At 38.9% G+C, this 288,358-nt stretch overlaps 5 protein-coding genes and 1 pseudogene across 8 annotated transcripts; 2 read left to right on the forward strand and 4 right to left on the reverse strand.

Annotated features, from left to right (window-relative positions):
- Positions 1–943: 943 nt before the first annotated feature.
- On the forward strand, positions 944–31,671 carry pde1ca (phosphodiesterase 1C, calmodulin-dependent a). The gene is made up of 17 exons (XM_028434529.1): positions 944–1,068; positions 9,370–9,420; positions 14,928–15,087; positions 16,055–16,168; positions 17,204–17,386; positions 17,641–17,707; positions 18,148–18,264; positions 19,999–20,139; positions 20,299–20,399; positions 21,736–21,861; positions 21,933–22,034; positions 22,170–22,290; positions 23,046–23,127; positions 25,294–25,408; positions 29,292–29,449; positions 30,063–30,251; positions 30,831–31,671. The coding sequence occupies exons 1-17, from the start codon at positions 984–986 to the stop codon at positions 30,989–30,991; spliced, it is 2,073 nt and encodes a 690-aa protein (XP_028290330.1). The 5' UTR covers positions 944–983; the 3' UTR covers positions 30,992–31,671.
- Positions 31,672–37,707: 6,036 nt separating this feature from the next.
- Positions 37,708–48,094, reverse strand: itprid1 (ITPR interacting domain containing 1). 3 transcript variants are annotated; one of them, XM_028434669.1, is made up of 10 exons: positions 47,957–48,094; positions 45,553–45,748; positions 44,803–45,302; positions 43,490–43,550; positions 43,226–43,264; positions 42,806–42,918; positions 40,860–42,719; positions 39,562–39,689; positions 38,214–38,328; positions 37,708–38,091 (listed from the first exon to the last, which is right to left on the reverse strand). In XM_028434669.1, the coding sequence occupies exons 3-10, from the start codon at positions 45,178–45,180 to the stop codon at positions 37,834–37,836; spliced, it is 2,952 nt and encodes a 983-aa protein (XP_028290470.1). In that variant the 5' UTR covers positions 45,181–45,302; positions 45,553–45,748; positions 47,957–48,094; the 3' UTR covers positions 37,708–37,833. The 3 variants fall into 3 exon arrangements, with proteins under 3 accessions (XP_028290470.1, XP_028290469.1, XP_028290471.1); XM_028434668.1 differs by having other exon boundaries at positions 45,546–45,748; XM_028434670.1 differs by lacking the exons at positions 37,708–38,091; positions 38,214–38,328; positions 39,562–39,689 and adding an exon at positions 39,966–40,426 and having other exon boundaries at positions 45,546–45,748.
- Positions 48,095–63,729: 15,635 nt separating this feature from the next.
- tgfbr1b (transforming growth factor, beta receptor 1 b) lies at positions 63,730–102,095 on the reverse strand. Its single transcript, XM_028434373.1, has 9 exons — positions 102,002–102,095; positions 87,020–87,271; positions 80,917–81,183; positions 74,799–75,029; positions 73,013–73,180; positions 69,908–70,064; positions 67,865–67,989; positions 67,641–67,771; positions 63,730–66,220 (listed from the first exon to the last, which is right to left on the reverse strand). The coding sequence occupies exons 1-9, from the start codon at positions 102,063–102,065 to the stop codon at positions 66,095–66,097; spliced, it is 1,521 nt and encodes a 506-aa protein (XP_028290174.1). The 5' UTR covers positions 102,066–102,095; the 3' UTR covers positions 63,730–66,094.
- Positions 102,096–111,806: 9,711 nt separating this feature from the next.
- On the reverse strand, positions 111,807–167,995 carry reck (reversion-inducing-cysteine-rich protein with kazal motifs). 2 transcript variants are annotated; one of them, XM_028434698.1, is made up of 22 exons: positions 167,846–167,995; positions 151,808–151,866; positions 147,491–147,565; positions 144,728–144,764; positions 143,338–143,423; positions 143,187–143,234; positions 140,647–140,680; positions 139,887–140,084; positions 138,093–138,357; positions 137,447–137,620; positions 135,880–135,969; positions 135,295–135,507; positions 134,771–134,907; positions 131,460–131,599; positions 131,191–131,383; positions 126,344–126,466; positions 120,349–120,520; positions 119,988–120,177; positions 119,532–119,742; positions 119,356–119,429; positions 118,329–118,484; positions 111,807–114,700 (listed from the first exon to the last, which is right to left on the reverse strand). In XM_028434698.1, the coding sequence occupies exons 1-22, from the start codon at positions 167,916–167,918 to the stop codon at positions 114,488–114,490; spliced, it is 2,961 nt and encodes a 986-aa protein (XP_028290499.1). In that variant the 5' UTR covers positions 167,919–167,995; the 3' UTR covers positions 111,807–114,487. The 2 variants fall into 2 exon arrangements, with proteins under 2 accessions (XP_028290499.1, XP_028290500.1); XM_028434699.1 differs by lacking the exon at positions 135,880–135,969.
- Positions 167,996–180,961: 12,966 nt separating this feature from the next.
- hccsb (holocytochrome c synthase b) lies at positions 180,962–193,682 on the forward strand. The gene is made up of 8 exons (XM_028434412.1): positions 180,962–181,093; positions 182,052–182,166; positions 182,263–182,304; positions 183,597–183,724; positions 189,046–189,194; positions 190,928–191,047; positions 191,154–191,240; positions 192,558–193,682. Exons 2-8 carry the CDS (start codon positions 182,058–182,060, stop codon positions 192,754–192,756), a joined length of 834 nt encoding a protein of 277 aa, XP_028290213.1. The 5' UTR covers positions 180,962–181,093; positions 182,052–182,057; the 3' UTR covers positions 192,757–193,682.
- Positions 193,683–217,145: 23,463 nt separating this feature from the next.
- LOC114454594 (uncharacterized) lies at positions 217,146–217,263 on the reverse strand (annotated as a pseudogene).
- Positions 217,264–288,358: the final 71,095 nt, after the last annotated feature.

Here is a 288,358-nt window from a genome sequence, read left to right on the forward strand (position 1 = left end):
ATAAATCCTAATAATGATAAAAAAAAAACTATAATTAAACAAAAATGTATGTAAAAAATAAAGTATAAAATAAGGTAGATTTAAGTTGTACTGACATGGATTTTATTATTCATGCCATATAAAGATGTATGAGAACAGTATTAATGTCACTCAATTCCCCCTTAGGGATCAATGGTTTACTGAATCTGATCAGGTTTATTGATTAAGTTTTGATCAACTTAATTTAAATTAACCTAATTTAAATAATCCTGATGACATCATTCTAGACCGTAATCATTAAAAAAAATAATAAATGGACGTAAGGATGCAGCAGTTATATTTCAGTATTAGAAGTTTTCAATAATCTACGATGTTTCAGACTCTACAATCCCTAGTATCGATGATCTCGTCCACAACAACAGAATAACTTTTACCACAGATCTTCTGTAGCTCTGATGAGATGTTTAAACGCTCTGAGCAGGTAAAACTGATTAAAGCTGCTGCTGTTTTCACCGAGCGCCGCTGTGCTTGATGAGTAGCGGACGGAGCTTCACAGACACAGTAAAGTTAAGCAGGCACTGGTCGGCTCTGTATTTAGGAGTCAGTGATGATTTGCGTAGTTTTTTGGCAGTTTAGACGGTGTTTCGGGTGGTGTTTGAAGTGGCCAGGATGACAGTGGGAAGGGTGGTGCATCAATAAGTGGTCCCCAGAAAAAAAGTTTCCTCTCGGTGACTGCGTTTCATCCCGATTCTGTCCATATGCTGCATAATGACATGGAAACAATACAGTATGAGACCACAGCATGAAATAAGGCTGGTTTGCTGCATGTGCTGTGAAAGCAGCAGCATGATGACATTGGCCTTGAGGAGCATGAAGGAGGAGCTGTTGAGAGCACTGCCAGGGTAACAGACACTCAGGGGAGAGTGCCTCTGCTTGGAAACTGCTTTGCTTTGCTTCCCTTTTCCTCACAGACAGGAAGAGCTACTGAACACTGCTTAGCCACAATGGCAAAACCTACAACTAAAAATCAGGGATTTAAAAAGTGTCGGAGTGCTACTTTCAGCATTGATGGCATCAGCTTCACTATTGGTAAGAGAAAATGTTCCATCACTCTCTTATGCCCCTGCTGGTTGAATAGTTCTCTAAATAATCTTGAGCATCTTAAAGCGGTTTTGGGGTGTATTCAAGTGTTTCCCAAATTACTTGAATACATAGGATGGAGGTCAGGTACCAGTGAACCCAATGCTATTGATCAATATCATGATTCTTTAATTCTGAAGGTCAACCTTTGATGAGCCTGTATAGGAACCTCAGTTAGAGCAGTGGCACCCAATGTAGCCTTCTACTGCTGCAGTGGCATCACATCAAGGTTGGATGTGATGTCAGAGATGCTCTTCTGTTGATTATACTGGTTCTATGAATTCCTCTTTTACTTATTTTATCTGAAACCAGCATAGTCATTCTCCTCTGACCTCTGAGAGTTCATTTTAAATCATTCTGTGTAAACCACACAGAGGGTTCATTTATCTTCCATACCCACTTTACCCAGTACAGGGTGATTTGGGACTACTGATGCCTGTACCACGAAGCTGGATTTTCTCATATTGATGTAACTTCAAAATCAAGCCAGGGTCTTACTGTAACTTTTTCTTGTAGTAAATCACCATGGTAGCTTTTACTGAATGGTTAACCTGCTCTGGAGCAGATTATGTTCTGGATAACAGATCAGCAAGTATAAAAGCACCACCTGCTAACCAATCAGTTACCTGTACATGTCGGTGCACAGATCTGACAGGTGACAAGACAGAAATCATTTTTACGGATAGATGCAATCCTTTCTATTTATCCAATGACATCCTATATGAAAGGTATAGATTTTCATCTGATGGAATGCACAACATTTTTCAACTAATGGAGTCATATGTTGCAAATGTAACACATTGCAAATGGGAACTCACCCTAATGCTGCAGACTGTGTGCATTGCATTGAGGTTTTTTTTGCCGCAAGTAGATTTATCAATCTAGCAAGAACTATAGAAAGCATTACGATTTCAACTTTTCTTGTAAATATGCTTATAGTGTCTTATAATCCAATGTGGGATGGGATGTAAAATGTTATAAGAAGTTTAGCAAAAATATGTTTTTGCATAAATTTTATGTTCTTGCACTGAAATGGTACACGTCTCAAGAGAATTTACAATAAACATTCTGAATGTGAACTTAATTTAAAAAAGCTTTCAGAGTACATTCTAGTGTTGTAGTAGTTGAGACCGGTCTTGGTCTCGAGACCGAATTTTAAAGGTCTTGGTCTCGTCTCAGACTCGGAAGCATTTTCACTCGGTCTTGTCTTGGATTCGGGATTTTCCCTCAAGACTGTTCAAGACCAGCATTAATTCCTGCTATTTTTAAACTTTTTTATGATGTGATGATGACAAGCAGAAGAATAAGATAAAACAATTATTTATTCATTCTTTAATCCACCCCATATAATGACCGCAACCTTCCTTAATGTGACTGAGTGACGTGTGTGACACACACACACACTCACACGCAGCAGAGAGAGACGGGAGCTAAACATGTTTACTAACTTGTTGGTTGTGAAACTTGGTTTCATGAATCACAAAGAATACATTTGTAAAAGCACAGCAAAGACTAGGGTTGGGCACTGAGTTCCGTACATGCGGTTCCAGAACCGTTACAAAGATGTTTGCATTTCAATTATTTTTTTCGATTCCTAAATGCCCGCACTAGTTTGTTTCCGTGGCTTGCATTGTTTGTTTACGCGGGGTTTGTATAAGTTGCATTCAGAACATGACTGCAGTGTGTGTGTGTGTGTGTGTGTGTGTGTGTGTGTGTGTGTGTGTGTGTGTGTGTGTGTGTATGTGTGTGTGTGTCTGGCTACGGTGTCAGTTTAGACCGCAGAGCGGAAGAGAGATAGAAACTGATCACCAGTTAAAATCCCAGTAAAACTCCAGAAAACAATCACCATGAATAAATATTATCTCCCTGGTAAAGATAGTAGCTCTAACAACTGGTAAAATGATAAACTGGTGATATTACAGCCTGTACATGCAGTACGGGGAAGCATTTACTCCGCCTCCGGGTCCTAGTGCCTGCCATCCAGTGAAGTCTGTTCCGTTTATCGAGGTCCGTGTGTGTTTACTAAGTCCGTGTGTGTCCGTGTGAAAGTTTACATGTTTATGCCTCTGTCCATCCACTCTTTTCATTATGTCCATGTCTTTTAAGGCTCTTATTAAATAGTGTCGGCTGTAGTTCGGGCCACCGCCATCTTGGATTATGTCGTCACCAGCGCGTCATCGCCGCAAGTCGCGCAAGCGCAGAATGACCCAAATAACTGTAAAGTGGTCTTATATTAGTGTAGTTTCTTTTTAAAGTGGTGTTTTTTGTGGCTTTAGAATTAAATTACATATTTGTATATAATGTGTTCCCTACAATATAAATAGCTTCACAATATAACTATTTTTTATAGTTTCTGTTTCCACTGTATTCAGAATAATAATGAACTTTCTCATTAAGAACTATTGATTGATTTGTCACATGACTGTTCCAGGGTTTGAGTTTGTTTTATTTAGTTTCACATCTACCTGTAGCTCTTTGTTTTTTAGACTGCTGCCAACTTGTTTGTAGTTTTATTTCAGCAAGGTTCACTTTTACAGTTACAGTTGGGGACCTTTGTAATTGAATATCCTAGTTACATTACAGCAACCAAATTAAACTATATCAACTAAGTGAATTAATAAAAATGGCCTGTGTAAAGGCTTTTTCAAACTAAAATATTATCTTGTGAAATCTGTGACCTGTTGACCTGCACAACTCAAAGAATCGGAATCGAGAATTGTTTAGAACAGGAATGAAAATTGAGAATCGGAATCAGAATCGTTAAAATCCGAACGATGTCCAACCCTAGCAAAGAGGAAACACTCTGCGGTGTGTAGTTGACCAGCCATGTTATTTCGTGGCAGAAACACTTTTAAACACTTGCTGTACATTCACCTAACATAAAAATCTTGTTTTCAAATATGTAGAATAATTGTGAATTTATCAGTAGTAGTAGTTTTAATATTTTAGTAAATTTTTTTGCAGGCACCTTTTTTGTCCGTCAAATGTATTTAAAAGAAACTAAAATTAAAGAGAGAATGTTATTTAACTGTCGAACCTTGTTATAAATTTATTTATTTATATATGTTTTTTAAATTAAAAAAAAAAAAAAAGTTTATGGTGTTTGTCTTGACTCGGTCTCAGCTCCCAAAAATCTTGGTCTTGTCTTGCTCTCGGTGCATTCTGGTCTTGGGCAAGTTTTCGTCTTGCATAGTGTGGTCTTGAACACAACACTAGTACATTCATAGGTACTTACAGTGTATGCATGTTACTGGTGATGCTGAGAACCAAACATTGTATTTTATTTGTAGTTTTCCCTGGCCACCTGCCCATACATTTAGTCAAAGTGGGCTTTTATGGGATAGTAGGTAATATAATATAGGCTATGTGAAATTCAACTAATGTCCACCTTATTATGTAGGCTTACTGAGCTGTAAACTGACTGCAGAATATCCCTTTAAAATCTTCTGTGTCGTATTAAAGTGAATCAGACTGATTAGAGTCCTGTCCATTTATGTTGTCCATTGAATAAAGAAAATGAAATATAACTTCACAAATGTATGCATTAACAGAGTCAACAATTTCCTGCTAGCTTTCCTCTCTGACTTTTGCTGTGGCAACAGTGTTAGTTTTGGTCTGGATTATGGATTTTAATTCTTCACAATTTTTTCAAGAATAATTGTCTGTTTCTCAATGATGACGTCGGCTGTTCTGTATGGTTTCTCCACGTTTGTGATTGGTCAGATGCTGCAAACATCACTGCTTTTATTTAAACGTGAACTGATCAAGTTTGGAAAACCCTGGTTTGAATTACTGAGTTGATCACCAGCTAGTACAGCTGATCTGGATTGCAAATGCTTGGCCAAAGTAAACCAGCCATCTGTGATACTTGAACACATTTGTCACAATATTTCAGTGAAGATGTAACAATGGTGCAAATGCAGCAACAATAAACCTTACTAAGGTTACACTGATTTATCTTTGTATGATCCTGGCAAATAAGTTTTAGACAGATGTAATTGGTGACAGATCAGGCCTGAGGACACCTCAAGTGGTAATAGTGGGCTACCTTGTGCCCTCGTGTTGGTGACCTTTGTTTAATGTTGCGTTCGATTGCACTCGGAATCCGGAAAGATCCGGGTCGTTAGTTCCGACCTCAGAGGTAAATGCGTTTTATTCAGTAAGATCGGAAAACATGGCTGGCCATGTGTTTTTATATTTTTCAAGGAGCAAAAATGCTTGTTGGGGACATACAGTATATTACTTCCTTGGTTAAGAGAGAGGGAGAGAAACATCCTACACTTTAAGTAAGACTTGAATGCACCAGCGGGGTGACTCCTGCATGCTTTATAAAACCATAGACTCAGAGTGCCTTGAACTATACGGGTATCATTACATATGCAGAGTGGTGTTCAAATGAACAAAGTGGGGATGGAAATACCACTACAGAGTTATTCTGCAATTTTAGTAACACACATGCCAAATTAAAATGCACATAAAAAGTAAAAGTTGAGGTGAAAGTGACTGTTTACATCTAACAGTGGGCGCCGCCATTTTTCTAAAACGTAATTCCGACAGACTCGGGGAGCTTGGATCCTGCCTGAGTTCCCAAGTCGGGGTTTCGATCTCAAGGGCCGTTTTATTGCACTTTACCGATTTGTTCTGTCAGATTTATCCGAGTTCCGAGTGCAATTGAATGCAGCATTAGACCAGGAGTAAGGTGTACTGGTGCACTAAGAAAAAAACCATTATGACATAATAGCTCTGAAATGAGACTTTAAAAAGGTTTTGGTGGTTTAACCAATTTGGTTGTTATCTTTTAAATATTAAAACATTAGAATTGTTGGTTTTGCAAACCTTTTAATCAAATTTACCTTAACTTTTAAGTTTCATTATTTACAAACAAGCCTGTGGGCTGGAGAAGGCCAAAGAGCCATCCCTGCAGGGTGGACACACTGAGCTGGCGGGGGTCTTCTCTAACATACCTCTCAGTCACTCCTGACTTCCTCATGCAGTGCTAAACCTGCTCTTTTGGCACCCTATAATGACACAGTACAGCTCCTCCCAAACTTCTCTTTACTTCATTCTCTGTATTGGTCTTTCTTTCACAAAGACAAATTGCTGCACACTGATCTGGAACTCTTCCCTGAACCGAGCCTCCACTACTCTTTTTCACAGCTTCATATTCTAACTCAGAGATGTCGACACTTTTTCGACTCTCGATTTACTTCTACCACCAATGGCTCTTTGCAATTTACTCGGAGGTGAGGGGATGACTTGTAAATAATTTAACTTAAATATTTACACGATTACTATTATTAATACATTGTTAATATAGTGAAAAAACTCAATAACTGAAACAGTGATACCTAAATACTGAGTAAGATTGAAAAGAAAGAGTTGATATCTAAATGCTCAGAGGAGTAACTTAATTTATGACTTTCAGCTGTGAGCCCTGAGGAGAGCCAAAGGGGGACTTCCATGAGGGAAACTCTTTGTTAATCAAGTCAACTTCTGAAGGAGGTCACAGAAAGGACAAAGATGAATGTACCTTTAAACATGACTGTCAACAAATACAATGGCCAACATTGATGTAATACAATATGTCTGGCAAACATCTGTAATTCTTTTGTAATGCATGGTCTGTATTGTAAGAATACCTGAACGACCATTGACAGACAAAATATCTGTCCCAAGAAAGTTGGAGGATATCTGATTACTGGTCAGTAAGATCCTTAAACATGTGTGAATGTATAATAAGTCTCTGATATGAGTACCTGTTGTCCAAGGAATTGTGTCCTCAAGACAAAGAGTCTCAGTCTCTTCTCTTGGCCAGAGGGCACTCATCTGATAATCTGTTGTTCATATGGACGACAAAGGTTTGTGTGCCTCAACCACAGACACAACAGAGATTAAACTGCCCGAACACAACGGGCTGGATGCCCACCACAGCAACCACATTAGCGGAGCAAGGAACCAGACAGGGTTGTACGCCTAAGTGTGCCTACCGATCCGTAATCACTGTGCCTGGCAGCGGGCACCAAGCTCTGGCCATATTTTGAAAAACTGAACTGGCTTCTCCACACATGGAGGATGTTTGATCTAATGTACCAACCCATGTTGGGTCCGCTCTGGGCTGGAGGACGTTTCTGTGTTTGAGGTGGCAAATAAACAGATAGCAGCACCTTACAGTGTTGTGAAAGGCTAAATTGTTACAAAGGGTTGCATTTACCATTTGAACTGTGCGATCGATGTATACTGGGCAACCCGGTTCTCACTGATTGATTCGATTTCTGTCTAGTTACTATAGCTTTGGACATCTTTTTCCACCCCTCAGGCATCATCTCACTTTCCAGGACTGAGTGAGATTGAAACAGTCTAGTCAGAAACCCTCCTGTCATTGTAACATTTACATGCTTCCACCCCCTTTCTACATCTTAATTCATGCTCTCCTCACGTGTTATTTTCTCACTCACTCCTTCTTCTTCAGTTTCTCAAAGTACTAAGTACATATTATCAATGTACTTTGTTCACAAGGCAAGTCTTTCCATCTGCCCCTTTTCATCCTAACACTATCAGTTTTCCAACAAATCTGCTAGACCACAACTCATTTCTAGGACCACTTTGAAATCGGTGCAGAGTACTATACTATTTCTATTTAATTGTTTAATTCAACCTGTATTTGATCAGGAAGGTCACATTGACATTTTTCAAGATAGTCCTAGGACAATGATGGTGGTATAAGTACTGAGGCCGTGCTGTTAAACCTTCCTGTAGTGCTCATTAAAACATGATTTTATTTTAAAGCAATAGCATGTACCTGCCATGGAAACCAGAAGAGATAGAAATTGAATATGACGTTGCCAATATGTGTTGTCAGTTGTCAGGGTGCTGAGCTCAGGGAGTCATTATCGCTGATGAAGGAGCGTCTGTCTTTGAGCTTAGCAGGGCAGCATTTCTATTCTTCCACATTTTTGCTGCTCCTGTTCAAACACACAAACATTGGTCCAGCTAGCAGAGGTGGATACCCAGCTAGACATGAGGCTAGTCCAGTAAAAGATTGAAGCCCATGGTTCAGTTCGACATTACCAGCCAAAAGATTATCAGCATAAGATTCTCGTTCACCTAGGGGTGGACAGGCATGGCCATTGTACAGTACTCTTGTTAATTTATCAAAGGCTGACTCTATCTAGCTGGATAAAGGGTTAAATTGTCCCTTTTTATTGGACATGTCAAACTCATAGGAAGGTAGTTATCCCAACAACAAAGAAATACGTTAATAGCACAATCCATATATAAGTTGTACAGTAAATTTACAATGTACTGTTTGAGATATGGAACATGACATAAGGTGTTAAAATTGGTGTAATGATAGGTGTTAGAATTACAAGAGATTGTACAAAAATGGGAAAGTTAAAGTTTCACTATAGTTTTAGAAAGGTTGATGAGAGGATTTTAATTAGTAGAGCCAACTTTCACAAGACGCTTGCTGTGCGTGTACTTTACCCTCTAGTCATCCGCTTCTTCCCAAAATATATTCTTTACGCACAGTTGTAAAGGGTAGCTTTGTCATCTCCTGTGCCGGGGCAAGTTCCTCGATCTAGGCATGTTCAGAGTCGCAAGGTTACTGTCTTTTCAAAGGAGTTCAGGCTAGACAGCAGTTTGATTGATAAATATCTGGTTATTGGGAAGAAGTCCCTTGATGCAGAACATTCAAACTGAAGAAAGACTGAACAGTGACTGACCAAAAGACTGAGGAAAACTGAAAGTAAGCTCTCAGAATTACAAAGAGCAGTAAGGTGCCCTTTTGGTTAACCCAAAGCCACTTATGGTATAAGCAGTGATTTAAAATAAATCAATTTTTCATGTTCTTCACTGACCTCCTCGCAGTCTCCCTCTGGTGGCCATTATGAGGAAGGACCCTCATACTCCAATTTCCTTGACAATTGTCTTTTGTATTTTTTTCCAATAATTACTGTTGTAAAATGTATTTTATTCTATTTACTGACTCATCTGGCTAGCTAAATGAAACAGTGGTTGTAACTGAACCAAATATGTGGTATTTTTGTATTTTTATGTTCAGTCCAGTTAACTGGAGATTGTTGACAAAGTGTTTCACAGAAACATGAATGACTTTAAATTTGTTTGACCTTTTTAGTCATGCCAACTTTTATTAGTTAAAGATGGGTTTCTGACAAAAAATATTACCCGTTTAATGAATTCAAACGGTCTTACAAATCATAACATGTTGATTTTGTGATATTTTCACAGTGGCCAATGATGTAAGAGGAAACACCCAACATCCACGGGTGCATTTGGCACGTGAGTAAATCCATTAAGGCAAGAAAGAGTACAGAACATGAAACAACCACAATTCAAATCTAGCAAGAACAGTCAAAGCATCAATTCATTAGGAATAGTGTTTGATTATTATAGTTACTATGAAGCTGTTTTGTCAGTTCTATTCGCAGTCACGTTTCAACACTGAAAAGGAAAGGACTGAAAACAACAACCCCAGGGAACCCAGTGTTGATGATAGTTGAGAAGACGGTGCTAAATCTCGACTACTGATGTGTGCTAATTAAAAAGGCACACATCAGTTTTGTTTTTTTTTTTGTTTTACCAGGGTTTTTGAAATGATGTGCTAAAAGTAGAATGGAAAAAATATATTAATAATAGCAAGTCATATGATATAAGAGCACTAAGTGGGTGAGTGAGTACTTATTGTTTAAGCAATAGATCCAGTCCTATTAATGGATGTTTCCATGCATTCCATTACAAACGTGTTAAAACACTTCATCTATATTGAGGTCAGAGTAACTAGACAATAATTGTTGTAACAGCAGATTATTGACAGCATTGATTTTTCTCATTTGGGTTTGTGAGTGTGGCAACAACAAAGAGACACTTCACTACATGAAGCTACCATGATAACTACTGTACCAACTGGGTCGCACACTTTGGACAGAAAAAAGTCCATGAGATAAAGGCAGCTTTGGATAAGGAGACGGGATGGGATGGAAAGAACTTGTGATACCACACTCATACCCTCGACAATACATCTTGTATTGTTTTAATACTGCAATATCTTGTGGTATGATACATCATTTTATTTTTAGTATGCAGCAGTCTTTATTCACGGTTGGCAAAAAACTACCAAAAACCAAAACTTTTATAGGCATTAATAGACATATACACATTTTCTGACTAACTTACTTTAGTTTTAGCTTTTATTACCCATCAAAAAGTACCTTTACTTTACCAAAGCACCTTTGGTCAATTTCCTTTTACTAGTACAGTGCCCGTTGAAAGTACAGTATGTATTCATATAGTGGGGCCTTAAGTAGAGTTAGCAATTATGGGTAAATGAGTATGTGTTTGAAGGTTGGATGTACAAAGAGGTGTACATACTCTGTACTCTGTAGTGTTATAAAAGGGTATATTTGCGGGTGCAAAGTAAAATAGCGTGTGCAATTTCCCTAGGTTAATTCTATGCGCATGATTAATTGATAAAGTGTGTACCAGTGTTCACTGGACTTAAGCAAATGGATAATCAGTGGCAGCTGGTGCATTTTTTTTCAGGGGGGGCTACAACTCCAAAATAGATATGCACCAAAAACAGGTTTTGTGTAGCTTTGAACAAATAAGTTAGAACAATCGCACCTACAGAACTGCTTTCAAACTAACCACATTTATTGTCATTGAACCCATAAACAAGTAAGAACAAATATAGTATATAGTAGTAGTTTATACCAGTGGTTCTCAAACTTTTTTGGCTCAAGTACCCCCTTTTCTCTCATTTCTGAATCCATGTACCCCCTTATGTCCAACTACCACATTTTGCTCAGAATACTATGAAAAAACAACTATAAATCATAATGATGGAATTAATGAGTGATAACACACATTTTAAAGAATCTCATTTTGTAAATCAGTGAAAAGAAACAGTATATACTGCCTTATGAATAGATTTATTTCTATAGTTTTTATCATTTATGGTCATCTCCCTCCTGATGTGGGACCAGGAGAATGATCCTTGTTTTTTCAGATAATGTTCTAATCAGTATCATCATTTTGTGGGTTTTCTGTGTCAATGTGTGTGTTTGTGGTTTCATTTTGTGTATTTTGTTTTTATGTGTGGTTGGTATTATTTAAATTATTCCATCTCAGTCTACTTCTTATGTCAATTTGAATGTTTTGTTGTCATTTTGTGTTGCTGGTAATAGTAAGTATTTTAATCTCTTAGTGTGTGTTTTTGGTGTCATTTTGCTGATTTTGCTGTTTGTTGTCTGTTCATTTTATTATTCAGTATATTTTTCTCTTATTTTGTGTTTTTATTAGTGTCGTTTTGTGAATTGCTGGTAAAGTTTAGTATTATCATCTTTTTGAACTAAAGAAATAAACGTTATAAAACCCCATATTTTTAGTGCTTTCATTTGTTAATTTTCAATTTTGGTATATACAATAGAGTGAGTGTGTGTCAGGTTTTTAAATTTAATTTGTTTTGTTTTTTAATTTTGTTTTTCAGATTTTACCTTTTTTTCCTCCAGTTTTAGTCAATAAGTAAATAAATAAAATGTGGGTGAAAAATGAAGTGGTGAATGAATATTCATAATTTAAGATGTATTTAAGATGTGAAAAAATATCATTTAGAACCTAGTTTACAAAATATGAACATATTCAAGATTTGAAATCATCAAATGTAGTTTATTCCTAGTTTGTTCGTGTTTCTTTGCCTTCTCTGAAAGTGCTTTAAAAAGGTCCGACCTGTCTTTATCCATGCTGAGTCAGCAGGTATGCAGGGAAAGCAGAATTATTTAATTTCTCTTTCTCCTTAACGTCCCACGGCTTCACCTGTCAAAGCCACTCTATGACGGACCACTGTGACGTCAGCCCCTCCCATGGCAGGAGGAGGGTGTTGTGTAAATTTTCTGGCTGCATTCAATTCTGCACAGCCGCAGAGAGTGTCTGGACGCAGGTAAACTACGCCCCAGATACACTCCATTGACTCGTTTTGAGGAGGCATTACTGTGAATGCACAACTTTGAACAAGAGTGGACGGTAAAGATTAGTGCGCCCCAAGGAGGAAATATGTCACCAATCATACACAGATGAACGAAACAACTTCACACGTCATCATTATTATCTATATAATATGTATTCTGATTATCTAAATACAGATATACATTTGTTTCATAGTATTTTTAATTCATTTACTTTTATTATTTTTTATGTCTCACTCAAACAAACGTGGTAAGTGGTGGGGCGGCGGCCTAGCGCCCTCTATTGAGCAGCCGCCACTGTGGATAATGTCATCCCCTGTCCTTAGACCAGAGGTCTTCAACAGGGGGTCCGCGGAGGTACTGCAGGGGGGTCGCGAAAGTTTTGGTTAATTAGACATTTAAAAAAAAAAAAAAAAAAAAATTGACATTTTTTTATATTCCCCCCCGCAATTTTTTCAATAAATTGAAATGTCTTTAAATACACATTAACATGAATCCAACACACTGTAGTGAACAGATAAAAGGAGGCAGAAGATGTCTTTCAGTCAGCAATGCACACGTTCAGCGACACACAGGAGCTCTTTCAAGCTGGGCACTGGTTCATTCACCTGTCCCATCATACATTAGTGACTAATGTATGCCATCCATAGCTGGTTTGAGGATTCACTGCCCATACTACATGTATGTTTAAAATTAAAACATGAATCTGTCAATTATGTTAATAGTTCAGTATTGTAAGCAAGATAACAGGTATGTTTATGCATGCCGGTGGCACTAACAAGCATCAATAATTTTCGTTTCCACATTTATGTTGAACAAAAATGTCCATTTGAACAGCTTTTATGCAAAATGTTGTTACATGCAATTTGACAGACATTGTTGATCTTGGCAGGTATCAGTTTATTATGTTATGTTATGTTTATGAATGGCAGGGGCATGGCCACCCTACTCACTGTCCCTTGCACATGTTTAAACTAAAAACAAGAATATGTGTGTTATTTGAATATCTTAGTATTGTATGCACAATAGTACATTTATACATGGCACTATAGGACCAGTTTAATATAAAACACAATTTTATACAATATATATAAGTAGGGGGTCCCCGCTCCATCTCGCCATCAGTTTGGGGGTCCTTGGCCTGGAAAACGTTGAAGACCCCTGCCTTAGACCCTTCTTTGGCAAGGAAAAACTCAAAAATAATAATGGCGTGTTCGCAGAGAAATGTGCATGTGTTGCTCTTTGCTTTAAGCACAGCCGCTGCCATTGCCCGCCAATAACTTCCGGGAACTATTTGAACTGTTATTCTATTTCGAACTTCCGTTGTTGCAACTCTCTCTCTAAACGGCTCTGTGTGCGTGCAGCTCAGACGTCCCTCCCCCCTCTCATGTCCCGTCCATAAATCAATGCAGTTATTGACGACAAAGTACCTAAAATCCCAATTATGTCACTCGGAATCAATGGATTCAAATTGCCCGACCATTGAAAGTGCAAAAACCTCTCTGTCTTTGTACAGACAGTCTGGGTTTGCTGATGCTCAGACATCTGCCAAGGAACTCTGAGGCTGAGGAGTACTAAAAAGCAGTTTTGTCTATGAGGCTGCAGAAGAGCCCATGAGAGAGGTGGCCTAACTTTGTTGAATCAAATTTTTAAGAATCTAGCTCTTAACTTGAAAATTATTTAGAAATTCCTGGAGACACAAAATGATCTAATCTGGAAGGACTATTTCGTGCTTGATTCAATGGGCCTGCACTGTAAGTTGTGCTGTGTCAGGTCCTAAACACGGAGCAGATTCAAAAAATGTAGATGGTTTCCACAGGGAGGTCCTGCAGGCATGGTACAGGGTCAGGCCATGTTTAAAAACCAGAGTAGCAGCAAGAGCGATTGTAGAGGAGCTACCCATCCTCCAGAATGTTGGGGTACGCCCCTCAGGAGCGGTTCATTCTTAGCGGCTGGCCTGTGCAGAATGGGAGACATCCTGGACCACAAGGGATCAGTGAGTGTGAGGGATGTTGAATCCAAATTGAATGCTGAACATTTTAATTGTGGAAAATCATGTGTGGAAGAAATGTGTTTAAAAATAGAGGCAAGAATACCAACCCAAGAAGAAGATGTGGAGAAGGTAGACTGATGCAGGATGAGACTTTGGACTTCCTCCTGTGCCTTGATTAAATGGAAAAAATATATCCAAGACATTCCAACCAATATCTGGTATAAGTTTTTGGTAAACACAATATGTATAAAGCCTACAGCTGAGAAACATTGGGGGCATTATTCCTTCAACACAGACCGGAAAGGATTTGGAACAATCTGTTCATTAAATATCAAACACACGACATGGTCAATATGGATTTTAAAATAAGGCACAGGAGGACCTTCACGGGCATCATCCTACATCAGATTAATAAGGCATTGAGTCTCTGGAGCATTCGGTGTGAACGCAGCATAACTCGCTGCAGCGCATACAAGCGTGTGTCCTGTAACCATCTCTGATTGGCCAGCAGCCCAGGAAGGCGGTTCTTGGCGATTCTGATTGGTGACGTTAAATATCACTCAAATGTTGAAGACGGAAGAAAAACCTCAGCGTCTGAGGTTACGTTATCGCAGTAGTGAAAACCTCAATATCGATGAGAGTAAGGGTAATCGTTCAGCCTTAGCCTGCGGCATCACTTTACGCCATTTACATGATTAAAACAAAGAAATCAAATCAAACTCAGAGAGAACTAAATGGAAAAATGATATATATACCTCTGGGTCTATGATGGAACTGACTACATAACATATACTGTGTAAATGTAATGGAACGTTTCATTCAAAACTCTGCAGGCTCAAAATCCCAGACTGCATTGTGCACCACGGAGACAGCAGGAGTTGGCATTACTGACCACAGAAGATTTCTGAATGACCCCCGCACTGCTGAGGAGATTCTGGCTGATAAGATGCCAAATCCAGATGCAGCTGAGGCTATGAAGAAAACTGCTCTCAGGTCAAATGTGCACGTCAAATCTTAATGGCAATTCTCTAAACTGTGATTTTACAGTTGAAGTAGTCAAAATAAATAAATAAATAAATAAAAACAACTATTGATGCAAAAGAGGATAATGAAAGATAAATCAAAGAAAATAATTCATGATATTTCTCAATTATCTGTAGTACTGCTGAGGACTCACCTCTAAGGTCGTGAAGTCTTTTCAGTGACAGCAATTGTCTTCTCATTACGACCAAAACAATTCATTAAATTTGGCTTTTGTAAAATGTATTTGTCATTGTGTTTATCAAAAATGATCAGAGGACATCACATTTTTCTGTCATCTGTGTAGCTCTTTAAAAAATTAACTTAAACCCTAGATTTTTGCTGATATGCCACAATAAATGCCTTGATTGTGGGCAGAACTCATGGAACAGTCAGGGTACACCCAGTTCATGCCATCAAATATGTTCTTTGCTAACTACTTACTTAATGCTCATTATACCTCACTATCTACAACTCTCTCAATCCAACCTAGCCACTGAGTCCACAGATGCTAGTTTTTATAGGATGGGGTGAGGCCAACATTGTGATACCACCATTCTCAGCCAATGGCAAAGATTGATTGTTAATAGCTGGGTTTCAACCCATAGAACACAGTCACTTTTACATTTGAACAACAAAATATTCCACATTTTAATGCTTTAACTAAAATGTTATGACAACCCTACTTCATACCCGAATACTTTATTTTCCAGGAGAAAAAAAGCACTTTTAGGGTTTAGTTACTCTTTAATGTCTGGTGAAAGTGTGGAATAAAAGGTGTTCATGATGAATACTTTACCTGAAAACATTTCTAAATATTTAAAAAAATATATGTTTGTATTAAAATCGGCTTCTGAGTTTTCTTACAAAATGAGGATATTTTTGTTGAGAGAAAGACATTCAGGCTTGAATAATAGTAATGTTATGTTCTGTGCTGCAGGTTGAGGTGTCTCATTAAACAGCTCGAAAGGGGAGAGGCCTCTGTAGTGGAATTAAAGAAGAACTTGGAATATGCCGCCTCAGTCTTTGAATCTCTACACATGGAAGAAATGAGGTGGGACACATTCCGCTAAGGTGGTCTGTATGTGATGATACTGTAAATTAACTCACTAAATAAAGTGATTTTATGGCAACATTGAAAATGCATTGTGAAAAAAAAAAGCCCTAGAAAGCCATGCTTCTCTGACAAACAGTACACAACAGCTTCAGCACCAAGGTAGCTTACTGGTGCGTAATCAGGCCATGAAATCCACTGCTTGCTACAGTAAGTGGTGATGTAAACTTACAATAATTAACCATACCATGTTTACTTACAGTCTTACACCAAGTAAGCACATTTTGGACTGCACAATGTATCTTCCCTAAACAGTTTATCAACTAAAGTAAAGTGACCATGGGCGACCATGGTGGTAGAGGGGTCATCTTCCAATCAAGAGCTTGGGAGTTTGATCCCAGGACTATACCGGCCTATGTGTCGAAGCGTCACTGGTCGTTTAGCACCTTGCATGGCAGCTCTGTCCCATTGGTGTATGAATGTGCGCGTGATTGGGTGAATTAACTGATATTGTGAAGCGCTTTGGGACTACTTCAGTTGTTAGAAAAGCACAGTATAAATCAAGTCCATTTACCATTTACCCAACAAAGTTAGCTTGATGCTGTGTTGGCTGGCACTGGCCGAAAGATGGAGTAAATTGTGCTTCGGACACCAGTTAACAGACATCTGATCTCCTAAAGTATCTGCCTTCTTGTTTTGGTGATTGTGTTTTTTGTCTAAGCTTAAGAAAATATCAATCAATCCCGAGAAATTCAATAGATTATTAGATCCACACAACAACTGCCCTCAAGTGTGACATCCTGAGAAAAATCCTTAGATGTAAATTCACTGAATTATTTGCAAAAACTTTTTCTGTTGCTGTACTGCAGTAATAATCAAGTACATTATTGGATTGTACTTATTATAAAGCAAAATTACAAACTTGGGCTAAGTATATTGTAAGAACACCTGCTTGCTATGTACAGTGAACCCAATGCAGACAGTGGATGATCAGATAGCAGATAACAAATGTCCGTATTGTGAGTCTTTTCACAGACAGCTGGTGAATCCAGAGGATGAACTGAGTGGGATCCGGTCTGACTCTGTGCCAATGGAGGTCCGTGATTGGCTGGCCTCCACTTTTACTCGTCAAGGAGGCTTCATGCTACGCCGCGGCGAAGACAAGCTGCGCTTTCGTAGCATTGTTCATGTGGTGCAGGCTGGCATCTTTGTGGAAAGGTCTAAAAAATGTACCAATACTGTGATGAATTTCTAATTGAGAAGTTAGTCCCTGAGAAAGAGAACGAGATACAAAACTCAGTAGCGTGTGATATTTGATCTTTTATTAACCATTTAAACTTGATGAGATGATTCTGTGACTTAAATTTAACATTCTCTGAACTGCTTTTAAAGCTCACGTCCATTGATTTGACTTGTTTTGGTGGTAACTCTCTCCCTGTGTGTGCTGTGCTTTGGTGTGTGTTACGTCACAGGATGTACAGACGAGCATCCAACATGACTGGTCTCATCTATCCTCCAAATGCAATCGCTGTTCTCAAGGTATTTTAGTCCAGTTTTTGTGAATGAAAGATCATAACTCGTTCTTAAAAACCTAGAGATGAGCTGGACATTTAGTGACATTGTTTCTATGTATATATGTATATGTTTTTAGTTTGATACCATTGAAAATCTATGCCTAAAACAAGCAAAGCCATTTGTCATATTTTTGGTAAAATAGCAGACAAATACTCATGGGAAAAAAGAAGGATTTATTTATTTAGACTTTATTATTGTTGGGTTTAAAAAAATATATCTTTAGTGTTTTAAAATCACATGTGGACCAGTGATTAAAGTATAACGTCTTGCAAGAGCTACTTGAAGGAATCAAACCAAGCATGACTCTGGGACATGCACAAGAATTCCATTTGTACCTGTTCTTTTTAATGTGTAAATCTGGCAATAAACTCTAACAGGCTGACGTGTGGGTTTTTATGTTGCAGCATGCAGACATGTGGTCTTTCGATGTATTTGCACTGAATGATGCCACTGGATCACACGCCCTGAAGTTCGTCCTCTACGAGCTTCTCACGAGATACAATGTGATCAATCATTTTAAGGTAACCTCTGACATGTGGAAGGGTGGACAACTTTAATAATCTAGAATGCAGACAAAACTACACAAAAAAAAACAAAAAACAAACGAAAATACACAAAATGAGTCCAGAATCACACTACAATGGCAACAAAAAAAAAAAAAAATTCTAGAAAAAATGCACAAGAAGACAACAGAAAGATAAAAAAAAAAAATACACATAATGATGACTTTAAAAAACATACATTACAGAAAAATACAACAAAAATATGAAAATGGCTCAAAATACGCAAAATTAAATATTTATACTAAAAATACATAAAACTAAATATTTACACACAAAATGACTCCAGAATCACACTACAATGGCAACAAAAAAAACAATAATTCTAGAAAAAATGCACAAGAAGACAACAGAAAGATAAAAAAAAAAAAAAAAATACACATAATGATGACTTCAAAAAACATACATTACAGAAAAATACAACAAAAATATGAAAAGGGCTCAAAATACACAAAATTAAATATTTATACTAAAAATACATAAAACTAAATATTTACACACAAAATGACTCTAGAATCACACTACAATGGCAACAAAAAACAATAATTATACAAAAAAAATGCACAAAAACGCAACAAAAATACACATGACTCCAAAAAAGATACATTACAAAAAAAATTAAAGTAAAAAAAAAAAAAAACAGCACAAAAACAGAAAGATACACAAATACACATGACATACATTACAGAAAAATACACCAAACAAAAAAATATAAAAGTGATGGTGAAGTCATGCACATGTCCCATAGAATCAAACCAGTAAAATTGCACACGCAAACATACCCCTTAAGGTCCCACATGAATGCATACTTCCAACGGGCACTGTACTAGTCGTTATAAATTAGGAATGTAATGGTATTGTAAATATCACGGTATTTAGATTTTAAAATGGTTGCAATAATGCCGTGGTGTGCGACGGTATCAAACAGAAATTCTCTCGCCAACGTCTTCTAGGTCAGTCCATGCTGCTGACGAAGGACTTGTAAAGAAAACAAAATGACTAAACCTCAATTACTGTATATATGATCTTTGATAGAGCTTGTAACTAAAATTCACTACTGGTATGGTTCAAAACGGTAGCAGTAGCCAATATCATTGGTGCTTGCGCCCCCTCGTGCTATCTTCACGCACAAATGTATGGCCTTAATAACGTAACAATATCATACTGTGAAATTTTGATATTATTGCATCCCTATTATTATGCCAATATTATACCAAATGTACCTCTATTATTTACGGTCTAGACGTCTTGCAGACAGGCATCTGTTTTTTTTTGCTCAGAATTGCCCAGTTTTTCATAAAAATTGCCTGGCTCTGACAATTACTGTGCAGCAGTTATAATTATTCCACGTTATTATACATTTTATATTAAGAACTGCTAATTTTATGTTGAACTTGACATTGACATGACACCACTGCAAAGGGAGGGATTACAGGAGTTGATGTGGCACCCTAAACCAGCCCCAGTTTTATTTAAACTAATGATTTTATCAAAGAAATTAGTGAAGCTGCCATGACTATCTAATCTTCTATGTAATGGTATTTATAACACTGACAGGTGACTTCAGTCTCAAAATATAGCAGCATCAACATTTGCGTTGTTTGTACATTTCTAGGATATTGTTTGAACAGTAGCTCTTGTATTTCATTTGCTTTGTAATTCTCACAGCGTTTTCTTTTGTTGTCTCTCCATCAGGTCCCCATCTCTGCTTTCATTACTTTCGTGGACTCATTGGAAACGGGCTACAGCAGGTACAAGAACCCATACCACAACCTGGCTCACGCTGCTGATGTCACACAAACCATCCACTACCTGCTGCTGAAGACAGGCATGGTGGTAAGTTGAGTGTGGTTGTAATCAGTCAGCCACTTCATTGAGATATTCCTTTCTTTTTTACATATGGAAATGTAATTTACTACACCAATATTCATAATACTAAACTGATTATCTTCCTTTCCAACTTTTTCACTCTCTTTCTCTTGGTCTTTCTTTCAGCACTGGCTAACTGAGTTGGAGATATTTGCCATCATTTTGGCAGCTGCCATCCATGACTATGAGCATACAGGAACCACCAATAATTTCCATGTTCAGACGAGGCAAGTTTTATCTTCTCTGAACCTCGTGAATTTGAGGGTGCAGTCGATAGTGGGACGGGCAGGACGAGTGGTGGGTTGGGGATAATATGTCTGCTTTTGATATGTCAAGTGCTTCTTTCTTTTCTTTAAAAGATAAGATCAAGTCTGAAGTAAACCAATTAAAGCGAACAGCCAATTGTTAGTCTGTGACACACTGTTAAAGCTGTTTGTCAGTCAGATTGGAGGAAGCCTTTAAAATGACGAGAGAAACGTTGGAAGATCAACTTCAATATGTCAGAAATGCCTCAAGTAACAACATGGGCCTCCACAGCCAATGAATCCATGCAGATTAATCATAGGCTTACTCTACATCTGCAACAACTATGCAGATTTTATTCTTACAAAAAAATAAAACAATACATTTATACTATCATGCATAACTGGAACCGCCATGAGTAAAACTCGCGGTAAAGGTCAAGTTCAAATGACTCAGCACTTTAGCTCGCACAATAAGGAAGCTAGCAAGACGGCTAATACTTCAGCAGTTAGAGCGAATTTGGAGAAGCTACATAAAAGTGTAACGAGTGAAATCACTGCATCACTGAACACCATTCTGGCTCCAATTCAAGGATCAGTCCAAATTATTACCGGGAACGTGCCCACACACACCGTCACCATTACCACTATGGAGACAGCTCTTACTTCTCTCTCGGACGGAATCCCTGCTTTGGAGAACGACGCGACTGCACTGAAATCGCAACTGGAGACCACCAGGCAGAAGAACGAGAAACTTCAGCTGGCTGTGGAGGACCTGATCTAGCGCTCCAAAAGAAAGATTGGAGATGCTCTGCAGGACCTGGACCTGGAACGCGGACACAAGGATCTCGGTCTTTCATCGTTCGCTTTCACAAATGCATCCACAGGGAACGGGTGTTGCAGAGGGCAAAGAAAAGCGGGGTGTCTCCTAATGGGGAAGCCCATAAGGATCTTTGAGGATTTTAAGCACATGCGGGCCAAAATGCCACAAGTAGCAAACTTTACAAAAAAGCATCATAGCCCAGAACCAGTACAGGTCCGATGTGCATGACTTAGACAGTCGGGCCGCGGTCAGCATGTTTTCATTTGCCTCAGTTCACCTCGCTACAGCTCGCCAGCGAGGATAAATAAGGTGCTGAGATAAAAATATCACTTAGCCCAAATGTTGTATGATTTTGTATGCATTGCTTCTTTATCACAGATAATTTGTGTTTTAGAATGCGATTAAAAATCAAGGATGCCTACTTTTTTCTTTTTAGCAGGATTCCTTTTGTGTGTATATTGTTTTTTAATAATTCAACGTTGTATCATTTTATTTTAGATCTGACACAGCTTTGCTATACAATGATCGAGCCGTTCAGGAGAACCATCATGTCAGTGCTGCCTATCGCCTTCTACAGCAGGATGAAATGAACATCCTCTCAAATCTCTCCAAAGATGACTGGAGGTACGTCCACAAGGATTTCCACACCTGTTGATACGCAGCACCCTGCATTTAAATCTTCTCTCACCTCCCAGGGACTTGAGAGCGCTGGTCGTGGAGATGGTGCTAGCAACAGATATGTCCTGCCACTTCCAACAGATCAAAACCATGAAAAGCCTCCTGCAGCAGCCTGAACTGTAAGTAAAAGGCAAAAACATTGATCACTTGCTTTTTAAAGTTAAATGATTTTTACATCATGAATAAGACTGAGTCCCTGTCAGCAGCCAATTAGCTACTTATTTTAAAAGACTGATGGGATCCTGTGCTTCTAGGATAGACAAACCCAAAGCCTTGTCTTTGCTGCTTCATACCGCTGATATTAGCCACCCTGCAAAACGCTGGGACCTCCATCATCGTTGGACTAAATCTCTGCTGGAGGAGTTCTTCAGACAGGTGATGTATTAATTCTATCAGTGGTTTAAAGACAGTCAATTATAGATTAAAGGACTAGTGTTGAGTAGGGTTGGGTACCAAATAGCGGTACCAATATGGCACGGTTCCGACGTAAACGGTACTAACCAGACCGAATAAGAACGAACATTTGGTGCCCCTTCACCCCCCAGGTCGTTGATCGTGACGTCATTGCTTAATCTTTAACACCAGATTTAGAAGGCGCAGTTTTGCGCCTTCTAACAGATTGGCTAGCTCAATCAAAGAGCCACATCTTTGATTCTTTTGCAATGGCTCCCTATAGCTTTAAAAAAATATTGAAATAAAGAGTTTTTTGGGTTTTTTCTACAAAGGCTATTAATAATTATTGAAAAAGAAAATCATGGTAACAATATTCATCTCCAGTATTATATAGTTTAATATAATATTGTTTTAATGGATATTATTTAGATGTTTTTGTTTATTTATTATTTCCATATGTTACTTGTGTGTATATATATAATTTAAGGTAATATTGTATTCAATTTGGCCCTGAAAATAAAAGGGTATTGTATTTTGACAAAGTGTATGTGGTTTCATTTTTTCTAAAGTACCGGTTTAAGCACCGGAATCGTTTAAAAAATACAGAGCAGGCACCGGTATCAGATAAAACCCAACCGATACCCAACTCTAGTGTTGAGATGTATTTTGTTGTGTGTATCATTAAACGGCCTTTTATCAATAAAGTATAATTGAAAGTGTTTTTTTTTTTTTTTTAGGGCGATAGAGAAGCACAGCTTGGTTTACCCTTCTCTCCTTTGTGTGATCGCAAAGCCACAATGGTAGCTAAATCCCAGATTGGTGAGTTAAATATATATTTTTTTCATCAAAGTTTTGGTGGTTTCTAATGCATTACAGTGAATTCACGATATAAGTCTGGTATGACAACTTTCTTTGTACTTGGTGTATATTCGCTCATGATTGTGCTTTATTTTATGTTTGAGACTGATTAGAAAGGAAGAATTTAAGAGATGAAAAAAATCAAAACAAAAAGAAACACTTAGGAAATACAAGGGGCCTATACTACAAAGCTGCTAACTCCTGGGATTTATTCTGTGTGTGCGTTGTACTATAACGCTGCTTATCTTTATACTAGGATAAATCACCATCTTAACTTAGGCTGACTGGCTAACCTGGGTGGGACCAAATGCTATCTGAGCAAGTACTGGATAAAAGCACCGCCTCCTGACCAATGAGTTATTTTGGAAAATTACACATCCAAGAATGAGTGTATCATTTTCACGCTGCTGCATGGATCGGATTTCATTTACCCAGTGACCAATTTTTATGTGATGTATTGACCAACATTTGTTAGCTGATTGAGGCTGCGTGTGTCGGGCACTGAAGAATAAATTCCTTAATTCAGTCATTTATTCAGACACACTGTGGGTGACACTAAGAGCATCAGTCCTGTAAGATAATACAGGCTGTATGAAATATAAATATTGTTCACCTTGTGATGTAGGCTGAGCTTTTTAAACGCAGTATCAGACCCACAAACTGCACCCAAAATAAGGCAGATATGCCAATCGAAAAGTGTCTCCGTTGTAATAAAGTGAAACTGATCAATGTCCAATGAATTGATATTATCTCACAAATGTATGCAATAAACGTCATCAATTGTGGATTTTAATTGTTCATATTTTTCAAGGATTGCTCCTCATGTTGGTGTAAGTTGCCCAGCAAGGTTTCTTTGTGTTTGTGATTGGTCAGACACTGCAATCTCCACCTGTTTTAAGTGAGCACGCACGCATTCAGGTTGAAATCCCTTGGCTCAAGATAATGTGTTTCATTAGCTTCATAGTACAGCTGCTCTGTAGTACGAGTGTAGTACGGTACAGACTTACAGTTTTAATGTCAGATATCAGATAATCATATTCATCATAGGGACATATTACTTAAAGCTGCGGTATTTAGAATCTGTGAAACTGGTATGGAACCTCCTCCCCTCCCTGTTTCGAACAATTTCCTTATTTTGGCTTGCTTTGCTGTGTATGCCGTTGTGCCTTACGCAGCGATCGGGACTTTCTCTGCTGGTACATCTACCATTGTGCCTTCACTACCTATAGGATGTGACCGTGCTTTGACTTTTGTCGAGCAGCTGATAGCAACGTCCAAGGCTCATGGGCCACTTGGTTTGCAAAAAGATCTCTGATTGGCTAAAAAGAGTGTACCACTCCTTGATTTCTGAAGCTTGAATACAGAGCCAAGAGAAGGCGCAGCGGTCCAGTGTCCTCTCACAACACTTTGAATTACATTATGCTGAAAGGTTATCATGGATTTTTGACCAAATGACAGTAAAAAACTTACATACTGCAGCTTTAAACAAGAGCACACAGAGAGTGCACATCTCTACCGAGCTCCAAATATCCTCTTTGGATCAGTGATCCTGATCATGGTACCATGGTCATTCACACTAAAGCCTCGTAATATATATATATATATATATATATATATATATATATATATATATATATATATATATATATATTACGATGTAAGTTATATATAAGATAATATAACAATACAGTAGGTTGAAATGTATGGGCATTCCCTTTTTTAATGTAATCCCCCTAACAGGCAAACAAATAAATAAGTGTCAGTGAAAATATTACTTCCTTGGCAGAGTAAACAATATCTTATTTCTTGGACAGTGTACAATACCAACACCAGATGTCAGTGTACCACAAAAGCCAGTTGCTGCTGGCTGTTGTTTCCTCAGTCTTTCCTCTGAGAATCACCAGAACATAAATAGGATCATCGATTAAGTCATTATTATATTGTGAACGCTTTATTACAATGACCTATTGACTAGCGCTATATCTTTAAAAGCTGATCATGCACGAGTATTGTTTTTCTGCAACCTTTTACTTGAATGTCTGTTCCAGCCATTGTTCACTGATGTCTTTTCAGCAACAAATAAGTCTACATTCCTGAGTGATCTGAAACAGAGTCTGTGATCTACAGGTTTTATTGACTTCATCGTGGAGCCCACATTTACCGTGTTGACAGAAATGATTGAAAAGATTGTCACATTCATTACGGAAGAGGCATCTCAGACCGGATTGGTTGCAATGAAAAGGTAACACTTGTTTTGACTCTGCACAGACAGATCACGGACACACATCATATCCTGTATAACTACTTCATAACTGTAAATTGTATAGCCACTACAGTGCTGCAGGTGTCTGCGACATGGATGGATTAACTTTGGTAATTAGTTATAATTAACAACTTCAAACTTCAGTATACACTTCAGTGGAAGATTGAGTCACTGAAAGAGAAAAAAAAGAGCGTTGATATACATTGAACTGAATAGAATTGATTCAACATTTTGTCTTGTAAAATATGCATTAGGTCTGCCACCTCCTACTTCACCGTAAATTAACAACTTCAAACTCCAGTGTACAAGTGGAACATTGAGTCTCTGAAAGAGAAAGCATTAATCTATTTATTTTAGTTTAGTCAAAGAAAAAAACCAGGACACAAAACTGAAAGTCATCCTATAAGTCAGATTTCCTCAGCAATTAGACGAAGTTGAATAATTTTTTGTTTGCGATGTAGCTTTTATACACCACTTGAGTAGTTCCAAAACACTTCAGATCAGCCACATTCACGCACCAAATGTGACAAAGCATACCATGCAAGGTGTTAATCCTCAGTTCAGTGTCTTAAGGACACCTTATCTCATGGACAGTTATAGCCTTATAATAAAACCAACAACCTCTCAATTAGAATATAACCCCTCTATAACCAGCTTCATAGTACAGCTGCTCTGTAGTACGCATGTAGTACGGTACAGACTTATGGTTTTAATATCAAATATCAGATAATCATATTCATCATAGGAACATATTACTTAAAGCTGCAGTATTTAGAATCTGTGAAACTGGTATGGAAACTACAATCCTCCCTCCTCCCCTCCCTGTTTGTTGTATATGGGTATATATGTGTATATATATATATATATATATATATATATATATATATATATATATGAGTGTTCAATTGTTTGCACCACATTGTGCACTTTTTATAGTTAAAAGTTTCATGTTTGTGTACATTACAAGTATTTAATAGAGTCTGCTGTGGAGTTCGTTCTGTGTCTTATCCATTCCCTTTTACCTGACTCAAAGTTTAATTTCAAATAAAGGTCATCCTTCAATTAAAGACCATGTAAAGCAAATTCTGACCTTTTCTTCTAAACACATGAAATGGGTCATAAATGTATTCCTAAACACATGCACAAAGCCATTCAACCATTTATAATTTAATTGTGGAGGTAGGCTTCAAAAACTGTATTTCCAATTTCTCTGTGCCGGATTTAATGGGCAGGTCAGAAATCAGGGATGCGTTACGTCCCTGCTGCTGACTCACACTAAACCTCCGCGGCCTCCAGTGGGCGCAATTCGGCCCCTAGCCGAAAACAAACCACATATTTGGACTCAACGGAACAAAACACGTTTGCTGGTGCCACATTTTCCATGAAATTACCAAGTTTATACACCGCAATTTTGTTTTTCACCTCTAGCGGGTGAAGTTTTGACTCTACCCGGCAGGGATGGACATATTCAGATTTGGGCGGAGCTTACCTTTCCACTGATATTTTTGGCCTGACGTTTGGCCCGATCCGAGCACTTTTGGAAGCAACCTTAATCTTGATTTCCACATGCTGCACAGAACAGACATTTACATCGTCACTGTAAGAATGGCCTCGTGGGTTCGGCTCAAGAAGAAGTCCAGTGTTCCAAAAATGCATTCAAAGTGGATTTATTTACAGAGGAAAAAAGCGCAGCAGAATTTATAGTGCAGGCCTGAAGAAAAGTGAAGGAAGATCTAAAAACAATTGAAGATCGAGCTCAATATGCTGTCAAACTTTGCTCCACAACCTGACAGCTCTAACACCATCCACCAATACCTCACAAGGCCTCCAGCCTCCTCTTATATTGGACTGAGGGGAAGGTACCAAAGCACATGATCTAGGGCAGGGGTCTGCAACCATTTTGCCTCATCTTGTCTAGATTAAAATCCTTCCAGAGCCGAAAAAATACCTTCTCAATAAAGCCAATACAAAGTATAAAATTTTATACAGTTAAAATAGTATTGAATAATTTTATGACCTAATGGATTTGAAGGGCTACAAAAAATAACAAATTTGATAACATGTGATCATGTGATGTCACAGTCTAATTGCTAATTTCAGGCAAACATATCAAGCATACATTATTTTTAGGTTAACAAATTGTTTTATCATAATTTTATTTGACATTAATGTCATTAATCATCAATACCCTCTGTAATAAATAACAATTCATTATTTTATTTTATTTTTTTAAAGGTGTAGGGAGCCATTGCAAAAGCGTCAAAGAGCCACATGAGGCTCCAGAGCCGCAAGTTGCAGACCCCTGATCTAGGGTTAAATGAATGAACTCATTTAGACACAAAAACTGTAAAGTGCATTAATATTTACTAAACAACTTTATATTAGCATTACCAGTATTAAATTAAGTCAAATGTTCACATTTACTTGAAAAAACAATTGTGTTTGCTATTAAACACCCCTCCAACTCTATTACATGTGGTGGTGCCTTCCAACCAGCACACCGCTATATAAACCAATGACAGGCTTCTATTGTGTTAGCCACTTCCGGGTTTTAGAAATGAAGGCACATGGAGCAATGGGTGACAGACGAGTACTTTTTTACACCAACAATAATAAATACATATGTTTCCAGGTTAAAACCATATGCCTGTGTGTAGTGATGGTGAGATGAAGCCTCATGAGGCACTGAGGCTTTCCATCTGAGTAGTCAACACATGGGCAAAAGCTTCATCACATTTATTTTGCTCTACTCTATCAAGTGGAAAATAAATGTAAAGCAAGTGGTGATTCAAATTACAGTGTAATTTGAATTCACTGTGTGAAACTCAGACATGATTTGTATTTAAATCATTGTACTTTATGCTAATTAAATAAAATATGCTTGTGCCACGTGTGTTTGGGGGAGATTTACTCAAAAACAGCAACTTTTCAACAGTGCTTGGCTTCGGGCGATTTCTTTTTTGGAGACTATTTTGTTGTTGTAGAGCTGCAATTTATTATATGGCTGTACTATAAACATAAGCTCGCTACTTGTTGCGGTGTCGGACTCTACCCACACACATCTCTCCTCCACGAATCACTCTCACTCACACGCATCAGCCACTCATTCACATCCATGTGCATTTCACCACTGCGGTATGAAGAGTCTATCTATCTATCTATCTATCTATCTATCTATCTATCTATCTATCTATCTATCTATCTATCTATCTATCTATCTATCTATCTATCTATCTATCTATCTATGTCTTTGCTGTAATTCATCCATTGTTTATTAGCTTCCTCTACTAACACCTCCTATTGTGTTGCTTCAAATTTACGCACTCAGCTCTCCTTCATGCTCAATGTTCAACACAACACATTCAAAACGCTCATTTAAATAAGGGCGGTCTGCACCACTTCTGCACGTGTACTAATGATTGCTGCAATCTTAGTGAATTTCGCGAAGCAGGTGAGGAAACTGCATCTACAAAGGATTTAGGGAAGCAACTGGATAACCACCCTTTATTTCAGATATTGGTGAATCCGCCCCTCAGACAGAAAACCACTCACACTCCTAATCACTCCTACTGGCAATCTAGAGACTCCAATCAACCTCATAGTCATGTTTTTGGATTGTGGGAGAAAGCTGGAGTACCCTCCACAAAGAAAGGACCCAAGTGTCCACCCCAGGGTTTGAACCAGGATTTTCTTGCTGTTTGATGGATGTGTTAACCACTGATGGGCTTACTCTCCGGCAAATTCAGAGAACAGACAAATTACTACCAATGAACAATAAAGTGCTTCATGTGATAACTACATCTTGTATAAGTGCTGATTGTGGCTTTGCAGTGTAAACTGTTACCTGTTTGTGCATCTGCAGTGTCAACAGTGTCTGTGGAAGTGATGGAAAGCACTCCAGTGTAAAGAGTACTGGCTCAGTGGGAAACAGCTCGCTCACCACAGTGGATCTTAAAAACTTCAGCGAAACATGGAACCAGGAAATTTGTCACAACAGGGAGACGTGGAAGGCCCAGGCAGGTAACTAAGGTGTCTTTTTAGCTCCTAAATAAAAAAAAAACTTTTAACTATTTCTTTCCACTCTCTGTCTGTGCTATGCAATCTAAGCACATAGTCCACTGTCTCCGAGTTAGTGCTTCTTGACAGATGCAATCCTGATTGCGTTGAGTTAGAAGTTGCCCTGCAACATCTATCAGTATGTGTAGCAGTGTTTGCGCATGTTTGGTAATTCTTTCTTTCGGGCTTCACTTGAAAGATGGTGAAAGATGTGGACTGGAAGACCAAGGTTGGTTTGAGACACTGGTTGTCATTCTACACTGTTAGGTGTTCATGTAATTTTATTTATGTTTAGGTAAGGGTTGCCAACCAAGGCACTTGAAACTGGGCACATTCTGAACTGCTGTGCCTCTAATGTAAAGTTGGATAGGGGTATAGCTTGCCTTGCTTCTTAATCCCTAGTAAATTTATTAATCTATACTATACACTGTGCATGCATTGGTTGTTGACTCTGCACTTTTACAGTACTTTTACTGTTTGTATGCTGACTCATTGTGGGGGACTTATAATGTCTATCTGCATAAATTGCAAGCTTGTCTGTAACCACGCTTGTGTGACTTTGTGTGTGTGCTTAAAGACCAGGAAGAACACACAAAGAAAGAGATAGAGGAAGAGCCCAAGGAGGAGGTCAAACAGTCAACGGAGTCTAAACAAACCGAGATTACCATCAGCAATAGAGAAGAAGGGATGAAGGCACAAGAGGAGGTGAAAGCTAGCATACATCAAGATGACAAGCAACTAGCAGTAAATAAAGACCTCCTTTCAGGTAGGCTCTTAACACAGATTGGCAGAAAATGAGGGTGTGAAGCTCGTAGAGCTGCATTCTTGTGTGGAGATGTGGAACAGGGAAACATTTGAAAAGTAGAGGACTGCACCCATCCAGGAGTGGAGTTAGGCACTGTTGTGGTAAACTGTGTAAATTAAGTTTAGGATCTAAAAATAGAATATTAGAAGTTTTTTTTTCTGCCAAAATAAAAGTTTCAAAGAGGTGACATCAGTAACATTATGATGAGTTGTATCCTCCCATCCTTTCCTGTCATTGAGTGACACACCAAAGGATTTCATCTCATCCCAACATTTATTTGCCGGGACATGAACCTTTTTAGAATCCATGTTGACATCTGTCCATCTCATTTATGAGAAAAATAGGATTTTTTAACCAAGACTGGCAAGATTGAAAACCTTTTTCAGGTTTGAAGAACAATATTTTCTTCCTGTTCTAGCAGGTTGGGGTGAAGAAAGGCGACTTGGAGGATGTATTAATACATTGTTTTAGAGATGAGCTGCAAAAAGTTTCAATTTGGACCCAACTGTTAGTTTAACTTCTTTGACATTGTCTTTGCAGAGCTCAACAGGGAGTGTCCTATGATCCAATACGGCAAGAGACCAAGCTACTGTGCCAGCTCCTATAGGATGGTCAGATCCAAAGTGTTTGAGATTTGGCCAATTGATGTTAGATCAAAAGCTCGGAAACTTCAGCTCATCTCTCTGCGTCGTCGGAAATGACCTTAACATATTACCAATAGTTACTTCTTCACTTTGGTGTTGAAACAAATGTGAGGCTCATTTTTTCACTCACTCAATAAGTCAGTGTGTTTACATGCAGCTTGAGAAAACTCAATAAATGGCTTTGCCTGATAGTAATTGGATTTTTAACATGCATTTAAACAGGTTAGCTTGATTGGAATTGGACAATGCATAGCTTGATTAACACACCCGATTTGTGCATGTAGGCATTTTAGCGCGATTGGAATTAGAAACAGAATTGTGAGCATACGCCACTTGTTGTCCTGCTACCATCCTCCGAAAGAAGTTATACATGATTGGGAGGAAACCACAGGTGAAAATATTTTCATCCATTGTTATTAGGATTAGGGATGATATCTTGTGTGATGCAAGATTAAAACATCTTTTGATGCCTCGTTGGGGGTCCAGATTGAATCGCTCTATCAAAATATTGTATCGTAAACTCAGTGTACCGTACCAGCTCTAATTGTTATCTACCTTTTTTGGAAACTATGTTAATACACACTGTTTTGTAAAGAATACAGCACCATCTTTCGAGGCAGAGTTAAACAGAGTTTGGTTTTCTCTCCTGTATATGTACTCGAACAAGATGGAAGCTCTTTAACTCACTCAGTGCCATTGACGAGATAACTCGTCATTTCAAATCCAAACGAAATACCAAAATACCCCCAGCCTGTGAGCCAGATAGCAAAATAATAGGTGACATGTAGGAGGTAGCAGCGCACCTTTGGATGAGAGATCATCCATGCTCAGCAGAGCTAAGAGAGAGAGGAGGAAAGGCGTTTATGAGACAGAAAATGGCGCTACATACAAGAGCTGACATTCTCAGCAGCTCACACTCGACCAGAGCATGTGTGGAACTCATGGATAGTGTGGCGATGGTGAGATAAAACAATAAAAACAAACGAGGAACGCAGTGACACTCTGCATGTCCGGGACGAAGAGGAAGTTGCGTGTGTGCTGACTGACGGGAGAGAAACTTGAAGGAATGCCAAAATACAGTGAGAAATCCATTCAACTCCAGATAGATAAATAATAATAATAGTTTTGCCATCAAAAGCCTGGTCTGTGTGTTTTTTTTTAAATTTTATATAAGGAAACAATGTTCAGATGTTAGAGTTGTCACTAAAGCAAAAAAAATAGCTTTAAAGTCACTGACAGGGTTTTTCAGAAAAAAGCCTGTTTTCTCAGCTTTTTGCTCTGAAACTGAAGATTTGTGTAAAACTTCCTCTATTCAACGGCTGATTACAAAAGAACGAAACGAGCCAGAAACAAATTCTTTTTTTTTTTTGATGAAAGTAGAGGCTTCAATCTTTCAGAATCAGATTTCAGATAGTCATAGTAGAAAATATTCTGTGGGTCTTTAAAAATCGACTTGCATAGCTCGATAGCTCTCTGCATGTAAACGCACTCACTCATTTGTGCGCTCTGCTGTTGCTGTGTTACTATCATTGCTCACTCAGTGTTCTCCCAGCTGCACCTTCTCCTTAATCACTGACTGTTGTGAGTGAAAACCATGCATTTATTTAACAGAATACCCACAGATGTCAATGTGTTTAGTCAATATTTTTATTCATTTCCCTCATGTAGTCTCTTCTCATTTATGTTGTATTTAATAAAGATATTTGTATTGAAATAGAGGAAAAGTATAGAAATAACATTTCTGTAATGTGTGTACGTGGAACAGTGTAAGAAGGTAATGCTGTTGCTTCAACATTCCTGACATTCCACAAATGCATCATAGGCATTGGTGTTAGTCTTATCCAAGACTCTGTGATTCACACCTTCAAACTGACAAAAATGTCGTGTAACAAATTGTTACTCGTCCTAACCTAGTGTCAACCTTGACCAGTGTACCACAATAAAAAGAACTGATGAAATCTTAAGATGTCCATGTAAATGTTTTTTTTTTTTTTTTTTTTAATTCGTCATGAAAGTCGCAGTGCCACATGAACATTTTCGAAAGTAAAAAGTTTGGATGAACTACGGCCGGGCCTGCAGAACGTCTCCGCGCCAATCAGCACGTACCACGTTCCCGAGAATTCAGTCAAATGACTCGGTTCCACAGAGTAAAAAAAAGGTCTCCAAAAGGCTATTGACATTCGCTCATAGAATATCCATGCCAATTTATAGTTAGATTCAACAAGCATTATCGGAGAAGTAGTCATTTGAAAAATGGGGCCCTCTGGCACATATGGAGTAATGGGCCCCATTCATATATTGGTATGTGTCAATGATTCGGTATCACTTAACTGTCGCAATATTTGACTCAGAAATAAATGATAAAATTACTTTATTGGAAATTGCCGAAAAAAGAGGGGTGGGCCCCTCGGACCCCTGATCAAATTGTGCAAGGCATAATCATTATCTACATTGAATTACCTTTGAAACGATAAATCACACGATTACATTACTATAAATTTGGAAATGACCGGAAATGGGGGGTGAGTCCCATTTCAAAAAAAGGGCTCCAAGCATCTCATCATATTCATTCATAAAGTATTCATTGGCGTAGTAGTCATTTGAAAAATGGGGCCCCCGCAGTCCCTCTGGCGTCCCGTGACACGTACGGGCCCCATTTATATGACATACTATTTGACTCGCAAATAAATGAGAAATCAACTTCCTTTTTTTTTTTTCTTTTGGGGCCCCAAATCAAAAATCGAGCTCTGAGCATCGATGCGTAGACATCCATAGATTATATCTACCAAATTTCAGCCCAATCCATTCACGAATAACAGAGGATTTTAACTAGTAAAACATGAACTAAATCAAAGTTGCTGCAGTTTACAGTACAGTTACAGTATGAGAGGAAACAATATAGTGAATGTGATTTTGTTTTTACACATTATGAAATTTTGATGATGTAGTTACTTGAAATATAATCTGAAATGCTTTATTTTGAAAAATAACCAGATATTTGATTGCGTGCTTAATTTCCTGTTTAGCCTCATTTGCTTTGTGCTGATTGATGCGTCGTGCTCCGGTGTGTGCCAGAAACAGAAGCCCTGCGTATATCTGGCAGAGGGTCGCATCCAGTGGAAATTGGGGGTTACACCTAACTTGCAAGTCAGACCAAAATGAACTAGTGTGACACGAAGCACTTTCAGCAACGTTCTAGAGGCTCTTAATTTCTTAAGTTTCAGCTAAGCACTTCCCCTGCTCTGGTAGAACACATTTTAGGTATAGATCCGTGCACGCTTCAAAAAATCAGAACTTTACTTTCACTAAGACAAGGTCGCAAATGCTCCCAAGCTACTATGGTGCAGCTTGTTGAACTGCATTTGGCTTTTTTAGCTACAGGTTTTCAATGCTTGTTAATGTCCGTTCTAACATCCTACCCTATGCACCAGATGGTGTGTTCTCATTATAGACAGAAGTAAAAGTGATGGACATCAAGGAGACAAACTCACCGTAATTACAGATTTTCTGCTGAAACTAGTGTTCAAACTGAATCCAAGTACATAGGAAATATGAAGCAATGTGAGCAAGAACTTTCAGAGATGAATGGAAATCTGATCTGTTGTTTATAACAGTGTAACGATTCATCTATTAGATAAATGAACCAATTTATATTCCTACGATTCAACTACATCGATCTGTGCTCGGCAAGTTTACCTTCCAGATGACACATATCTATCTAAAATTGTTTTAAACGGTAATCAAGCTATTGTATCGATACAAGGAATGAAGGCGTTGGGTTTAATGATAAAGACGTTACTGCCAACTCTGTCAGCTGTTTGTGATGTCATTGCCACACACCAGCAGACAACAAAACAAACAAAACATAGCATGGTGGAGAAGCTGGAAAACGAGAAATGGATGGATCCAGTGTGTGGAGACACTTTGGCTTAGGCACAGTTAGAGATGTTCTAAAGGATCATTGTATTATTTTTATAATGAAAAATAAGCAGGAGTCAGGTAAACCTAATGTGTATTTTTATTAAAAATATATTGAGTATTGAAAATATTGTTAATTTAAATTTGAGTGTTGGTTGGAGTTTATTAAAATAACATTTTACAGGAATGTAAGAAAGCTCACTTGCACTGTCCAGTATCCAAGTGTTTATTTAAGTCACACTGGTTGAATCACTATTTTGGCTAAAAAGTTACTAAACCGATTTGTAGTCACTGAATAGTTTTGGATAGAATTGTTCTAAATGAACCAATATCATCCTTTGGCAAAAACGTAACCGATTCAAATCAAATCACTGTTAAAACAAATCGTTAGTTGTTTAATAATGAGAACATGTCAAGGCAGTGTTGAATGCATCGTACAAAAACGTTGAACAATGAAAATTTCTAGTTGGCAAAATTAACACTGCTTTGTACTTTTTAAAAAAAATAATATCTCTGGTGGGTCCATATCTATGTAGCATCATAAAGGCTTCCCTAAAAACATTTTTTGACAAAAAATAGGCCAAATAGGACAAAACCATGAGCAGCAACAGTAGGCCCACACTACTGACTTTGGACCAAGGACAACATGGCCTCTGTTGCCACCCTTTGGGTGATCAGAGGTACTGCCCTCATCGTAGGGTCTTTTACCCAGCTTTCTGTGTGAGTCATGTATGTTAAAACTTGTTTGATAACTCATTGGTGTGATAGATTTATCAGAAATGAAATGCAGTCTATAATTCTGACAGTTGGAAGAGCCAACATTCCTTATTCCCTTCCCTCTTTAACTTTCCACCAACAAGCACCAATCAGAAGACACAATTCAACATGTTGTTCTATTGCACCTCCAGTCCAACTTCTTCAAATGCAATTCAGTTCTTTTGCACAATCAGTTCTGCTGTATTTTCTATCTTGAAAGTGCAAAAATGCTAATATAAGTAGGGCGGTCTTAACAACGTCTACACGTGCACCAATTAATGCTGCTTTCACACCGGATGCATCACAAAATGTCCGTATGTCCAGATTATATACAAAGTCAATGGATAGATGCATCCCAGATGTGAAGTTTTTCCTGTGCGGCGGTGCGGTCCGATCCGCACGTCAAGAGTGTTGGCCATGCGAGCGTGCTCTTGATTGTACGCACATCCGCAAGAGTTGAAAATATTGAGCTCCTGCGACTGTTTTGCATGACAAAAGCCATTCAGAGTCTTTGTTGACGATGACGTCAGGCCGTCAACACGGACATCGGTCTGTTCACCTATTCAACCATGGAGTAGAAGCTGTGTGTGACCACCTGGAGTTGTATGACACAGCCTTAATAACCGGGACCGGACTAGGAAGGATTTGGCGTGGAGGAGAAGTTCTCTCTGTAGCCCTGAGCTAGGATAGCATTAGCCGCTAATCACACCGGCTTTTTTCACTGGTGGTTTATGTTTGTGAGAGGAGAAAAAGAAGCGCAGCTCCTCGCTTCAGCAGGCGGTGAAACTCACCGAGTTGGATGTGTTGCTGGTGGGCGGGGCTTCGCTTCAGACGCGCACATGAAGTGAATGGGGACATTCTTTTATCCTGCGACACCTGCGGAACGTTTTGTTTGCAGATGCGTCCGGTGCCGCAGAAGATGCATTTGGTGTGAACGCAGCATTACGCTTCAATCATATTAATATCCCCACAGCAGGTACAGAAAAAGCACCATCAAAGTATTTAGGCATGCAAGAGATTCAGCACCCTTTATTTCAGGTCTTTATATCGTCACTCAGTCAGCCTCAGAATAGATTTTTAAAGTTCTGCTGCAGGTGTATAAATCTCAGAATACATCAGTGAGATTTTAATAGCTTTCCTTTCCTTTACTGGTATATTGCTGCTTTTATGCAGAGGGCGATTTATAATAATGTCATTGTATATTTCAAACTCTGTTAAATGTTTTTTTATGTTTTTATCGTTGCTTTTTGAAAACTTTTATTTAATGTTTTCAAAATGCTGCACCTTTAATCATGTAAAGCACATTGAATCGTCTTTTGTATGAAGTGCGCTATACAAATACATTTGCATTGCTTTGCCTTGCTTGAAACAACAGACATTTTAACCTCATACTGTAAGATTGAGTGTGCAATAAACTTACTTCACACCCCTTACTTCCCTATATATATATTTATATATATTTTTTTTTTTTTCTTTTCATCTGTATTATTGAAATTATTCATATTATATCAGTACAATTCCATTCTTTTTCAAACAGGTTGTACAATTAAAGAAACAATACCTGTACCCATTCCTCACTAGTTACAATAGTAGAGCAACTTAGCACAGTGCTTCGAGATGACTATTGTTGTCATTTTTAATTTGCTCTATATAAATAAAGCTGAATCTAATTGAATTAAATAGATTTCAGTCTGGATCAAACAAATTCCACTGAATCTACTCTGGTTAAAGTTTCTACTATTATGATGCTATGGAGCACACAGGTGTCATTTTATTGGACTGCTTTGCCCTTGGGACAGTAAATCAAACGCAGAAGTCATGTATCAAGATAAACAGGCTGTTTATTTAAAATAGCTGATGCCATATTAGTGCAATCTATCTTTGCAAATGAGCATCAGTAAATAATAATACAAAATTAAATAGTTATCTCTTTGTAACAATATGTTTTTTTTTATCATTCCAATTAAAACTTAAAAAAAAAAAATTATAATAAAATAATTGAATAAAAAGCGCACATATCAACATCATGCAGAACCCACATCCATCACTGTTGGAACATTATCACATCTGTAACTGTGTGATAGAACTGAGCAGGGGGGTAAAAAGGAAGAAAGACAGATTCAAACAATAATCCAGACCAAAAAATGAAAATACCGGTTATGCAGTTATAAGCCGGTTATAAGTTATGCGGGTTCTACGTGAATGTGTGGCGGACTGCCAAACCCTTATTGAATACATGACTTTCTCACTCTCTGCAATAAGCTTACTAGGTCCAGCTTGTCTTTTTTAGCTGGGCAACCACTGTGGTCCTCACAAACACTCTCCTTTCCTAGAGGCGACTCTGTGGGTGAATCAAAGCTCCAGGTGTTAGAAAGACAGCACTGAGTGGCGACTGTCCTCACTCCAGACAAGGAAGCTCCAGGTGAAAACTGTTGGAGTTGAGAGCACAGCACAGACTGCTCATCCAACAGTCTGTGCATCTTCTAGAAGAGAGAAGGTCAGGAGATCATAATTTAGGCATTCGCATTGACAGTGCAAACAATTTTGTGACAAAATGAACCTGTAACTTTATCAAAATGGGTGGGTCACTCAGACCGTGTGGTACCATTTTAAAGCTCTCATCATTATGATAATGGGCCAGCTCTTTCAACTGCATCTCCAGCTCCTCAGCCTCCTGTTTCACTGCACGCCTCAGCTCCTCAATCTGCTGGACCCTCTGTCTGCACACACACACACACACACACACTGCGCATTAATTCAGTACATCACACAGGTACAGTAGGTGGTAACTCTCCAATCATTACGCACAGAGATGTATAATGCTGACTGAATATTGCCAGAAGATGCAGGGGAAACAAAAAGATGTTTAATGTTCCAGTTGACCTTTCGGTTATAAAAAAAAGAAAAAAAACATGAAATATAATAGTCTATATATCAGCCACCTAAAGAAAAAGCAGTGTAAGCTGTGTGTGAGGTGCAGCTGAGCCGATCTGGTGTCAGGTGTTTCACTGCAATCTCTCTTTATGGTATTTTATCTCCTCTTTGCTGGTAATTTCACGCTTGATATTTCACCAGTGTGTTATTTATTGGCTTGTCTTTCATTTTGGTTCATTAGATGTGAGGCCTTAAGCTGTGCAACCTTGAGTACTTTTGAACTGTGCAGGCTTTTTCATCATTGTGGCCTGCTCACAGAGGCTCTCATTAGCTAAAATATCCTTCATCAGCACTACAGCATGCCAACTCTAATGAAATCATCACATGACATTCACTCAGTGCTTGTGCATTGTAGTATTCCAATCTCCAGAGGGGTCTTATGTCAGACTTAACATGCTTTAGGTGGTATCATTCCCCTTTGACAAGAACATGTGGAAAACTTTTTTTAATGACGCTGATAATTAAAAATCAAATCTCCAATAGACACTAAACCAGTCGAGTTAAGGTTCTAAAATGACATTTCAGAAGCATGACACCTTGCACAGTTTAAAAAGTGTATATTTGTAAGGTTGCCGTACGTACAACCCCTGGTGCTATTGGTATGGTTACAGAAGTACAAGTACGTAGCATCTTAGGTTTAGGGTTAGGTTATAACCCAATATCGCAACAGTTTTTAGGGTTAGGGTTAGGTTTAGGGTATCTTGTGACCTAAACTGGCCAATGACTGACCTATCACGTGACCTAAACTGGCCAAATAGGTGGGCTGCGTACGGATAGAATGTTAGTATATTGATACGGCAACCGTACGGATAGCCACTGCCTACAGTTTACAGTCATTCGAGGTTATGACACAAGGAGACAAACCAGTATGTCACTCTGATGATTATAGGTTTTGGATTACACTTTGACCTAACTCACATTAACATGAACATTTGAAAATACAATACACACACCTTTTTCTTCATATCTACTGAATGCAGTTATATCTTGTCTAATTTTAGAGGAACTCAAGTAAGTACCTGTCATCGACAGAGAGGGCACTGTACACCGCAGCCTGCTCCCCAGACAGCTGCTCCTCCATGTTTTTGAGCACTGAGCAAAACGTCTGTAGACACGAAAGCATCTCCTCCAGCTCATCCTGAGAGATCTGTGAATTCAATTCAATTCAATTCAATTCAACTAACACTCTGGACAGGGCTCCAGTCCATTGCAGGGCAACACACAGACAGAGAAACAACCATTCACACTCACATTCACTCCTACGGGCAATTTAGAGACTCCAATCAACCAAACAGTCATGTTTTTGGGCTGTGGGAGGAAGCCGGAGTACCTGGAGGAAGCCCACGCAGCACCCCTGGGCTTTAACCCAGGACCTTCTTGCTATGAGGCGGACGTGTTAACCACTAAGCCACTGTGTGCCCCTTATATTTATTAAAAGCCTGTTAAAAGTTTGTACCTCTGCCCTAAAATTGAATCAGAAATGTATCCAGCAAGTCAGTCCTTCTTTGCTTTCTGTCTCCCCTATATATTAAAAATGGTGGACATCTGTAGTGGATAACTGCAGATCCAAACTATCTACTTGCCAATTTATCTCTCTCTGCTGGAACTTTGGCGCTTTCTACTACTTACCACAATGATTTGTTACTTTGGTACCAGGACTCCTTTGAAAAAGAAGTTTCCAATTTTAATGGGACTTAAAATGTCACCACTGTGAGGTACATGACACGTCTCCTACATTCAAACAATTGCAGGAGAAGAATCATACACCTCAGGCCATATCAAGTTTATTCAGCTTAAATATTTCAAGTCAGAATCCTCTCCTGTTACACCAGTTGTACCACAAAGCTCGTCCTTGAGTCACTTCTCTTTATCATAGGTGCAACCCTGAGCAGAGAAAGCAACAAGAAGAGGCTTCATAGGATAAGAGCAGTTGCAAATAGAAATAAAAAATTTAACCTCCAGATATTCAAGAGTATAATGATATAGTATTTTGGCCATCACTGTATGGCTCTTTTCTGTTTGCTAAAATGTGCACCTTTGTGTCATTATTATCATCATTAATGCTCATCCTTAATGAATGAAATTATTGAGGGATACGTTGTAAGTGCAGTGTCAAACACTACTGTCATGTGTGAAAACTTTGTTGGCCTTGGCAAGACTTCTTTGCCCTTAAGCTGTTTTTTCATCATCAGAACAGAACACATAGGGGAGTAAAACCCATACAAATGTTTTTTTTTTTTTTTTTTTTTTTTATATCAAGTAACATTTTTGGTTTTCAAACTGACTACAACTAATCAATAATGAAAGGGTTACTCACAGGACATTTGGTCAGGCTGGTGCCCACATTCCGGTTCTTTGTACAATAGATACATTGATCATCACAGGAACAGCAGCAAGCGTCTTTTGAATACAGATTGAATTGAAGATCTAACAATTTATCCATCTCACTGATTTCCCCAATCTCCTCGGGCCACAGTCCTGTATCCACTGAGACAGCATCAGGGTTTTCAGAAAAGGTTTCCTGTGATGGCCATTCATTAGACACTGGAAAGAATGACACAGATAACGACGGCTCTGGTTTTAGGATCGTTTCTGAGATTTTGTTTAGACTGGTACCGGCAGAGTTCTTGGACAGAATATTCCTTTGAATTTGAAGATCCGACCATGACTGAACAGCCTTTAAAGGGCTTGATATGTCCAGTGGGACAGCACTTATAGAATGAGTTTGAGTGAATTCAGTCATGTAAGGAACATCCTTTCTATGGACTATATGAGAAGACAAGTTGGAAGACATCTGAATGGATACAGATGGACATGATCGTTTGGTACCTGGCACTACAAATGGTGGAAATGCTGCACGTTTCAAAGACATATCTGGAACAGCTGTTTCTTTTGTCATGTTGAGGTCAAGATTTTTCATTGTAGAGTGAGACACATTTAAAGGTAAAGTTTGGCTTTTACATCGGAAGGAATTACAACCAGCTGGTTCTCCTGATGGCAGGTAATCCACCTCAGTTCTTTGTGGAGGAGCGGACTCTTCAGGTTCAGGGGTTTGACTGGAAATCTGCACAGGCTCAGCCCAATAGACTCTGGCCTCTGTATCAAGCTGTTGAAAAAATCCTCGTAGGTCATCATTGTCACTGTCTGAACCATCTACAGAGGTTTCAAACACCATGTCCAAGCTTTCGATTTCAGTGAGATCTCTTGGTTTCACTGCCGATATGAGTTGTTCCTCTGATATTTGATGCGATATTGAATCATTTACAGGAGTTGCTATATCTGTGTCACTGGTTTCTATTGGAAAGATATACTCATCTGTTTCTGTTGAAGCTGAACTTACATTAATGAATGAGGCATGGAGATTCTTTCCTCTTTGGCTACACTCCCCATTAGAGACTGATGGATAACGTTTGTTCAAAGCAATATTGCTTTCTGGAGGCTGGACATCGTCAGTGCATCTTTCACCCTGTGTCTCATGCTTTTCATTTGGAAGGGCCTCCAAGTGCAGATGACCTTTTGCATTTTGGTGAGAAACAACCAGTCTAGAGTCATTATCCAGAGAACTTTGACCATCTTTTTGGAACAAGACTGTCTCATGGACCTTGGTGATGCAATGTTCTGTAGAGTTTGAAGTTCCTCCAACAGCTGGATCCATCAATTCATCCGTGTGAGGGGTTTGCAAGTAGAAGGGAAATTGTTGCGCCTTTTCTAAGTTGTTGGAGTTGAAAATAAGAGACTGAACGAATGTGTTCTCCTTGTCTAAGTGGTGGGACGGAGAAGAACAGGTCTTTTCCTCTGTCTTTGGCACATATGTTTGTCGGTCAGATATGACATCTTGTTCATTAGAGTCCACATATGAGCATTTCTGACTGTGTTGTTGTGGATTGTTTGAATCCAATTTGGAAATTAAGGAAGATTCTAAATTATGGTATTGGAAATGGGGACTGGCAGAGAAGGTCATCAGTGGGGGAATTACACCATAGGCAGAGCAAACAGTTGCCTGCAAAGATGCTTCAGTCAGCTCTGACTGTGTGATGCATGAGTTGAGTGGTGATTCAGACTCTGAATGAGAGGAGTTGAAGCCAGTATATGCACAAGAACTGAGGGAAGACAAAGCTTCTGGGAGTTCATCGCTATGATTCTCGGTGGTCCAGCCGTACAAACCGTAGAGAGCCTGCTGCAGATGACAGAAATAGGACATTGGAAATAATTTATTCCATCATGTAAACATTACCTGATCACTTTTTTAAAATACATGCATACCTTGACAAGATTGCTTCCTTGTGACACAGGTGGTGGGTTGGAGGGGATTAACGGCTCTTCTAAAAAACCACTGCTGTCTGACTGGCAGCTGCATGTTCGTATCAGAGTTCGCACTGCTCAAACACACACACATCACATAAAAAGGTACTGACTCACCCACCATCTGTTTATACTTGTGTTTGAGCTCTGCAACTTTTCAAGTCAAACAGAGGGTTTATGATTAATTGAACCAGTGTTTGCATAGATTTTCTCTGGGTACTCTAGCTTCTTTCCCAATCCCAAACTATTCACGTTATAGCTCCCTCTAAATTGCTACACCGATAAAATGACCGTGTGAGTGGTTGTTTCTCTCTGAGCACTAAAAAGCAACGTCTGACGTGTGTGCGTGAGATAAAATAAAAAAATAAAAAATTCAAATACCTCCAACATTTCGCACTGTACCACTGCAGGCCAAAGATTCTACAGAAAATGGCAATAAAACAGAATGCAGTAAAATAAAAGCCATTTGTATTCCTTTCAATTCAAATGTTATTTATCAGTGTTGATAAATACAAACATTAGCATTAACATGAACTATGTTCATCATACAGAAAAAACTGCTTTAGAGAAAAGCTCTGCTAAAAAGGTGATATAAGAAGATAGAATACATTATGAATGTCAATTGTCAAATGTTCTAGGACCGACCTGTATTTTCAGCACCTCTATTGCCAGTCTCCATGACTGCAGCTTCATCAAAACTGTGGATCTGCAATGAAATATAAAAGAGCTCTAGAGCTGTAACGTACAGAAGCATGCAGATACAGTGTGTGTGCGGGAGCATGCGTGTGTGTCAATGAAGAGTATAACATGGATGCAATGAAATGAACCAGTATTAGTTTCCAAACCATGTTTGAAATGTTTTTGGTATTTCAGTATTTTGGCATCACCTTAAAATGTGTGGTTAGCTTGATTAGGCACCTCTAGACTGGTTATTTTAATATATGATTTAAGCCTTAAGCCTCAGTAGAGCCACCAAAGTGTTCTCTGAGGTTGGCCTCAGACACTCTTGAGTTAACACAGAACACAGAGTTCAAATTATATATTTATTCCTATTGTTAGTTTTTAGGCTACTCAGGTCTACTCAAACACCAATATCTTCCTCTCATCTTTAAAAAAAATTAGTTTTCAAAGTAATACAAAATTGTTTTGGGCCTTTGTATAATCAATTACAGGACCTTCAGATAATACACAAGAACTTTTTTATCTAATGTGTTTATTTCACGCCAGCTATTGTTTAAAGTATACGTCACCTCACAAATCTTGTCACCCCAGATTTTACTGCAAAGAGTAACTAAACCCCCAAACCACTTTTATTATTTTTTTCTGCTGACTACATACAGTATGTAATTGCTGTTGTTGATCATTGTCCAACTCTTGACATTTTAGTGAAGTATTTCAATTTGGAATATTTATTTGCAAAAAAGACTGTGATTGGCTTTCGTCACGCAAAACAGTCATTGGAGTTCAATATTTTCAACTCTTGCGAATGTGCGACTATGACAAAAAACGGGGAGCGCGCTCGCACGGCCAACGCTCTTGACGCGCGGATCGAACCGCACTGCCGCACAGGAAAGATGTGACCTCTGGGCTGGGTCTATCCATTGACTTTGTATGTAATCTGGATGCACAAACATTTTGTGACGCATGCGGTGTGAACGCAGCATTAGCGTTGGCTTCAATCAAATTTAGCTGGGAATGGTGGTTTGTGACGTTTCAGTGGCTTCTTTTATCACATACTGTATATATGATCCTATAAAAACTTGAGACTTGAGAGTAACTGGGAGTGTCTTAACTGCTCCAGGGGCAACCCCATTAATAAGGCATATTTGGAAATTAGACGCATGTCAGCCAAAACCTAGACGTTTAGTTACGCTTACACTATAGTTTAAGCAGCAAATGTCCAACAGTCTAGTTTGTTCATATAAGTCTTGATAAACCGTAAGTTGCTTCAAACTTGCCTCTTCCATTTCAAATGACTCAGCAGTTTGACCTAGATGCCTCTTTGGAAATCTCCTGGGTGTAAAGGGCCTGCCTTCAGATACAGGAGCAGATCCTGGTGCTTGCTCTTGGACAGAAAAAATAGAGTCATTTTTGCCCAGCATTTCATCGCCTACTTCTTTTTCCTCCATCAAAGGATCCAGATGCATCATCTCCAGAGATTCTGGTTTGGATGTTTTGGATGAGACTCTGTCGAGTTTTAGACCTTTACTGGGCTGCAATGCTAACGGTGAGATGGGACAGGGAGACCTGGAGACAGGGCTTTGTACTTCTTGGAATTTAAGACTTTTGATTTGGCTTAAGGACTTCTGTGATGCTCTTCTAAACAGCAAGCTCATTCGCCTCCTCCTCTCCTGTGCGTCAGGAGGTAGTTGTTTTCCATTAGATAAGGATGACGACCCCACCAAGCAGTTCAATGCGGATGTTACTTGATGTATCACCTCCAGCTGTCTAAAACGATCTGAATGAAGATGAAGAAAAAAAAAAAAGATAATATATGAGCTAGTTATATGTTTGGAAGGACATAAGTAAATGTTGATGGTCAACTCCTTTACTTGTTTCAGACAATAGTTCTGCTCTTGAAACTTTAATCTAATAATTACTGTAAATCTCAAGCAGTAATAAACAAACAGCCACTTCATGTGTGTTAGGCAATTAAAGTGAACAGATTAGCACCACTGGAACTGGCATAACTATAACTCACTGCTCACGTCAGGATTTTCCAGGTCTAGGCGTATTTTTTGTGCATTCAGAAACACCTGGAGGTTTATCCCCTTTGCCTGAGATGGATAATTTATGAAGCGAGCTGGGATACGTCCAGAGAGGTCAGGTTCATCACAGCCAAAGCCAAGGTCTAGAAGGATCTCTTCTGGGTCATCGTCCCATAGGTTATGCATGTCCATGGCTCTGCCAACAGAAGCGGAATGATGATGAGGAGTACTGATCAAATGAACACATCTAACGAAAAAATAGGATTGCATTTTATATGTAATTGTGTTGAGTTCTTCCCTCACAGGTGCATGACAAAGTGTGAGTGAACAGGCTTCATCTTGGGTTTGTTAATGAAGCGCTGAAATTGGAAACTGGAACTGTTATTAATAAACTAACCATCTTTAAATACAGTAGAATGAATGCAACTGGCTTTAGTTTGTGGCACTTATGGGACATTTAATCAAACAAGTTCAAACTGAATGTGGGTTAGCCCTAACCCAGCAAGAGCCATATTGATGTTTAGCCCTCCCTCTAACTCTAGTTCTCCATGTATTTGAAACACCAGGATAATCCATCTTGCAGGCAAGGATAGGTTAGCCCTGGTGAAAAATAAATGTGTATTGAAATTTTCATGCTTACTTGAAGCCACACTAATCATCACTATACTTCAAGATTGTTTATGATTAGTTAACTTAAACCATGCTATTTTTGAACAACTACCTTTGTACTATATACATTTAATTGTAATTAAATTGTAAAAAAAAAAAAAAAAAAAAAAAGGAATAAAAAGCTCAACTTGAAATGTCTTAATGTGTTACACCTCACGTGGTTTTGCGTGTAAGATCTATTGTATCATATTTTGCGTGACTTATTAAACATACAACTACAAGTATGGCTATCGGCGTACTTCACAAAGCACAACATTTCATAAATGGGTTTAAGTGCATTTTCGTAGTAATACTATTGAAAGCAATTTCCTGAAGTATTTATTTATTTTTGTTTATTTGAGTGGGACAGTGTGCATTAATGTACAGCCAAAGTTATACAGTAAATACACCAGAGTTAGCTAAAAGCTAATTTCCATCCATATTGTCCCATGGTGCAGGGGGTAGAAGCAGATACAGAATATAAAAGGCTTAACATACACAGCTCCACAACTACATGACGATACACAGTGACAGTGTTATGAAAAATATAAACACAGCAGATATAATCAAACAATCAGACAAACATTATAAGCCTGTTCACCATAACAAGACACACACACACGCACACACAGATCAGTGTGGATTTATGTTACAAAGATGATTATTAACTTTAAGCATGTGTACAAAATTCAAATAAGTACACTTTAGAAATTACATGTAACTTTCACTTTGAGTATATTTCAGTATAACATATTTCTATGATGTTTAATAGAGTACAGTTTTTTTAAAGTTTGTAAAAATTGTAAGTGTGAAGTTAGTACACTTTTTATATATTTACAAAAAATACCATTTGTGTAAATACATTTTCAATATAGTAGTAATATATACTATTGAAAATGTAAATACACTGTTTTTTTTTTCTTTTTTGTTTATAAGGGCACCTATCCAGCAGGTTTTTTATATTTCTATTTTCTGACACATCTAATATTCTAACATTTCCCTCTCTGCAAGGCATAAATCATTTGCATATTTTGGCCCAGAAGTATATCACCATACAGCACCAGGCTTGTGCACCTATGCGATATAGAAAATACATCTGGTAAGGAATAAAAATAACTGAAAAAAGAAAAGAAAAAGTCTGGCTCCAAAGCTTTATAAACCCTTAACTTGAATCAAACCTTTGGATAGGCAAGCACACACACACACACACACACACACACACCAAAAAAACTAAACTTCCATTCGACGACGGCCTTGTGAAAATGTGACTGAAATTAAACACACACGCATTGATATAGATTTTACCTTTAAAGACAATTTGTACTGCAGCCAGAGTGAATCATAAACTTAAAAGAGATTCTAAACCCAAATTCCAAAGACAACTCAACTGGAAGACTATCACCGGTATATGTCAACTTTAAAGTAGAGATGAGAAGCAATTTCCAAGCTGCATATGCAATAAAAAGCACTTTAAACACATGCCGCGTCTGGATGTCAATTACAGTTATTACTCTAGAAAGTGTGTCACTCAGGTAACTCAAAATGCCCTTAATCTCAAATCATTTAAACTTGAAGCAGTATGGCTTGGAAGCTTAAAAATATTGCTGAGTCATCAAATATCAATTATATCATTCAAACTTGATAAGTCAAATTAAAATGATCACCTGAGTCAGGATATTCCTCATCACTGCTGTGTGTGACAGTAGCACGGTACAAGTGAGAAATGATCAAACCAACAATCCATCTGACTACTCACCTTTGCAAGACGCTGTTAGATGGAAAAAATCATGACGTTTTGTGCAGAAAGCACAGCGACCTTTGAGAGCATTAAACATTAGGGGAGCAGCAGGAGCTCATCTCCTCGTTTTTCTCTCAACGTGAGTATGGCTTGTCCAGAGCTCGCGTTAGAGCTTCCCAAGCTATATTAGGAAAGCCTCCTTCTCTGCTTCCATCCCTCACGATCCCTCTGTGTGTGTGTGTGTGTGTGTGTGTGTGTTCCTTCACTCCACACTTAGTGGTGGTAAGCTACTATTGTAGCCACAGACTGACGGAAGTGAGGCTGCCATAGTGCGCCATCAGAACCTCCAACCACCACCAACGCTCACTCACTCACTCACTCACTCACTCACTCACTCACTCCATTCATACTAGGCAATGTGGGTGAAGTGCCTTGCCCAAGGACACAATGACAGATACCAATGGGGCAACTGTCCCCCCACTGTGGCACCAGGAATTCTCAGTGGTCTGCCATCTAACTACTCACCAGGCCCAGACCGCTCCCAGAAAGTGAGAGTAGGGTCCCATCTGTCCTCAGCATCTGTGCTGAGCCCCCCTCCTCTACACCCACTACACCCATGACTGCACCCCCACCCGCTCGAGCAACACCATCATCAAGTTTGCTGATGACGCCACAGTGGTGGGGCTCATCTCAGGGGCTTATAGGGCTGAGGTGGTGGCAGCAGAGAGGAAGCATGCAGCTGCAACACCCGCAGCATCATCAGGGACTCCTCAGACCCTGGACATCACCTTTTCAAACTGTTCCCCTCAGGGAGACGTTACAGAGCAATAAAGACAAAAACAAACTAAAACAAAACTAAAAACCAGCTTCTACCCTAGAGCTGTTGTTGCCCTTAACGCCGAAAACACTAGGAAACGCTGAACAGCTGTTACACTCCGTTTCCACTGTGCAATATTTTTTATATACTGTATGTAAATGTCCACGTCCATCCCACACCTTTATACTGTATATTGTATTCTTTATTTTATTGCCTACTTCCATTTTTTTCCCTAAACACTGTTTATGAGAGCTGCATTTTTTTTTGTGCAATGACAAATAAAAGGATTGTGATTCTTTCTAGGTGCAGGAAAACACTGCTTCATCAAAGTAGAACAGTAAAAGTTACAATATAGATTTATTTTGTGCCACAACAGGCAGGCTTCGCTTCTAATAATAATAATAATAATAATAATGATAATGATACATTTTCGAGATACTCAAAGACACTTTACAGCATAAAAACCACAAGTACATTGATTGAAGAAAATATGACTCAGAGGAAAGAAATGAGTGAGTGGGAGGTTAAACGTGAAAAGCTGAGTGAAACAGGTGAGTTCTGAGAAATGATTTGAAAGATGGGAGGTCGGTGCAGTTGCGGATGTGGCTTAGAAGAGAGTTCCAGAGGGTGGGGGCTGCGACAGAGAAAGCTCTCCCCAGGTTCTGTACTTGATCCTGGGGACAGTGAGGAACTGAGGATCTGAGGCTGCTGGAGGGAGTGTCGGGGTGGAGGAGGTCTGTGTGGTAGGAGGGGGCCTGATTATTAAGGGCTTCTCCTGCTATTCATTCAGCAGCAGTTTCAACCAGTGGACGCGCACTGTAGCTGTTCCCGCTCAACGTACTTGAAGCCAAAATACGGCGCTTAGCAGCGCCTCCATCTTGCAATTTTGGAAACGCATTATGCGCCGTAGGGTCCTGGTGGGAGGAGCCCTGGTAACACGCCCCACCCATTTAGCGTACTGCCCTGATGACCTGCGCAGCCCAACTACGCCACTGGAAATCCTACCAACGGCTTAGAACAGTTTACTGCAGAACAACTCATTTTGGCAGCTTAAAAAACTGAACGGAAAAGTCGTCTCAGCATCTCAGCTTTCCTTCACGACGTAACTGCTATTCACAAAGAGAGCTACGCAAAATCAGCGGCTGTCAATCATCGTCATATACAACGTAAAATCCCATTTCTTCACAGACAAATGAGCACTTTGACCAACATTCCATCTATTATCATTGAGGAGGCGGGGTTTATTACCTATACTGCAGCCGGTCAGCGGGGGAGCGCTAAAAATAAAAGCTTCACTCGAACGGGGAGCTTGTCCCGTCCATTTATTTACAGTGGTTTCAACTGACATCATTGGGTTTCTCACAGTTATTACCTCCACCAAGCGTGACGTGCGGAGCGGAAGGTTATGTTTTACCCTGCGTTTGTCTGTTTGTTTGTCTGTTTGTTTGTTTTTTGTTAGCAAGATAATTTGAAAAGTTATGAATGGATTTGGATGAAGTTTTCAGGAAATGTTGATAATGGGACAAGAAACAGGTGATTACATTTTGGCGAGGTTCTGGATTACCAAAAATGAGAAAAATACAACTCGTAGAAATCACAATACGGGTGGATGTGCCTGCTCCTTTAAGCGTTGTGGCTTATGAGTAATGCCATACCTGTCAAGTATCCCGTTTTAGCTGGGAAACTCCCCTATTTTACCCCTCTTTCCCGCCATCTTCCTGTATTAGTATTTTCCCGTAAATATCCCCTATTTTAATGTAATAATAATTAATAGATGCCTTACTAAACTGAACGTCGTCACGAGCCTCGCGAGAACTTCCACCTGAAATGGCCTGAGTGGCAGTTCTCGCGAGATTAGTGCCGACAGCGGCAACAAACCCGGAAACAACTCAGAAAAGAGATGATTGAAGACGTTCTAGTGAAAAAAGACAAAGAACTGGTGTAAATACGTTGTAAACTGGAACACAGAGTTTATCTTCCTAAAGAGCAGCAGGATGGGACACAGTTACACGTTCTGTTAGATTAATAACTGAGATTTTAGCGTTTATCACAACGGAAGGAACCATAAGTCACCATGAAAAATCAGCCAATCACAAGCTCCATAAATATACACTGCTTTATAAAGTGTTAAAGAACGTAAAGTCTGTAATAAATGTGTCTAATAAGTCATTAGTGAATACCAGAGAACCACATGAGTGAGCATGAGAAACTAAATGAAAATATGTAATGAAAATAAAATATTAATGTCTAACTTAAAGACAAGCAACGTGAAATTAACAGTAAATGTGCAACGTGTTGACTTGTATATAAACTGTAGGTATATTAAATAAACACGTGCTTCATATACACATTTATGTTTTTATTTAGGCTTTTTTATAATTTAGGAATTAGGGCTGGGCGATATATCGAGATTCAAGATGTATTGAGTTTTCTATTTTGGTGATATAGAAAACTATAATATTTCATATATCAATATATATATATATATACTGTATATATATAATAGCTTATTATGTATCAAAATACTAGTTTTAGGAGATCTCTCAGAACAGCATGTAAAGCTCAGTTAGATGGATTTGTGAGTGCACATATTGTGCAGCTGTTTGTTAATAAAGGTCAACCTACCAGATTCTAATCACATAATTGTATTTAGTAAGTGGTTGACAAGTGGCTATTTTAAATGTCTTGTACACCTATCTCATACTGGAGCTTGGTTGGGCAGGTGGGACGGATAATGACAGGTATGGGTAATGCACGGTGGCTTATGGGTAAATGTAGTAGTGGTAGGGTAGTGCGTGCTGTACTCTTTAAATCACAATATGGGTGGAAATGAGCTACTTGGTGGAGGTTTGCGCTCTCCGAGTGATCTAGTTTGAATTAAAACACATTATAATGGAAAAATGCTGTGATAGAATTCAAAGACAGCTTACACTAAGGTCCTCTTGTTTGTGTCATATTTTCCCCCATTTTTAATTTCACATTTCTGTATGGGGATTTGACTGTTGCTCTTTATTTGTACTATTGAAAATAGCATTCATAACAATGATGATAAATGACCAATGATCAGATGGTACGTAAACGCACAGCAACATACTGTATTTCCCTGTAGTCTTGCATGCTGTACATGAATGAGATCTCGTCGGTCATTATTTTGGTAAATATGTAACAATGTTACCTATAGTGAATTTCTTCATCGACGACATAAATTTGTCAACATCAATTATTTGTGTTGAGGCGTTCCAAATAATAATAATAATGCATTAGAAAGCTAACCGCTAAAAGACAAAGGAGAGTTTGTACAAAACCAATGGTGGTACGCAGTAACAGCATTGTGAGCATACGTATGCATGAATACTGGGGAGCAACATATTTTATTTCATGAAATGTTAATGAGATGGTTTAATATCCTTATTGTGTGAATAGTTGATAATTGATTAAGTAACTGAAAAGTTAAATTAATTGTAGAAAAATTAATCATTAGATTTGTCGATTATTTGGAAAAATAATTGTTTGGGACAGCTCTAGAAGACTAAATATTCTTCTATTATTCATTCATTACTTCATGAACGGCAACATTTTTTCATGTCCCATCATTCATTGCTGGTAGTACAGTCCGCGGCTTAGATCCATAGATCTTTTATATACATCATAACTTGTTGAAGGAAGCCATCATGCGCACAACCCCCCCTCGCCGGTGCCACACCACCATGATATTCTGGCCTTTTGTACAAGTGTTTACAACATTTGTTGATGTTGGAAGACACTAGCACATTTATACTGTAAATCATCACTGCATATTCCTGCATCACTGTTTGTTTAAATGCAAACCAGTGAGGGCTCCTTACAAGTCCAGGATCAGACAATGTTTACCTTCTGCCACCAGAGCCAAGTCATACTTATAGCAGTTTTTCCAAAATATAGCAGCATAACATCAAGAATAATTCGTAATATTCAGCACACAGCTTAGCAGTTCTATTGTATAAGGTTAGAGTTATATTGCTGTATCAAACATTTACAGGAATGAACCTAAACCTTATTATTAAAATACATGACCACGGGCTGCTGCCGGTGCTGCTCTGGATCAGTTCCTTCAGGCCTGGGTTGTGGCTTCTGCTGGTTCTGGACTTGTCCACTGGCAGGTGCCCACTGGCTGCCTGTCCGGCACGATGCTCGTTTCCCCAGGCGGTATTTCTCTACGGTATTTCTCTACCCCCCCCCCCGGGGGTTTTTGGTGTTGGGGTGTGGGGGGCCTCTGGGTGGGGGGTTGTTGCAGCTGCTGGGTATGTTGGGTCCTCGGTTCTCTGGGGCTTCCTCGGGTGTGTGTGTGTGGGGCCGTTTCCCGCCTCTTAGTCTGGGGCATTTGTGGGGAGGTGGTCTGGGCCTCCTTGGCTTACATTGGTGCTGCTGGTCTTTCAGGCAGCGCATGGGTTCACAAAAGCATCCACATTGGTCGAGGATAGACTGGCATGCCTTAAGTTGTGGGATAAGTTGGGATCAACGTATCTAAGGCTATCAGTTCTAGGTGCAAGCACCCACCCTCTGCCTCTGTTTACGGCTATCATCATTGTACTTAAGCCGTGTTGCGTCACCCGTCATTTCTCCACATTTGTCACCTGACTGGCCCAATAGATTACAACCCACAACACAATTGTAGCATTACACTTCCAGCACAACCAAAATAGTTGACTCTCAACCACTTCTTCAGTTGTCCCACCCTAACTACAAAATAACATTGAGATGATTTACTTTTTGCTGAACAGAGAGGAGTCCTCAACACTGCTCAGGCCTCAATACTTTCCTAAAACATATTTAACAGTCAATACTCTGATTTTCTATCAGATGAGTTCATGTAACCTATTTTGAAAATGAAAACAATGATTTGGTTTATAGGGGATTTCAAGCAGAACTAAGTTCTTTGCGATTAGCGCTTCCCCTAAAGGTCAATATTAGTTTTGTCACTGTCGTAAAAACTCTTTTTTAATGAATTTCTTTGCAAATCAAGGTGGAAAATAAGTATTTGGTCATTAACAAAAGTTCATCACAATACTTTGTAATGTACTCTTTGTTGGCAATGATAGAGGTCAAATGTTTTCTTAAGTCTTCACAAGGTTTTCACACACGGCTTCTGGTTTATTTTGGCCCATTCCTCCATGCAGATCTCCTCTAGAGCAGTGATGCACTGAGGCTGTCGCTGGGCAACATGGACTTTTAACTCCCTCCAAAGATTTTCTATGGGGTTGAAATCTGGAGACAAGCTAGGACACTCCAGGACCTTGAAATGCTTCTTACAAAGCCACTCCTTTGTTGCCCGAGCGGTGTGTTTGGGATCATTGTCGTGCTGAAAGACCCAGACATGTTTCATCTTCAATGCCATTGCTGATGGAAGGAGGTTTTCACTCAAAATCTCAACATACATGGCCCTATTCATTATTTCCTTAATACAGAACAGTCATCCTGGTCTCTTTGCAGAGAAACAGCCCCAAAGCATGATGTTACCACCCCCATGCTTTACAGTAGGTGTTCTTTCTCCTCCAAACTCAATGAGTTGAGTTTTTACAAAAAAGTTCTATTTTGGTTTCATCTGACCATATGACATTGGCCCAATTCTCTTCTGGATCATCCAAATGCTCTCTAGCAAACAATTTGAGTCCCTGGCGGAGTAGTGTGTTACTGATGGTAGTGTTGCGGTGGTCAAGACCGGTCTTGGTCTCGAGACCAAATTTTAAAGGTCTTGGTCTTGTCTCGGACTCTGAAGCATTTTGACTCGGTCTTGTCTCGGACTCGGGCTGCCCGGACTCGGGATTTTCCGTCAAGACCGTTCGAGACCAGCACTAATTCCTGCTATTTTTAAACTTTTTTATAATGTGATAATAACACGGAGAAGAACGGGATAAAACAATCCTTTATTCATTATTTAATCCACCCTGTATAATGACCACAACCTTCCTTAATGTGACTGAGTGACGTGTGTGACACACTCATACGTGTGTGGCTATGGTGTCAGTTTGGACCGCGGAGCGCAAGGGAGATATGAACTAATCACCAGTAAAAATCCCAGTAAAACTCCAGAAAACAATCACCAGTAATAAATATTATCTCCCTGGTAAAGACAGTAGCTCTAATAACTGGTAAAATGATAAACTGATGATATTACAGCCTGTGAAGGCTGGATAGGAGACGCACTTACTCTGCTTCTGGGTCCTAGTGCCAGCCGACCACTAAAGCCTGTTTTGTTTACCGTGTTTACTGAGGTCCGTGTGTGTTTAATAAGTCTGTGTGTGTTTAATAAGTCTGTGTGTGTCCGTTTGAAAGTCTACATGTTTATGCCTCTGTCCATCCACTCTTTTCATTATATCCATGTCTTTTAAGGCTTTATTACATAATGTCGGCTGTAGTCCGGGCCGCCACCATCTTGGTTTATGTCATCACCAGCGCGTCATTGCCGCAGAGTGCCACTAGCCCAGAATGACTCAAATAACTGTAAAGAGGTCTTATATTAGTCTATTTTCTTTTTAAAGTGGTGTTTTTTTTTGTGTCTTTAGACTCAAATTACATTTATGTATTTAATATGTTCCCCAAAATATAAACAGGTTCACAATCTAATTATTTTTTATAGTTTTTGTTTCCACTGATTAATTTGTTACATGACTTTTCCAGGGTTTGTTTGTTTTATTTAGTTTCACATCTACCTGTAGCTCTATGTTTTTTAGACTACTGACAACTTGTTTGTAGTTTTATTTCAGAAAGTTTCACTTTTACAGTTACAGTTGGAAACCTTTGTTAATTGAATATCCTAGTTACATTACAGTAACCAAATTAAACTACATCAACTAAGTGAATTAATAAAAATAACCTGTGTAAAGGCTTTTTCAAACTAAAAAATTATCTTGTGAACTCTATGACCTGTTAAACCTGAACAACTGAAAGAATCAGAATCAAGAATCATTATTTCCTGGCAGAAATACTTTAAAACACTTGCTGTACATTCAGCTGACATAAAAATCTTGTTTTCAAATATGTAGAATAATTGTGAATTTATCAGTAGCAGTAGTAGTTTTAATATTTTAGTACATTTTTTGCAGGCACGTTTTTTGTCCATCAAATGTATTTAAAATAAACTAAAATTAAAGAGAGATGTTATTTAACTGTTGAACCTTGCCATAATTTTATTTATTTATATATTTTTTTAAATTGAAAAAAAAAAGTTTATGGTCTTGGTCTTGGTCTTGGGCTTGGTCTCGGCTTGTCTCGGTCTTGGTCTTGACTCGGTCTCGGCTCCCGAAAGTCTTGGTCTTGTCTTGGTCTCGGTGCATTCTGGTCTCGGGCAAGTCTTGGTCTCGGATAGTGTGGTCTTGAACACAACACTAAATGATGGTAGCCTTTGTTACTTTGGTCCCAGATTTCTGCAGGTCATTCACTAGGTCCCCCCAAGGGGTGAGATCTTGCATGGAGCCCCAGATGGAGGGAGATTATCAGTGGTCTTGTATGTCTTAAATTTTCTAATAATTGCTCCCACAGTTGATTTCTTCACACTAAGCTGCTGACCTATTGCAGATTCATTCTTCCCAGCCTGGTGCAGGTCTACAGTTTTGTTTCTGGTGTTCTTTGACAGCTCTTTGGTCTTGGCCATAGTGGAGTTTGGAGTGTGACTGTTTGAGGTTGTGGACAGGTGTCTTTTATACTGATAACCAGTTCAAACAGGTGCCATTAATACAGGTAACAAGTGGAGGACAGAGGAGCCTCTTCAAGAAGAAGTTACAGGTCTGTGAGAGCCAGAAATCTTGCTTGTTTGTAGGTGACCAAATACTTATTTTACAGAAAGATTTACCAATAAATTCATTAAAAATCCTACAATGTGATTTTCTGGCAGGAAAGTTGCAAGTGCTGTTTTCTGGTCGGAGACAGCAGGGGGGATGAAATACCCCCCCCCCATCACCCCTTAAACACTTGATTTATTAAGGTGAAAAAGTTACTTAGTTCTGCTTTTACCATATCTCAATCTAAAACACGAAACACTAAGGAAATAATGACCGTGATCAGATCTAAGAAATTTAAGGTCCTCATGGAAAGTTTCTCACGAGTCAAAGTTCTATATATTATTTGGTCAACCTACGAGTCATAATGATGTATTTAAAACAAAAATTAATTTTCATTATTACCAAAAAAAATACTAAATTTAAATAAAATGCCATTCCAGTAAGATATTTCAAGGTAAATAAGTAAGGTAAGCCTTACAAGTGGCCATAACTGCTTGTCATTGCCCAACCTTGTCAGATCTCAAAAGCTAAGCAGGTCTGGGCCTGGTTAGAACTGAGAATTTCAGGTGCCACAGTGGAGTGGCAGTAGCTCTCGTAGGATCTCTGATTGTGTCCTTAGGCAAGACACTTCACCAACATTGCCTGGTATGAATGGAGTGTGCGAGTGAGTCTTGGCGATGGCGCACTATGGCAGCCATGTTCTGTCAGTCTGCCAGTTGTGGCTAAAATAGTAGCTTACCACCATTGTGTGTGGAGTAATGCACATCAATCTAAAGTGCTTTTAGTGTCTATGAAAAACACTATAAAATATCCAATGCATTATTATTTACAATGATTTATTTGAATAAATTAATTCCACACAAGCTGCTGTGAAGCTTATAGATGTTTGTCTGTTCAACAACCCATGCTTACCAAATAAAACCTAAACACACTGGAAGGAGTCACACACTCGGGGTTCACAAATATGCGGCCTGGGAGCCACCTATTGAGTACCTCTAATCTAGTTGAATTGATAGGCCATGGTTTCTTAATGTTAGACGTTGGTGTCAAGATCAGCATCAAAAGATCTGCTAAGTTTTGAGGATTTAGGGATAAACATGAACAGGTAAATAAAAACAGGATTAAAAGACAGATGATTGGGGCCCAGACGGAAAACTGGGGTGGAGTGAAGACTGAATTCTCTGAAAAGTGAAGCGAGTGCAGGCAAACCCAGCTGTTGGCTGTCCCCATGACTCATCTAAACAACATTTGCATGCTTTTTGAATGGGCTTGTCCCGAGGTGGTGTGTGGTTTTGATGACATATACTAATGCGTGCATTGTGTGTTATAAAGTGTATATAAATATGTGTAAACACATCATAGAAACCACCCAATCTCCTTAATTATAGCTAAAGACACTTTTATCATGCTTGTCATAGAAAACCCGCTTTGGGCCTCTTTAAAGGGAACACATCACTTTTAAATTCATAATCCTGAACCAGCAGTGCTACAGGACAAAGCTTGTAAAAACAAGTTAAATTCATAATCAAGACTGTTTGATATTTCACAGAACAGTATTTAAAATAAATGTATAGCATTTTGTCAACTAAGCTTCTGTAATAATCTACGACTAGTACCGTCACGTACGTCACTGAAGAAACCTCTGTAGGAGAAAAAAAAAAAAACAACTTTGTTTACTGAGGAGACAATGAACTCACCAACAAACACAAGTAAATGAGTAGAAATCCAAAAAGTTTCTTCCACTGTGAAATCAACCATCTCCTGTCCATCGGTCCTCCTCTCTGCTGCTGCCACTCGTGCTTTGCATTATAACACACACACACACACACACACGAAACTGTCTGGTCGATGGTGTCAGTTTATGTAATATCAAAACGTTTAGGCCTCAAAGAAAGTTAAATTGTTGTTTTTTTTTTTATGGGGCCATTATTGTAACAAAATTATTTGTGTGCATAATACAATCCGTGTGTCTGTACCTTGATCCATGATTTATAAACAAAGTTGTCAGTGCGTAATCCAATCTGTGTGTTTGTATTGACATCTGTACGCTTTTGGAACATATTTGCAACTTGTAACTTGTGCAATACCGCTAGAAACCACCAGTTGTCAATGATACCAAGTGACAGGCCTTCCAATCAGAGGCAAACTTTATAATACACTTATTATATATATATATATATATATATATTTACAACTGTAACTTACAAGTCATATATGCTAAATAACTTATAATTTATTAGTAAGACACGCGTTCATAAGACACGTTGTTTGCCAACCAAACCACTTCCAAAAACGCAGAAGAAAAGGAAGAGGAAACTACCGCCAAAAAAATCAGAAGATGATGATCAGGGGAAATGCACACTCGGTACATGCACCTTTTTATTTGTCTTAAAAAATAGATTAATAAAGCTGATCAGTTACGAGACCCCACAGCATCTCTATGGATACTAGATGATGACCGAGATCTTCCTCATAACGAGTCGGCTGTAGTTGACAACGGCATCACGTTCACTTGATAAATTGCAGCCTTGGCCTTAGCCGTGTCGTATGTTTGTTCTGTCAAGACAGAACAAACATACGACACCAATCTGTGTACTGTTTGTTCTTTGGTTATTTCGTTTTAAAACAAATATGTGGGGTTATTTTGTTTTACTTATTTAAATTCAAAACAGAAATACAGAAAAATAGAAAACAGACAAGCAGCAGTTTTCTGTGGTGCAATGAATCTACTGGTGGTCCTGGTTTCTTGTGTGTTTTACTGTCCACAAGTTCTACTATTGTTCCTCGCAGTTTACCGTCAGTCATCAGTTTTATTTGGATACTGTTTGCACTGTAACACCACAAAAACTTAAACATGAGCAGAATATTACAGAAACAACCCCAGACTGGCCTTCGTTGGTATAACTCTACCTGTTGAACATCACGTGTCACTGCCACTGACTAGAAAGGGATGCTCTGGTGCTGACATTTCTCATTAAATGAGCATCTTGTGTTAAATTAGAATAAGCCAGATGACACACCTCAAGCTCAGAGAGGCACAGTGATTGGTCACTGAGCCACAGGTTGCTGACCCCTGTTCTAACATAAGGACCATTACACAAAATGTTTGTAGGAAGGCAAAACAAGTGTTTGATTATGATCGCCGTCATGGAGCATGAGATTTTCACTTAGTGGGAATTGTGGAATACCTCCATGAAACCAGCAGTCACGTAAAAGGAATGTGCTACTCTGAGTGTGATCTAATAAACAAATAATAAGGTGCAGTGCTGATTCCTGGCAGTTCCTACAACCTGCCTAAAACACCCCTGGCACTACACTTTAGATGTTAACTATCACTGTGATAAAAGCCTGAACCAGTTTAAGTTTTGTAAAAAATAATATTTAAAAATACAGTTGAGAGTAAAAAGAAATTCCCAGTCCATCCTACAGGATCAGGTAATACATCTATTCCTTTAATGCATTTAAAACTTTAAATGAACCTAACAAAGTCTCAGAGGTTTGTAGTTATCAAATAAATCAGACACATCTCGTAGGGAAACATTGTTGCTTTATTCCACTTTTTTCTACCTTAGCTATGTTAGAGGTCAACATAAATTTCAATTCTCTAAGTCCTATGTTCATCACACATCCATCTCTACAGACGATATCAAATATTCGTCTGTTGTTTTCAACTCTGAAAAGTTAATAAGGCGAGGAAAGTCTGTTCCCTCACTATAAGCCTACTGTACAGTCCCCCCCAACCCAATCCCATCCCTCAATAAACAAAAAGGATACAATAAACAAAAGCATTTTGCACCAAAACTCAAAAAGGAGGCTTGGACATTTGGAAAGCGCTTTAACTGTACAGCTCACAACGAACACAACCAACATGCCGTTACAGAGAACGTAAAACAGGAATAGTAAATGTGTTGGGTACGATACAAACACAACACAATGCCATCCATAAAAGTACCATGAAATATTTTAATCAATTTTTTTTTTTTTTAAGCATTTCATAGAAAGAAAAAAAAAAAAATTAAAGATAACTTGCAAATTTGGAGCAGACAGATTAAGAGCATTTACAGTGAGGTAAAACAGGAGGTATTTTCTATGAATATTTTACGTTTTTATCATGTCAAATTATACAGCGATTGATGCCATCTATCAAGTAGGTAACACAGACATCAATGCAGACACAATTACATACAGGCACATCATTTGAGGTGAAAGAAGTCTTGATAACCTTGGGCACAAAAACAAAAAAGAAAAAACAAAAATAAAACATGATAAAGCTTTTTGCATACCTTTGTTGCCACAAAGGTTTTACTGCAGCCTTGAGTCCACAAGCAAAAACGTTTGTCTGCACCTTGTTTTAAGGAGCCGATCGATGCTGCAAGAACAGGTCTGCATGTTGACAGAGGTGAGAACTAGAAACCTGATGTAGTGAGAATCACAGTGTGTGGATCATGCTAACATAGAGGTCCTTCAACATGTGTGATCCAGGCTGACTCAACTTTGCATAATGAAAGAAAACAAAAAAAAAAAAAACATACCCGTGTATCAGATATGTGTATGCAAACAAAGTGGCTGCAGTAATACATGGGCTTTTATGAATTGGTTATGACAGGGCAGATACATTCACAGCTGCCAGTAGTAGTCAGGCATGGTTTGAAGCGGCAGAGCTGCTGGCATAGTTCATGTTAGCTCCCTCTATCAGTGGACATGCTCAATGCCTGTGCCATGAAATGGCTTTTTTTTCTTCTTTTTTTTAAACCAAATCCTCTATTACAAAATATCCACTCAATTTGGTGACTCACATTGCACATCAACCTGTTCACGCTGGGACACACATGACAAATGTTAAAAATTGTACATGTCAGAAGGGTCTCCAGATAGAAGAAATCGCTAAACAGACCCCCTTTGAAGATGTTCATGCTTGAGCACGATGAAGTCATTTAAATGGTGGAAATGTTCGATCAACAATATTTCAAATTGTGAAGTCAGAGTGGACTGTGGTTGACCTATGAGGTCAAACCAACAGTCATTCGGATGACTCCATTACCAACTGCGAATTTTGACTTTACAAAGTCCTGCACAAACATTCAGGAACTTTACTTCATACTTGGAGATGCATAAAAATGTATGAAAAGTGATTTTACAACACTAAAACTCAAATGCCTCTGTGCACAAGATACAAGAAAAACAGAACAAAACAAAAAAAAAAAAAAACCCTGAAAAACTGTAGTCAATGCTGCTACACAAGCCCTTACAATGCTTTAATGCAAGTATGAACAGTGTAAATAATTGATGGGCCATTCCAGGCTTTAGGGGCCACTGTCCTGCAAGTTTTGATTGCATAATAACAATCAGTGGAGACCAATATTTGGATGCTAGGAGAGATCTTAAACTTGCACGACTGTTGCCCTCAAAGACAAGAATGCCCACCCTTTGTATAGAGGCTAAGCCCGCAACAGAGGTGAGGTTTGAGTTCTGTACAGCACCATGAATACTTTTAACAAATGTCCCTCAAATGTGTTTTTCTCCTTCAGTTTGTTGGCCACTCGCAGGGTGTGATGAGCATACTGAAGCAGATCTAGAATTAAAGCTGCTTGATGCATTTTGAAGCAAAGAATGGGCTGCAGTGAAGCCTGGCCTTTTTTAGCTGCTAGAGGTAAGACATTAAAAACATGGAATGAAAAAATACAAAGGCAGGAATTGAGAACAGATAGCTTTATGTATAAAGAGCAAAACGTCTCAACTCAATTATCATCTTAGGCTTTGAAAGGAAAAGATACAAGGCTGCTGGTGACTTTAAGACTGATTAAAGGTTCTTCTGGTAGAGGCATACAGCAAGTGCTGTGTATCATTTGTTGTTGCTATCATCCCAATGAATAACAACTAGTTAAACATACGGTACTGTCCCAGTACAGTAAACCCAAACTAATGACCAGCTGAGCAAAACAAGGGCTTATTTGAGGAGAAAGTAAAAAAACTAATTAGCCATAATATTAACATTAATTATAACTATTTATATCCAACGGCAGTTTGCACCTTAAATCATATGCAATGTCCGAGTAGCAGCACATCGATACATAATGCACCCATATATGGAAAAACTAAAAATAAACTGCGAAACTTCTGAACTGCAATACAGGTAAACGCCATCAGGATGAAGATCTGGACTTTTTGTCCATCCATGCATTTTTCTTAACTTGCTAGTACAGCATAAGGGTGCAGCCTTAAAGCACAGAAAATCCACTCACAAGTTTAAAAACTGAAGTGGGCCTTTATAGTCTGTGACTGAGCTTAACCAAACCAGTGCAGAAAAACTGCTAGAAACAGTCGATGCATACATCCAACTTTCTAGTCTGTGTTGCTGGATAAGTTGTCTAATATATCAGAGCGTGGGTGTACCTGCATACATCAGACGCAGAACTACAAAATGTAACATTATTCCTCATTTTGTAGAGCAACAATTGCTATTGCCCTAGCAACTAAAACCTGTGCATCTCCAGAGAATAGAACATTCATGGAAAAATGCACACGCAAAAATACTAAATCATCAGGTGCTACATATTTTGTTCTCTACATAGTATAATGACAAGATAACCAATATTTAATGAGTAACTGAACCCCGTAACCACTTTTTTTTCTGCCGAGAACAAATGTTTTTGTGTATTAAGTAGTGTTATCGATTGATCCTAGATCCAGTTTCGGCTGTCACTGCAGCCTTCCTCCGAGCTGTCAAGGCGGTCACTTGCTTGCAACAAGGTAAGAGGACATCCTTACCGGAGACATTTACTGTCTGATAAAAAGAAACCTGAATAGAGAGGCATGGCAAGACTTAAGTAGGTAGTTAGCGTAGCATAGATTGGTAGTTTGAAGATTTCATAGACTGGGCGAGCCTTAACTGCTCCAGAAGCCCCACCCATAATCAAGGCGTTCCCCCCCCCTAGTGGTACGTCAGCCAAAACTCTCCAACTCTCAACATTTTACTTTAAATATTTTTATTTGGCATATTTAGTTGTAAAATGTCAGTGACTGCCCTCTATGGGTTTAAACCCGGCTATTACAATAGATTTTTGCTATTAGCTCAGAACAAGATCATGTGATGTTTTGGGACCATCTTGCATCCCAAGCAGGCACTGTTAGCCCCGCCCCTTTAATACAACTAGCACCTGTGGGCTCTACAATCTGTGTCAAGTAGGTTGGATTGAGGGAAGAGTGAATAGAGAGCTATAGTGAGTAAATGAGTAGCTAGTTAGCATAGCATAGATTGTTCATTGGAGATTTTATAGTATAGACTAGGCGTGTCTTAACTACTCCAGGAGCCCCACCCATAATCAAGGCATTTTTTGGATTCCCCTCCGCGTGGCAGGTCAGGAGGGGTTTAGTTACTCGGTGTATACGCATGTTCTGATACACACAAAAGGATTACAGACAAAAGGAAGAGCAAAGCCAGACTCTTACCATGGGCCCTTTAAAGCCTTGTAAAGCCAAATAAACTTCAATTTCTGTTTTTTTGTAAATGTACATTCTAGAAGAGAAAGACCTCGCCATAAATACAAATGGGAGAAACATAAAGCTTGGTAATTTATTACATTCAAACGTATGAACTTCACTACCCAGAGGGAAGAGACTGATTAATGCCTGGTGTGAAAAAGTTTAGAGTTCAGAAATAAGTTAAGTCTTATGAGCTTATTGACGGCCTTGATGAGGCAGTTTGTGGTGAGGAGACAATGCTTGTATGATGTAGACTGGGAGAAAATGGAAGGGAAATATGTTTCAGGGGTTTTGATAAAATGGCACCAGAGCTTTGTCTTACAGTGGGGAAAAAATAAGTCTTTTTGACACTGCAGATTTTGCAAGTTTAAATGGAGAGATCGTGGGCACACTTCAACCATAACAGACGAAATCCAGAAAATCACATTATGATTTTTAAACAATATATTTTTTATGCATTTTATTACATAAAAAGGTGTTTGATCTCCTACCAACCAGCAAGAATTCTGGCTCTTGCAGACCTTTTTTAGCCCACTCCTAAATCCCTGCTGCAGTGTGTGCCAATCTGGTCAAGAACTACATGAAATCTTTGACTTCTGTAATTATCAACAAGGTTTCTGCGCCAAATTTATTTCATTTTACTATTGTATCAAACAGCTATTTTGTGCAATTACAGACTTTTCCATTCTTTAAAAATAGGAAAAGTTGCAAAATCAGCAGTCAAGCAAATGCTTATTTTTTCCCCCACTGTAGCCGATGTGCGCGTGTCCCTTCTCTGCTCTCCCTGTTGGGTGTGCATAGTGCTTGCTTGGTCTTTTGACACACACAGCTGCATCTATTCGATTTTAACGCACTGGCACTTTCTGGTAACAGCTGGCATGAAAGGCATGATGGCAGCGGATTGTTGTTGCAGGTGTTCTTTGCCGATTTGAGATTCAGCAAAGCATAAAAATATAGAAACATTTTCAACCATATATTGCATATGTTGCAGCATGTTTATCAAACAAACATGTTTCGTGGAGAAAAAAAGAAAGGGAAAAAAAAACCTACTAAAAAAACCTGAATAACCATTTGATAAATACAATGTTAGGCCTCCATGAGAATTCAACAGAGGAGTAGAGCTGGAGACAAAAATGAAGCAGAAATGATAATTGTCATTTGATTAAATGGTAAAGTATAGTTTTGCGTCTCATCTACTGCTCAGTTCCTCAGTTAAAGGCGAGAAGCTGCTCTACGCTCGCTAAAGACAAGGGCTGCTAACGCGTTTGCTTCAGGAGCTGCAGGCTTTCATTAAGGCTCCACTTCTAGCCACACTGTCAGCAATCACAATCAACTGACAGACTTTATATACATTAAAGCTGCCTCTAACATTAAGAAATTTAACATAAATATGGGTGATTCTCAAGAAACACGAACACTTCGTCAGGTCAATGAAAAAAAACATCAAGTGCTCAGAAATATAAAACTTTTTACACAAAACTGCATGATGTTTTAATTATTTAAACAATATTTATTTTTACAGGATTTAAAAAAAATACAAAAATAGATCTAGCCACATTTCGGCAATGAGAAATTATCTTTTTTAAATAATCGGAATTATAGTAACATAATTATTATCATTGTTGTTATTAATATATTTATCATCATCATCATCATCATCATCAGTCTTGTATGGAAATATTAACTAAAACCAATTCAATGTTTCTCTCTGGTCAAGTTTAGGAGCACTTAGTGAGAATCACCCATATGAGATGTAAAAATATGAGAGCAAACAAAGCCAGGCAGCTCCTAGCCAACCAGGCATTTCCTGGCTGTCAGTTAGACTTTAATGCAGCCTTTTGAGGTCTGAGCTCATGTATCGCTGCATATGTCGGTGAGGACTTGAAACCTTGCATGATTAAGGTAGTCAACGATGATAGAAAACAAGTGGAGGTGTTGGGTAATGCAACGAGCATACTTCAGAAGCCTCCATTCATTTACTCTTGGCCTCACGCAAAACAGCCAATGTAGAACCATTTCGGTCTAAATATGAATGAAATGACATGGCCTTCCATATTAACACTGCAATGCTAGGTGATTGTGTGAGTCCCGTAGCTTTGTCTACATCTTGATTCCCTCCTGTTGGCTGAGTTGGGACAGCGTTTTCTTGATTCGAAGAGCCGTCAGCCGTGCAGCACCATTTGCGTACCAGCACTCCCTCATGATCTTTGCCATCACACGTAGGGCCTGCGAAGGTAGGGACAGTGCAAACATCAACATCAACTGTAATCCCTACTCACGTGAAGCAAGTCGTCTATGCAGTTTTCATTTGGCCTCTCAAAGTAGGCATATAAAGTGTGAATAATGTGGGTAGGTATCTTGAATTAGAATGCGTCTGTATAATTGAGTCTGTTCATAGATCGTAATACAATCACCCTTTTCATTTGTATTAAACTTTTAGAATAGATTTGTTCTGACCTTTGGAATTGGGGAAATAAAATAAATTTCAATAGGGTTTAGGAGAAAAAATGTGTCGATTATGTATCAGTTGAAAAAAACATTGTCAGCTCTAGATGACCCTCTCGTCACCGACCAAAACTATTTTTTATGATATTAAGAAAATAACTCACTCACTGCCCTTGACGTACATATACGTCATTTCAAATCCGAACGTTCGTCGATCGTGTTCATTGTGCAATGAAACATGTTTCTTTACTGTGCAAATGACAATCAAAAGCCTGGTCTCTTTGATAGAAGGAAACCAATGTTCAGATGTTTGAGGTGTCACTAAAGCTTAAAACATGAGCCTCCAAGACTATGTTCTGCTTGACAGTTTTTTTTAGTTTTTTTTTTTAAAAAGCCTGATTTCTCAGCTTCCGGGTCAAAAATTGGCATTTTCTGTGAAACCTACCTATATTCAACTGCTGATTACGGAAGAACGAAACAAGCTAGAAACATAATTTATTTCATGATGAAAGTAGTGTCTATTTTTTGTTTTGTAAGTCTTAAAATATCAGTCAAAATGCTTTAAAATGGCTATCAGTGAGGGGGGTATATGTTGTGAAAATGACTGGCAGCCAATGAGTTTATGTACTGTATTATATCAGTTACTTTTACTTCTAATGATAACTTTCCTCATTTTAGAAACGTTTTCAGATAAAGTCCACGTAGACACCAAAAACAATGGAATACTGTCTTAAATGAATTATTTCTGTGGTTAAAGAAATGAGGAGGAGAAGGATGTGATGGTCTGCATTGAGTAAACACTATTTTCTTCAAAAATTAAGACGTTTGTTCTTTTTTCCTTTTTCTCATGCCAACTTGTTCCTGGCTTTCTTATGGCGCGTCACATATCTGTGTTAACTACTCTGTTTCAGATGTATGAGACACCATTTTAATGCATGTTAATAATCTGTAAAAACAATAAAATTACTGTACCTCTGATCATTGATGGGTAGTATATAATACTACAGAACATAGCAGCAAAGTTGGTTTAAATGCTTATTGAAAATAAAAAAGTTACTAAAGACTGTCAGTTGTCTAAAATAAATTATTTTAAAATGTTGCTGGTTGTAAAAAAAAAATGTAAATAGAAAAACTTCTTAATTAGTTTGCCTTTAGTGCATGCACCTGTGTGCACGTGGTGCACATAAAGTATCAGTCCTACCTCACAGCTCTGCCAGCGGTTGGGAATGTTGGGTCGAAGCTTCTGTTCACAAACCACCTTCCTCATTTCCTCCACTGATGGATCTGACTGGACCAGGTCATGGTAGGGCAGCTGGTAATCTTCATGAATGCCTATTTAAAAAAAAAACCCAAAGATGGATAAAGTTCTAATAAATATCTTTGGGTGAATTACTAAATGATGACCTAACATGTTCCTATTCTCACCTCCCATGGAACAGCGGCTGGCAATCTCCCAGAAAACCAGGCCCATGGCGTAGATATCAGCTCGTTTGAAAGACTCAAAATGTTTCATGTTAATTGAATCATCCAGAACCTCTGGAGCCATATACCTGTGGAGGAATAAGATAGAATTAAACAAAGGGTGCATTACAAAGTATTGAGATGAAATTTTGTTATTGACCAAATACTTATTTTCCAACATAATTTGCAAATAAATTCATTAAAAATTCTACAATGTGTTTTTCTGGATTAATTTTTTTCATTTTGTCTCTCATAGTTGAGGTATACCTATGATGAAAATTACAGGTCTCATCTTTTTAAGTGGAGTACTTGCACAATTGGTGGCTGACTAAATACTTTTTTGCCCCACTGTATATGACGATGATTGACAGCCGTGGATCTTGCGTAGCTCTCTTTGTGAATAGCAGTTATGTCGTGAAGGAAAGCCGAGATGCCATTTTACTAGATATACGAGTCGAAATATGTTGTGGTCCTGTAACATTTATGATCTGAACAAGACGTTGGTAGAATATCCAGTGGGAAAGATACTTATGTTATTGACGTAGGCTGGCTGCGTAAGTCATCAGGGCAGTACGCTAAATGGGTGGCGTGTGTTACCAGGGCACCTCCCGAATGACATCAAATATGCAAGATGGAAGCGCCTCTAAGCTCCGTATTTTAGCTTCAAGAACGTTGAGTGGGAACAGCTACAGTGCACTTCTACTGGTCAAAAAGAACTGTCGAAATTACACCCAAGTTAAGTAAAAAAGGAAATACAACTCAAACTCTGGTCTGACCTGATCAACAGCCTAAAGGGCTCGTTATACTTTTGCCTGGCTCCGTTCGCGGACCGCACTCCACAGGAGCGCATTGGTGTTTAGACTTGGTGCATTCACTGTTGCAATATCCGCAGCCAAGACAGGGGGTGGTAGAGAAAATTCTACAGGAAGTAAAGATTAAAAATCGGGGCTTTCGCCTTTAATTGGCCATGTAATGTTATTACATTAATGGAATTTGTCCTCTGCATTTAACCCATCCCTGAGGAGCAGTGGGCAGCCATTTTGCGGCGCCTGGGGAGCAGTTCGGGGTTAAGGGACTTGCTCAACATCCCACAGTGATGGCCCAGGTGAGGCTTGAACCAGCAACCCTCCGATTACAAGCCCAGCTTCCTTAACCACTAGGCCACCACTCTCAAAGTAGCAGTACCGCTCTGTACTAAAGAAGAAAAGCCTGCGAAATGAAGTAAACAAACAACAACAATGGCGGCAGCAAGTCAGGAACGTAGGAGGGAGCAGGAATTGCTATGTGTGTGGTTATTGGTTGCTCTTGCAGTAAGACATCACCTGCAATTTTATTTCATGGCACCGCAAGTCTTACGCCCTGGCAGGACACAGTGATTAGGAGAGGGTGTTTAAACTAATGTCCAGCGCAGCAGGTGAAATGATTAATAAAATCACCAAACTTGAGTACACTGTTTCCATTGATTTTTTTTTTTTTTTTTTAATAAAATACAAACAGCACAACACAACTACAAAACTAATAAAAAAGCAAAGTTAATAAAAGCATCATCTTACAAACAGAATACACAACTGCTATTTAGCAGTTCTTTGGATGTGTTTTGAGTGCCTCTAAAAGCACCCTGTGCACTTGAAATTGCACCTCAGGTCTTCCTTCAATGGCGTCCATTTTGAAATGAGTGAGCAAGGCGCGTGACAATTTTCATAGCGCAGGGATACGCGGTGACATAATTTTTGGCGCGCGCATCTTGCGACATCCTGTGTCAAGCATAAACCAGGCTTAAGGCAGGGGTGTCCAAACATGGTCCTAGAGGGCCACTAGTTCACTTGGTTTTATTTTTTTAATTATTTTTCACTTGGTTTTAGATGTATCCCAGCTCAAACACAGCAGACTTTCTGCTTACCATGATCAATAGAACAGGGGAACACCTTAACTAAAAACAGGTATCCCAATTCATGTATCACAGAAAGAAAGAATGAACTTTTCAAACCCTGTGCAGCAAATTTTCACCTTTTAGTCCCCACTCTGTGGTTTGGAGCGATGTCAATGGTGTCAGTGGCAGAGTCGTGGCGCACAGCCAGGCCCAGGTCAGCAATACAGCAAGTTCCATTTTTCTTAACCAGAATGTTCTTAGACTTTAGGTCTCTGTGGGCGATGGCAGGTTTTCCTAGAGAAAAAAGTAATGCATTTGATAAAGACTTGCACTGAATGATACAATAAAGAAATAATAGAAGCATTAAAAGGAGTCTGACCTTTAGTTGTAAAAACAGTGCTAAGTGAATAAAAAAAAAAATCAATGCCATTTTGCTAAACCCAACTTAAGACAAACTTACTCGGGCGGATACCCGCAAAACGGAGTCCGTGCGGATTAAATGCAAAGCTCAGATTCTACTACTGGGCCGACTTCTCCGCATAGTTAGTGTCACACAAAACACTGCTCGACATTGTATCGACCCGTATTAAATGTAACACAGACCTGCTTTTCACCCTCCTGGTGAAACAGAGCAATAGAGATGAACACGAGCATAGAGGCGAGACTGGCAGACGAGCTACGGAAGTAGCGACACCTTTAAAACACATTCCAGGAGAACAAGGACTACAGAGAAGCGCAAAGAATCGTGTGACATGGAGGATTGTACGGGAAACCACTACGTGGCGGTGCGTTCAAGTATGTAAGCTCTGAGGAGCGTGGACAGTCCGTTATGTGGGGAGTCCACCCGAGTATGTTTGAGCCTTTATTTACCACTCGAAAACAGTTATCTGTCCATAATAAGACTAGTAAGGCTGTAAAAACAATGTTAATGGTAAATTCAGACTAGCCTCACTGTATTTTTAAGGTTATAAGCAGTTTATTTTTTCATTCAAAAATGAAGATGTGACCAATATGACAGAGTGGAAGTTGGCACACATTTGTCCAGTTAAAGCAGCAGTCAGGAGGCAGAACTGAAATGGAATAACTAAACTGGCACAGGTAGGGGGTGAATAAAAGATACAATAAGGTTTAAAATATAAGATATCTCAGCAAGTTTGTTATAGTAACAAACATTGGCATAAAGTTGCCAAAACACCACATTAGCTTTGTTCAGGACCGATTGAGTCTCTGATGCCAGTAGTGCACGTTAAGAAGAACAAGACACAGAAAAAACAGTGCATGCGAGCAGCAGCCTGGTTACAGGAAAAACTGACCATGAAAGGCTGTTAATGGATAGATATACAGAGGACGTGCAGTGAGGAGGCTGAGTTTATGTGTAGCTGGAAACTCATCCGTTGAAACTAATCAGAATACATGTGAATTTGTTAATCTGAACTGAGTAGCAGCCCGCCAACCTGCACATTCTAATTGGTTGAGTCGTTTAATAGGCACCCTCATCAGCCAATAGATTGCAGTTTACTTACGTCAAGGAACAGTCTATTCAGCGGTGCACTCTATACCCTGGAAATGATGCTGCTTAGTCTTCTCCATTATGCGAATGGTAATGTTCAGATAATTTGCCTATTAAATAACTAATACACTCAGACAAAAGTATTGACTAGACATTCTGCAGAAATGTGTTTTTGCATTTCTAAAGAATGTCTGGTAAATATTTAAGCGGCTGCTATTTTTTGGAATCTATTAACCACTGTGCAGTACATACACTGAGTTAGAATGCTCTGTGCAGGAGGGCTGTGTGTGTAACTACCGGCAGGATTGTAATTGTAATCGCGTAATTGATCATTAATTACAATTATGGTGTAATTATAATTGTGAAAATCTGTTAGTGTGGTAATAGTAATTGAGTTCAAATAATTGACTTTGTAATTGCAACTGCCATATTTCTATAAATTCTGTAAAAATTGTCAATTATAATTTAACGCAAAACTGGGGAATCATGTTACAGTTCTATGTACAGTTCTACACATATGTAGTTAACAATTATTAATATCTTTCATATCAAACTTTTTACAATTTTTAACTGATGCAAAAGATGCTCAGATGCCCACACCAAAAATATTGAAACCTACTGTATATTTTCATTGATTAGCCTAACAGGATAACTAATAGATAGGAAAGAAATTAGATGATATTTGTTTTTAGTAGAAGTCAACCGATATGGGATTTTTAAAGGCGGATGCAGATACCGATTTTTAAAAAAAATAATAATCTAAAGCCAATTTACTTTTTGATGAAGCACATTGATTATGAAAGAATTGAAACACTCATATGGTATAAATACGGGGTTCTTCCGTCAGTCAAGCTGTGGCTGCCCACATGGGTGCCTGATCAAATATCTTTATCCTATTAAGGATATAATTGGATAAAGATATTTGATCAGGCACTATTATATTATATCCTTATCCTATTATATCTGCTTTTATTTGTAAGCCTCTTGGCTTCCACCTCTCCCATGCACGTGCTATTATTACTTCTTTTTTTTTTTGTATATTCATATACCCGAATGGATGTTTTATGTTCTTCCTTTAATGGCTACTCTAAAGTACTGAATAAACTTAAAAAAATAAAAAGATCGACCAATGACCGATCTTGAAAAAAAAGTTCAACTTCTAGTTTTTCGTCTGTTTTACAGCAGATTTAAGAACCGGTATCATAAGAGAAGCTAACAGAAAGCTAACACAAGAGGAATGTTAACTTTTTGGGTTCTTAATTTCAGGCTCAGTAATTGAGAATGTAATTTTAATTGACTTTGAGGATAAAAAATAATTGTTATTTACTTGTGATTGGAAAAATGCTGGTCACTGTAATTGTAATTGAACAGGGGTTATTGAAAACGTAACTGTAACTGACCCAAACCCTGACTACCGGTACCCACAGGAATTCCTGCAATAAGTAAAATGTATCTGCATTTCTCTGGAGCTCCACATTTGTTTTGAGGGCAGCTGGTGTTTGGAAGGCATACCTGTCCGTTCAGCCAATACAGTGTGGCCTATGTGAAAGAGTGGCCTTCACGCTGATTTTTCTTAGAAAATTGCTGAATTCTTGGAATACAGTGCAATACAGTGTGTTTCATAGCCCGGAAAATACAGTAATCAAAAACCCCAAAATGATTTCATTATGAAAATATTTATTGCTGGAGGTGTGTGCTACAGGTCTGTGTGTGTTCATGGATGCTTGCTCACCTTGTGTTCCCACTATCTCCATGTGGAGATGCGCAAGGCCACTGGCAGTGGACAGGGAGAGTTTGATCATGCCCTCCACAGTGACAGTGTAGCGGTTTAGGTAGTCAAACAGGGATCCGTGTTCATGGTAGTCTGACACTAGCCACAGCTGAGTCCAGGTCCCATTATCTGCAAACAGAGAGCAGAGTGGCCATTTTATTTCCCAAAAAAGCTGAATGTTTTGTTCATGTAACGTGTGAGAGGTCTACATTCTTTCAGATTCAAATTTTTTGAAAACTTTTAGGTCTTTTAAGTATGATTGACAAAGATCCCATGTGGTCTTCTATGTGTGTTTTTCGCTCCCTGTCCAATCAGGACGCTTCCCAAACCCCCAGACCTAATGACTTATTTTGCATGTAAACCTCAATTCAGAATTACTATTACCATGTAAACACAAAGCAAAACACTTTAATTCAGAATTACTAATTCCGAATAAAAACATCATGTAACCGTGGCCAGTATAGTTTTTTCCCCACGTGTAATTTACGTTGCCTAAATCCTTTGTTATGCTGGGAAGGTTTTTTTCATGTTTACACTTCTCCCACTACTTAATGAAGGGCCACGCTCAACACAATAAGTACAAACCCATTATTATTACAGAGAGCAGCTGATCACAGTGAATCGATCTAACCAGAGGCAGCTGGAGCTAAATGAAGGCAAAGAAGAGGCTTTACAAGCCACCAGTTAAACTCTGGGCATCAAAATGGAGGAGTGACAAATCAGGCGAGATGTGTTTTACTAAAAAATGGCTGCAGTTCGACATCCAGGAGCAGAACACACCCATATCCAGCTTCAGGACACATTCAGATGGGTGGGATTGCAGTTGTGGTGAATGACAGGTGGTGCAATCCTGCACATTTGTCCAAGAATTCTGATTCGGAACTTTTAGTTGTGAGAACCTGGCATTACTATTTACAAATTGAGTTCTCTTTTCCCCTTATCTTGTACCTTATCTTGGCCTCCATTAGCTGACACGATGGCAATAGCAGAGCACATTCACTACGTTGTGTTAACACTGCCAAAAACACCCCAGTGTGCTCAATATTATCAGGAGGAGGATAATAATAATGCCCTAGACTCTATTCTGTCAACTTTCTCACTAGAGAAAGCAAGACTTACTGTACCAATGCATCTGATGCATAGAGTTTGAATGCTATCCTCCCACTTGGAACATCTGATCACAATCTGGTGCTAATGTGACCGAGACCTTTTAACATATGGAGTAAAATGCTGGAGATTCTTTTACTGATCTGTGGTGGCCGAAGCCAAAAACTCAAGATTAACTAGGTGGGTTCCATTTGCTGATACTGTGATGAAAGTAACTTTTGTTATGCTGCGGCTGTAATTTAAACATTTATTTTTCGGGTTATTAAAGTATCCATCCATCCCCGGTTATCCTAACCCACACCGTGTGGAGAGAAATGTTGGATTTACACAATTTAATCTTGCATGAGTGAAAATAGTCAACACAACTTTCCCAATTATTTAAAAGAAAACACTCACACAACTGCATGTATTCTATGATCTACTGGTTGAACATACACTTAAGATTTACCCATACTGCAGCTGTGAATAACATAATGCACCATCCTTAGTCCTTACCCCCATTGGTAGAATGGCCACTAATCTTGGACACCTTGTTCACACACACACTCAGGATGACTACAGTCTAACACACAGCTCCAGAGTGACATTTATTCTCTGTACATTACCCGTCTCCTCAGTCGAGGAGCTAGCAGTTTCTCACCTTTATTGTCAGCAGCAATGAATCCCAGGATATTCTCATGCCTTAGCATCACTGTTTGATAGATCTCTGCCTCTCGGAACCAGGAGCGCTCCTCGCGGGAGGAGAAGATTTTTACAGCCACCTCTTCACCACGCCATTTACCACGCCACACCTCACCAAAGCGACCCTTCCCAATGCTCTCCTGAAGGATAATGGTTCTGGCAATGGTCCTCTGGACAAGTAGTGGTAGGCCTGGAGAGACATAGTGCAACATATGTGAATTGAGCAGAACAGAAGTATGGATGAACCAGAACAATAACAGGACTTCTTTTTCAATTATTAACAAAACCCATTACATATTACTACAGTATTTACAGCCACCGTTGACTTTAACTTTCTTTGTGTAACCCCTAGGTGAAACAGTATTGATCATGCAGGCACAATAAAAGTAGGTTTTAGTTTGTTCTTGTTTGTTTGTTTGTTTTAAAAGTATTTCATAGAAAGTATTTACTGTTTCTGAGAATGCTGGTATTTATGGGAACCCCATTTGTGTGATTTTATTTGAGCGTTATTGCACTTCAGTTGATATTGCACTATTTTCAGAACAAAAACAGCAAAATGCACTATTTGACCTTTTTCCATTTCCAGATGATAAAATTGTACAAGCAGAAGTAGGCTTAAGCCAGAAGTCTTGAAAAAAATAAACAATAACAGGAAGACTTTGATGACTAAGTAAAGTTTTTCCTATAGAGGCCAAGGCTGCAGGTCACTCTGACCTGTTGTATTCCTGGCAGACATGAATTCATGTCTCCTTGTGCTTGGCCTCTCTCAGTGTTTAATGCACCCGAGATGCACACAGTGGAAACATAAATAGCCTCTAACCAGTCCCTCATTCACTCAGTGTATCATAAAAAAACATTTTTTCTTAAGCTGCTACAAGGTATAGTCTACAATCCTTTTCAGAAACATTAGACTGGGTGAAATGGTCCTTTCTTCCAGAGAGCAGTCAATACATTATGTATTAAAAAAAGGAACAAAAACAATCAGACCTCTGCAACAGTTGCAACTTTGTGAAAACTCTGACCACTGACCAATGTCAGCCATGCGGTCCAAATGGAAAGAACCAATCACATGCCTTCATGTCTCTTTCTGCCCATGCACTTCTCTGTCCCTCTCTCTTCCCACGCGCACACTCGTCATGAGACACCATTCACGACAATAATGAGCACACTTTTGAATGGTGGAGACGAATGAGGCATCTGAAGAGCCTGAGAAGTGATCCAGAGGTTGCCGTCTCTCTGTTGGACAGATCATTTGTTTTGCTTCAAAGGGATTTGTTATTTTTATATCTGATTCACGTTCAGGCTTCTGGAGGAGGAGGGGGTGGAGCTTCAAGGAGGTTTGCAAGCTCAAATCTTCTTAGCTTTCCTACTTTGCTGATAACATCTTTAACCACAAATTACATTATTTAAACTGTACCTCTATGTCATCTAAAGGTCGATACCAGTTAATACTGCTTAATACCAGTGTGGCCCCAAAAACACTGCCAAAATGACATTTCTGGTATTTGACACATTGACAGTTGTTGACAAAACAATGGCAAATGTTGATAGTGTGGCTTACATGGAAAAACATGAACACAACCAAATATTACAGGGGAAACGACAGACAAAGTAAAGTTTCACGGTACATTGATCCAAAAAAAGTAAACAATGCAATGTGTTTTCAGCATCGCTACCTTACTGCAGTGTTTTAATACGAACGACTGAAGGCTGCGCTCTGTATCTGCAGCCACAGTGTGCACCCTCGCTCCTCTCTCTCTATAGTGGGTGGAGCCTCGTCTCACTCCCAGTGTGTGCGCGAGTGTGTTGCAGCGTCAAAAACGAAGGGGCAAAGAGTGAAATATATAAACTATTTCACTCATACAGCTGACAGTGTGAAGGTAGGCCAAAAGATAACTTAAAGCCTGTGTGTAAAGTATGCTACCAGTCCACGCAGACCAAAGGAGGAAACGCTAATGTGTCAAAACACCTCGCTGCCAACCATCTATAATTGTTTTAACAATTCAAAGAGTGACAGGTTAGCAAATGCGACAGACATGCCCTTAAAGCTGTAGTCTGTAGAATCCTCTCCCCTCTCCGTTTTGAAACCAAAACTTAGCCTCTCTTACCGGTGTCTTCTGTGAACGTTCTTAGTGACTTCTTTCTCAATAGAGACTAGTGACAAGTATATGGACTTTATCTTGTGTTTTTGGGAATTTTTCTGGTGTTTTAGAGGCTCTGACATGAATGCACGTATCACACTGTAGTTACTGCCCTGAGCAGCGGCTGCTGCCGTCAGCCCCTCCCCGCCACAAGCACACACAGAGGGGGCTGATCTAAGCTGCCTGCCGCTCAAGGCAGAGTGACAACCATCATTCCGCATCCAGAATGTAAAATGAATCCGCCTTAAAGAAGCTTTTCTTAGGTTTACACACGATTTATTTTGTCTGTTCTCACTCTCTCTCTCTCTGACACTAGTGCGTGTATATGGTGGACCCTCCACTGTCACTGGTATCCGCGAGGACGCAAAGCGATCCGTTGCTCCTTAGTATGTTTGTGCCTTTAAACTGTTCTTCTCCACTTCGGTCTGCCCTTTTTCTGTTTGATTTGCCGTGTAACTGTTGAATCTAACACTGTGATAGAGACTTCTGCTGGAGCATCATTACAATTTTATAAATGATGGTATATGAACGCGTCTGACTTCACTCGAGCAGCCAAAAGTAACGCCCGAAATAGCACACGTTTGTAGAAAAATCTGATTGACTGACATCCAGCATCACGCTCCAGGATTCATAAACTTAATTTACAGCCAAGAGAAGGAGAAAAGATTCACTGTCCACTCAGAATACTTTGGATTACAATATGCTCAAAGATGATTATGGATTTTTGACCAAATGATGCTCAAAAAATAAATAAAATGACATACTGCAGCTTTAAGTAAAATACATCTTTGGTTGTATTTTACAATGTAATCAATAAGTCCCTCTTGGGGGGGAAACAACTTTTTGCGCTTGATGCAGACAAAAATATTAGATTATGTTCTTCTGCTTAACCTATATGGTTAGTAGATGAGCTGAATAGAGTACACTCGGCCTCCAGCTACAGAGCTGCATGGAATCATAATGTACTGTAGTTAAATAAGGTGAGACCTGGTTATGAATATAACAGTGTAAATTTGTAACTATGTAATAAACCACCTGAAGACAAGTATACTTTACTTTTAAAAAAAAAAATCATATTCATAATATTAAGAATGTGTCCATTCAATTCAGTGTATAAACAGCATAACAATGGGGTAACACAGCGTGAAAAATAATTATTTGTAAATCTGGCAGGATTATGAACCTGCTCACTAGAGCACTAGAATGCATTAGATGCCACACCATTTAAAAAAAGGAAAACAAGTCAATTCATTCTTGTCCATAAATGGTTAATGAGACCGTCATTAGACAGTGTTGTGTTATTGCAATAGTAACGACACTAATATGGAACGTGAGCTTGGTTTAGACCATCATGAGACAGAATTACTATTGCAACATCACAGTCAACATCATCAGTAGGGTAAAACTAAACTGTCTCATGACGGTCTAAACCCAGCTCACATTCCCTGTTATTGATAAAATAATATTTATTTTACTAAGAGAGACCGCTGGCATGTTACAATCAAATTCTAATTTATATTAATTTCTAAGTTATGTGACTTATTATTCCATTTGTCCTACAAAGTTTCAGGTTGTGCCATGGTATCGTTTCAGTATCCGTACCAAGATATTTTAGGCAGGTATCGTATCGAGGTCATAATGTTGGTATTGTGACAACGCTAAAACAGGAGGTTTTTCTTTTGTAATAGAGTAAATCCAAGCAATATTGATTATATTTTCTTTAATTATCTAAAAAAAACAAAAAAAAAAAAAATGATTATCAGTAAACCAGGCATTTGTGCAGTTTTTTTCTGTATAGAGTCGAATAATTATTTTCTAACATGTTTAATATGGATTTGGTAGAAAAAATAGGAATTAATCAATCCCTCCTGTTTGGATGTATTCCAGTTTACAAAAGACCACTATCTGGGGTTAACATGTATGCAGCAGGTGAAACAAGAATGGGCAAAAAGACTCGTGATAGCAGATGGAAATTTTAAAAATCACTGTCATAACGAGCAGCATGCATTTTGGACAATTAGGTGAATAATTGGTGGAGAAAAAATATTCTTTCCTTTTAAAGCCAGAGAAAATTGCATGGAAACTATTGACAGAAATGGGCCAAAACTTGGCCCAAAATCAAATCAAATCATTTGTAATTTTGTAGGCTAGTGAATCATCAGCCAGTACAGTCTGTTAAGGTTATTGCATGTACTGGGTATTTTAAACAGTCTGTTTTTTTAATTAAGCCCAAAAACTCTTTACCTTTACAAATTTAACTATATAAAATGGTTAAAAAGTCATTTTCTATGGGAACATAAAGGAAGTATTGTAAAGGTAATGCTGTGCTTGTCTTTGGGGACTTTAATATAAATTAGTTGGACAAGCACTGTAGGAAAACCTTCAAGATATTACAACAAAATTTGAAATCTATCAGATGGTTAAAGGGCCACTCGACTAACTAGGAAACCTCAAATATCAATAAATGTAATTACAAGCTAGTCACAAAACCTAGTTAGTGGTTTGTCAGATCATAACATGACTGTAACTGCAAGAAAACTTACTGAAAAGCATTTTATTTACTTCCTTGACAATGATAAAGGAATGAAATATCAAATTCTACGTAAGGACAGGTAAATTTAAGAATGAGTTGAAGAGTGTAAACTGGAATGAAGTTCTAAAACACAACAAAAACATGCATGTTGCAAAATACTACAATGGTTATGTTGTTGGACAATGTAAAAAAAAAAAAAAATTAATAATTTATAGTTTCAGAGGATATATATAAGCAGTGTTTCTTAACCTAATTGGAGGTACTGAACCTGGAAAGCTTCATCTTATTTTTCACGAACACACACGGTAGCCTGGGCAAACGATTTGGGCCAACGTTTTGCTTTTTTGAAAAAACTTGATTTTTATAAATTTTTTTCATTTTTGTAATTTATCTCTTAATAAACTAATTAATCATGGAAATGTATTTATGCAAGAACCCCCCTGGGGTTTGATTACACCCAGCTTAAAAATCACAATCTTTCTACAATAATATAGGAACATCCTGGTTAATCTTATTGATTTGTATAATTTTACTGGATAATTCCCAGCTTGTCACTTTAAATCTGGTAATACTGATGAAGTGACTAATGACAGACCAGTTAGTCATTGTCCAGTTCTATTCAAAGTCCAAGTCTAACACTTAGGATTTAAAACGCTCAAGGTTTAATCCAATTTAATAGCCTATTGATATAGAATCTGCATAAAATCAGTAATTGGATTCCTTCAAATCAATTCTCTTCAGTTTGTAAATGAATGACCTCCCAGATGTTTGTCCTGATGTTGTCCTTCAGATGTACGCACATAACACAGTCATCCCTACATCTGGAATAGCATACAATATTGTTGCAGAAAAGTAAACTTACAACCTAGAAGGAAAAAAATCCGCCTTGCTAAAGAAAACTCGTCTGACTTTGAACACAAGAAAATAAAGTCCAAATGCAATATTCTTAGGAAGAACAATACTTTAAGGTAAATTTTTTTTATTGTATTGATTTGAGTTGCACAAAAGTAATCATTAAATGCCTGAATGGAATTACTCCAGAGCCTCTTTGCAAACTCACCCATAAACGGCAGCTCTGCCAAATCCACAAGAGCAGAATCTAGTAGAAACTAAAGTTCCTGCAAAACTGTGGAACCCACTGCCAACTGATCTGAAATCAGCTGTTAATGTTTCAGTTGAGAAGGCTACAAAATACCTTAGAATTCAAATTCCATGTGTTCTTATCAATGCCTGATGTGATTACCCCTATTATATATTTAGACATGTACAGTATAAGAACGTGTGAGTGCATTCATATACTTGTTTGATTATGTTGCCTGCACCAGACTATTGTTCGCCGTATTTGTATACGTTTCAATCAAATAATGCATAAATATATACGTAAATAAGGCAGAACAGGGTACCTGATCCTGAGCCTGATGTCGTCATGTCATAGATGAGTTCCTTCAGTGTTGTTCCCACAGTGATAAAAGGGTGATCCATGGAGGGGTCCTCCTCATTGGGTACCCGGTGGTGGTGATGGTGGGCACCGGCGCCTCCAGCCCCAAGGCCTCTGTGACTATGGCAAATATAGAACGCCAACACTAGCAGCAGGCAGAGGACACAAACGGGGCCTGCAATGACTGCTGCAAGGGCCACTGGCCCCAGAGGAGGAGTCTTTATTGTCGGGACTGTAGGAGACACAGACAAACATGTTGGTACATCACATACAAGTGCCATTTCTTACATGTCAGTAGAAGGTGTGCAAGAGGAAACATACGGTAGGTTGCTTTTTCACTGTCCCATCATTTTGACTGACATGGTCATACAAATCACGTCAATTTATTTTACGAACCACATAAACGTTTAAAATGATAATGACAATTTTAATGGCATTTAACTTTCATTTATCCTAATGAATATTCAGTCCGCTGGCTGAACCAGTCAAGAGTAAACACTGAGCCATCAACCCATCAAGCTAATGAATACATTGTAACTAAAAAAAATGCACTTAAAATTTGAAGAGTTCACCTGCTGTGGCATGAAAGCACACCTTCCTCCTGTTCTGCATGGACTTAAAAATTAAGTTTGGGTTAGCAATGCAAATTAGCAAACTTGTTCAAAGTACAAATAACACCAAAAAATGCAGGTTCTGTTATTTTCTTAACTCAAAAAAAAAAAACTTTAACGCAACAACATTAAAGTAAGGTGCACTGTACACTTATACCACATAAGGTAGTAAATCAGTCTCGTAGCTTTAATTTACACAAAAATCCTACTTCAAGCATTCCTTTGAACCTTTCATGTTCCACAATTTGTATTTCAATCATAACCTTTGCAAGATCAAATGTTACTGCTTTGGTTACGTCATTCCAGTGCCCTTATCAAATGTCTGTGTCAAAGTTGTTTGTTGTGCCTGAGGGGATGGCGGGGTGGCTGCCGCACTCCTCGCCTTTTGACTTTCAGCACTGGCTGTATTTTTCTAACCCTAACCCAAGCCCAACAGGATATTTATGTCTGAACCAGAACTGAACCAGACATGCATTGAGATATTTATGTCAGAGCCTGACAGTTGAATTCCTTCCTGCTTCAGCGCATGAGTGCACACAGGGCACAAAGCGCAAATCAACAGGCTCTGTGACCGAGCCCGACGTTTCCAAATACAGTATCTGTCTGAGTCCGTTGATACTGTTTTGTCCCGTGGGGCTCAATCGGGCATCAGTCCTCAACCATGTTACTGTGGTAGAGTTTATTTTTGAGACCAACTCCTCGCTTTTACTTTCATTCTGTAGCTAAGGATAAACAGAGGAGGGGGTAAACATAAGGCACATGCTGCAGCTCGCTCTGATTGGTTCATCTGTGTGTGTCTGTAATGCCGACGTGATTCTGCAGAGGAAAACACTTTGGATGTGGCTGAGCATGGGCCCACAGCCATATGACGTAGACAGCACTGCGAGGGATAAAATGTGCTTTCCAACCAGTTCTACGATCTGCGCTTTAACACAGTGGTTCTCAAACGTTTTAGGCTCAAGTACCCACTTTCTCTAACTTTTGAATCCAAGCATCCCCTTTATGTCCGACTACCACATTTTGCTCAGAATACTATGAAAAAAACAACTATAGATCATAAAAATGGAATGATTGAGTGATAACACACATTTTAAAGAATCTCATTTTGAAAATAAGAGGAAAGAAACAGTATTTAATGCCTCCTGAATAGATTTATTTCTATAGTTTTTATTATTTCTGGTCATCTCCCTCCTGATGTGAGACCAACACTGACCCTTGTATGTTCAGTTCATGTTCTAGTCTGTTCTTTATATTATTCAGTACATTTTTCTCTTATTTTGTGTGTTGTTGGTATTTTTTAAATTATCCCATCTCTGTGTGTGTGTGTTTGGTGTCATATGGTTATTTTTATTTATTATGTCACGCTGTATGTTCTTTTTATTATTCAGCATATTTTTTATCTTATTTATTTTGTTTTTGTTGTCATTTTGTAAGTTACTGGTAAGATTCAGTGTGATTATCATATTTACCTAAACATTAACATTATTAAACTGCATCTTTTGCTGCTGGCCTGACTGCTTCTTCGGGCCCGGGGGCGGCTCTTGGGTTTTGCAGTGGCGGTACTTGGAAATACATTTGTCATGGATGCACTGGCCTTGGGCTGTGGGATAACACTCATACTGGGCTCAACCTTAGACACGTTGTTCCCAAATACCTGTTTTATGGAATTTCCACTCACCTCTTCCTCTGTTCACAGCCACCACCATTATTCCTAAACCACACACTGGTCACCAAACTGGCTTGACAACACAACAATAAACACAATATACACAACCACAATTTCACATCGCATCACTTAAAACTATTCCTCACCCATTCCATATCCTATCTTGTATCCCTCTTCCCTGCTAACTTCCCCACCCCCCTCCAACCCCTCACCTTGGTGTAACACTGCCCTCTCTTTTTTACATCCTCCCTTTAATAAAGTATTTCTTACCCTTCCCTAGGGAGGGCTGGTGACGGTCACAATTATGCAATGAAATAAATAAATTTATTTAATTGCAATAATAAAATATGCATTGCTGTCAAAAGATTGCACTTCTTGTAGTGTTAACCTTCGAAAGCATGTGCAGACAAGGTAAAAAAAAAAAAAAAAAAAAAAAAAAAAAAAAAAAAAAAAAAAAAAAATTAAACTGCATCTTTTTAATGATTTCATTAGTTAATTTTCCTCTCTAAAGTACCCCTGTAGTGCCATTGCATAGCCCTATTTGAGAAACACTGCTTTAACAGTCGTCACATTCTAATCTAAAATAGTCCTACCGCACGCTTTTAGTTTCATGGCTGTTTTGATGTTGTTCTGGTGGCTGAATCCGTGCTCTACTGCCACACTGGAGACTGAAATTCCTGATCTGCAAACACTGCTTAGTTATGTCACACTGTTTGACATCCTATGTTTTTAAACACCATTTTATTTTATGAAGAAAGTGATGCTGATATCCAGTAATAAAGTGTCAAACAATGCTCGGTTTGTCTAATTTTTTATTTTAAAAACTTACTTTTCACTTCTGCCTTGTCAATGTAGTCAACGTCATCCACCATTCAAATTTGTTGACAGCATTTATTTCAGTTGAGGCCTTGTTTTACAATTAACCTCCTACATATGTTGGTCTCCAGTCTCCAAAGTCTCATTGTAATTCACCTCCACACCAGTGTTTAGCCCTGCTGGTTAATCTATCATCTCTGTAGCCTCTTCCACCGACTTATCTGCTTAGCTGAAACATGGCAGCGGCAGGCGATTCAGATACAAGCACAGTATAAAGAGGGGTCAGTCCTAGAATAAGACTTAAAGAGTTCAAACTAAGTGAGTAATCCAGTCATTAGTACATTCTGTAGAACTCTACTCAACTAAGTTAAACAAGCTCTTAAAAAGTAAACACACAACAATTATTGAGGATGGGAGAGAAAAAAAACAAGTAAATGATTGTGGAAACGACAACGTACATAAATGATTAGTCATGAAGCTGTGAGTGTCTCTACCAGAGAAGTGCTTTCACAACAATTCATTATTAGTTTAACTCTGATTTAGATTGTAGACAAGTCCAGACTCTGACTAATATGTCACTCTCTAATGGAAATGCAGTTGGATGCTTATGCTTAGATGGTTCATAATGTTTTAAAACACAAGCTCATCAACTAAACTATCTAAATTAGACTTATACTGATGTGAAGGTTAAACAGTAACTAAACCCTAAACCCACTTTTTTCTGCTGAATACATATGTATTTGTGTATTAAGTAGTGCTGTTGATTGATCAGTCAAACTTTTAACATATTAATAAAAGTATTTTAATTTTGCGTTTTTAGTAGTAAAATGTCAGAGTGACTGCCCTATTACAATGGAATTTTGCTATTGGCTGAGACGGATAAATTGGATTATCGTGTGTCATCAACTTTCACACCCCTCCTATAAAAGCTAAGAGGAGGGTTTCCTCCAATTACAGCTTAACAATGCTCTCTGAGGAGCTGAGCAGCTTGCTCCATATGAAGATGCGGTGATGTTTTGAGCAAATTCTGCACTAATCAGAGGTATGGGTGGGAATCTTTAGGCACCTCACAATTCGATTACGATTCAAGGGGCTTAAATTTGATTCTAAATCGATTATTAATGTATTTTGATGCATGTTTTATTCACAAAAAATCTGTTGTATTCACTGTATATTACTTGTAGTTAGAAAAAAAGAGACACATTACCATTCATTATACTTTATTAAACTAATGGAAGAAGTATGTGAACTGAAAATGTACAAGTTTTTGAAACAAAGGGAGTAGCAGCCTTCCTTGTAACATAACTTCAATTAAAAAAAAAAAAAAATGATGTATGACATTAGCTTCCAGTCATTAGAGATAAAGTGCACGGTTATTAGATGTCCACGCATCACGTCACTGCTATCCAACCCGCTTTCTGCAGCGATGTTATGACTTGTGTTTTGGTTGGTTGTAAAGCTTCGGGATGGCCGTATCAAGCCCTGGTTTTTCACGACTGAGTAAGGACGTAAATCCTTAGCAATAAATGTTGCAATCTACTTGTTAATTCACTTTACCTTTTCCGAAGAGGGAGGAAGCTTTGTTGTGACTTGTTCGATTGTTCTCTGGTTAGCAGAGGTACTTTGAGCCACAGCAGAAGCCGACTTTGCCTCCTCCTCTGGGTGAAAGCGTGCTACAGGGCTTCTCATGTTTGTTGTGTTCCCAAAGTACTTAATTTTAGTGCAACACAGCTAGAATTTCGATTACTGGTAATTAAAGAATAGATTTAGAATCGTCCATCTCCGAATCTCAATGCATCTAAGAATCAATTTTTTTTCTCCCACCTCTAATCAGAGGGTTCATCAAGCTATGTGTGCATGTACAGACACGTCATGTAACCCTGTCTGTCTGTGTCTCTGCGTGTGTGTGAACGTGCATGTAGTTCTTGTCGCGTGTGTGCGCCTTTCTGTGTGTGTGTATGCAGAATTCCAGCCTCTGCTCATGGCTGGAACGCCAGTGATAGGGTCTGTAGTATGTGCGTGGTTGCAAATTCACATGGGGACAGTGTGTGTGTGTGTGTGTGTATATGATTGTAGTATTTGATCACTGAAGCGCTGCCTGAGTGGGCGTGTCTTCCTTGGAGTCAGGAGTAACACCCATAATCAAGGCGGTTTCTCTTTTTACCTCCTAGTGGCAGGTCAGCAGATAGCAGGGGTTACTCTTTAAAGGTGAAAGCCCACACAGGATATAAGAAATGGTCTCAGTCTACACCGGTAGGTTAATAGTGTATTTTCTTCTCTCTTTTTGCCATCCTGGACATAATGGACTGTGTTTTAGTTAAGCCTACAACCATATGCAGCTTTAAACTTGGTTCTTAGAAATGGAGACATAGACCCTGAAAAGCTAATTCATGTATACTTTGAAACATTCTAAATCTTTTATTTTATATTTGGATTGTTATTCTAATACTCAGTGGAAGTCACTGTGCACTGGACATGTTAAGGGTTTACTGTGTAAATTGATATAACTAGCAATTTAAAAAATAAATAACTTTGTCCAATTTCTTTGGAATGAGAAAAATATCCCAGTTTGTAATTACTTATTTGGCTAATGTAATACAATTTGGTTGTTTACATGTGACATTTTTTGTTTTGGCCCTTGAGTTATTTTTAAAATAACAAACACCTGATATTTTTTTTAACACACCTCTCAGACCACAGGATATAATCCTATAAAACTTTGTTATAACTGTCAAATTCTCCAAAGATAATTTAGGACCACTAAACTATAACAGAAAGTCGCTTGTTAAGAGTTTTTCTTTTTGAAAAATGTATAATTTCAAGACATGCATAGGTGACATTCTGTCATGGTACCATGTTGGAAATAATGAGCTCCAATGTGTGACCAATTCTTACGCAAACGTTTGTTAACTCAGTCAGCTTAAGACACAGCAGGCTACTGATTTTAAAGGATAGAAGTGGAGCATTCTTCTTACCTGGAAAGATCTCCAAGTCAGGCTCCTTGTTGCAGTCGTCTGTGGTGCAGCACATTGGATAGATGCCACTATCATGCTTGACAGATGGGGCACAGATAAAAGGCCGGTCCCGTGGGATCAGTTCATTTTCACGGACGCACTGGCGTTGCTCTATGGTGAACCGGCTGCCCGATTTTCGGATGGCAACGAAACAGACGCCATCTGTGATGCAGCTGGAGTTGGCACTGCAGCGGTCACAGTAACACTGGAGAGCTGGAAGAAAGAGTCACCAATTAGAGGACTTTTTAAGAGAAGTTCAACCAGAACATTAAACATCAATCGATTTGACATTTTATCATTAAAAATCTGTGTATCCATTTAAAACCAAATCAAAATAACCAATAAATGGTGTGGTTATTTTGTTTTACTGACTTAAAACCTAAACAGAATTACAATGACAATCTAAAACCAGACAAGCAGCCTTTTTCTCTTTTAAAATTAAATCTTGCTCTGATACTTGGATATTTAAGCCACAGAATCTACACAGATCTATGTCTTGTGTCAGTCTTCTGTTTGTTCAATGTGGTTGTGAGTGGATCTTTGTTTGTGCAGAGGTGTTGCTGATCTACTGGTTCACCAGGTCTTTAAAAAGCAGCCTGCAATTGACTGGGGGGAACCTCTCTGACAGCAGCACCATTCGTTTGTTAGCCTCCAAAGCCTGAAGATTTGTTTTACATGTTGACGGAATCTCGGAATCGCCAATGAAAACGAAATCCACTGGTTTTCGCAGAAAGAAATCACTCATCAGTTACTCCAAAATACAGAGATGACCAGTTCCTGGTTTGCTGCGGTTGTGGACGAGACCACCAATGCCAGGGACAGTAAAGTCTTAAATGGGCGGTATTATGCTATTTTTCACCCGTTGTGGCCATTTTACATTCGTGTTGTGACCTTTTTGTATTTGTGTTCATTTCTTTAAATGCATTCACCTGACACTTCTCGGCCACCAGGTTTCCGCAACGGAAGTGTTTCCGACAGACCGGTATTACAGACGGACACGTTTCTGGCGGATGTTTTTAACCCACCAGAACAGTTAAGAACAAGAAGAAGACATCGAAACGCGTATGAAAGTAAGTGAAAGTTGATTAGGATACTCTTATATTTTTCACATCAGGCTATCATATCTTAATACCCGTCCGACTGTCCGACTGTAATACCGGTCCGTCGGAAACACTTCCGTTGTGGCCGGTTTGCATTCGTGTTGTGACCTGTTGCATTTGCAAGCTTAAGCTAGCCTGCAGGCCAACACAAGGAAAGTTGTTGCTCGTGGTCTTGAAACATGACAGGAGAAATGCAGGTAAACAAGTGGCAAGTCAAATTCTCTGATATGGGAACACTGTTTTTGATAATGAAGACTTAGAGCAATGACACATCACGTACAAGAATTGTTTTGTTTTGTGCAAAAGTGAACATACTTGATTTTAGTGTTTGAAGGATTTTATTTATGTTTAAAAAATATATTTTATGTTTTTTTTGTACAAAAAATAAATAACGTTTTCGTTGACAATCGTTTCAATAATCGTGATTTTAATTATGACTAAAATAACCATGATTATTAATTTTTCTATAAACGAGCAGCCCTACCACCCACATAATTGTGACCATCACCAGCCCTCCCTAAGTGTACAAAAGACTATTAGAGAGAGGATATAAAAAGAGGGCAGTGTTACACCTAGGTGGGAAATTGTGCATTATGTGCTTATTATGTTGTGTAATCAAGCCAGTCTGGTGACAAATGTGAAGCTGAGGTAAAATGGTGGTGGCTGTGGACAGAGGGAAGGAGTGAGTGGTGATACCTAAAATGTGTCTCAGATTAAGCCCAGTATTAGTTTTATCCCACAGATCAGGGCATGCCAGTGCATCGTAGACCAATGTATGTGCAAGAACCGCTACTGCAACCCAAGCAATGCCCTGGGCCCAAATATGCAGCCAGGCAAGCAGAAAGAGCGGGGGCTAGGGAGCCCCAAGAGGCAGCCACCGCCCCCCACATACACACCCGGGAAAGCCCCAAGGAGCCGAGGATCCAGTGCAAACCCACCACAGACCCCAACCCCCATCCACCAAACTGATGACTTCAGGGTTACTGCGGGTCCTTAAAAAGTATTAAATTGTCTTAAATTCAGATCAGATAGGTCTTAAATGTGCTTTAGTCAAGTCACCACAACACAGACTGAATGCTCTTCTCATTCCATCTCACCATAGGTCTGTGGCTCTTATACACAGCACATCCAAGCAAATCACACCATTTACTAGTCAGGCTCATGTTAGTACTACAGGCAGACCAAAGAATTATGGTAATCACAGCTCAATCACCGGAGAAAGTACACTCCACTCCCTCCCCACCCCAAACAGTGCACGGAGATACCGCGGTGCTGCTTCCTCTGTGTTAGCAGCCGAGGAAGCAGCACCGCTATCGGAGGTTCAGTGCAGTAGTCTGACTGTCCTCTGTTAAACTCCATCAGTTCTGACTGTAAAACACAGACAAGTGCTGCATGTATTTCTCTTCTCTAAATTCTCCTTCTCTCTCTGTGGAGGAGCTGTCACCTGACGACAACCCCATTCAACACTGAGCACATAAGTGCTCCAGGACATAGAATCATGTTTAGGGATTAAATAAATTTAATCCTTATCTCTTATATAAATTCATTGCATATTTTATTTTTATATATATATATATCTACACATATTTTAAATGATGGTAATGAAACTGATACCGTTGCATTTTTAATGACACTGCGGTATACGGTATTACCGCACCAGCCTATTCGTAACCAGACTAATTGATGATTCTGGTCGCTCCAGGGGACCCAATCTGACCAAAAAAAAGCAGCTTTTCACCTCTGCATACCATAGTATCCATTTTCTGCATCTTTTTCACGCTAAACTAAACACTTAACGCTCATGTCCAAGCACGACCCCGTCCGGCCCGGTGGTTGACAATGGCTTCCGGCTTTAGTAGCTGATGGTAGCGTACACAAGGCAGACCTATTTCAGTCACATCGACCGGGACCAGCTTGCTCCCGGCGTGAACGCAGCATTACGGTGCAGTAAACTAGTATCTCCAGGTGATGTAAACATGCTACTGAAAAGTAGCAGCGTTGCTGTGAGTAGATTAGCCTGCTTCAGTGGAACCAAGAACACATTAAATTTGAGATATACGATAAGAGGCTTATATCGTACGGTAGATGTTTTTACACTATGATATATATACTGTATCTTTATATTGCACAGCATTACAGCCACACATCCCTCTCCTTTGCTCATTCAGTGAGATTGTTTAAAAAAAGTGAGCACCAAGTAACTACCCGAGGTTTTCCCCTGTGCACTTAGGGTTACATGGTGCACTGGTGAACATTGCTGCCTCAGTAAAGCTGGGCGCTCTGGACCAAAAGTAACATCTCAATATTTTTTCTCAAAATGGTGATATACGATATACTCACCATATTTTCAATTCAAATAAAGTCAGACCAGAAAAACTATTTTGGGGTGAATTTGCTGATGGAAAATGCCACAGGCACATTTATTAACAAACGGTTGCACAATATGAACCACTTTTGGCTTTTTTTCCTATAAGGGACAGCACGTGTGTGTGTTCTGTAGTGTGGGTTGTTTAGGGGAAGTTCTTTGTTAGCACACACTCAGCAATTCATCTAACTGAGCTTTTCATGCTGTTCTGGGAAGTAGCAAAAGCAGCGACTCCTAAAATGAGTATTTTAATACAAAATTAGCTATGAAATATATATACAGTATATCGATATAGGCAATATTGTAATTTTCAATATCACCAAAATAGAAACCTCGATATATCTCTAATCTCTATATATTGCACAGCCCTATGCCTCTGGTGACCTATCTAGGTGGCTTTACACTGCCTTACACCCTAAGTCTGCTTGGATAGGCTCCAGCATCCTCTGCGGCCCTGTACAGGAAAAAGCAGGTAGAGAAGACAAGATATCACACTTACATTTAGCTAAAACCTATACTGCTGCTCTTAGTTTATTACTCATAACAATCACAACAAACCAAAAAAACGGCTAGTACTCTGGTGACTAAAGGCTGTCGACGGATCCAACCACATAAGACAGCATTTCAGTCAAATTCCAAATTTTTACCCAACAGTATGTTCTAACTACTGGAATTCATGGAATGCCAGACAGACAAAGTGAAGTCAGAAATAACAGTCAACTGTGTGTTTGTGAGTCTGAGAACGATGAAAGAGGAAGACTCAAACCGTCAGAATAGAGACGGCTAAATTAAAACCAGCTGCAGTTAAACTGTGGTGACTCAGTCACAGCAAAATAATAAGTCCTGTCTGTTCCAGTCCCTTCCTGCACTGTCTGCCAGGTAGGCCATGTTTCAAATGTTATGGAGAACGTGGACGAGTAGTCCTCTGATCAAGAGGTTTGGGGTTCAATATAAGTATATATAAGTTTTGTATTTTGGCAATAAGAAAATGACAATATCGCCGATCAATATATTTATTTTTATAGCTTTTTTTGTTTTAAAACACTTGCTCTGAGAACTTATCAAAGCCCAGACTCTTAAAACAGCATAAAAAAGCAGTTTCACTCACACATGCTGTCATTGAGAAGAGAAAAAGCCAAAAGAGCAGATTTTGTGCAACCATTAATAAATGTGTCTGTGTGGCATTTTGCATCAGCAAATTTGAATCGTCTTTCTAGTCAGACTTCATTTGAATTAAAATTTGATATTTATATTGTATATTGACATTTTGAGAAAAAAAAAAAATAGAGATGAGTTTTGGTCCATATTGCCAAGCTCGACTTAGTTCCTTCATCACCTCACCGAGTATCATCTAGATCCAAAAGAAAACCACAATTATGGATAAACAGATTTTCCTCAATAACAGGGTGACAATGCAATATTGGGGAGTGCGATGGTGTTGCAGACATCTGCACTCTCAGAGTGCTTTTTAGTTAATAAATGAAACCAAAGTACGAATGTGGAATCCAAGCATTTAATCCATAAAACCCTCTATCACTCCTAAAATCATTTTTGGTAAATTGGTAATACAATTTTGTTTAGCTTACTACATGGTACTCGATATTCTGCCCCAACTCTGGTTCATAGCAACGTGTTTTTTCCCAACAAAGGGCTAATTTCGCCCTCTCTCCTAAAATACCTTTCAGCATTCACAGTAATTTCCATAGGTCACAACCTAAGCAACCCAGCCCCCATCCAGTGCATTATGGCCAGCCTTTTGTGCAGAGCAGATGTAATCTGGTGTGTGAGGGTGTGTCTCCAAGGGGCCCTGGAACCCAAATGAACCCTCCCTTCCCACAAACATCACACTTAAGAGCCCTGCAATCATACCCCGCAGTTATACTATGATTATGATTACTTAAAAAATAAAAACAAACAAGATTGCTTACAATGAACCCCAAAACAAGATTTATTGTAGACAGGAGCGAGGCGGCCTAAAAACAAAATGAGGGGGTCAGTTCAGCCTGGTACATAAATTGATTATTTCTGTATGTTAAGTAATTAATTACATAAAGTTCATAATCGTTAAAAACAGTAATAGGAAGTAAGCCTGTGTTACCATTCAAGAAAATCTGTGTTTATAATGCATGTATGGGTAAAATAAAAACCTCAGAACAACTAAAAAAAAGTTGCAAACTGAGTTTGAAATGGGTAGAGTAAATGCTAACTGCAGTCATCAACTTTGACAATGGCCCTACTAATAGTGCTGTAACCTCCCTACAAAATCTACAAACTTTCTCTTTAATGAACATGAAAAGAAAATACAATGATCTAGCAATGTGCAGTCATCAGATCTAATGTATAGAGCGGGGATTTTTATGAGGCATAGCAAAAGATAAATTATTTTCACAAAATTATTCTAAAGAAAAGAAGAGAGAATGTCTTTAACAACTACAAATGAGCAGGTTAAGGTCAAAATGAGTTAAAGCATTTTTCTATCCACTGTTGGCATTGTTGTTGAAAAAAGAAAACCATATCATTAGGTTTGTTACAAAATGTTTTTGTTGCCCGGTCATCTAAAATGAACTAAATTATGCACACAGAATTAGAAGCTCCAGGAGTGCAGCTGGAATATGGAAAGTGACTGGGGGTTGGAGTCAAAGGTCGTTGGGGGGGGGGGGGCTTCTGTTTAGAGCAGCTGATCCACACTCTGTTCAGTGCCAGCCACTGAGTAGCTTATTGCTGTGCTAGCAACCAGCAACCCCCCATTCTGGGTCAGCTACAAGGTTCAAAGATAACCCTAGCATTGTTTAAAACGACAACAAAAAAAAATTATTGCTAAAGACTACGCAGCCCTGGCTGATTCAACCTCAATGCAGGTCCTCCAATTCACCAGAAAATGGGTGATTAAATGGACAATTCCACGCTAGGTGTGACGGTTTCGAGTAGTGACCAATGTCTCCTCCTGTGAATAAAAATGCATGCAGAGCTTTATATGGAGTGTGTTTTTAATGTGTTGTGAAGAACAAGCAGTTTTGATTATTACGACTGCATTCAAATCTGAAAAGGCACCGCAATAAAGACAGGTTTAACTGTTGGTGTATTGGTAGAAATGGTGATGAGTTTACCTGGTGACGCATGCACCTCAAAGCACACGGCTGCATGTGACTGTGCAAATTGTGAGGGTGATTTGCCGGTTGTCGGTAGTTAAAGGTTTCTCAAATAATGTTTTGGGACCATAACATGTATTTACAGTACATGGTATTTTTCCCGTTAATCAGGTTGTATAGGGTCTTCTGGCAAACATCCAGACATGCAAACACCAAAAGCGTGAAAAAGGTGACAAAAAAAAATCCACCGTAGGGGATCCTGTTCCAGAGAATTTTTGGGATTTTAACAGATAAATGAAGCAATCTTGAACACTGAAGAGTACACTAAGGCAAAATACACTATTTTCTTCAAGCAAAAACAAAAAAGATTCGCTTCACTCAAGTTGTGGTTTGTGAAAAACAACAATATGAAGAATAGTGATGTTAAAGTACATATACCTAACATTTGTACAGTTATTTGCTTTGTTACTTAACACTACTGCTGCTGAGCTACTGGTTTTACAGTCTTTTTAACAGTTTCCATCAGGTCCCTTGTTTCTTTCCACTTTTGGTCTGGAAAAGCTTCTCAAGCTTTCTTTGTTGATCCATGAGCCATTTACCAGCCATTCTCTCCACTGCGTTTGCTTTGTTCTCAGCTGCACTGCACTTTCATCGTAGCGGTCTTTCTTTCTTACTATGAATTTTATATTGCTAAGAGCTTTGAGATTACTTTGTTGTATTCTGCGCTATATAAATAAAGTTGAATTGAAATAACTGGCAAACTTAACAGGACTTACATAGGGCATCACCAAACACATTTTATTTTTTTCCAAACTCCATTCATTTTTCTTCTAACTCTGTTTTCTTCATTATTATTTTTATTCTGTTTTGTTTTTTTAAAGAAATTTTATCAATTTTTTTTCCAGAAAATATTTTAAACTGCTATGAGTAAACAAAATGAATAATAAAAGAAGAAAAAAAAGAACACCATAATTAAACAAAATGTTTTTTTTTTGGGGGGGGGGGGGGGGGGGGGTTGGATGTAATTTCTACATATTACTCCACGGCGGACTAATATGTAGAAAAATTACATCTGTTTGTGTATGCTAGTGTGTGGATAGGATCGAACCTCCAGCGTGCAGGAGCGGTAAAGAGCCTATATATAGGTTTTTGTGTAGGAACAGGAGCTAGTCAACATACTGGTAGAAGTCACAATACATTACAGTGTGAGGATTGACCTCATTTTTCTGTCTGAGCCACAGTTAAAATCTCTATTTTTGCTATGATAGGGTTGGGTCCTCCTCATCTGACATAATGCACGTAGTAGGACTGGGCAAAAGAAATGATTTGAAACGATTAACCAAATTTGTAGATAAAAACGAATTTTATTTTGCAAATTCAAGTTTTTTTTTTTTTTCCACCAGTTTTTTCTGGCTTTTTTAGCGTTCCGATGTGAGCCAGCCCCCTCTTTTGTTTACCCTTTGAGTAGGCTGTGTGTGTACCACAGGCACTTTCAATTTTTTTATTTGCACTATGCTGAGATGCAAAGGGAAGAGTTTATTATTTTTTTTTAAAGGTAATGTTACAGAATATTTAGTTATCTGATTTCTTAATCATACAATTTAAGTTACTGTGAAGTTGCTGTTGCACTTATGCTTAAACCTGGGTTAAAGCTTGAAATTCTTGAATGACAGAGCCTCATTTACTTTTTATTTTGGGATTGTTCTATGTATTTTAACTCTTGAGGACAATCACAGCAATAAAGTTGCACTTTGACATCATTTTTAAGTGCATTAAATTTTTCTTTAAAAAAAAAGGGATTTTTTTAGACAAAATCACCCAGCCCTATCACATAGCCACCTTGACTGGCTTCATTAACTGGATAGGTTTATTCAACATCCCATCTTGGTCTGCTGCAGGGTTTCTTATCTTGCGCTAGCTTTATGCCCTTATGGTGACGAACAAGATGAGCAGTAATGTTCGTTGTGTTACACAAATACGCCACATGTCCGGAGCAGTTTAATACAGCTTTGGTCATGTCTAAATCTGTTCGCCATGGAATTGATCAAAAGTATCTCCACACTTTTGATTTAAATCGTACAGGTTTGTTTGTCAAAGGGAAATCCTCTTCTTCATGCTGCAAGTCTTCCTCATGTTCGCACTCACTTGTTACCGCCACCCAGTGGTCACCCACAAAAATGTTAAAAATACAATAAAAAAATAAATCAAAAAAGTTACTGGGAAGCAAAGTCGATTATTTAAATCGTCACCGAAAAAAATCTTAAAATCGTGTTTCCCCACCCTTATGATACAACTAAATCGATCTGTGCTCGGCAAGTTGGCCTTCCAGATGACGCATACCAATCTAAAATGGTTTTAAAAAGGTAATCACTCAATTGTATTGATACAGGGAAATAACACATTGGATTGAAGCACAGGAGAATATGATATGGATGTGTTTATTTAAACTGCTTTTAATAATGAAGACACTGCTGCCGACTCCATAGACTAAGATAATCTAAAGGAGTCGCTTGCTGTGTTGACAGTCAGGTCCTTCTGACTGTGCTCCTGCTGCATGGTAACATTAACTCGCTAGCGTTAGCTCTGCAGAAGCCTCAAGCGTTGCCGTCACGTTAAAATGAAAAGTGTAGGGTCCTATAAAGGCCATTATATTTTTTTCCAAATTCTGTTTTCTCTACAAGTTTTTTTTTTTTTTTTTTTTTTAAATAAGTTTTCTTAGAAACATTTCATATTTTTTTCAGAAAATATTGGTTTTCAACTCCTGTAAAGAAACAAAATACATAATAAAAAAGAAAAACTTAAAACACAACTGTATGTCAAAATAAAGTGTAATTTAAAACCATGTGTAAGCAATAATTAAGAGGTACAGTAGATAAAAGCTGTACTGACATGAATTATTCTGACTGCTCCTTTTTAATTATTCATAACCGTTACTCAATTTCCCCTCAGGGATCAATGGTTTACTGAATCTTAGCAGGATTATTGATTAAGTTTTGATCAACTTAATTTACATGATCCTGATGACATTTCAGACCGTAATGATTAGACAAATATAAATTGACAAGGACGCATCTATTATTTCACCACTAGTGTCCAGAATATTTTAGAGTATTAGAAACTAGCAAGTTATCAAAACGTATGATGTTTAACATTCTACAATCCATGGCATCGGTGGTCTCATCCACAACAGCAGCAAACCTTTTCCCACGGATCTTTTGTAGCTCTGATGAGATGTGTTGCTCAAACACTGAGCAGGTGAAGCTGATGAAGGCTGATCACGTTTTCAGGGAGCAAACCTCCCTGTTTGCAGCACTTTACATGAAACAGGTGGAGCTTCACAAACACAAAAGCAAAGTTTTTTGGCAGGGCAGACAGTGTTTCGGGTGGCTGCTTTGTTATGTCCTCTAGCTCAGGACTGAAGGGCTGTGCGCGCTTAAGTAGGTTAGATCATGAGAAAAGAAAAGTTAAAGGAGCTTGCGGCAGAATTTGTAAAACATTTTAAGTATTTTAATGCTAATGGGCGATGAAGCTTTCAAAACCAAAAACAATAAGCCAACACACAGGCTGTGTACTACATGATATACTGCAAATTGTGGTCCGAATTTTGAGTTTTCACATTTTTTTTTCAGTCCTTCGAACGTGATGCCAAATGATGCTGAATGCGTCATTTGACATGCGTTCATGCGTGCTCCCGCGCCGGCTTGGCTGATAGCTGCAGTTACCCTAACGGCCGTCAAGTCACTACACACACTTTTTTCTTGATCCTGCCCTAAGTCCTTTTAACATCCTGTTAATTTCTTGGGAAATTCTTGTGAAAACTACAAATACCACAATCCCCTGGTCACAATGAACCAATCACAGGTGTTCTTTGCAAGAACGCAATGAGTGTCACACGAGAGGTGACAGAAAAGATAGAGCATGAAACCAGCATGGGAAGCAGGATGAAGTCAGGAGCAGGTGAAACTGAGGAGGGGGGAATCAGGAGAGAATAGAGAAGTGAAGAAGAACAGGACAGTTGTTGCTTTCAGTTTAGTGATATAAGTTATATTCTTTAGTGTAGAAACGCTTCGTCCTTTCCACCTTTTATCCTTTAAATGTGGTTTAAGCATTTTACAAAGAGAGTTACATAACTTGATAATGGACAAAGTTGAGTTGTTCCCATCAAACAACTACCTTAAGCCGTGGCTGTGGAGGATCTGTTTCGAGTTAAGTGTCTAGTGTCTGTTCCTGGGAAACCGTTAAAGGAGAGATAGAAGGGTGAGGGTTAAGTTTTTTTTTTTTTTTTTTAAATTAATGCATCAATGCTTTTGAGTCTGATCGCCACCGGCTAGTCTAAAACCTATGAAATGAGATGTGGAGGCTTGCATTGGGGACAACTGACAGCCAGGTCACCCACATGCTTGGCATTCCCAACAAGCCATTACTGACAGCGTTAGACCTGCAGAAAAACAATGCAACAAAAGTATGTTGTGACAAAGTGCAACCCTGAAAATTTTAAATAGCCACCAGAAATGGGGGAAGGGGGGAAATCAAGTATACACTTGGTTCTAAAAAGTGATCTAAATCAGCACACTTGTAATTTATTAATAATAGAATAGCCTCACAACAATAAACAACCATTTTGGGAATGCCCTCTAAGAAATGACACCTGAACCTTTTAGGATTTAATGATCAGACGATTATTCAAGGCAGTGGAAAATGTAGTACCTTTGTAAGATTAGTAAATGGACCACCATAGAATACGGACCCCCGGAGGGTCCATTTTCTGCTGTAGAATTTGGAACCCGTCTATACAATATGGACCCTCATTACGGTTACGTATTTGTGTAGTGTTGTCGAGGGGACTGCTGGGAAACTAGTGAAATAGATGGTCATTGATTTCTCAGATACAAATTGGGAATTAGTAATGAAATGTGAGGAAAGCAGCAAAGATAAAAGACCGCAGGAAGTTCTTCCATCAACTGAGCAATCTGCTAAGGCTTTCCGTTTTGAGCTTGTTCACCCGCAGAGCAAAATAGTTGTCCCTGCAGCGACGTATCCGCGCAGTTGCAGATACAAAAGCAACTTTGACACAGCTTGTCCCATTAGCTTGGACTATGAGCACCACTCCCAGTGGCTCAAACTGGCCCAATTCTGACTCTACCCCAGGCATGAGGCATCGCCCTAGACCTCTAGAGCAGTGGTTCCCAAACTTTTAGTGGCCATGGCAAAGGACAAGTAAAAATCTGAAGGCACAGCTAGTGTGCAAAATAGCCTTTATATAACACGTTATCACTCATCGTGTACAGTATCTGTAAATGTGCATAATTATTTACTAATGCCAAATAAAATGTGAAAAAGACAACTATATTACTCATGAAATATTTATCAATTAAAATAAGGTAGGGATGTAATGATTAATTGTAAGGCAGTTAAAAATTGATTCATAGGTATCACTGTTCATATCAATTCTCTGAAAATTGAATCACAGTACTTTTTTTTTAAACAGCAGAGGGCGCTATCTATCCTTCTCTTGTCCAGAAGCGGAGGTGGCGGGTGGAATCTGCTACTTCTTTCTTTCTGGCGGCCTTCTACTCTTAAACATGTTCATAAATGATTCCTTACCCCTTTAGCACAGAAAGAATATCTGTAATATTACGTGAATATCTGTAAAAGTCACATTTTTCTATTAGCTCTGTCTGCTAGCGCATAGCATCTCTTCTTCACTGCAACAATATCTGCATGCCAACCGACCACTGGGTTACCAGCACCCTCTGCTGGTCCAAACAAATGTCTGACATAAATACAGTGCATTGAATTTTTTTTTTTTTAAGTCCAATTGCTAAGGCACAAAAAACATTTTTAGTTGCACTTTTAAAAAGAAAAAGAACTATTATGCAGTTTTGCATTGTTTACTAAAGAACCAGAATTTCAATTAATAGGCTTCTTCTTCATTTGTATTATTTCTTTATTTATTTCAATTTCTTTTGACAATGAAAAATAAAAGAAAAATGGTACAGTATTTTCCCGAAAAAAAAAGAAGGAATATTTTAGATTATATCATCATTTGTCTACAGTCCCATTTTGTAAAATAAATCGTGAGAGAACCGTAACGTGAACCCATTATCGTATCGGGAGTTGAGTGAATCGTTACATCCCTAAAACAAGGTATAGAGTTTGTCTCCGTGATATGAAATGAGTGCAAACAAAGTAGTAAATGAACAAAATATTATTTTGTGTAGTTGTATATTACAATAATGTATGGTTGTCACAAAATCCCACCCAGACTTGCCTCACGGCACACTGTTTGGGAACCACTGCTCTAGAGAACCAGGATAATCCTGGTTCCGTTTTTAGCATTTTTTTTTTACTGTTTTGCAGCGTCAGCTTCTGTCAAACCTAAAGCTATTGCGCAAAAGGTTAAAGAGCGGTGTAGACTTCTCTTCATGCCTGCACTACTTGCTCACAAGTCATGTGACCAAATCACATCACATAGCAGCCTTTGTCAATACAAAATGTTTTATGTCATTACTAAATTTTTACAAATGCAATTAATCGCCTGCAGTATGTATATCTCCAGCACTTCTTTTTTTGGCATTTTTGCCAGTGTATCTCTGGATTGATTTGACTGAGTAACGGCTAACATAGATCCTTTATTTTAGCTCCTCTAACTAAATGTATACCTTGACTATTTATAAAACAGGGGTGGGCAGGTGCTCAAGAGATATAAGGCTGACAATAGACAAATGAAAATTTAAAAAAAAAGGGCAATAAAGAAGAAGAAATAAAAGAGCATGCAAGGCAAGCCTGGAGGATGAACCGGCAAATGTGATTTGGTAGCAGTAGTGACACTACCTGATTTCGCACATTGCCAGCATTGGGATTCTTGTGCTGCAGACTCAAGGGGTGTGGTACAGAATGTGTTCTGTCAAAATGTTAAAGAACATGCTATGCACGATCAAATGATGGTCAGCATCTAACAAACTGGATATCCATTCTAAATTGAAATGCTGCACCAATCATATGTTGTATGACATTGGATTTTTTTTGTAAACAATAGTGACTTGGAGCATGGATATTTTCATTGTTGAAACAAAGAAATCCGCCCAGTCTCATGGATCCTGATCCAACAGATCAATTGTAAACGCTGCGTTAATATGAGGCAGCGATAGGGTATGTGAGGACACGAGGTGCTTTTGGCATGGGGGCTTCTAATCACATCTTCATACATGCTGTTTGAACATAAGGCTGCTGCACTCCTGACTAGGCTCGCCGTCTCTCAGCTCTCCCATACACACAAAGGAATGTCACACAAAGCGCTGTGTGTGTGTGAATCATTAGCGGAAAAATGCACAACAATGCGTTTCCTCATTTTGCTTTTCCCAACACACCATCCTCACACATCGAGGGCGAAGATGACTGAAATATTGTCAGCTCAAAGGGAAGGCAGAAGCATGATCGAGGTGCTGCACACACACACGCACACACTATGCAATTCACGGGTCTACTCGGGTAATCCACATGGGGCCACTAGCACGTCTCAGACATCCATTCTACGTAGATCAAACACCTATAATGCAGCTTTCTCTCTAAGGGTGACATTTGCAGTAAAAACGCCCTGCAGGCGGAACAAAGACAAGAATCGCAAACTGACTTTTTTTTTTTTTTTTTTTTTTTTTATACACACAAACAGTTAGAAATCACAACATGCCTCAAAGGCTCAAACAAATCACAGCCAGGGAGGAAATGCTTTGTAGAAGACTCAGAGGTACCAACACGTAAGTCCAAAACAGATGAGCTTTTCAACCCACTCCGTGTTTTATTTGTTCAAAAAACACTGAAAAACAAGTGAAACTAATAGTTACCACCACAAAGTACTGCTCGGGGGAAGAAGAAGAACAATTGTAAAAAAAAAAAAAAAAAAAAAAACGTGAGCTAGATAAAAAGTTATACCGATGGCCCACAAGCGCTGCTATTAGCGAATAAAGCCCCACAGAGAAGCTGACTATTAAGTAAATGAACAACTACTGCTTGAACAAGACAAACATCCTGCGGCTGCTGCCAACTTAGTGTTTGACTAAGTGAGGATCGCAGCGGACGTAGCGTTGCTCTTTTGTTTGCTAAACTGGGACCAGCCATGGCCAAGTGAACCCGTAAGTTCCACAATAACTTTTGACCATCCTGGACAGTTTTTTTTTTCTTCTTCTCTCCAGACAATAAACATTCCTTAGCCAGGCACCAGAGGCTGACCCGCACACCCTGCGCCATCTTAGAAAACACATTCCGTTTTCTTCGGTCTACTTAAACAAAGAGCGTTTCTAACGGAACTCACCAAAGCACACGGTGGAAACGTAAGAGTAACATACGCTAAACATAACCAAAGACCACAGAGACTGACGAAAGAACTTACCATTAATATCCCGGATCCTTGTCCCAGTCAGGAGGACAAGTAGTTGAAACAGTAACGTACCCATCGTGGCTCTGGACGAGACTGGCACACACTGCTAACTTCTCCCGGAAAAGTTGGGTCTGATTGGCTGACGTGTGAGCAAGTCCCGCCTCTGGTCTGGTGACAGGGTGTTCTGATTGGTTGTAAATGTCCCCACACCGCCCCACTCGGACCGCCCTTGAAAATGAACGGTTTCCAATTTTATTTATTTATTACTAACACCACTATTTACATATACTGAAAATTAACAAATGAAAGTATAAAAGTTATGGATGTTTATTTAAAAATGATAATCATAATAAATATTACCAGCAACTCACGAAATACCAACAAAGACACACTAAATGAGAGAAAAACAGACAAGATCACGACAAAATACAGAAAAATAACAGATAAACATACAAAATGACTTAAGAAACAACCAAACGTCACTAAAAACACACAGACTGGGATATATTATTCATTTCAATAATATAAAATGACAGCAAAAACACACAAAATAAGAGAAAAATATGCTGAATAAGAAAAAGAACAGACAAAAAACAAAATACACAAAAACACAAAAGTATGATAGAAATGATCTTGATTAGAACATGAACTGAAAATACAAGGGCCAATTTTGGTCCCATCAGGAGAGAGTGAGAGGAAATAAAACTATTCAGGAGCCACTAAATACTGTTTCATTCACTTATTACCTAATAAGATTCTTTAAAATATGTGTTATCACTCTTTCATTCCATCATGATGCTCTATCGTTGTTTTTTCATAGTATTCTGAGCAAAATGTTTTAGTCGGACAAAGGGGGGACTTGGATTCAGAAATAAGAGAAAGGGGGTCCTTGAGCCCAAAAAGCTCTACACAACCAAATCAGGGAATATATACATTTTACCGAGACTCAGAATTGAGAAGCTGTAAGCTTTAATATACAACATACACACAATACCATTATACATATGAAATATATTGTAGATAACTCATATAAAACAAAGTAAAATTATAAATTACATTTGAAATGGTCTTCAATTATTTTGTGTAACAAAGGTACTCAACATTATATAGGAAACTTAGTTCATGTTTACGGATTGAACTGAATAGTTATATTAAAATGTCTCATTTAACAGTGAATCACTTGTAATTTAGTGTTTAAGTTGGAAGCATATTCATGCATTTACTGTAAGTATACACAGCATATAGACTTATATTTATTCCCTGTCTCACAATATTTTACCATCTCACATTCCCACGTTCAGGACTATATTCAGAATGAATGACTGCTGCAAAAATAAAAAAAAGAAACAAAAACACTTAATCTGAGTTAGGCTTGAGCAGCAACTCATACTGCCAGAGAATGGCAAGTTGCTTAAATGGGGGATAGTTAAAATGACAACAACAACAACAACAACAACACGTGAAGAAAATTGAAAAGTTTATTTCTAACACTTTGATGCTTTCTCACAAGCACACAGGATGGATGAGCTCGATGACTATTTAACGTCTCCATGTGTCTGAAGAATCCACAGAGCAAATAGAAAAGGACAAGTTTATGGGTTAAGGTTAGTTTTGAACATTTTTAATGTATAATTATTTTTTCTTACTATTAAAAAGTCATCATTATTGTGTTTTTAATTTCAAAGTCATACCTCACATGACAGATGAACAGCTGAAAGAATATTTACCATGGTGACCATGTAGCAGTTTTTGGATATAGACCGACGGAAGGAACCACAGCAAAGCAATCGCAGGAAAAATATCTTTGAAAGGCTTAAAGAACAGCTCACAAAAAAACAAAATGGATGGTAAATGGACTTGCGCTTAATTATCCCTACACTTAAATAGTCTCAAAGCGCTTCACAATATCAGCTCATTCACCCATCAATTTAATTAAATTTTTTTTTAAATTTTAATTACTTTATTAATCCCTGAAGGGAAATTATGTTACACTCTGTTATTTTTTAGGGACATGTTGGGGTTTGATGCCTTGCTCAAGGGCTCCTCGACAGTGCTCGAGAAGTGCCCTGGCACCTCTCCAGCTACCAGAACAACTTCTGTATTTTGGTCCGCATTGGGACTTGAACCGGTCACCCTCCGGTTTCCAACCCACGTCTCTACGGACTGAGTTACTGCCGCCATGCAAGGTGCTAGTTGATCACTGGGAGCAACTTACGGTTCAGCATCTTGCCCAAGGACACTTTGATGTAAATACCGGCATCGAACCCCCATCCTCGCAATCGAAAGATGACCGCTCAACCACATGAGCCATCGTCACCCATGGCGGATAACTGGCCTGAGAAAATCCATCAAGCTCCTGTAAACTTCAAGAAAGCTCAGAAAAATGAAAAAAAAAAAAAAAAAATTGAGTCGGGATGGATGCATTGTAGAGAAGTTACCGGTAAATCTGTCCACATACGCAGTAAAAAGACATTGGAACTGAAAAGGAAAGTGTCTCAAAGGAAAAGACTGTTCCAGAAAAAGATAGTTTTGGGTTTTGATCTTCTATCAGGTCAAAATGCAGAGGGGAGCCTTTTTGATTTTGAGATTGATATAAATGGTCCTATAGACGAGCTCAGTTGGGGAAGTTATTTAAAAAAGTTTTCCTTTGTTGCGTTTCTACTTAACAACCAAGAAGAGAGAGGCAGTTGTTAGCATAATAAGCCTTTTCACACTCTCGGAAACCTCACTCTCGTTCAGTTCTCGTGCGTGAGTTCAATGGTCGAGAGGGATAAACTTGCCTTGGCTCACAAAGAGTCTGACAGAGATTTAGATTATTTTTACTGTTAGAGCATTGATTCCTTGAAAGATTTTTTGCGGAAACGTGGTATTAGTCTCCAAGGCAGAAATGCCAAATATCTTACATTTCTTCTCCATAACTTTCAATTAAAATAAAATGGAATGAAGAAGAGAAAGCTGAAGAAACAAAATTAATTAAATAACTTTTATTTTCCTACAGCAGTGTTGAGGACAGCAAAAAATAAATTAATAGTTTGCAAACTTAGTTAGACCTCAATAAAGCTTGAGATGCATTCACAAGGTCAGGAGCCAGGTGGATTGAGGAGGGAGAAAAAAACACATCATATTTCATTAATTTAGAAAAACATAAACAAGAAAAAAAAAAAAAAAAACATATCTTACAGTCTCAAAATTGATGGGGAAGAAAGTTTTGAACCAAAAAGTATAGCCAAGGAGACTTTGAATTTCTATAGGAACCTGTATACATCTTCTTAACAAAATGTTGATTTGTGTTTAACAAAACAAAGGATCTGATTCCTGTAATTAATGGTTACTTTATAAATGTTTGGGAAGAAGATTTAAAAATTGAAGAATTCAATTATATCATTACAAAAATATCATCTAACCGATCTCCAGGCCCAGATGGAACAAGAAAACATAGTCATCAACATCCCCCGCCAGACTGGTTCTCAGTATAACTCACACACTTTTCGTAAATGTCCTAAATCTAAGAACTTAGATGTATGCATAAGAAAATAATATCACATCAGAATATAAAATTACTAACTATCTTAAACATTTTTCTAAGAATAGCTGTCCCCTTTGAAGATACCTCAAACAGAGTAAAAGAAACGGAACAAGGGCAATAACTCCGTAAAAAAAAAGTTGCGCGTTTCTCATTTTCAAACTCCATCAAGGTATTGATACCCTGAAGCCACACACCAAATTTGGTTATCCTATCTTAAATGGTTTCTAAGAAAAGCTGTCGCCTTTGAAGATACCTCGAACAGAGTAAAGAAAAACGGAACAAAGGCAATAACTCCGGAAAAAATAAGTGCACGCTTCTCCTTTTCGAACCCCATCAAGGTTTTGATGCCCTGAAGCCACACATCAAATTTGATTATCCTATCTCAAACAGTTTTTAAGAAAAGCTGTCCCCTTTGAAGATACCTCAAACAGAGTAAAAAAAACGGCACAAGGGCAATAACTCCGGAAAAAATAATTGCGCGCTTCTTATTTTCGAACTCCATCAAGGTATTGATACCCTGAAGCCACACAACGAACTTGGTTATCGTATCTTAAATAGCTTCTGAGGAAAGCTGTCTCTTTTAAAGATACCTCGAACAGAGTAAAAAAAACTGCAGAAGGGCAATAACTCCGGAAAAAATAATTGCACGCTTCTCATTTTCGAAGCCCATCAAGGTTTTGATACCCTTAAGCCACACAACAAATTTGGTTATACTATCTTAAACGGTTTCTAAGAAAAGCTGTCCCCTCTTACTCGGACGGACGCACGGAAGCTCAAACCTAAATCCCCCTTCCACATTTTGTGGCGGGGGATAATAACTGCGAACTTCTATAAACATTTCTGGGAAGAAGTTAAATTCCTATTATTTGAGGCAATACATGAATGTAACACTCAAAAGCATTTAATGACGACAATAAAACAAGGCATCATTAAATTATCGCCCAAACAAGGAAAAGACAAAGGATTGTTAATTAATTCAAGACCTAGTTCTCTCCTGAACACAGATTACAAAATACTGACATCTGTGTTAGCAACAAGGTTAAAATTAGGTTTATCAAATTTTATTAGTGTGACCCAATCAGGATTTCTCAAAGGAAGGTCTATATACAATAATAATAATCGCTTGGTACTTGGCCTTATTTATTACAATGATCTCATTAATGGTGATGGCTTTATCATTTTTTTTTAGATTTCTGTAAGGTTTTTGACTCAGCCTAACACAAGTTTATTTTTGAGACACCCAGACGCCACAGATTTGGTGATACATTTGTGGACTGAATTATGATGACGTATAAAGATATTAATAGTGTGTGTTTCTCTGCCTGAGGGAAGCTGCCCCAGATTCAAGGTCGCAAAAGGCATAAGACAAGGGTGCAGCTTCTTTCCCCTATTATTCATCCCGGTGACCAAATTATTGTCAATTCTGGTAAGAAATTCTGGTATTGAAGACATAAACAGCAATGAACATCAACTAATCATAAGTCAGGCTGCTGATGATGACACAACACTTACAAACCTTTGATTTATTCTCCAGAGCTTCAAAGTTTATGTTAGAACCTGGACAAATGTGAGCTTATGAGCACCAATGACTGTTTTAACCTTTCTCTGTACAATATCCTGGTAAAAAAGGAAACTAAATACAGCAGAATTTGGATATCTAAAGGTTTAGACACAAGTGAAAGAAATAGATTAAAAAAAAAAAAAAAAAAAAAAAGGTGACTAGAAAAACACTGCTGACAAAAAAATAGAAGTTTTATCTTGGCTTATCTATCCTGCCAACTCCTTAGCGATATCCACTAAATTCATTAAGGGTATTCATGAAAACAATTTTAATTTCATTTGGAAGAATAAGCACCATTATATAAGAAAGGTGACCTGGTAACAGGAAGAAGGTTGAATAAAAGCAGAGTTTGTTGAATAAAGTGGAAAAAAAAAAAAGAAATGAAGTGGCTTTAAAAATTTCTGAAGTGGCTCTTTATACCTTCTCTTTTCTTCAAAAAAAAAAACAAAAATGTATTATTAAAATTACCTACCAAACTCTCTGTTTTTCACAGACAGGTTTTGTCATATCGGAAATTAATATACAAACATAATTCCAGTGGTTTGGGGGTTTAGATAGTCTTTAAATTTCCAATTCCCCCAAAACATTAATGAAAACACTTTAAAATATGAAATCAGGTTTACCCTTCAAATGACTTTAATGCAAAAAAGATTTAATATTGATGTAAATAAATGTCACCTTTGTGACGTCAAGAGACAACGTAGCACACACTTTTTTAATGTATAACAGTCCAAAATCTTTGGCAAGCAAATACACCAATGGCTGTCTGCCAAATCCTTTTCTTTTTCCACGCAAGACAGATTGGTGTTTTCATGAAAAAAAAAAAAGAAAAAAACTTTCTGGTAAATTTCATTATCATAATTACTAAATTCAATTATATACGTAACGTGCATAAAGCATGAAAAAGGTCAATGCTGCCCAAGCTGACTTTTTTATTTTTATTTTAAGATACCATATATTGCCCAGGGAGCAAAAATGTGTTTTTATATTTTTCAAGAATAAAACATGCATAACTGTCGCAAAAAGATTGCACTAGCCGTAACACACCGGCCTTGTGAATGGTAGAGTATGCCATCATGCAGAATATACTCATTTCTGTGGTAATCCCATGCAGTTCCTTTCTCCCTCTCATTTGCTTTCTAAAAAAGACTTTTTTGCATCTCACTAATATTATCTGGAATTTTAAACCCAAATGGTTAATCAGGTTCAGCATTGTCTGCATCTGTGGTCCGTCCATTTGGTAACTTGGCCTTTTAATGGTGAACCTGGTTGAAAGAACTCCAAACCTCTACACAACAAGCCCAACTGTAGCAAGCATGAAACAAACATGAAATAAAACATTAAAAAAACAACAAAAAACCTTTTCCTATCGCCAAGAAGGCAGAGGCTATGAGTCACTCTCTACTGTTGTACAGTATACCAAGCATATGTGCACATATGTCGCCGTGAATAGAGTCTCTGGCGTACCAGCACTGGTTGCTGCCTCCTGTTGATAATGTTGGGCTGGTTTGCGGATGTCTTGTGTTCTCCATGAGTTGTAGCTCCATGGTTGTCCCAACATTCACCAAATTCACTTTTTGGTGAAATCCACTTTCTTTACAGTTCTTGAGCATTATATACAACTCCATGGATGTTTCACTAGGATGAACCTCCAGCGAGTGGAATCTTTGTCTGTAGGTCTGAGAGTTGATATATTACTCAGAGAGACTTGTAGTTTTTACCAGGTCCTAGTCCAAGGAGCCCTTAATGTCCATATGCACAGATATTCTACTAGTTTCACCAGTTAGCAATGGGATTAAATAGAAAACCCAGTGTGATTTCTAGAGCAATGTATTCATACATTGTACATACTGTATGTGATGAGGAAGTCAACATTATCAGGTAATCGGGTTTTCATAGTGTGGGTGAGACTGACCTGCAGGAGCAATGATTGGGCTTTGTTTGATATTACCACTGCCAGCAATTGTCACGGACCAAGCAATAAAACAAAATAAGGAACCAGGAGTTTGTTAAAAAAAAACAAAACAAAAAAAACAATGAAAATATAAACCATGAATATAATATCTAGGCATATAAAAAATGGTCAACAAAAGATAACTTTACAGAAAATACCAGCAACCAAACATGGTATTAAATGTCTAAACTAATTAACACACAAGGGTAAACAAAAAATGGGTATCAGAAAAATACAAACTAAGGGCAAAATTTCCTTTGGCTGCAGAATAGATGGTACAGACTGATGAGCTGGCACGAGAGTCAATAAAGAAATGATTATCAGTATGAAAATAAAACATCTATATAATCTTAAGACACACTTTTCATCTCAATGTGGTTCTCCTGACTAAATAAATGCTAATGAACAGTGCATAGCAAAATTACCAAATCAAATAAATTATATCAAATAAACTGTAACATGAATTGTTAAGGTGTGGTCGATTGCATATGAAATCATGCTGAGTGCTGTAAGCAGTGAATGGGCACAGTATTATCTGTTTGCTCTGTATGGCCTTGGTCTTCACAGCCACCAGTATTTATAATATATTGCCACTCAATAGTTTGTTTTGCTGATGTTCTCATTTGACTCAAGGGCTTTCATTAACAACTGCATGCTGTCGTGTGGCAAATCTTCAATACAGTTTCTTTACTTTTTGAGCAAGGTCACTCTAAACGCTGGAGTTATGTATACACGAGCAAGGCAAATCTCACTTAGAACATAGGCAGATGGTATTTATCATTATGAGTGGAAAAATACAGCAACTTTCACCTTTCCTGCACAACATCCTTCAACCAGTATTATTTTCTTACTTTGTATAGCTTTGACAATGGATAATAATAATAATAATAATAATAATAATAATAATTATTATTATTATTATTATTATTATTATTATTATTATTATTATTATTATTATTATTATTATTATTATTATTATTATTAATAATAATAATAATAATTAATATTATGTAGCGTTTTATCATAGCACTTTACAGAATTAAGGCATTATTCTTTCACTCCACGATTTTGCCTAAAAAAATCTCCATTTTTTAATAGAAAAATTCGCGTTTCGATTCAATTTTTGACTCTTTTTTTTAATGCACTTAAAAATGACTGCATACATCAGATATATTATCAAAAGTGCAACTTTATTGCTGTGATTGTCCTCAAGAGTTAAAATGCATAGAACAATCCTAATATAAAAGTAAATGATTCTCTGTCATTCAGCAATTTCAAGCTTTAACCCAGGTTCAAGCAAAAGTGCAACAGCGCCTTCACAGTAGATTAAATTTTCTGATTAAGAAATCACATAGCTACATATTTTATAACATATAACATTAAAATTAAATAAATAATAGACTCTTCCCTTAGCATCTCAGCATAGAGCGAATAAAATACTAAACATGTCTGTGGCACACATATAACCTACTCAAAGGGTAAACACAAAGAGGGGGCTGGCTGACATCGAATGCGAAAAAACTGTGGTGGGGGAAAAAAGAAAAAAAAAAAAACATATATATATATATTTTTTATATATGTATTTTATATATATATATATATATATTATATATATATATATATATTTTTTATATATGTATTTTATATATATATATATATATATTTTTTTTTTTTAATATTGTAATTTTTTTTTTCGCATTCCGATGTCAGCCAGCCCCCTCTTTGTTTACATGTGTTTACCCTTTGAGTAGGTTATAAGTGTGCCATTTTTTTTTTTTTTAAACTCGAATTTGCAAACTAAAAATAATTTTTATCTCCAAATTCGATTAAGTGATTAAATCAATTTTTTTGCCAGCGCTAGTGTAAGCCACATTAATCTAAACATTGTTCTTCTTACTTGGTTATTGGCATGTTGTAACCAACTTGAATAGGTGTCATGCATATTGCTAGCTACTGTACATGTTTTTATTGATTACTTTTCCCTTTTAAGCAGCCAATTCAGAAGTAAGCTTCCAATGACTGGTCTAACATTCTATTCTTTCCTTTTAGGTTTTATGGCAGCCATAACATGATCCCATGTGTTAGAAGGAGGATTTTCATATTAGATATGAGCCCTGTATTTATTTATTTATTTTTGAAAAATATGTTTAATTATTTATTTTTTACAGAACTGAGAACAAACATCAAACACAAAAGACAACGACGAGCTCATATTTTTCCATGACCTGATTAAAAGACACGAAGACACCATCGTCAAAGAGATTCTCTTAAGGCCCAAACATACTCGAGCCAGGCGGAACACACTTCTCAGAACTTTCATACTCGAGTGTACCTGAGACAAATCACTTTTTCATCTGTCACTTTGGTTATGTTTGCTATTTCCTGAATAGGTGAGCTAGCAGCGGTGGTCAGGTTTGTTCATCTTCTTGGTGATTTCTTATCCTCCTTCAGAAGCATCTGGTCAAAGTGTCTCAGAAAAGTAAACATCTATGCTCCTATTAGACAACCCAACTGGTAAATCATCAGCACTACAAGATTTGGTGGAGTGTCAACCTATCTCTATGCCCCCCATCTTCCTTCTCCTAGCCGTGCACTCTCTTTTGACTGGTTTTTCCAAAAATATAACAATAAAAAACATGGAAGCCCCAGCTAGACTTTGTCCATTCTGGATCTACGCTAAGGGGTGATAACTAAAATGTAAACAAGCTGTGTTTGTGTGTGAATGCAAATGTTGAAGAAAAAACAAAACAAAAAAAAAAAAATACGCACAGCAAAATGTTGTAATAAAAGAATTTATATTTAATTAAATATGCATTTTCATGAAATTCTTATTTTTGTCTTTTTTTGTGACCTTTTGAAACAAATGACAACACAATGAACAAGCACATGCAGCACTGAACAAACAATATTTGGTACGGAAAGATGACATGATGACTATGACAAAATAGTGTTATTAAGACTCAGTTCCATGAGCTGAACATCTTAATGAGGCCTCAGTCTCTTAGCGTACATGCAATCTGACCCTAGGAGGCGTCGGGCATATGGCCCGACACATATCTTAAAAAGACACTCTTTTTTTCTCGTTACTAGGGTGTATCAAACTGTTTCTATCTGTTTTACAATGGGTGTCCACATGGGCTGGATGCGGCGTGAGTCCGGTGTAGATTCTACGTTCCTAATTAAAAAATCTGTTTGATACTTTTGGACTGGATTCAAAGTTTGACATTAACTGTACACAAAGTTCTTCATATGATCACCTGCGATCACATATGAATTAAAAGACAAAATTATGACACAGAGCTGCCTCGCACAACAATACCATTAGAAACAAGGACACTGTGGTGCTTTACAGGCAATGGGACAGAGAGGGACGGACACACACAACGCAGTACAATGTGGCGTTAACACTATGTCATCATGCAAAATTATCATGCAATAAAACATTTATTTTGTTAAAAAATCATGACGCATAAGTGACACATCAATATAAAGAAAATCACTGCATTTTCATTATTGCTTAATATAAGACACAATATGAAGGTAAAAATAGACTCTTGCTGATTGTCCTGACAAAATGGCTTCATATGTACACAAAAGAACAATCCCTTTTATTGCTTTATAATACTGGCCAAACTGTAAAGGGGCATTGAGCCAAACCCTGACAGTCAATGCTCACTGCTAGCAAACACCCAGGCAGTACTTTGGTAAAAGTGATGCTCATAACTTGCCTGCCTGGCGCCTGTTCCCAGGAGTGTTCAGTAATCAAATGTCCATTCTAGATTGTAGGGTTAGTTGTAGAATGAGATCATCGCGAGGTAAATGTAACTAGCGGTTATAAGTAACATGTGATAAACATGGTTATAAATAATAAACAATAAATAAAATTATAACAAATCCTGTACAGGGGGGGATGGGGTTGCTGGACGTTACCATAAGGCTTGATACACCATTGGACGGGATTATAATCTGAGTGAGACATGTGGGTCTGAGGCAAAACACTAAGAGTTGAACCCAAGATTTTTTAATTGTTGGTGATGATTTGCAGTCAACATGTGTATGTGCCTTTGTGCAATGTGAACACCGTCTGTTTTGCGATAAAGGGTATATGTTTGGTTTAGGAGTGTGAGCTGGGTTTACAGGTTAGTTTCAACTTCCTGTTACGATCTATAGCTGAACGAAGATTTACTAAGAATTATTGTCTTTGTTTTAGAGCAGCTGTTTGATTAAATGTTTCATTATTTACTCTCTTCACGCATTATTCTGACAATGACTTGTTTAAGTATACAGGATTATAGAAATAGCTTAGAGCTCATCAACACCATTTCAGTAAAGTGCAACCCAGTCTGTTCCACTGCACAGCTGTGTAAATGAGCTTGAGCCATGCTTTGACTTGGAAACACACACACACACACACACACACATATCTATCTATATATATATACTGTATATGACGTTAGGGAGAGGATTGGTTTCCTCACACGCATCACTTTAACACTGTTAAGGTTATAAATTAAAAAAAGAGAGACCAGCGAGCCTATGGGGGCCTATGTAAATCCCAATGTAGGGCCAGCAGCACGCATCAGCAGCTATGTTTCTATTTCGGGCTTCTACAAAACTCAATAGAATACAGAGTTTTTATTCTCGAGGTGGAAAGAACTCATTTGACTCAGGTGCAGAACGCTTTACTGCAAGTGACTCAAAGACCTGCCCACTACCAGAAGCTTAAGCGAAACAGAAAACATACTGTAGGTCAGAGTTTGAACTGATGAAGGAAAAAAAAAAAAAGCATGCTAGAAGCTACTAAGAATAGGTATCTGCTGTCCCCAGGTGTGCGCCATTACAAGTTCACGCGTTGGGTCTGTCATTTCAACTGGTGATCAGAATAACTTGTGTTGCTCCACTCTTATGTTGTTACTTGGAATGTTTGACGGTTCAGTCAGAATTTAGTAGAAAGACACAGATCACAGCTGCACATTCAGTTGAGGACGTCAAAATACAAAAGTTCTAAACAGAACAGACGCAGTTGAACGACGGTACTTGTGGATTTTGGCCAGTCATTTTGTTGACCTCGTGCATCAGATCTTCCCATTTATTTAGTACGTTTTTACCGACTCAGGCAGGATAAAGTTCTGTACAGCCGTCTTTCGGGAAGATCTATGTGATAAAATTGGTTTTGTTTCTAACATTATAGCTTTTAGAGAAGAACTGTTAGCTCTAAAAAATAAAATAAAAATAATATAAGTAATATTATCAAGCTCACAAGCAGGCACATTTCACTGAAGGAAATCCCAGTGATTAAGACATCACTGAATAATACTGATCAAACTAAAGCTTTAAATAACAATAGCTGTTCCACCATGATTGTCACTTAATAAAAATGATTGTCATCAGCACTGCCTCACTTTCTTGGATGAAAGATGTTCAATTGGCGAAAGGTGTTAGTATAACTTCGTGCCACTAGCAGTTGTGGGCAGCCAGAACCGACAAAGCCAGGATCAATAACAGTCCTGGGGACAGAGGTAGGGGTACAAAACTCCCAGAGGAGTGGATGAAGGATGTCTTGATCTCTGAGGTGAGAAAGGCTGAGAGCGGGACATGGGAGACCAGAGTTGGGCTTGCATTGTTGATGAGGGAATCAATCTTCTCAGCCTCCTTACTGCAGGCTTCAATCTGCAAAATACAAGATAAATGAATTCAGCGTCCTATCTGCTGCCAGAAACACTCTTTCTAATCTGCAAAAGTACGGCTAACTAGGAAGCTAAAAGCGATCCTGTTGACACATTCTAAGTGATTCAAGCCACTCCATCCAAGCAATAGTGGCTGGATTTTTCAGGGATAGCTTGACAGAGCAACTGCATGGTTTGTAATAGAAAATAGTGATGCACTAAAAATTCGGCCACCAAAACGACTCGGCTGAAACATAATGTTGGGATAACGCAGCCAGCACGCGCATGTCTGCATAGGAGCTAACATGTCTGCTGTCAGCACTAAAGCATCTTCTAAGCAGAGGTTGAGACAGAGCACGGGATGAAAACACTGAAAAGTACACTCAAGTTGGATTTACGTTTTTGCGTGACGTCGATGCCGTAGCAACGCGTAACCCTCTGCGTCAATGTTGATCCCTACGCTGTGGCATAAAGCGTGGCTCCCAAAACGCTAGGGGTGAGACCATACCCTCAGCTCACGAGATGAGACGAGACACAATGTTGGGTTCACGAGAACGAGGCGAGATGAGATTTTAAGAAAATTCCAATGAAAATATATGACTGGAACAACAACAACAACTTATTTTACGTTACGTTTAATGTTTTATTATAACTCTTTACATGCAAGTTGTAAGCACACGCTTTTAAATAACTACTTATTTCACAAATTGAAATTAAAACTAAAATGTATAACAGTTAAAATAATAATAATAGAAAAAATATTTATTTCTTTTTTTCAAGTACAAACAATATTATTTGCAAAACCAAATCAAAGTTCTACTCTGTCAGTACAGAGTGCAAATAGTGCAAACAGAGCCTGAGCAACTACACAGCCATGTTCTTTTAACTGGTAATAAACTCCTCCTCTTCTTTTTCTTCTCCTGCTTTAGGTTCTGACAGGCTAGACGTAGCAAAGGCACATTACTGCACACAAATGCAATGGGACTAATAATTGGCACAATAAATTATTTCAGTGTTTTGGTTTCTTCATTTTCATGTTGGTGCATCCCTAGAAAACATGCTGTCATAAGTAGAGGACACGTAACAGAAAGTCTTTTATTATTAATACAAACAGGCACAAACAGGATCCACAGACCGACTTGAGGTGATGGTGGATTCCCACCTCGACTCCAGAAACTAGTTCCAGACTGACCCAACTAATTTTCTCATAACTGGCACAACACTGGTCAGACTGCAGGCTGAGGAAAGCCATCATTGATGGCTCTATTTGCTGTGTCGCCACTATTTCCGTGATTGAAAGCACAGATTTATGCTACACTTTGCATTCAGCCCCTAATTGCTTAAATGAGCTTTTTGCTCCCTGGGCTGTTGTAGACATTAGATGTAGTTGCAGATAGAAGAGAGAATCCAAGGCAAACCATCCAGACTTTGTTCTAAAACTTTTTAAAGATCTGCCTTTTTACCAGAAAGAGGACTGGTAGCAAATTGAGGTACAACAATTCCACCCACGGCTCGTTGCATTCGGCTTGTAGTTTCTAAGCAAAGCCTCATCTCTCAGCACATGTTCACAGATTTAAATAAATGTTTAATGTCTTCATTAGGTTTACACGTAGAGTGATGGCATTGTTATTTTACTATGTAGAACACATGCTCAAGTTTGACAGGCAAGTGTAAACTGTTAGCATTGCACTCAACGGCTGCAGACACAAGCCCAATACACTGTTGATTACACCAGGGGTCACCAACATGGGGCCCGCGGGCACCAGGTAGCTCGCATAGACCAGGTGAGGTGGCCTCAGGGGCTCTAGTCACCAATGAGCTCCATCTAAAACCTGATTTACCTACTAATATTTAAACTCACAAAGACACATACTGTACATATGACAGATGAGATGTAGTTAGTACTTAGTAGAGTTAAATACCACTGCACGTGATAAAGTTTTAATGTTAAAATAACCATCTTTAAATGTTTATTTTCACTGAAACATTGTGACAAATGTTTTTAGGTGTTGCAGGTTGGGTGTATGGGTTGAGGCTAGGGGTGCATCTTCTGGCCAATCACCAATCATGGATTTTTTTAAAAGCCTGACCACCTTATTTTCTAACTGACAGCATACCCCTTGAATGTTCCAAACTTATTTTATTGTAAAACACTGCACAATACCTGTGAAACAATACAAACGCGTTGTTTTAACTGCACACGAGGTAGTTATCGCAAATATAAAGGACAGGTTTAGAATATTGCTGTCCAATGTACTAAATTAAAAACTAAATAAATGTGTCCAACAGGTTACACTGCAGACCGGTTTGGAGCTCTTTGACTAAAATATAGTGCAAAGCATTATTTTGGTTTTATAAATAAAGAACATCACAGGCTTTGGGGTAGGTGATCAAAATATTCATCTAAAAATAACTTGCAACACTTAACAGGATAAAATCTCCTAAAAGTCACACATTCAACAGAAACAATGAAGTGCAGCATGTGAAACATTTTCATAAGTCAACAGAATGAACATGAACAGGTTAGTTGTTCTCACACTTATTACAGTCACTTATACATTAGTGGAAACTTTTTATTAATATCCAAAGTCGTGAAGCGCTCTCAGCAGACCCCTGGCTCTTTGCTCCGCTAGCTTTAGCTTTAGCATTAGCTTGATTGCTAGCTTAAAATGCTGCATACTCAGTTAAACGGTGAATTGAGGTAGCATTTTGTTTGCAGCTCCACCAGGACGTATTTCCACATTACAGGAATTACAAATTGCGATCCTTTGCTCCTTTTTTGTGTTAAACTGCCGAACTGCCGACACGCTAAGCTAACCGTGCTGCAGCTGCTTTTGTAGTTCCTGTGTAGCAGAGGCATGCGCTCGCACGCACATGCACACATGACCCGGTGGGTGCGCCTGTCAGCCATCTCACAACAGAAGGGGACAGTAGCTGACTTTAAGATGGACTTTTAGACCTTTGCGGAGGTAAAGATCGGCTTAAAAAATCGGTTTCATATGCAAGGATCGGCTGATCACCCACCAATCAATTGGTGCATCCTTAGTTGTGGTATGTTGTATATAATATGATATATGATATATTTTTAAAAATGCAAGGTGGATTTTCGTAAAATATGACATATTTGTCGAATTTAACAATGAGGTTATGTTACACGATTAGTTAAAAATGTTTTTTTTAGTAGCTAGGAAAATAGGAAGATGATCATTTTATATGAAATGTAAGGAAAATGAAACAATTGCATAAATTAGGAGAAACATTTCCGACCATTTTAAGTTACTGCAACCCTCTATTATTATATTATCATGTAATTAAAGTGAAGCCTTGAACATTTGGCATTTAAGATGTGCTTTTCAAACTGGCAGCCCTTTAGACTATTCAGTACCTCTGAAATAGCTCACTGTTTCAATTCAAATTTATTTATATAGCACAAAATACAACAAAGTCATCTCAAAGCGCTTTCAGAGAGGTTGGTGACCCCTGGATCAAACAGTGCACAATTACAAAGAAACATTTAAATAAGACACCTACTTAATTTTCAGTGATTTAACACGGAAAAACATCTTTTTATACTTTAAAAAGCTAATTTTGACACACTAATATATGTATATATATGTGCATGTGTGTTTTACCTGCAGTGGTGTAGGCTGCTGGTCCACCGGAGCGATTAGAACCACAAGCTGATGGTCAATACTCAGATAGCCGAAGACGTCGCACTGTGGCACTGAGACATGCAGCCTTAGGATCTGAAGGACGTTGTGGACGGTCACTGGCTGGTTCTTGTTCAGCTGCATACAGAGGACAGAGATAGACATGGAATGTCTTTAGGCTTTACACCATCACTGATCAGTGAGTTTAAAAAAAAACAATCACAGATCATATCACATGAGGAAGGATGAGTCAGAGCCGGTAGATGCAGACTGGGCGGAGCGCTCTGCTCCGACCATCAGACGCGAGTGAAATACTATAGAGCCGTGTCATGTAGAGTAAACGTGAGCATCGGAAGCATCTACAAAAAGTTGAATCACAACAATGACGTCATTGCACTTCACTCTGCTCTGAAACGCTGGGGGCATGTCAGTTAGAGGCGCTGGAACCACGCCACTCGTGGGAAGGGCGCCGCCTCCGTATATTGTGTCTGTGGGAGAGAGCATGTGAAAGCGGCTCCAGCGTTGATAGTGCTTCCAAAAGTGTTCGGATCCGGCGAAACGAGGTATCAGCGGAAAGGTCTGCTCCACTTGAGTTCGCATATGTGCATCCCTCCCCGGTAGAGGTAAAAAATTAAATCGTGGTGTATAAAAGTTCTCATTTCATGGAAAATGTGGTACCAGCGGACGCGTTTCATTCCTCAGTCCGAAAATGTGGTTTATCTTCGGCGAGGGGCCGAATTACGCTCGCTGGAGGCCGCGGAAATTTTATGTGCTTCAGCAGCAGGGTCGGGTTTATGCTAATGAGGGCTCAGTTACGTAGCGTGGCTATGATTTCTGACCTACCCATTAAATCCAGAACACATTCTAAATGGTTGAATGGCTTTATACATGTTTTAGGGGTACATTTATAACCCGATTAATGTGTTTAGAAGAAAATGTCAGAATTTGATTTACCAGGTCTTGAAGCACATGTTTAATTTACGACAGAAGTATGTTATTTCTTTTGTACCTTAGAGAACGTGTTCATTTGCTCTTTATTCCAGAGGATCTGCAGCATGCTTGCACATATAGGACAGCAGGCACCTGAGAAAAGAGAGGATATCATCATAAACTGCTGATGAACTGTTGCTATTTTTCAATTGATGCAAAATGTAACATGAATGACTTAGGCACATTTTGACTTACCTGGCGGGGTAACAGGTTGACAGCCTGGGGTAGACAAAGCTGGACAGACCACTGCACTGCATGCTGAGCCTGAGGCTACTTCACTAACAGTCCCCACAGCATGGCAGGGGCCCTCATAGTCCACAGCCATGCGGTCAGAGAAGGCCTCACATGCTGTGTTGTAGGTCTCCCCATTATGACCACACACCTGTTGTGGCTTCCTACAGGTATCCTGAAAAATGACACAGAGTGTTTCAATGCCACTTTGCTATTATAATGTTTTACACTATAGACTTATTATTTTATCAGTACATTTTGATTTATTACTACAAGTGTCTTATTATTGCACATTTTGTTTTGGTTTTGCTCTTCACATGTTTGAGTATCAAAACTGGAGCGCAAATCTAGCACTATTTATAATATGAAGAAGGTGTTAGATAAAGGGAGATGTCACTTTAGCACCATTACATGACACACCTGACACTGGCCCATGTAGGCCATAACCTTCCCAGCCTGCTGCAGATGGCACAGGCTCAAGTAGACCTGGCTGTCGGTATCACAGGCTGGTTCTACTTTGTTCTTATCGCAGGACCCTGGTCGGCCGGTGCACTCATACTGCAGGCAGTCCGATAAGTCGCTCAGACACACTTGATACTTTGGGATGCACCTGATAACACAAACAGACATCTGAACCAACAGAAGGAATCACATTTCTACTGAATTAGTCTTTCTACATTGGCTAACTTCAATACAAGTGAGATGCTAAGTAGATCCACTTCCAACATCATGCAGGATCCAGGTAAAAGATTGATTCCCTGCAACTGTTTGCTGAACATACCTCTGATTTCTCTGGCAGGGTTTGCTGGCACAAGGGTTTCCGAGTCTGCACTGGCCAAAGCCAAACTGATGGTCTTTAAAGCCCATGCAACGAGCTACACAGGCGCTGGGATAGGTCCGGCCATTAGTAGCACACACAGGTACAAAACGCTCTGGACAGCTGCAGGGAAGACCTAAAGACAAGCCAGGATGTTTATACTCAAGGGGGACAGCAAAGTGTTTTAAATCATATATTTGTCTCATAAACGATGAACATATTTGCCAAGGGCATCATGTATAAAGACTTGCATGGAAAATGGCTTTTTGAAACATGTGTACACCTAAATTCATCAAAAATTCAGGTTTATGAATGTGTGCGTATGAATGAATCCATGCATCTTTACTTTGAACAAGAATTTTCAAGGATTTACTCACTGATTACATTTCTGTCTGCTGAATGTGCTGCTCATTCACTACAGTTAATGGAAAACCATCATATTTTTTGGCATGGCAGGTTTTTAGAGCAGGTGGGCTGCGTTTCAATAAGGCTGGAGTAAAACATTTTACATCCAACCTTTTTTTTTACTATATCTGCCGCACTTCTATCAGTACAGATGAGGACAAAAGACGACATGTACCATCAGAGAACAAAACAACGAGGAAAGAAGATTAATTTATCAGGACCCAAAGAGGAACTTTATCAACAAGGAGAGCTCAAAACCAACCCCAACCTCTCAGGCAGACCCTTGTCCTCCACCCAAAAAATTACCTACATCCACCTTATCCAGCCTCTCTCATACCCCTGCCTTCATGGATTTAAATGTCCAGATGAACAAAGTTATTCTTGCTGGCAAAAGATTGGCTTGCCACACTTATCCCCACCATGCTCCCATCTTCTCTCAGCACCACCCGTTCATCCTCAATGATACAAGACTCAAGGTCCCTCTTCCCCCCAGTCTGATAAGAGCACAGTCGTAACAGCCAACTGTGTACAACTTACACCAAGCTTCATCGATGTGAGGTGGGTCTGGACTGCAAGAGCTCTGTTTGTAGGAACAAACAGACAAAACCATGGCCTTACAGAGTTAATACAGATCTTTAATTCCAATCGTGACAGTTAACATAGGTAACAAAGGCTGAAAGATTTTGGAAAATAATCTGGTTACAATTTTTCCCCTTAATATTTCAATTTATTATGCGATTACTTATTTAATGTAATTATGCAAGCTATAAATCAATTTGTATTATATTAAACAGTATCAGATGAATACAAAAATGATTTCTTATAGGTTAAGCTTATGTTTAGATAAAAGCAAATGAAATATGAACAAATATGAATGACTGTTTATTTATCTGCCTGTGGCCGTGAAAGCTCACAGCACAACAAAGAAGGATGAATGTCACAACGCAACACAAAAAGAAAGTGCACACTAACACAAACCCCACAACACGACACGAAAATCAAAGAGTGACAATAACGGAGGCACATAAAAAAAAGAGCGTTTGTGTTGTATTGTGTGCTTTCGTTTTGTGTTGCGTTGTGGCGTTTGTCATTCTGTGTTGTGTTGTGAGCTCTCAGGGCGTTTTTTATTGAGTTGTGGGGTTCTTCATTTTGTGTTGTGTTGTAAGCTTTAATGGCCAAACTCATCAGTCAGATGGATGAAATCATGTCTTTATTTATTACTCAGATTCTGATAGGGAAGTAGCACCGTAATTGAAAGTAAAGAAAGTAGCAAAAAAGATCGACCGAGCAATCTGCTCAGGCTTATCGTTTTGAGCCTGTTCACCCCTAAGTTTCTATCAAGCCCGAGGCCATTGGCCGCCTTTGTGGTTAGAAAAATCAATTTTAATAACATTGCAATATTGTTGCAAATGCAACTAATCATTAAGCCCTAGGACACACTGTTAAATTAAAGAGAAACAAAATGCTTAATGGCAATAATAATTTGGTTGATATAGCTTGTCAACCAAAGAGTTTATTAGTGTCTCAAGTAAACTCTTTAAAGTTAGCTCTTCTTAAAAAATCCTTTTTTACTTCCTAATGTAACATAGTTAAATGATGGTATCAGTAACATTATTCTCAACAAAAGTGCAGGAAAAGTCTCAGTGCAAAGAAATAACGAGTGGTTGGGTGACTTTATCTCCTCTGACTAGCTCTCTTTCTCCCTGAAGGGTGATTCAAAAGTTCTGTTTACAGAACCCTTGCTGAACTACTGTGAGTCGTCTGCACTGCATACAACCTTTTAATAATGACAAGGCACTTTAATATTCATGTAGACAATAACATAGACAGTGCTGCCAAAGAATTATATGATTTACTGGACACTTTTGGCCTTATACAACACGTGACAGGCCCAACACACACTCAAGGTCACACTTTGGGTGTTGATATCTCTGCTGTTGATGTTAGAGACGTAGTTCTCTTATCATTTCTGTCTCTTTTGATGTAGAGACTACATCTGTTAGATCTACCTCTGTGTGTCTTAAGAAAAAGTACATAAATAACCACACCTGCACAGTTTATGTTTATCAGTCTATCAATCAGGGAAGTCTGTTCGTCGGTTGCGATGAAAAACCGGTTGACTAAGTAGTTCTCCAGCGTAAAAACTGTCGGCACTACAGGCACAAGAGCAGTGAATAGGTAGTGTGTGTTGGGCTGTCAATTGTGGTACCTATGCATCATATTATTTGAGCAGTAATAAATCTTGTATGAAAAGGAATATTGTAGAACACTGTACCATTGTATTGTTTTCAGACAATGAGACGTGAAGAAATAAATCAGCTCCTCCACTGAGTGTCGCCAAAAGCATCAAGAGCTGTAGAAATATTTTTGAAGCACTGCACATTTCTAGGCACATTTTTATTTTAAAATATGTCGGGATTTGGCTGTGAAAAACAGCATTTGCACATTTTTTTTGTGTGTACACGTTAGGCCGTAAACTACGTCTTCCATTCATTCAGTCAAGTCAAAAATTAGATGGTAAAGTCAATTCTTCAATCTCAGAAGCCATGTCCATCATGACAAACACACTTTAGGCCAGGTTAAAAATTAAAAAAAAAAAAATTCACTTAGCCATTTGGGATAGAAATTATGTGCAAACAGCTTTGGGTAAATGGGGCTTGTTATCCTTGGTTGGCAACCCATCTAGGGAAGGAAAACCCTGACATCAAACCTCCACTGCCTTGTGGCTATACATTGTTGGAAAGGCTGCGGGAGTAAATCCTGAGGCCAAATCAAGAGCTGGAGTCCTTAAGACAGATTACTGTGTCACTACAAACCCTGTTCTGGCAACTTCTGCAGTCTCCCCGACATCCAAACTGTTTTGGCTTTGCCTCTCCTTTGCATGGACACAACACAGGAAGCAATAGTTACAAGTTTTAAGCCAGACTCAACTGGTGTGGAAGATGGCACTAGGGGTTGCGTTCGATAGTGGGAGAGGCCATAGTGCCTTATAGAACAGCTACTGCCCACCTAAGCTGGGCAGCCCCAAGTCAATGAAGGTGTAACAACTACAAAAGTATCTCTTTACTGAGTATGGTTGGAAAAATCTTTGCTCAAGCTCTTCAAACAGGCTACAGAAATGGGTGGACCGTGTTTACCCAGAGTCACAATGCTGCTTTAGGTCAGAATGACATGGTTTTCTCCCTTCGCCAACTGCAGGTGAAATGTAGTGTAGTGTACAGGTCCATTGATCTAACTAAGGCATTTGACCTTGTCAGCCATAGCGGCTTGTTCCATGTACTTGTAAAGATTGGATGTACATCCAAATTCCTAAGTGTGATACAAACATGAAAGATGTGGTGCATTTTGACGCCCCCATCTCAGCATCCTTTGTTATCCATGGTGGAATCAAACAGGGCTGTGTACTTGCCCCAACACTCTTTGGCATCTTCTTTGCGGCAAAGCTGAAACGTGCCTTTGGCTCATCCACAGAGGGCGTCTACTTACACAGCTGCTCAGATGGCAGGTTTTCTAATCTAACTCGGCTAACAGCAAAAACCAAAGTTAGGGCTGAAACCATCAGGGCATGGTCTTTGCAGACAATGCCGCACTAGGTAGTTACACCGAACAGCAGCTACAAAGCCCAATGGTCAAATTCTCAGGTGCCACACAAGACCATTAGCATTAAGAAGACAAACGTGATGGGACAAGGTACCGAACATCCCCCTGAGGTACATCAATGGTACAAAGCTTGATGTGGTACATGAGTTCACCTATTATCTCTGATGAACTCTCTCTGGACATAGAAATTAGCCAGCAAATTGGTCGAACTCATAACACCTTTGCCAGACTGAGCAAACGCGTCTGGGCAAACACAAAGCTCTACATCAACACTAACATTTCCGTCTTCAGAGCATGCATCCTCAGCACATTACCCTCCTATACGATACTATGAGTTGGACAACGCACTCAAAGCACGAAAGAAGGGTCCATGCATTCCGTATGCGTAACCTCAGATACATCCTCAACATCAAATGGGCCAATCGTGTAACAACGAAGTGCTTGACCAATCTAGCCTGCAGAACATTCACACCCTTCTCCAGCAGCTCTGGCTCAGACATGCCCATTGCATTCCAGATGGAAGGATCTGAAAAAATTCTGCTATACGGGGAAATAGCCTCAGGAAAAAGGGGCATAGGAAGACCTTCTTCAGTATGTGTAAACGAGACCCGAAGGCAAGGCAAGGCAAGGCAAATTTATTTGTATAGCGCATTTCATTCACAAGGCAACTCAATGTGCTTTACATGATAAAACATTCAACTGTTTAAAATCAATAAGAACATTTAAAATCATCAGTAAAATCAATTCAAATCATCAACAAACACATTACATCAACAACATGACCAAAAATCTCTCTCTCAATCATACGCAGTAGAGAAAAAAAGTGCCTTTAACTTTGATTTAAAAATGTTCACATGTGATGCTGACTTCAGCTCTGCTGGCAGTTTGTTCCACTTCTTTGCAGCTTAGCAACTAAAAGCAGCATCACCGTGTTTACTGTGAGCTCTGGTCTCCACTATCTGACCTGTGTCCATAGATCTGAGAGACCTGCTGGGTTCATACCTGACTAACATCTCACTGATGTATTCTGGACCAAAACCATTCACAGATTTATACACCAGCAGCAGAACTTTAAAGTCTATTCTGAGGCTGACTGGGAGCCAGTGTAAAGACTTTAAAACTGGAGTAATGTGTTCTGACCTCTTTGTTCTGTAAATTAACAAACATAGATCCTGTAATGTGGGAAGGGATAGCTAGAGATAGAGACCATGGCGACAAGCACTAAACAGAAGGCCAAGCAGATGTACACCGCAGTGGAAAAAGCGCTTGTCGGGAAAATACCAAACAGCCAGACTCCCAGGATACCAACGATACCAGTTCCATCTGTGGTAGAACCTGTAGCTCCCACATTGTTTGTACTGTCACAGCAGGAAATATACCCATATCACAGTGAACCAAGGCACAGTTCCATGATCTTTCAAGATTGAAGGATGATGATGATGATAAACAGCCAAAAGGAAACACTTATTTAAACGCTGCTGGTAATAATACAACGTGATAACCTTAAATAGTTGGGATAAGAAGGTGAATAAATACATTAATGTGAGGCTGTTTAGTGGTTATTTTTACATGACAACCAAATGACCAAACACTAATAAAGACAATTTCAATTTAATAATATTGGATTATGCATTCAAGTCCACGTTTCCTATTATATGTTTAAAATATACATCTGATTAAATTCAGATCATATGGTTGAGTTCATATATACTGTACATATGATTTAAGATCACAAGTAAAAAAACATTTACATCACAATAAGTATGTGAAATGGGACACCAATGATGATAGGGATGTGGAGATGAAAAAACTCCAATGACTAATTCAGATACTCCAATGAACCTGGTACATTTTGGTTCTTCCCGTAGTAAGCGTAAACCGTTTGCCTAATTGGGAATATTTTCCCAGTCGGCCCTGCCGTGTCACAGTGTATGAAAAAAGCCAAAAGCCTTACCAGTAAAGCGTTGATGGCCGAAGTCTGAGCTGACCTGGCTAAAACATTCTTTGGTGGAGCAGATTGTGTCACCAGCGAAACAGAAACAGATACGGCAGTCCATTGTGAAAGATGTTCCATGCTCTGTTAAAACACAAACAGGTCATAATGCAAAAAACGGTCATGATAAAAACATTTTCGACTAGAACATGGAGACTTGGAGAATGAATACAGATTCTAATCTAATCACATCAAGCGTTGGTGTTCATGGCGAGCATGAGAATACCGTAAACATTTTTATTCCATAGCAATAATGAAAAAAGAGACACGCTAGCTTTGCAACAATTGATTGATTACAATTCTTGTGCATGTGATTATTCACACGTGTTATTTAGGGTGTAGCTGTTTTAGGGTACAGTATTTGTCTGATGTTCCATTCAAATCTGGCCTTACACATGTTCTGCTGGTGACTTGTGGTTTTTGGCCTCCTACGCACTTCTGAACCTGGAATAAGTGCAGCCCCTGAAACATTATATTGCACTAGAAGTTTAGGCTCGGTTACAATTTACGCAACACGGACTCATAACATTGCAAAAGAGACTCCCAGAAAGAATCTATTCAAACTGACACTGTCACGGGGGTGGCATGGGGGGAGTAACACAAGCATGCACAAGAATTGACCATGAGCATTACTAAAATGTTCACATTTACCACCTCTAGATGGGACAAAATGTTACATTTCATTATATTTCATCCATGCCGTCCAGCGGTGGGAGCAGTGGTGCGGAGGTGGAGCTGTTTGGCGAGGTGAGCGCGTCGGCTGGGGCAACTCGTTAAAATGAAACTCTGACAGTGCACTTCTGTCCACGCTGCTCAGACTGATGTCTAACTATTTATCTAAAGTAAAGCCGCAGTTTGATCCATTATTAGAGGAAATAACAAGTGAAACATTGATGACAGATGATGATGACGACTAATGATCCTTTCTGAACGCAGGAATGTAAGAAGTTAATAAAATCAGGCTTTCCACACAAACAAATCTTAATCTATTTGATTTAACAGAAAAATGTGACCGATTCCTCACACTGCAATAACCTTATTAAATGAACCTGTTAAATTATTTATCAATGAAGGCCTTTCAAATTAAAAGTATGCTTTCATTTCACAGATTCCAATGACATTTACAAGTGTTGGGAAAACTCCATGTTCAGTGATTTCTAGACAGCCCAAAAAAATGACATCATGGCCGAGTCCGCCTTTATTGACAGACTATGTGCTTTGGGTCAATTTACGAGCGGTGGGCGTGTCAGAAGCATGGACCGGAGAATACAAAAAAAACGCTTAAGTCCAGACCAGAGAATATGGTATGATTAAAGAAGTGAATGAAAGAATCCATACCAGGACTGGATACTACAATTCGTGACATATCAGTATCTTAGTTGCAGAGGTCATCTTGGATGGGGTTAGAGAGGTTAACTTGGGTGTAGTGTGGTTGGATGGGGATCAGGTGGTGCCAACAGCACGACACATTGTCAGTTGTGCATCCCAACATCAGTGGGTGTTTCAGCCTTTAGAACAAGACACCCTCAGCGAGGCTGGCCCACCACAGGCTGATCAGACCTGGGTGTTGGCTCCCTCCATGCAATCATTTGGCAGCCCACACTGTCTCCTTCCTTTTAGGCCACAGCCAGTGACTGCTTCTCTCAGTGACACTGGCAAAGTTCTTTGTTTGATGGTCTTGGGTAGAGCCTGCCCTTTGATGCCCATCTCCTGATAATGATTAATTAAATAAACACTAAGTCGCTAGCTATTTTAATCAGCTTGCACCACATTTACATACTATATAACAAATGTAATATTTGCAGTGTTTGGAATAACAGCATTTAAAATAACGGCGTCAGGTAACGGCATTTTCTTCTCAGTAACGGGGTAATCTAACTAGTTACTTTTTACGCCGTTACAACGCCCGTTAAAGTACTGAACGTTAAATGCGGTGCGTTACATGCATTGATTGAATAAACTGTTATCTGAAAGCACCCCTGGAGTCATACGCAGCTGTAGTGAGGAGGTGAGTTAAAAACAAGGTGAGCGATTGGCTACCATGTTTCATGGTAGCCAATCAGAGCCAGTGTTTTTACACATGTGCCAGCACACACACACACACACACAACCACTACAGATTTGATGAAGCAGCAGAGATGGCGAGCGTGGAGCAGTCCGATGAAAAGTTGTCATTTTTAACACTACTTTAAATTAATTGTGGTCAAAGGCAAGAACGTGCATGTGAAGTGTAGATTATATCCAGGAGTGAAGACTTTGTCAACATCCGTTGTCAGCAACTCAAATTTAATGAAGCACCTCACAACGACACAGTAACAGTGACGCAAATAGTTACTTTCCTTGGTAATGAGTTCATTTTATTATTGAGTATTTCAATTACTAACTCTGTAACTTTTTGGATCAAGTAGTGGGTAACTATTTTAATGTAACGTTCCCAACACTAAATATTTGTCATGTTTATTGCATATTGTATATTGTAAGGTTATTTCTTTCCGCATTGTTACAGTTTCACAGTAAACATCAGACACCCTGTCTGTTATAGAGTTATTTCAACTGTTTACCTGCTTAATAATAAGAATAATAATAATAATTAGTCTGTAACACTACTGAAGCAGAGAGCTATTGTTTAAGAAAACATTATGTAAACAAAAATGCAACTTTTTCCATTATTGACCTTGAGTAAGTGCTATTATTTTTGCACAGATGATGTTCACTTGTGGAATACATCTAGTGGAAGTGGGTTTAATGTGTTATTTCCATATATTGGTGTGTGTTTATTTCGAACTTGAATGAGGAAAAGGAAAAGAAAAACAAAAAAACAGAAAAAACAAAACAAAACAAAAATAAAAACACATACTGTATATACATATTAACAAAAATATATGATAGTAAGCCAATTCAGATAGCTATAACTACATTTTTCTACTACAATTCATTCTTTTAAAACCAAATTCTGTCCGAAAAAGGTGTAGGAAGAAGTAAAAAACTTATCTAGTCCTACTCCTTATTCCATCTCAAAATGTCTCACTTAAATTCACACTGAAGTACTGTTCAGGTCATAGCCATTCATTTAGTTGGCCTCAAAATACAACGACAAAAATCAGACCAATGACAGCATAAAAAAATTTAATCAAAACAAAAAAACAAAAAGACATATCACTGGACACAGTAAGCATGATGTTATTCATTTCCCCCTTGTTGTTCCATTTTGTGTCTGTTTAAAATGTAAATTATAGATGTTTTTAAACCTGCCTATTGTTTTACATGATTTCAGTCATCACTGCAGCTGTTCCCATAATTTAACTCCTTTTGTTGAGACACAGTGAACCATTATGTTGGTTCTCACTGGTTGTATTGTGAACATGAACATTCCTCGGAGTTGATGTTTTGCCTTTGTCTCACTTGAAAAAACTTTTGAATGCTGTTTGGTAATTGCTGATTTTTTTTTACTGCATACATAATTTGGATAGTTTTGTAGTCAACCACATCCTTAAATTTGAATGTCGTAAGTTCGACGAAGAATCGGTTTGTTGGTTTTGTTTATGATTCTTCTTGCTCTTCTCTGTAGGATGAAGATCGGCTCTGTAGTTGTAATATATATATATATATATAAAATATATAATGTAACCTAAAATTAGATTGGGGTATAGGGTCTATTTATTTATTAATATCGGTTGATATTGAAAATTGGAAAATTTAGTGTCGAACACTATCAGTCTATCGGCAAAAAGTTATTATTGAACATCTCTATCACAATCTGCCTTGAGGGACTACAATACAATACAAATATAATAAATACTCTACCATTTATTTTTACAACTTAAAAAGTACTTACAGTTCAAGAAGATATAGTGTTTGCTCAGACTAACAAAACAAGGCCTGCATAATTAGGAGGACCATCACAGTAGACCAACAACAGAGAATCAACACAGCCCCTATACTGTATTTTTCATTAAGACCATAAATAAACCTAATACTGGGATGAGCAGAAGCTGGCATGCCTTTTCTTCACTTTCTTTATTTGTAGTTGTAATTTGTAGCTGCTTCACAGTAAGGCAATAAAGATGAGCATGGGTCAGGTTATTTCCTATTTCCTCTTGATAATGTTCATGGTTGAAAAGGTTGACTGACTCACGGGTGTATGTACTCATGAAGGACATCATAAGTGGTTTCAGGGGAGGAAATTCTGCTTCAAGTAGTCCAGAGGTCTCATTTATCAACGTCTGTACACAGATCTTTGCACAAATTGCACCTAGAAAGCTTGGAGATGTCGCTAATTGCAATTTTGCATTGACTCCAATTGTTTAGCGTGAAAGAGAATTCTAAATGCGGTAAGAAAATTCCGTTTTTGAGATACATTTCTGATATTTTCCAAACATCAACTACCATGACTCCAAAATGTTGTCATTTTCTAAAAAAAAAAATTACACTAAAAATGTATTTAGCAGGAATTTGCAAGTATATGTTTATGCATTTGACAGTCAAACATTTTGATGCACTGTATGCAAAATTTTATAAAAAGCCAAATTGAGCAAAAACATCTCAACATTGTGCAGGTATTTGTTAATAAAAGTGCCTAAGTGAAATTTTGCACTAGTGATTATGACCCATACTCCTATTTCTAATTTACTTTATTGAGAATAAATAGCAAGACTAATATCACGTATCATCTTTTTTGGTCCATATCGCCAAGCCTTATGCACCACTTATGTGCAGCGCTGCTTATTATCCTGCACGTGATTCAATCTGAGTACATTTCAGCAGTGGACACAACTTTGACAGAAAACAACACTGCAGCTGGGACTCACTCTTTCTCTGGCCTCCGACGATGCAGGGCTTGTTGGTGTCCACACAAGGCATCTCCACACAGTTTTCCAAGCGACCACTGAGACCACAGCTGCATACTTCGTAACAACCAGCTGGGCCTGTGCGAGTTGGTACTTGGATAGGAGCATCTTGTTGGACTAGAAATTCTGAGGCCTCACCCAGTTTACAGCCTGGGACACAAATGCACACGTTAGACTGTTGGATGGCAGCAGTGACCTGTGGTTTGGCGTTTTGACTGTGGACGTACCTGCACGCAGAGGTAGGGCTGACAGTTTAACTCATCTAGGCAGCCCTTCCTGTTAACCTGGCACAAGTGGTTGCTAGGACACGGGTTCGGGTTGCACGGATGGATGACCTCATCAACAATGTCGTTACCAAGGGAACTAGGTACTAGAATGGCGTATGTAGATGAAGATGGAAAAAAAAGTCAGATATGAAAGTCTATCTGCTATTTGTATATTTCTAAATGGAGATATTGCAAGTATGCTCTGGGGTTTCAAAATATAAGTCCAGTGAAAGAATATAGGAAGAAACCTGGAATATAGGAAAATATTTTTCACCCATAACATATTTATAGGGAGTTGAAGGATGTATGTCCAGCTGATTCTTTTCACTATGCTGTAAAATGTCACTTTCTTTACTTTCTGGCAAACTCTTTGGGATGATCAGGCAGATATTTGCATTATGGCTAATAAAAACACCTCAGATAGCACGCATACTTCTCGCCGATGTCGGCCTTAGATCGTGCGTCGGCATTCTACTCCTAATGCGTCATTTCGGTAAAATTGTAGAACTGAAAAATGTCACTTCCATGAAGCTGTTTTTGTGCTGGGGCTCTTTTAGCTATGCTGCTGAAAATACATTTATGATCATGAACTGTGTCTCTCTTTATTTTGTCCACACTTAAGAAGCTATTTAGTGGTAGTATATTGTTTTTGTTGTTGTTGTTTTTGTTGTGAATCGCCATATTTCGATCAGATTTAAGTAATACTCGACTATGGATATATTCATACTAATTGAATGATCTGTGCTAAATAAAGGTTAATATAAGCTGTAGAGAGGCCGCGCTGAGCATCTTTAATCCATCGTCCAAACATCAGCCAAACACCGATGTCTCTGTGACGTCTGCCCAATGAGCAAACGCGCTCCATAATACGTCTCGCCGATGCAACTTCATTCATTGTGCTGACGTCGGAGAGATGTATGTGTGCTGTCAGGGATGGTACAATGCTAAATACATGGTCATTGTTATTAAACTTTGCAGAAATCCCAGTTTTAACATAAAACTAATGGCTGTAGGTCATAGTGGAGCAAAAATGTCATTAGGTTACACATTAGTGACTGTTGAGGTGAGTTTTAGAATAGCAAACTTTGAAAAACAGTTGCACATTTGTTCCTATGAGCCTTCATCTTTAGCTGCAGTAGGAGGTGCAGCAGGTTTCTATTAGGAGTCCGGCTGAAACACATTTTGCATACTTTAGCTAGGAACATCCAGTGCTGGAATGATCCACTTAATGTGTGACGTTCTGTTTGAACTGTTTTTATAATGACAGCTTAATGAAAAAGTTGGTTTCTGCAGTGCTACATTAAAGTGCTGTGTCACGTAACATCTGTGAGAATCTGCCATCTAGTGGCCAAACATTTACCTTTCTAAACAGTGGGAATATACTGTATATGTTTGAATATAACCAGGGGTGTAAGTAACTTTTTTTGGTATGAAGCTGCTTGGTGCTCACTTAAAATAATAATAATAACAATAATAATAATAATAATAATAATAATAATAATAATAATAATAATAATAATAATAATAATAATAATAATAATAATACATTTCACAACGACCACAGGAAAACAGAATGGGAGGGATGAGTGATTAATGTGACATTTTACTTTAATTTAAACTGAAAATGAATATGAATAGTACAACATGCATGTTCTTTAAAACCCTCATAAAGCTGTCCAACATGAAGATTGAACACTAAATGAAATAGGTAGTTGTTTTATTTGTAAAAATCAACATCAAGCAAAGTGCTTAGATAATCAATACAAAAAATAAAAATGAAAATCCAAAATGTCCAGTTAAAGTCACTAATGGATAAACTGCTCTCATATGTCTGTGCAGGTTGTTTGTGAGAAGATTTTTTTTAAGTCTATAATCTGCTCATTTTCCTTTACTTTTCCACTATTAATCATTCCTGTGTTAGTGCACACATTGCTGTGTCTGTAGCCCATCTCCGGTCGTCTCCAAGACACAGACAAAGCTCCATGTGTGGCTGAAAAACTGAGAAAAATCAGCTCCTAATCAGGAGCAGACTCCTGTTTATCACTATAATCAATCCCAAAATCCTGTGGGAGTAGATGTGAGCATTCATTTCATATTTTGGTCGTGCATGCGCAGTCATCAGCATTCCACGTAAGTACAGTATTTCCACCCCTGATATATTTATATCTTAAAATGTAACTAAACACTATTCTTGGGGATGTCAATGCTCTTTAAAGAGTAACTAAACACAAGGTTTTGGCTGAAAATGTAAAAAATGCCATGATAATGGGCGAAACTCCTGGATGAGTTAAGACATGATAACTACTCAATATCTCTCTATTCACAGTTCTATCAATCCAACCTACTCACCACAGATTGCAGAGTCTACAGGTGCTAGTTTTTATAGGAGGGGCGGGGCCAACAACGGTGGTTTACAATATAAGTCCAAAAAGTCACAAACCACCATTCTTAGCCAATAGCTAAATTTGATTGCAATAGCCGGGTTTCAACCCATAGAGGGCAGTCACTCTTACATTTTTACAGCAAAATTCACTAAATTGTAATACTTTGCAGGGTTTTCACCAGCGCTGTTGAGCGTAGGGGCCCCTACGGTGTTATTTTGCTCCCCTGCGATGTGATGTCGCCCCCTACGCTGTGTTTCAACCAGTGTAGGGGGCTTTTCTGTTGTTTTTTTCATTTTTTAATCGGTACCGTCCCAATCTCTGTTGCACACTTGGACCTCCAAGTGTGTCCATGCTGTTTAAACTCACTAGGGCCGTGTTCAGTCGGGCTCAGACCGAGTCTTTTTTTTTAGGCCTGATTCAAGCTGTACTGTTTGCATCCTCCTTTTTGTAACCCATAATCACCGTCCAATATAAACAGTGAGCTTCATAATCTCAAAATGAATAAGTTGGGGGAAGGCCCATGTCCATAACAGTCCTAATAATACTGTGGGTCCCACATATTACCTAAAATAAATTGGAAAATCTTCGACTCAATCTTTTGAATAAAATGTTATTTCTTGACTATTCAGTGTCTTGAGTATTTATTAGTGGAGGACCTATACCAAGCATGAGTAACTCTTTAACTCCACTAATCATGACCCTTCACCAATTCAACAAATCACTTTTGGCCTTAAAGTAAGACAGTAACAAAGATTCCAAAAAAACTAAAAACAATCCCCCTACGCTGTGAAAAATTCCTGGTGAGAACCTTGCTTTGACTAAAATGTCAAAAATCAAGTTTAGTTACCCTTCAATGTAAAACAGCTGTAAATGCTGTCCAGAGAGACTCACTCAGATATCTACGAAGAGGGATGCATCGTTCAGGGTCATCTATAGGCGACAGCAGCTCACAGATCCTCTCTGGTGTTTGTCCTTCATGAAAGCGTTTCTTGTCCCCACACTGAGACAGGATGTCCACACAGTCTGACCTGGTGACAGATATGAGGAATCAAAAACCCAAACAGCTCAAAACCGCATCATCCAAAACAACATGTCTTTGCTAGACTCTTACCAGATATGAATTGATTCTATTACGTTATAGAAAGAGAAGGGTGCTTATAGAGCTGGCATGAAACGTACTCAGAGGCAATACACCAACTTTTAACAAGGGGTTTGCTGACTCTGAATATTAAATAGAATATTAAATCAAACAGAAGTTTATACAATAGGATGCACATTATATTCTTCAGTCAGCTATAACAAAGACTTAATGCGTAATGTTTAAAGGAAGGTGGTAGTCTGAAAGGATGAATGGATTGATGGGAACTCCACAAAAATAAACTTGGATCAAAACAATAATAATGCTAAAGACTAACTTGCAAATGACACTTCCTCTTGACTTGCTGTGGCAAGGTTTGATCTGCAAAGAACAAGCCACAGCCTTCCACATGTCTGGCAGACAACTCCTTATGTCAAGCACAGGGATGTTCATGAACGGCATCTTTATCGTCCCATTAGACCACAGCTTAATGTCATTCATGGCCCCTTGGTCGGCCTGTACGTTACAGCCACGAAAAAGCTCAGTCGGCCTGTGGACAAAGAGGCACAGAGCAAAGTAATGACTTATGGTCAAGAGATCCTTAATGAGGGTGCATGAGTTTTGTAACAAATCACAGCAGTCTAAGTTTATAATACAATTATAATTAAAACCCTATCAGTCATGCCACATAAAGTAAAGAAATACTCTACGATACTTTAAACTAGGACTTGATTCAACAAAAGAAATATGAACAAGTGCATAACCAAATGTGAAAAATGTCATGTGCTACAGCAAATAGGCAGTGAGCAGAACTGTGTGCAAATGAGCTTTTCAATCAATGTAAACATGTATGTTAAGTTATTTGAAAGCTGTAAATTGCCCCGAGAAGTGAATGAGTGTGTTAATGATTGTTTGTCCCTACGTGTTGACCCTGTGATAGGCTGGCGCCCTGTCAAGGGTAAACATTGCCTTGTGCCCAATTTGACCTTGGACAAGCACCACATCTGCAACCCTGGAAAGGAATAAACAAGTGTAGAAGATAAATTAAGTAATTAACATAACTCATTTTAAGCCCATTCATATCTCTATTTCTCTAAGTTGCTGGTACAGGTATACATTGCTTTCACAATTTGTTTAGTTACTCTCAGCTTAATGTCCCGATGTCACCATTGTTGAAATCTTGTGTTTTAAACACTATCTTATTCTATGAAAAATTTCATGCTGATATCCGGTAAAGATAGAAAAAAGTGCCAAACTATGCTCGATTCGTCCGTTATCTTGAATTAAACAAAGTAATTTTCACTCACGCCAAGTATCCCGTTTTGGGTTTCTGGGCGACTACACTCAAAAATGTTTACCTTTCATACTCGGATGCAAGTTAATCTGAGAATGAGTTGCAGAAAGACTTTTCACTTGTAGGATCCATATAGTCTATCATTATGAGTGATGAGAGATCAGTCAGCAAGCCGTCAATGTAACAAGTCAAGCTATCACAGAAAAAAATGATAGAGTTTTATTAAAGCTATATAGTTTTTTATTAAATCTATTAAAGGTTCCGGCTTCAGCTACTGGAGCCAGCTTCGGTCGCTCTAAACGGGGACTTAGGCCATCAGAAACATCATTTTGTCAGCCCACAGATTTCTTCACAACACCTGACTTTGACTATCGTTATAAATAGGCGTTGTGACGAATTTGGTGCCCCAAAAAATGTTGACTCTGTAAATAAGGAAACTCCATTCACAGAAGTCTTCTTACAATTAGCTGCTACACAGTATCGAGGCATCTTTGAGAGGAGTTGTAATGATGATGATGATGCTACCTAGCTTGGTAGGTGTCGTCAGTGTGTGCTATTACTGCGTTACAACCTATATTTGGTCATTTTCCCAAAAATCCAACCAAAAGTCATGGGTCAACCCGCCAGCCAGAACAAGAGCACCTCTACAGCCTTCTCTGCTGGCCTAAACATAATCAGAAAATAAATTTCATTTTAATATATTTTTTTCATAAATATGTATTAAATTATTCCTCATAGTCTTTTCTCTTCATTTCATAGCCTTCCTCTTGGTTGCGCTGCTTCCAGGACTGTATTTATCTTACAGCTTTCATCCAATCAAATCACAGATTTTTGTCACAAACTGTCGATTTGTGCGAAACTAGCCTCTATTCAGCTGCTCATTACGGAAGAAGCTAGAAACAAAATGATTTTTTTCTGATGAAAGTAGAGAGTCTAATCTTTCAGAATCTGGTTTCAGCTTTCAGATTGTCAGAGGACAAAAATCCTCTGTGGATCTTTAAAAATCAGTCAAAATGCTCTAAAACGGCCAGCACTGAGGGGGTTGAAATTTTGAAAATGGCTGGCACTGAATGAGTTAATTGTCGTAACCCTAATATCAGCTTTAATAGTGATTTGCTGGTGTGACTGTCAGGAAGGTTGAAAAAGTCGCTGGAGCCAGTGTTCATGACTGATTATTAGAGTCAGAGAGCCTGACCTGTTGTTGAAGTTGGTGCAGTAGGTGAGGTCCTTACAGCCAAGCTGGCAGGGCTCTCTGACATCAGCCAGACAGTTGATCAGCTCCGTCTCCACCGGGTTGTATTCACAAAGCTGGTCGAAGTCCTGCCACGTCTGACTGCCCCAGTTAGTGCTGATCTCCTGACACATGTCCCTGACACATCAAACCACAGTCAAATAACCTGCTCCAAAAAACCCAAAATACACCAAATGACTAATAAAACACAAAAGGACAACAAAGACAGACACAACAACCGCTTAAACAAACAAGATGACTATGAAAACACAAAAAACAACAACTCATTACAGAATAGCTCCAAAGACACACAAACTGTCAACAAAATGACACAAAATGACAGGAAAAAACAGAAAAAAACCAAAAATACAGAAAGTGACCCCAAAAATGCACAAATCGACAACATAAATGCAGAAAATGACACAAAATTACAAGAACATAAAAAATAATAAAAATACACATCACTCCAAAAACAAACAAAATGACTAAAAACAACAAAACCACAGACAATGCTTAGGTCAATAATTATTCTAATGCTGACATAAATGTTGATAATGTGGCCCTCAGTTAAGATACAATCACATGTTTACAACCACATATGAAGCTGTACCTGCAAAGTGAGGTGTTGGCCTTGGAGCAACAGTGCAGCTTGGCGCAGTCCATTTTGGCGATATGGGGGGTCTCCTCTTCAGGTGGGGAAGGAGGATGGGCACTTCCAAGGAAGCACTGCCACATGGGCTCCTGAGGGAGGGGCTGAGAGCCACACTCCTTAATCAGACCCTCCATGATCTCATGCTCTGTACTCATGGTGCGGAGAATTTGCTTGCACGCCACCTGGCAGTGAGTGGCTTCAGCCCGGTCACAGCAGTAAAGACCTAAATGTAAGACCCCATGATTAAATAAGGCTGGAAAGAATCTTAATAACATAAGGAGTGTAAAACATGATAAAGTAACAAAGTAAAAATACTTTGTGACTGTACTTTATTAGAATTCCTGTAAATTTGTACTTTACTACTTTGTCGTCAACTTCCTTACATTTTCTGAAGATAACATGCTTTCACTGCACTACAATTGCAATGTTTTGTTTTGTTAAGAACCCCCCTCCCTCCCCCCCATTGGAAGGGGACAACAGTCCAGTTGTTTGATTTGTGTCATAGTCTGCTTGTTTTATTTCGCAACAGTATATGTGATATGGGATAGGGCTGGGCAAAAAATCCATTTAATTGATTTATCAAATTTGTAGGTAAAAAATATTTTTATTTTGCAAATTCGAGTTAAAAAACAAAAACAAAACAAAAAAAAATGTATTGATTGATTTTTTATTTTTTTCCCCACCAGTTTTTTTTTTTTTTTTTTATGTTCCGTTTTTGTGGGTTAGTGTAGCGCTGTGTGAGCCCGCCCCCTTTTTATTTACATTTATTTACCCTTTGAATAGGCTATATGTGTGTTTTTTATTCGCACTATGCTGAGATGCTAAGGGAAGAGTTTATTATTTTTTTAATTGTATTGTTATACAGTATGTTATAAAATATGTAGAAAATGTAATATACTGTGAAGTTTCTGTTGCACTTTTACCTAAATTGTTGACTGACAAAGCCTCATTTACTTTTTTATTTTGGGATTATTCTATGCATTTTAACTCTTGAGGACAATAAAAAAAAAATCTGATGTCTGCAGTCATTTTTAATCAAAACTCGTATTTTTCTTAAAAAAAATCAAATATTTTTTCATTTCTTTCAGGCCCTAGTACGTGATATGTAAGTTTGCGTTTAGGAAAACAGTTTGAAATGATTTGAGCTTTGCAACATGGAGAGTTATATCACGCAGGAAGTAGCTGTTACATAAACACTGACAATACTTGACACTGAGGGCCTTTACGTGTGCGTGCAAATTGGACAGAAAAGTCTGTCTAATCCTAACCACACCATTGGTCGCAGGGAACTGAGAACTACTCCTCATTAAATGTTTTTTTTTTTTTTGTCTTTTAAACCATCCTCTGTAGCAATTCAGATAGCTGACATGATACTTACCTTCATTTCAAAATAGAGAATAGAAGAGAATAGAGTCATTTTTATTAATTTCCTGTTATGACAGCTCAATTAAAAACAGACAACAGAAGGCAACACACAGAAAATCCAAAACACACCTGAAAAATAGTACAATGAGGATAAAATAAACAATACAATAATAGAGGCTATATATAAACAGAAAAAAAAAAAAAAAAAAAAATATATATATATATATATATATATATATATAAAAATATATATATATATATATAAAGGTATGTATATATACAAAGAATAAAGGGTACAGATATGTACATATTTACAGGCGGGGGCAAAGAGAGATATTTAAAATCATGACAATGTTTGTCATTCAAAATGAAAGACATACAACTCACTGTCGATTGGGCTACGTATGGGATAGGACTTGGTGAAGTTGCTGACACAGCTGAGGAGCTGGGCACTGTGACTCTGGCAGTACTCCTTCACAGCGTTAATCTGAGACACTGTGGGGGTGGAGTCCGTCCTGAAAATGGCCTGACAGTACTCCCTGCAGGTGGTGTGGCGCCCTGCATAACTGCAGCAAGTGGAGCCCACTGGTAAAAACACACAATCCAGAGACACACGACATGGAGCGCGTTACGACTTTGATCAGGTAATTATGAAGCTATTCAAAATGAATGCTTTATTTTATTTAATGTAGCATGGTGTGTTCGACAACAACCGGAAGCATCATGGATTAAATTAAAATAACTTTCACTGAAGAAAAAAAAAAACAATTTGATTTTGAAGGACAAAACAATAGAGAAAATAGAAAATGTGAGATTAGGGTGTTGATTAGGGACTGTTTAAAACAACAAAAATAACTGATGAACAGTGGGCTGCATGGGCAGGATATAAGACATGAAGGCATCTGATTGGTTATTTGGTTAAGTATTGGAGCTGCTACAGATGTCTTTTCATTCCTTTTTCTAAACACATAATTTATTGACTATTCTGTGACAAAAAAAGTGTTTCTGAACAGGATTGAATAATGTACGTTTAACCTTACATCTTGCTAAGTGGAACATATGGCATATTGTAGTACGTGTCACTGTGTGAGGACAGAAAAAAAGAGAAGTGGGTTTTATTTATGTGGCTTGATGCAGAGATACTTACTTTCATTTTTGGTGATGCAGCTGTACAGTGAGTTCTATGATGGGAGGAAAGGGATGGAAATGAATAGAGCATGGCTGTGCGTTTAAAGCTAATATCCGGAGTTTCTGAGAGATCTATGTTTATGTGTGAGTTTTCCTCCTTCGTTCTATAGACGTGCGCACAGCCAATAGGCTTCAACTTCCTGTTTTTGAGACTGTCAATCTAAGTGAATGCGGAACTGTGCACGGAAACAAGGCCACGAACGGGTAAATATGATTTTGGCTCTTACCTGACCCATAGACCTATATCAATGTAACCCAATGTGACCTTGTTATGTTCTGCGATGCGCGTGCAGAAAAGTAGAGGCGTGGCTTCTGGTAGATTGCAGAGGCAGGGGGAGGAAGTGACACTGCTTAGGGCGGGACATCGAGAAGTCCTCTCAGAAACTCCAGATAGCAGCTTTAATCAATCTTGTAACATAGTATATTAGCAATATTCATATTACATTGACTTGTTTTATAAATGTGAAAAAATTATTTTCTAAATACTTCTCATCTAAAGGTATAAATATACTGTATAACCTTTTTTGGGATAGTTTTTCCCCCTAGGATTGATGTTGTAAAAGCTTGAATCCTTCTATAGGAGAAGGTTTATGGGTAGTATTTTGTTAAGTGAGATGACTTTGTTGTAATTTGCGCTATATATATAATGTTGAGTTGAGTTAAGTGGAATGTAGCACGATACAATGCGATAGACCAGGGGTCACCAACACGGTGCCCACGGGCACCAGGTAGCCCACATGGACCACTGGAGGTGTCCTCTGAACACCATTAGTCACCAGTGAACTCAAAAATGTATTTTTTTTGCCAGCCTTCAAACACAAAGATAAATACAGATGACAGATGTAGTTATTGTCTTAGTGGAGTTAAATCCTGCTGCACTTGATACGTTTTCTTTCAATATTACCAGTAAATAAACCATCTTTAAAAGTATATTTTCACTTCAAAATTGTGACAAATGGGTTCAAGTATCACATTTTGTTAAAGATGCTGCACATTTGGCGTACAGATTTTGATGTTTCAAAAAAGTTTTATAAAATCTTACATAATTGTTGAATTGTAGAAACATGTTTCCATGAGTTAAAAGTAGTTAGTGGCTATTAAAAGAGGAACATGATGATTTCCAATGAAATGTTTAAGAAGTGGTCATTTGAAAATGAAACAATTGCATAAATTAAGACGAATAAAGTGTTGCATGTTGAAAGTTAAAGGTATTGTGGACGATGTGTAACTTCCGGGTGGATCATCAAGACTATTTTTCTTCCTAATGGTCAATCATGTTTACGTAAGGCCGTCGTACGAGCTCGTGCTCGTGCTCGGTGCGCACCGGGTCCTTTAAAAATGGATTTTCACTTACCGGTGGCGAGTCTGACATAGTGGGAAAAGTGCAGATCTTCCCTTGGTAAGTATGCTTGTATGACTGATGTCCACCAACTTGTAAACAGAGCTGTGCACGAGGAAGACTGGGCTTGTGCACGCTCTCCCGCACACGTAGGCGTGTTGCGCATGCGCATTTTTTTCAAAAAGTGGAGAGGGAATTTCTTTTGTAAACATCGTCCATAATACCTTTAATTAATTCCTCTCTTTTTAAGTTATTTTTCCCTCTGATTACAGTAAAACCATGAAATCGTGGTATTTCAGTGTATATCCAACTGGTAGCCAATCAGATTAATCAGTATTTTTGAAGTAGCCTGCAGTTTCAGAAAGCTTGGCTCACCGTAACAATATGTTATTTTTGGAAAGGGAAAAAAACCCACAAAATGTGAAGTTGCAAAAATAACGACGCTACTTATATACTTACTCTGGGTAGGACCTTTTCAACTCACGTCTCACTATTTTAAGCTTTGACAGAATGGAAGAAGTGCACGCATCGTCTACGTCTTCACAGTTTAGCTCAGGGTCAGCCTTAGCATTAGCCTCTCCTAGCTTACATTGCTGGAGGAGGTTCGAGGCAGCATCTTTGTTCTTACCCTCAGATGACTGTGTTCTCTCTCAAGGTTTTACTGTGCTGACTCATTCTGACAGCAGAAAGGGGCTTGACGCCGCTTTCATATCGGTATTTGATTGGAGGGAGACAGAAGTGGGGTCGACAGAGCCGGTGCTCCACGGATTAGCAGCAGCCATGACAGTTATTACTGAGTGCAAAGTTTTTGTGTTTTATTTCGTAAAGTTTGTGAGTTACGATTGGAGTTTAAAAGAATATGGAAGTGTAAGAGTGGAGAGTGCAACATGACGCACTATTATAATCATAATCCATTCAAACTGAAACATGAATTATGATTCAGACCCATGTTTTCAGGACCTCATACAGTTCCCCAAAAATTGTTTTGAAATAATAGGGAACTGTAAGAGCAATCCCTGTATTATTCATATATATTTTTAAACTAATAGCACAGCATGATCATCAATGATGTTTTCACTAAAACAGGATTCTAAATTGCATAACTTTTAATGACAATTGTTTTGTAAATCATTCACTTTGGTAATTGCGCATGTGCTTACCTCTGTGACCTTTTTACATACTTTCGTTATGTCATTTTTAGAAGATGCCTGGAAGAAAACATGATCAACACACGGAGACAAGAAAACAATTTCATATTGAACATCATTTACAATCATCAAAATAGTCTGGAACAACTTGTGTTCATCTCACCTGTCGGCATTCCCTGCGACACTCTGAGGAGATAGCCAATTCACAGCAGCCAAGGCCAACCCAGCCGTCTGATTTTTTGGACACTCCTGGAATCAAATCAAACATTGGAGAGTTTAAAACAGGCCCATCTGTTTGAACTAATCCAGATTTTTACTGAAAGCTTGGTTTTCTCTGCCAATGCTTTGGTCTTGGAAGAACTGGCCTCAATCTTTAAAATCTGTGATGTGTCTTCATAGTGTATTCAGAGTTTCAAAGTATTCTGTGTAGCTACACTGGAAATGCTCCCTGAAAAATGAAAGAAATTCATTAATCCAATAGAGGCTGCTGATGAACAGTGAACATTGGAAAATTGGCCATAATTCATCATTCTTTTACGTTATCCAATTTCATTTCTTTCTTATCTTAGCATACTCGAGCACTTTACTTGTTTAAACTAGTGTTTCTCAAATGGGGGTACGTGTACCACTTGGGGTACGCAATGGCACTACAGGGGGTACTTGACAGAGAAAGTAAAATTAACAAATTAAAGCATTATGGGGTTTTATAATGTTTATTTTAGGTAAAAATAAAAATCACACTGACTATTACCAGTAACTCACATAACACGACAACAAAAATACACAAAATAAGAGAAAAATATAATAAATAATAAAAATAACAGACAAACAACAACAAAATACACAAAACAACACCAGGAACACACACACAAAGAGAGGCAAATACTATTACCAGCAACACACAAAATGACAACAAAGAGACACTAAATGAGAGAAAAACACAGAAGATCACAACAAAATACACAGGGAAACATACAAAACGACACAACGAAACACACACACACACACAAAACAAGAGAAAAATATATTGAATTACAACAAAATACACAAAATCACAAAAAACACACAATGATAACATAAATGACCTTGATTAGAACATGAATTGAAAACACAAGAGTCAGTGTTGGTCCCACATCAGGAGGGAGATGACCGTAAATAATAAAGACTATAGACATAAATCTTTTCAGGAAACACAAAATACAGTTTCATTCCACTTATTTACAAAATGAAATTCTTTAAAATGTGTGTTATCACTCTTAATTCCATCATTATGCTCTATAGTGTTTTTGTAGTAGTCGGACATAAAGGGGTAAGGTAAGAAAAAGGGGGTACTTGAGCCTAAAAAGTAACAGAACTACTGGTTTAAACCACAGGTCACTGGATTTATGTCTTTGACCCACCACCTGCTTTTGTGGTCTTTGTGATTTTTTTTTTTTTTTTATTATTTTAGCACATAAATTAATATTGAACACTCTGAAGAGTACAATAAGGCAAAATACACTGATTTCTTCAAGCAGAAAAGCCAGCTAAGCCTTTAAGCCAGCTTGACTTACCAGGAAGAGTAGAGTTGATACACGTCCAAAGTTCATTCTAGGAGACAGAATAAAAAATGTTCAGATTTTGTTCTTCTAATAATAATAACATTACTAATAATTCATTAAATTGAAAAGCGCCTTTCAGGCCACCCAAGGACGCTTCTACAGTAAAAACAGAAGAATAAAAACAGTGCAATACATTAAAAACAGTATAATACAAAGAAAACAAGAAGACATAGTCGCCAACATCCCCCGCCAAAAAAATAAACGATACAAGGGCAATATAAAAAATAAATAATTGCACGCTTCTCATTTTCGAACTCCATCAAGGTATTGATACCCTGAAGCCACACACATCAAATTTGGTTATCCTGTCTTAAACTGTTTCTGAGAAAAGCTGTCCCCTTTAACTCAGACGGACGGATGCATGAACGGACAAAGCTCAAACCTTCAACACTTTGTGGCGGGGGATAATAAAAGCAATGAAGGTGAAATTAGGGATGAGAATTTACAGAGTGGGCAGATTGAAGAGATGAGTTTTGAGTCTGGATTTGAAGAGGGGTAAAATTCATCCTGATCTCCAATCATAAAAGTTCCAAACAATGCCCAGTTTGTCCTAAATCTTTATTTTAACACTGTATTTTTTTATTTTTTTTGCATTATGGAAAAAAAGTAAAAGAAACAGATGACTGAGCTGGAGAAAGGGAGAGACTCAGATGAGTGTGTCAGAAAGAGAAAGATGAGGAGGAGCAGCGATGAAAAATAAAGAACGAATGGCTCTCAGCCAAAAAAGAAAAGTGGACAACAAAAAAGAACATGTGATCCATAAAGTACTGACTCATTTCTGTTTATGCTTCCCAAAGGTAGCACTAAACCAGTCCATCTCATAAGTTCAGATACTGTAGCACTGATTAAAAGTGTTGATGTGAAACCACATTATGATACAAACTGAAGTTTTGAGCAAACACCATGAGTGCTCCCTCAGAGTTTCGAAAGTTTTGTTAAAAAAAAAAATTGTAAATCAGTTTCATATACACAATTTATAAATGAATTAATTTTTGTAAGTTAGGATTTAAAATCCTGCCAGGACAAGCGAGAGCTCAGTTCTCAATAAACAAAGAATTGAGCTTCTGTGTAAAATTATGTGTAAAATTCAGTGACGTGCCGTGACCACTAGGGCTGGGTAGGCACGTTGCAAATCGAGACCACCAATGACAATTTCATATGTTTCTGCTGGCAAGTGTTAATTCAATTTAAATCAATTTTATTTGTATAAAGCAATTTCCAACAAAGTCATCTCAATGCGCTTATCAAAATATAAAATTCATAATAAGAAAGAAAAAACCCAACAAGATCCACATGAACAAGTGTTTAGCCATCTAACAAAATCAAGATCATAAACACCATTAAAGAAACATAAACAATTATTTAATATAGCCTCCATACTCTCCCAACAAGATATATTTCATGACACGGCAGCACATCTGTTGTTTGTGTTGGAAACACAGAGAAAATGACAACAACAACAACTCAGAACAGCTTCAGTGAGGAGCATCCACAAAGCCAATCCTTCCTTTTGTACCATTCACTGTAGAAAGTATGAAACATGTTCTGACCTTACCTTTGCTGAAGGTCTGGTAGCTCAGGTGTTGGTCTCCATCTTTTAAAAGCTGTCGTTTTTCCTCAAAGAAAAGTTTCTCTATCATCTCTAGCGCTGTCATCCTGACTGTAGCGTTATCCCGCCCACTAGCTAGAGAACGTAGCAGCAGCGGTCACGTGGCATCTGTTCACTAATGTACTGTGAACTTACGTATAGCATTTAGCATAGCGCGCAAAGGCAGCTCTCTACACTGCCTTTGCACGTAAATGGTTGTCATCTTGGGGACCTGACTGCGCATGCGCAAACACGTAAAAACACGCAATGGAAACGGAGGCAGAAGAGCAACGTGCCTATGGGAGGGGGCGTGGCCTCCCTCTGCCTTACAGCAGAGTGAAAAAAATAATAATAAACTGTGCAGCTGTTCCAGGAAATAGCGTTGTTTAGTAATTTGGGCTATGAAACGCACAAAATGCGGACACTTTCAAACTTATAGGTACTGTAGGCTATTGGAAATGGAAAATTAATAATTTATAATAATATTATAATTAAAACAAATAATCAAAATATCAATTCACCCTTGGGTAGGCACTGCCTACCTTGCCTACCCTGACGACACGTCACTGGTAAAATTAGTCCAGACTGTTAAAAAAACATCCACAGTTTCCCCTTAAATGTATGTTTTCTTAATATCAAACGCAGCCCTATCTTCATTTATGTATATTATCATTAGGCTACGTGACAATAAATATTGTCAAAGAGCCATTGAAATTGTACAGAATTATTTTGATTTGACGGCCAGTTAATGATAACAAGTAGCTGTTGATATAACTACAAATATACCTTAATCAGAATTACGCAAGATAAATTAATATTCAGATATTCAGGATCTAGGCTTTTCAAGAATGTTTCGCTTACTGAACCTTTTTGAATTTTAGTTGAATATCCCTGAACTAGAAGAAGGATACCAACTCCCGCCTCCTCTGTAATAAGGCAGAGCGCTCCATAGCTGCTTAATTACTTCCAACCTGGCAACAAACACACTCCACAGCCAGTGCTTTGCAACGTGCAGGCTTTGTAGTTTACACTGCAGTGATGTCAGACGTCTGCTGCATATTCAGACAGAGCGGCGCCTGTGCGCACCCCCCAGATGCACTTACCTGAGAAATGTAAAATACACTCACCATAGACTCTGGGCAGTAACCTGGTAACCTTTGCAGAAGATGCTTCAGACGAGACTCGCTCTTTATAGTGGCAAGCTGCAAGAGACAAGAAAAAATCCAGATGCACAGCATCCCATTACTGAGGAATAAAGAGGATAAATGGGAGAAGAGAAGCTTTTGGGTGCTTGTACTTTGTAAGAATACTTATGTAGAGATTTCAAATGATGGATTGAAAAGGTCTTTGATTTTATTGACGTGTGTTGAAATGAGGAGGCAGTTTGTTCTCTATCTGTTGGCCCTGTGACAAACTACCTTAACGCTTAATGTAATGCAGGGCTACACAGAGCGCAGACACGTTACAAACAGCAGAAATGGATTTTGAATACAGAGTGCCTCACATTTCAAAGCCATGTACGATGCAGTACAAAAAACGTCATGGGTTGTCAGTTGTCAGGCTCTTTGATGCTCGTTCACGGACTAGCACGTGCATAGTGCCAGTGCGGATCATCACAATATGGTACGCCACGAGTGTGGTGAATGTTCCCAAATGAGTATACAGTATATTTGCATTCACACACACCCAAATTCATCTCATCATCACATCTTGGACAGTTTACATTACTCCAAAATCCTCCACCCCCCATGTTTGAGAACAGGAAGTGTTATGTTGAGTTATGAAATACATGTAGGATACATCTGAGTCCCTCCCCTTCTAATGAGAAGCAGAAAGAGGTGGAGGAGCCACGTGTGTGGAGGGCACCGGCTGCTGTCTGGTCCTGGACTTTGACGTATTCTTCAGCTGTGGTATCTTGAAACTGTGAAAAATGAAGTGGGCATCCACTCCAAATACTTTCAAGCTCTGTTGACTGGCAAAACGGATGTTCACGTGCTGCTACGAACTTCACGGATATGGTCACGTTCTTAGTAGCATTCGTGAAAGATTTTTTGACGAGTCAAAAACTTGTCCGCGAACGCTACGCGCTGCTGCAAACTTTCTCCATTTAGTTTGCACTTTGTTGTGATTGTCACAAATGTGTCACGAATCACACAGATTTGAGAGATTAAACACAGGAATATGGAAGCTACTGAGCATTTTCGGACAAATATCTATTGAATGCTCAATATGAAACTAACTGCACCACTGTTCAGTTTCCTTGTCTTCTCAGTTAAATACTCTTTGATGTTAATATACACAGGAGGCACAAGCGGGCTCCGTCACTTTCCCCCACCCATCCGTCAATCCGAATTTTCAGGCTGTCTAAAACCAGCAGGTCTGACATCTGCTTTTGCTTTGAAGCAACAATCTGCCACTTTTGGGCCCTGGCTTCATAAGACAGTGATACAAGTTCATCGTTTTGCTTTCCAGTAACTGTCCACCCTCATTCTCTGCCAAATTCTTCTCACCACTGTTTTCTTTATTTTATTGAAATCCTCAAAACCTTGTATTTCTGTAGTGTCTGTCATGATTCAAAGCCACATTTTGGTTGGTGTAACCTTAGACCCAATCCCATAATGTAGCGCATGTCGGAATTGTGTATTCTAAACCATTCTTGCTACAGAGTATTTAGTTGGCAACATCTTTTAAGTGCCTGCAGTCCTTCTGTTTACTTATCTTTTTCCATTTAATCTATCTTTATATCTTTAGTATTAGTGTTCTGTGTTAATTACATTGATTCATATTTTTTACATTGATTCATATTTTTTACATTGATTCATATTGTTGATTTTTTCCCCATGACTTAATCTAAGACAAAGTTCAAATAAAGGCTAAATGGCTAAAGTTAAGCCCAAAATCAGCAACTATTTTGTAGACTATAACGGGACAGAAATGGTCTTTCAAAGTTTCTGAATTTAGAGTAAATAGTTGTGTGACTGTGATGTCTGTTTCTATGTGCTGGCTTACAGCACATGTACTTATTTATTTTAAAACTTTTGAATATTTTCTGATGCAAATTGAATTGCCTTGTGTATGAAATGCACTATACGAATCAATTTGTCATGCCTTGCCTAAATATTTAATATTTTTTTAATTAATGGTAATAGTAATAATAATATAATATGAATAATTATAATAGTGTAAAAATTACAATCTTGTTATTTACAATTCAATCAAGTTGGGGGCCACCAGGGGGACTCGAACCCACTGCACTGAGAGGCAGCAATGCTCACTATTGTGCCACAGGGTGATCCCCATCCTGAGAGTAGTAAATACATTATGTATTCAAAAAAAAGAAAGATAAAAAAGAGTCAGACGTCTGGAGCAGCTGAAATTGTCTAAAACTTCTAACCAATCCCTGTCATTTGGTCCGAATCGAAAGAAACAACCGCAAGACCTCATCAACTAATGAGAACGGCGTAATCACGTTTACCAGAAATGAAACCTAACAATTCAGTTTTTGACCTCAGTGTAAGGGGGCACTAGCGATTGTTAGCGGTTCATTTAAAACCTCTAATAATCAGTAGAAGAAGACCCTCCTCAGAGGGCCTATGTTACAAATCTAGATTGGATTAATCTCCGTTAGCTGGCTTCAACTAACCAAACATTCCCTGTCAGACAGGAGCTGTCTAATAACCGTCGATCAACTATGATCACAACACGCTAATTTAAGCCGAGTGATTTCAGCCTCGCTACGTGCTCGTGCACATGAAAGGGGTGGAGATTGCAGCGTCTGACCAATCAATGGAGAAAACTGGCAGACTAAGCGTCTTTGCAATGAATGGAGGAACAGCTTATCATCTTAAACAAATATAATGAATATAAAACCATGATGACAGTGAAGAGCCACACTGTTAGTGCAGCGCACAGCAGGAGGTGGAGATTTTATACTCGCTCCGATCTGATCCACTTCATAACTTGGTACCAACCAGGTTGCTGAAGTTTAAAATGATGAATAATTAAAATCCATAATTCAGATCAAAGACAACCCTGTTGTTACAGAAAAGGCAGGAATGAGATAATTCAGGCAGGAAACTGCTGACACTGTGAATGTGCAACAGCGCGATATTATTTATTATATTAATCCATTGGATGATAAAGGAACAGCACTCTGCAGTTAAACTTTATTACAGCACACACGTGTTTCTATTCAAGTAGACCTCTGACTATCACACACACTGGGATGAGAGCACATTGTGCATGTTCCTGCTGATAATGTCAGCCCCAGCGTATGAATGAACGAATGAATGAATGAATGAATGAATGAATGAATGAATGAATGAATGAATGAATGAATGAATGAATGGCCAGAGCCAAACCTGCTCACGACCAGGTTTGTCGTTCAACATTAATTGCCATAGTGATTAAACTCTCGCGAGCTTTGTATTCCAGCACACACTGGTTTAATCCCGGAAGTTATCGCGATGAGGTAATCTAGATTCGTAGCATACCCCCTAAAGCCACTCACACACCCGCTCACACTGACCTGACTAGATATATTTATTAGCAGCATTGTCAGACAACCTATGCGTCTGGAAGCTATTGAAGTTCTTCTAAAGAACAAAGTGAGCTACCAATGGTGAAACGCTCTGTGTGCTACTGACTGGACCTGCTAAATGTGCTTTTTATTGTGGGTCTTTGATGAAGTGAGCAGCTGTTTTTGGTGCTTTGGATTTTCAAAATATTTTTCTTCATTGTATCACAGTAGATCACGAAGAGCTGTCAGTGGTAAAAAAAAAAAGCGCTTGCGAGCCTTAAAAGTGTGTGCACCCCTGCCTTAATGTCTTGTCCTGTCCACTCCCTACTCCTTCCCTCCTTTGGTCCGCGTGCACACTCATGGCGTGACTATTATCAGCAGACCTTTGAACAGTGGAGACAAATGAGGCATTTGAAGAACCTGAAAAGTGATGCAGAGACTGTCTCTCTGTTTGTTTTGCTTCAGGGGGGTTTGTTATTTTTATCTAAGATGCAGATTTAAGGTTAAGGGGACATGTCTTTGGATGGAGCACTGATAGGGACTACATCGTGGACTACACCTTTAAGTAAAGTAACAGTAGTTATACTAGTTCCCATCTCTGCTGAGACTTGGCTAAAATAAAAAATAAAAAATAAATAAATAAATTAAAAAATAAAATAAAAATAAAAATAAAAATAAATAAATAATAATAATAATAATAATAATAATAATAATAATAATAATAATAATAATAATAATAATAATAATAATAATAATACATTTTACTTGTGGAGCACTTTACAAATTGTGATGACTAATTTAAAAATAGACAAAATCCAATTGACAATAACTTTACACAAATCCCAAACCTTCCTTACCCTCGAGCACATTTTGCAGTCATGGTATGATCTATATATGTAGATGCAGCATGCCTGTATGTTCGTACCTGATCACAAGCCTCTTTACACGGCGAGAACTCTGCAGCATGGTGGCAACAGGATGGATCTGCAAGCAAAGTTGTTGCATGTTAGTTAATATTACTGCACCAACTAAATGTTTTTCTTATCATTAGCAGAGAGGCAGGCTGCTTCTCCTGTTTGGACTAACAGAGACACATGTTTTCTGATGAGGTTCAACTGATGAGTTTCCATCTCAAAGTCAAAGTCATCTTTAATTGTCAATTTTTCAACATGTGCTGGATATGCAGAAAATTCGAAGAAAAAAAAAAAAACGTTTCTCTCTGAGCCACGGTGTAAACCAACAGTAGAAAGATTTTAAAGGGGACATATTATGAAAAATCTACTTTTGCAGTTTTTTTTAACACGAGGTAACTTGAGTGTCCCCCAGCACACAAAATGTAAAATAAATCCATCCAGTCCTTTGTTTGTGGTCTGTGTAAGTTTTACAATACAGACAAAAGCGCTCCGTTTCATATTTTCTGAGTTTGTGATGTCACAAGTTAAACTCAGGTGAGAGAGAGGGTTGATCACTTCTTCTTCGGGCATACGTTCACAGCACTTACAGTTTAAATGATTAACTTACAGAGTTACTAAAGGATGAGTTCACCCGGAATGTAGAATTATTCAAGAAGTTAACTGCTTTAATTTTTCCCCAGTAAGTTGAGGAGGTGTACTCCAGGGACTGTGTGTCTGCTTTACTCGGGGTCCAGAGCTGCGATCGCTCCTGAACAAAATTAATGTGATGATTTGGACACTTCATTATGTTTACTATTTCCTAATATTACAAACTGGCTCAAACATCAACCCATACGAGCCCACAGCCCTCTCGAGTCCAGAAACTTCAATTTGTTTTTTTTTTTTGAAGCAAACAACTTATTTTAGGCACAGAGAATGAAAACAAACATTAAACAGATGTATGACTGCAGTCACTCACTCCCACGCATCTTTCCTCAACTCGGACACCGTCCTGCCTAAGAGGCATGTCGCATCCATTCTGTGTTACTAAAGCGGTGAGTGGATCACCTTTCCCTCAACTTTCAAAGCTTCTTTTTTTAAAGTTTGGATCACAGAAAAGTATGGTTGCTGTGCCAGTTCAGTCATCCCACCAAGAGGTGATGGTCGGTAATAATCTGCCTCTTGACAGCCACTTTCACTGCATGGACAAGTGTGCTGAGTCTGACTTGTTGAAAAATTCCTACATAGAGTGCTCCACCATATTGGCTGCACCCTCAAATTTAAATGAAAAAAAAATAGTGTCTCATACGACAGAAAACACATGACTTTAGTGGTTGGACGTGGGTACGAAGGCCCTATGTGACGTTGACCCTGCGTCCTGCCTATTTTTACTCATTTTGGCCAAGTCAATTTTTTTTCTTTGAGTTGATTGTAATAATGGGGTTACTTTGCATGTCCTTTAATTAAATAAAACATGAGTGAAACCTCCACTGGTTTTGGTTTGGCATCTTCTATGTTTTGTAGCATCCTTCACGACCAAGTCTTTGAAGAAATCCTGGAGGGGATACAACACTTGGTACAATGGTCTAAATAGCAAGAACAAGGCAAAACACACATAAATCAGTCCCTCCAGGTTTTCGCGGGCATTTTTTGTGATTGTTGCGGGCCATTTTTCCAAAAGATGTGGTAAAAAAGTTGCCCTAATACATACTTTACTCACAATTAAGGTTTTATTTTTCTACCAAACATAAATACATATTGACCAGACATGTTCGTGAAAAAATACGCTTTATTGTTGGAAAGCAAACACCAACATAATTTTTCAAAACGTGCAAACTTTTTAATACACTGAGCATACCCTGAATGGAAAAGGTTAAAAGGCAATGCTGCATTGTTTTCACGGAGTTTGCTTGAACTGAAGAAGACCCTTGGATGACAGCTGAAATGTCTTTAAGCAAAACTTTAAATCCATTTGCCTAAAATAATATACTGTTCCGAACCTTTTGCAATATAACTTATAAACTAGTAAACAGGTAATAAAGTGTAGGGCACATTGATGACAGTTTTTATGTTGTTTTTGCAGAGGTTGTCAAATACTAAATTCACTTAAATCTCATTGAAAAGACCTACCAATAATTATAATCATTAAAAACGTTGGCTATTATGATTACTGATTGATGTACATGATAAATGGAAGGCAGAAAATCTATTTTAGCACAGCTTCCTTAAGTGATGAGAGGTGATAGAAGAATAAGAATTGGGTAGGGATGTAACGATTCACTCAACTCCCGATACGATTCGATTCACGATACTGGGTTCACGATACGATTCTCTCACGATTTATTTTACAAAATGGGACTGTAGACAAATTTTTTTTTTGGGAAAAAAACTAGAATATACTGTACTATTTTTCTTTTATTTTTCATTGTCAAAAAAATTCCTTGATAAACAATTCAAAAAAATGCAATTTAACTAAAAATAAATCTTGAATGAAATAAATAAAGGAATAATACAAATGAAAATGAAGCCTATTAATTTAAATTCTGGTTCTATAATAAACAATGCAAAACTGCATAATAGTTCTTTTTCTTTTAAAAGTGCAACTGAAAATGTATTTTGTGCCTTAACAATTGGACTTTAAAAAACAAAAAAAACGTCATTGCACTGATTTACGTCATATTTGTTTGGACCAGCAGAGGGCGCTGGTAACCCAGTGGTCGGTTGGCATGCAGATATCTTGCAGTGAAGAAGAGAAGCTATGCTAACAGACAGAGCTAATAGAAAAACGTGACTTTTACAGATATTCAAGTAATATTACAGATATTCTTTCGGTGCTAAAGGGGTAATTAATCATTTATTAACATATTTAAGAGTAGAAGGCGGCCAGAAAGAAAGTATTAGCAGACTCCGCCCGCCGCCTACACTTGTGGTTAAAAAAAGTACTGCGATTCAATTTTCAGAAAATCGATATCAACCGTGATACCTATGAATCGATTTTTAACTGCCTTACGATTAATCGTTACATCCCTAGAATTGGGTTTAACATTATGTATCCATTTTAAAATGTTTCTTTTTCTTTTTTACGTCTGCATTTGTCCACACAGATTGACAGTGAAAAAGGATGTCCTCTTTTATTTGGTATGAATGATATTTTTTCTAGCACCCAAAAAGTGGCCACACACCGCCCACCAAGTCATTGGCCATTGGGCCTTAGTGGTGCTGGTAACCTGTAAGACTAACTCACACCGAGAATGCCGCCATTAGCCCAGGCAGGGAGAGCGGTGCCCAAGGAGCCGAGCTAAGTAACTGTAGCGACCTTCTAAGTAGATATAATAAGGTACACACAATCCCTGATGGGGAAACCTTCCCTCTGAAATTGTATGTAGTACATTCAAATAATATGAATGGGAGTAAAAGAGCGCATAAGATACACCCTCACTGGGGGTGTATGTAGTGCCATGAAAGCCATGAGTACAAATGTACAACTTTACAAATGACCTACTGCCCGGGGCAGTTCATGGGTTTGCGGTAGCGGTTTTTGCACATATACTGGTAGACGATGCACTGGCACACCTTGGGATGTGGGATTAAACTCATACTGGGCTTAACTTTAGACACGTTAATCCCAAATACCTGCTTTAGATATTACCACTCACTCATTCCCCCTGTTCACAGCCACCACCTAAGCTTCACACTCGTCACTATACTGGGTTGATTACACAACATAATAAGCACAATATGTTCTACAACTTCACATCTCACTCTCACTGTAAAATAATCTATTCTTCCCCATCCTTTCTATTTCCTACCTTGAGTCTCTCCTCCCTTCTCCCTTTCCCCTCCCCCTCCCCCTCCCCCTAGGTGTAACACTGCTCTCCCTTTTTAGATCCTCCCTATAATAAAAGATTTCTTACCCTTCCTTAGGGAGAGCTGGTGATGGTCACAATTAAGCAATAAAATAATTCAATTTATTTTATTGCAATAACAAAACATGCATTGCTGTCTCATAATAATTGCACTTCTTGTAGTGTTGCCCTTTGACAGCATGTGCAGACAAGTGAAAACAAAACAAAAAACATGAAGAAAAAATAAATAAATAAAAAAACGACCTACTCGTTTGCAAATAGTAATGACAAGATCCTAAATACTGAGCCCTTCACTCTGCAAACAATTCCTTACTCATTGTTCTGCACATCTTCAAGTTCAAGCATTATTTTTGGTTCATTTCGATTACACAGATTTGTTTGACTTATTTGTGGCTGTGATATTTGTCTCTGTGAACCAACAAACAACAAAATATTTCTAATGTGAAGGGATCTTCTTTTATTTAGTTTGCACATATTAGTCTAACTACTCTTTATATTTATGTTTATACTTCTTTTTTTATTTAGTTTTCTTTTTTTCTAGTTGATTGTTATTATTAGTCTAACTACTCTTTATATTTATGTTTATACTTCTTTTTTATTTAGTTTTCTTTTTTTCTAGTTGATTGTTATTATTAGTCTAACTACTCTTTATATTTATGTTTATACTTCTTTTTTTATTTAGTTTTCTTTTTTTCTAGTTGATTGTTATTATTAGTCTAACTACTCTTTATATTTATGTTTATACTTCTTTTTTTATTTAGTTTTCTTTTTTTCTAGTTGATTGTTATTATTAGTCTAACTACTCTTTATATTTATGTTATACTTCTTTTTTATTTATATTTCTTTATTCTAGTTGATTGTTATTATTTAATGTTTACACTATCAGAGGGAGCACAGTTCACCAAGACAAATTCCTCGTGTGTATTCAATACATTACTTGGTCAATAAAGTTGATTCTGATTCTGATCGACAACATTTTTTGGAAATAGTGACTTTATAACAATAAAAAAGGAATTCATTATAGTTTTTCCTATGTTGTGTAAGTGGTTATAAAAACAATAGAGTGGGCTCCAAAATTTGAGGTAAACTTGTCAAGATGGCTCTTCTAGCACCACTTGCTCCCAGGAGCTCTCAGCTACATTTCTACGCCTGGCAGGCATTAGGGGGCCTCAAAAGAATGCAAGTTAACTTGCTGACCTGACATCGGCCTATGAAACACATAACACCCACTTATTAGAGACTTCATAACTGTGGTCATGTGTATGGGGCTAGCACAAGTACCGCTATGTCTAAATCTGAGTATTCTAGAATCTATCACTGGACTTTGTCAACTTCTTATGAAGAAGTGCAGGCTTCCACCACTACATACTTGTGTCTGTTTAATGAAAGTGTAGGATGTGGAGAGTTTGAAATAATATTTTGGGGTGACAAAGAAGATGTTTTTTAATCTTGAAGCATTTTGGGCTAAACTTTTCAACGTGGTGGTACGGAGCAGAGAGGAAACCTGTACTCTGAGCATGTTTGACTAAGAACTATAGCTAAGTTTCTATTACAGATTTTTGCAAAATAAAAGCAATATTTCTAAAAGTCGACCAAGTATAAATGCACTTTGAACATGTTTCCATTGAAGGTTGTTTTGCGCAGGTGCTGCAGGAAGATGAATGCTCCAAACCTCCTTATAAAGCTCTGTATTCCTTTGTTGTTTGCTGTCTAATGTGGCAGTCATCATTTTTAAGTACAATGCTAAGAAATGTCCCGGTCTTCACTTCTTTTTACATGTACCGCGCCATGTTTTCTCAGAGAGAAGTGGTCATGTGACCAGGTACCTCACGTCATGTGACCAGGTACCTCACATCATTTGACCATGTACGTCACGTTCTGTGACGTGTATTTGCAGAGATAGCGCTTTTGCGACACATGTTTTTTTTAAATTCATGTTTCCATTACCAGTTTTTATTGCGCGACTTAGATTTTGCACATTTCAAAGGATAATGGAAACAAAGCTAAAATTGTCAGTTTGATCTGTCAAATTAGCAACTTTGCACAGTATATTTTGGTAAAGCTACATTTAAAGGGCCCATGTTAAGCTAAATCAACTTTTCTGTTCTTTAAACATGATTACAGTGTTATCTGGGCTTCATACACATGCCCAAAGTATTTTTTTCATTGATTCTCTCAATCGTTAGTTAGAGGGTGATTTGCTCCTTTCTTACTGCAGGGTGAGCCCAAACACCTCGCTAAAATTTGATGAGGCGTTCCTACTTTGATGACGAATTTGACGCAGCACTGAGCTGGAGAAGCCGCGCCTCCAGGAAGCTCTGATTGACATGTAAACAGACACGCCCACGAAGGTCAGCATTTCAACGTCCTTTGCACAGTGCTATGTATGTATTTTCTACAGTCCATTTTTGCACCTCTGGCCCTAAGTCACCGTGAGGGGAGGAGGAAGTCAGTGTCCTGTCTATAGACACGCCCACTCATGAATATGCATAAGTAGGCCGTAAATCAGCCTGTTTGTGTAGAGTTGCTCAGAAAGTGACTTTTCAGAGGCTAAAACTCTGGAAAACAGGTGAGTTTGGGAAAAAAAACCTCAAATACTATGTTTTTGGGGTTCTTAGAACAAATGGAGATGGGTGAAAAATAACATGATATGGGTCCTTTAAGTCTCAATTACAGCATTCCCGATATGTAACCTACATTTTGACCCAAATAAACTGAAAACAAATGAACTCTCTCTCACTTTCATACAATGGCAGGTGACATAATAAGAGCGCTGTATGGGTCATTCAGAGCCGTACTCGGCCCCAGGCCTGCTACTAATGAGCACTGGCCGCATTTTTGCTCGACATTGTCACAACAGGAACAAGAATTTTTAATTTATTACCATGATTTTGTTAATGAATTCTCACAGAATGCCTTATTTACACATGATCCATTCAAACTATGGATCCTTTTAAACCAGTGGTGTCCAGATCCAGCTTTTATATTCTCAAATGGGCCACATTGGAAAAATCCAATCATAAATCTTGACAATTTACTATAAAAAAAAAAAAATTATTTTTCTGCATCTATATTCAGGAGCATTAACCTACAAATATCAAGAACAGAAAAATCTGCTGTTCTACTCAGTGCCTAATGCAATTCTTTTTTTTTTACATAGACAGTGGTTTAGGAGCTTAAAATCTGATTTTTTTAACAACAGGTTTCAGGGTGCAAATTGTGCTTCTTTATCTGTACAGAGAGCAAACAATACCGTAGAAAAACAGGGCCATATGGTACCACGGATATTTGATTATCAGCCTACTAATTTATTTGCACATAAGTGAAAAGCATGTTTTTATGGTTTCGATAACATGACAGAATACAGCGTTAGCTCGACTCTTTTCCCTTTGATTCTACTCAGCAGTTAGCGGTGTGAAGCAAAGCAAAACATGTGGAACTCATTGCTTGTATGGAGAACATAAAGTCTGCAATCCATGTAAAATTCAGGTTTGTAACCTTGTTGAAATGGCATTCTATAAGTTGGCTGTCATATCATCCTTGAGTCTGAGCATCCGTACTCCGTGCATAAACCAAATGCAGTAGGGATGTAACGATTAATCGTAAGGCAGTTAAAAATCGATTCATAGGTACCACGGTTCACATCGATGCTCTGAAAATTGAATCGCAGTACTTTTTTTAAACAGCAGAGGGTGCTATATATTAATCCTTCCAGAAGCGGACGTGACGGGCGGAGTCTGCTACTATTTTCTTTCTGGCCGCCATTTACTGTTAAACATGCTCATAAATGATTCTTTACTCCTTTAGCACCGAAAGAATATCTGTAATATTACGTGAATATCAGTAAAAGTCACGTTTTTCTATTAGCTCTGTCTGCTAGCATAGCTTCTCTTCTTCACTGGTGGAATAACTGCATGCCAACCGATTACTGGGTTACCAGCGCCCTCTGCTGGTCTAAACAAATATCTGACATAAATACAGTAAAATGACTGTTTTTTTTTTTTTAAAAGTCCAATTGTTAAGGCACAAAATACATTTTCAGTTGCACTTTTAAAAAGAAAAAGAACTATTATGCAGTTTTGAATTGTTTACTATAGAACCAAAATTTAAATTAATAGGTTTCTTCTTCATTTGTATTATTCCTTTATTTATTTAATTCAAGATTTATTTTTAGTTAAATTGCATCATTTTGCATAGTTTATCAAGGGATTCTTTTGACAATGAAAAATAAAAGGAAAATAGTACAGTATTTTCCCCAAAAAAATAAAGGAATATTTTTCAGTCATTTGTCAACATTCCCATTTTGTAAAATAAATCGTGAGAAAATCGTATCGTGAACCCAGTATCGTGAATCGAATCGTATCGGGAGTTGAGTGAATCGTTACATCCCTAAAATGCAGCATAATGTTTTGTCACTGGTATGGAGTTCTCTAATAGTTTCATAGGAAGACAGGACTTCTTCCATCTGCAACACATGCAATGACAGGTTTACATGAAAGCTGCAATGTTGTCATTTTCAAATTGAGCACTCTTTTTCCCCCATGCTCTCCATACTCTGAACACAAACTAAAAGCAGCAACATTTTTCATGTTACTTTTCACATAGCGGTGTGAGCGTTGTATCTACAATGGATTAATAAAAAGTACCAGTTTTATTATTTTCTTTCATGGCACCGCCAAACAGAGTCCAATCATGTGTTTTCTGTTATTAGCACTTCTCTGCAATGTCTCTGTACCTACAATATGTGTGTGGTGTGTTAGTTTTATCAACAGCAAATAATGACCGACATGCTATGAAGGCCAGAGGAGTGCAGACATGACATTGTCTTTAAAGTCTACAGCTCGATCCGAGACGGTGTTACACTTTTATACTTTGTTTTACATGTTGCATATGTTCATATTGAAGAATAAAGCACTCATTTTTAAACCGTTGTTTTCATGTTTTTATCCAACAATACACACATACTGTAGTTAGGTAGGATTGTGACGATATCTCAATACGGCGATATATCGCGATATTTTTTCTGCATGATCGATTAACGATATGCTCACGCTAAGTATCGATTTTAAAAACTTATAATAATTAAAAAATGTTTTTTTCCCAAAACCTTTTCTGCTTTTTCACTAAAATGTGCAGGTACGTCTTCACAGAAATTTTGTCACTGTTTGTTGAAGGAACCAATATATTGTTTACTGGAATATTGCCCTATAATGGTGTCACTGGTAAGAAAGACCCTATTTTTTGTTTACATAAAGCACTATTGGAGATACTTCTTCATTTACATTGGTATGTTGACACTTATTTACAGAAACGTTGCACTAAAATAGTGTCACTGTTCATAGGACACTTTTTCAATTTATTGTCTTTCAGAGATATAGAATAAAAATTGTATTTTTTTCTTGTTATGTCATAAATTATCGTAGATTGATTTCTGACCAATATATCGATAATCGCAGCATCTTCATATCGTGAGATAATCGTTATCGTATCGTGAGGTACCCAGAGGTTCCCACCCCTAGTTTGTATTGTTTTTTTTTAATTGTGATCACAATGATGTTTTGTGTGAAATTCACAACTATGTTACAATTGTATGTAGCAGTCCAAAATAAGTGCTTAAAAAAACAGAAGAAATTGTGATTGACTGACCAACTGAAAAAATAATAAATAGATTAGTCGACAACAAAAATAATCGTTAGTTGCAGCTCTACTTTGAATAAAACCAGTTCGTTGAATCTTTGTGTCCTTTTGGGATTACAGAAGAAAAAAAAAAAAGTTACTTTTACTCTGAGTACATTTTAAACAAGCTACTCTTTACTTTCACGTGAGTATATTTTCACACCAGTGCTTTTACAGTACATGTCATGATGACAGATGAGGCTGTGCCAGTAACCCCACCCTAACACACAGCTTGATCAGCTGTGTATTCTTCCTAAGGCCTACCTCCTTCTAACCATCCATCATGGATCTGACCTACTATTTCAGAGCCCATCTTGTAATTACCGAGTAATATGTACTTTTCCTCATTTGCACCAAATTCTACACCAGTTTTTTCCCTTTTTATTTAAACTTATTTAAGTTAATCTATTGCCTTTTTTTAATTTACTTTACCAGTATACGACTTGTTTACTCCCCTGTTTTCTGCTGAAACTGTTTGCTGTTTGCCTGCCTGCTCTATGTGCGTTTCAATTTTCCTCAAGGTATGAATAAAGTTTAATTGAATTAGACAACATGATGATTATAGAGGACACTCAGGAAATTTGAGGACAACCTAATTATACTGCAATGAATTTAGTTTCCTGTTCACTGAAAGCTGGAGGGACAACCGGCTGGGAACAAACTATTCCTGCTCTGCGGCTTTAACAAAACCTTGAAGTACCAAACATAAATACAGCATATTAAAGCAATATATAATATCATATGTATAATAGGAGATGTATTTGTTTTATCTTTATCTAACCAGAACAGTCATTGAGAACAAGTCCTCATTTGTAATGACGTCCTAGAAGCAGTTCCACAGTGATGGCCCACAGTGGAAATGAAGTTATGAGTTTAGGAGAGCTTGTTCTTACACAAATGAAACGGTATATAAAAGTATGGGGTGGGTACTGATATGAAGAGGGGGTACACATGATTTGACAATAATGGAACGTGGGTACATGAAAGGTTGGGAAGCACTGCTGTACAGGGTTGTGGTGAGGGAATCTGCAGGAAACTCAAATTATTCACAAGGCAAGGCACACCCTGGATAGGATGGCAGTCCGTCACAGGATCGACAAAAACAAACGAAAAACAAACACGCACACATGTTTACTCCTATTTACAAGGACAGTTTTGTCAAACACTTTAATTAACCAACCGTAAAGGTTTGCGGACAGTGGGGTGAAGCTGGGGGAGTAACCCCTCCCCCAATAAAAACATGCAAACAAACAAACTCCACACAGAAAGGTCTTAAGTGACCTGCTTTAGGGCATTCATAGTGAAAGTGCTAATAACTACAGTTTCATTTGGTAGATACAGTAAATGCCTATTGAGGAAAGTTACACTAGCTCCACAAAGGGATTGTTAGAAAATGTGCATTGTATATAAAAGCTCACAACTACAAATGTAACAGGTGACCCAAACGACTTCTTTTTTTAATGAAATCAAAGTAATTATTCCTTGACTTCAGAGGACTAATGCCTAATATTGATATTTAATATCTTCACACAAAGAATGCGCAACGAACTGTGGCTGTGCTCTAGTTCCGGGAGGCATGAATCGAGATAAAAGACAGCCGTAATGTGACGGCGTACGCAGCGCCGCAATGACCAATCAGATGAGAGCTCTCGCACTATAGTTCACTAGTGAACTTCAGATACAATTGTACAAAATTGTATCAGAGGCCGAACGGGCTGTAAAAAGCACACATGCATGTTTTTTTTTATGCTATTTGTAACTGAGATTTGTTTTTGTTATTTCAGTTTGAAATTATTTCTATTTAGTCATATGTATTTATTTATCTTTTAACGGTAAATTCTTTGTTCATGAAGCTAAACTACTGTATCTATACTTACAGAAAAGGGATGCACCGAAATGAAAATTTGTGGCCGCAGCCAAATAAAATATAAACGCTTGGCCGAATACCGAATGCGGTTGTTAAGTTTTTCACTGTTTTTTTCAATAGTGCATAAATACCCTACAATTAATTTTTAGACATGTTTTTTAAAGAAAGTAAATGTTTATTGAATATTCTGACATTTTTTTTTTTTTTTTTTTTTAATATTCCAGTAGCCTTTGCTTTTCATCAAAAGCACAACAAAGTTTTTCATTTATATTAGCACTTTAAACAAAATTATGGTCCTTTTCACCGCGTCACTGGACGTTGTTTGATTGCGTCAGACACTACTATTCGGCTTTGCTTTTAACGCACTCCACCCAAGGCCGAATATGGCTTTTTATGCCATATTCGGCCGAACATATTCGGTTATCAAATATTCAGTTCATCCCTATTACAGACAGTACATTATTTGTCGGGGCATGTGTGTGATTCGGGCCTATGTGTGTGAGAAGGATGTCCCTAAAATAAGTGTAAAAAAAAAAGAGAAACAATAAAGTATTTCAAAACCAAAATTCAAATACTAACAAGGATTGTCAAGGAAAATGCATGTTGTTATACGATAATTTTTTATCGATGATTCATTAGGGGGATCAAACTAGCTCAGGACCCCAATTTGGTCAGGCTGGGGCAGGGGTCCAGTCTTAGGATGAAACCTGAAAATACAACATGCATGTAGAATGTCTAAGAGATTCTATTCTAATTTTAATGACATGTATAATAAGAGACAGTTTAGAAATGGACCTCTCTATGCTGCACTTTAATCTTGTGTTCACTTCACTATAATTAGGTTTGCAGGACTCAGGCCTACGTCTGCTCACAGTGGACACAGAAAAAAACAAAAAAAAAAAGGGGCCTGTGCACACTTCCCCCTTCTTCCCTCTTCCCTCTTCCCTCCCTGCTTTGTAGACCTAAATTGGTTCCAGATGCATTCTCTCATGGCTAGTCTCCACGATGCCGTCGCAACATTAAACAGTCACAAACAAGACACAGAATGAAATAAAATGAATTTCAACTTGAAGATGAAACACAAACTGTTAAAAAAAAAAAAAAAAAGGTCTATTTTTGTCTTACGCACCGCTTGATACTTGTCGGGATTATATAACTATTTATATTTACAAAGATGTTTTTTATTAAGGCAATGTGCTCCCAAAATGGGGATCCGAGAGTTGTTTTTTTTCCTCCATGTTCGGGACAGATGTGTTGGGGGGTTGGGAGGGGGGGGTGATGAGGTGGGGGAATGGGTTGGGACTGAACACGGTGATATTTAGCCTAAGCAAATCCACATCCTGCACCCATGTGCACTGAACTTCAAAGAGTACCCACCAACATGTCAGACCAATTTATAACCCTGCCTGTGGAGCCCCTTGAGATGAAACATTTGGTGGAGCAGGCTGGGATTCGCTGTGGCCCATATGATAACAGAATCAACAACTGAAGTTCTTCCCTAAGTACCGTAAACTTCACAAATGGCTCAAAATGTAACAGCCAAGCACCAAATGGCAGCTCCGTGTTGACTCAGTCAATTGTCAAGTAAGAGTAAATTCAACAACTAGTTGTCCCACAGCACTAACCCAGTTAGTTTCACTGTATTACTTGCATTAATGCATATCGCCAGAGTAAATTTAAACACAACACACTATCCCACCTGTTCATCGCAGAGCAACATACACACAGACCACTCACACCCACTCCAGGTAATCTAGAGACTCTACTCAGCCTAACAGTCATGTTTTTGGCCCTTAGAAAACCCACACAAGCACAGGGAGAACATGCAAACTCCACACCGTGTGGAGTGTCCACCCCAGGGCCTTAATGATGTGAGGCAGTAACCACTAAACCACCGTGAACACCTCCATTAATCTTGCAGGCCACAAACAATACTAACGTAATACACCTAAATAAAAAAAAAAAGATTAAAGAACCACATAATTTAGTGTAGGTCTCGTGATAGAATGGTTTATACAGGGAAAAGAGAAACATGCATAACAGAAGGTGTACATTTATAATGCTTATGATTGTCTTCTGCAAACAAAGGCATTGGTCCAAAGCAGGGGTCACCACATTTCAGAAACTGTGAGCTACTTCATAGGGACTGAATAGTCTGAAGGGCTACCAGTTTGAAAAGAGCCTCTTAAACACCAAATGTTCCTGGTTTTAATTTAATTAGAGTATAAGATAATAAGGAAAGCTAGCAGTAACCTAAAAAATAAGATTTTTTTTAAGTTTCATTATGCAACACTGTATTTCTCCTAATCTTGGCTTGTTTATTCATTTTGTTTCATTTTCATTATATTTAATAGAAAGTTATCATCTTCCTATTTAACTAGCTACTAACAAACAACTTTTAACTAATCCTATAACATTTGACATTTGTAAGATGAAATAATTACATCATATTTTATGAAAAATCCACCTTGCTTTAAAAAAAATATGTTTCATATAAAATTATATAGGCAGTGGCTATCCACAGTGTAGACGTATCAATATTTCGACATTCTACTCGTACGTCGCGCCCCTCATTGACCAGTTTAGGTCATGTGATAGGCCGCGTGACTAAAACGCTACGTACTTGTGCTTCTATTTGCTATTAATTCGTAACCCTAACCCTAAACTACGTTCTCCTTCTACTTGTGTGTAGTTTTACGGCAGTTGGCAACCAAGGCTAACTAACCCTAACCCGAAACTACATTACGGACTAACTAACCCTAACCCTAAACTACGTTACGGACTAACTAACCCTAACCCTAAACTACGTTACGGACTAACTAACCCTAACCCTAAACTACGTTACAGACTAACTAACCTTAAACTACGTTACGGACTAACTAACCCTAACCCTAAACTACGTTACGGACTAACTAATCCTAACCCTAAACTACGTTACGGACTAACTAACCCTAACCCTAAACTACATTACGGACTAACTAACCCTAACCCTAAACTACGTTACGGACTAACTAACCCTAACCCTAAACTACGTTACGGACTAACTAACCCTAACCCTAAACTACATTACGGACTAACTAACCCTAACCCTAAACTACGTTACGGACTAACTAACCCTAACCCTAAACTACGTTACAGACTAACTAACCCTAAACTACGTTACAGACTAACTAACCCTAACCCTAAATTATGTTACAGACTAACTAACCCTAACCCTAAACTACGTTACGGACTAACTAACCCTAACCTATGTTAAGGACTAACTAACCCTAACTCTAAACTACGTTACGGACTAACTAACCCTAACCCTAAACTATGTTACGGACTAACTAACCCTAACCTATGTTAAGGACTAACTAACCCTAACTGTAACCCTAACTTTCTGAAGTGGATTTGAATTTGTTGCCACCATGAATTTGTACGTGTATTGCTTGTTCAGGCATTTTTTGTCCGTACGGAATAGTCACATGACTTCCGTAACGTCATCGGCCACATACAAATAGCACCGGGGTTTGTCCATGCGGCTAGCCACTTCGTATTATATACTACATATCACAACCCATACACCAGATATGCAACACTTAAAAACATTTGTCACAATGGTTCAGTGAAAACAAACATTTATAGATGGTTCATTAAACACATGCAGCAGTATTTAACTTTACTAAGCACTATCTACAGCTGTCATTTGTATTTATCTTTGTGGGTTTGAAACCTGAAAGGGGAATCTGATTTTTGATTAGTTGAAAGGAATGTACTGCATGGATTCCAGCAATTTTTGTTTATTATATATTTTTTTTAAATTTTATTTTATTTTTATTTTATTTATTTTTTTTATTAATATTTTTTTTTTTTTTTTTTTGGGGGGGGGGGGGTAATTATAGTGCATAATTGATACAGCCCTCTAAATATTTTAGATAAATACAACTGAAACGTTATTACTACTATTTTAGTCCAATTTCTCCGAATTCTGTTTGAATTCTGTCACTTTTTTGTGAACTCCTTTTAGTCACGAGGACTATCACAGAACCACCAATGGCTGTTTTTGACAAAAAGACAATTACACAACGTACATGTAAACACAGACTTTGTCGCTAATGACTCTTTATGGACTTAATAGTAACTATTCAATAACTCCAGACGCTGCGACACCCGGACAAACTGTTCCATGCTGGCGTTCTTCCAGATAAAAAATCCCGGCTGACTGTTCCTTTAACTTCTTGTAAATAAACACATTTATAGACAATTTAATAATAAAAAAAAAAAAAAAAACGCTAAAGAATAGTGACACATAGTTCAACTCGGGTCCAGCAAAGCCACCATAATTTAAAAACCGTTACTCAGAGGACATCCACACCCCTGTATATGAAGCATTGACTCTCCCTTGGTTATGTTTGACTCTTTTTCTGCCACTTTTTTATTGCTTTCATTAGCCAAATCATGCCAAATAAGATGATTTTAGTTTGAAATTTGACGTGACGTCCTTTTAAGGAAGGATTGGTGAGTGAGTGGCCGCTGAGGGGCCAGCTGGCCACATGTTGAAGAGCAACCATTTGACGAGTCATTTCAAACCTCGTCTTTTTCCACAGCAGCACAGGAAAGAGTTGGAAAAAGTTCATTCTCTCTCTCTCACACACACACACACACACACTAAAACTCACCCTGAGCCCACAGCGGCTGACAGCGAAAGTTCACGGCGAGGAGACAAAGAAGGACACGGAAACACACACGCATCTTATTGAAACTCCAAATTGCATTGTGAACGAAAAAGACGTGAAAAGCAGCGGTGCTGTGACAAGCTGTCCCATGGATCCCCGTTAGCCAAACCCTCCCTCCCCATCCCTGCTCTCTCCTCCCTCTGCCTCCGCCGTCCCCGGCATCCGGACAGGACTGAGCATGCGCAAAAAACACCAACAAAGACCTACGCTTTGAAACATTATCAAATTAACTTTTATTACACTTTGAAGGAGGAACGACTTGTGTGTTGGTGATACAATGCGTCATTGGAAAATGACGTCGAAAACAATGAAACGATGAAGTCAGAGGTAGAAAGCAGAACCTTTTTAAAACTTAAATGAGTTATTTACTTGTGAATTTGAAGTTGAGTTCAAACATTGAAGCCCACGTACTCCTTCTTTTGCACACTTAAAAAAACATATTCATGTAATGTCACATACCTATGGACGCTATGGAAGCCCGTTTCCGCCACTAAAAAAGAAAGTCATAATTATGAGATAGAAAGTCATAATTATGAGATAGAAAGTCATAATTATGAGATAGAAAGTCATAATTATGAGAAAGAAAGTCATAATTATGAGATAGAACGTCATAATTATGAGATAGAACGTCATAATTATGAGAAAGAAAGTCATAATTATGAGTTAGTAAAGTCATAATTATGAGAAAGTCATAATTATGAGATAGAAAGTCATAATTATGAGAAAGAAAGTCATAATTATGAGTTAGTAAAGTCATAATTATGAGATAGAACGTCATAATTATGAGAAAGAAAGTCATAATTATGAGATAGAACGTCATAATTATGAGAAAGAAAGTCATAATTATGAGTTAGTAAAGTCATAATTATGAGATAGAAAGTCATAATTTTGAGATACTTAAACACATTTACAGCAGCTTGTTCATGTGGTGAGCTGACACTGAGAGATGCTGATAAGACTACCGTAGACTACTTTAGACGGGGCTTTACAAATGATGAAATAACTTTTTTGCTTGCAAATTTACATAGAAATATGCTGAGTAAACGCAACCTTGAAAAGATACTAAGCAAAAAGAGGCTCTGGCGTCGAAAGGATAAAACTGATGTGGCTGAAGTAGAGCACAGTTTATTGAACAACAAATGGAAATTTCTGGTCAGTGTCATGGGTACAGATGGATGTACCAAAAATGTTTCTATCTCATAATTATGACTTTACTAACTCATAATTATGACTTTCTTTCTCATAATTATGACTTTACTAACTCATAATTATGACTTTCCTTGGTGATTTTTTATTTTTATTTTTTGTGGCGGAAACGGGCTTCCATACATACCAGTGGTTCTCAAACTTTTTTTTTTTTTTTTTTGGCTCAAGTACCCCTTTATTTTATTTCTGAATCCAAGCACCCCCTTTCCAATCCGAAGCAATCCAACTTTATTTGTAAAGCACTATAAAACAACCACAGCTGACCAAAGAAGTGCTGTACAAACGAAAATAAAATACCTAGCAGCTCACATGAGATTAATAAATAAATAAATAATAATAATTAAAAAAAAACTACATTTAAAATACAAAACAAATTCAAAGGTACGGAGCCCGCCAGGAGACATCACGTGGAAATGAATTATTGCGTTTTTTTACAATTATTATTGCGTTTTATCGCAAAAGTATTGCGTTATTTTGCAATAGTATTGCGTTTTATTGCAAATTATTGCGAAATAACGTAATAGTTTATTTCCTCGTGATGTCCCCTGGCGGGCTCCGTAAAAAGGCATAAAACATAAAATATAAAAATAAATTAAGAAGCGTAAAACATGTCAAGGAACGTAGTAAAATAAATCAAATGAATAAAATCGATGTCTTACTCGGTGTCAAAGGCCAAGGAAAAGAGATGGGTCTTAAGAAGGGACTTGTCTAAGGTATTTGTGCGACTACAATATTTTGCTTAGAAAACGATTTAAAAACTACTGTAGATCATAATGATGGAATGAACAAATGATAACACACATTTTTTTTTTTTTTTAAATCTCATTTTGCAAATAAGTAGAAAGAAACAGTGCAGTGGTTCTCAACCTTTTTTGGATCATGACCCCATTTTGATATCAAGATTTTATGGTGACCCCAAAGACATCGTGTTTTTGTACTGCATTTTAGTTGAACTGGATTTATATTTCACAAAGTGAAAGTATAGAAATACCGTTGTGTCTTGTTTTATTTTTAATGAAAGAAAAACAAATCTTTGTAATTTTTCACAAATTTCAGACGACCCTATTTAAACTCCACGTGACCCCCATTGTGGTCCCGACCCTATGGTTGATTAACACTAATTTAGTAATTCCTGAAGAGATTTATTTCTCTAGTTTTTATCATTTCTGTTCATCCACTCGCTCTTTCTTAAGTACCTTCTGTAGTGCTATTGCGTACCCCCATTTGAGAAACATTGTCATATACATTGTAAAATTTGTCTCTGAATTTTCCTGTTGAGGATTAATATATAATAATAAAAAAAACAACAACAACAAACGTAATCGGTAAGCACACAAAGAAACATCTTATTCAGAATTATCAGATGCATTTAATTAATTAGGCTGCTGGCATTTTCAGTGAGAAACAATCTCTTTTTTTTTTGGGAAAAAAAATTCTCCACCAGTCACACATGGGCACAGAAGAAAGCACTTTCAATGTTTCATAAAGATGGCTCACATTATTATTGTCTACCTACCCCATCATTACAGTTATTATAATTGTGATAAAACAAAATAAATATCAGCCGAAGAAATATCCACTAATGTAGACCACCTATTTGCACATTGCTATACGGTAGGGGTGTCTAACTCGTTTTAGTTCAGGGGCCAAATATGGACAAGTTTGATTTCAAGTGGGCCACAGATTTTATGCGGGAAAATTTGTAATTTCAACATTATTGTGCCCTATAGGTTACACTTCTATGTATACATAAAATACTGAATTTGTAAGAAATCAGTCCCAACAGGATATTCACTTTAAATTTCCCAGATTTTGTACCAGTTCCTATTGAATTAAGTGAAATATTATCGAATAAATTGAGAAAAATATAAGTATTTTGTAAGAATTTTGACTTTTTTCAACAGTTTAACATAAAAAATGACTGCAATCGTGCAATATAAATACCGGGAAAACTGTGAGCACCTGCAAATATTGTTGACTTTCATTTACACGTGTTACCCTGTCATTTTTTATTTCTCCTGTGGGCCAAATTGGATGCTCCAAAGGGCCGCATTTGGCCCCTGGGCCATGAGTTTGACACACGTGCCATATGGTATAATTGTTACGTGCACTATGAATAAAATGTACCCCTAAATTTGGGTAACGCACAACAATAACAAAAGCATTTCATACACCCAATCCTAAATCATTTTAAATATGTTGTCCAAGTATATTGTGTGATAGTTTTACAATATATACCGGCAGCAGGAAGTGTTCTTTTCCACTGGCCCCCCACACCAGCTTGTCCCATTATATTCCCTATAAATGCCCGTGTCAACAGAGCCCAATGGCTTTTTGTGCTGCACAGTCATCAAACAGCAGGGAATTGTCTGTCTAGGGGGACACCCTCTTTTGTAATGGGTAAGAGGTCTTGAGCGAGGAGGATGTCAGAGGCTGTAGTCAGCACTTTGGCCTCATGTGGCTCCATCATGCTGTTGACAGCCATGAATAGAGAGCAGTCAGAGTAGATAAACCCATGCAGGGTAGGACATGTATTCAAACAAATGTGCAACGGTCTTCTGGGATTGACTGTATTGTTTGTTTGTTGGATTTTAGTCAAAATATATACTTACAGTTTGGTTCAGTACAAGTGTGATTTTTTTCTGTTATACATTATTGTTGGTAAAAAGACACACTGTTAGATATTCTTACTGATGAGTTAATAAGGGTCATTAAAATATTGCCAGAGTTTTGAAATCATTTAAAAAGGAATATCCTACTTACAATTGATGAATAATACAGTTGTAATAAAACCCAAGCCACATTCATTAAAATAATACTACACCCAACCCCTGTCTGATGTGAAAAATGGAAGAGATTTCTAAAGTTTCAATTCATTTCTCACAAACTTAAATCTTTGGTTCATCAAAGACTGACTGCATTTTATTTGCTTGGTGATTATTTCAATAAAAGTTATAACAGGAGAAAAATTGCTCATACAATTCACAGTATCACTCTTTGTGCAAGATTATAGATTTGAGTTGCTCTTAAATCGCTTCAAATATCAGTCCTTCATAATGTCTCTGTGTGTTATCCTTGTGCCAAATGCAGCTTTAAAAGGCTCCAAAAGATACTAGTGATGCTGAAGCAAGGCTATTAAATTAGTGTGGAGAGAGGACCAGCTTATCAAGGTAAAAGGCCTGTATGGGTTATTGGATACAATAAAAAAAAAAAAAAAAACTCAATTTATTCATTCATTTTCAAGTCACAGTATCTTTGGATTGTGTTGTATTAAAGTATGTCTAGGCTAGACACTCATCAGAGTTCAGAGTGAAAATTACATCAAAAAGGAAACACAGACATGACCAAAGAAAACAACATTATTACTTGTTTTACCTGCAAGGTGAAGTGTATTCATTATTAGGATAATGTGTAAGAAGGGAAGGAAACCCTAAGCAGCCATGCATTCATATTTTTTATTTGGTCTGTTTTTTTCCTGATAATGAGAGAATTTTCTGGCATTTACTTTTTTTATGCACCATTTTCTACCTTTGGGCAGATGACAGACATAAGCCGGACAGGGCAGTGCTGTACTAGTGCTGGTGGGAGTCCTTCTATCTAGAAGTGTCCCAATCTGATATTGATATCGGTCCGATATTAGCCTGAAAATATCGGATTCAAATTTTTGATTATGTATGTTGATATTGATGTTTATTTATTTATTTTATTCATGTATAAAATACTGTAGATATTATGTTGAAGGTTAAAACGTGTGCAACCAATTGGTTAATAATAAATAGGTCAGTTTTTCTCATACCTACTGTTGCTGACTATTGTTCTATGTTTGAGTGACATCACTTGATCAAGCCTCTTCTAACATTCCACACTACAAGATAAGTAATTTTTTTTTAATTTTTATTAAAGATAAGAGAGAGAAAAAAATTTGTAAAAAAATTTAAAAAAAAAAAACAAAATTAAAAAAAAAAGTATGTATACACCTTTTCGTTTTGACTAAGTCGCCATTTTAAGAGTGGTAATCATTTGCCTGACAACCGCTATTTACCGCTGATTTTGCAATGGCTGATTTTTTTATCGTATAATGTCCAAATCCTGTGTAGTATTTACCTGTCAAAACCACGCCTGGCTGAAGGAAAAGTTAGACTTTTACAGAATACCGACAGAAAAAGGCCAGAAACGGAAATTATGGATCGAAGCACTGAGGCGAACAAACGTAGATGAAACTACATGGAGCCCAAAATCAAAGTGGTCGTATGTTTGCAGTAGACATTTTGTTAATAGTAGGTTGTGTATGTTGTGGATCTAATTTCTTCCTTACTAATTCATAATCAATGACATTGATTATGAATTAGCCTAAATTTAAAATATAATTTATTCAGTAATGACTGAAATGTTTATGGCTAGTATGTTTAACTTGAAGACAAGCAACGTGAAATTAACAGTAAATATGCAATGTGTTGACTTGTATATGAACTGTAAGTATATTAAATAAACAAATGTGCTTCATATACCCATTTATGTTTTAATTTAGGCTGTATTATTATTATTATTATATTATTAGCGGCGCTAGCCTAGCATAGCCACATTGCGTATCGAGCCAATTATCATGATGACACAGGCCTATATAGACACAAAAACACATACATAAGCCTACCTTAAAGAAAATATGGTGTTGTAATGGTAGCACAACAAAATGGTTATCTCTCCCACACTTTTTATACATTTTTCAATGGTTGGGTATTTATTTTTTGTGCCTCGTTTTTTTTGCCTGAAGAAGAAGAAGAAGAAGAAGAAGAAGAAGAAGAAGAAGAAGAAGAAGAAGAAGAAGAAGAAGAAGAAGAAGGAGACACAACTACATTGCATTACAATTTACATCATTCTATAATAACAATGTTTAACCATTAATCTGCACAACATCAGTGAGAAACAACGCTTTGTCACATTATAAGTTCAGTATAAGTTCCTCAGCTTCACTGAGGGAGCATAAATATCCTTGCACAGCCCAAACTTGAGAATAAGTATCCATCACCCATTATTGTGTAATAGCTTTGTTTGACTATTAGTATATATTTCAGTAAACCCTTTAAGACTGGAATCGTTTCTGTTCTGCCTCTACTCCAAGCCTTATTAGGGGCCATGCAGCCAAAGCTGCCAGGAACCTATTGTTATCCGAGGAAATCCTACTTCCCATGCATAAACAATCACCAAATTTTGTACATAGGTCCAGTCTCATACCAGATTGCCTCAGCCACACAAACAGACAACAGCAAGCATCTTGGGCCTGTACTACAAAGTTGGATTACCACTTATAGCGCTAATATGGGCTGAGATTTGTGCCACTAGAAACTGAATTTGAATAATTGGTATTGAATTTGAAAGTGACAACTTGAAATTGAATTTACTGTTTTGAAACTGAATTCGTACCTTGAAATTGTATTTTTCTTGTTGAAAAAAGTCATCTTAGTACATTTCAAAAATTCAATATATATATATATATATATATATATATATATATATATATATATATATATATTTCTCAAATTCAAATTCACTGCCGGTCTGCGAGGTTGAGCAATCAATCACTGATTCATGGAACTCTTGTTTACGGTCCGTTGAGGGTGTGACCATAGATATATATAATAAAGGCATTTACTATCTATATCTATATAGTCCTGAAAAATCTTCATACTAGCAAATTTGCATGGAAGTTATTTTTAGACTTTGGTAATAGACCGGCACCATGGAGCTGGTGATGTCAGAGGTCATTTGATACAAACACGAGCTCTTTGGTAGGCTTGTTATGACAGTGCGGCTGTACATTGTAAGTTAGTTTTTTAATCCTTTTTACTTCATTTGCTGCTGTTCCCTGACCACTGAGAACCACCCTGAGTTATGTTGCCGACATTAGACAGTGGGCGGGTTCCTGCATTACAGGATTTACTTCAAAAACGACACCTAACAGTGACAAGACACAGTCTAAAAAAACAAACATGTCTCCAATGCAGCAACCTGAAACTGTTGCTTAGCAGAGCTGCGGAAGCTACAAAGACCTCCTAAAAACACCTGTCACTGATCTTCGTGTACTGACAACATGGCAGTGTTACTGTACCAGTATGATTTGATGCTGACGGATCAAAAGAGCTGCATCATCATAGTGAACACATATTTAAAACTGAAATTTTCTAGGAATGTGTAAATATTAAATAGGCAGTGGCTATCCGTACGGTTGCCGTATCAATATACCGACATTCTATCCGTACGCAGCGCCCCTCATTGGCTAGTTTAGGTCACTTGATAAGGTCAGTCATTGGCCAGTTTAGGTCACGTGACTAAGACTAAACCTAACCATAAACCTAAATCTAAAAATTGTTGCAATATTGGGTTATAACTTAACCCAAACCCTTAGACGCTACGTACGTGTACTTTGGTAAACGTACCAATAGCACTGGGGATTGTCCGTACGGCAACCATACAAATAGACACTTTTCTATTAAACACGGTCCTGTGCATGATGGATGGAGCCTTCTCCAGGGTCTGAGACCAGAGAGTCCAGCTCTGTGTCCAACACTTCGTACAGCCCCCCCAACAAACCACAGTATGGAAAGTCCAACATAAAGACTGTTATTATGTCACTCACATGTACAACACAAAACAATGTTTGACCTGCATAAAAATGTGACGTTGAACAAGATGAAAAACACTCATTTTCTTAATGCCCTCGTGTCTTCTTTTCTCTACTTGAAGCACTTCATTCACACTTATCTGTGTAGTGTCAAATCTAATTGATAATCAATTCAACAATGTTGCGCATGCGCTTTTTGCTATTGGGAACCAGTCTAAACATAACTTCCATGCAAATGTACTAGTCTGAAGTTTTCAGGACTATATAGATATGATAAATAATAAATGTATTTATTATATATATGTCTATGGTCACACCCTCGACGAGCTGTAAAGGAGTTTTTGTAGACGCAAACAGTGTGTGTGATAAATTGAGGACTACATGAATAGAAACACGTCTGTGTAAAGTAAAACTGGCTGATCAGAGAACTGTCAGTTTATCATTCGATGGATTCATATTATATAATCTCATGCTTTTATGCATTAAACGTGTCAGCAGCTTCCTGCCTGTGTTCCTTTCTTCCTGCTTTTTCTGCTGCAACAGTGTTGTTTTTGGTCTGAATTATAGATTTTAATTCTTCAAATTTTTAAAGAATTATTCCTCAATTGTGACTTTTTTTTAAGTCATCCTACACTCTGCTTGTGGCTCAGATTTGCTTAAATTGTCCTGCTCCCAACCATTGCTGCACAGTAGCTAATTTTCCGGCACCAGCAATATCATTTAATTTTTACAGACGGACGGATTGTCAGATACTTTATTCATCTCCAAGGGAAATTTACATTTCCAGCCACATGATAAAGATGAAGAAAGAAGGGGGAATGCAATGTTCGAGAAAAAAATATAATAAATCATAAAAATGATGAATGTTCCATGCTACTGAGTTTGTTTTAAAGAAATCTGTGACTGAAGTTGCTGCTTTGCTCGGAGATGGCACTGTGCAATGAATGATGTGGATTGTCCATGATGGACAGTAGCTTGTTCAGCATTGCTCTGCCACAGATGTCAGGCTGTCCAGCTCTGTGCCAACGACAGAGCCTGCCCTTCTCACCAGTTTGTCCAGGCCTGTGGCATCCGTCTTCCTAAGGCTACCCCCCCTCCCCCCAGCACACTCCCACGTACATGAGGGCACTCGCTACCACAAACTGGTAGAAGATCTGTAGCAGCTTTTTGCAGATGTTGAACGATGCCAACCTTCTGAGAAAGTACAGACGGCTCTGTCGTTTCCAAACAGATCATCTGTGTTGGCTGTCCAGTCCAGTTTACGGTATGGAGTGTAGATGAATACAATAATGATCGCAGACCCTCGGTATGTCCTTGTCCTCCTATAGTTCATCACCATCTACCAGCGAGAAATCTAGCTGTGTGATGACCCACTTTAGGCAATGCGAGGATTGAAGGTGGGGTTCCCCATTTGTCCAGTATCCTTAGTTAGGGCCACTATAGTGCTCCCGTTTGTCTATTATTAATCATCTTCCACTCGAAACTAGTCCCAGAGTTTTGAGAAAACCCCTGCAAATTTTATATCAAAACGTGCGCGATGGTCGGGAATCGTGTGCTATTATTGTGAGAAATTAAGTAACCAAGTGAGCAACTAAGTAAGTAAATTAGTAACTGAGTAACTAAGTGAGTAACTAAATGAGTAACTAAGGGAGTAACTAAGTAACTAAATTAGTAACTGAGTAACTAAGTGAGTAACTAAATGAGTAACTAAGGGAGTACAAGAGTAACTAAGGGAGTAAATAAGTAACTAAGTGAGTAACTAAGTAACTAAATTAGTAACTGAGTAACTAAGTGAGTAACTAAATGAGTAACTTAGGGAGTACAAGAGTAACTAAGGGAGTAACTAAGTAACTAAATTAGTAACTGAGTAACTAAGTGAGTAACTAAATGAGTAACTAAGGGAGTACAAGAGTAACTAAGGAAGTAAATAAGTAACTAAATGAGTAACTAAGTAACAAAGCGAGTAACTAAGAGTAACTGAGAGTAACTAAGAGTAACCAAGTAAGTAACTAAGTGAGTCACTAAGTAACTAAGTGAGTAAGTAACTAAATGAGTAACTAAGTAACTAAATGAGTAACTAAGCTTCATCTTTAATATTTGACTGTGTGAGCTTAGAATCAAATGCTGCTTCACCGTCCAACCCACCAGCGCCCCGAGCCCCTCCCATGATTTCCGTGGAAATTGACTAGTTGAATCTATTGTACAGTTAAAGTCAACCCCGAGAATGATGAGGGCATGTATAGATTCTGTAAGGCAAGTTGTAATTTCCTGAAAAGCTCTGATCTTTCTTGATCTTGGTTAGGAGCAGATGTCATCAAAAAAGTGTCAAGTTATCTATTTCTTCCCTGACAGTAATTGAAAAGAAGAACCAAGTGTGGTAAAGTAGTATACCACAGCATATAGAGACCAACACCAAGTGATACATTATTTTATAACTTTATTTTTGGACTTTCTGCCCACTGTACCTGTTGAAAATGTTCCTAGTGCTGTAATATGATTTATTAGGTGAAAGTGCTTCCGTTGATAAAGTTAATAATGCCCAACTGATTTCTTTAGCAAGTTTACTGATCTAATAAACAAATGAATGTCTTCAAAATAATCCTTAACTTTGACAGATTTGTAAAAGTATAATCAAAAAATTAAGTTACCTCTTCCAAAGAATCAAGATCTGTGTTCTTATGAATCTCATCACTATGATGTGCAATTTGACTCAAAATCCAATCCCCCATCTTCTCCACCAGATGCCTGACTTATTACTACTTATCACTACTAGTGGAGGGGGAATATTTAACTGTTCTCTCCACTTGTGCTATCTGAGTTCACATTGCCTCCGTCAACTCAACTCAACTTTATTTATATAGCGCAAATTACAACAAAGTCATCTCAAAGCGCTGAACAAAAAATAGAGTCCATAGTAAGAAAGAAAGAACCCAACAAGATCCACATGGACAAGCATTTAGCAACAGTGGGAAGAAAAAACTCCCTCTTTTTTATCGGAAGAAATCTCCAGCGGAACCAGGTTCAGAGGTGGCAGCCATCCGCTCCGAATGGTTGGGTTAGTGAACAGAAGGGCAAACAGAATAGGATAAAAGGATAGTCCATCCGAGTGTTCCAGACTAGTTGAGCCGCAACCATTGATCAGTCCATCCGAGTGTTCCAGACTAGTTGAGCCATGAAACATTGATCAGTCCATCCGAGTGTTCCAGACTAGTTGAGCCATGAACCATTGATCAGTCCATCCGAGTGTCCCAGACTAGTTGAGCAGCGAACATTGATCAATCCATCCGAGTGTCCCAGACTAGTTGAGCCATGAACCATTGATCAGTCCATCCGAGTGTTCCAGACTAGTTGAGCCATGAACCATTGATCAGTCCATCCGAGTGTCCCAGACTAGTTGAGCCATGAACCATTGATCAGTCCATCCGAGTGTTCCAGACTAGTTAAGCCGCAAACCAGCCTTGGAGGGACCTGCTATTTCAGTACTAGGTTAAGTTCATGCCCGAACAGTTGTCTCCCTAAAAATGCATCAATCCCTTGGTATAGTCAGGCTGGTTTCTGGATTCGTTGCAAAGACCTGCCCAGGTTTCCCTGGTCGAGTCCTGACATGACAGTCTCCGCTGCGCTACCATCTGCAATGGCTGCCTCAGCAGCGTGGTCCACTCATTTGTGAGGGCAAGTATAACTGCCTGTTAAAGCACTTCAATTGACCAAAGCTAGCAAACACCATGTACAAAACTTCCTCATATTTTACTCTAAAAATATTAACACCTGCTCCTTTAGATTCACATCCTTGCAACCCAGCAACAGTTCAGTGGGAATGTAAGGTAAAACACTGGAGACGGGGATCCACGTGGAGGGTGCGGTCAGTGGGGATATCTGCACTAAAGTCTAACCTGAGGGAAACTCCCTTCTCCATTAAACTATGGACACATTCTCGGTTTTAAGGAAAACAATGGCAGATTTATTCATCCTTGACACAAGGCACTTGTTTTCATGTCCTACTTGCTCACTAATTTCCAAAAGTACAGTACAGTACTTGGTAACATAGGCCTCATATACTGTATGTAGATCTCTCATCGCCCCTGGAGGGACGTGACCAAGTGGCGCCATCTTGTGTGGGTTTGAGCAGAGGCAGGAGTTCTTGTAAAACAATGAAGCCTATCCCATAAAAATAATACGTAACAGTAGCTTTATTTCACATATTACTAGTGAAATATATAATTTTAGACATAATTTGGGATAAAATGCATGTTTATTTTATATATAAACTGCCTTATGTCAGAAAAAAAATAGACTTAAGGCTGTAGGTAATTAGGATTTCATTTCAATGAATCAGATGTCTAATACTCAATATCTAGGCCTATATATAATGTACACAAACCCTTAATGTGAAGGGTTAGTTATATTTTGTTGTTTCAGTGGTTTTAACACCCATATGCCTGATACATGATTTTCTAATAAATATACAATTGTGGTGACATTGTCATCACATGTATGTATTGCATATTACATAATGAGCCATTGCATCTGATGATTATCATTTATTATCTATCTATGTATCTATTTATATCATTGTTTACGATATATAGAAAGGTTGATTAAAAAATTGTTAAATACAATTTTAAAATACATAATTTGTTGATTTATGGGTTTTGTGAGGAAATAAACATTGCTTAATTCAAAACTATTTATAAATATATACGATTGTCTTCTTTTTCCCCCACTAATAATATAAGCTAAAATCTAAAACTTTAAAATACATAATTTGTTGATTTATGGGTTTTGTGAGGAAATAAACATTGCTTAATTCAAAACTATTTCTAAATATATACGATTGTCTTCTTTTTTCCCCACTAATAAAAGCTAAAATCTAAAATTTTAAAATACATAATTTGTTGATTTATGGGCTTTGTGAGGAAATACACATTGTTTATTTCAAAACTATTTACAAACATACGATTGTCTTCTTTTTTTCCCACTAATAATACGAGCTAAAATCTAAAAAATTAAATTAAATTAAAAAAATGACTTGAATATACGTAAAGTAATCTTGCTTTACATGTCTGACGTTTGTAACAGATAACTCACATTAATATATTTTTGATAAATCAGTAATTCGTGAATCACGAGCTCTGTGTATACAATTATAAATGGACATATTGCATTAATGCAGCGCGGAGCTCCCAAGCAAGATGGTTCTGCGTTGTCATGGCCGACCGGATGTAGACGCGTGTCGCGCATGCTTTGACAGGATCTGGCAGTGACGTATGAGACGTACACTACGTACTTCCGTCCGTGAGGTTGTGTAAAGTAGAAACGACCTGCGTGTTGACATTGGGACGATACTCTGCATTTCACACTATCAGGTGAGTTCTCGCCGGAGTTTTATTTAGTCACTTAACCTGGGTAAAGAGGCGTCCTGGCTGTTCTTGGGCCCTTAAAGTGTCAGCGAGAATTTGAACAAAGTGCAAAGGAAACCGCAAAAACCGGCTAAATATATGTGAATAGCTTCTACTGGCTGCTAGTCAGCCTGACTGTAAGGAGAGGGAAGGACTAGGATGTGCAGTATGGTGGGAAATTTTGCTCCCTTGTTTTCGTAACTCACCTTATCCGCCGCTCATCCATGCAACTATGACAGTAACTCTGATTAAAATGTCTTTAGTTGTTATTATGATAGCCTCCTAGCAGCGCATGCTCACAGTGAGGTCGTTTAAAGATAACCTCTGTTCATAGAAGCATATTTCTATTTCAGTGAGTGAGTGTCATCCATTGATGGAAAATATTTTGTCTAATTCATAAAGTTAGACAAAATTTAAATAATGATCTACATCACTGAAGTAAGGGGTGCTCGATTACATATATATATATAATAAAAAATAATAATAATCACGATCATAATCATTTGTCAACCAAAAAGTTACTTATTTTTGTACAAAACTATGTTAAATATATTCTTTAAACATACATAAAATCTTCCAAACACTAAAATCAACTTAGTATTTGAAAGCAAATAAATTAAAAGGTGCAGAATATTAATTCAAATATTATATATATATATATATATATATATTTTTTTTTTTTTTCAATAATCGTTTTTTTCTTGATTATGTTGTTTTTGTAATCGTTGAGTGTAATCATAATCAGATTTTCGATTAATTGCACAGCCTTACGCTGAAGTTTTATTTACAATATTTTCTTCACCTCTTCATCTTCAGTATCTTCCATGGTGGTTGGTGTCATTCAACACTGCATCATATTTGAGCCAATAGTTATCTCTGGTTAACATCAATGGTAATTGTGTAATTTTTTTCTCTGTATAAATAGAGTGAGATGGGATCCTCAATGTCCACCCCTAATGCTCCAACAGTAAATGCAGAGGGAATAATGGCTGCTCCTTCTCCTGCCTGCCCTATGCACCAAGAAGTAAAGCCTGTCAAGGGTACAATATTTTCCTCATGCATGTATATGTACATCTAAATCAAGTTTCCCAAGTTTTTGCTGACATATTATTTTTTTGTGTTTCTTCATCACACAGTGTCTCCACCCTCAGAGTGTCCGATGCATCAAGCTAAGCCAGGTAAGGGTTAAAATCCCAAATAAGTCTTGAAACTACGAGTAGCTTTTTAGCAATTTTCTTTTTTTTTCTCATTTTGATTGTTTCTTGTTAGGTCTGGGCGATATGGCCTTTTTTTTAATAACTCAATATTTTCAAGCTATATACAATATATATCTTAATATTTTGCCCTTGCCTTGAGATGATGCTCTGATACATACAATCGAACCAGAATGGCATTACTCAATATATATTGATGTTTTCTCTGTGATGTGAATGTGTTACACACTGCTATCATAAAATCAAGCGCATCAAGTAACCATTGCAACACATTGAAAGCATTTTAACCACCCACTGAAATATTGCACAAATACACAAAAATATTGATTAAAAAAAATAATGAAATAAAATAAATAGATTTTTAAAATTAAAAAAATTATTTTTAAAATAAAAAAATATATATTTTTAAAATAAAATAAAATATTTTTAAAATAAAAAAAAATATTTTTAAAATAAAAAACATTTATTTTTAAAATAAAAAAATATATTTTTAAAATAAAAAAAATATTTTTAAAATAAAAATCATTTATTTTTAAAATAAAAATCATTTATTTTTAAAATAAAAAAATGATTTCTGAAATTAAAAAAAATGATTTAAAATTGGCACTCAAAAAATCGCGATATATTGTGAAATCAATTTTCATCTGAAACAACAGAAGCAGTGTTTGAGCTTTCCCTGCATACAATAAATGTGCATGGTGACGGTAATGAGTTTTTTGAGTCCTGTTTACGACCCGTGGACACCTCTAGCTCTCTACAGCAGACACACTCAGTCACGCACGCACTCACTCACAATGACAACCTGAAGCCAAACCATTTCCAAAATTAACCATTATTCTTTTTTTTTTTTTTTTTTAACAACTAACTCTTCGTTGGACTCTGTCTCAATGTTGTACCTGCAGAGGCGAGTGAGAGGAGGAGGGGGGTGTTTGGTCAGCGTTGAGTTTCACACAGAGCGGGAGAGAGACGGGCCTGGGTTAATATAGACAGTGAGAGGAGAAAAAAGGCATACTCATGGCTTTATAGAATAAAATTTTAATGTTGTATGAATTATATCAATATTATGATATAGTCATATCCTATATCTCATCAATAAATATATTTAGATATAATAATATAATATAATAATAATATCTATGTATTAAAATCTCGATATATTGCCCAGCCTTACATCTTGGTCTTGTTAATTTGAAGTGTTTGATAATCTGGTATTGTTGTTCACTACAGGGTAATAAGATATTTGTGTTGTCTTCCAGAATCTCCTCCATCAGCATGTCCCATGCAAAAGGAAAAGGCAGGACCAGTCCACCAAGACCGGGCCTATGAGTTTGTGGAGTGTCCGATGAAAGCTGGCATGAAGAGTGACATTGATCCGACTAACATGGTATTATTTCATCCATGTGCTTTGTGTACACACAGTAGAGATGTGTGTTTAGCAGCTTTGTTAAATGGTCAACAATAGAAACGAGGAGCGATGACTTCTTCAAAATAGCTCTCCTGGAAAGAACTGAAATAATAATAATAAAAAAACAAAACTCTACTCTGCAATACTGTACACAAAAGGCATTGATTGTATACATAAGAATATATGACATGCTGCCATATAAATAGAATAAATTCTCAAGCTGCTTTGCACTTAGAAAAAAATATATATATATATATGTATATATATTTTTTTTAAGGAATAGGAAACTTGAATACTATTGCAAACTAAGATAAATACGATAAGAATAAAATACAATTTTAACGAAACAATTTGTCTACCAAACTGGTTATAAAAATGAGTCAATGCAAATTTTCTGAGTTGATGCATAATTTAATTAGTTTTACTGGAGCCACTTGATATGATTGCTGCCATTCTGCCTACTTCTGCCATTGAATCATTTTCTGGTTACAAGAAGAAGCATGGTACAGTCTGAGGAGTATGGCAATACAAGCAACAATAATCAAAGTTTACCAAAAAGAGAAATAGCTATAGTATTAAAGTTAAGCTGTCTTTTTTTCTGGGTTATAAAAACACATACACCTTCTTCAAATTTTCTACTTTTTAAAACACAATATTTTATGTATTATGGATAACAATAAAAATGTGATCATAAAAACCAATATATAATTACTTAAATATTAATGACCACTTATAAATATATAGCAATAATTACAAAAAATATTGTAGGGGCAGTATTATGAAAAAATCACATTATAATGGTTTTGCTACAGTGATACACATTCATTTAGCCCTTGTTATTCCACATTTTGTAAAAAGTCAGCTCCAGACGGGCGAGTTGGATTTTTCTCGCATTGTGGCAACGGAAACTCCTCCTCCTGACAATCCTGGCTCCTCCTACCCTATAAGAATGTGAGCTCCTCCCTCTAGCTCACAGCTAAAACAAACACTGTGGTTTAATATCCATCCATCCATCCATCTTCTCCCGCTTAGCCGTTTCCGGGTCGCGGGGGCAGCATCCTCAGTAGGGAGGCCCAGACTTCCCTCTCCACTTCCTCCAGCTCTTCCGGGGGGACCCCGAGATGTTCCCAGGCCAGCCGAGAGACATAGTCTCTCCAGCGTGTCCTGGGTCTTCCCCGGGGCCTCCTTCCGGAGGGACGTGCCCTGAACGCCTCACTAGGGAGGCGCCTCACTAGGGAGGCGTTCAGGGGGCAACCTAATTAGGTGCCCGAGCCACCTCATCTGGCTCTTCTCGATGCGGAGGAGCAGCAACTCTACTTTGAGCCCCTCCCGAATGACTGAGCTTCTCACCCTATCTCTAAGGGAGAGCCCAGCCACCCTACGGAGGAAACTCATTTCGGCCGCTTGTACCCGTGATCTTGTTCTTTCGGTCATGACCCAAAGTTCATGACCATAGGTGAGGGTTGGAACGTAGACCGACCTGTAAATCGAGAGCTTCGCTTTTTGGCTCAGCTCCCGTTTTACAGTGACGGACTGGTGCAGACTCCGCATCACTGCAGACGCCGCACCAATCTGCCTGTCGATCTCTCGCTCCATCCTTCCCTCACTCGTGAACAAGACCCCGAGGTACTTGAACTCATCCACCTGGGGCAGAACCTCATCTCCAACCCGGAGAAGGCACTCCACCTTTTTCCGGTCGAGAACCATGGACTCGGATTTGGAGGTGCTGATTCTCATTCCGGCCGCTTCACACTCGGCTGCGAACCGATCCAGTGAGAGTCGAAGGTCACGGTATGTTGGAGCCAACAGGACCACATCATCTGCAAAAAGCAGTGATGCAATACTGAGGCCCCCGAACCGGACCCCCTCAATGCCCTGACAGCGCCGAGAAATTCTGTCCATAAAAGTTATGAACAGAATCGGTGACAAAGGGCAGCCCTGGCGGAGTCCAACCCTCACCGGAAACGATTTCGACTTACTGCCTGCAATGCGAACCAGACTCTGACTCCGGTCATACAGGGAACGAACAACTCCTATCAGGAGGTTCGATACCCCATACTCCCGGAGGACCCCCCACAGGAATCCCCGAGGGACACGGTCAAATGCCTTTTCCAGGTCCACAAAACACATGTGGGCTGGTTGGGCAAATTCCCATGACCCCTCAAGGACCCTGCTGAGGGTGTAGAGCTGGTCCACAGTTCCACGGCCAGGACGAAAACCACATTGCTCCTCCTGAATCCGAGGTTCAACTATCCGGCGGACCCTCCTCTCCAGTACCCCTGAATAGACCTTACCGGGGAGGCTGAGGAGTGTGATCCCTCTATAATTGGAACATACCCTCCGGTCCCCCTTCTTAAAAAGGGGGCCCACCACCCCGGTCTGCCAATCCAGAGGCACTGCCCCTGATGTCCACGCGATGTTGCAGAGTCGTGTCAGCCATGACAGCCCCACAACATCCAAGGCCTTGAGGAACTCCGGGCGGATCTCATCCACCCCCGGAGCCCTGCCACCGAGGAGCTTTTTAACCACCTCGGCAACCTCAGCCCCAGAGATAGGAGAGCCCACTCTCGGGTCCCTGGGCCCTGCTTCCTGACTGGAAGGCGTGTCGGTGGGATTGAGGAGGTCTTCGACGTATTCCCCCCACCGATCCACAACGTCTCGAGTCGAGGTCAGCAGCGCACCATCCGCACCATACATAGTGTTGACAGTGCACTGCTTCCCCCTCCTGAGACGCCGGATAGTGGTCCAGAATCTCTTCGAAGCCGTCCGGAAGTCATACTCCATGGCCTCACCAAACTCCTCCCATGTCCGGGCTTTTGCCTCGGCGACCGCCGTGGCTGCACTCCGCTTGGCCCGTTGGTACCTGTCTGCTGCCTCCGGAGTCCCACAGGCCAAAAAGGCCCGGTAGGATTCCTTCTTCAGCTTGACGGCATCCCTCACCCCCGGTGTCCACCAACGGGTTCGGGTATTGCCGCCACGACAGGCACCGACTACCTTGCGGCCACAGCACCGATCAGCCGCCTCAGCAACAGAGGCACGGAACACGGCCCACTCGGACTCAATGTCCCCCGCCTCCTCCGAGACATGGTTGAAGTTTTCCCGGAGGTGGGAGTTGAAGCTCCTTCTGACGGGAGACTCTGCCAGGCGTTCCCAGCAGATATGGACACCCTTATGCTTGAACATGGTGTTTGTTATGGACAATCTGTGACGAGCACAGAAGTCCAACAACAAAACACCGCTCGGGTTCCGATCAGGGGGGCCGTTCCTCCCAATCACGCCCCTCCAGGTCTCACTGTCGCTGCCAACGTGAGCGTTGAAGTCCCCCAGCAGAACGAGGGAATCCCTAGAAGGAGCACTCTCCAGTACTCCCTCTAAGGAATCCAAGAAGGGTGGATACTCCGAGCTGCTGTTTGGCCCATAGGCACAAACAACAGTCATAATCCGTCCCCCCACCCGAAGGCGGAGGGAGGCTACCCTCTCGTCTACCGGGGTAAACTCCAACGTACAGGCACTAAGTCGGGGGGCAAGAAGTATAGCCACCCCGGCCCGGCGCCTCTCACCATTGGCGACTCCAGAGTAGAAGAGAGTCCAACCCCTGTCGAGAAGGCTGGTTCCAGAGCCCTTGTTATGTGTCGAGGTGAGACCGACTATATCTAGTCCGAACTTCTCCACCTCGCACACAAGCTCAGGCTCCTTCCCCGCCAGAGAGGTGACATTCCACGTCCCTAACACTAGCTTCTGTAGCCGGGGATCAGATCGCCACGGCCCCCACCCTGGACGACTGCCCGATCCACATTGCACCGGCCTCATGTGATCCCTCCTGCGGGTGGTGGGCCTACGGGAGGGCGGGCCCACATCGTCCTTTCGGGCTCTGCCCGGCCGGGGCCTGTGGGCAAAGCCCCGGCCACCAGGCGCTCGCACTCGAGCCCCAACCCCGGGCCTGGCTCCAAGGTGGGGCCCCGGTAGCGCCAATCCGGGCGACGTGAACTGCCTTTGTTGTTTAATGTACATATATGGCTATTGAACCGCTCTTAGTCGGACCCGTCACCTGGGACCTGTTTGCCTTGGGAGACCCTACCAGGGACATTGAGCCCCCGACAACATAGCTCCCAGGATCATTCGGGTACTCATACCCCTCCACCACGTTAAGGTGGCGGTTCATGGAGGAGTGGTTTAATATAGAATATACATGTACATTATACTTTATTGTCCTATATGTAAAGCTACATACACAAAATGTGTTCTCTGCATTTAACCCCTCCCTGAGGAGCAATGAGCAGCCACGGTGTAGCATCCAGGGAGCAGTTCCACTTTTAGTAACTGTTATACCGCCTTTGACATGATCTGATGTGTTTGTGACCCAATGCGACGTAGAGATTGACTTAGCAGCTCAACACTCTGGTGATTGTTTGAAACATATGACTGACCACACTGCTGCAGCTACCACACACACACACACCCTGAAGCAGCGCTGAGACAGACTCACAATCGCCGCTTAAATAGTCATGTTTTACTGTAATGTGCAGTTTTTTGGCTAAAAAAAACAATAACAAGTGTGTGAATAGCAAAAGAAAATCGCGTTAGTGATCGCCCTCTCCAATAGCGAGGCATGAAGTCTGCGTCTACAGACACGTCCACTCATGCATATGCATGAAGGCCCAAAGACAGCCTGTTTTTAGAAGCGTCCTTAAACCGTCTTTTCAGAGTGCTAAAACTCCAGAAAACAGGCGAGTTTGGAAAAATAAACCTCTAATACTATTTTGTTGGTGTTCTTAGAACAAACGGTGATAAGTGAAAAATAGCATAATACTGGAGCTTTAAGCTAAATCTTGAAAAGATACTGTGCTTGTTGAATTATTTGTGTTGAGACAAGCCCCTAACGGGCAAACAGTGCACACTGCCACAGCTAAAAGTTCTTGTTTTACTTTTTAAATAAATGTAAATATTTGATTGTATTCCACCACAATTTGGTATCTTTATGTACTGTAAAACACTGGTTATGTTTTTTTTCTAACATTTATTATTATTATTATGAGTCATTACTTTATTTAAGTAATGCCTTTTTAAAGGTCTTGTGATTTTTTTTTTAAAGATTATTTTATGCAACTAAAAGTATTCAAAATGATGTTTTGTCATGTAAATTTGTTAATTATGGAATGAAATCGAGAAGCACATTAACTGCTAAAGGTGTGATCAGTCTTATATGAATATTAAAAAAACAACAGATCAGTCAATTACTAAAAGTATTGTTTACTGCAGCTTTAGTGGAAACACTGCATTTTGTCATTTTGTGCACACAGATGCCTCCTCCTAACCAAACACCAGCTCCAGACCAGCCATTTGACTTGTCTGTCAAAAGAGAGGAGTCCTCCATTCCTCGTCACAGCCAAGACAAGAAATGGGTTTACCCATCTGAGCAGATGTTCTGGAACGCCATGCTACGAAAGGGGTCAGTGAAAAGGAAAGGAGGAACAAGATTTTTAAAATGTTCATGCCTGTCATGCCATAGATGTCTTGTACAGTTGGATTATATGCCTCTTAGCTGTTCAAGGTAAGGGTTACTAAGGAGGGGGTAACTTCATCTTGTTGTTTAGCAATTACAGTATAAAAGACTAGCAAAGCAAGTCTTGAGGCTAGTCATATGGCAGTGAGACTGTTCACTGTTGTGTACATTTGATACGCACTATGTCACTTGTCAAACTGTCATGCTATCAAAGTGTATTTATAGAAGTATTTACTCATCCACCTAGACATGCTGATAGCTTTGTTAAATATCAGTGAAAGAATGGGTCACTTTGTGGTCCTCAGTTTATTTCAGCATGATACTAAGATAGTATACAAGCTGTGCAATAAGTCCAGTAGTAAAATGTTGTTGTAATTATATATTCCACAGTAAACTAGCAGTTGTATTAATACAAAGTGGAAGTGCTAAGTCATGGTAGGCCATGTAAAATGACAACAGTGGAAGATGATCTGTATGTTGCAAAGGGGCAGCTGAACTTCTGCAATATTAATTACAGAAGACTTGCAAACTCCATGTAGCTTTCAGATGATCTCAAGAACAGTTTGCAGAAAGCATTATGGAATTGGTTGCCAATGCAAAGCAGTCAGATTAAAGACCTGAATAGTCTCCAAGTGAAATGCAAAGCATTGATGTTAAGGTGAAAAAACCCACTGAAGTGACTAATCTATTTCTCTTTTTGGAAATCTGATGTTTGTGTCTGGTTTTGCTGGTTGCAATGAGAAGAATATGTATGTCAATGCAGATAAGTGAATACTTTCCTATAGGAGCGTCGATTTATGTTTTTGCTGGTGGGTGCTCACTACAGGTGTGCGGATCGATCAAAAATATTGAGAGTATCGATATCAACGTTGGGATTAGAATGTTACCGGTGTGAAAAGAGTGATCTGTGCACACTGACTGCTGCAGTTCCAACAAAGAGCCACCTGTCTGTCTGTCTGTCTGTCTGTCAGTCAGTGCTGCATTTTGTAAATAAGTGGAATGAAACAGTATTTAGTGCCTCCTGAATAGATTTGTTTCTATACATTTTTTTTTTCTAGTCATCTCCCTCCTGATGTGGGACCAAGACTGACCCTTGTATTTTCAGTTCATGTTCTAATCAGATCATTTTGTGTGTTTTTGTGTATTTTGTTGTTGTTTGTCAGTTATTTTTATTATTCAGTATATTTTTCTCTTATTTTGTGTGTTTTTGTTGTCATTTTTGTGTGTTGTTGGTATTATTTAAATTATTCTTCTTCAGTGTGCATTTTTTGTATTGTTTGGTTTTTTTTTTTGTTCCGTTATTTTTGTGTGTTTTGTAATCATCTTATGTGTATTTATCTCTCATTGAATGTGTCTTTGTTGTCATTTTGTGTATTGCTGGCAATTGTAAGTATTTGTCTCTTAGTGTGTGTGTTTTTGGTGTCATTTAATTTTTGTTTGTTGGTTCTTTTTATTATTCAGTATATTTTTCTCTTATTTTGTGTGTTTGTGTGATTTGCTGGTAAGATTTATTATGATTACCATTTTGAACTAAAGATAAACATTATAAAACACCTTTTTTTGATGCTTTCATTTGTTAATTTTCCTCTGTCTCTCAGGTACCCCTGTAGCGCCATTTAGATTTAATGACTATTACCGGCTCACATTCTTTGTATGTCTGTGGGTTCCTAATGCTGCAGGTGGCGCTGGCGTGAAGATGACTTGGCTGCCCCTGACATGACTAACATTATCAAAATCCACAACCGGAACAATGAGCAGGCCTGGGAGGAGATCCTGAAATGGGAAGCTTTGCATGCACAGTGAGTCTATACTCACACACACTACTTTGTCATTTCAAGCAGCTCTGTCCTGATGAAATCCCATCACAGGATGCAATCTGATGGTTTACCTGTGAATGTTTTCCAGTGAATGTCCTTGTGGACCTTCCTTGAAGCGCTTTGGTGGGAAGGCCAAAGAATACTCACCCAGGGCCCGCTTTCGCCACTGGATGGGGTGAGTGGCAAAACTGCAGTGTCATTGTTTCCACTGTGATGCTGACTCCTGGAGTCAACTGTATTTAGACCACTGGTTTTCAAACTGGGAGGTGGGCCCCAGGGGGTGGGTGTTGATATCATGACAGGGGACACGAGAAGGGCATGAAAAATCAAAAAATAAATAAAATGTTTTTTTAAATACAATTTGAAGGACAACAGTCATAGTTTTTACATTTTCAATAAAAGGTGCATCAGAAAAATCTCGAGAAGCACTGATTTAGACTGTTTGAGTCCTTAAGCGTTGCACTGCAACTAGCAACTAGTCTTCGATTATTGAAACGATTAGTCGACCAATCTGTTCAACAAAATCAAATAATAGAGACCAAAAATATGAGTTTGTTCAAAAAGGGCTTTTATTTCTTCATTTAGTAAAATAAAGAAAAAATTACACACCATTTCATGAAATGTAAAACTGTAAAGTGCAAATATGACATTTAAACTTTTTTAACAAAAGTATCCCACTTTTAGTCTCAGCTTAAGTCTTGACTTGGTGCTGAAATCTCTGTGGTTAAGGAGAAAAACAACATACTGTGTAATTAATTTCAAGCCCTTATATGGTCAGAGTAAGTCATCAAGATGCTACTGCTAGCATAGCAGATTTCCATATCTTCTCTTTAAATGCTCAGATGTGAGTGACGTGGTAGAAGAGGTCTACTTTACACATATTGCAGGATGTCTTTTTCTGTGCAGCCTTTAGTGAGATGTTGCAGCACTTAATTTACTGTCATTTACTGTCGCTTTCTGGTCACTCCCGCATGCACAGCAAAAAACAGAGATGGTAAAGATGCAAGATGGCTGACTCCTCCACAGGTGGCTTACGTGGGTGGGAATAGTGCATTTCTGAAACATCACAAACTCACGCAGACAACCCTGAAACAGATGCTCTAGGCTTAGTCAGTAGTCTGTTTTCAGACACACACTTTGTCTTTACCAGGCTCCAAAACAAACCATGATACAGAATTTTTATGTGCTATCCCTACTGAGAGAAAAAGCTAAAATGAGCAGATGTTGATATTGTGCAGCTGTTAATAAAAGGTCTGTGTGGTATGTTGCACCAATTATTTTGATCCGTACTCCTCCTCTGGTAACATTTTATTGAGACAAAAATATCTATAATTTGTATTGCCATGTGGAGGAAATCTTTCAATATGAATTGTGGTCCATATTGCCCAGACCTACTTTGTATCTGTTTTCAGGTTCAGTGACGGTGTGCTTTGGTGTGTAGACGGACTCAGTCAACACGTTTTAAATCTTGTTTCCTTCTTTCTATTTTCAGGTATGAGCTGCCCTTTGACCGTCATGATTGGATTGTAGACCGCTGCGGCAAGGAAGTGCGCTATGTCATTGATTACTATGACGGTGAAATCAACACAGAAAACTATCAGTTTTCTATCCTAGATGTACGCCCTGCATTTGACACTTTAGAGGCAGTGTGGGACCGCATGAAGGTGGCCTGGTGGCGCTGGACCTCGTAAAAAAGACTCTGATGTCCTCACACAAAAGCTACCAAACTCTTTTTCAGCTTTTAGTAACATGCATTAGGCGAAGAATAAACACAACGGACTGGGAAGAAAGCAGGCCTCAAGTCAGTGAGTTGCAGTGAAACTGTCCAATAACATATTTTATCCTTGAAAAAAGCTTGTGTTATTCTACTGTAGAAAAGGTTAATTGAACAACAGAAAGGCTCCCTTTTTTATCTTAACTTAGCTATTTACATAAAAACAATTAGTTTCATAATGTGTTCCAGAACGCTGTTTTAGTTGATTTGCTGGCTTCACTGCAATCATTTTTGTTTCAACAAAACAGTTAAACACCTGATTCTGATCAGTACATGCTTTCCTCTTTAAACAATCACATGCGTATAGTTTGTGTTACACACTGATCTGAGCTAAACAAAGTTGTGGAGCCACAAATTTATATTGAAATGTGACATTCGGGACAGCCAGGATGTAGAAACATCTCTCAGGGAAGGAGTTTCCTTAAAGCTGACATCTGGAGAATGAAAAGAGCGAAAATTCAAAAGCGAACATCCCGCCCTGATGTCCCGCCCTAAACGGCTCCACTTCCTCCCCCTGCCTCAGCCAATCTTCCAGAAGCCACGCCTCTACTTTTGTGCACGCGCATAGCGGAACATAACAAAATTGCATCGGGTCACATTGATATAACTTTGGAGTTTCGGATTGCTCCTCCATGATGCTATGCTGCTCAGAGTGATACCTGTTTGCTGTTGTGACACGCGGCTTTGTTTCCGCGCACAGTTTACGCACACGCATTCACTTTGATTGACAGTCTTTGCGACAGGAAGTCGAAGCCTTTTGACTGGGCGATTGTGGCGCGATTTTCAATTTGTATAGGGGTCTATAGGACGAAGGCGGGACTTGTATACATTAAAGTATATGAATGACCACCGGCAGTAGACCATAGTAAAAGACTAGATTGGCATTTTTTTTTGCATTTCAAAAGAATGACACATAAACAGATTTTTTCAGAAACTCCGGATATGAGCTTTAAAGCTGTATTATGTTTTTCTGACGTCATTTGGTCAAAAATCCTTAACATCCTTTCAGCATTTTTTACAGATCTCTGCTCCATGATTGTTCCATGAGCCGTTTTGGGGCATTACTTTTGGCTGCCTGACAGAATTTGGCATTAGTAATAATGAGGCACAACTGTTACACAGCAAAGCAAGTGGAAAAAGGAAGACCAACGTGGTGAAGCAACAGTCTAAAGCCCCAAACACATTTGGGCGGAACGGACTATACGGAGGTCCGCGCAGACTCAAAGGGGACGCCCGTGACCGCGTGCAGTCCGCCCATTGTACTGGTGTCAGAGGAAGGGTGATAACACATGGAATAAATCGTGTGTAAACCTGAAAGAAGCATAAGCAATGTGGAGAGAACTTGCACAGTTCATTTGCAGTCTGGACGTGGAGTGGTGGGGTTCTGCTCTGACCGGCAGCTGAGATCGCTGCGGCTGCCTGTGAGCTGTGTGACAGAAGAGGGGTTCTGCTCACGGCATCACCCGCTGTACAGTAACTAGAGAGTGATGCATGCTTTCATGTCTTTATAACATCAGAAAACTCTCCAATGACAAGATAAAGTCCCAAAATTTGTCAATGGTCGCGATTGTGAAAAAAGTTGCAAAGAGCTCCACAATTGTGTGCGTTCAAAAGGATGCCATGAATTTGAAACAGGGAGGAGATGGTGGAGCTTGGTTGATTCTACACACTCCAGCTTTTAAGCCAATATTTTCCATCAAAGCCCTATATTGACAATGTAATGGTTAAATTGGATAATAATGCATTGGGTTTTATATAGTGCTTTATCATAGACACTCAGAATTAAGACATTCTTTCACTCCACACTTAGTGGTGGTAAGCTACTGTTGTAGCCACATCTGCCTTGGAGTGACTGTCCCCCCACTGTGGCACCTGGAATTCTCAGTGGTCTTCCATCCAACAATTAACCAGTTCCAGACCTGCTTAGCTTCAGGGATCTAACATTGACATTGATGCAATGAGTTGGAAATTTGTCTTTGTTCTGATTTCATTTTGTCATAACGCAAAATTGGTAAAATAACTATTTAATTTGTGAAAAAAATATTTATTTGACGTTTTTTTTCCATTTTAAACCCACTATAATAAAGCCGATACTGGTCTGCAGCTTCTGATTTCCTCATTTTATTCATTTTTTGCCACATACAACACAAAGAAACAATTACAGAAAAAATGCTGACAAGTTACTGTAGATACAAATCTTTGACATTTTAATACAGTTCGTGTGTGTGTGATATTCTAACAATTCTAATAATGGTATTGTGCATTTAGAGCAGGGGTCCCCAATCCTGGTCCTCAAGGGCCACTATCCAGCATGTTTTAGATGTTTCCCTCTACCCTGCACACAATGTGTTCAAACTCCTCCCCTCCGGCAGATGCTACAGATCAATAAATAAAATAATAATAAAAATAGTAATATAGTATTTATAAGTATATATACATATATATATAGAGTTCCCAGCAGCTCACACTCAACCAGAGCATGTGTGGAACTAAGTGGACTATTGAGAGTGTTGTGAGGGTGAGGTAAAACAATCAAAAAACAAGGCAAGCGGTGACAATCGGCATGTCCGGTAGGAGGAAGTTGTGTGTGGGGAGAGACTTGGAGGAATGCCAAAATACAGTAAGCAAACGAAGAGTTACGAATGTAACTATGGTTCTATGAATCCCGAATGATCGCCAGAGGCGGTGCTTTAAGCACTGAATATTCCCCTTTGCGCATGCGCATTGCGAGTATGTATACCAACAATGTCACCAGTGACCCCTGGATGACCCAGAGGAAGTTTATATCTTCCGGTGTCACTCCAGGGTACTTTCCTACAGAATCTTCTCACGAGCACACAAGGGTTCTGAGTGACAAAGAGCTCTGGCGGTCATTCGGGATTCATAGAACCATAGTTACATTCATAACTCTTCGTTCTATTTCATCCCTGCTGACCGCCAGAGGTGGTGCTTTAAGCACTGAATGACTTATACCAGAAAAGTCACGAAGAATCCTGCTTACCACCCTTCAGTGTGTAGGGTCAGAGGACTCTGGCCGAAGGACCACAGCCAATGGATGGGGTGTGGCTACATTCACCCTGTAGAATCTGGAGAAAGTGCCTGGCGACGCCCATGAGGCCGCAGCACAGATGTCCTCCAGGGACACTCCCCTCAGGGCAGCCCATGACGTAGCACAGTCTTAAGGGTAACCCACTTCAGCGCTGCTCGTGCCAAGGGCTCAAACGGTGGAAGGCGCAATGCCTCCAGCACCAGGGGAAGATCCCATGCTGGAGTCCTTGTGGCTCTCGGAGGATGCAACCTCCAAGCTCCTCTCAAAAAAAGGGACACCAGCTTGTGGCTACCAATCGTGCCATTGTCGACCATTACATGTCTGCAAGATATTGCTGTGACATAGACTCTCAGCGTTGAATGAGAAAGCCCTTTGTCCAGAAGGGACTGGAGAAAGTCCAGAATAGCTGGCACAGGGCAGTGCACAGGGTCCACCTCCAGCCTTGTACACCAGTCGGAAAACAGTTTCCATCTGTTCTCATACTGGAGGCGAGTAGATGGCGCTCTTGCATTCATTATAGTATATCTAACTGGGTCGGCACAGACGCTCAGGAGCGTCTCGGGCCCCCCAGTGGCCAAACGCATAGTTGAAGGAGTTGCGGATTGGGGTGCCAAATCCGCCCGGCCAGTTGGGACAGGAGATCCCTCCTGTCGGGAAGGCGCCACAGTGCGCCGTGACAGAGGCTGTGCAGCAGCGGGAACCAGCTCCTTCCTGGCCAGAAGGGAGCAACAAGCAGGATCCTGTGGCCCTCCTGAAGGACCCTGTGGAGTACCAGCTGAATCAGAGGAAACGGAGGGAAGGCATACAGGAGGCCATCCGGCCAAGGATGAGCCAATGCGTCCTGGCCAAGAGGACTGGTTGTCTCGGCTAAGGAGAACCACAGAGGGCAGTGGGTCGACTGCTCCGAAGCAAAGAGGTCCACCTCTGCCCTGCTGAATATGCTCCATATAATGTTCGTTACCTCCGGGTGGAGGTGCCACTCCCCTGACGGAGGTTTCCGACGGGAGAGGAAGTCCGCCAAGTGGTTCTGCTCTCCCGGTATATGCATTGCTCGTATACTGATCAAGCGGGGGCTGCCCATGTGAGGAGCTCTGTAAGATATGCTATAGTGTGTGTGTGTTTTTTACTACTTTATTAGTTATAACTAATAAAGTAGTAAAAAACACACACACACTATAGCATATCTTACAAGCTCCCTTGCCACTTCCAGCAGCCGTGCAGACTTGGTACCGCCCTGATGGTTTATGTGATACACTGTAGACGTGTTGTCACAAGGACATGCTTGTCCCTCAGATAATCCTCTGAATGAGGAATAGCGAAAGCTGTGGCGGCAGGCCTGCGCCTGAAGAAGGCGCTTGCAGGTGCTGCCTCTGCCTGCTGTGGGACAACTGTGTGCAGCCGCTGTAGAGCCAGGCGCATGACAGCGCGCATGGAGTTGTCTTCCACCTCGGCCCCCGAACTGTGATCCGAGGAGTGGGAGCCCTGCTCAGACACCTGGGATCCGACATCCAAATTCTCCCCATAATCACAGAAATGGCTAGCCGAAGCAGCCAAAGAGAGTGTATCCTCCTCGGGCAGCAGCGTGGCATTGGGGGAGAGAGTGCCGCATCAGCCACCAGGGGAATAACCGGCTGGCTGTCGGCCAGCAGGGATCTCATCTGAGCCAATTCAGCAGACAGCTGCTCAACTTTAGATGATAACCCACTGTGGTCAGACTTCATTCTCTTCCTGGAGGGGGCAGCTGCCGCAGCCACTGCCCGCCTCTTGGAGCGTGTCTGACGGGTCTGAGGTGGCTGGCCTGGGGGGAGGTCGACTACGGCAACTGAGCTTTCCACCCCCGCCAACCTGGCAACCCTGGCCGCCCGAGGCAAGTAGCTGCAGTTCATGCAGGGATTGCCTGACAGCGCCTCCCCCAGGTGCTCAGGGCCAAGGCATGTGGGGCATAGGTCGTGGCCATCCTCTGGCTGTAAAGAAACCCCACAAGATGTGCAGATATGTGAGCCATCCATCGTAGCTTGACTGAGAAGTCACTGATTTCAACACAGGTATTCAACAAAGGGAGGGGGCGCGCACACCGCCTGTCTGGTATCACCCTGCACTCCTCGGCTTAGCCTGAGCGCGGACGCCGTAGGTTGGGCGAGTATAGGGACCGTATACTGGGGAAGGGAGCACGCACGCTGCCTGCACAGTAGAGGCCCAATATACTAAATAAAAAACAACCACTGTACTGTGGTCCTCACCCAGACTGGGCTCTTTAACAGAAGATGACACTAGCTTAGCCGGTGATGCTAATGTAAACAAATCCACGCTGGGCTCCGTGCGTGCTCACACAACCCACCAGCAAACAAATAAAGTCGGCTAACTTAAATTTCAGGAGTAGGCTGCTCAAATGCAGCCTTCACCGACCATCTCTTTCATTTTTATAAAGACAACCGTTGATCTGCCAAATAAGCGGCTACTTACCTTGTCAACGTGTGTCGTCGGGACCAAACACAAACCATATGCTGGGGGGAGGCGGCGCTAACGCGGCCTGTGCCAACAGAGGTTGCTAATGGGTGAAGCTACCGCTACCCAAACACTCACCGTCGCAGCTCCTGGAGGGCGAATGCACGCTGCTCCGACCTACCACAGTCACGGAGCTACTAGCGACGGCAGCTGTATGCACAGTATTCCAGTAACTGCGCGTGAGAAGAAAAAAAGGAAAGTACCCTGGAGTGACACCGGAAGATATAAACTTCCTCTGGGTCATCCAGGGGTCACTGGTGGCATTGTTGGTATACATACTCGCACTGCGCATGCACGAAGGGGAATATTCAGTGCTTAAAGCACTGCCTCTGGCGGTCAGCAGGGATGAAATAGAACCATTAATTTCTGACCCAGATAGCAAAATAATAATAATTTTTGCCATCAAAAGCCCGGTCTCAGTTGTTTTTGTAGTTTTATAGTAGGAAACTAATGAGGTGTCACTAATGCAAAAAAAATAAAAAAAATGCTTCAAAGTCATTAATAGGTTTTTTCAGAAAAATACATTTTTCTCAGTTTTTTGTCACAAACTGGCGATTTGTGTGAAACTTGCTGATTACGGAAGAATGAAACAAGCTGGAAACAAATTTCTTTTTTTTGATGAAAGTAGAGAGTCTAATCTTTCATAATCTGATTTACAGTGCAAAATATTCTGTGGGTCTTAAAAAAAACAGTGAAAATCATCTAAAACGCCTGCCAATATGGGGTTGGCTGCTCTGAAAACGGCTGGCAGTGAATGAGTTAAATTAATAAAAAAAAAGAATCTAAAAAGAATTTAGAAAAGTTTATTGTGCACTGCAGGTTTGGCCTACTTGAAACATAAGCTTGATTATGTAGTTATGGATTCAGCGCTTTATTTTGTATTGTTTTCAAGATATGTACAGTTTTTAATTGTATATAACATTATCTTTAGCACTAAAAATCCAAAGCTATCCACTGTCTTTGCTCAGTGGAGCTGTCACAGAAATATGGGTTCTGTATACATCTTTATTTGGTTCTATGTATTCACCTTATCTTGTCAGTTAATGACACCTACTGGTGAAACTGAGTATTGAGCTAAATACAGTTTGCACTAGTGTTCACATGACTTAAGCCTGATTTAAGGTTCTGCGTAAAATCCCCCTCTGTAGACCCATGTAGATGCATGTAGTACCCCGTTCCCCGTAACCTTACGTGCGCCTCCCAAAAATCCTGACTACCCATCAAAGCAACGCTTTGACGGGTAGTCAGCAAGGGCTGTGATTGGTCAGCTCCAAACCTCAGCCCCGGTCACAGCCAAAGAACTGTTTTTGATTCACACACTAGACTTAAATGTAGATTTTGACATGAGTGCTTTATCATACTTTCTTAAAAAGTTTTAGGCACTGCATTTTATGACAGTCTGCCTGATGTGTATGCAGTGTCCTCATTCTTTAATGTTATGTATTTGTTCTATTTGCATACTGTTTATTTGTATATATAATTAGTGTTCTCTCTAGTTTAGATGTCTTGATGTATAGACTCTGATGGATATTCCTTATGCTTCTTTTCATTACTATTCCTTGCTGTGCAGTCAGGACTACAAACTCCTCCTCCTCCTGCTTCAGAACTACATCTCCCATGTGATCAGGAGTGGCGTAGCAAAGGTGTGACTGATTGCCTGTATTATATAAACCTGTTCACTGAGACCATGCTGTTTGTTACCCTGATGAAGGTCCTATGACTGAAAGCTTGGACATTAAGGGCTCTATTCTCCCGTCTCGACTTAATCACTTTTTTGCGCGCCTTCAGTTACGCTTACGTTATGTGTATTCTCCGGTCCAGCCTGCTGACACGCCCATCGCGCATAAGGTAGACCAAAAGCGCGTATGTATGAATTAAGGCGGGTTAAAAGAAAGGATGCGGTGATGTCATTTTTTTTGGGCTGTCTAGGAATCACGGAACCTGGAGTTTTCCCAACAATGTCATTGAAATCCGTGAAAATGATAAAGTTCACTTTTAATTTGAAACGCCTTCATTGATAAACAATATAACAGGTTGATGTGATCAGATCGTTGATCGTTGACCTGAGCTGAGCCTCATTAAAATATGTGTGGGAACAGTTTGTTGTCCATCCTCATCTGCATATGACAGCTTGTTTCACTCTGTAGTGGATCAAACTGTGACTTTACATTGGACATAGTATGAAAATAGTTGAATCACTGTGACCAACGTGGACAGAAGTCTGCGTCTGTCAGAGTTTTAATTAATCGCACAGCAGCAGCTGAGTGGTCACTGCTTTGTCAGAAAAAGTACCAGAATCCACGATGATGTGTATATGGAGATGTATCTCACACAGGTTATCATGATGAAATTTGATATAAACTTCTCCAAAATGCCCAGATACATTTAACATTTTCAAGTTGACCCATTTACAATACACATTACGCTGAAATTAAAACAAGCAGCATCTTCCAAGAAGTTGTCAAAATTTCGCCCCAAATTCCGTTCTGTGAAATGTTGACTAACGTACACTCAGTTCAATCAATTACATTCTGGCTAATGCAGTTTCTCAGGAAACTGTTACAGAACACAAAACTTCAAGTACATCAGGTGGGCACTTCTCCAAAGTGTTCTATGGGCACTTCTCCAAAGTGTTCTATGGGCATTTAACAAAGAAAGCACTAATAGCGTGCTTTTGCTTTTTGCACCAAAGTAAAGACATCAAAAGAAACCAGTACATTCACAGTGATACATACAGTATATGCTCTGTGCAGGTACTTAAAGCAGTATTTCAATCATTTGGGTGAAAAACTGGAGACAAAGGGCTCAAGGATTTTTGCCACTTATGGGGTACAAAAAAGAGCTATTTGAAACAAAACTTAAATCGATGTTATTTGAACACTATCAGTGTGATATAGTTAGTGTTCTGGACCAAAAGTAACTCAATGTGTAACTCAATTACATTTTAAAAACAGTAATATTTTAATACAAATATATTACATTTTCATCCCAGTAACTAGTAATATAAATATATTACAAGTTATATAGCGCTAATTACAAAAATAGTAATCTCGAAGTGCATATTTAAATATACATTTTTTTAAAGAAAAACAAAAAATCCACATGAACATGTGTCAGCTACAGTGGGGAGTTTGTATCTGATCAATCCCAGCGTACAAAAGATTGAGTGCTGATAACTGCGTCAGCTGAATTCAATCGTCATCAACAAGTTAAGCCCTCAAATATTCCTGGTTTGGGGAGGGGGAGGGAAGGGGCCCACCCACTGAGGTGAAACAATCATTGACAAAAAAAATAAACGTTACCGAGATGAAAATCAGCTTCCTTACAGCTGATGTGAAGAAAAACTATCAATGCTCTCTGAGGGCTGTGATTGGAGGAAAACCTCCTCCCTCCTCTCAGCCTTTATAGGAGGGGCGGGGCCAACAGTGACAGTTGATGAAGCACAATAATCCAAATAATCCATCTCAGCCAATAGCAAAAATTAAATTGTAATAGCCAGTGTTCAACCCTTAGAGGCCAGTAACTGACATTTTACAATGAAATACGCACAATTAAAATACTTTGATTAAAATGTTAAAAGTGGGACTAGGATCAATCAACAGCACTATTTAATACCCAAATACATATGTATTCAGCACAAAAAAAAAGTGGGTTTGGGATTTAGTTACTCTTTAATTATGCAGCAGACAAACACACATAGCGAAACGGAACCGGGTGCCAGAACCAGTAGGGCTCGCACAGCCATCTCCCACAGCCTCAGCAATAAGCCGCGCTGCAGGGAGTGACGTTACATAAAACAGGATGGGCTGGCATGCAAGGAAGAAGTGGAGCAAGGAAAAAACTCAGGAAATTTGGAATGCGCTCCAAGATACCCAGTAATTTCAACCAAGGTACAGTAGAGAGCATTGTCACCAGCTCTATCCCAGTATGGGAGAGAAATAGCACTGTCCAACATAAAAAAGCTCAACAGGTACCCAGAAAATGTGTAGTTCAGCCATCTTCTAGAGGACATTTATACCACCCGTGTCATAAGGAGGGCCCAAAACATTGTAAAGGACACTTCACACCCTCAACATTCACTGTTTTCTTTGCTCCCCTTTGAGCCCTTGTGGTTCTCTTTTAGTCTTTGTTTTTGTGATTTTTTAGTTGTTGTTTCATGTTTTAACTAGGGATGGATACCAAATTCAGTACTTATTAAGGTACCGAACAAATTCCTTCGTTACTACATGGTATCAATTCACGTAAAATCAAACTATACCATGTTTCGGTACCTAAACGTATCCTTGTGACTGTGAGGGAGTGGAAGAGTCAGCGATTTCCCATGCAGTACCTGAACACAACATTGCACGCACAAGAGCGTAATGACGGCAGTGAAGTTCAGCAATGGCAGATAGAAAGCAGTCAAAAGTATGGCTCCGCTTTTTAAAATGCACTGCAGGCCATGCCCCTACCAAACCCCTGCTCCACAGAGAAACATGACAGGTGTAAATGTGAGCTTCACTCTGGAACAGCATGCTGTACCGACTACAAGAGAGTTCAGAGCTACAGTATGTCTGAAGCGGAGCACAGAGATATTTCCTAATTCTGTGGCACACACACACACTCACTCACACACACACACTTTCTTTATTGTCATTCAAACTTGAACTTTACAGTGCATGGCTGGCACTGAATGAGTTAATACCAGTGACGTGCAGTCAGGGTAGGCAGTGCCTACCCAAGGGTGAATTAATATTTTGATTATTTGTTTTAATTATATAAAATTATAAATGATTTATTTTTCAATTTCAGATAGCCAACAGTACCTATAAGTTTGAAAATGTCAGCATTTTGTGCTTTTCATAGCCCAAATTGCTAAACATCTCTATTTCCTAACCGCTGTAAGGTAGGAGGAGGCCACACCCCTTCTCAAAAGCACACGGCTGCTTTGCCTCTGTTCCCATAGCGTGTTTTTATGTGTTTGCACATGCGCAGACAGTTCCCCAACATGACAACCATTTGGACGTAACCTCGCTATGCTAAATGCTATGCATAAGTTCACAATGCATTAGTGAATTGATATCACGTGACCGCTGCTGCTACGTTCTCTAGCTAGTGGGCGGAATAACACTATAGTCAGGATGACAGCGCTAGAGATGATAGAGAAACTTTTTTTTGAGGAAAAACAAAAGATGGGAGACCAACACCTGAGCTACCAGACCTTCAGCAAAGGTAAGGTCAGAAAATTGTTCATATTTTCTACAGTGAATGGTACAAAAGGAAGGATTGACTTTGTGGATGCGCCTCACTGAGGCTGTTCTGAGTTGTTGTTGTTGTTGCATTTTTCTCCGTGTTTCTGTGTTTCCAACACAAACAACGGATGCGCTGCCGTGTCATGAGATATATCTTGTTGGGAGAGTATGGAGGCTATATTAAATAATTGTTTTTCTTTAATGGTGTTTTACGATGTTGATTTCGTTAGATGGCTAAATGCTTGTTCATGTGGATCTTGTTGGGTTTTTTCTTTCTTTTTATGAATTTTATATTTTGATGAGCACATTAAGATGACTTTGTTGTAAATTGCGCTATACAAATAAAGTTGAATTTAATTTAACTGAATTAACACTTGCCAGCAGAAACATATGAAATTGTCATTGGTGTTGACATTGGTTGTCTTGATTTGGAACGCCCTGCCTATCCAACCCTAGTGCTCACGGCACGTCACTGGTTAATACATTGTGTGTGTGTATATATATGTGAACAACTTATTCTCTGGAGCGGAACGTTGTTCACAGTAGCTCTGCCGTGCACTGCCACCACTCCCTCACACACCGCCGTCTGTGTGTGTGAGGTGCTCGTCTCAGCTACCAGAAGCTGTCGTGCTGCGATACATCATGGACCGTTACCTGGTTAAGACCAGACAACCATCCAACAAAGTGAACCAATCCAAGTTCCTCTGTCAGATCCACCCAAAGTTCCACAAACGTGGGTACAGAGATGAACCTCCACAGCAGCAACACTCAGCACAGCAACACAGACCAGTTCCTCAAACATGGCAACCTTTAAAAAGTGAAAGGAGACAGAGAAAGGTGAGAAAGAATGACACCTGATGGACTTGATCAGATGATCAAAGTACTGGTATCTTCACTCTAGTAAAATAGTTGAATCATGTCTTCTATACAGTTCAAAACAAAAATGAGTGACAGCATCCTATAAGAGACAGTGAGAGGTTAAGGCTGCAAGAAAACAGCTGTTTGTATAAACAATACCTCATTCTTATATCTATTCTACCTAGTGTCTTATGCATTAAGACCTATTACGATGCACTAATTCAAATAAATTCTAATTTAAGCATTTCATTTTCTGAGCACTTTACTTGTTTGCACGCAAGTTAGATGCAAAACGTTTTCTCTGGATGGTGCTTCGTGCAATGACAGTAAAGTTTAATCAAATCTTATCTGATACATTATAATGTGTGTTTTGATCATTTTATTTTACCTCATCAGGCGACAAAACCAACTTTCTCAACAACTCACTGTTTTCAGCTACCCTATCAATAAAACATTAGACATGCCTGTGGCACACATATAGCCTACTCAAAGGGTAAACAAATGTAAACTAAGAAGGGGCTGGCTCACATCACGCTACGGAAACCCACAAGGACGGAATGCGAAAAAGTCCGAAAAAACTGTGGCAAAAAAAATGCATTTTAAAAAAAAAACTAAAAACTTGAATTTGCAAAATAAAAATAAAATTCCATAAATCGATTTTTTGCCCAGCCCTACTGCATAGTGCACTTATATCAATTAAAAAACATTGAAGAGACCAGTGGAGAAACCCTGTCATGCTAGCTAGCATGCACAGCTAGCTAAATTATAAAATAGCCTACTTCGAATGACTGATTGTGTTAAGAGTTAGCAAGCACAGCGAAAATAAATTACACCCAAACTTGATTCATATCCGACCCGGGTAGAGAGCAGTTCATTACTTCTTACCTGAAGTTCAGATTCACCTCCACTCGCACCTGCGGCGCCCGCTGGTCTCTCCTCCTCCTGTCTCCCCTTCCCTTCATCCACCTGATGGCCACCTCCACCATCATCACCTGCAGCCGCTTCGGATGCTGCTGCTGCTGAAGACGAAGCTCCGCCATAGCCACCAGCAAACATCTGTGTTATTTTCACACATTTGGCAGCATCTGCCTGAAGAGCTTGTCTCTTTTCATGTCAAATTTTTTCCGCGCCTCCTTTTCGCTCCTTGCTGTTATTCTCCATTTTCTTCTCTCTGTCTGTACGATTGATTGATTGACAGCCGAGGCCCAAGAAGGCAGTAGTTGGTCCAGCCCAGAATTAATCATGACTACTGGGCCGATCTACCAGTTTTGTGGACCAATAGGTATCATGAATACCATTACTAATACTAGCATCATTAGTTAAAAAAAAAAGGGCAACAAAATCAACATCGGCCCACCGTGCACATGCCCGGTACGCCCGATGGCCAGTCCAACCTTTAACCAGTGCATCCCTTCTCATCCCTTGTGCTATGTCTGGCCATGTTGTCATTGCAGCATGTTCTTTTCTTTCTGTAGACATTTTTTGGTTCTTTTTTCCAGACATGAACTCATTCAGTGCCAGCCATTTTCAGAATTTCTATCCCGCTCAGTGCCAGCCGTTTTTGAGCGTTTTGACTGATTTTTAAAGACCCACACCTTATTTTGTACTATAACTGAATTCTGATGCCAGGTTCTGAAAGATTAAAGTCTTTAATTTCATCAGAAAAAAACATTTTGTTTCGTTCTTCTGTAATCAGCAGTTGAATAGAGGCAAGTTTCACACAAATTGCCAGTTTGTGACAAAAAGCTCAGAAAAACGTCTTTTTCTGAAAAAATCTATTTTTTTTTTTTTTTTTGCTTTAATGACACCTCAACATTGGTTTCCTTCTATAAAACTACAAAAACAACACTGAGACCGGGCTTTTGATGGCAAAATTATTATTATTTTGCTATCTAGGTCAGAGTTGAATGGATTTCTTGCTGTATTTTAGCCGTCCTGCAAGTCTCTCCCCCGTCATTCTGCACACACCAACTTCCTCCTCCTCCCTGACATGCCGAGTCTCACCGCTTGCCCCGTTTTTTGATCGTTTTCTCTCACCATCACCACACTCTCAATAGTTCACTTAGTTCCACACATGCTCTGGTCGAGTGTGCGCTGCTGTGAGCTGGTGGGAACTTCAGCATCAACTCTCGTAGCGCCATTTTCTGTTTTGTAAACTCCTTTCCTCTTCCTCTGAGCTCTGCCCATCATGGGTGATCTCTCAAGGCTGCAAGAAAACAGCTGTTTGTATAAACAATACCTCATTCTTATATCCCTGACACACAGAGATGACCCATTTGGCCCAGTTAGTTGATGGTTTTATCTCAGGATCGCAGCATAATCAATAATCCACTCAGGTCCACACATGTTCTGTGTTAGTATGTGGTGCTGTGAGCTGCTGGATACTTCACAATATCACTCCGTAGAGCCATAATCTCCCTCGTCCCTGCTTCTTCCTCCATATCGAATGGTAGCATCAGTGAATAATCTCACATCTAACGATGCGGTGCTGCCACCTTCAGGGCACAGTTGGTCACTACATCACACTACAGCTTAGCTATTGATGAGGGTCCTCCGCCAGGGTATCTTTTAGTAATCTCCGTGAAAAAATGTAATTGCAGTAATATTACGTCAATGGCACTGAGTGTATGAATTTGAAATGACGTAATATTGCAGAAGCATCTCACTGACGGCGTGTGGCATGCCCACCAGAACTGTCAGATCCACCGAGTCAGCCATGCCCACACCATGTCGCGGTGAGCCCAACAGACCCGACCGCCTCGCACCCCCTGCCTATTATTTTTTCTGTAGTAGGGTGTCCCAGGTGTGTGTGAGCATTAGCCCCCCTCGTCCCTGTTCATGGGCTTCTTCGCACACTTTCTGATGTTCTTTTCTGTCTCTTGAATAACAGAGATGCCCAGGATATAGGACAGCTCACACATGTCCTTCATTTTGTAGTATTTCTTGAAGACTCGTTTCAACTCATCCATGCTTTTTTTTTGATTCCGTAATCAGCATCAGATCATCCACATACACGGCTAGTATCTTGAGCTCCTGTTGAAGTCTCACAAACACACACAGGTCTGATGTGGTCTGTTTAAAACCAATGCCCCTCATAAATCCTGTAAAAGCCTTACGCCAACACAGAGGAGACTGTTTCAGTCGATATATTGACTTTTTCAGTTTGCACACAAGTTGTTCCTGACCTTGTTTAATGTAGCCTTCTGGTTGCTCCATGTAGATTTCTTCTTCCACGTGTCCATTTAGTAATGCTGTGACTGCTCTGTGAGTATCTTTAGCAATGAATTTCAGCCGAAGTCTGATTAATTGAAGATGACATCTCGTCGAATGAAAATCCTCCTTGTTTCAAAGATTCACATCTTTCCTATGTCTGGGACATGTGCATAGGCAATACATCTAAACACTCTCCTGTGACTCATGTCTGGCTTTTGCCATTCCATCTCTGGTAATGTGTCTCTTTCTTCAGTGCAGATGTAGGCAACCTTTTCTGTACATAGGCTACATTAGCTTCAGCCTTTACCCAGTACATCTTTGGCAACTTAGCATGAGGCGACATACTTCTAGCTGCTTCAATTAGTGTTACGTTTTTTTTTTTCTACGTCACCATTATGTTGAGGTGTGTGAGGTACATTCATCTCATAGTAAATACTATTACTTACTCTAGTTGTTCAAACCTAAATGAACAGAATGGATCAACAAGAATATCAAGTCAATAGGAAAACAAGCACTCAACTAACACAGCTGTGGTCTGGAGTAGACACCCTTTCTGAATGTGCACAGACGTTGTCAGAACCAACAAGCCCAGGGTCGGCCACTCCAGTCCTGAATGGTTTTTCTCAGCATTTTATCCAGTCATTGTTATCTAGTGTTGCTCCTGCCTTTGGAATGGCGCATGGATTCAGCCATGTGTTTTCTTTTGTTGTTACGTAAGACATTAAGAGATAAAGACATCCACACATTTTATTCGAGCAAGGCAGGGATTCAAGAAATTATATCTAACTTTTGTCTTTAATTAGGAGGCATTTATATTTAGAAATCAGTTATTGCATTTAATGAAAGATGACATTTACTGTTGATTTAAAGCAATAAAAATAACGTACTATATTCAAGTGATTTATTATTTATCATTGAGAGGTCTAATTTCTTTGCTTTTTTCATTTATTTGGTATTTGTATATGAGTTGTATAATGTGTAATAACTTTAGTATTTAAAAGAGAGGGCAGACCTTTTATTTATTAATTTATTAGCTTGTTGCTTGGTCTCAAACTGTCTTTAAACTGACTGTCCCTGAGGTTGTTTATATCTGACTTGTCTCATTGCTTACATAAAGCTTGTGTTGTTGTTAGATTTAGTTGAAATTTGGTGTTTTTAAACTCTTTGTCCTTGTTCCAGAAAATAGGCCTTAAAAAAGCTGGCTTTTTTTATGTAAGGATATATTTGGTGTATCCTTACATACATTTTCAAATTATTTGAATTTGCTAAGAACCTAATTTTTTGGTTTTAGGAAGTAGACCTTGCAGCATCTGGAATAGTCATCAATAAAAGTCACAAAATAATGTACTTTATGGACTTAGTCTGCATGGGACCACAGACGTCGCTATAGATTGACTGTAACTTAAGTTTGGAGTAAATCTCTCCCACTGATTTATGTGGTTTCCCTGAAAGCTTTCCCTCCACACATGCTTCATGGAAGAAATTCTTTGCTTTTTTTTTAAATTAAATTTACTCCATTTACCAGATGTTTCAGTTTCTTCAACCTGCTGGTGTGACCTGATGCAAACTTCCCTCGACGTCACGCTGATATAATCCATTAGTGTGGTCTGTTACGGGAAGAAGTGTGCAAATTTGTCTACAAATATGAAATTTGTCACACATAGTTTTTGACCTGCTGAATTCAAATCTGCCAGGATCCGGAGCCAATTCTCAATGCGGTTGCCAAATTGGACAATTCAAAATGGCAGCCACCCAAAAACAGTGCAGTTTGTGTTGGTTGTGAGGCCTTTAGTGTCCTCTTCTTTTGGCTTTCCCACCTGAAATTGCAAGGACCAACCTGTGCCCAGACCTCATCCTCTGGTCCAAGTCCTGCCGCTGCGTCTTCATCGTTGAGCTTACAGTTCCATGAGAAGAAGCCATCGATGAAGCATTCGAGTGGAAGAGGCTGCGGTACACCAACCTAGCAGCTGAAGGGGGCGGGGGTGGAACGTGAAGGTGTGGCCTGTGGAGGTGGGATGTAGAGGCTTTGTAGCTTGTTCCACCACAAGGGTACTGAAGGAAGTAAGGATTAGAGGACATGCCTAACGGAAGGCAATAAAAGAACTTGCCACTGTAGCAGAACAGAGCAGTCACTGGCTGTGGCTGAAACGTGGGGATGCAACATGGGCTGGTAAATGATGGCAAGAGATGATGGTGGAGTATGATCGCTAGGTGCCACCATGCGACGCACACCCAGGTTTGATCAGCCTGTGGTGGGCCAATCTCGGCAGAGGGTGTATTGTGATAAGTGGCCAAAACACCCAATGAAGTCGGGGCACACAACTGACAATGCGTTGTAGGGGTGGCGCCCTGCGATCTTTACTAAATTTTCACCCCACCCAAGAGTACCCCAATTGTCGTGCTGAATGTTAGGGATTTGTAACATCTAGTCCTATTAAGAATCTTGGTTGTACGGCCTCTATTGTCCTCTTCTTCTGAAAAGTTGAAGCCCTGCCTCATTGACTCTTTCCAGACCTCAGCCCTTGCTGTACATGACTACAACAAAGCATTCTAGAGTTTTAATAACTGATTATTTTCATTGACAAATAAGGCTGTGCATCACCTGCATAGCAATGGCAATTTACATTATGGTTTATGGTAATGTTACTTAGTGGAAGCATATATAATGAAAAAGCGTATTGGTCCTGTTACGGCAATTATTATATTAATCATCATGTTTATGCACAATGACTGCATTATTCATTGTCCTTGTGAACAGAAACGTTGTGTGCTCAGACTATCAAATTGTATATTTTGTAATACTTCTTCATCTCTGGGATATCTTCTCATGTCGTGTGTCACAGTGAACTCTCAGATATGATAACAAACCCTCACATGGAGGTATTGTTCCTGGCTGAAACCAGGCGCCAAGGCAACACACACATACAACAACTCTGTTATGATAAAAGAGGTGCCTTCCTGCTCAGACATCTTCATCATAGTCTTAGTCACTCTCTGTCTCTCTTTCTCTTTCCTCCCGTTTCTTCCCTTTTTATAAATGTGTTTTTGGATCTGGGACACTTCTTTTTTGGGCGCTCTTCTTCCCCGTTGGGGGAGATTACTTTGTCTCTGTATTTTTAATTGCATCGTCTTTTTATATTTTAAGTATTTTTCTATAAAGCTGTCTCAGTCCACATCATTCAATACAGAGTTTTTTTTCTAGTTTATTTGTTATTTATGTTAGGGTCCAAATTTACCTTAACATTCCTAAAACTGAACCTTGTGGAACTCCGTGATTAACTCTGGCGTGCACTGAGGAGAGAATATTAACAATATGAACAAAGTGGGTTCTGTTCGATAATTAAGATTTAAACCAACGTAGTACTGGTTTTTAGATCATTTAGCCACTTGCTAACTTCAGCCACCAGAGCGTCAGCTGCACACTGTTTAAGGGATAGTGAAGGTCCCATGGGAGAGCCCTGCTTCTCTGCTTCATTGTCTTCACTTTTCCTGATTATTTAGAGCAACCGAAAGGAGTCATAATTGGCTCTTTAAATCACGTGATTGATGACGTCACAAGCCTCATGTGCCTGTAAACATCCCATTGTTTTCTATTGGAGTGAAACATTCAGCCTGCTTTTTACATCATTTAGCAGCTTTTTCAGTCAAAATGCAAATCGATCTCAGTACGAGGTAAACTCAGTCCATGACACCGGTGTTTACGCGCGATCCTCAATCATAACACTCGGTAGATCACGCTACAGAATTCACTGCTCCTCCACTGGCAGCTGACTCATTACGTCCGTTCACTCTTGTCAGTTTCAGGGGTGTCCAATCGTGGTCCTGGAGGGCTGGTGGTCCAACAGGTTTTCAATGTGTCCCTGTTCAAACACAGCTGGGAGACTCATTAGCAAAGCTGCTTCAGGATATCAGAAGTGTTGGAGCAGGGACACATTGAAATCCTGGTGGGCCGCGTTTCGACACCCCTGGTATAGACATAGGAACTACAGATGTATGAGGTGTGGCCACACCCCCTCCCATTTGCACCCCCACAGCCCATCAGCCTTGAATCCCTACTTAATTATGCTTTAAAAAAAAAAAAAAAAGAAACTCAATTTGTCTGAATAATTAATATTGAATAATTAATGCATTTATCTATGCATTTGATATGATTTGCCATCTTGTTTTTAATGAATGAAGCAGGTGATTAATTATAGCTGAAGCTAGTGTAGTGGTCATGTCCTAAAGATCTCATGTTCATCCATTCTAGTTCTATTATAAGTGATGCTGATATAAAATACATTTACTGAATTATGAAAAATAAAAATGTTTTGTCTTTGCAATTTGAATTATTTTTTTTTTTAAATTTTAATTTTAATCATTTAATTTTTATTTTTTTTTAGCATTTTGTCACAATGGGGGGCCCTGAGAGTTTTTCATTTTTCTAAGGGGGTACAGCAGAAAAAGGTTTGTAACCACTTCCTTCATTGATAAGTGTAGATTCTGCTTTTTTTGAAAAGGACGTGTTGTAAAGACTAATGTTGGCGATGTGCGCTCATCTTTAAATATTTCAACATTTTGAAGCAACCCTTACCTGCTCTGAATTGAAATATTTTAAAACAATCCACTGAAATACAAGACTTTACAGAACAGCATGCTATTGTAGACTCAACGTGTAAGGTTAGAACATGATTATTATAATAATATGTTTCGATTGTTGGCTGGTCTGAGGTATGAAGCTCCAGGGCTAAAAAATGAGTCCCACTCCGGCAAGAATTGATATCAAAGTATGTAAACAACATCTGCAGGTCTCTAATATTAAACCAAGTTTAACAATCAGTGTTGGCACATTTAAAATGAAAAGTATCAGTTTCAAATGTTTAGTATTACCCATCCCTACCGGTGTAATTTCCTAAGTGTCAAAGAAGACCACCTGTAGAATTTGAAATGAGTTTGCTTTTCCCCCCTATTCTGACCTGACTGATTGTTCACCTTCAACAGGTTACTTCATATTTGACCTATGGACTGGAAAGAATAAAAGCCAATTACAAACAGTGCAGCCAGACTGTTAGGTGCTGTCACTAGAGGCTGCTGTTGCACTGTGCAGCAGTGTGGGTCCAATCAACAGCAGAGGCAGCAGTGATTGGCCGATGCAGTCAGAGGCGTGGGAGGTTGCTGCCAGTGCTCATCTTGCCTGCCTCTCCGCAAGTTAATCAAAGTGGGGAGAGAGATTATCCTTTCCATTATATTTAATTGGACTTCTTTAAAAACACTGGAACAGTTTCACTCCACTGATAAGTGTGCTTCTTTGTGTGTTTTGTGTTCATCACTAAACAAACTGAGTACTAGAGGTATTTGCTTTGCACAAGTGTGGTTTACTTTTTGTCATCTTTCGACACACACACACAGGGCGTGAGATACTATCTTCGTGTATATGCCTTGATTTTCCCGTGGACACATGTTGGTGCAACGCAAAAGAAAGACATTTACATATCATCTTCTTCAGTGAATCACAATTACACAGAGCGGTGGCTTGAAGGGCCACAGAAACTAAATATTCACATTACCCATCATTGTTGCATTTAAGCATGCAAATAAATAGTTAACCAGTGAATAAGGTTTACTTTATATGTTGTTCAAAAATTGTAGAGAAACACACCTTAATATCTTCCTGTAACGCAAACTTTAAGGACCAATGATAAGATTGTGGTACATGATGCAGCTAGATGGAGGAAAATAATGGACTGAAGGAGGACTATGTTGAAACTATTGATGATTATTTGTCATCTTGTAATCTTGATTAATGGATGAGATGGGCTACAATAGATCTGAGAATGGTTGATCAAATAATCACATTAATTAAACTTATTTAATTCTGAGCAACTCTACACAAACATGCTGTTTTGCGGCCTACTTATGCATATTCATGAGTGGGCGTGTCTATAGACTTCCTCATCCCATTCCGTAGCCGAAACAGAGCGTGGAGGCGGGGCGTTTGCCGGTACATACATAGACGGTAGAAAATACATACATAGCACTGCGGGAAGGACGCTGAAATGCTTAACTTCGTGGGTGTGTCTGTTGCCATGTCAATCATGACAGAGAGCTTTCTGGAGCTCACTGCCACGTCAAATTCGTCATCAAAGTGGGAACGTGTCATCAAATTGGAGCGAGGTGTTTGGGCTCACCCTGCAGTAATAAAGGAGCAAATCACCCTCTAACTAACGATTGAGAGAATCAATGAAAAAAAAAACTTTGAGCATGTGTATGAAGCCCTAATAACACTTTTATGATGTTTAAAGCACAGAAATGTTGACTGAGCGAAACATGGGCCCTTTAACTAAAAATTTTAAGAAATTCTAAAAATGTTTAAAGGTTTAAAAAGGCTGTGAATTAACTCAATTCAACTTTATTTTTATAGCGTCATCTTAAGGCACTCATCACAAAAATTAATGTTTTAATGCAAAAACCTAAAATGTCTACTGGCCCTATTCTCCGGGCTTCACTTAAGCATTTTTTTTAACGCGTCAGCAGTTATGCGCGTATCTCCTGCGCGTATTCTCCAATTCAGGCTCTTGACACGCCCACCGCGTGTCGGTTTGTCATTGGCCATGTTTACATAGGAGCTTTAATTTCCTTTTAATTCAGAATAAAAGTTAAATCTTCTTTAAATAATTATTTGATCTTGTAAACACTTCATTAAGTGAATTTCCGGTCGTGCATGCTCCTCCTCGTGACGACATAGTCCAAGATGGCCCCCCGGAACCAAGCCGAGATTATTCATTTAATAAGGGGCTTAGAACACATGGATAGAATGGAAAGAGTGGACGGACAGAAGCATAAACATTCACACAGACTTGATACACACACACAGACAATAGGCTTCATCGGGGGACATGAAGCCTTGCACCAGACTCACAGAGTGAGGATTTCAACGTCCTGTAGTCGAAAAGAAAAGGTTTTGTTGTGTGTTTTTTCCCAATAGACATGAAACGCCACGTTTACACCTGTCCAATCAGAACCCATCCCAAACCCCAGACCTAAAGCGGAATCGAATAAAGCCAAATAAACCTGTTTTCCATGTAAACCTCAATTTGGAATGACTATTTTCATGTAAACACGAAGCAGAAGACTTTAATTCCAAGTAATTAATTCTGAATTAAAAAACATCATGTATGGATTTGAGTAGTTGGACATCAGTCTGACCACCGTGGACAGAAGTCTGATGTTTGTCAGAGTTTCATTTAACAAGCTGCAGCAAACCTTGGGTGCGTACAGCTGGTCACCTCCGCACCGCTGCACTCACCATGTAACACCTTTCCCATCTAGAACTAGTAAATGTGAACATATTACACCCCCTGCCACCCCTGTGACAGCGTGACAGTGTCAGTAGATTCTTTCTGGGAGTCTCTTTTGCAGTAGTATGAATCTGTGATTCGTAAATTGTAACTGAATCCAAATTTTTTGTGCAATATAATGTTTGGTGCATAAAAACTGTAATCACGCACAGACAGATCACTTTCTTCACGCGCACGGTGCCTTTCTGCGTGTGCGCGGTGCCATAAGCACGCACACAATGCCTTTATGCGCATATGTAAATATAGAACGTATGCCGCAACGTGGAACTAATTATTATTTTTCCTTCATCTGCTCCTTTACACTAGAGTAAGTCCACCTGAACCCACTTACTGTATCTATGCATACTTCATATCAGGACTACAGGATTATCATATGGGCCTAATTATTGATGTTATAGTTGCGAGTATAGTCACTAGAATTATAATGAATGACAGACTATCAATATGATAAATGAATAGGGTTTTAATATTACTTTAAAAAAAAGATTTACGTTTCTCCAATCAACTCAGATTAACTCACTCAGTGCCATTGACGAGATGTCTCGTCATTTCAAATCCAAACGCTCAGTGCCATTGACGAGATATCTCGTCATTTGCATTTTTTCACGGGGATTACTAGAAAACACCCTGGCGGAGGTCTCTCATCAATATCTAAGCTGTGGGGTGTTGTAGTGACCAACTGTGTCCTGAAGATGGCAGCAGTGCACCTTTAGATGAGAGATTAGCCACTGATGCTACCAGCAAAGGAGGAAGAATCAGGAAAAGAAGTGAGATTATGCTCTATGAAGTGATATTGTGACGTATCCAGCAGCTCACAGTACCACATACTAACACAGAACATGTGTGGACCTGAGTGGATTATTGATGATGTTGTGATCGTGAGATAAAACCATCAACTAACCGGGCCAAACGGGTCATCCCTGCGTGTCGGGAGGAGGGGGGATGTGGAGGTGGGTACAAAATACCCCCAGCCTGTGAGCCAGATAGCAAAATAATAGGTGACATGTAGGAAGTAGCAGCGCACCTTTGGATGATAGATCATCCATGCTCATCGGCGCTCAGAGGGAGAAAGAAAGGCGTTTACGAGACAGAAAATGGCGCTACGTGCAGAGCTGACGTTCCCAGCAGCGCACACTCCGACCAGAGCAAGTGTGGAATTCATGGATAATTTGGCGATTGTGAGATAAAACCATAAAAAACGGGGTAAGCAGTGACACTCTGTATGTCTGGGAGAAAGAGGAAGTTATGTGTGTACAGACTGATGGCAGAGAAAGTTGGAGGAATGCCAAAACACAGTAAGAAATCCATTCAACTCTGAACTCTGTTCAACTCTGTTTTCTCAGCTTTTTGCTCTGAAACTGAAGATTTGTGTAAAACTTGCTCTATTCAACGGCTGATTACAAAAGAACGAAACATGCCAGAAACAATTTTTTTTGTGATGAAAGTAGAGGCTTCAATCTTTCAGAATCTGGTGTCAGATTTCAGATAGTCAGAGTAGAAAATATTCTGTGGGTCTTTAAAAATCAGTCAAAATGCTCAAAAACAGCTGGCACTGAGGGGGGTAGAAAATCTCAGAATGGCTGGCACTGAATGAGTTAAGGAAAATTAGGCATAGACCAGACATCAGTTTAGCTAGCACAGTAAAAAACAAGAAAAAAAAAACCTTGCTCCATACATTGGTCCCAGCATAAAATCAAATAAAATGTGAGAGATAACTTTGTATTTTTTGTCCCAGGTAACAGCCACGGACCTTACCCTGTGATGACAAAGAATAGAGCCCTATATGAGCAAGCATCAGCGACAATGGTGAGGAAAACTCCCTTTTACTGTAATAATAATGCATCAATTTTATATAGCGCTTTCTCATAGACACTCAAAGTCACTTTATAGAATTAAGGCATTATTCTTTCACTCCACACTTAGTGGTGGTAAACTACAATTGTAGCCACAGCTGCCCTGGGGCAGACTGACGAAAGCGAGGCTGTCAAAGTGCGCCATCGGCCCCTCCGACCACCACCAACATTCACTCACACACTACATTCATTCTAGGCAATGTGGGTCAAGTGCCTTGCCCAAGGACACAATGACAGATACCACTGGTGTGACTGCCACCCCACTGTGGCACCTGGAATTCTCAGTGGTCTCCCATCCAACTACTAACCAGGCCCAGACCTGCTTAGTTTCCGAGATCTAACGGGATCGGGCAATAACAGGCTGGTATGGCCACAATAGAAAGTAATAGAAAGAAACCTCTAACACAACTGGACTCGGAGCTGGCAGCCATCTGCGAAACAGGTTGGGGTTAGTGGACAGAAAAAGAAAAACTGAAAAGGATCCTTATTTTTCTATTTTGAGCTTTGAAGCTCTTCTGCCTCTAGTCTTCCAGCGGAGCTTTTGTACCTCAACACTCAATGCTTAACATATAGCAGCTAGCACGCTCAACGGTCCTAGTCCGAGCAGGCAGTGTGGCCAATCCTCACCTGACGGGATGACAGGGTTTAGAGCCAAAAACATCAAGTCTATAACTGACAAATGAACAATTTCACTAGCTAAATGGATTGTAGCAGACAGTCGACCACTCACGGTGGGTAGGATGTTGGGCTTGAACCGGTGCTACAGATAGTGCCGTCTGACCCAAGTTACCAACTGATGAACTGCTATGCAAAAAGTCAATGTTCAGTTTCCACTTCTTTGGAATGTACAGCACTAAGTGCTGTTTTTTCTTTTAATACACAAAACAATTTAGATTTAGAAAGTTTACTTGTTTTCATTGATTCAGTCATACACCAAAACCCATTTAAATTGAAAAATGTTGCTCCTTGTGTCAAATAACGTAAAGTGATTCATTTAGATTAATCACTATTAATTAATTACGTCCCCAAATAATTAGGTTCATTTTTTTAATGGTGTTTCACCTCTGATATATATAAAATAACAAGATGCCAGCATTTAGATCAACTGGATTCATCAGTTAGTGACAACACTACCATTCCATGTATGACAGTTCTTATGGTTGGTCATTGTCTATTTTATATAGTCTTTTTTGATCTCTTCGTGTTTCTCATCCTGAGTATGTGCGTGTCTGTGTGTATAGAAATTGTGTTCTTGGCATTTAGAAAGTTCTGACTTGTGGTTCACAGACTATCTAATCAATTCCGTCTCATCCATTTCCTCTAAACAGACCAAAGTCTTAAGCCTTAATTGCTACAGCCATAAAGTGCACATGCTGACTGAAGCTTTGGTGTCACTGTCTTACAGAATCGCTTGATGTTCCTCTCTCCTCGTGCACTGTTTCTGTTTAAATTAAAGAAAATTGGCATGTCCAAGCCTACAAGGTAACTTTTTTTTTTTTTCTATCAAGGTTATTGCAAAGGTAACTTTTGTTTTAAAGTTATACCAAATTCTACAGCCATTTTGGTCAACTCTTCTGTGCTCGTATTCACAAAGCTTCTCAGAATTCTCTTAGAGAGCGCCAAACTTAGCCTAAAAATTCTTAGCAAGGAATCACAGCTTAGGAGTGATTCAGGAAGTTTCTGAGAGAAACTCTAAGCAAGGAGGGGACAGATACTTATCTTATTAAGGAGGTGTGGTTGATCCCGTTGCTCGGTATGATGCAGTCTGCTAAAAGCTGTGATTAGTGAATGTGCTCTGCGCTCCTAGTAATGAATGGACAGATTTGGTGGAATTATCAAAAGAATGAATGAAATGCATGAACACGGTGCATTAGAACAGGTGGGACTTATTAACACTGCTGTTTTACAACCAGTATCCCAAGATTTTTTTTGTACTAATGCTCAGATTGATAAATGAGGCAGTTGAACCAGATTGCATTCGGCGCCTTCCACATCTGCTGCTCCTAATGTTCCTCAAGTTTCTCCTCCATTTCCTCCTGCTGCTCCTCAGAAGCGGAGTCACTGAGGGAGCTTTTAGACTGGTCTGAATGGGTGGACGAGAAGTGGTAATATCTTGTTTTCAAATATATTTGTAAATTTATCAGTAGCAGTAGTAGTTTCAATATTTTTGTTAATTTTTTGCAGGCACCTTTTTTGTCCATCAAATGTATTAAAAATACACTAAAACTAAAAAGAGAATGTTATAAAACTGTTGAACCTTGTCATAATTTATATATTTATAGATTTTTTTAAATAAAAAAAAATGTTTATGGTCTTGGTCTCGGTCTCGGCTTGTCTCGGTCTCAGCTCCCGAAAGTCTTGGTTTTGTCTTGGTCTCGGTGCATTCTGCTCTTGGGCAAGTCTTGGTCTCAGATAGTGTGGTCTTGAACACAACACTAGTAGAGACTTCTCTAGGCAGAAAAACAGAAACCTGAAGAAGAGGCTATCAATAATGGGTCAAAGCAAGTGCTTAAACACGGGAATACACTGTGCGATTTTTTCAATCATTATTCTCAGCTCCAGCTCAAATTGTGCAACTCAATTGCAGAGTCCGAATGTTCGCAGATCACGATTCATATTCTCGCGCTATACGAACCTGACTGCACACACTGTACGTCCATACATGACACGCCTGGATCTTGTATACGGAAATGCAACATACAAATTTTAAAAACAACTCTGAAGCGTCACCACTAAAACAAGAAGAAGAAGAAGAACCCGGAAGTGGATAGACACTTGCGATGTCTTGGCAAGTTGTGCCATTCTCTGCAGAGAAGCTTAAAAAAAGAAAAGGCGGTGAAGTGTATGGACCAGGAATTGAATGGGCAGACACGGGCAGTATGGTCCGCCAATTCTACAGTGGTCCTACAGTGTTCGCGCATGCACAGCGTGAGAGCTTAAAGAGTAACTAAACCCTGAACCCACTTTTTTCTGCTGAATACATACATATTGTATGTATTTGGGTATTAAGTAGTGCTGTTGATTGATCTTAGTCCAACTTTTAACATTTGAGTAAAAGTATTTTAAATTTGCATTTTTAGCTGTAAAATGTCAATCAACCCTTGGAGGCCAGTAACTCCAAGGGTTGATGCCAGCAATTGCAATTGAATTTTGATATTGGCTGAGACAGATTCTTTGGATTGCCCTGCGTCATCAACTTTCACTGTTGGCCCAGCCCCTCCTATAAAAGCTGAGGAGATGGAGCAGGGTTTCCTCCAAACGCAGCTTGACAATGCTCACTGAGCAGCTGAGCAGCTTGCTCCATGCTCAACTGCGGTGATGTTTTTGACTCTGTGCTTCTATAAAGAGCAGGTTCTGGTCTAATCAGTGGGTGTATTCCCGTCTGTCTCTGCGTGTGCGCGAACGTGTGTGGACTTATTGTCCCGCATGTGCGTCTTTCTGTCTGTGTGTTAGAGTCATGAGCAGCAGAGACTGTTTAATGATCGCGTCTGTAGTGTTGAGTGTGCGTGGGTACAGCTTCACCTGGGGATTGTGTGTGTGATTGTAGATGTTGATCACATATATCAGTGCAGCGCTGTGAGTGGGTGTGTCTTACTGCAGTAACAGTAACGTCCATAATCAAGGCAGTTTTTGGATTTCCCTCCTATTGGCCAGGCAGCAGAAAGCAGGGGTTTGGTTACTCTTTCGAGGTCATTAATCGTGACGCCAAGATTTCTGGCAGAGTTTGTGGGCACTGGTTGGATTCAAGACGGGCTTTGACGTGTGTAGAACTGAGGGACAACCTGAGAAGAAAATGAGCTCAGTCTTAGACAGATTCTGCTTCAGTGTGTTTGTGTGAGAAAGCGCTGAGTAAGTGAGTCTGTTTGCTGGTTTTCCTAGCACTGCTGTGCTACGTCACAGTGCGACATCTAAACACAAGAGAGGGAGAAGACGCAAAGTGTGTGCTCCACGCTGTTACAGAACTAGCACAGCAGCACTTACACAGACAGCCTCTGTCTGTTGAAATTGCAGCCGTCAGTTCAATACTAATGTCGATATTGATATTATCAATATTTGGATCGATCTGCCCACCACTAGATTACACAGTTATATCTAGTACTGAACCCAGATGACTATGGTCTGATGGAGGTATTGTGTGATTGCTTAGAAAACTGGAGAAACCTTAGTGCTTTGAACTGGTGAACACTCTTAGGTCATCCTCCTCTATCTTTTTCTTGTGTCTGCCTGAGTCTCTGCATTTTGATCAGATTCTGTCTGCTCCAGCCGAGGTTGTGACAAAAGGAGGAAAAAAAAAAGGTTAGCAAATGGTCAGTTATACATTACCAAGTGCAAGTGATCAGTGCCCGTATTCACAAAGCATCCTTAGGATAAAAGTAGCTCTTAGTGATGTCACTCTTCGTAAAATCTTAGAATTCCTTGAATTTTTAAGATTTTCTTAGAATTTCCTCTTACTAAATGAAAGTAATTCCCAAAGCATCTTAGGCCCTTAAAAGAGCTTCAAAGGTGAAACACTGTTAGGAGTAGTGAGGAGGACTTTTAAGAAGTCTTAAACAGACAAAAAGACACAGGGAAAGGACAAAAATGATCTGTATGTTTAACAACAATGATTTAAGGACACTACGGGTTTAATTGTGCATTTGTGGTAGACTTCATCAGGGATGCGTCCACTTTTCTCATACAGCGTAACGTAACACAGAGTGCTCGGTCATTCAAGTGTTTACAAGGTCAGTTTAAAGAGGAATTAACTTTTATTCTGAATTAAAGGTCCTATGTAAACGTAGGCAATGTGTTGAGCAATGCGCTCCCAGGTCTGCCTCTTCCTTTGTGCTGTGATCAGGACCCAGTTTCCCACGTAATACTCTTGTGTTTAACTTTTTAGAAGTTGTTGAAATGTTTTTTTTTTCTTTAAAAGTGCTGACTGTGTTCTATGCGGCACAATATTAATGAAACTGAATGTTAAACCTGACACAGAAGTACAGTAGTGATAATAGAAATATAGCAGTTCTGATCTTATCTAACTGAATTTCTACTGCACCTCGCACCACATCTGGGGGGACAGAGCCTTCTCTGCAGCCGCCCCCTCCCTCTGGAATTCACTACTTCAAGACATTCAAATACTGTACCACTCTAGACTCTTTGAAATTACACCTCAAAACTCATCTATTCAGACTTTTAACTTTTAACTGCTAAACTTTTAATGTTGAAATGGCTCTTCAAATCTTCATTATTACATGTACTCTTCTTTTTATCATCTGTACTTTAATTTTAAAGTGTCTGAGTTTTTTTTTTTTTTTTTGAAAAGTGCTATAAATAAATAGTAATAAAAATAATACCTGTTCTAGGCTTGATCTAGGCTTCTACAGATGTTCATAGGAAACCAATGACAATCAATTTGTTCAAAGTCTTAAATTGTCTTAAATTGACAAAGTTGCTGGCAATCTTTGTACATAGACGGACATTGCCCCATGGGGAGCTAGTCCTTTCAGCATGAGTGCATGATGATGAACATCCTGTCAGACTTTATCTGATGAAGATGAAGCTTCATAGTCAGGCCTTAGGACTGGCTAGATGACCTGATCCATCATCATACAGACATATTGCTACATCCTTTTTACAAGCTTTCACTGGAAGTGCCTTTGTCCAGAACCTTATCCTCTCAACAAAGACAAGATGTATCAAGGTAGCAGGCAGGGTTAATCAATAGTTAGTCTAGCCAATGCATCACCGGGGCACAACACTGTGAGCGAGTTCTCCATCACTTGATTCATAAAAAAGGAAAAAAAGGCTGCTCTTTCATCTGTTGAACTCCCTTATGGGTTTTATGTACCTATTCCCCATTAAATATACCTTCAAACTGATTAACAGCTGCACAGTTGAACCTTATAGGTAGTATGCATGGAAGTCTGGTAATTGAGACCACAGTGTCCGAGACCAAGACTTGCCAGAGTCCAGAATTCACCAAGAACAAGACAGAACCAAGACTTGGAGTTAAAACTGAGTCAAGACCAAGACCGAGACCAAGACTGAGACATAATCGAGGCCATAAAACCACATTTTAAAAACCATGACAAGGTTCAACAGTTAAAGAACATTCTCTCTTTAGTTTTAGTTTCTTTTGAATACATTTGACAAACAAAAAAGGTGTCTGCAACTTTTAACTCTTGACAAATTGGTTTAACCACATTCTTGTCCAGGATTATTTTGAATATCTGAAAGCAAGATTTTATTGGCCAGATGAATGTACAGTAAGTGTTTAGATGTATTTCTGACTCTTCCCAGTTTTTACCGGTGTCTGACACATGGCAACCCAAAATATTTCCAAGGAGGAAGAGAACTAATTAGAAACAATTCAAATGTAAACAACATCAAATGCCCAGCCTTAACAAGTTTAGTAACAAAATCCAAAAACAACTAAAAATTCAAGCTCAAGTGCATCAGCGTGTCACTCAGTCACAACATCGAGAAAGTTCTAGTCATCAGAGACAAATCCAAGAACTTTAAAGTAGGCCTCCAGACCGGTCTCGAGTACTACTACACTAATGCATAGTTGGGAAATCCCAGATCTTTAGTAAGTAGTACATGGATCTACCCTATGATAATAGCTATATGGTACCAAACATTTTATTTTTGGCTTTTTATTAATAAGTTATTAAAATAATGCGCAAAATCTGTTTATTTCTTAATCAATAACTTAATCAAACATGAAATTCTACAAATAAATCCCATATTTGGCTGATCTAAACAGTCTGGGGAGAGTTAAGAGAACTTAAACCGCAACACTGAAAACGAACCAACACACCCGCCTGTCAGTCGCAGACTGATAAAGGCTCCTAATTACTAATCCGCCACCCGCGCGGCAGGCGCTTAACAAGTGCACCTTTATACCCATATAAACGATACCCTAATCAGATTACACCTAGTGAGACTAGAGAGTGAACACACATACAAGCCCAAATCCACACACGTAAAACCTTCACACAATGCCACTACACCTCCGACCACGGAAAGCAAGCACCGCCAAACCGTGTGCTCCAAAAAACAAACTGAAGCACACTCAGTCGCACAAACATACTTATGGCATCCACACGAACGCACACACTACACAGAGCTACACATGCAGAGAACAGACAAGAGACAGAACTGCACACATGGAGACACTGGAGAAATAAACCAACAGGGAGACATGCACAGACAGAGGTGTGGACAGATGGGGAAACATACTTACACAAAGACCAGAATCTACACACAATCACAGTGATTAGGCTCTCTCATCCACACCATATCGCCTGTCACCCAGACACCTAGACTTAAAGAAAAAGACAGACAGCTGACTGAAAAACACGAATGGAGGCTGGCGCCATGACAATGAGTTGCGCAGCTATAGAGAGTTGTGTCTCACTGTTTGACCGATTGGTACAGCCAAAAACACGGCAATAGTTCACCATTTCGTCTCTGAAATTCGGGATATTCTTGTCTGCCTGCTGTTTATAGACCTGCTGCTTTATTTCCAAAATGGCGACTTCCGGGTTGAAGACGCGGTTGATGCGCCGTGAAAACCCTCTATTGGCCACATCTATATGGGAGCTTTAATTCCTCTTTAATTCAGAATGAAAGTTAAATCCTCTTTAAACTGACCTTCTTACTTAATTCCTAATGCAAATGTAATTCTGAATTAAACTAAAATCCAAATAAGGTGGCTGGTTTATTCCAATTTTAATTCCAGATTAAATAATTCCTCTATTTTGTAAACATTTAATTCAGCTTTAAGTTAATTCCGGTCGTTGTGCGCATGCTCGGCCAGTCACGATGATGTGCTGGTGACAACATAATCCAAGATGGTGGCCTGGACTAGAGCCGAGACTAGATTTAATAAGAGCCTTAAAAGACATGAATATGATGAAAAGAGTGGATAAAGCAGACAGACATTCACACAGACTTATTACACACACAGACATCACTGACTACAGGACCAGCTCCAGCACCACCAGCACCTCAGACAGCCTGCCAGATGACCTCAACACTTTCTACGCACGCTTTGAGATCTCCAACCCCAGCACAGAGAGGAGGCATCTACTTAACCCCCAACCGCCCTCCCACCCCCCACTGGTCGTCTCATCAGCCGAGGTACGCACGGTCCTGAGGAGGATAAACCCCCGCAAAGCAGCAGGACCAGACAACATTCCTGGGCGGGCCCTCAGAGCATGCACCAACGAGCTGACAGACGTGCTCACCTCCATCTTCAACCTTTCCCTCAGTCAGAGCACCGTCCCCTCCTGCTTCAAGACCACCACCATCGTCCCCCTCCCCAAGAAGAGCCCCCCCACCTGCCTGAATGACTACAGGCCAGTAGCACTCACTCCAATCATTATGAAGTGCTTTGAGAGGGTGGTGCTGACCCACATTCGGAGCAGCATACCGGACACACTGGACCCCCTGCAGTATGCCTACCGTCCCAACAGGTCCACCTCGGACGCCATTGCTGCTGCCATTCACTTCTCCCTCTCCCACCTGGAAAATAAAGACTCCTACATCAGGATGCTCTTTATAGACTACAGCTCTGCCTTCAACACGGTCATCCCCCACAAACTCACCCACAAACTGTTTTCCCTTGGACTCCACCCCTCCCTCTGTGACTGGCTCCAGGACTTTCTTACTGGCAGGCCCCAGTCTGTCAGGATTGGGTCCAGGACTTCAGCCAGCCTTATCACGAACATTGGCACTCCTCAGGGTTGTGTCCTCAGCCCCATCCTCTACACCCTCTTCACCCACGACTGTGTCGCCTCCCACAAGGACAACACCATCCTGAAGTTTGCGGACGACACCGCAGTGATAGGACGTATCACTGGCGGAGACGAAGCGGCCTACAGGGGGGAGGTGTCCAGTCTGGTGACATGGTGTGAAGACAACAACCTCACCCTCAACACGGAAAAGACGAAGGAGCTGATAGTGGACATGAGGAAGGAGAGGCGTCCTCATCAGCCACTGTCTATCCAGGAGCTGGAAGTGGAAAGGGTGAGCAGTTTCAAATATCTTGGGGTCCACATCAGAGACGACCTCACCTGGACCCTCAACACCACACAGCTGGTGAAGAAAGCTCAACAGCGGCTGTACTTCCTGAGGAGGCTGAGGAAATTTGGGATGTCCTCAAAGATCCTCAGCAACTTCTACAGCTGCATTGTTGAGCCCATCCTGACCAGCTGCATCACCGTGTGGTACGGCAACACCACTGTCATGGACCGCAAACGCTTGCAGAGAGTAGTGAAGACTGCTACGAAGATCACCAGGTCTCCGCTGCCCTCTCTGCAGAGCATCTACAAGCGCAGAGTCCACAGGAGAGCTGCCGCCATCATCAAGGACTCCACTCACCCCCAACACGGACTGTTCACACTTCTACCCTCAGGCCGGAGGTACAGAAGTGTGAAATGCAGGACCAGCAGACTTAAAAACTCCTTCTTCCCCTCGGCCATTAGACTCCTAAATAATCCCCCCCCCCCCCTTCTCCACTGTACTTTGCACACCACCTGCATTCGCACTTTAGATGCGCCCATGCACAGCTAACACCATGTCTCTCTATTATGAAACAGCTTTTTTGCACATACCATTGTATATATCACCTCTCCTCTGTATAGCTAATATATTTGTATTTTTTAATTGTACAGGTGTTTTGTATTTAATGTTCAGGTTTTGTTGAATAACAGTGTTGCATGCCACTGTTATTTATTATAGTTCTTTTATCTCGATTTATTCCTTTATTATTTATTCCTTTATTACGTAGGCATTCACTGGCGGTCGGCAAAGCAAGAATTTCATTGTACAGGGAAACGTGTTTCTAACTGTACAGATGACAATAAACACTTTGACTTGACTTGAAAACAGAACAGGCTTCACCGGACGAGTGATAGTAAAACCTGGAGACGAAGTAAATGCGTCCCCGTTCTGCATGCACAGGCTGTAATATCACCAAGTTTATCATTGTACCTGTTGTTAGAGCTACTATCTTTACCAGGGAGCAAATAATTATCCCTGCTTATTAGGGATGTAACGATTAATCGTAAGGCAGTTAAAAATCGATTCATAGGTATCACGGTTGATATCGATTTTCTGACAACTGAATCGCAGTACTTTTTTTAACCAAAGAGGGCGCTATCCGGAAGTGTTGGCGGCGGAGTCTGCTAATACTTTCTTTCTGGCCGCCTTCTACTCTTAAATATGTTAATAAATCATTCATTACCCATTTAGCACCGAAAGAATATCTGTAATATTTCTTGAATATCTGCAAAAGTCACGTTTTTCTATTAGCTCTGTCTGCTAGCATAGCTTCTCTTCTTCACTGCAAGAATATCTGCATGCCAACCAACCACTGTGTTACCAGCGCCCTCTGCTGGTCCAAACAAATATGACGTAAATCAGTGCAATGACGTTTTTTTTTTTTTTTTTTTTTTAAGTCCAATTGTTAAGGCACAAAATACATTTTCAGTTGCACTTTTAAAAGAAAACCTATTATGCAGTTTTGCATTGAATTAAATTAATAGGCTTCATTTTCATTTGTATTATTCCTTTATTTATTTAATTCAAGATTTATTTTTAGTTAAATTGCATTGTTTTGAATAGTTTATCAAGGAATTCTTTTGACAATGAAAAATAAAAGGAAAATAATACAGTATTTTCTAATTTTTTCCCAAAAAAAAAATTTGTCTACAGTCCCATTTTGTAAATGAAAAAATCGTGAGAGAATCGTATCGTGAACCCAGTATCGTGAATCGAATCGTATCGGGAGTTGAGTGAATCGTTACATCCCTACTGCTTATAGTTTTCTGAAGTTTCACTGGGCTTTGTTTACTGGTATTTAGTTCCTATCTCCATCTGCTCGAGGACCAGTGAAGCAGGTTATTATCGAACTGCTGCTTCAAAACTACAATCGAATGAAAGGTGAAAACAGTTCCCATGTGGTCTTCTATGTTAAAGCTGACAATAAAAGGTTTGTTGTGTATTTTTCCCCCGATAGACTGATACGTCACGTTTGCCCCCTGTCCAATCAGAGTCTTCCTAACCTCCAGACCTAAAGCGGAATTAAATAAAGGTGAATAAACTGATTTTCTATGTAAACCTCAATTCAAAATTACTATTTCCGTGTAAACACAAAGCAGAACACTTTAATTCCAAATTTAAAAAAAACATCATGTAACCATGGCCAATGTATTTGAATTTGGTGTATGTTGTTGTAAAAATGTAAGAGGGACTGGCCTCTATATTTACTATTGGCTGAGAATGGTAGTTTATGACTTTTTAATAGCTTCTCACCTTACATTCTACAAAAAAACTAGCACCTGTGGACTCTATGATCTGTGTGGATAGGTTGGAATGACAGAATTGTGAATCGAGAGGAATAGTGAATTTTGAGTAGTTTGCATAGAATACATGTAAATTGTTTTTTGAAAATGTTATACTATAAATCAGGTATCTCTTAACTGCTCCAGCAGCCTTGATTTTTTATTTATTTTTTTTCAAATGTTGTTCTCGTAGCAGGTCAGTCAAAACCAGGGGTTTGGTTACTCTTTAAAGTGTGACTCATGTTGAATTTGTTCTGTGTGTTCCAGCAACACATGTGTTTAATAAAGCCAGCCTATGTTCAGTCAAAAGGTATGAGCCAGGCCTAACGCCTTATGTGCTGTTTTTATGCCATCCAAACACATCATCAAATCAACAGAAAAGGAGGTCAACCACACAAGACGTTGGTGACCTTTACGAATAAAATTTGTCACTGATGGAATAATGCAATGATCTTGCTCCATTAAACTACCAATTGCAAATGTTTGTGTAAAATACCCCACCATCAGTTTTCAATGTTTTATTTCTTGGAAAGTTAAGATTTGGTTTTTGCATTTTAAGTGTCGCCGCTGGACATGTATATCAAAATGCCTGCTGATATTTTCATTTCTTATCTTACGTAGCCCACACATGCCTTTTAAATCTATTTGCATTTTTGCCCCTAAGGTGAGAAGAATGATTCAGGAATAACCATTAATACTCACAGCCTCCTTCTTTTGTGTATCTTGCTCCATCAAGGACCTGATAGATTTATCATTTCACTGTCACTAGGGTTTTTTTTTGACTTACATTGATCTCCAAGGCTGTACAACTACACTTTTGTAAAATACATTATCACAAAGACGTTTTTCACCACCCCCACTGTCATATACCGCAGACAGCAAAGCATTTGATTCACATCTCTGTCTGATTTCATCTTTTCTACACTAGAACTCTGATAACAAACAGATAAAACAAACGGGATAAAAGAAAGAAAAAAACAACACTCTTCAGCTGTCAAAAGCTGTTTCTTTTGCTATAGTAATTATAAAGGTATTTACATAATGCTCACAAAATACGAATAGGAATGTGGTAAACGTTCCACAGCGTTATTAAATAAACTGGTTTTCCATGTAAACCTCAATTTAAAATTTCCGATTATTCTAACCCAGAAGTCACTGGGTCAGCTATAGCTGTTTGAGGCCCTGTTTACATGAGAATGTTATCAGTTGAAAAATGCAAAACTTTTGTTGCGTTTCGGGGATCCATTTACACGGCACCGGTGTTTTGGTGCTTGAAAACTGAACTTTTTATAAACGAGTTCCAGAGTGGAAGTTTTTGAAAACGCTTCTCCCTCTGTTTCCGTGTAAACATGGAAACGACACTTTCTGTGTCACAAGCTAGTGCACTGAAGCTGCAGAGCCTAGAAGCTAACTTTAATCTGTCCTAAAAAGTTAGACTCGACCCGTAGCCGTCAGATTACGGCCAGAAACCAAATAAATCTGATGTCTCTTTAATCCTGAACCCATTGCTCCCCGACACACTATTCACATCCGTGTGCGGTGCGCACATGTATGCAAGTGTCTTTAATAACTCAGCTTTATTTAATAGTCACTCGTTCTGCATACAACTGTAAACATGACAAGCAGCTTCATGTGATGCTCCAGACGCTATGCAGTGGTAAAATGCTGCAACACACACAGCTCAGCAACTTGATTCTACATATGTGACACACACACCTCCAGTCAAGAACGAGTCATTTATGCATTTTATAACATCATTTATTCATATGCCAGAGGCTTATTGGCCACGTTTACATGGGAGCTTTAATTCCTATGAAAAGCGGAATAGAAGTTAATTCCTCTTCCTCTTTAACCTAATTTAATTCCGAATTAAACTTAATCCTGAATAATTAGATAATTCCTCTTTCTTGTAAACATCTAACTTGGTTAATTCCGCTTTAAGTTAATTCGCATAGTTTTGCGCTTGCGTTACTTGCGGCGATGACGCACTGGTGACGACATGATCCAAGATGGCGGCGGCCCAGACTCCAGCCTAGACTATTTAATAAGAGCCTTAAAAGACATGGACATAATGAAAAGAGTGGATGGACGGAGGCATCAACATGCGGACTTTCACACGGACACAAACGGACTTATTAAACACACACGGATCTCTGTAAACGCGGTAAGCGGAACAGGCTTCACTAGCCGGCTGCCAATAGGACCTGGAGGCGGAGTAAATGCATCCCCGTACTGCATGTACAGGCTGTAATATCATCAGTTTATCATTTTACCTATTATTAGAGCTACTATCTTTACCAGGGAGCAACTATTTATTCCTGGTGATTGTTTTCCAGAGTTTTACTGGGCTTTTTTTTTTTTTTTTTACCGGTGATTAGTTCCTGAAAACAGTTCTCATGTGTGGAGTTCTGTGTTATAGCCGACAATAAAAGGTTTGTCGTGTGTTTTCCTGATAGACGTAATACGTCACATTCTCCCCCTGTCCAATCAGAGCCTTCCCAATCCCCAGACCTAAAGCGAAATTATCTAAAGCCAAATAAACCAGTTTTTCATGTAAACCTCGTTAGGGAATTACTATTTCCATGTGAACATGAAGCAGAACACTTTAATTCCGAATGATTTAATTCGGAATAAATAATTCCGAATTTAAAAAAAACATCATATAACCGTGGCCACTGTAGCATATACGGGCCAACAGCCCCTGCTCCCCAGACATGAGCCCCGAAAATCAACTCACACACACACACACCGACAAGAAGTACGGGGACAGACGGGGATGTGCGCATTATGTGTCTGTACATACACACATAGATTGATGAACCCTCTGATTAGACCAAAATCAGTTCTTTTTAGAAGCACAGAGTCATTAAACCCCTGCCCCTTGGCTTCTTCTTCTCTACCAATAATATCAAATCAGCTCAAAAAAACCTTGTCTCAGTCAGAGATGCGACACACACGGTTTGATTTGTAGCTCTGCATGAACCTCACAAACTGATGTTTAAATTCTCATTATTACCAGGAGACCATCTGTGATCCTGAGTGAGTCACACAGGCTTTAATGAGGCTGCCACAGACTCTTGGAGGTTAGCTGAGGTGTCATCTCGACGCCAGTGTCTAATTGACAATTTAGTACAGTACATGACTCGAGTGAAATCATTCATTTAAATTGGGTGATTATTGGCAGGAAAGACATGTGACTTTGAAGTGCGGTGGCCTCTGAGGGATAGTCTGAAACTGAAGGGGTTTACATCAGTGAGTAAGGTGAGTTTACCATGGTGATCTAATCTCCTGAAAGGAACTATCATGGGAATAAGAGCAGGTTTAATTTCCTGTGTCTTGGAGCTGCTCGGATATTTACCTTCTTGCTGCAGAGCGATGTTACCAAGGACAGAAAAAAAGAAGCTTCAGCCTCACAGTCATGCCTTGCAGATGTTATCATATTTAGATCATTTTACTCATCTGACTGCACAACTCGTCTAATTAGATCCATCATGAAATACAACATGGAAAATGTAAATTATTTTTTTTTTTTTGTTCTGCAGTGAAAATAGACACGTTGGCCAGATTTACTCACAGTTTGCATGAGTGAATACATGAATAAACGACACTGCCGGTCCAAATAAACATTGCTCTTGATGGACAAGGCTCACGCTATCAGTTTTGTTTCTGTCAAACATGCAAAACAACACACTCGATTTAGTCCGTTAACCTTTTAATGAATATGCATTCTGGGTGGAACAACTGTAGCGGATCAAGTATTGGAAGTAGGAATAGCAAGTAGATCAATTTAGCACAGGCATTATGATTTACTGAACATTCTTGAAAAGTGATGTGCAGGGACGAATTTGCATGTTTATTTTGCATGTTTGTCATGTGTGATGAACTGTTAACTGCACAATGGAGGGACCACGCTTCACATTGTGTTTGGCAAGTTTTATTTTTCACAGTTCTTAGCTGTAGAAATGTCAAAGGTTATAGCACCGCATTAAAATGTAACAAACAAAACTAAGTCAGTAGTACTAATAATGAGCAGTAAACTGTTTTTTTTCCCCCACATAAAGCAGTTTTTAAAAAATAGCTTCAAAGAACAGTATGTAGCAGTAATAACTGTATGTTTAGGTTCTCACAAAAAGTCCAAGTGTTGGGCAGGGGAGTGGCTTTTATTTGACTTACGACTTGAAGACACGAGCCTCAATATTCCTCTGAGTGCGTACATGTGTAAGAGAGACGGAGAGAGATGGTTTCCAAAGTAACTTGTGATGCGTTATCTCACATAGAAAATCAGTTTTTGTGCCCTCCAATTCATCTTATCGCAATATTAATCATCCCATGCCCTGAACTAGCCCCCTGAACCAACCGAAACACCCCATCGTGGAACATTCAAACGTTGTCTTATAAATAAAAACTAAGAGAATGACAAAGAATGCAGGGTGTGAGAATAAGAGATGTGAGTAAGCAAATTATTTAGGGCTCTATTCTCCCATGTGCGTAAGTCCAAAAAGCCGCACAGCACTGTAGGCTGAGCGTCCCTGAAATGTGGGTGTTCCAATTCCAAATCTGTCTTTACACGTATTTTCCGGTGTGCGTAAGTCCTTTTCCTCTTATGAGCTTCTAACCCTGGAATAAGTGCAGCGCCCTGATAAGGTGAAACATTGTATTGCACTAGAAATATGGTCTTTGTTACATTTGAAGCCACACGGACTCGTGCGTCGCACAGCAGCAGCTGTGATCACTCAGCTGCTGCTGCACGATTAATTAAAACTCTGACAGACGCAGACTTCTGTCCACGTTGGTCACAGTGACCAACGTGGACATACTATGTCCAACGTAAAGTCACAGTTTGATCAACTACAGAGTGAAAACAAGTCGTCATATACAGATGAGGATGGACCACAAACTGTTCCCACACTTATTTAATGAGGCTCAGCTTAGGTCACTTTAAACTATTTATATATAAAACTGCGTATTATGGAAGCCAATAGTTCTGTTTCACTGCAAACATCCCTCTGTATTTAAGCAGGACGCTCTGTTGCTGCGTTATTTCCTCATATCTCCAGCATCTAACTCTGTCACGCTTTACAGTGATGATGATGATGATGATGATGATGATGATGATGATGATGATCAAGGAGAGATTTTTAACTGTGACTCGGACAGAATGAGGCCGATCCTCAGTCACACTGCAATAATCTGATCAATAATCTGATCAAATCAACCTGTTACATTGTTTATCAATAAAAGTGTTTCAAATTAAAAGTGAACTTTGTCATTTTCACGGATTTCAATGACATTTACAAGCGTTGGGAAAACTCCATGTTCCGTGATTTCTAGACAGCCCAAAAAATGACATCACTGCTTCCTTTCCTTCAACCCACCTTCATTCACATATACGCGCTTTTGGTCTACCTTATGCGCGGTGGGCGTGTCAGCAGAATTTAGCCGCCCTGCATTCTGATTCAAAACTTGTGAGCGCAAATTCCTAATTTAACCAGGGTGGTCTTCACAATGAGCTGTGTTGGTAATCTTGGTAAATCATGTGCGACAGGCCAACAAAGGCCCATTAAAAGGGGGTTTCTCATCTTATCCCTTAATATCGTCTCTTTTTGAAAACAGGACTAATATTATTATTTTCATTTGAAACAATGACCCATTCTTTCATCCATCCACCTATCAGTAACAAACACAACCACTCCTAAACTGTGCAGAATTGCTTTTGCCATCTCAGCCCATAGTAGAGCATGTTCGATCCCTTTGTTTATGTTTTGCATCTAAAACCATTGAATCTCTATCATTGAACAAAAGTTAGAGAAAAAACAATAATAACATAGGTAATTAACAGTCTTACCCAACACAGAGGCTTTTTAAGCAGCTACTTGAGCTCAATGTGATGAAGCACATCTGTTATGCCACTTGTTTAATATGAGGTTAATTTGTCTTTTTACAACTGAAGGAGATATGATGTAGCATCAATTCCTCGACTAAATATGCTTCTTGATGTAAGATAACTATACATGTTTTCACACTTTGTTGATTTGTAACACAGATGTTTAGCTTTGCATTAGAGAGAGATAATATATAATAATAATTCTAGTAAATTTCAGTAGTTCACACTTTTGGAAGTATTTTTGCTGCCAATGTAACAGTGTCTTTTTCTGTATTAATTTGTCACTGGCTCAACAAGGTCTCCTCAGCAATAAAGTCTCAAACATAGTTGGCCTAATTGGTTCTTCTAATAGGTATATATCAAGCACACTATAACTCAGAAAGCTCTTCTATTCTATTCTATTCTACTTTTTTACACGCCTGCAGTTAGTCTGTGAATGAAGGAGGTCTGTCATTATTTTTGGACCTTCTAGAAATCACATAACATGGAGCTCGTCCCCACCTACGGCAGCAGCAGTCGCTGCTCGGGACAGTAACTACAGAGTGATACGTACATTCATGTCAGAGTCTCTAAAACACCAGTAAAATCTCCACTAACACAAGATAAATTTGTCACTAGTTTCTAAGGAGAAAAGAGTCACTAAGAGTATTCAGAAAATATACCGGTAAGGGAGGATGAGTTTCGGTTTCAGTTTCAAAACGGAGCAGAGAGAGAATTCTACATACCGCAGCTTTAAAGTGGATTAAAAGATAATTTTGATTATTTGATGGCAGCCTTCCTGTGGGTTTTAGAATATAGTGTCAAGAGACTTTTTTGTGTGTCTTAGAGGATCCTATAAGTCTGTACATTTTAGGACGTCTAGTGCAAATGTGAGCGAGGGTTAAAATTTGCTCCTTTAAAAAGTTCAAGGGGGCGCTACAGAGCCAATTGTGACAAAGTAATCGCAAAAAAGTTATGAAATTTGAGATTTTAGTACCCATAACGTACATGGCAGGTTTTGTCACTTGTAAAAATGTCTTAACTATTCCAATTGAGAAATTTTGTTTTTTTGCTCTACCACAGGAAGTGCGTTCTGTAAAAACTCACCATTTTCCTGATAAATGATCAACCACTTTTCCAGAGCATTTCTGAACACATTTGGGAAGAAAGTGTTGAAAACTGTCAACACTATGCATAGTAGAATGAAAAAAAGTGATTTTCTATCACCACCAGGGGGCAGTAAAACTTGTCGCGTGAATTGTCATGTAATTGCGTGCAGAACGCGTTTCCTGTTCTGCGCATGACTTTGGGTTTTGACTGAATGAGTTTCAGGTGAATTATTCAAAAAATGTCCAGTTTTAAAATTGATGAAACTTTAGCACCCCCTATAGGCCTGGCAATGTAGTAAAAACTCACAGTTCTAACTACGATTTGTCTCCAACTTATCAAGAACATAAATTCCAAATTTCATGTAGAAATTATGAACGCTGTAGGAGGAGTTTGCTTTTAAAAAGATGTGGTTAGGCCAAAAATTGAGAAAATGTGCCAAGTTTGGCCCGCTAAATTCAAAATTGCCGACCTTCTGTTAAATTTAGGTTATAGGTCAAAATGTATTTTTTTGGCAGTCACTGTCCACTGCATATACCTACCAAATGCCATCCAGCTAGTTCAAACCAGTGATCTTTAGGGGGTGCTAACAAGCCCTGAAATTGCATGGGAAAAAAAACTACACGTTAAATTATTCACCAAACTATACCCTTCTGCCAAATTTCACAAATTTACTCCCCCCTGGAAAGGGCCTCAAAAATCCAGGAGGAGAAGAAGTAGACAAACACTTGTAACACACAGTGTTATTAAATAAAATTAACTCAAGATCATTCACAAAACAATCTTTTTCACAATTTAAAAATGAAAAAGATTACTTATACTGTTTAAATAAACACTGGTGCTGTGTAGATTTGTTAAATTTTACTCTAAACTATGATTAAAAAAAAAAAAAAAAATAAATATATATATACATATATATACTAAAAATAAAAATCATACAAATCATATTTGATTTATTTAGTGGATACCTGTCAAGTTTTGGATTTGAAAATAAGGGACATTTTCTGGCGCCCACTACGAGCCGTCCCTCCCCCCCAACCAAGCTCCAGTATCCCTTATATTTTAATATAGGTGTACAAGAAATATAAAATACCCACTTGTCAACCACTTACTAAATACAATTATGTGATTAGAATCTGGTAGGTCGACCTTTATTAACATTGAAATGTTGTGAACATTCCTACTAGGGCTGGGCAATATGGACCAAAACTCATATCTCAATATATTTTCTCAAAATGGTGATATACGATATAAATCTAGATAATTTTATCAAATAAAGTCTGACCAGAAAGACAATTATGGGTTAAATTTGCTGATGCAAAATGCTACACAGGGAGATTTATTAACAAACAGCTGATCAGTATGTGCATTCATTAATCCATCTGAGCGTATTTTATATACATACTAAGCTATTATATATACATATATTGATATATGAAATATTATAGTTTTCTATATCGCCAAAATAGAAAACGCGATACATCTTGAATCTCAATATATCGCCCAGCGCTAATTCCTAAATTATAAAAAAGCCTAAATAAAAACATAAATGTGTATATGAAGCACATGTGTTTATTTAATATACTTACAGTTTATATACAAGTCAACATGTTGCACATTTACTGTTAATTTCACATTGCTTATCTTTAAGTTAGACATTAACATTTTAATTTCATTATATATTTTATTTTAATTTCTCATGCTCAGTCATGTGGTTCTCTGGTATTCACTAATGACTTATTAGACACATTTGCTGTAGACTTTACATGCTTTCACACTTTTTTAAAGCAGTGTATATTTGTGGAGCTTGATTTTTCATGGTGACTTACTTCGTTCCTTCCGCTGTGGTAGACGTTAAAATCTGTTATTAATTTAACAGAACGTGTAACTGTGTCCCATCCTGCTGCTCTTTAGGAAGATAAACTCTGTCACATTTTACAACATATTTAAACCAGTTCTTTGTTTTTTTTTTTTTGCCGTAACGTCTTCATTCATTCATCTCGAGTTGTTTTCGGGTTTGTTGCCGCTGTCAGCACTAATCTCGTGAGAACTGCCACTCAGGTCATTTCAGGTGGAGGTTCTCGCGAGGTTAGTGACGACGTTCAGTTTAGTAAAGCATCTATTAATTATTATTACATTAAAATACGGGATATTTACGGGAAAATACTAATACGGGAAGATGGCGGGAAAGAGGGGTAAAATACGGGAGTTTCCCGGCCAAAACCGGATACTTGACAGGTATGGTTTAGTGCTGTATAACCACTGCGCCTCACACTATCAGCTCATTAACCCATTCACACATCACTGGACTTACTGTCATATGCCTCCAGCTTATGTCGGCACAGTAATTAGATAAACAGTAAATAATTAACTTCCACATAATCATATTAAGAACAAAAGGAGAATAGCTTTTGTATCTGATCCTTATTGTGTAATCTGATCCTTTTTTTAAACAGTCTTTTCCTTAATTATACAGTTATTTAACGTTTATTCTTTCTTTTGTCTTTGTTAAACGTTTTATTCTTTTATTTGTGATTTTTTTCTTAAGTGGCTGTAACAAAAGCGATCTCCCCCTGGGATTAATAAAGGAATTCTGATTCTGTATAGGGGCTTTAAAGCATGTAGCTTAATTGTTTTCATATTAAGAAAAAAAATACATTAGGTTACATTTTAAATCTGATTACACAAAGACAAGCAACACAAACGTAATGTTTTATATGTTTAAGGCTGGATTTGTTTTTAAAATGGAGAATATAGCAAAGGAAAGTGTGGCAAACACATGAATTCACTATGCATTTGAGAAATGTTTTTTTTTTCCCTAAATCAAAGAAAAAAAAAAAATGTTGTCTCTTTTTATTAAAAGGGAAAAAAAGAATGTTGCTGCACAGTCTGATTCCTTTAATCTCCCCCCCCTGCAGTGAGCATGTTCCCGAGAGACACCGTCTGCTGTTTGTTGGGCTAATTGGGATGATTTAACCAAAGAAATTCAAACGAGTAAGGGGGTGGGGGTGGGGGTGGTGGTCGTGGGGGTGGGGGGATTGCTGTGCTGGAAGGAAACCAAACATTTACACGCTCATTATCATCTGAAAAAACGTGACCATGGAAGTGTTGCTTCACACGAGTACACATCGTTTTTCATGTGCTCACAAGGCAAGAATCTAAAAACGTCTATATTTGACAAATGTAATGATTTATTCTCAAAGACAAGTGTTGATGCAGTATAATGTGGAGCAGAAAAGTCGACTTAACCGCATTTATCACATCAAGAGTAACAAGGAGCCACAAGGGGGCTCAATTCATTTCCTCATCTGCGCGCAGGGAAGCTTAAAAATAATAATTAGGTGAACTTTGGTTTTATGAATGCAACATTTTTCCACTTATCGGAATGATTAAAAAGAAAATGGAAAAGCAAACATGAAGTGCGTTTAAAACATTCACAATGTACAATGTCAAATATAACACAGTCCTTAGTTGGCATGTACAGTATAATGATAAATAAAAACAGGTTTTGTTAAGGAAATCTTCAGCACGTCCATCTATTGGACAAACCGGACAAAGAGATATAATCACGATCATTCAACGCAGTTGAAGATGGTTGGACGCAGAACCAGAAATCTGGAACCATCAGCTCCAAATCCAAGACACCAGCAGAAAAGAAGAGGAAGCACAATGAGGGGTGAAGATAAAGAACTGCACAATGCTCCAGAAAAGGTTCTGCTGCAGCCTAAACCTATAGGAGCATAACAACAACTGGCGACAGATCAACTCAGCCAGCCCCAGCTACAGAGTCAGCGCCAGGCAGTATTAATCGGGGAAGGGGGCATTAAGACCCCCCACCCCGCGCGCACCAAAATCTTCACACTTTTGTGCACCAACATTTTTAATAGATAAATAAAACACCATTCAACATTTAAACATGATCCTACTACACCAAACAGCATATAGTATGGAGGCATATACCTTTTTTGTGAGCGGGTGGGTCCACAACCTCCTCAGCAGTAACGGCTATAACGTAATAATGTAAACAAACAAGCAGTGACGTGCCATCAGGGTAGATAAGGTAGGTAGTGCCTACCCAAGAGTGAATTGATATTTTGATTTTTTGTTTTAATTATAATATAATTACAAATTATTTATTTTTCCATTTCCAATAGCCTACAGTACCTAGAAGTTTGAAAGTGTCCGCATTTTGTGCATTTCATAGCCCAAATTACTAAACAGCTCTATTTCCTGGAACAGCTGCACAGTCTTTTTTTTTTTTTTTCACTCCGCTGTAAGGCAGAGGGAGGCCACGCCCCCTCCCAAAGGCACGTTGCTCTTCTGCCTCCGTTCTCATTGTGTGTTTTTAAGTGTTTGCGCATGCGCAGTCAGGTCCCCAAGATGACAACCATTTACGTGCAAAGGCAGTGTAGAGAGCTGCCTTTGCACGTAACCGCGCTATGCTAAATGCTATACATATGTTCACAGTGCATTAGTGAATAGATGCCACGTGACCGCCGCTGCTACGTTCTCTAGCTAGTGGGCGGGATAACACTACAGCCAGGATGACAGCGCTAGAGAAACTTTGTTTTGAGGAAAAACGACAGCTTTTAAAAGATGGGAGACCAACACCTGAGTTACCAGACCTTCAGCAAAGGTAAGGTCAGAAAATTGTTGGTATTTTCTACAGTGAATGGTACAAAAGGAAGGATTGGCTTTGTGGATGCTCCTCACTGAGGATGTTCTGAGTTGTTGTTGTCATTTTCTCTGTGTTTCCAACACAAACAACACATGCGCTGACGTGTCATGAGATATATCTTGTTGGGAGAGTATGGAGGCTATTTTAAATTATTGTTTGTTTCTTTAATGGTGTTTATGATGTTGATTTTGTTAGATGGCTAAATGCTTGTTCATGTGGATCTTGTTGGGTTTTTTTTTATTATTATGAATTTTATTTTTTGATAAGCGCATTGAGATGACTTTGTTAGAAATTGCTTTATACAAATAAAATTGATTTGAATTGAATTAACACTTGCCAGCAGAAACATGAAATTGTCATTGGTGGTCTCGATTTGCAACGTGCCTACTTAGCCCTAGTGGTCATGGCACGTCACTGCAAACAAGGATGCATGTTTGTCACATACATATATACTACGGCTGAATAGTACTTCATGACATGTAGTGAAATAGCATTAGGGTGTTCAGCTTTATGTGCACAGTGTGCAGCAGGGGTGAAAGAAAGAAGGTAAATAATAGTAAATGAGCATTTAACAACAACCTAATGCTATATAAACACAGCCACAAAAGCAAAGTTAACATACCTCTGACCAAGTGGTTGCTACAGACATGGGCATCAGCAGACTCTGCTCCTCCCGATCGCAGACGTAGGTTTAAAATCCACTTTTTACGACATTGTTCTGTGACCTTTTTACATTTCCCACCTTTGTGAACGACAATCTTCGGTTCTCTATAAAATCTCTTTTCCTTTTCTCGGTTAAAATGACTGGAGCAGCCGTAAACTACACAAAATATGGACATTTCGATTATTTCAGACGGCAGATTCTCAAGCTTCACTTCCTGCCCTCCATCTGAATTTAACGCTCTATATCTATATCTCTATACAGCGCTGGCTCTCGCAATACAGCGATGTGAGTGACGTTACATGAATCAACAGAGCAGGCCATAGACATATACACATTCTGCTGGCTGATCCCAATAACAGCTCTAGGGTACATTCAATAGTACAAATGTTAAACAATTACACCAGTATATTATATCTATGGAGCAGACTCCCGTCTGCTGTCAGTGAATGGAAACAGTCAGTTGCGATAACCAATCAGATATCTTTGGTTAATAAAAAGCTCCCCCTGTAGTGGGAAGAGTGGGGTGGGGGGGGGCACAGTAGGTCAGCTGGGGGGGCACGGCCTGCGAATGCCCCCCCATGACGCCGACACTGCCTAGCTATACAAAAAAAAAAAAGAAAAAAGAAAACGGTCTTAAGCAGTAGATTAAAAGTAGAGAGATGCTAACTATTTGTACTTTATCTCAAAGATGGTCTAAAAAACTCAAGGAACAACTAGTAAACCAGCAGTATATACAGTTTATGTACATTGATTCCATTTCTAGCAGTTTTTGTGTTTTTTTCCCCCCAAAAAATCTTTGCTTTACAATATTGCCTTTTGCAACTATCATTTAATCTTTGTATTTCTCTTTTAATGTGACATTTACAAGTTCTAAATTGTAAAAATTGAGATCTGGAGGAAGTTTGTACAGAGTGTAAAAATCATAATATATATATATACTGTATATAATATTATTGTTTGTTTTTTTGTAATGAATAAATGCCTCTTAGAAAAGTTAACGCAACACTTTTAAGTATATATTTAAAACATATAATTACACAACTAAAATACGGCAGTAGCACCTAAAAAAAACAGAAAACAACCTACATCTAGCATTTATACTTCTTGAAATTAACACATCACACCCCCATTTCAGTAAAATACAGTATTTGGTACTATTAAAGGTATAATTGGATGTTGTATAAGACAGGTAATATATAGGGAGAGATTTGTCTCAAAAATATTCACAAATAGATCCACAATTTTCACATTTTTTTAAATCCACAAATACATCCACGATGTTCACATGTTTTACAGATCCACAAATATATCCACAAATTACACGTGTTTTATCATTTGTGTGTGTGTGTGTGTGTGTGTATTTATTATGAATTATCATGTGTAAATCTTCAATTATGCTTGTGAAAAGTGCATTTGTGGATCGACCAACGTGTGCATTTATTTTTGAGACAAAAGTAATGCAGCTTTGCTCAGATTCACACACACAGAGCTCCTGATCCACGTGTGGATACTGTAAATACACACACACACACGTGATAAAACACGTGTACATTGTGGATTTAAAAAAGACGTGAAAATCTAAAAAATACATGTGAAAATTGTGGAAATATTTGTGGATTTAAAAAAAGACAAATCTACAGTCAGCTGATGAAGCCTGTGTCTCCGTATGCGCGGACGGATGAAGTCAATCATTGATTAATTTGTTAATTTATTCATTCGTATACGCTAGTGAGGCTGACCACATCAGCAGGAACATAATACAGTGAAACCCCTTTTATGTGAACACGCACGTACCGAGGTTGAAAACACCTGGCTTAAATTAGCGTGTTGTTATCGACCTGCGTAGGACAGCTTCTCTCTGACAGGTAACGTTTGGTTAAGTGAAGCCCGCTAACAAAAACCTGAGCGACGACATAAGCGTGCATGGGAAAACACAGGCGAATCATGATAAAAGCCTTACAGCAGTATTTCAAAGACTCAAAGAAAAATGCCTCACCCTTAACAGAGAAAAATGTGAGTTTAATACATCTAGGCTAGAGTTTTTTGGATTCATTTTCCAAGCAGGTGGGATTTCGGCTGACCCCAAAAAGGTTACTGCCATCAAAGAAGCCAGCGCACCAGACAACCCCACAGAGGTGAGAAGCCTGCTCGGCATGGCAACATACTGTTCTCATTTCATCAAAGATTTTGCTTTCAATCTCTGCCCCGCTTCACGAGCTAAGCAAGACGGACATATGGCACTGGAGCTCAGAACATGCCAAAGCGTTCCAGGCAATAAAAGACAGCCTTACCAGTGACACTGTCATGTCATACTTTGATCCCACCGAGCACACTGAAACCATTATCAGTGTTGTGTTTTCTGTGTTGGTGGGAGAGTGAGATTTCTCCCACAATTTAACATATTTTGCTCAATCAGCAGGTCAGCAGGGATTGGACAATACAGAGGAAGCTGATTGGTTCTCCCCAGAAGTGGCCCTACAAAAGAACTGTCAACTCTGGAAGCAGATTGAGAGCATTAGTGGTTGTGTTGGCTCTCCCTTGTTTGCTGTCCTCATTGTGTCTACCTGGCTTCATATTTCTGTGCAATTTCCCTGGTTTCCCCAAATCAATTAAGGAGTCACTTAAAGATGTTACACCTCAATCACGCTGATAAGCCGCTTGGGTTTTTCTGCAAAAATGTGCCAAATACGGCCAACAATTATCCCACTTTTGTGAATGCTACTTTAGTAAACCAGCAAACACTGTGAGCAATCAAAAAACAAAAACACACCATAGCAGAGGAGCTTTTTTTTTTTTTTTTAACTTTTTTTTTAACGTTTTTTTAGGTAAAATCCAACCCCAATTCTCTTTTTTTAAAGCACAATTATTGTAAGATCCCTTGTCTTTCCCTTTTTTTTCTCTGTCTTTTTTGTGTGTGTGCTCCACAGACATCTCCATGCTCTTAATGCCTGGCTGTATTGAAGTGATAACACTTTATTTCTGCTACAGCTGAATGTAAAAGGGCAGGCCAGTTATCAAGGTAGTAGTTACACTGAACAAAAATATAAACGCAACACTTTTGTTTTGGCACCCAGTTTTCATGATGTAAAACATTTTCTAAATACACAAAAGACCTATTTCTCACAATTATTGTTCACAAATCTGTCATTAGTGAGCAAGTGCAAGTTTGCAGAGATAATCCATCCCACCTGACGGGTGTGGCATATCAAGATGCTGATTAGACAGCATGATTATTGCACAGATGTGCCTTAGGCTGGCCATAATAAAAGGCCACTCTAAAAATGTTCAGTTTAATCACACAGCACAATGCCACAGATGTCGCAAGCTCTGAGAAGCGTGCAATTGGCATGCTGACTGCAGGAATGTCCACCAGAGCTGTTGCCCATGAATTGAATGTTCATTTATCTACCATAAGTCGACTCCAAAGGCGCTTCAGAGAACCGCAGACCACGTGTAACCACACCAGCCCACGACGTCCACATCCAGCATGTTCACCGCCATGATCGTCTGAGACCAGCCACCCGGACAGCTGCTGCAACAATCTGTTTGCATAACCAAAGTTTTTTGGCACAAACTGTCAGAAACCGTCTCAGGGAAGCTACTCTGCATGCTTGTTGTCCTCATTGAGGTCTCGACCTGACTGCAGTTCGTCGTCGTAACCGACTTGAGTGGGCAAATGCTCACATTTGATGGCATCTGGCACATCAGAGAAGTGTTCTTTTCACGGATGAATCCCAGTTTTCACTGTTCATGTCAGATGGCAGACAACGTGTGTGGCGTTGTGTGGTTGAGCTGTTTGCTGATGTCAACGTTGTTAATCGAGTGGCCCATGGTGGCGATGGGGTCATGATATGGGCAGATGTATGTTATGGACAGCAAACACAGGTGCATTTTATTGATGGCATTTTGAATGCACAGAGATACCGTGATGAGATCCTGAGACCCATTGTTGTGCCATTCATCCGTGTCCATCACCTCATGTTGCAGCATGATAGTTTACGGCCTCCATGTTGCAATTATCTCTACACAATTTCTGGAAGCTGAAAACATCCCAGATCTTGAATGGCCAGCATACTCACTGGACATGTCAACCATTGAGCATGTTTGGGATGCTCTGGATCAGCGTATACGACAGCCTGTTCCACTTCCAGTTCCACAGGCCACAATCAACAACCTGATCAACTCTATGTGAAGAAGATGTGTTGCACTGCGTGAGGCAAATGGTGGTCACACAAGATACTGACCCCCCTCCCAGACCTCCCCAATAAAGCAAAATTGAACATTTCAGAGTGGCCTTTTATTGTGGCCCTGAAGCACACTTGTGCAATAATCATGCTGTCTAATCAGCATCTTGATATGCCTCACCTGTGAGGAGGGATGGGTTATGGAGAAGTGCTCACGAACACAGATTTAGACAGATTTGTGAATAATATTTGAGATAAATAGGTATTTTGTGTTAACAGAAAATGTTTTAGATCTTTAAGTTCAGCTCATGAAAAATGGGAGCAAAAACAAGTGTTGCCTTTATATTTTTGTTCAGTATATACAGTATACCTCTTAGATACTGCAATTATTTTTTTCCTGCTCGTAGGAATAAATAATCAAATTGAAGTGTTGCACATAATATTGAAGGTAAATCCAACAGGAGGCCTCGCCTGAGGTGGTATTTCTTCCTTGCTGGCAACAAAGTAGAGAGTGAAAAGAATTGCAGTGTGAAGAAGCCACAGTGACAGCAGCAGCAGTCTCCAGCAGTGCTCAGTGACTGCTTGAGGTATTTGTGGAATTCTCTCCTGCTGCTCTTTACTGTCGGCACAGGGGTCATTGACTTCACAGCATTGACTGTAGCGCTTTCTCTTTTTCTCCACTACATTGGTCAGCTTTGCTGCATTAGGTCCACACACACACACACACACACGCGCACGCACGCACACTCACACACACACACACAGCTTTACAAAAAAAAAAAAAAACATCATAAATGGTACAATTTAAAGTATAAAGCACCGGGGATGAACTGATTCATGCAAAAGATCATGAGAGTTTAAAGGGGACATATTATTCTATTTTTCACCCATCTCCATTTGTTCTAATAACCCCAAAAATGTAGTATTTCAGGTTTATTTTCCCAAACTCGCCTTTTATTTCTCCAGAGTTTTATCCCTCTAAAAAGTGACTTTCTGAGCAATTCTGAAATCGGGCTGTTTAGGGGCCTGCTTATGCATATTCATGAGTGGGCGTGTCTGACTTGCCTGCATGCCTTGCTCTTTTACAAGGGTGATCAGTGATTACCAAACCAATTTAATTTTTGCTATTCACACACTGTTGCTATTGTTTTCAGCTGAAAAACTGCACATTACAGTAAAACACATGGCTATTTAAGCGGCTATTGTTATTGTTAGTCAGTCTCAGCGCTTCAGGGTCCGTGTTTATCTCAGCAGCAGCAGCAGCAGTCATTCAAACTCTCACTAGAGTGTTAAGCTGCTAAGTCACTTTCTTCTCCTCTTCTAACTACAGGAATAGTGCATTTAAGGTGATAATCATTTGTTTTGTCCAACTGCTGCATCACATTGTGTCACAAACACGTCAGAGGCGATATAACAGGTACTAAAAATGTGTCTGCTCCCTGGGGTTACACCGAACCACAAGATGCGCTGGAAACCACAAGAGCAGAGTACACCTCTGCATGAACAAATAGTGCATACACTGCAGTGTATGTTCACTGTGGAGGTGCGGCATCAGCAGCAGGCAAGTTCTGTATTTAGTTTTACCGTTAGCCATCACTCCTGAAAAACAATAGCGCACTTTCGCAAAAGTTTTCATCAGGTTGGGAGTGGAGTCCATGCGTGGAGATACCAGCGGAGGGGAGGGTATTTTCTTTCCCTATTTCACTTGTGATGTCACAAATGTAGAACATTTTAAACAGAGCATTTTTCTTACACAGACCAAAAACAAAGGACTTCATGGATTTATTTCACATTTTGTGTGCCGTGTGCACACACAAGTTACTTCTTTAGTGTTCAAAAAAACTGCAAAAGTGGATTTTTCACAATATGTCCCCTTTAAATAAAAAATAAAAAAGACACATCTCAAAAAAAGCCTGGAGATAATAAAGTGATGGGTTATGTGTCTTTAGTTGATTATGAAACATAATGACAACAGTCCACCGCCACTACTTAAAGTTGAATTTTAGAAAATCCAAATGAGTGAAATGTAAATACATTCATAATGTTTAGTAACTTAATAAAATGGCTTCCCCATACCAAAAGTTACTTGATGCCCAATCTGACTCAAGTAAGCATGTAAACTATTTCATCAGCCATTGCAAAACAAACACATTATTCCTGCTGGTCCAGAAGGAGTTTTATGACTGCAACCTCTAACCTTGTTGATGTAGTTAAGGACAAGTTATGGATGAGTTTTTTTTACATTTGGAAAAACATTTTTAATGCATTGAATAACCAAATATGGAATTGAATCCAAAAGGTAATTAAACATTTCTTATTAACTATTTTTTTTATTTTTACATCTTAATTTTTTCTTGACTTTATTTGCAGTAATTATATTAATATGAAAATATTTACTTTAAAAAAAGAAAAAAAAAAACTATAGATTTTAGCAAATACACTTTTTCCCTCTTTGTAAAAAATAGCTATGCCAGCTCTACTGCTTTGGTCCATTTTACTGGTGAGCTAAAAAGGATTCCATTAGTGTTTACCAATTTTGTGTATCGAGGGGGCACTTTAGTCGCATCTGCTCAATGCTGGTATCCACATACTAAAAGGCACTACGTTCTTGTAGAGAGTGGAAAATGGTACACTATTGGCTCCATCCACCCCAGACAGAGTGTCAGGGCTTCGGCACTAACAATTGATGGTATTTAGCATTTAGTACGTCTCTGGGAAAAGTTAAAGCTGCACACTGTATTATTCTTTTCTCCAATATATTTACTGACGTGTTTACTTCTTCAATAACTATACTCACTGGGACCTTTTCTCAACTGAAATTAGAATTATCTTTGTGAGAAATAGAAATAGAAGTTGACATGGGACCTGATCAGAGCAATATATTTAATAATAACGTGCAGCTTCATCCATGTAAAGGTTTGTCAATTTTGTACACAGTGGGGCAAAAAAGAATTTAGTCAGCTACCAATTGTGCCAGTTCTCCCACTTAAACAGATGAGAGGCCTGTAATTTTCATCATAGGTATACCTCAGTTATCAGAGACAAAATGAGAAAAAAAATCCAGAAAATCACATTGTAGGATTTTTAATGAATTTATTTGCAAATTGTGGTGGAAAATAAGTATTTGGTCAATAACAAAAGTTCATCTCAATACTTTGTAATGTACTCTTTGTTGGCAATGACACTGGTCAAACGTTTTCTGTATGTCTTCACACACTGTTAACCCTAACCCTAACCCTTAGGTATTTTGGCCCATTCCTCCATGCAGATCTCCTCTAGAGCAGTGATGTTTTGAGGCTGTCGCTGGGCAACACAGACTTTCAACTCCCTCCAACGATTTTCCATGGGGTTGAGAGCTGAAGACTGGCTAGGCCACTCCAGGACCTTGAAATGATTCTTTCAAAGACCGGGCAGCGTGATTGGGATCATTGTCGTGCTGAAAGACCCAGCCACATTTCATCTTCAATGCCCTTTGCTGATGGAAGGAGGTTGTTATGGCAATTTTTATATTCATCATCATATCGTCAAATGTGTGTTCATGTGTACAATTTGTCATGTTTTAATACATGATGACTCCATTACTCTTCGCACTTTTGAACAGCTGAATCATGTTAGATAAAACAGTACAGATCATATTGTACTCAGTGCAACACAGAGTCCCTGCTGAAGGCCAAAACTCAAACTCACATGCAGATATACACGAACGCACACACTATCAAGGATAGATAAGAGTGGCGCCCAACCTTCCTCATAATATACACGTCTTCATCATCCTCAAATGTTTCCACTGTTGGGCATATGACTCCCTCCTTCTCCTCACCTCAGGGTGGAACTTTTTCTGTTATCTGTATAAAAGCTTTAGCTGTGAAACTGTTAGTTAGAGTGGGTCTTGCCTTTTTACTCTGCCACGAGCCTTTTGCCTTTCATTCTTTCAGGATGGAAGCTTCTTTTTAATTCCTTTTTTATAAAATCATCAATGCCTCGCCTGGACTCCATCATTCAACCAGAGCAATAAATCATGTCTCCAAATGAGGTCAACCGCAAATTTGCCGTAACAAGGTTTTCACTCAAAATACATGGTCCCATTCATTCTTTCCTTTACACGGATCAGTCGTCCTGGTCCCTTTGCAGAGAAACAGCCCAAAGCATGATGTTACCACCCCCATGCAAGTAGGTATGGTGTTCTTTGGATGCAACTCAGCATTCTTTCTCCTCCAAACACGACGAGTTGAGTTTTTACCAAAAAGTTCTATTTTGGTTTCATCTGACCACATGACATTCGCCCAATCCTCTTCTGGATCATCCAAATGCTCTCTAGCAAACTTCAGATGGGCCCAGACATGTTCTGGCTTAAGCAAGGGGACACATCTGGCACTGCAGGATATGAGTCCCTGGTGGCTTAGTGTGTTACTGATGGTAGCCTTTGTTACTTTGGTCCCAGAACTCTACAGGTCATTCACTAGGTCCCCCTGTGTGGTTCTGGGATTTTTGCTCACCGTTCTTGTGATCGTTTTGACCCAATGTGGGTGAGATCTTGCATGGAGCCCCAGATTGAGGGAGATTATCAGTGGTCTTGTATGTCTTCCATTTTCTAATAATTGCTCCCACAGTTGATTTCTTCACACCAAGCTGCTTACCTATTGCAGATTCAGTCTGTGAGAGCCAGAAATCCTCCTTGTTTGTAAGGGGCGACCATGGCTCAGGTGGTAGAGGGTTGTCTTCTGATCGAGAGGTTGGGGGTTCGATCCCAGTACCTGACTCTGTGTCGAAGTGTTTTTGGGCAAGACACTGAACCCTAAGTTGCTCCCAGTGGTCGACTAGCGCCTTGCATGGTAGTCCTGTCCCACTGGTGTGTGAATGTGAGAGTGAATGGGTGAATGAGCTGATATGTAAAGCGCTTTGAGACTGCTTCAGTGTGGTTATAAAGAGCTATATAAAATCTAGTCCATTTACCATTTGTAAGTGACCAAATACTTATTTTACCAAGGAATTTACCAATTAATTCATTAAAAATCCTATAATGTGATTTTCTGGATTTTTTTTTCTCATTTTGTCTCTCGTAGTTGAGGTATACCTATGATGAAAATTACAGGCCTCTCATATTTTTAGGTGGGAATACTTGCAAAATTGGTGGCTGACTAAATACTGTATATATATATATATATATATATATATATATATATATATATAAATATTATTATATATATTATAGTATTATATATAGTATTATAGTATTATATATAGTTTGCTAAAGTTGACCTGTCTTGCATTGTAATTTTTTTTTAAATCAAATTAAAAAAAAAAATATATAGGGATAACTTCTTTAAAAAATATTCAACTCATTAACACAAAAAAACATTTAATGTAATTACACTACAGGTACCCTTGAATGGCTCCCTGTCTTTTGTACTTACACAGGTTTGCAGGGGATTGCTCATTCTAATGGCAAATACAATGAGCAAGTCAATGTAATTTTGGAGATTCAAAGAGAAGAAATAATCCCTACTCGGAGTGTGCGGGGCCTGACCCAAAAGTGGGCTAGATTTAACCCAGAAGTGGGTCGGGTTGTCTTGAAAAGGGCGGGGCTTTCACCGGTATGTTATTTTAAGCATGCAATTGATTAATGTATTGCTGACTAGAAAACTATTTACAGGACAGCATCAGCACTGAGCTTCATGGTTTTGATCACAATAGCAAAAAAACTAATTACACAGAGAGAGAGAGAGAAAGAGAGAGAGAGAGTGTGTTTGTGTAGTGTGTGTGTAGCTTAATTTGTAATATTATTAATCACTACTACTTTTTTTTCTGAAATACAGCAAGAAAGTGTAAGACACTCAGTGCGTGAAGTCAAAAAAACTGGTAGAGCAGAGCTGATGGTTTTAAGAAAAAAAATAAATATCACAAAACACAGACACAGTAAGCTACCCAATGAGGATTTTCATTCAATCCGAGCATAGATACTGACTCGTATTACTCGTATAATACTCTGCAAAAGTGCTTTATCCATATCAGCTCTAATTCTTTTTCTAATTTCTTGTTATTATCTTTTATTATCTATTAGATTTTTGTCTAAAAAATGTTTTAGAAAGACACAACCAATTTGATAGCTTTGGAAGCTAAACCCTGTTTGTGTCAGATTCAGGTCCATATTTCCATGGTTTTGAAGCCTGGTGATAAAAACTTTGATGTCTTTGGTGGCACTGGTTTTACCCAGCCATTTAACATTCCACTGGGCGTCTCTCCAGCACAAACCCACCGTGCAGTCCAATCCGTCTGTCTGCCTGGAAAAATGATTTTAGGGGAGACATATTTGCACAATCATCCTGTCCCAACCGAGAGGGCAATTGTATTAGCAGAACATAATTTCAATTTGGTGCATTCTGCAGCTATAAGAGATGAGTTGATTTAAACTTACTCTAACTGGCACAGCCACATCTCTTCAACCAACAGTGAGGATTTATTGTGTAGGAAACAGTAGTAGTGTGTAGCTAGCTTATATGGCATTAGTAAAAGAGGGGAGAATTGCAGTTACAGTGGGTTTTGAAACAGTAAAAAGAACAAGTATTAACATATTTAACAGATAAAAGGTATTCCTAAATAAAGCTACACTTGTTTCATAAATAAACAATGACTATAATTATCTCTTTTCCTCTCCTTCTCTGTTTACCAATTCGTACAGTATGTCTGTGTACAGTCAGAACAAAATGTGTTTGGCATTAAAAATGTAATAAACAGTTCAATCGAAAAAAGGTTAATTTGTTTAGATGTGTAGTCCGTGGTTACAAGGTCAATGGCATTTTTCAACAGCAATTGCACTTAAAAAAAAAAAAAAAAATTGTAATGCTAGAATTGTTAATATTTTCATATCAAGTAAAAAGCAAGGCAGTGACTCTGCCTGATAGTTCACAACATCCAAATATTTAAGAAAACAATGTCAGACATAGTAATCTATTAGAAAAGAGAATTTTAAGAAGGTACCAAAGCAATGAAACATACAGAAAATAAATCTGAAAAGGGCACAAATAAAGCACCAAAAACCACAAAACATTTTATTAAGAAGCCAAATTCCAAATGTAAAAAATAGGACACCGTGACACCCTTTGAAGAGTGTTGAAAAAACCAAGGCCCATATTCACAAAGCTTCTCAGTGTTCCCTCAAATAGCTTCTAACTTAGCCTAAAACTTCTTAGTAAGGAACCTAGGTTTAGAGTGATTCAGGAAGTTTCTGAGAACAACTCTATGCAAAGAACAACACAAGACGTAGCAGACCACAAAATACTATACAGCTGCCGAAAACCAGCAGAACCGATAAAAATACATCAACCCAACGAGCTTTTGAAGAAAATACATTTACAAAGATGAAACCGAAGGACATTAAGACTCAAGATTTAAAGCTTTTATTGTAATGTGTACAGTAAGTAGTTCACAAGGAAGCAGAAGAGTGAAAAGCGCAGCAGCATCCAGGCTAGGCTAGCAGCTAGGGATGTAACGATTCACTCAACTCCCGATACGATTCGATTCACGTTGCTGGGTTCACGATACGATTCTCTCACGATTTATTTTACAAAATGGGAATTTAGACAAATTTTTTTGGGGAAAAAACTAGAAAATACTGTATTATTTTCCTTTTATATTTCATTGTCAAAATAATCCCATGATAAACTATTCAAAACAATGCAATTTAACTAAAAATAAATCTTGAATAAAATAAATAAAGGAACAATAGAAATGAAAATGAAGCCTATTAATTTAAATTCTGGTTCTATAATAAACAATGCAAAACTGCATAATAGTTCTTTTTCTTTTTAAAAGTGCAACTGAAAATGTATTTTGTGCCTTAACAATTGGACTTTAAAAAAAAAAAAAACGTGATTACACTGATTTACGTCATATTTGTTTGGACCAGCAGAGGGCGCTGGTAACACAGTGGTCGGTTGGCATGCAGAAATTCTTGCAGTGAAGAAGAGAAGCTATGCTAGCAGACAGAGCTAATAGAAAAACGTGACTTTTACAGATATTCAAGTAATATTACAAATATTCTTTCGGTGCTAAAGGGGCAATGAATCATTTATTCACATATTTAAGAGTAAAAGGCAGCCAGAAAGAAAGTATTAGCAGACTCCGCCCGCCGCCTACACTTGCCCTCTGCTGGTTAAAAAAAGTACTGCGATTCGATTTTCAGAAAATCAATATCAACCGTGATACCTATGAATCGATTTTTAACTGCCTTACGATTAATCGTTACATCCCTACTAGCAGCTATAGGACAACTCGTCCAGCCATACATCCATCCTTCTGGCAATTCTATGAACCTTAGACAATAAATGTAATCACATACCATTCTATCAGGGCACCATCGAGACCATCCTGACCAGCTGCATCGCTGTATGGGGCCGGAGCTCCAGTCACAACAATAGGAAAGCCCTGCAGCATATAGTGAACACAGCTAGAAATATCATTTCTTACCCACTCCCCTCCCTTCAACACATTTACACCGCAGACCTCACCCGCAGAGCGACCAAGATCATACACGACACGAGCCACCCCGCACACAGTCTGTTCAGCTTCCAGCCCTCAGGGAGAAGGTCCCGGAGCCTCTGTGCCCACTCCACTAGACTTACAAACAGTTTCATCCACCAGGCTGTAAAGAATCTCAAATTTCTCCCCACTCCTCCTCCTTTCTAACCCCCTTCAAAAAACACTCTAGACTTTGAACCAGGAAACACTCTGAACTCTAAACACAGACCTTTGCACTATTTTAATACTGTGTAGTATATCTTGCTGCTGCACTGACTTTAAATTTTTTTTTGTATCTGTTGTGGACTTAATTGTTTTACTTTAGTGTAGGAAATGTCATGTCCAGTGCATTTGAATTTTTTTTTTATTAATTTGGTTACCGTGGTTTAGTGAAATAAATGTCTTTGTATGCCTGGTACATGTGGTTGGATTGAAATTAAAGACCTTGAATCTTAATCTTCAACAAGACTTTGGAAACCTATTAGCAACAATTTCCCAAGTACTCCATCTTCAAGAAAATGAAGAGGACCAGCTTTATAGGTCATTACATTCGGCGCACAGGCGATGTTATCACCTGCCCGAGGGAACACTACAGCTTGCCGAAATGAGCAGGTTACTTCTGCAGTGGAGAAGGGGATTCTCTATCGGTATAAGGGTCAAACACTTGATGACATGAAGATAGATCCTTAAGGTATTTATATACAGTAAACTACTTTGGATACTTAAACAGGAGCTGATTAACTTTTTATGATCATCATTATAATCATCAATGGTTAACAGTAACCCCCAATTTCCACCGGATCCGTAACTGCTCTGTATCTGCTGCGGAACGCAATGCAGCTGGTTTCTCCTAAAATCAATGTGCCAATTACCACTGTATACGTATCTGCTACAGTGCAGTATCTGCTCCAGCATGCCTGAGCCCTCGTCAGCAGATACACAACCCTTCTATTTTTGCTGGACGCCAGAACTGTGCTGCACTAATTCAACAAAGATAAGCCCATGCTGGACAGGAAGTAGTGCACAGACACTTAATAAAATATCCGAATTATTTTTAAAATAAAATACTCCGTGTTCAAGGCTAATCGTATTTCCATCCATTTACCGACCCGCTTGCTCCTTCAGGGTCGCAGGGGTCTGCTGGTGCCTATCTCCAGCTTTCTTCAGGCACTAGGTGGGATTTGATCATATTTCATACAAATATTGCATTTAAAAGTGGTTGAATCAAAATAATCCCAGCAAAAGCAGATGATCTACAGGGCAGGACCGAGTCGATTTCCTTCTGCTCCTCTCTACGGACACAATGAACTGTTTGTTTGGCTTTGTGGTTCTCTTTGTAGTGATTACAACTCACTATAAATTAGCGGGATCTCGTTTTTTTTTTTTTTTTTAAGCCAATACAAGATTAACCCACTGCCCCAATGTGTGCGCAAGAGCCACTTCTGCAAACCCATGCGTCGTCCCTGTCTTAAACAAGCAGTACAATTGTAAGTCATCAGAAAACAGATGATAGGAAATGTTGGTAAACTGCTGAATTATCTGGCCTAGAGGGAAGATGTACAGAAGAAATAGGAGCGGACCAAGGACAGAGCCTTGAGGCACATCACAGAATAGATCAGCAGGCTTTGATATTTTGTGGTTGATTGATACACTAAAGCTTCTGCTGGTCAGATAACAGTGCTTGATTGTGATGCAAGATGGTCCCAAAACATCACATGATCTTGCCATTTTACAACTAAAAACTTAAATTTAAAATACTTTCACTAAAATGTTAAAAGTTGGACTAGGATCAAACAACAGCACTACTTAATATCCAAATACATATGTAATCAGTAGAAAAAAGTGGGTTTGGGGCACCTTAACCAATGCATAATAATGCTTTCAATGAAATGATATTCATCCACAGCCAAAAAGCTTAAATCCCTACTATTTGATCAACACAATTATTTATATTGTAAAATAATGTCACACACTTCCTCTGGGGTATGCAGCAGCATTAACCTGCTGGTCTAACACAGCCAAAGCAGCGCTCCTGTGATCTGGGTGTGATGCGCACTGTAGCAGGATTTGTCAGTGGGTTTATCAAGTATTCCTGTAAAGAAAAAAAAATGGTATCAGTAATAAAATTGGCTTTTTAAATTCAGTTTATTTTGTTTAAAGGGTACAAATCATGCTAAATCCACTTTTTTAGCCCTTAAATGCATTTTGTTGTATATTTAGAGTGTTTAGAAGTACAGAAAAGTTCAAATTAGTCTCTTCAGGTGCTCCGTTGATATCTTTATATTCTGTTTTGGTCATATTTTTCAATCTTTCGATTTTTCTATTCTCTATTACGTTTTTTGAACTATTACATCACAGTATTTGCAGTGGAACTGCCAAATTAGTACATCAACTCCAGGCCCAACACTTCGAGCAATCCGCCATTTTTATTTCTCGCTTTTATTTTGTAGTCCAAGCTCAAGGATACCGAAGTCAAAATGTTCGGTTGTTGGATGTAGTAACCCACACGCTTCATTACACCGTCTCCCAGCATCAGAACCTTTTCAAAGTGCCTGGTTGAGTTTTATTTTTCACTGAAATGTACCCACATCTGTGGGTAAGATCATTTTTGTGTGTGTGAAGCACTTCAAGGATGACTGCTTCATCAACCTCCACCAGTATAAAGAAGGATTTGCCAAAGACTTTGTCTGATTGAGGGTTCAATTCCTTCTATCTTTGGAGACGACGAACAGAGCACTTCGGTAAGCTGTAAATAACGCTAAAAAGTGTGATAAGACGTCCCTGTCATTGTTTTGTTAGCATTAGCAGTTGCACCGTCTTCATATGTTAGCGCTGTGTGCTTGTTTTAGATCCTTGATGATATGGCCTACATGATTTAATTTAAGTCTAAAGTTTTCATTAGTCATTTAATTTTGCTGTTTTTGTCTCCGAAAAGACTGTATTAAAATGCATTTTGTGACATTAGCTTGGTGCTAGCGTTAGCTCGACGCTTGTGTTAGCTCACTTGTTAACATCCATATGAAATTGTTCTGCAGGTTCATCATCATTTTCATCTCGCTCCGCTGGGTCAGACTCTGGCTCAAACATGTAAGGCTGGATGGACAAGTATTCCATTGTTGACATTTTGTAAATAACGTGTGAATAAAAAGTTTCTGCGCCGCAACATAATCGTATTTCTTTTATCAAACTACAAAAGCGGCCGAACAGGGTGGAGTTGAACCGAGTGTCACCGCTGAAACCTGGAGAGGGGGAGGGGTATGAAGTGTCTCATTTGCATTTAAAGAGACCGCACCAAAACGAGTTGATCTCAGAAGCACATCAGAAAAGGGGTAGAAAAGGGGTGGAGCTATAATAATGAGGAATTCAGACCCAAGCATTGCAGTTCCGCTTTATATAGACCACAACTGTATGATTTATATGTAAATAGGAAGGATTTAAAACCATGATATGTCCCCTTTAATAATCTGTTTTGATCTGTTCTGAATTTGTGTCTGTTAATCCATACATAGATTTATGTACACGAGGTCAGACCTGACGTGATCAGACACTCATGTCAATATTGATAAATACCAAAAGATGCATGAATATGGTCGAACGGTTGATAAATGAGGGCCACTGCATTCATAGTTTATAGAAATCACCACCAATTATTTTTTTAAACACATTTTTGTTAATTTTTTTCAAAAATATGTGTTCAAGGAATACCAAAAAATATTTTCAATACAAGAGCCTGGCATTTCTATAACAGTTTACTTGATTTCTTGCTGGACGACGGCATACATGATCCCTTTGGAAAGTAGTTATTGTCTTGGGCTTTACGGAAAGTGTAAATACCATAATTCAATTAACAGGTCAATATTATCTCCTCAACATGAGACATTATGAACATATGAGCTTGGTTAAAATGAAAGAAGTGAAGAGACATAGAGCGAGGGCGTGCGGTGGGACAGAAATAATTAGGATTTATGAATAATTAAGTCCTGAAAGGCTGGCCATCGCCCAAGTACATAATTTACTATTTGCAATCAGGAACAATGGAAGCTGGTTATTGTATGTGTGTGTATAATTTAGAGATTAAGGTCAGAAGAATAGCTCAGTCTATCACCCGTGCACAGTAATGCTAATTGAACCCATGCTGCTACCATATCAGTGAATATGTTGACCTGCGTGAGAGTGCAGTTCTTCATGAGTGTTGAAATGTTTAATAACCAAGTGTATTTGCACTGTTATGAAAGCATTTACCAGATTAAAATAATGAATCACTAATTCACAAATAACTTAAATTTACAATTTAAACTGGAGCGAAGAATAGGTTTTTGAGTACAGATTTCTATAGGACTTCAAGTTAAGTGGAACATACTGGTATTGCTCAGGGCCAGCTAAAAGTGCCTCAAATCTAATAACAGAAAGCTTTGAGGTAGATGCATTCAGAACAATCTATCTCTGACAAGTCCCAAATGTCAGAAAGAGCAATCTTTCAGACCTACACTAACTAGATAGTGATAGAGGAGATATACGGTATTGAACGGAAGACAAAATGTTCAACTGTCAACCTTTGGATCATTACAGTGCACCAGATAAATGGCTAGTGTGTTGCGATGGTTTGCACAAATAGTTTCCATGTTCTCCTGCTATAAGCCAGCTCCAAATCAGTGTAAATCTGTTTTCATCTTTATCAAATCTTTGCCACTGTAAGCAAAATTGGAGCTACTCTGCTAGTTTTTCAACCTTCAGGTTAGTGATTGAGACAGAGTCGGAGGCATTGTTTCTTTGGAATAAATCAATTTGGAATAGATTTTTTTTTTTTGTTTTTTTCCTATTCGTGCAGGTGTTTGTTGTGACAGGTGGTTTGTTTCAAATTATCTATATTTTATGTCATTTATGTGGAGCACTGCCCTATGTCATTTATGAAGTCTTAGTCTAAGAATATAGTTGCTTAAATCGCCCCTTGATGAGTCGCTTAAACATGAGTCTCACTTTCGCTTCAGCTACCCCAGTGACGTGACGACCGGTGGGAGTGACGTGGGGAGAAACTCACTGCGGATTTGATGTCGAAACACAGCGTCACTCGAAGTGACGACGAAGTCGTGTGATCAAGTCGCTGGAATCGCACGAGTTGCAGCACTTGAAGGGAGGCCGCTTGACATTGCATCATTCACATTTATTTATTTATTCATTCATTTATTAATTTTGAATATAATCTAGCCACCAGAGTTGCGTTCGGTGTGAACGCACCTTAAGTCATAATTAAAGCCTCTCTATTTGTTGTAAACTAATGCCCAAAGGAGAGGAGTTAACCATCAACATATCTTCAAAATGAAAACTACAAACACAACACTGAACAATGAAGAAAAATGATTACATTTGGATTATCAAACGTCAGGTGCCTCTAGTCTAAATCGCTCTCAGTGCATGATCTTATAACTGACCATCAATTAGGTTTACTATGCTTCACTGAAACCTGGCTTAAAAATGAAGATTATATTAATGAAGCCACCCCTCCCAGTTGTAATAACCACCATATCCCAGTGATATTGGTAGGGGGGAGGAGTGGCAGCAGTTTTATACTGTAGTCTGTCAGTCACTCCAAAAACTACATTTAGTCACAATTAATTTCTAATCCTTTTTCTGGGAATTTGTAATCCTGAGAAAAAAAAGGAGCTTCTCAACAAAATGTGGTCAGACTACATTTCAGCACATGCCTACAGTTCCATGGAACAAAAAAAAGGAGAATAAAAATGCAACAATGATGACAGTGTTCCTTCAACCAAAATACATTGTTGCTCTGCAGAATTGTCTGAGGACAATTAAGGATGATGCAAAAACTGAGTTGAGACAGACTGTATCTTTGTCGGCCGACAAACGACTGAGCAAAAGCCTTCTGGCAACAGTCATAGTGTTCAACAAGAAACGTGGGTGAGAAGCATCATTGATAACATTGAAGATGTCACTTCAAGCTGACACTGGACGAATAAATAAGAGGAAAGTACCTGTACTGTTTCTGGAGTGCACTAAAGCTTCCATAGATTTTATGATTGAGCTCAGGGACAAAGTTGGGGTTCGTCAAGACAATTCATTTTTGTTTGCCACTCGTTACCCACTGATCCTGCAGAAATAAAAGCCAGCAACATCTCATGTCTTTCAGAGAACGTCTGGCAGAGGTTTTTTAAGATTCTTGCACTTCTCTTGAAATAACTGTGTTTACTTTCAAAGAATATTGGCCATAGCCTGTTTAAAGATCCAAATGACAGAAATAATGGTGCTTTGGTTTCAGGGTACTTCCAAGAAACAAAGCTTTTCAAGACTCTAAATATTCTTGAATAAGAATATCAAGATAAGCAACCTGAGGCAGATAATTTATATGCACATACTATCTCCAAAGTGTCTTTCAGCTACATTGTCAACTGCCAGACATCATCTGTTCCAGTCTCTACATGCTGTAGTACTGCTGTTAATAACATTTGCAGTGAATGAGATATTTCTATACCCAGGGGGTGTTTAAGGGAGAAAAGAGAGTTAGAGGTATTGTACCTTTTTTGCACTTTATCATATCTAATACTATGCAATGTATGTATGCTCTGAACAAAATTTCATTGTGATATTTTTGAGTATGACAATAAACGATTGATTGATTGATTCTGAACAGCCTGACTTGACAGTTTAGCTGCTTGTGGGCTTTTTGGAGGCATCCGAGTCACAGTATTTGAACTGTTTAATGTGCCAATTTAAGTACATTAATTGAACCATGCATCTTTATTTATAAAATATTTGAGACACAGTGTGACATCATAAGACAAAAAAACCCTCAAATATGCCATGCCCATGGGTGGTAACGAATGTTGGGTATCGATTGGGTTTTATCCGACACCGGTGCCTTCATGTTTTTTTTTAAACGGTTCCGGTGCTTAAACGGTGCTTAAACCGGTACTTTAAAAAAAAAAAAAATGTAACCCCATACATTTTGTCAAAATACAATACCCTTTTATTTTCAGGGCCAAATTGAATACAATATTACCTTAAACAATATATATATATATATATATATATATATATATATATATATATATATATATATATATACAAGTAACATATGGAAATAATAAATAGACAAAAAAATAAAATAAATAATATCCAATAAAACAATATTATCTTCAACTATATAATACTGGAAATTAATATTGCTATGATTTTATTTTTCAATAATCATTAATAGCCTTTGTAAAAAAAATAAATTAAAAAAAAAATAAAAAAAACTCTTGATTTCAATATATATTTTTTTAAAGCGATAGGGAGCCATTGCAAAAGCGTCAAAGAGCCACATGTGGCTCCTGAGCCACTGGTTGCAGTAAACCACTGAGCTAGCCTATCTGCTCCATTCCTGTGTAAATACAAAACAGTGAGTGACGGGGCACCGAATTGAGGCACCGAAATGTTTGATCTTATTTGGTCTGGTTAATACCGTTTACGTCAAAACCGGTGCCATATTGGTACCGCGTTTCGGTTCTCAATCCTAGTGGTAACCCTGGATGACAGACATTTAAGTGCTCCAAAGAACTGAATAAAGACATGAACTTTATTCCTTCCACATCTGGAGTACCTTCAGTTTGGCAGTGATCAACATTAGCGGCGTAGTTTTCTGGTGTACATTAGGGTCCAGACAGATTTGTGTTATTAGACAATACCTACAGAAATATTCTGAGCGGCTAAAAATTCCAGAGAAACCTCCAATACAATGTGAGCCCAAATTACATCCTACAATGCAATACAAGGTCCCTTTGACAACTGTTCTTCTGATACTACAATCCCATTCCTCTCCATTTCCTTCAAGTCAGTCAGTAGATCAGAAAAAACCTTGACCAAATTCTTTCAAATCTTTCTCTCTGCACAAGAAAGCTGTGATCTGTGTGTGAACGTTTATGGCAAGTTAGCCACTGACGCACAGACAGCCAATACCTCGGTCTTGAGTGTTTACAACTTCAAAGGCATCCTGGTAAAGTCATAGCATAACAAATGAATCATTTGATTTGAATATCTGTCCATCAGTAATGCCACACAGAATGTCTGAGAACTCAGTTGAGGGCTCCCCTGATTTCTGCTACAGATAAGACTAACAACCGTTTAAAAAGCTCTCTCACTGGCACATAATAGGCAAAACTATCTGTCACTTTCTCATCTCTTCCTAAAAATATTTTTTCCCGGCTCCACATACTATTTGAACTGTTTTTTGTTTGAAGTTTGAACTCTTGAATATGCATTTCTCATTGGCCCCTTATGACATGCAGAGAGCAGATTGTCTGACAGACTCACAGACTTTGTCTTAATTTGATAATGTGTTGTTTTTTTTTTTTAAATGTAAGTTTAGTCAAACTGTTTGTCTGATCCAACTCGTGTATGTTCTACAATTACTCAATAATGACCTGAATGGATAAAACAGGCAGTCGTTTTGAAATAGAATAAAGAGACATTTTTAAGAAAAAGGTCATAGAAATCTTGTGACATATCCATATAACTTTCATTCACGCCCGTCTCTGCACCGGCCTCAAACACTTGACGGCCAAGATCAGCCATTTCAGTTTGAGCAGATGATGACTGGGAAGCAGAATATCTGTATGACTTACTGATACAGCTGCCTTCAAAATAAAATCTACATTTACTGCCTATATGTCACGGAAACATAGAGATTTTGCAAACATATGTACACCCTGACACTGGACACCTCACAGCCTGCCCTTCTGCAATATGTTGCTCCAGATGAGCAATTACAGCTTTCCTGTCTTGACATTGACATTCACACAAAGACATCACGCATGTAAAATCAGCATTATTAACACTACTGTCAAAAGCTGGCCTGGCTGTCATGTTAACATTGTTTGTAGATGTTATGGTTGTGTTAAAAATGTACCTTAAACACTCTATATCTATTGATCATATTCTTATTACTAGAGTCGATGCACTTAAATAAAACAATGTGGCTTGTTCTGGTGAAGTTTGCAATGAAGCACATAGCCTATCAAAGTCTTAACAGACATGCCACGGAAAGTAAATGGACTAAATGGTAAATGGACTTGATTTTATATAGCGCTTTATCACCACACTGAAGCAGGCTCAAAGCGCTTTACATATCAGCTCATTCATCCAATCACTCTCACATTCACACACCAGTGGGACAGGACTGCCATGCAAGGCGCTAGTCGACCACTGGGAGCAATTTAGGGTTGAGTGTCTTGCCCAAGGACACTTCGACACAGTCAGGTACTGGGATCGAACCCCCAACCTCTCGGTCAGAAGACGACCCTCTACCACCTGATCCACGGTCGCCCCAAGTACAGCAACACATTTCTTTAGATAACTTACGTCAAGGTGGAGTGACCCAGGCTGGTCCTGGTTAGTAGTTGGATGGAAGACCACTATGAATTCCAGGTGCCACATTGAGGTGGCAGTCGCTCCAGTGGTATTTGTCATTGTGTCCTTAGGCAAGAGACTTTACCCATATTGCCTAGTATGGATGTGGTGTGTGCGTGAGTGTTGGTGGTGGTCGGAGGGACCGATGGCGCACTATGGCAGCCTCGCTTCTGTCAGTCCACCCCAGGGCAGCTGTGGCTACAATAGTAGCTTACCACCACTGTGTGTGGAGTGAAAAAATAATACATATCAATGCAAAGTGCTTTATGTGTTAATGAAAAAGCGCTATAAAAATCCGCTTAAGGAGACATGGGCTCATCTGTAAAAGGTTGCATTTACTGGTTCAATCAATGGGAAGAGATTCAAATTGTGATGTAGCTGGTTATGATTTACAGTCCCCATAAACAGGACTGAATCATAACATAACCTAACCTAAACCTGAGAGTGCCAAAAACTAAACAGAAGCTTAGAGGGGACCGTGCATTTGCTGTTGCGGCTCCAAAACTATGGAACGATCTGCCTCAGCACATTAAACAGGCCTCTTCTCTGTCTGTTTTTAAGTCCCTTCTCGAGACCCATCTCTTTTCTTTGGCCTTTTCATGCTTTTTAATTTATTTTTTATATTTCATGTTTTATACCTTTTAATTCGTTTTGTATTTCAAATGTAGTTTTTTTTTATCTCATGTGAGCTGCTATGTATTTTATTTTCGTCTGTATAGCACTTTGGTCAGTTGTGGTTGTTTTAAAGTGCTTAACAAATAAAGTTGGATTGGATTGGAACTGCTAGAGCGGACATGGGCTTGTCTGTGAATGGTTGCATTTACAGACCTTGGAGTCGCTGTTAGCTTACCAATAAATGGGAAGAGATTTGTCACCTTTATGATAAGTGTTGACTAGGCCACTGGGAGTGAGGCCCAAGGCCAAGGCAGGCTGACCTGCTAATACTCTATCATGTTTTTCTGCAGTCAGTGCCTTCTCCTCACCCTTCTCTCTCTGCTCTGTTTCAGGTGTTGTGAAGCTGATGATGGCAGTTCCTGATCTGTGGTTCACAGCTCAACTAGTCTGGGACACTCTGATTTTCTATCTCTCTAACCTGTTCTGTTGGTCCTTCTGTCCACTAACCCCAACCAGTCAAAGCAGATGGCTGCCACCTCTGAACCTGGTTCTGCTGTAGATTTCTTCCTGTTAAAAGGGAGATGTTTCTTCCCACTGTCGCTAAATGCTTGTTCATGTGAATCTTGTTGGGTTATTTCTTTGTTATTATGAATTTTATATTGTGATAAGCACATTAAGATTACTTTGTATCTTTTTAACTATTGCTGACAAAAAGGCTGATTATAGAGTTGGAGAAAACTGCAGCAGCTTCCAGCAGCTTGAGTTGGTACAGTGGTCACATCCACTGTCTTTGGCGTGGCAGATCCTGGTTTGATCCCCTGTGTGAATTTTTTTAAAAATTTGAACTGTGTTATTTTGTGTTTTGTGTTTTGCATTTGTTTACGCCTGAGGTTTTTTGCTATGTATGTTTTATTCATCCAACACATAGGTTGGAGAAACACAATGTCTTTCCAAAATGCTGAACAGCTGCGCTCTGGTTTGCAAAAATCCACAAGTAGAAAAGCTGGAGTTGTGTTTCATTGTATTACGTCGAGTTAAGATAACACAGAGAGAAGAAACCTTCCTGTAAAAACTATCAAACAGTTAATATGGAAAATCAAATGAGTGTGTTTTTGGAATAGGCTGAATATATTGAATATATTCATCCTTACTGGGGCATTTATAAGTACAGTAGGTCTAACAAATATGCACTACAGGTCAAAAGTTTTAGAACACCCAAATGTTATTTGTTGCAATTCAAGTCGTGCAAGTCCAATGAACAGCTTGAAATGATAAAAAGGTAAGTACTGAACAGCCAGAGAAAAAAAAAACGGTTTGGTTACCCAAAACTGAAAAATAATGTACATTTCAGAATGATACAAATAGCCCTTTTTCAGGGAACACGAAGTAGGTTAACAATTTAAAGCTGTTCTGCAGCAATGAAGGTTGAATCAACCTGAAAAGCTGGTGCTACTAATTCCTACAGGTGTTCCAACTTTTCTTGGTTACTTAGTAGTGGTGGAACACATTGTGGTACCAGAACCTCCATGAGCATCAAGTGAACAGTATTGTTCATGGATTCCATGATTTTTTTGTTACTTACCTATTCAACTGCTGATTACGGAAGAACGAAACAAGCTAGAAACAATTTTCTAATGAAAGTAGAGAGTCTATTCTTTCAGAATCAGGTAACTTGTGTGGCGCAGAAGAGTTTGCCCTGCCTGGCACACACACTGCAACTCATTGTAAACGAGGGACATCGCAGATGTTGTGGCAACGGGAAGGAAAATCACTGGACATTTCAAACATTTATCACTTGCCTATTTCCGACTTTACGACACACAGGCACAGTTAGGTCAGCCCAGGAAGCGACTGCAACAAGATGTTTCAACCAAGTGGATTAGCACCGTCATATCAGCACATGTTATAGTCGCTGATGGAGCAGAGAAGTGCCATCGGTGTGGATGTATGGCGTTATTTTTGTGTCACATTTATGAGCAATTAATGTCAAGTTTTGCGCACAAAAACATGTTTTTTGCAAGAACTCAAAATTATATTTTGTGTAAAAGTTATAATACAGCGCAAAACAGAGTAGCTTGAGCGGACAATAATCAATAACGTGCTCAAGAAAATATTTTTCATGCTTGCTGAATACATGAGCATGCATTAACTAAATTTTCCCTCATTTTTCCCTTATGTGCTCCCTCATAGTGTTTCTCCTCATTCGCTCGTACTCTCTCTCTCTCTCTCTCTCTCTCTCTCTCGCTCTCAGTCTTGCACTCCCTGTGGCTCAACTCTGCCCATACGCTCACTCAACATGACACAGCGTTACAATGTGCCACAAAGTCAACCAATCAGGAGTCAGACGGGGCAAATTCTGATTGGCTGTTTTGGTAACCAGTCCTAACGATATGGTGCACGCTAGCTATGGATACATTTGGTACCTACTGTACACCGGAATGACACGACCATGGACATGGCTGACTCAAATGAAGGAGGCGGCAGCAACACACCACAGCGCCAGGTGAGTTATTGATATATAACTAGTTTTATATAAAAGCACATCATTGTTTGTGATTTCTTTGATGAAACTTAACTTTGTCGGACTAGTTTATAAAAAATATTTGCTAGCAGGAGACGTATGCTAGCCATCATAGTCCTTACCATAGCTAACAGCTAATGTTATGACAAACACTGAACTTAGCCAATGTTTCCACCGGTTAAACCTGTCCAAAAAAATTACATTCATAACGTGTTATTCCGATTTGATATAGGGCCATGGGGCTGTTGAGTCACCAGCCAGAAATCTGGTGTCTTAGCTCCTTAACACTATGGACACAAACTGCTCAACACAAACCCCCCAAAATCTAACAGTGACGAGGTTTGGTGTTGTAGCTCAAAGGTTTTAAAATCATAAGCAAATTGTATTGTTAAGTTACAGTTGTGCTTCATTAACTGTTTTTCAATGTATTGTATCACTTGATTGTTATTGCCGGAATATTCATATTGTAACGGATGTTAAGTTTACTCTTGATTCACTTTTCGCCACTAGGAGGAGCTGTTGCATGACTAATGCTAATGAAAGGTTTACATCATTTTTATATGCATTGCTTTTATTTTCCTAAAATTTTTTGTAACATTTATAGGGTTATATCATTGATAATATTTAGTTTACAAGTGAAATCTAGTTAGTAAATTTCTAAGTCAAGTCTGAGGGCACGGTCGATTCACTTCCTGTTTTGCACTAAGCTAACAAGAAGCCAATGCAGCACGTAAGACAAACGTTCCCGACCTCGTGCAAATTAAGGACCTTTAAAGAAGTTAAATAAGTCTTATCTAAGTCTACCTGCTTGTTCCCTGGCAGGCAAACGTGGTATGTTTATTTTAGTTTTTTATGTCTATTTGTTAAACCAAAGCTAATTTTAATGTACAGCATTTATGTTTCTCACCAGTTCTACGGTGCACCCGTGGTGTAATGACTAAAACAAAACCGCAGTAAAGCATCAGTCAAGAAAAGAACTCTCGTGTCTTCCTCTGTGAGCAAGCCGGCATACATATGTCACATTTTAATTCACAGATCATTTAAATCCATCATCAGCAGGGGTAAAAAGAGGTGCTTGACTGCCACCAAGCATCTTGTTAAGCTAACCAGCAAGCAAACCACTCCCAATCTCCTGCCAAAAAATAAATCACTTACTCCATTGCCAACAGAGGAGCTTGAACTTCTCCAGGCAGGCATGGGAAGACAAACAGTATCTAGAGATGGTGACCACAATGTGGAGAAAGGTACTTTTTTTACAACTAGTATTACTTGAAGAAATTGTTTCCATAAAGCTTTGACTGTGGACACGCTGCAGCAGCAAGTACGCCTGCTCCAACTCCAGTTTTCAAACCAAAAAGGTAAGTTGTTATTTTTACACTTGCATTTGTTAATACCACATACATTTTTAATCATGTTTCTATTGTTCTCTTTTCAAAGTATAAAAATATCTTGTTTTGCTTTTTTCTAAACATAACCTTATGTGAAACATTATTTCAGAAGTTGTCGTTTTACAGTAAACATTGTGCTCTGTTTTAGAAAAACCGCAGTTAGTTCACATGTTGAGATTTGAATGTCGTTGTTGGTTCGACAGAAAGTGCAAGACTTGATGTGCAAGTCACGACCATGGGACTCAGAATGTTCAAGAGTGTTAACAGTTCTTTGCATTTGTTGCAGGGCTTCACCTTCCAGTGGGGACAGTATTTCAGGAACCACAATGGTACCGTTAGTGTCTTCCCTTTGAAGTATGGCACTCTCACAGTCAACCCCTGGGTATTGGAGTTCCTACAGAACAAGAATAAAACATGTTACAGGTTAATATTTTGTATAAAAATTAGTCAGAAATAAATGTATTAATTTATTCAAAATGCAGTTCAACATACTGGCTGTCAGCATTATTTTCTTCCTCCCAGATTTGCCTTATCATTAAAAAGGTAAAGGTTATTCAAATCAGAAAAAAAATGAAGCATCTCTACACAGAGAATAGGTTGGCAACTTCAGCCAGACCTTTCAATAATGTCACAACAACAAAAATAAAAAAAAAAATAATCAGAAATTTTTCTGCCTTTCTGACCTAAAATAAATACATAATGTAATTAGTTTTTCTAACAGCGTACCTCAAGTCTCTCCCGCTATGATTTCTGACCCGCCCATTAAATCTTGAACACAGAAATTTCAAACAGTTCGTGAAGCCTAGCTCAACAATTACATTAAAAATGATTGAATGGCTTTTTACATGTTTTCAGGAATACATTTATGAAGTGTTTAAAGGTCCTGTATCATGCAAATCAACTTTTTTGAGCTTTTAACCTTGTTAAAATGTTAATTTCCAAAAACACCCCTAAAGTATTATTGGGCTTCCTTCCTGCATTTCTGAGCAATCCTCACTAATCCTCTGAACTGCTTCTCTGCCGTCTTCTGAAAAACGAGCAGTTCTTCCACTTCAAATTCTTGTGACATCAAGAGAGTCTGAACCACCCCCTCCAGGAATTGTCTGCTGCCGGCGCCGCCCCTCCACAGCTCCACAGTGAACATACACCGCAGTGTATGCACTATTTGTTCATGCGGAGGTGTGTTCCGCTCTTGTGGTTTCCAGCGCATCTTTTGGTTCGGTGCATTGGCGTCGTGATATGTGTTCAGGCACTTCTGTGTAACCTGCCATTCTAGTGAAAAGGAATATATGTTGTACTTTATTGTCGTATATGTAAAGCTACATTTAACCCCTCCCTGAGGGGAAGTGGGCAGCACCAGGAAGCAGACATATTTTTAGAAACCATTCTGTTGCCTTGTATCACCTTTGACTTGATCTGACGTGTTTGTGACCCAATGCGACGCAGCGGTTGAACAAAACAATTGATTATCACCTTAAATGCACTATTCATGTAGTTAGTAGAGATTAGGAGAAGAAAGTGACTTAGCACCAGCAGCAGCAGCCGTCATTCAATTGTCTCAAACAATCACCTGAGTGTCAAGCTGCTGAGATAAAAACAGACCCTGAAGCGCTGAGACGGACTCACAATAACAATAGCCACTTAAATATCCATGTGTTTTACTGTAATGTGCTGTTTTTTGGCTGAAAACAATAACAACAGTGTGTGGATAGCAAAATTAAATCGCTTTGGTGATCACTGATCTCCCACAGAGCGAGGCATGCAGGCAAGTCAGCGTCTCTAGACACACCCACTCATGAACATGCATAAGCAGGTGCCAAACTTGTTGCTCAGAAAGTCCCTTTTCAGAGGCTAAAACTCTGGAAATCAAGTGACTTTGGGAAAATAAACATCAAATAATGTTTTTGGGGTTCTTAGATCAAATGGAGATGTGACCTTTAATGTGTTGAGAAGAAAATGGCTGAATGTGCTTTACACGATCTTAAATGATATATGTGTTGTATCAAAATTTTGGAAATTTGTTCTGTTTGCTGATGACAAACATTTAGACATTATCACTTCAGAATAATATAAAGTATAATAAAAGAATGCTTTGACATAAACCAATGATAAGTACATCTGATCAAAAACAAAATGTGTTATTTGGAAACTGGAAAACAAATACTACAGATTGATGGTGTCAACATAGAAAGGGTGAATGAAAATGAATTTATCGGTGTGATAATTGAAAATCAAACTGTCTAGAAGCATTTCAGTCCTTGCCAAAGCAAAACACATTCTGGATCACAATTCATTCCACATTATTCTATTGTTCGCTAATCTTGCCATACTAACACTTACGAAAGTTCAACACAGCCACTAGCAATACTACAGAAAAGACCTATCGGAATAATTCATAATGTTGGTTTTCGAGAACAGACAAATTCCTTGATCCTAAAGTCTAAAACTTTGGTGACCTTGTGGAATTCAAAACAGCACAGATTTTATACAGAGCAAGAAATAATCTACTGCCAGAAAACATCCAAAACATGTTCTTCAAAAGAGAGTGGGATTCTTAATTAAGGGGAAAGTTAAATTTAAAGATTTTAAGTGGTTTTTTTTTTTTCATTTATTTTTTTTATGTCAATTTGTGGAGTCAAATTGCAGAACAGAATGAGTGTGGAGCAAAAACAAATGTTCAAACATAATTCAGTTTAAAACGGGTATAAATAAATGATTTTCACATGGTACAGGAATAAATCTGATCACTAATCACCAATTGTTTTTTGTTGTTGTTGTTTTTTTCTGTTTTGATGATTAGCTATGGAAATATGTAGATTGTTGATTATGTATATATGGGTAATTGTTGATGATGATATATGGGTAATTCATTGCATTATTAGTTGTACTTAGAAAACAAAATCGGTCGTGGTAGAATATCAATCCCAACAACAGGTATTTAAAAAAAAGCCAGGGCAACTCCTTCTGGTTTTCTTACGAGTTGTGATCTTCCATTAGTGCTTGTAAAGCCGTTAGGAAGGTGCTGTAAAAATAATGAAAGAAGCACAAATTTAAGGTCATCAGCGACTTGTGTGAAAAAGTGTTTAAAGTTATATTTAAACCATTTCAAACTTAATAAAATTGTAGAAATCCTACCTCAACACGAGTTTGGTTTAACATTTTTACAAAATCTAACTTCACAGCCTTTCAATAAATCTAGGAGAACCCTAGGTGAACCAAGGTTTTGTACAAAAAAAAAAAGAGATCAATCGTTTTTTATTCACCACCGATTGATTACCTTAATTTAACCTTTTAATCAGTGAAGCAGCTTTACTGGCCATCAATTACAGAAGCTTTTTCTGGGCAGCACTGTGTTTACAGTAACACAAAGTGATTTCACCCTGCTGGCTGGAACAAGGGAAACCATGACAACAATATCCATTGATGCACAAAGCAGTAGAACTAGCTGTGCTCGGAGCTCCATTATGATTAGACATAAAACCTTGGAGCTTCTCTTTTTTGTCACAGTTTTCAGACAAAATATTACAGTTGTAGAAAAGATTGACAACACCCAGTATGACTTGATGGTGGATTGATATTGTTGTCCTATGGTTAGCTGGGTTATCTGCCTTAATGCTTTGTCACCCTGGCTGTATTTTTCTTTAGCTGGTGTCCATGGTCTTCATGAACTCAAAGTGTTTTTCAACTCTATTTGGAAAAAAAGGTACCATATCTATTGATATTATCTTTATTTTTTTGTATGATTTATGCTGTCCCTATGTGTGAGTTGATGGGCTGTGGCTGCAGTGGTGGTGTCTGGTGGCCCCTCAGTGATGGTGAATGGCCTCTGCTATTTTGCTCCGCTGGGGGCTCTGTGCCCGCGGTCTGTGGCCTGCTCCTGGTGCAGACCTTATGATGTCTCCATTGTCCTTTTTTAACCTGTGTGTGTGTGTGTGTGTGTGGACAGGGTTTGTACGGGGTGTTTTTTTTTTTTTACTTTGTGAAAGCTCTTTGAGCTGCATTCTTTGTATGAAAAGCACTTTTTTATAAATGAAAATTGATTTGATTTCAGTCATGACCCAAAGCCATGAGCATAGGTGAGGGTAGGAATGAAGATCGACAGGTGAATTAATTGATGGAGCCAGCAGCACCTAATCCTGAGGCCACATCATAAAGGTGACAGAATCGGTGACAAAGACCAGCCCTGATGGAGTCCAACCCTGACTGGTAAACAAGCCTGATCTACTGCTGCCAATATGGACCAAGCTCTGGTACCGGCCATACGGGGAACAGACAGCCCTCATCAGGGGGTCCGATACCCCATACTCCCAAAGAACTCCCACAACAGGAATCCCCAAAGAGAGACAGTCAAATGCCTTCTCCAAGTCCACAAAGCATATGGAGTGGTTGGGCAAACCATGCACTCTCAAGGACCCTGCTGAGGGTGTAACAAACACCTAATTGCACATTTTGAATTCACGATTCGACTTAATGGCGGACCCTCCTCTCCAGCACCCCTGAATAGACCTTACCAGGGAGACTGAGGAGTGTGATCCCTCTATAGTTGGAACACACCCTTCGGTCCCCCTTCTTAAAAAGAGGGACAACCACCCCGGTCAGCTTCTGATGGAGTAACCTACATTAAAGGTATTGTGGAGGATGTTATTTTGGCTTCCAATTCCAGGTAGATCATCTTGACTATTGGTCCTGCAAATTGTCAGTCATTCTGTTATAAGGCTTGTGCATGCTCTCTCGCACTCGTTTAATAGGCGTTCCCTCTTGGAAGCAGGTGTTGCACATGTGCATTTTTTCAAAAAATGGAAGAGGCATTTCTTTTTTAAACTTCGGGAGTGGTGTTTTAATTTAATAAAAAGAGTACTGATTAAAAATGTATTTTTTTTTAATTTTTTAATTTTTATTATTATTATTATTATTATTATTATTATTATTATTATTATTATTATTATTATTATTATTATTATTATTATTATTATAAATTATTAGTTATTTCAGGGGATGTCATTTGAATTTCAGGCGACCCCACATGGGGTCACGACCCCAAGGTTGAAAAACAATGCATGTGTAGCGGTAGGGGATGCATGGCTTTAGGTTAAATGTTTGAAGGGATACAGAAGTGTGAAAAGTTTGGGAACCACTGGTTCAGCGGTTAAAGAAGTAGGCTTGGGATGTTGAGCCCAGAGTGACAACTGCAGAGAAAACGTGTCATGTATGTAGCCGTACATATGACAACAATAAAGGTGATCTATCACCCCGTTTATCCTTATCTTTATAGGCAGTGATTGCAATCTTTAATAAAATAGCTGCTTTAATTTGCAACATACCCAAAGGCCAAATCTGAGCTTATCAGTCAGTGAAAGAGGGCCTAATCCAAAATAGCCCACTTTTAGGCTCTATTACAAGCAGGTGGATCAACATATCTTAAAAGAAAGGCAAAACTCCAGCTTGACGTTGGATCTAGCGTTTCAACGCTCTCTCCAGAAGTAAAACTCCTCTCAGAATTAGTGCCTATAAATTCAGAACCATGTTAAAACGTCACACCATATCTTTAGACTTTTAGTATTTGATGTGGTGACAGACATGTGAAATATTTATTTGCATAGCTCGAGCTTGTCTGAATCCAGTTACGCAACAGAATCTCATTTACAGACAAACGCAAGTGACAATTCCCTTAAAGCCCTCCTGACACCACCAGTGTTGCTGATGAAAGCATGTTTGGCATTGATGCAATGTTGATGGTTAATGATGTGCTGCTAAACAAGACCCAACACTGAGACTGGACAACTTTTCTAAAATCCCATGGGCATTGTAAATGTCATTCTAATCATCCATCTCCTTAACAATATAAGTAAATATTTGCAGAATACTTTACACTTTGTTTTCCTGTAAATAACAACAATATATCACTCATTTTTTTGTAGAGATAAATATATATGGGACCTAATTTGTACTAAAATAAGGTTTGGCAACTTAACATGACAACTTGTGTCTTGGAGCTTGCGATGTTGGAGAATTTTACTTCATTGAAACAAAATGAAAAAAAAATCCCTCTGTACTGGTTCCCTCTCTGGCCTGGAGTCCGGCCTCTGCTGGCTCTGGACCAGGCCGCTGGTGGTGCTGGTTTCTCCCTTGGCATGGGAGGGGGAGGGGGCAGCCATCACACAGCCTTCGGTCTTCAGGCCAGGGTCTCCTAAAGATCCTTAAAACTCATGCTAAAGCCCGGGGAGAACTGGCGTTCCAAGCTTTAGTCCCCCAGACTCTGGAATGACTTGGACCAGTCCCTCCATGAGCTTGACTATGTGGACTCCTTTTAAAAAGTACTTGAAGACTTTCCTTTCAGAAAGGCTTTCAATTAATACATTTTTAACTTCTGTTATCCTTTTTTATGATGTTGCTCCTGTTGTTTTAAATTCAGCTTTGTTTTGTACAGCACTTTGTGATTTTTATCTGAGAAAAGCGCTTTATAAATAAAAAATGCATCAACTTCAGCACTGTTTAGGCAAAGTATGTTTGAAGTTTGTTTTTCTAATGTGAATATTTTTTATATGTGAAAAGAAGATTAAAAAACGATAAATAAATATAGATGATCAAAGCATACATGGTCTGTGTAAATATTATTTCTTTGTTGTAAAACAGACTCGAAACTCAAATGGTAGGACTCGGGACTTGGCTGTATTGACGTGGTAGTTGATGCTGGACTTGAGGGTAAGGCTTTGACACTTACTTATGACTTGGTCCCTCCTCTGTTATATGTCACCATTTTGAGAAAAAATATTAAAATATGAGTTTTGGTCCATATCGCCCAGCCCTACTAGGAATGTTCACAGCGTTTAAATGTCAACAAAGTTGGGCCTACCAGATTCTAATCACCTAATTGTATTTAGTAGGTGGTTGACAAGTGGGTATTTTTGTCACATGTCAGAGTTGAGGAGGACCCGAGCACAGAGATGGAATCGGGCAGCAGGCAGGCGTAGCGTTCATAAGAGTCTATTTTAATGACAAAAAACTAAATTCAAAAGAGGCAAACTAGGGTGCAGGGTACAAAACACAGCAGGACACAAGGAGGTAGACATTAACAATGAACCAGCAATCACACAGTTTCCAAGCACTCAGCCAAATAGTGAGAGAGGCTTGATTGGGAAACTAGAACTATAATGGAAACTAAACAGAACCAACAAAGACCTATAGAACACAAAGAGGACCACAAGGGCTTCAGACAAAAACACTAAACAGAACCTGACAAGTTTAGATTTTTCGTACACCTTCCTTAAAATATAAGGGGTACTGGAGCTTGGTTGGGGTGGTGGGACAGCCTGTAGCGGGCTCCAGAAAATTTCCCATATTTTCAAATGCAAAACTTGACAGGTATGATTATCACTTCAGTTCTCCATCTCCACATACTTTTACATGTTTTTTAATGCTTCAACTCTCGTCCGGTCTCTGTGCCTTCTTTATCTAGGTTTTTCCTGGCGTTGGATCTGACCAACGCTGATCTGTTGTTTGTGATAATCTGGTGTCAGTATCCTGTTCCTAGTGAGTCCTCTGAGTCCCCGTGCACTGGTTTTCTGTTAAAAGGGCATTTTATTTTCTCTCCATAATTGCTAACGCTTACTCATGTGTTTTTTTAATGTATCATTATTATGATGAGTGTTCTGATTTTCAGACAACAAACTTAATTGCTCAAAAAAAAGAAAAAAAATCGTTTAGTTCATCAACAAAATAAATCAGAATAATTTCCCTTTAATCTCCAATAGAGATCTTTAACACATTTACATTAGTTAAAGGTTTTGTCTAAAACCACATTTGTGCTGTATTATGATTCCTCTGATCAGAATTAAAGAAAGTATTAGTCATTTTGTTTATTATAACTTAATTTAATGATATATAATGACTATAACTCTTACTTTATTCCACTTGGTCTGTTGGTTTCCCGAAATTAGAAATTACTTCTTCAGACAAAAAAAAATGCTGTAAAAACTAATATTAAAAATAAAGTACAGGCTGCTGATGTAGTATTTATCATCAAACCCCCTAACACTCTGGGTAGGCTGTGATGGAGAACGGGCTGTATTACCTGAGATTACATTCATTAATTTCATGCTTGGAGTATTTTATGCGCACTTAACCAAATCCCTGAGCTGTGAGCACAGTTAATACAACTGCAGCAGAGAAAATGGTGTAAACCTTAGAGTAGAATGAAGTGAAGTGTTTTTTTTCAGACTTATTAGAGCATGATGAGTCAATAGCTTTTGGAAAAGGCACAATAGGAAATGGCAAAACAACAGTCCAGTGGCACGTCGACAGCGTTCATGCAGTTTCCTGCTGCGCTTGGTTCTTTATTTCTTTGACCCCATTGCCACTACTATTTTTTTGACACTCTGTGACATGCAACCTGAAGCTTAGCCGCCAACCTGAGAGATGGAAACGTGTGGGGGGAGGAGGAGGTGGGTGGATCAGCAGTCACGCTTGACCTTTCTGTGTTTCCTGTTAAATCAGGACTGCTCTTCATATCTAATGATGCAGAAAGAGTCAAACATGACCTTTAACTCACAATACTGTACTGTGATACCTGCTCCTTCAGCACCCTATACAGTATAACTACAAGTACAAAAATGGATTGTTGATTTTTTTTTTACCTACCACTATAACCCCCCCAACCAAAGGTTTGACAAACGGTCAACATAATCACAAACATCTAAAACACAATCACTTTAAATCATAATCAATCAGCATTGATTTGTGATATTTAACGTCCAATGTATTTCAAGGTCAGATGCACACAGGGTTTATTGTAAAAGTTGCATAGGCAGAAATAAGGTTGACAAGCCGTGTTTATGAATGTTACCAAGCAAACTATGGTATTTATGAACTTGCACATTAATGTAGAAGAAAGTGTAACTATACGCACAGCTCTGACCATGCGTAAACACAAAACCAAGTGGTAGAACAATGAAACTACAAATAGAATGCACAGAATCAGAGTGTTTACCAATCATAAACCTGTGTTTTCTGTTTCCTCTAATTATTAAACGTCATCATTAATAATTTAGTACACAATTTCAGTAATTGGTGATAAAACACAGCATTTACAGGACAAGTTGGAAAAAAAACTTGGAATGTGCGTGCTATACAGGTTTAGTTTTGAATGTTTTTTTTGGGTGCCCACTACAATCCGTCCCACCACCCCAACCAAGCTCCAGTATCCCTTATATTTTAAGACAGGAGTAAAATAAATTTAATCTACCCACTTACTAAATACTTAGGTGATTAGAATCTGGTAGGCCTACCTTTGTTGACATTGAAATGCTGTGGACATTCCTACTAGGGCTGGGCGATATGGACCAAAACTCATATCTCAATGTTTTTTCTCAAAATGGCGATATATGATATAAATCTCGATAATTTTTATTTCAAGTAAAGTCTGACCAGAAAGACAATTATTGGTTACATTTTCTGATGCAAAATGCTACACAGGCACATATATTAACAAACACACAATATGTGCCACTTTTGGATATTTCTCCTGTAAGGGACAGCACGTGTGAGTGAGTTCTGCAGTGTAGCTTGATATGGGGAAGGTCTGGGTTAGGACGCACTCAGCAATCCATATAACTGAGCTTTACACGTTGTTCTGAAAAGTAAAAGCAGCGACTCCTAAAACGAGTATTTTGATATACATTAAGCTATAAAAAGTATATATAAGCAATATTGTTGTTTCCTAGATTGCCAAAATAGAAGACTTGATATATCTTGAATCAATATATCGCCCAGTAATAATTCCTACATTATAAAAAGGCCTAAATGAAAACAGAAAAGGGTTTATGAAGCACATTTGTTTATTTAATATACTTACAGTTCATATACAAGTAAACACATTGCTTGTTAGATATTTATATTTTATTTTCATTACATATTTTCTTTTAATTTCTCATGCTCACTCATGTGGTTCTCTGGTATTCAATAATGACTTATTAAACACATTTGTTGCAGACTTTACATTCTTTAACACTTTTTGAAAGGAGTGTATATTTGTGGGGCTTGTGATTGGATGATTTTTCACGGTGACTTACGTCGTTCCTTACGCTAAAATCTCGGTTACAGCGTTTACAGAATGCTTAACTGTATCCCATCCTGTCCCATTTTTCAAGGTATTTACAGGAGTTTTTTTTTGTTTTTTTTGCCGGAACATTCATCCATCTTTCTTATTACCGGTAGTTGTTTTTGGGTTTGTTCCTGCTCTTGGCACTAATCTAATCTAATCTAATCTAATCTAATCTAATCTAATCTAATCTTGCAAGAACTGCCACCCAGGCCACTTCAGGCGGCAGTTCTCGCAAGGCTAGTGACAGCTTTCAGTTTATAGAGGCAGAGGAATGTTTTTATTTATTTATCTTTTAATTATCACTACACTATAATATGGGATATTTACAGGATAATACTAATACGGGAAGATGGCGAGAAACAGGGGTAAAATTCAGGAGATTCCCCAGTCAAAACTTGAGACTTAACAGGTATGGGCTTATCCTGCACTATTAGAGGATTTGAAGAGCTGTGTGCTCCACAGCTGCGCGTCTGAAGATGGTGATGTGTTCAGTGAGAGCACAGAGTGGCTTCTAAGCAGCTCCCACCGCCACAAAAATACACTGATTGATTTATGCTGTGATTCACAAATGTTGGAGCGCAGAGCACATCCAGCTGCCGTGTGCACCTCCAAGCAGAAGCTGCTGAGGATGGCTGGCTGATTGCTGAGTGTTACAATGCTTAAGATGATTTCCTGGGCCTCTAATGGTTTACTTTAACATCTCTATGGGTGATACGGTTTCGTACTAAAGCTAATGACCCCTGTAACTAACCTGGGGACCCCGTCGGAGCAGCACTACAACCAGACTGCATGCACGTTCAAGAAGCGTCAGTAAATGCACACAACTGCTTCTACCATATATGGTCAAATGCAGGCGTTTCTAAAAGAAAATGAGCCAGAAAATGCACAAAGACGGTCCTTCGTACAAACAAATTTAAAACCAGTTCTATGCACAGATTAATGAATGAGGCCCCTGGTCTCTCACATATTAAAGACTGGAGAGTTGCTGAAAATAACCACAGAATCTTAAAGTCACAACATGCATAGACCTTGAGCCACTTAAAGCAATGGATAAAAGTCACTTTTTTCAAAAGAACAGGCAAACCTGAGTTTTTTTTGTTTTTTTTTTACAAGTTATTGTAGAGTGATAGGAGGTCAGAGAGTGAACCAACTTAGTAGACTTCAGCAGCAGCCAGAATACCACCTGCTACTCAAGGTTGGAATGCAATGACCAACTCCTAAAAAGGAAATGCTTTTGTAAATAGCTGAATAATTGCAATAGAGCTGAAAGAGTTGCCAGAGACATTTGAGCCAATTCCTGTCTATTAAACACAGAGTGATTAAAGCATAACTTCTAGTAAGTTCAAGACGGACATAATTTAAAGCTGGGGTTTGTAGAATAGTGATGCGCTCCACGTTCCGTCCTCCCCTCCTGAACGAAACTCTGCATGCACGTGCACACTGTGGATCTCTTTGCGACTGTTTTCTCCTTAGAGACTAGTAACAAATGTAGAAACTTTATTTCGTGCTATTGAAGAGTTTTCTGATGTTTTAGAGACATGAAAGCACGTACAACTCGCTGCTCTGAGGACAGTAAGAGGGTCAGAGTCACAGCTGCTGCTCAAACACAAGCAGCCAATCAGAACAGACACACTCCGTCCACACTGCAGATGAATTGGGTCTGTTCTTTCCACCTTAGATCATTTTTAATAAGCTATTTATTCCATCTGTTCTCACTCTCTCTCTCTGACTCGTTGCGAACTGTGCTGATTGAAAGCGGATCGTTTCGCAGTTCTCTGCACACATTGATTCCGCGGACACGTTCCTCCTTAACCCATTTGTGCCTTTATTCTCTTGCTACTCTTCCTTTTTCCTCTCGATTTCCCATGTAACCGCTGTCCCAAAAGTCGCATTAGAGACTTCATCTGGAATATAATGCCATGGGAATTGACGAGCAGCTCAATCAGCCAATAATAATGCTTAAAACAGCTCATGGGATCGCCCTGTTGGTAGAAAGATCTTTGATTGGCTGAAGTCCAGTGTCACGCTCCTGTATTTCTAAAGCTAATTTACAGAGCCAGAAGAAGGAGAAGAAATTCATTGTCCACTCAAAATACTTCGAAATACAATATAATGAGATCATTATGAATTTCTGACCTAAAAAAAAACACAAACTGCAGCTTTAAGTCTAACAATTTAGTGTTATTGGTGGTGTAGCTGTCCTGCAGGCAAGCTCAGCTCGACTTTGATAAACACTTTGTTTGCTGCATGAAAGTAACTAACGTCACTGCAAGTATTAAACAAACACAAGTGCTTAGGATCTATTTTACTAAGTCTTTGCAGTAGCATGATGAGCTCAACTTCTACCCTTCCCAACTTATCTATTTTCCCCTTTACACAGCGTGTTATGCTCTCTTTAATGGAAGCATCATTCAACACTGCTTCCTACACAGTGCCATTAGAGAAAAGGCATCAACATATCAGTCAACAACAAAACAATTTATTGGTAAAAAAAAAAAAAAAAAAAAAAACAGGGAGAAGAGGAAAACAATACTGACACCTTGTGAGGAGCATAATAATTGGCGGTAGTAGCGTAATTAAACACAAAAAGCCCACAATCACTGTACAATATCTAGCTTACTTATTAATTTAAAGTACATGCATTCATAGAAAAAGCTTTTTCCCATCCATCTCCCTGTATTTGCTGTTGATCTTTCTCCTCACCCCCCTCTTGTGCTTTCCTCTATCCTCTCCCATTATAGAATATTAAAATGTATATCACTCTCAGATCTCTATCATCATAAACCACAGGGCACACAGTGGGAAGGCAATGGAGTAGAAGGATGAAGAGAGCTGAGGGAGAGAGATTGAGGGTGAATGTCAGCGAGCCTGTTAGGCTCATTAAGGGTAAAAAAGGCTCTCATTAAGACAGAGCTGTCTTGCTCTCATGTCTTGCACAATAGCGACCAATTTGTTTTCTAATAGCTTAAGATACTTCAAACTTGTGAGATCCATCTCTGATAATGACAGTTGAGAGGTGAATGCAGGGCGCCTGAGCGTTATTTTTACTTCCTCCCAACATCTACTAATTGGCCAATATGTAATTTCTAAATTTACACTTTATGCAAAACCATGTCACACTTTTGATTTGTTTGTGGATTAATTGTTATACGTGCAACCATGAACTTAATCAGGAAAGCAGCATTGACATGGAGTTAATAGCCTGCATGTACTCGTGCCCTGTAAAATATGCACAAAGCTACGTTACAACTTACACCATTAGAACAGTCCTGTCACCTCAACCCACATAACAAAAAATTAATATTTATCTTATCAGCATACTAAAAACTGTGTGCGCAAGCAAGGTGTGCACAAGATTCTCAAAAGAGCTTCATAAAAAAAAAAAAAAGTTAATAAAAACTGGAATTTGAAAAGCTTCACACTAATGAGCCACCGTGTCCCTACTTCTGTTCATTCTCACTCAAACAGATTTATTCATTTGGCAGGGAGAAGTAAACCCAATATAGCCAGACCTTTATTGCCTACTAAAAAAAGGAATGAGGCATTTGTTAGCACCTGTTACAACAAAAGGTAAAATTGGGTGACAGTAAATTTGACTTTCTTGCTAAAACTAACAAGATTGAATAAGTATTATATTTGTTTAATGACAGGTACATGCTAACCTTTACAAAAAAAAAAAGATGATTTCACCAATGATAAAATAAATGTCATTCAGAAGCAATTTGCCCTTTGTTCGTTATTTCTGGATGCTGACACTTTCGTAGTGACATAAAAAAAAGCAGAGCAAGAAACCAGATTATCAAAGAGTAAAATTGGGGAATTCGTCATCACAACTCATTCCGCAGTTCTCAAAGATTTAATAACTATGGGAAAATTCTACAGTAGAGCTTTAATCTCATATAAAAGATGGGTTGAGACAAGAATGAGTGACTCCCAAACTTTTATCTTGATTCTTGAATCAATATCTTATTCACCTTTTACGCAAAAGCATTGTGTATTCTTGGATATAAAAAGAGGCTCCCATAAGACAGAGGTTATATTCCTGCAATTTACATTAAGCCAGTGCTTCTAGGTTCCACGCATTTTTTAGATGACCCCGAAATACCAAAAGACCACAGCAATAAGGGAAATAAGCAAAGCGTGGTCATGCATAATACATTTATGCTTTTGGAATTATGGTGTCAGACATATCTATTTAACTGTGTGTTTGAAGAGAAAATAATCCCAAAAGAGAGCAGCAATTTGGTTCCAGTCTCTGGTCTCGTACCAACGAACTGTGCAGATAAGATAATTGTTTTTCCCTCATGGTTCGCCACCACCATCATCCCTGTTACCAAAGACCAATCATTATCCGACTACAACACCTATCATCCAGTTTCCCTGATGCCCTTCATAATAAAGCACTTTGACCAGGTAATTCTGTTGCATGTTAAACCCATCTTTCCCTAACTCCTCACAGTTTGTATGTCGTGCCAACAAGCAGACGAACTCCGCAATCTCTACAACCCTTTACTTACTGTAGTTCTAATAAACCTGGGCACCAAGGGCTACAAAATATAACTCGTGGAGCTTATTAGTGAAGATGATAAGGCAAACTACTGGGAGGAAGTGGTCCAACTGGCCAGCTGTTGCACAGATAACACTTTATCCAAATGTGAAAAAAACAAAAAAGATTTTAAGGAAAGCACAACACCCGGCACCTTTTTTTTATAAAGTTAATGTGGCTAGAGTTAGCAACACCCTATTCCTCTCCTGAAGCACCAACAGCACAAGCTAAGAAAGTTTACTTAGAAAGACTACTTTATCCGCAGACCCAAAAATGCAAAGCCTACTCCTGCCAAATGTGTCACATAAATTAAGTGGCTGAGTCCATTTTATTGATAATTTTTGTTTGTCTTTTAAAGACTGATCAGGAAAGCATTGTTTACTCCACTTTCAAGGTGCATAATAAAAAATAGCAAAGTACACAGGGATCAGTACTGGAAAATATTTGAATCAGATTTTGTTGGTGATTTTGTTGGTCATATATTGGAGAATTCACAAATTTCAGTCAAATGATATGAAGGACAGAAGAGGTGAATGAGGCGCCGAGAGAGCAATCTTCACAATTTGGAAAAGCAGCAGGAGCTAAAACTGTCAAGTTAATGACTGAACCAGTTCTGCAATATTCAGAGCTGTATCAAAGAAACATCATCCTGAAATTGCTGACATAGTTGTAAACGAGGAAACAAGTACTGTTTTTGAAAGAAAAAGATAGGGCCTTAGGAGCCAATAAAAAGAGAGCATCTAGAAAGTTTCCACTGGTAAGCCCAGTGGCGGCTGGCCAATAGAGGGCGTTTGTTTGAGTGAGACATAAAAATAATAATGAATCAAAATAACAAAACAAATGCATATCTGTAATTTGATAATCAGAATAAATATCTTTACCGCCCACTCTCGTTCAAAGTTGTGCATTAGCAGTAATGCCTCTTCAATACGTGTCACAGGAGTGTCTCTGGGGCGTAGTTTACCGACGCCCAGAGACTCTCTGCGGCTGTGCAGAGTTGAATGCAGCCGGAACATTTACACAACACCCTCCTCCTGCCATGGGAGGGGCTGGTCCCACATCAGGAGGGAGATGACCATAAATGATAAAAACTATGGAAATAAATCTATTTATGAGGCACTAAATACTGTTTCTTTTCACTGATTTACAAAATGAGATTCTTTAAAATGTGTGTTAACACATTAATTCCATCATTATGATATGTAGTTGTTTTTTCATAGTATTCTGAGCAAAATGGATACATGGATTCAGAAGTGAGAGAAAGTTTGAGAACCACTGGTATAATCTACTACTAAATAATATATTTGTTCTTACTTGTTTATGGGTTCAATGACAATAAATGTGGTTAGTTTGAAAGCAGTTCTGTAGGTGCAATTTATTGTATCTTGGAAGTATTCCATCAACTTATACGACCAGATCAATAATAGACACAGGAGAACACGTCAGACTTCTTCGTTGGTCCTTTATTTAACACTACACTCTTCAACAGATGCGCCCCTAGCCGCATATACATGTACTGCACCATTATGTAGTAAAGGTGTCAGCATGATGCCACTAATCACCACAATATACAACACAATTGTCCTTACTTATTTGTTCAAAGCTACACAAAACCTGTTTTTGGTGTATATCTATTCTGCACCAGTCGCCACTGGGTAAGCCCCATAGAAAATGTTGTGGAAAAAGAAAATAAATCACTTGCCTACGTTACCATTGTGTCCATGCTACAGAAGCTGCTAAACAAAACAGAAATATAGGTCTAATGTAAATGGTAGCCGATCTTTTGGGAACATCAAACTAAAATCAATCAACTTTAATTGCCATTAAATTTGCTTTACTAGTATATAATACATCCTCAGTAGAGTGTAAGTATGAAAATGTTTTGTATCCTCCAATTTGTGACCTCAAGTTATTGGAGCAAGATGAATTTTAACTTGAGAAACTCAAGGGAAGTGTGAAAGGTACTGTTTTGTATATTATGGCTGATACTCTCTTGCAGGGTTCCTGGAGAGCATGACTTTTGTTTTTCTGTTCAGCAAGCAATTATGATGCTGAACAATACAAGTGTTACGGTCTCTTCAGGAAGATAATGCTCGAGCAAAAGAGACCACTGACATATACAAAATGACACAAAGGTCTTGAGTTTACAAGAATTATTGCAAAAGTATGGAGCCCTGGAGGTGACGTGGATGTTTTTTTTTATTTATTTTTTTTATCTCGAGTTCTGTATCTTGCCTTGACTTAAGCCTGGTATATGGTTCTGCCGTCAACGTCAACGTCACACAGAGGTTGGTCAACTGTGGTTCTGCGTCTAGGGAACGCATCGCTATGCGATTGGCCGTGAGTTACTGTATCTAGTGTGCAACTTAAGCCTGGTATATGGTTCTGAGTCAGGACCTACACCGTCAATGTGATGCAGAGGTTGGCCAGCTGTAGTTTTGCATCGAGGGAACGCATCGCTATGCGATTGGCCGCCATGCTGCTAGAGGGTTGTGGCTGGTTGTTACAAATAAACATTAAAAAGCCCTTGTTTATTTTCCGGTCATAGAAAACAATGTTTTGCGTTTTTTAAGCATCTAAAAACGTAATTTATTTCTGGATTATTACTTACCTACTGTACCTAACAATGTGTGTTTTGTAGGACACAAACACTGAAACAACGGTTTCAAAACGTGCACTGTTTTTCAATACAAACACATGCAACACGTAAACAAAGATAAGGAGACACTTTGTGAATGCTACCTCAGTAAACCAGCAAACATTGTTAGCATCATATAAGGTAGCATACCATATTGCTCAGTATAAAAAAAATACACCATAGCAGAGGAGCTTATACTGCCTGCAGCATTTAGAAACAACTGACAGCAACAAAGACTGTTTGTTTATTGCTTATGTACGTTTTGAAATGAAAAACTCCTAACTGTGTTAGGATCAAATATTTTGTCAATCAGCACAAATTATTTTCTTCATTTTTGTTTTGTAAGTTAAAGTGATTCATATATTGTGCTCTTGAGTTAATGTTGCTGGTTAATTTATTATTATTATTATTATTATTGAGTTAATTCTATTTTATTTTTCAGTATCAAATGCTTCAATTCGGTAAAAATTACCTGCAGCACTTACATATATGTAGATATCCATTATTTATATTTATAAATATAATAATTATTATCATAGTGTTTTTTTTTTGTTCTTCGCACCATCCACCAAGATAAATTCCTTGTATTGTTTTTAAACTGTACTTGGTAAATAAAACGGATTCTGAAAATGTTTATAGTTTTAAACAGGATTTTGATGCACTTTAAATCTTGATATATATTTCTTTATGTTTTGTTTTCTTTAATTTTAATAAGTACACAATGTTATGCAGTGGTGTACTTATAACAATTGTACAGATACAGTGGGACAAAAAAGTATTTAGTCAGCCACCAATTGTGCAAGTATTCCCACTTAAAAAGTGTAATTTTGATCATAGGTATACCTCAACTATGAGAGACAAAATGAGAATTTTTTTTTTTTTTAATGAATTAATTGGTAAATCCCTCGGTAAAATAAGTATTTGGTCACCTACAAACAAGCAAGATTTCTGGCTCTCACAGACCTGTAACTTCTTCTTTAAGAGGCTCCTCTGTCCTCCACTTGTTACCTGTATTAATGGCACCTGTGTGAACTCATTATAAGTATAAAAGACACCTGTCCACAACCTCAAACAGTCACACTCACACAAAGAGCTGTCAAAGAACACCAGAAACAAAATTCTAGACCTGCACCAGGCTGTGAAGACAGAATCTGCAATAGGTCAGCAGCTTGGTGTGAAGAAATCAACTGTGGGAGCAATTATTAGAAAATGGAAGACATACAAGACCACTGATAATCTCCCTCAATCTGGAGCTCCATGCAAGATCTCACCCCTTGGGGGGACCGAGTGAATGACCTGCAGAGATCTGGGACCAAAGTAACAAAGGCTACCATCAGTAACACACTACGATGCCAGGTAATCAAATCCTTTGCTAGAGAGCATTTGGATGATCCAGAAGAGAATTGGGCCAATGTCATTTGGTCAGATGAAACCAAAACAAAACTTTTTTGTAAAAACTCAACTCGTTGAGTTTGGAGGAGAAAGAACACCTACTGTAAAGCATGGGGGTGGTAACATCATGCTTTGGGGCTATTTCTCTGCAAAGGGACCAGAATGACTGATCCGTATTAAGGAAAGAATGAATAGGGCCATGTATGTTGAGATTTTGAGTGAAAACCTCCTTCCATCAGCAATGGCATTGAAGATGAAACGTGGCCGGGTCTTTCAGCACGACAATGATCCCAATCACGCTGCCCGGGCAACAAAGGAGTGGCTTTGTAAGAAGCATTCCAAGGTCCTGGAGTGGCCTAGCCAGTCTTCAGATCTCAACCCCATAGAAAATATTTGGAGGGAGTTGAAAGTCTGTGTTGCCCAGCAACAGCCTCAAAACATCACTGCTCTAGAGGAGATCTGCATGGAGGTACGGGCCAAAATACCAGCAACAGTGTGTGAAAACCTTGTGAAGACTTACAGAAAACGTTTGACTTCTGTCATTGTCAACAAAGAGTACATTACAAAGTATTGAGATGAACTTTTGTTATTGACCAAATACTTATTTTCCACCATAATTTGCAAATAAATTCATTAAAAATCTTACAATGTGATTTTCTGGATTTTTTTTCTCATTTTGTCTCTCATACTTGAGGTATACCTATGATGAAAATTACAGGCCTCTTATTTTTTTAAGTGGGAGAACTTGCACAATTGGTGGCTGACTAAATACTTTGCCCAACTGTAAATTAGACTATTATAGACGTGGCGGAGAGTGGTGGGCGTTTCTTCTTCCTAGGGGGGCATAACAGAAAACAAGTGAGAAGCACTGGTGTAGATGGAATCAAGTCTCGTCCAGGCATGATACTTTCTGCTGGCTAACACTTGAAGATTTGACAGCATGGCTTAAAGGCTCTCTCTCTAAGCAAATTACAGCTTCTGTTTACAGTATCAAGATCCCCGAGTTAAATAATGAGCTTTGTAACCTCATGGATCTTACTGCACTCCCAGAATAAAACTCATCAAAATAATCCCCATGATTCTACTCGAGCCAGTCTATGAACAAACAGAATTAAAAGACGTAAGCAGCCTGGCAGACACTGTCCAAATCCCACTTTGACAGAAGTCTTCAGTGGCTAAATGAATTAGAATTTTACAAATTTGCTGTAGATGTTGAGTATAGACTTTGCCATGGTAACTGTTGTGTACATACGATGAAGGATGAAGCTGTTTTTTTAATAACAGCAGGGATGGAAGAGTTTATACAGCTCTCAAGCCAGCGTTAGGCATGCGCACAAGCTGTAATGATGTAACTACAGTGGCCTGTAGGCTCATATGACAGTAACCTTCTCTATCTCAATGATAAAAACTGAATTAAAATTACAAAAGAGCTTGAACAAGATAGACTTGAGGTTGGCTGATGCTTTTAATGCATACCCAACAAAAAATAATTTGAAGCCATTGCAAAGACAGTACAGTAATCAGGCTCATGCTGTGACTATGGCAAGGCAAGGCAAGGCAAGGCAAATTCATTTGTATAGCACATTTCATTCACAAGGCAACTCAATGTGCTTTACATGATAAAACATTCAACTGTTTAAAATCAATAAGAACATTTAAAATAATCAGTAAAATCAATTAAAATAATCAACAAACACATGACATCAACAACATGACCAAAAATCTCCCTCTCAATCATATGCAGCAGAGAAAAAAAGTGCCCCCTATAGAAGATGATGCTCTACACACAGCGCGTGTTCTGCACACACATTAACATATGTGGGCAAATCTACGATTTTATGAGCATTTTAATGGTTCGTTCTTCCAGAGCCTAAATGCACTACAGCGGCACGTAGGATCCACACAAGATGGCGCAATGTAGTCACATCAACTCTAATCAGCAGCAGCGCTCGATGAGGCGTCTACGTATGCAATGTTTATAGTTTTTTTTCTCTATGGATTTATGCTGACTCACCTAAATTCGGTTCTTCTTCTAGCAAACTAGATAGAGCATAGATATGTTGCTGCCCCCAGAGATCAGCAAAATAAGTCTGTGTGTGGACCCAAATAGTCTATAATGTAGTAGTAGGTGTAATTTTTTTTTATCTGACCCACCCCACCCCGCCCCAATCCCTTCATGATGCAGCGGATCTCTGCGTGTGTGCTTGCACCTGCTTGTCAGTTGTACTATTATCAGGTGCTAAAACAATCAACGCAAACATTTCCAGATTTGATGAATTGCATTACACGCACTGGATTAATTTGTTTGCATGTCCCCCATCCTATTTTTATGCACCACTTATGAGATCCGCCTACTTTGCATATTCATCAGAGGGAAACGTGCTAAATAGATTGAGGGCGCATTGTGACATGCTGAAGACGCGCAGTCCAGATTCCCTGGAGTTTGTACTCCTTATTAGCGCGTGGAGTGACGTTTGCACAAGTTTTAATGCCCCTAGACCTTTAGTGAATTTGCCTTAACGTGGCAAC

This window comes from Gouania willdenowi, chromosome 20 (assembly GCF_900634775.1).
Source record: "Gouania willdenowi chromosome 20, fGouWil2.1, whole genome shotgun sequence".
Classification (NCBI taxonomy): domain Eukaryota; kingdom Metazoa; phylum Chordata; class Actinopteri; order Blenniiformes; family Gobiesocidae; genus Gouania; species Gouania willdenowi.

What these genes read in the sequence shown, in the direction of transcription:
- pde1ca (XM_028434529.1), top strand. Translation starts at nt 984, where the DNA reads ATGGCAAAACCTACAACTAAAAATCAGGGATTTAAAAAGTGTCGGAGT. An exon ending in TGGAGGAGTTCTTCAGACAG is followed by an intron (nt 22,291 to 23,045) that starts GTGATGTATTAA and finishes TTTTTTTTTTAG; the next exon opens with GGCGATAGAGAAGCACAGCT. An exon ending in GGTAGCTAAATCCCAGATTG is followed by an intron (nt 23,128 to 25,293) that starts GTGAGTTAAATA and finishes TGTGATCTACAG; the next exon opens with GTTTTATTGACTTCATCGTG.
- tgfbr1b (XM_028434373.1), bottom strand. Translation starts at nt 102,065, where the DNA reads ATGGGTACGTTACTGTTTCAACTACTTGTCCTCCTGACTGGGACAAGG. An exon ending in CATTGCTGCTGACAATAAAG is followed by an intron (nt 73,181 to 74,798) that starts GTGAGAAACTGC and finishes CTCTGTTTGCAG; the next exon opens with ATAATGGGACCTGGACTCAG. An exon ending in ACCGCTGGCAGAGCTGTGAG is followed by an intron (nt 66,221 to 67,640) that starts GTAGGACTGATA and finishes CTACCTTCGCAG; the next exon opens with GCCCTACGTGTGATGGCAAA.
- itprid1 (XM_028434668.1), bottom strand. Translation starts at nt 45,744, where the DNA reads ATGGACATGCATAACCTATGGGACGATGACCCAGAAGAGATCCTTCTA. An exon ending in CCAGCCTGACCAAATGTCCT is followed by an intron (nt 39,690 to 40,859) that starts GTGAGTAACCCT and finishes TTGAATTCACAG; the next exon opens with ATCTCTCAGGATGAGCTGGA. An exon ending in ATGATGAGAGCTTTAAAATG is followed by an intron (nt 38,092 to 38,213) that starts GTACCACACGGT and finishes TCTCTCTTCTAG; the next exon opens with AAGATGCACAGACTGTTGGA.
- hccsb (XM_028434412.1), top strand. Translation starts at nt 182,058, where the DNA reads ATGGGATCCTCAATGTCCACCCCTAATGCTCCAACAGTAAATGCAGAG. An exon ending in GATGCATCAAGCTAAGCCAG is followed by an intron (nt 182,305 to 183,596) that starts GTAAGGGTTAAA and finishes GTTGTCTTCCAG; the next exon opens with AATCTCCTCCATCAGCATGT. An exon ending in CGCTTTCGCCACTGGATGGG is followed by an intron (nt 191,241 to 192,557) that starts GTGAGTGGCAAA and finishes TTCTATTTTCAG; the next exon opens with GTATGAGCTGCCCTTTGACC.
- reck (XM_028434698.1), bottom strand. Translation starts at nt 167,918, where the DNA reads ATGCGTGTGTGTTTCCGTGTCCTTCTTTGTCTCCTCGCCGTGAACTTT. An exon ending in TATCAACTCTACTCTTCCTG is followed by an intron (nt 143,424 to 144,727) that starts GTAAGTCAAGCT and finishes ATTTGATTCCAG; the next exon opens with GAGTGTCCAAAAAATCAGAC. An exon ending in GCCAACACCTCACTTTGCAG is followed by an intron (nt 137,621 to 138,092) that starts GTACAGCTTCAT and finishes TTGATGTGTCAG; the next exon opens with GGACATGTGTCAGGAGATCA.